A 276,226-nucleotide genomic window follows, 5' to 3' on the forward strand; every position below is an offset into this window, starting at 1 on the left:
GAAGTAGTATGACCAAGGGGTGGTCAATCCGGCAGCAATCGAGGGAATTTCCACGGAAGAGGAAATCATCGCGGTGGACATTCTAGTCACAGTCATTATGCAAGTGAACTTGAGAACATGTTTCTTGCAAGCGAAGAAATGCAAAATACTGATAATTGCAATTCAAAAGAGGATTTCATAGACCAAGATCCTTAGTACATCGACAGCGGTGCATCTTATCATATGACAAAGCATCAAGAATGGGGTTTACAGAGATGAAACCATTAGAAGGTTAGAAGAATGTCATCCACACAATAGATAACACATTGAATCCAGTTCAAGGGAAAGGCATTGTCCCTGTGAACAATTTCACTAGTACGAAAGGATTGGCGAAAGATGTACTCTATTCCAAAACGCAGCAAGAACCTCTTGTCAGTAGGTCAAATGAAAGAGAACACAACTATCGAGTCATCTTCGATGGAAATGAATGCACTATTAAAGACAAATCCAAAGGATATCAGCCAGTAGGAAAAGCAGTCAAGGAAGGACACCTGTTCAGAATGCTAGCTTCAGTACCAGATTTGCATGCCATGTCAGCTCAACTGCAATAGATGCCACTATCCACAAAATGGCACAAGAGATATGGACATGTCAATTTCAAAAGCTTGATAGAGCTCCAAAATCAAAATATGGCAATTGGAATTCCAAAACTTTAGTTTCTTGGAAAAGTTTGCAAAGCATGCTGCTTCGGCAAACAAAAGTGAACCAATTTTGGCAGAAGCACCTCTCGAGTAGGAGGTATTCTTGATTTGATTCATACAGATGTATGGGGTTATGCCCAGACCCACAACATCAATGGTTCACTTTACTACTTAAGTAGACTTTCATCTCGACGACTACAATTGTTGGGTCTACTTTTTGATAAACAAATATGAAGTGTTTTCCAAATTTCAAGAATTCAAAGCCATGGTAGAAAACCAGATAGGAAGAAAGATCAAAGTCATGAGATCAAATAGAGGAGGTGAATACATGTCTTCAGCATTCATGAACTTTTGCAGAAGTCACGGCATTCAAAGAAAATTCACTTGTGCAGATACTCCTCAGCAGAATGCAAGAGCTGAACTGAAGAATGGTACTTTAGCAGACAGTGCTAGAGCAATGCTTAGTGAGAAGCATCTTTTGAATCATTATTGGGAAGAAGTAATAGCCACTACAGACTACTTGCTTAATCAGCTTCCTACTGAACCGATTCAGGGTATGACACCTTATGAAGCACCTAGAAGTTGATACAGCAAAATCGACAAGTATTTTGCTGATCTGGGATACATGAAATCCAATGCAGATCATACTCTCTACTGCAAAGTTCAAGGGGAAGACATTACTATTGCTCTTTTGTACGTACATGATCTAATTGTGAGACCGACGGAAGCAAGGATAGCTTCATCAAGAAATCAAAACAAGACTTATCTGCAGAGTTCAACATGAAAGATCTTGGACTTATGCACTATTGTCTTGGTATTATGTTCTAGAGAGATTCAAACAGCACCTTCATGAGTTAGCTAAAGTATGTTGACAATCTCCTGAAGAAGTTTCATATGGTAGATTGTAAGATTGCAGCCACTCCCATGGAGTAGAGTTTAAAACTTACAAAAGATTCAGAAAAGCCTACAGTCAATGACAAGTATTATAGGCAGCTCATCGGATCTCTTATATATCTGGTTATCACACGGCCAGATATTTGTTATGTAGTAGGTTCACTAGCACAATTTATGGCAAATCCGGTCTCACTAGAATGCAGCCAAAAGAGTCTTGAGATACACCAAAGATACAAGATAGTTTGGAATAGAATGGCCAAGAGAGTAGGCTTCTTGCTGCTCCTTTCTGCCCTGGAACTACTGGCTGCTGATAGCAAATGAGGCCTGAGTCCTCTGCTTTTATAGGGCTCAAGGCCCTTTCAAATGGACCGATGAGCCAACCCCAACTGGGCCGACTGGATAGACCTGGTTGGCTGGCCCAACCAACCTGGTTGGCTCAATCCAACCGACCTGGTTGGCTCAATCCAACCGACCTGGTTGGCTCAGCCCAACTAGCCCTATATAAGTTTCCTAGCGGCCCTTTTGGGATGCTGCTAGGCTCCCCTTTGCTACTGTTGGAAACCTTGCTGTAGGTTGTATACCTGCCCATAGACCCCCACTATTCTCTGTGCTATTTCTTGGCTCCGTGATTTTCCCACACATGTGCGCCTCAGCTCCGTACTGTTTCGTACTATTGCTGACATCATCCGTGAGCTCATGGCCTCTTCTCTTGGGTCCCTACTGCTGTCCTCTGCTTTGCCTTATGCTCCTGCAGATCAGCCAGGTACCCTCCTTCCTTGGGATACCCCACCAACCATGAATGCTCCAAATCTGCCTGTCCCAGATCCACACATCCAGGTATTCTCTCTTTGAGCACATCCTGCCCTAGGTCTCCCTCCCCCATGCTCTCCTCATTTGGGGGTTTATAGATGGGGAGGTGACCTTTCCAACACACTCACTACAGGTGCATGTGAGGCTATGTAGCTCATAAGACTATTGTCAAAAACAGATTAATTTAATGAATCAAAGCCAACAACAATCTACTGTGATAATCAATCGGTTCAAGCATTGGCCAAGAAACTAGTATATCACTCTAGGACCAAGCACATTGATGTTAGAGAGTACTTCATCAGAGAAAGAGTGTTACTTGGTGACATCACACTGCAGCATTGTGATAGCAAAGAGAATGTTGCAGACATCTTTACCAAACCACTCGGTAAAGAGCTTTTTGAGAAGCATCGACAAGCTCTTGGTTTGACGCAGAGGAAGGACATTCCCATTGAAGGGGTGTGATGGAATGTAATGCTTAGTCCTTCTTCAATTCCCCAGTATCATCATCTTGAGGGAAGGCCTACTTCATGATGTTGGTGTTGAGAGATCAACTCAACATCATGTGATTACATGTGCATAGCACTAACACATATAGAGTGTTAAAAAGGGAAGGGTTAGATACCTTAACCCTAACCCTAAATGGGTTTGTATATATTCTACATCTTCAACTAAATCTAGTGTACAGTTAGTCATTTGTGGTGTGCTCTCTAGCTGTGCCCTCTCTCCTCATCTCTACTCTTCTCCTCTCCCCTCTTCATATTTGTCAACAAATCCACCCCCTGCTCAAGGATTGAGGAGGGAACCTATGTCGAAGTCCTCCAGGCAAGCTAAGTGGAAAGGGGTGGAAATGATCCCCTAGGAGTTATGAAGAAGGCCGGAGTCAAGGAATAAGCAATCTACCTTTTGGAACTCATTAATGTGTATGATCAAGTACATTGTTTTTAGTTTGTTCTGATGTCTTTCAACATTGTTTATGAGTTTGATTAATGATAGCATATATTTGGTTAATCTTAAGGGACATAGTGTTTGATTAAACATAGGAAGTACTTAGTAATCTCATCAAGATATTTAGTCATTTCATTAAATGTTGGTTTTGAAGTTTATCTTAGAAAACCACATTAGCACACTATTCATTGTGCTACAGTGTTCATCATAAGCACTTTAGTAATCTCAGCAAGTATTTGACCTTTTCATTTAATTTGGTTTGAAATTTTGCTTAAAAGACCATATTAGCAAAGTATTCATCAATTTTGGACTTGTCTTTAGTCTAGTTCTGAAATTGGACCAAGTCCAAATTTTTTGAATAGTGTGTTTTTGATGGATACAAGGGAATACCAAATAGTTTGGGTCAATTTTAAACATCAACATATCGCAAAAAATGGTAAGGATGTAAAGCATTTTGAGATGGTCAGCTTCATTTTTGGACCACCTTGATTCAACCCTTGGTGGGGCTGCTTGCAAGCTCAATTGACTCCTATGTAAACTTATAAAATCCAAATCATCATAACCATGAAGCATGTCACCATATTTGATAGCAGGAGTGAGAGAGGGAGAGAGAGAGAGAGAGGAGTGCACACAATATAGCTACCTGTACACTAAGTGTAATGAACATGAAGATATACATGTGAACCCCTTAGGGTTAGGGTTAGAGTTAGAGTTTGCCCCTATGCCCTATGTGGATAGTGCAATTTACACTATCTTTAACACCCCCTCTTAAATTGCACTGGGTAGGTAGAGGGTGCATATACAAGAGTTTTGTTTGGTGCGTATGCTAGCAGTTAAAATTGAAAAGAAAACTAAAAAGAAATCAGAGTAGTATATGTGTATGTAAGCACAGTGACTACATAGCAGAAGCATGTACAATGAGTACGACTTACGATCATGTACATAATGTGGATTTCTCCCTTTTAAGTTGTGGTTCATCCTTTGCCTTTGGGAACGAAACCTAGAAAATAGGTCGAAGGGAAGAGGAAGGAAATATGCAGAAAGTCAAGTCCTCCTAGATCAAAGACTGGTCGATCAAAAGATGATTGCATGTATGGCTATGTGCTGAACATGTCAAGGCTGAACATATCATAAGTCACCATGGACTGTGGAGTTGCTCTGAAGAAGAGGCATCCAGATGTAAGGCTAGTCGATGTAGCTATGGCAATGTGATCCGGTAGGTTGTGACATACAAGAGTGTCATCAACCCAATAGAACTGACAACAATGTGCGAGGTATGTAGTAGTAGAGCTATAATCTCTGTCGAATGATGCAAGGTCGAAGAAGACCGCATAGTCGGTGTGGACAGAGTGATCCAAGGGCTAAAAATCTGGGGTGAAGGTGCAGGTATGATACACTGCTCTACTGAAGAAGAGGCCCATAAAACTGACAAGGTGTGGCAAACTGTCAAACCTGTATGCTCAACTATCATGAGCTGAAGGTCGTCGTCTGCTATGTGCATGGCTAAACATCCATTGGCATGGGATGTAGCATCTATCAGAATGAGCTGACAGTATAAAGGCCTAGAAGCTTGAAATACAACTGTGAAAGCATAAGATGTCCATGAGACATATGAGGTGCCGAATGCTGATGTAGGGACTAATCTGTAGTCCTGGATCCACCAACCACTAATCTGCATCATGTAAGGATTGTATACTACAGCCATAAGTGCATGCTGAAACACTAAATCTCCCCAGGTTGCACTATGGCTGAACCTGATGATGTCTGCTGCACTGGGGTAGGACCGCACTGATGCATAGGTATCCTCGTGCTGAGGAATGATCTATTGATCAAAAGAGGTGGTGATAAAAACTGGATCCAAGGATGCAATGTGGCATGAGTGAGCCGATGCTAGAATGTCCTAAAGACTAATGTGCTGATCTATACTGCTGAAGAGAACTGAGCCCAAGGTATGCTCTGTGTCAAAGGTGAAAGCATCAGTGATGGATGCTAGAATGGAATCACCTGAAGAGCTGGATGCACTATGGCATAAATCTCTGCATGCGGTTGGAGATGTGAGTGCCTCGTACTGAGGACTCACCTACTGAATAACAGCATGATCAATGGTGAACTTCTACTAAGTACCAGCATCCGATGTAAATGGAGTCTGATCCATGCATGAGAGAGATGGTTGTGCATCACAAGAATCAGTCTGAGCTGATATCGATGGGACTGCCTCGTACTAAGGACTTACTGTCAAATATGCCTCGTGTTGAGGGCTTATTGCCGAGGAATGTGCATGATCAAAAACTGCGGGCTGATCCATGCTAACATCTAAAGAAGCTGCATCTGATCTATCAAGGCCAATGAGGCTCGAGTCGGCATCATACACTAGTACATACCCTGTGGCAATAAATGGTCGAAGAAGGTTCTCTTTCCACTCACAGATCTCATCCAGAGTCATGACTGGTGTATCATCAACTGTGTGATGTGGATAACTCCTTGATGGAGGCGGTTTGGTGCTCTGTAAAAGAGGCTGACCTGTGTACTGACGAGAGTGTCTACCCATGAGAATACTGTGTGTGAGCTGCCACTGGGGGGCTTATGCTAAACAATCAAAACCAAGTCATGTGAGAACAACTGTGTGCCAAGGATCAAGCCTATAACATAAAAATGACAACCGTGTGTCAGGAGCCCATCGGGAGTAGCCAAGAGGTTGTACAAGGATGATGTATGTGTGCAAAAACCAATGCCAAAAATAGTCAACAAATGTGACTATACATGAGTAGCATGTGTGCAGGCAAAGGTGCAACATTCCTGAATCTGAGAAGGAAGATCACTCTACCAAGTGTCACACTGAGTGATGAAGTGCCAAATGTCAAGGTAGGATAGGTAGAGAAGTACCCCCCATAGGACTCCAAACCCTATAAAAGAACCATTGAAACTCAAAACTTCTCAAAAAATCCATTAGTAGCACAATCTAGGGATGACACGCTGTGTGGACACTAACCCCAATGCACGCTTAATTATATCCCAATGCACGTTGAATTAGTTCACATAGTTGAATTAGCTTTGACCACCTAACACAGCCTGATACTCTAACATCTGACAAGATCTTCTAGTTGGCACATTAAATGCACAAAATCTAATTCAAAATAAGATTCAAGTCTTAATTTAGTGCATGCTGAATAGATAACTTAGAGCGCACACTAAGTTAGCAACAACCAATGCACGTTGAATTAAGGCTAATTCAATGCATGCCGATCAATGCATGCCGAATTCAATACTACAAGGTTTTAATTTTGAATTGAACTTCAACATTTCGATCATTGATTGATCAACCATCCACCACTGAGTATTCACCAACCACCCCATAACTAGAGAACTAAAGATCAATTTATTAATAAAAGGGGTAAATTTTGTAATTGATTGAACCAAGGGGAAAGATTATAAAATTGAGCACCTTTGAAGGTCTTTGAAGATAATCCCCAAATAGGTCACTAGCACTAAAAGTTATCATTTGGATCCTAAATCCGATAAACAAGGACATCACGCTAAATCAAACTTAACCCACCGCACGCTGTGTTGATATCTCAGGCATGCTGCATTATTATCCTAGCACACATTGAGATAGTATCCCCATGAACACTCAGTTGCTATTTTAGCACACACTGAAATAGCAGTTGACTATCAGTTGTGGCACTACTTGAGTTGACTACTAGTGCATGTCCATCTGCACTGATTCACCTACATGCACTTGAGGTCTGGAAGGGTGCTTGCATCTGAGCTTGAACCAGAAGATAGTACTTCTAGCAACATCATGTACACCCAAGTGCCTAACTTAGCATCAATCCAATCCAAAATTCAACACTGAGCTCACACTCCTTATACTAACCATCCTTCCTGACCTCCACATTGTATCCAACTTGGGAAAGTGACTTAGAGAATACCCCCTATCTGGTGGCTGCTCCTAATAGACATGTGCCCAACCTAAGTGTACCTATGTCTAGGCCACCACCAATGTAGCTAGTAAGACTGAGCCTACAATGTATGCCATCTCCAAAATCTAGTGGGTTAGAGACTACCAATCCCACTTTGGTGGATGTACGACCTTCTATAATCCTCCTTTCGGACAAGCCACATATGGGGTCGTCGTTCCTAGCCCACCTATAAATACTCCTACATATGGGGTCGTTCCTAGCCACATATGGGGTCGTTCCTAGCCCACCTATAAATACTCCTACATCACAAATGATGCTTACCAATGAAGTTATGAGGATCCTAGTGCAAGCACTAGGAAGGGGGCCACACCCACCAACCTTCATTGGAAGGGATACTACCTCTTTGAGGAGTAAGCCAATCACAATCTCCAAACTTATCACAAATTTCTCTAGTGAAGGAGACCAGTGTCCCATGTGGAGAGGTTTGAGCAAATTTGCAAAACTTTTGGGGACATTGGAGACCTAGATAAGGTCAATGTTGTTGGGCTAAGCCTAGATGGCAAGGCAGGTCAATGGTATAGGGCTCTAAACCAAAAGAGAAAATGAATTGGGATACACTAGGAAGATCATCCATAGTGGGGTTTTCTCCCAGTAGTCCCAAATGCAGCCCCATTAACCAAAACTATACGAGGTCAAGCTGAAGGAGACTAAGTATCTTCATGATTACATTGCTTGAATCAAACACTTGAACTCATGGTGTGAACCACATGAGAGGATGAGTGATACACAACTCTTGCCACACTTCCTCATAGGGTTGTGGGACTCCAAGCTCCATGTCCAACTCTTTGCAACAATGAATCCCACGTCATTTGAGCTGTGTAGCAAGACTGCTATACACTTAGGTGACAAAATGAGGAGAAATCCCAAGGAGAGAAGTCTCAAGCAGCTTCATCAAATATGTCACAGACAATGCAAACCACCAGTTCATGTAAAGCCAAGGATACAACCCTGCCCACCAAGGGAAGAGTTGTCTACCAACCCGCTCAATCAGGTGAGCCAACAATTAAAGGGAGGAATGGCCAAGGAAGGCCTAGTAATCCTCAGCTATTTCCAAGGCACAATAAACTATGGTGTGGCATCTGCATGGGGAATCATCGCATCGAGTGCCTGATGTAGGGCAAGGCCGACACTCTATTGTGCTCATTGTGCATAATGGAAAAATCATGAGACCTCACAATGTCATTATCCCAACGTCATCCCCCCATTGATGTACCAATAGAGTCTCTACCTCTAGCATTGCCTGCACCACCAAATCTGTCCAACCAAGGAGAATTGGCTATTCAAGGAGCCACTCTTGTCAACCAAGGGAAATATAGGGCTCAAAACCTCCCTTATCTCCACTTATATTGGGTCCTCAACCACTGCCTAGACATATGACTCCTATGAATCAGGTGCTAGTACAGGAACTACCCAGTGATTGGGAAGAACTAGATCACACCCTCTTGGTGGGTGATTACTCTCACTATGAGAGTCCTACAAAACAGTCTGGCAATATAAGTCACTATGTTATGCAAGACAATTAGTACATCCCAGTCTATCAAATAGCTCCTATCTCCCAGAAGGCTAGAGATATGAACACCTTGACCCAAAAACCCCATATCCAATGTTATACATGTCAAGGTCCCCATAGGGCTAGTGAGTCTCCATATAAGCTAACAACCATTCAGCAGGTGTCATGCAAAAATGTGCCAAGGGCCTCACTTCTTAAAGGATTCCCCCTACAAAGATGACCAAACCATGACAGTGGCAACCACCACCCATGTGGCTATTGTGCTCTAGCTACAAAGTGGATCATCTCCGCAAGGACTATCTGATGCAAAGGACCCCCTAGAACTTCCACAGACCCTAAGGCCAGCATTAACTGGCTAAGTGTAGAAAAAGGACAAATATCTTTGGTGTCATTAAATGTGAAAACTAGGCCAAAGCTTGAGCCTTTAGCAAGGATCTCCTCAAGCAAGCCAAAAGAGATAAAGCTAGTACATCCCAGCCTAAAGAGGCAAATGGCAAGGGTGTAGTTATAGTGGTAAAAGGTTATGATAAGGTGATTATTCAAAATGGGTCTGATGAGGACACCTCCACCTTGTCCACCTTATCCTCTTCTAGTCATACTCCCTTGACCGATAACCAATTTAATCATCCTTTAATCATCCACCTTATTGCGGGTATTGATTTATAGGAAGCCTACAACCCCCAAAGGATAGTGATAATACCCAAAGTCTGTCATTGAGAAGCAACACCTGACTGAGGCACAATAGCAGGGGCTAGACACCATCCATCCTGACTACTAGACTTTCAATAGAGCCCCTCAAGCCTCCCTTATACTTGAAAAAGTGGACGAGGAAGGATCACACGATTCATTAGTAGAACGTTCACTCCTAAGAAGGAGGACCTTGCATGGCACCAAGCAAAAGAAGAGGACAATATGTCCTTTAATGGACTTGAAGAGCCATAGTTAGTGGGCCGCAAACTAACCACACAACCTCAAGATGGGGCTAAACTAGCCGCATTCCTATTCACTTAGGTCACAATGGCCATTGTAGCTTTGTTCAAGGTGACCCAACTGTTTGGAGAGATTTCTCCAACTGGATGAACGAGAAAATGGTGACCCAAGAAAATGTGAACCCCAAGGTATTAAAACCCCTATTCAGGAGAAAAACCTCCTCAAGGTACCATTTATCAAGTTGGTCTAGTACTTTGAGAGTGATGACACTAACGTAGTACTTCCCATCTCCTACCAAGATAAGAATGCTATGGTAATCTTGGATGGGGGAGATGGTGTAAGTATAGTCACTAAGGAGTGTTGGACCAAGTAGGGATGACCTAAAATGGAGAGTACAAACCGCATGGTCAAACTAGTGGATGGAGCTACAACTCGAGCTACAGCTCAACTAGTAGGAGTGCTAAGGGATATCAAAGTCAAGACCTTCGGTCTAACCTATCAAGTACGGTTTGTGTTTATGGAAGAACTTTCATACACACTGTAGGATTAGTCCATGACTGGAGCTTGAATAGAATATAATTACATAAGGATGAGCAAGTCATGAGAGTCAACCTTCAAACATGGAAAGCCCATCCTATGTCCCATAACTTATTTTTAGTCGAGTCGCATATCACTCAGTGGACCACTTCAATGAATGTGTTCTAGGCATGCAATGAAAAGGGTGGTAGGGAGGAGTTTTTGTTTGCTCCATTGCCAGAGCTCGAGTTATAAACAAGTGTTTATCACCCACGATCTAAGACCAACATAAAATGGCATTTGCCATAGAATGGGGAATATTCACATTCGGAGTGATGCCTTTTGGACTCTCTAATGCCCTAGCTACATTCCAAAGGCTGATCTGCACAGCCTTTAAAGAATATTTAAGGGATTTTTTAGAAGTGTTCCTGGATGATTTGTGCATTTAACTAAACATGGAATTACCACCTTTGATAATTTAAGGCTAGTCTTTGCAAGGTGTCGATTATACAGGATTTCCCTTAACCCTAAAATGCCAATTTTGGCTCAAACATGGGGTGATAGTTGGACATATTGTGTTCAAGAATGGAATTTCCACGGACTACAACAAGGTCAGCTCATTTTGGAGCTACCACCCACAACAAAATCCAAGGGTGTACTATGCTTTATTGGGTATACGGGCTATTATAGAAGATTCATCTATAGCCATGCATGGATTTCTCGTCCTTTTTATTTATGTGGACTAAGTAATGCCAAGTCTCATTCGAGACTCTTAAACTTACACTGGCTTCACATTGCCAGTTTTAGATTGGGATTTAATATTCCATGTGCATATAGATGCCTCAAAATTTGCAATAAGATGCATGTTGAAACACCGATGCAAGGATAATGTGGATTACCATGAATATTTTGCAAGGCACTAACTTAACGATGCCAAATGAATTACATAACCATAGAGAGGGAAGGCCCTACAATAGTTTATGTTGTGAAGAAGTTTTGCCACTGTTTGTTGGCAAACAAATTTGTGCTCTTTAAGACCATCGGACACGTATTTATTTAGTAAACAAACCATGTATGACTGGATGCATCGCACAATGGATGCTTATATTATTAGAGTTTGATTTCACCGTTGTTGCAGTTTGCAAGGAAAGAACTCATTTTGGTCGACCATATGTATAGGATCCCCAACAGAGAGCTAACAACTGGCATTAATTATCTCCTTGATACCCCACTATTTCTTCTTTATTTAATACCAAAAGGGGCACAAGAGGTTGGCCAATGGGTTTCTTCAAGACAAGGCCCTCAACAAGGATAGGACCCAAAATTTATAGGGATGTAGCTCCATATGAATTGATTGCCAGTCAACTATACCCAATGGGAAAAGATGGCATTATGCACCCATCTGTTCGTGAAGATGAGTTTATTGAGGTGTTGGAAGAATCCCACTTTGGCATAGCAAGAGAACATTTTGTAGAAGAAATTAGTCCACAAAGTATTACAAGTTGGGTTATGATGGCCCACACTTTTTGCGGATGCCACTGAATTTGCTAGATGCTATGACCCTTGCCAAAGAGCATCCAATAATGAAGATTCCAGGATGGAAGTCATCAAATTCAAGCAAAGAAATGGGAGAACATTTATGACTTCAAAATAGAATCAGACTAGAGATAACTATAAACGTAACAAGAAGAGATGGCATTAATTTCTTAGTTGCTAAGGAGCATGCTCGTGCATTTCAATGGCTTGAAAATAGTCCAATCAAGCAAAAACCTACCATGCACTTCTACAAAAAGAAATAGCATGGAAAAGAAGTCCATGAATACACTAAAGCAAAATAAGAAACTTAACTTTGTATTAGAACATAATGACGAATATGAAAGGTCAATGCAACAAGGGTTCTCATTGTAGAAAGAGAGTGTGGGAATTGACAAATGAGAAATGAGCAATGAGGAACAAAAACGTATGATAATGACAACATTGGATGTGAAGGCACACTAAAAAAGGATGGAACCTAGTGCTTAGTGTGTCATCATTGGCATGGACATAATGTAACAATGTAGTTACCTTGCAGCAATTGCAATAAGATAGGCCCTAATGTAAAGAGTTTTCATGTAGAGAGAGCAAAACATTTGATGTTCACCGCATGGGTAAAGGCAAAACAAATAAAAGAGTACGACTGAGAAAAGAAATAAGGTTATTGTAGAGATGACCAAGAATAATGCTCTTATGACTATAGAGACCAAGGCTATGATAGATCATGACGAATCCAATGCTATAATTTGAATTTCCATGCTATTAATGTCTTGTCCAAGGAATGACTAGGAGCATATAGCTAAAATAAACACTGCAAGAAAACATGAACGAGCAAGCACTATTATCAATGGATTCTTTGTTGTAGCAATAACTGGGTGCATAGTTGAAATGAGATATTTTCACAAGCAAGTATGAATGAGGAAGCACTATCATGAATGGGTGATACAGCAAATGAATAGGTACTATTCTTTTTGCTTTTGTTGTAGGCATTTTGGTTTCATCTTAAAAAGGGTTGTAGTTTGCATCAATATGATTGTAGATATATTACCTTCACCTTATATTAACTTAACCCAACCATAGCTTAAGGTATCCATTTTATTTGTCCCTGCCTTTTGCATGCAACTCATGCCCCACTGCCCCTTGTATAGAATCAACAAAGTGAATGATGATCAGGCTATGCAAAGGATAAGATCTCGAGGTAATTGAAGCCAAGAAGCATATGTGATGCATTTGGAAGACTTATTAATGTCTTACAAAAGCAATAACTAGGAGCATAGCTAAAATAAACATATATTTGCAAAAAGCATGAACGAGCAAGCACTATTATCAATGGATTCTTTGTTGTAGCTGCATAGCTGAAATGAGCATATTTTTACAAGCAAGCATGAATGAGCAAGCACTATCATGAATGGATGATACAGCAAATGAATAGGTACTATTCTTTTTGCTTTTATCATAGGGAATTGGGTTTCATCTTAAAAAGGGTTGTAGTTTGCATCAATATGATTGTAGATATATTACCTTTACCTTATATTAACTTAGCCCAACCATAGCTTGAGGTACCCATTTTATTTGTCCCTCCCTTTTGCATGCAACCTCTCCCCCCTCCCCCCTCCCAAAACACACATACACTACCCCCCCCCCCCAAAAAAAAAAACTTTCTCTCTATCCCTCCAATTTGGCTTGGTAGGGGTTACACCTAATCCTTTCCCCCCCCATGCCCTTATTTCTTTTCTCATGCTTCAATTCTACTCAATGCTAATATTCTCTATGCTCTCAATACTGAATCATAGGGAAGGGCCCGTTCCCTTGGATAATAATTCTTTGGTGAAGAAAAAACACCGCCTCCCCACCTACACTATGTGTGGTTCTAACAATTATATTATATCTTATTACATAAATATTTTTATTTACTTTCCCTTGCCCTAGATATACTTGCTTCAATCTAAAATCTTACAACATTGCTCTCTTTTTATGCATGTTCTTGATGCAAGGGAAGATTCAAAATCAACTACAAAATTAGCTAAACTCAAATGCAAGATCGAAGGATGACAATTCATATGATTATAGTCCATGTCACAACCTTATATAGGTTGCAACCAAGAATGAATTATGATCTCTCGTGAGCATAGCCTTACTCATGTATTTGTTGGGCTTTAATTTCCAAAAGGCACAAATATTTGCACATTACAAAGGAACTAATAAAACACCACCCCTGACATTTGCAAGGAAGATCGGGTCCTAATGGACCTTGTGCCATATCTCATGTCCATATTTTTACTTGAATTCTTTTTTTTGTTTTAATTACATGGTAAGATTCAAGTGCAATTTCAAGTCACTAGTTATGTGCTCCATGACAAAAATGGGACTCTAAAGTATAGGAAGTGAGTAATGAATGAATGAATGCTAAGGACTATGAAATATAGGTAGCAATCAATGAATGAATGAATGCCAAGGATGAGCAAGGGATGTGAGGATGAACGAATTTAATTTGTGGCTATCTCTCAATGAATTGTGCTACTCAAAGAGCCAAAATCTCCTTTTTTGGCCTGTGCCCTATGGGTAGGCTCTATGGGTAGGCTATAGTAACATTTTGCTTCCTTTGGGGAAAGGGAAAATTAGGAATTATTTTATTTTCATGTGAATTTTTATGATTGGGCTAAGTTGCACTTGCTGTTTCTATCCCCTTGAAATGCTCCATCTTTTTATTTGAATCCCTCCATCTTTTTCTCCCTCCTTTCTCTCTCTCCCTCTTCTTCTTCTTAAGTCTTCTTCTTCTCGCTCACTCTCATCTTTCAATTGGCCCCCTTTTCAGTTCACCATCTCAGGCACGCCACATGAATAAAATTCATCTTGTTTGTGATACGTTATTGTCCCTTTTTTTCCATGTTTGTGCTTTGTTGAGGGCATAATTAGTCTTTACTCTAGTCTAAAGGTGACCTACCCAACCTAGTTTTATATTATTTTATGAAGAAATAAAGCAAGAAGGACACCCTCTTCTCTCCTGAAGAATTTTCAAATCAGGTTGTCTGTCAAAGAGCTCGACTTGTGTCAATTTTAACCCCCCAACCTTGAAGGTAACATGTAAGCAGTTGCAAAAAAAGTGCTCAGATGGAGCTTCAACTGTTCAGGCACGAACCATTATTCCCTAGTGTTATGCACAATCATCATAAAGTACGTTTGGAGGTGTGTTATCTGAACAAGTACTTATGGGATGGGTGTACCACTTTGTATGCAAGTCAATACGACCTAGGTTGAGGCGTGTACAAAGTTTTGTGCCCATCGGAGAAATGTAGATGCGATAATATTAGAAAATTCTCGGTATGTGTATATGTGTGTGTGTGTGGCAAACAATTTTGATACAACAAAGTAAACACCTAGTGCACAAATTATGCACTTCATACCTTGAGTATTGTGTCAAAATAAAAGCTGAAATAAGCTTGTTGATGAGGATAAATATGCCCTTGAATAAAAGCACAGTTGTTGTATGACCACAATAGGATCACTTTGACACCTGTGATTTTGCCCACATGTAAGTTTGCAAATAGTATAAAAAATCATATAATAATATATTAATAGTTTGCAAATGTGTATAGCAAGTGAGTAATGGGAAGTGGAAGTGGGAGTGAGGAGGGAGGAGTGGAATGGGAGAGGGAAGTAATAGGGGTGTATGATAATAAGTATAAAAAATAGTATAATAATATATTAATAGTTTTCAAATGGCAAGTGAGTAATGGGAAGTGGAAGTGAGAGTGGGGAGGGAAGAATGGAATGGGAGAGGGGGAGGTAATAGGGGAGTAGGATAATAAGGGAGTGAAATGAGCCCATAAAATTTGCAAGTCTTTAGATCAAGCTAGCAATCACAAAAGTGAAATGTTATAATTCTCCCTTGCAAAAAGGCAAATTTGAGCACTTAACCACATTGAAATTTTGCATTTTGTCAACATGAACTTCAAAAGCTTTCATCCAAATTTCCAAATGGTTTAGAAATTTTAGATTTATGATTCTAAAGGTAGTACAGTCTACAGATACTATTACAATCATGGAAATGTGAATACAAAGAACTCAAATTCATATACATTCCAACTTTAGCATGGAATGTGAATGGAGAGAGCTCAAATTCATTTACCTTGCAACTTTAAGAGGACTACAAATGCTAATACATTCATGAATATATAGATGATAGTATATTCATCAAAACATGTGGATATCTCTCTATGATAAAGCATCAAATAGCTTCAATGTCATGATACACTATCATTCCACTTCAGTATATGCATGTCTACAAGGTTTTGCCACATTGCACCATAGTTGTATTGCTAGCATAAAATCAAACTTTGCTAGAGGTGGCCCTTCAATTGAAATCTATTTCTCAACTTGTTCTTAATGATGTTTTGAATGCTAAATCCTTTTTCACAAATAGTTGTGCCACTACATTGCAACATGGCAAATTTTGCAACTCGAAGAAGCATGGGATATTTCTCACGTTGTACTTCATTTCTACCAATAAAGCACCGTGTATCTTTCAGTTCACTTTACCTTTCCAATATAATGTTGCTTGTATCCTGAAAAGATGATACTGCCTCTTCAATGCTCTTCCATTAATTACACATTCTACTCTTATGCCATCCGCTAATGTTGCATCATTTCCAAATTGTTGTACCAAGCCTCCTAGTTCGTTTCATCCATAGCTTTTAAGCTCTTGAGTTGAAGGAAAGGTAGAAGGTGCAAGGAAAGCTCTCCAATACATAATGTTCAAAAAATCTAGATTGTAAGTTTCTTTTCCAAAAGCACTTCGAAAATCAAGGGCCTCCGCAAGATCACTTCCCATAACACATCTATCAATTCTTACCCCATAATACATATCTCCTTTCAAATCCCTACGCATAGTGCATACCCGTCCATCTTGCCCACCAAATCTGGAGAGGAAGATGAGCTAGGGCTACGTCACTCACAGGCGAACACTCGAATTAGAAACAGAGATTAGCCTCTCATTGTAATTTAGAGGAGCAAGTAGGTACTTAGAAGAACGTGGCAAGGGATTATAGGCTACAAAGGAGATGAAGCTATCCTTATCCTCCTCCACAAACCATAATCTACTACTAACTAGCAATCTCTCTCTCTCTCTCTCTCTCTCTCTCTCTCTCTCCATAAAGTGCGCAATTTCAATTTTATAGGTTAAATCCCTACGAAAGCCTTACAAGAACAATTTCCAATTAACTTGCAAATTGGAAAATATTAAGTGAAACTTTAGGTTTTGAAGTTTCATTGTAAGGGTTTGCAGGTTTTTGGTGAACATTGAGCTGAACAAAAAGGATTGGAAAACAAAGTGTCTAAGATCGGCATTCTCCATCCTCACCCTAGGTTTTTGGTGAACATTGAGCTGAACAAAAAGGATTGGAAAACAAACTGTCTAAGATCGGCATTCTCCATCCTCACCCTAGTTTGACTAATCGGGTGACAATGCTCTTCGTTTCGGATACACAAGAGAGTGTGATACGTGGTGTGGGCAACGACCTCACATTCTACTTAGCCAAAGAGTGTCAAGAAGCACTCAAAGACCCTGCATTAAGTAGTAGCTATTGCATGAAGCTAATCCAATAACAGACATCCTAATGCCTGAAGTTTAACCTCCTGTCTCTGTTATCATAGCTATTATCATAGAGACATAGCCTTCATGTTGTGCAGTGTCTGGTCATCAACGGCGATGCATACCATGAGCAGGTTGTTTCGGTTCCCGTCGTAGCCCAGGAGGAGGAGTGTCACCTCGCAAACTGGGAGCTCCGGATTGTGGCGCTCATAAGTCTTCAGCTTGTCTATGTTCTTGGCGGGGATGAGCATACCACCTTGCCAACCCTGGCGTTGACTGGTGGTGTATGTGTGGATGGGCAAGATACCTTCAATGTCTTGGTCGTGGCACAGCTCAATGGGCATACCTCCCACTTGCAGGCGATAAGAGAAATGATCCTCATGGGTTGCTAATATCTTTACTAGCGTGCCCCTCGCAGACTGTGCCTTCATTACTAGGCTCCCATCTTCGTGCACCACGGTCACTGCTGTAGCATAGTCCTTCACGATCACATAGTATCGAAAATATCTCCTGAACTCCGCTCTGCTATCGTCTGGAACTGCCCTCAGATCTGGAGCCCATGATATGCCTACCGCACAAATTGATGAGGAGGTGCATTTTCGCTAATCGCACCAGCTGAATGTCTAGTGTTTGGTTTGATTGAAGGCTGTGCTCACCTTTGAAGCCTATGAGACTAAGTACGCCTAACACCCGATCTTCTTCTATCGAGGCATTCCTTACTCGTACGTGCTTCACCAGAGTCTCCAAGTGAACCTCCGTAGTGCCCTCTGCAAACTCTCCAAATGCCTTATAGAAATCCTCGAGCAATTGGCCAGGTAGATCTCCGAAACTGTAGATGCGAATAGCCAATAGATTTTCCATCATGTCGTAATACGCTTTTGCACCCAAGAAGTACAAGTCACAACTGCTCCTTGCCCTTTGCCGGGAATAATCTCCGCTAACGACGTCGACAGAGGAAAGCTTGCTATCCCAATTGATCCATAGTTTATATTTTGCAGGTAAGGTGGGCTCTGTTTCAATGAAATTGATGATCTTATCCTCAAACCTCTCCACAAGGAATTTGAACTCGTTCAGTAGAATCGAGTCTTGGAGTGTCCACACCCTGGAGAAACATCGAGGAATCTTCTGATTCGAATCAAGGACCTTGAAACCCGACGTTGATCCAATGCCGTGAGTTGCAACATAGCAGGCTGAACTGAGATGGTAATAAGCACCCATTTGGAGCATTTCCTTAGCTTTCTCTTTGTCATCGAGTTGGTTAATGCAAAGAGCATCGAGCTAGACTTTTTTCAGTCCGTCATGTTCTAGTATCGTCAAGTACTCGATTAGACTGTCGTAGTACGCTTTCCCAGCAAATTGCTTTTTTGTGAATGTCTGATTATACTTCAGCCTATCAGGGTCACCGTCTTTAGTCCAACTGGCAACAGTGAGAATTTGTTTGCAATCCGTAGCCAGCGTCGAGATGGCATCAGTCCAAGTGTGTGAGATAACGTTGAAGTCCCAATCAATTGGAACCACAAAATAAAAACTTCCCTCGCTTGCAACAGTGGACTTGACATCAATCTAACGTGCTGGAAACACATTGTCGTTGAAATAGAGTTGTGATTTCTTCACCATCTTGCAAATGCTTGATTGCACTTCACACAGCAAAGCCGGCTCTCAAAACAAAAACACGTCTCTGTGCAAGATGAAGTTATGGGAAGCCGAGCTACAAAGCAAAGAACTATCTTCGTATCAGCATGGTGACCGTCAAGAGATAAACCTCTCTCTCTCTCTCAATCCTATAGAGATACACTGTCACTCACGCGCACACACATAAACAGAATGGCGTGGCGCACTCAGATTTTACATCTACACCACACCATGACAATGACTGCTTCCTACTGATATTAAAACAGCATTCTGAACCAGCACATCAAATTCCACGGAAGGTTACCAAGAGAGTTGAAAAGCAGAAAGAAGCTGCAGTGTTGCTAACAATCAGAGTACCTCAAGGAGGACGACTTGCTTAGACAAGCTGGATGAGGAGGAAGGACTGGACGACTTATAGAGACTTGTATGAGGAGTGGTTTTAGAACTTTGAAGTAGGAACGCAGAATTGGTGACAATTCTCACGCGCCTTTGGACAAACGCCGTCAATGTTTTTTATTCTTTTTAACTCACCCACCCTTTTGGCCCTATGTGGGGCTCTAAAAATGTAAAAACAAGATCACGACACTACCAAAGTTAATTATGCATATAAAAATCCTATGCAGAAAAGCAATTGTATCTAGAACTTTGAAATTAACATTAGTCCATATTAATTGAGCACTTACACATTGGGGGAACATCTATACCTCTAACTTAGTCTAACACTAAACATAACCCTAGTACTAACCCTATCCTAACCCAAGATGCCCGCCATGCCACCATGCCTTTGCTCCTTCCTTCACAGCCATATCCAAGAAGCACGAGCAGCAAGGGAGGCATGGGCGAGCATGGTGAGAGGACGTAGTGGCACCAGTAGAAGTAGCGGCAAGAGAGCGGGAGAAGGAAATGGCGCCAGTAGAGGTAGTGTGATAAAGATGGGGCAAGGCATTCCGATGGCCAGTGAGGGGAGGCACAAGAGGCAGGGCCACCGCAAGGATAGGAGGGGAGGGGAGGCAAGCTCCAAGAGGTGAGAGCACCGACTCCAGCGAGCATAGCAAGAGAAGGAGAGGCCAACAAGGAGCGCAAGTAGTGGAGGGTTGCTACCGGTGACAGGGAGATAAGAGGAGGGAAGAGAGAAAGGGAGGTGAGTGAGGAGTAGAGAGCGAAGGGAGAGGAAGGTAGGGAGGTGATGAGCAAAGGGCAATAAGCGTATAGGGGAGGGAGACTATTATGGCCTTAGGAGAAGCCACCAATAATTCATTCGTAATCATTAGTGTAGGATAAACTTTTAATTCGGGGAGTATGAGAAAATAATGCTAATTAAATTATGAATTTCATGTCGGCATGGAATTCATACTGTGACTATTGACGGCGGAGGGGAGGGAGGGGGAAAGAGAGGGAAAGGAAGGGGGGGGAAGGAAGGGAGAAGGGAAGGGGAAGGGGAGGGGGAGGGAAGGGAAGGGAAGGGGAAGGGAAGGAAGGGGGAGAGGTAGGGGAGGGAAGGGGGAAGGAAAGGGAAGGGAAGAGGAGGGGAGGGGGAGGGGGAGGGGGAAGAGGAAGGGGAGGGGAAGGGGAGGGGAAGGGGAAGGGAAGGGGGAGGGGAAGGGGGACAAAAGGGGAAGGGGAAGGGAAGGGGAAGGGAAGGGAAGGAGAAGGGAGGGGAAGGGGGAGGGGAGGGGGGGAGGGGAAGGGAAAGGGGAGGGGAAGGGGAAGGGGAAGGGGAGGGGAAGGATGGGAGGGGGAGAGGAGAGGGGAGGGGACTGAGAGGGGAAGAGAGAGGGAAGGGGGAGGGGGGGAGAGAGAGGGAAAGGGAAAGAGGGGAGGGGGATGCGGTGCTGGCCACAACCCCCCCTTATTTCCCCTCTCTCCCCCTCCCCTCCCCTCCTCTCCCCTCTCGCACGGCCGTGGTGAGAACAAGGGGGGAGAGAGAGAGAGAGGGTGGGGGGGGAGCACAGTTGTGATCACACAACCTCTCCCCCTTCCTTCCCTTCCTCTCCCTAATACCCATCCCCCTCCGTAATAGCTTCTCGCGTGGCCGTAGCTGTGCATTGTGAGCCACACCAAAAAAAAAATCTAGAGCCACTACCACATGATTATAGTATTTGGAGGGGAAGGGGGAGGGGAAAAAGGAAGGTGAAGGGAAAAAGGAGAGGGAATGGAAAGGGGAGGGAGAAGAGAAAGGAAGAGGGAAGGGAGAAGAGAGAGGGAAAGGGAGAGGATTGATGCACATCCATCATTTGGATGTCCAAACCACCTTCTTACAATGGTGATCTCCAAGAGGAAAGTTATATGCGGCCTTGACTAGCCTTCTCTCATGGCAATGGCAAGGTCTGCAAACTCAAGAAATCCCTCTACAGCTTCAAGCAATCATCCTACTCTTGGTATCTAAAAATTTATTCTTACTTAGTTCACAATGGTTTCCATCGATGTTACACTGATCCAAGTTTGTATATCTACACCTCCACCAAAATTTTCCCCCAGGGGGGTACTAAAAAATATGTAAGATAGCACATGTGACCAACGGAAGGGGTTTAATATTTTTATGGAGTTACAAAAATATATATATACATAAGGGATTTTTTAATTCAAAAAGTGAAAATTTCCATACATAAGGGATACTTTCATCATCTCAAAATTTACAAAAGGGGTGCATATATTTTATAAAAATCCGTAGGTATGGGGTTTTTTAAATACCCCTTGATCGCACATGCTATATGGGGTTTTTACATAATGGCACCCCCCGGATTTTTCCTTATCGTGGCCTTATACCATGAGGATGATGATTGGATACCTTCTTCTTATGAAGACATGCATGATGCTCAAGGGAAGCACCAATGCTAAGCAATAAGGCAAGTTACACACTCGTCTGAATGGAAGAACAATACGGGAGCATTAGTCTAAATTGGTCATACCCCATTTGCTTTTAAGTTTAGCAATAGGAGCAAAAGTCGTCCGAAGGTGAACTGTAGTAAGCAATTGAGAGAAATGGTGACCATCTTGAAAGATTTTACAGCCTTGTCCGTTCATGTACATATGAAAGGTATAAATTCTTAGACAGGCATGTTGAGTGCACCTGTTTGGATGCATATGAAACCATCCTAAGAAGACATAGCTCCATTGGGCCGATAAGTTGAGAAGAGGATTCTTGTCCACACACTTTGTGTTGCCTCAAGCTTGTGTTACCCTAATCTCTACCTGGAACAAATAAATGCTTCTACCTTCACCCAAGGCTCTAGCATCTAGTGCCTCTAGTTTCCTATTGTTTCCTTGAGTGATCCATTTGTTGTGAGGAATTGTGGAATGAAGAGATAGGATCTCAAGTCCGGCTAGTCGAGAGCCAATTTTATCGGTTTTTGACTAGTGATGGTGACCGACATAGATTCTTGATCAATAGCATGAAAATTTAGTGCCACATGGCAAGGTGATATTAGATGGGATGGATGGTAGGTGCGGCAAGTGACATGTGCATTATGCAAGGCATTTTGGTATGGGGCAGGGGCCCATTAGGTAGTGGCTATTTTGATTTGCATCAAATTTTGTCTAGCATTGTGATCGGTATAGCCTTGTGGACCTTGAATTAACCAATTATTGGAGTCAATTGACAGGTCATTATTTTGAAGCCACATTACCCATGATCGAGCTAAACATCCTCACAACTGGCATTGTTGACGGAGTGAGGAAAGGAAGGTGGAATGGGGGAGGAGAGACACCACGGTCGAAGCTAGCAAAAGTGTTGTGGGTGGAACAAAGAAGAAGGGAGAGTAAATTAGAGAGAGAGAGAGAGATTTGAAGGCTGCTGCACGAGGAACAAAAGAAAATACATAGGCCTATGGAGATTGTAAAGAAAGTCCATAGGCCTATGGACTTTCTTTACAAAATCTTGTTTCTTCCTAGTAAAGGTCCTCGATCAAGGAGTATTAATCTTTGCCATCCGATACAGCCATTCCCAACGTATCAATCACAATTAACTTTAACAATACATGCCAACGATCACTAAGAACAAAATCACCTCCCATAATTCAATTTTCTAATCATTTAGCCCCTCCCATTGGCCCTTTATGTGGGGGAATGGTGTCAAACTTTTTGTTTTGAAAAGTGTTTGGAATATGGCTTGTGATCTCCAGCTAGTTGCCAAATTTTGAGCACTTTCCTTTCCAAAAAGTTCTCCCCTGACCCATCCCCCTATACATCCTCAACCCACACCATCACCACATTGGAAATGAACCTCAACACTGCATGCTAACATCTTCGTTCCTTTCCTACCCTCCAATGCTTGCTCTCCAACAAAATTGTAGCCTTTCCTTTAGAGTCTATATGCCCATTGGGAGGCTTCCTAGAATGTTTCGAGTTTCCAAGTCAAACTGACCTACTTGGCTCAACACCTACCACCCAAAGCATTTCATTAACTCCCCCCACTTCTTTAGCTTTTCCATCATTTCTTTTGCCTACAGTGCATCTCCCTTGCAACATAGTTTACCCCCACCCCCCCAATTGTCTTCCTCATCTAGGAAAGCTTGGATTCACGTCCAAAACCTCACTTAGGAAAATATTTAACATGGACTAGGGGCTACTTTTCTTTTTTTTAAGTACATCTACAATAAGGACAAGAGGTCAATAAGAACAAGGGGTCTTTTTTTGAAGAGGAGGGTGCATTTTTATAATAGGACATATTCTACTCTAGGGGATACTTTTCTTTTTCAAAATTTATCTCCAAAAAGAGAAAGAGGTCCCATAAAAACAAGGGGTCTTCTTGTAAAGAGGAGGGTGCATTTTATAATAGGAAATAGGAGACCAAATAGGAGTAAGTTACTCCAAGGGGTGGGATGTTAATAGGGGTTTATTCTTAATTGTGTGAACATATCTGATAAGGGCACTTTTAAGGAGTGGCAAAAAAGGAAAATGGCACATAACAAGCCCTTTCACCCATAGGAATGTCTAATCCTTGACTTCCCTTGATACTAAGCTCTACTAGAGGCCCATGCCAACACCCTATGCACACTAAGGCTTATGAGAACATTTTGATGTGCATTGCCAACCATTGAGGAAACACAATGAGATATAAATCTTGTGTACACAAACTAGCCATTGATACTAAGAACTTTAAGACACTGCTTTTGCTCCTCCTCCAAAATTGAGTTGTAAGTTCTATAGTTGAATATAAATAGATGTAAGCAAGGCAGTTGCAATAATTGTAACTAACTAAAGAAAACTCTAGGTTGTATTGACTCCAGTAATGACCCTTAACCATCTTATGGAGCTGCTACAAAGCATGACAAATTCTACCTTTGTCTTCCAATACTTGTAACTCTCACTTCAATCTCATGTCCATAAGATATAAGGCTTTATAGTTGCACAACAAAGGATGGATCTAACTTACACCCATGTGCAATAAACTAAAACATACTTTCTTGGAGGACCCGCAAGTGAAAGGTACATTAATGGTATCTCACTTCTAGCAATACTGTGGCTTGCTACATTTGTGTAGTGATAAGCAATTTTCAACATGTTAAATCTCTTTGATCTTGAGCTATTTTGGCAAGTGGCTTTATAATGACTACTAGCATAATACCCCAACATCCTCAATTTCTTAAGTATCATAAATTTACTATGGTTTATCTTTCCTAATAATTATAAATGTGTGCACCATGAGATCGCGATCAACTTGTGCCTACAATGCAAGCACACATGGAAGCTCATTGTGTTCACGTAAGGTGGGGAAAGGACTTGTAGGGGGCAATAATGCACTTTGCGTGTTAGTATGGTGTTAAGCAGCTCAACCATGAGCACATTCTTAAACTAGGGGATGTCATGTATATCTGCTTCCAAAGCTTTAAATCAATATTAAAGCCACTTCAAGGTGGATAATCCCATAACAATAGCATTGGGCCAATTTTCAAACCATGGCAAGATACGAAGAGCAAGCTCCCTATCAGCCCATAACAATTTATTAACTATCATTCTCAAGTTTTAACTCATTTTCCTCAAAGTGTAGTAAAATGATCATTCCCTAGTAGTACTAGGAAAACCACACCAATATTCTTAGGGGCCAATATAAGGGATGTAACTTTCCCTTTCAACACATGACCCTCACTTGTGCAAAGTGTTGGTGAGGAGAGTACTAAGTTGTGTGGGTGATTTGATTTAAACAATGACATCCACACTTGAGTTTCAAGTCAAGCTATAGGCCAAATCATACAACAATGTGTTCACAAGCTGTCACATAAAACCCATCCCATAGGACCCTTACTTGTGCAAATGTTGGTGTAGGGCAAGTACAAAGTCATGTGGGTGACTGGATTCAAAAATAGCATCTACACTTAAGTTTCTAGTCTAGCTATAGGCCAAATGGTAAGAAATCAAGCCACTTGGGTGTTGATGAGCCATTAGTTGCCTTGGATGTTGTAACACTAATGTTTGTGAGATTGGGGTTGTGTGAAGATCCTAATAACAACAATAGCATCAATAGCCTCCAACATTGCAAGTCCACATGCTTTCTCTCAAAATTCTTGTTCAACATTCCCCTAGGGTTATGAAAGGAATGTTGTAATTTGTAAGTAAATGGAAGGTGCACGATCAAGCATGTAATACTTGTAGTGCTACGAAAAGATACAACTAAAGGCAAAATATGCAATATTTCATAAAGCAATTTATCAAACAAACCGACGGCTCAATTATGCAATGATGAATATTATGATTGTTGTCACTATTTCTCCCAAGTGAAGGTTCCGGCTTTGTTGGTCACCTACAGTGATGTCATTGCTCATTGTAGCATAGGTGTACACAAGTGTAGCATAAATCCTTGGTCATATTTTGGTGAGAGGTGTAGGCTAATGCATGGAAAGCAGATCTCATGCGTGCGCGGGTGAGAAAACGGGCTTGATCACAATGATGGATGTACTGGGGGGGGGGAGGTTCCATAATGCTCTTTATTTTTACCATGTCAGTTGCAATCCCATGTCGAGAGACTATGTGTCCCAAGACTACTCTATGTGTGACCAAGAATTGGCATTTTAGAGGATTCAAAGAGATTCCATACTCCCTACATTTCTTTAGTACATTTTCAAGGCATTACAAGTGGTCCTTTTTACCTGAGTGTATTCATAAGTCATAGAGGAAGACTTGTAAGAACTGAGAGTGCTCTCAACAGAAGGAAGAACGGAAGAAGGAGAGAGAGAGACAGAGAGCCACACAAGTTTGGTGGGTGCAGAACCACCCTAATCTTCTTTTTCATTCATTTATATATGTGTTTGAGTATTGTACATAACTGGGGTAAAGGCACAGTGACCTTTAACCCCCACAACCTCCCACTTAAAGGACAATGTGCCTTTAAGGGAGAACAACCAGTGAGCATACTATCCAATGCCCATCAATACACGACAATACTCAAACCGCTGACTAGGTAAACTCTTCGTCAGCATATCTGCAGGGTTATCATCTGTATGAACCTTGACAAGCTCTATGCGCTTGTCCTCAAGTACCTCCCTGATGAAATGGTACCTGACCTCAATGTGTTTGGTCTTTGCATGAAAGACTGGATTCCGTGCTAGCTGAATAGCACTCATGGAATCACTATGCAATGTCGGTACACCTGTATGAATCCCCAAATCTCCCACTAGCCGATCAAGCCATATAGCCTCCTTGCAACCCTCTGTGGCTGCAACATACTCAGCCTCTGTGGTAGACAAAGCAACGCACTTCTGTGCGCGAGACATCCACGACACTGCACCACCTGCAAAGGTGAACACATAACCAGAAGTGGTGGATCTCCTACTATCCACATGCCCTGCATAGTCTGAATCTGTGTACCCAAGTACACGCATGTCTCCTTTACCAAAGCAGATGCACATCTCCTTGGTACCCTTCATGTACCTCATGATGCACTTAACTGCCTCCCAATGCCTCTTTCCTGGATTAGCCATATAGCGGCTAACAACTCCCACTGCAAATGCAATGTCTGGTCTAGTAGCTATCATAGCATACATAAGACTCCCAACTGCTGATGCATAAGGAAGCTTGGCCATCATGGCCCTCTCCTCATCTAATTTGGGACTATCTGTATGACTCAGTTTCACATATGGAGGCAATGGAGTACTCACTGCCTTCCCCCCCTCCATATTGAAACGCTGCAATACTTTTGTAACATACTCTTTTTGTGAAAGCCAAAGCAGTTTCCTACTCCGATCACGCGTGATGCGCATACCAAGAATATGACCTGCAAGTCCCAAATCGTTCATATCAAAGGCCTTATGCAACTTGGCCTTTAATGCATCTAGCTCATAAGTGTTCTTGCTAGCCAATAGCATATCATCCACATATAGTGCCAAGATTATCAGGCTATTATCCTTAGCCCTTTTAGTGTAGAGGCAGTGATCAATTTCACTCCTTCTAAAACCCTGGGACCGAATGAAAGCATCAAACTTTTGATACCATTCTCTAGGCGCTTGCTTAAGACCATAGAGTCTCTTCTTCAACTTGCAAACTAAATGCTCTTTGCCCTTTTCTTCAAAGCCTTCTGGCTGCACCATGTAAATTTCCTCATGCAAATCCCCATGCAAGAAAGCTGTCTTGACATCCATCTGCATAAGCTCCATATCCTCTGATGCCACTAGTCCAAGCATGCATCTAAGTGTGGTCATTTTCACAACCGGAGAGAATATCTCATCAAAGTCCACACCCTTCTCTTGCTTGAAACCTTTAGCAACCAAACGGGCCTTGTACCTAGGCACATCATCACCTGTGACCTTCATTTTGTAGACCCATTTACATGGCAATGCTTTCTTTCCATGTGGCAAAGAAACCAAGTCCCAAGTCTTATTCTTCATAAGTGAACTCATCTCTGATTGCATAGCATACTCCCACTTGCGTTTATCCTCACGCATCATAGCCTCTCTGTAGCAAGAAGGCTCCCCGCAATCAGTAAGCATCACATAGTCTACCCCTGGAACAAACCTATTAGGCGGTCTAGACACTCTAGATGATCTTCTCAAGGGCATTTCAGCTTGCTGTCCCACTTGCATATCAGCCACATTTGGCTCATCATTTCCACCAATAGATGATCCATCATCTACCCTTGATTGTATACCTGTAGGAGTACTTGGTGGTACCATTTCTTGCACATTTGGTGCATGGACAGCTTGCTGTCTATCAACATAGGCAGGTGGATTCACATCCTGGAAAGTGATTCTCCTCATTTCCACATCCCTCATGGGTGCCTTATGCATCTTCTTCTCATTGAAGACCACATCATGGATGCGTATGATCTTCTTTGCTTCTGGATCCCAGAGACGATAGCCCATCTCTCCACTTTCACCATAACCCAGAAAGATGCATTTCCTAGACTTAGGATCAAGCTTCTTTCGAAGCTCTTTTGGCACATGTGCATATGGCTCACACCCAAATATACGCAAATGAGAGTAAGAGGGCTTCTTGCCACTCCATGCCTCTTCAGGAATACCACCATCCAAACTTTTACTAGGTGATCTATTGATCACATGCACTGCAGTCTTCATTGCCTCAGCCCAAAAACCACCAGAAAGACTTGCATTGGAAAGCATGCATTGCAACCTTTCTTGAATGGTACGGTTCATCTTTTCTGCAACTGGATTTTGCTCTGGAGTACGAGGGGATGTGAGCTCCCTCTTAATCCCACGTGTATCACAGAAATGCTGAAAGTCATGAGAGAGATACTCTCCACCATTGTCAGTCCGTAGGCATTTAAGCGTTCTACCTGACTGATTCTCAACCAAGGCCAGCCATTTTTGAAATACCTGGAACACATCACTCTTCCGAGCTATAGCATAAGCCCACACTTTCCTACTTGCATCATCAATGAATGTCACATAGTATTCAGCCCCGCCTAATGATCGTGTAGGCATGGGACCACATACATCTGAATGCACCAAATCAAGCATTTCAAACTCTTTCTTTCCCCTTCTTTTATGGGCTGATTTAGTCTGCTTCCCATAGAGACAATGCTCACAAAATTCAAAATCAGAGAAACTCAAATGCGGTACATAACCCAAACGGCATAAGAGTTTCATTCCATTCTGGCTCATGTGCCCCAACCTGCAATGCCACAAAGAAGTGCTTGGCTGCTCGATTATTGCAACAACATGATCAAATACCCCTGATACATGTAAGGGATACAAAGTCCCACACTTGGCACCCCTAGCCAAAAGCATAGAGCCCTTTTGAATTTTCCAACTTTGAAAGCCAAAAGTGGTGTGAAAACCAGCATCATCTAGCTAACCCATTGAAATAAGACTCTTGGTCAACTTAGGCACATGTCTCACATGTTTCAAAACAAATGCAGACCCATTTGCAAAAGAAAACTTTATGTCACCTGCTCCCACTATGTCACATGCATAGTCATTTCCAAGATGCACACAACCTGTCTTTCCACTATCATAAGTGGAGAACCATTCCCTATGGGGAGTAAGGAATGAAGCACCAGAATCCAAAATCCAATCCTGGGAATATGCATCATCTGAAGTGGCAAGCAACTCTGTAGATAAACTAGACATGAAGAGAACGTCATTGTCACTATCGTGTGTGACTGCATTGATCTCCTCGATCTTCACTTTTCCTTTGTCCTCCCTTGGACTCTCTTCCTTTTGATTTGCACCCCAATTTGCATTCTTTTTCTTATCCTTTTGCTCTCTTTTCAGCTTGTAGCAATCCTTTTTCATATGGCCCTTCTTGCCACAATGGTAACACTCAATGTTCCGTGCCCTGGATTTGCTACGAGACTTCCCTCTTTCTTGGGACTTCCCCCTGAACTGTGATCTGCCCCTTTGCACATTTAAGGCTGCATCCTGCTTGTTGCCATCCATAGACTTCCGTCTAATCTCCTCGGCCAACAAGCTACCCACAACATCATCAAATTTCAGTACTCCACCAGGTGCAGAGTTACTGACAGCTGTACGGAAGGTATCCCATGAGGATGGCAATGAACATAAGAGAAATATTGCCTTAGTCTCCGCATCAAAATTCATCTTTTGAGCCTGAAGCTGGCGGAAAATAATATTGAATTCATTCAAGTGAGAAGCAATGGAGACCCCTTCCTTCATCTGCAGCTCAAACAACCTCTTCATGAGGTAAACTTTATTAGAGGCAGTTTCCTTCTCATAAGTGGCACATAGTTTCTTCCGCAAATCTTCCGTAGTCTGCTCATTTACTACTGTGAAATAAACTGACTCTGCAAGATGAAGTCTAATAGTAGACTTTGCTAATGCATCCAACTCATTCCAATCATCCTCAGACATATCCGCAGGCTTAGCTTCAATACCTGCCAAGGGTTTAATCTGCTTCTTTTGAATAAGCACATCCCTTATCTGCTCTTTCCACAAAGAAAAGTTTGTCCCATCAAACTTTTTAATGCTGAAAAACTCCTTTTCAGACGTGGAAGAGGATGCCATGATGCAAATAAAGCAAAATCCCAAAAGCTAGTGCCTGCAAGAGAGAATCACACCAAATACCAGGTGCACCCAAATGTGTATGCCACAATAGAGTGAAATATCGCCAAAACTCAAAGCTCAAAGCATCAAAAGATGCATCTGACTCATGTGCATATACTATGCATCCATATGAGCAAATCTGGCCCAAAAGAAAATGCCAATAAGTGCCAAATGACTCAAGCATAAACACCGTCCACTGGCATATGCATCAATAATATCTCATCCAAGAGAGCATAGCACTATCAGTGCATCACCAAGAATGTGTCAAAGCTGTCCCTCAGCTTAAAATAGCATCCATGTGTAAAGCGTCCATAAAAAATAGCATCCCACAAGGCAATTTGGGCCTATTAGCGCATCCAACAAGGACCGCAATGCATCCAAATGGCCTATAAATCATCCATTGCAACCCAATGCATACCACGAATGAGCGCACACTGCTCAAACTGCAACCAGAGTGATCTGCATAAGGTATGCTCAAGAAATCATAGTCCTACGGTAATGAGCGCTACTGAAAATAGAACCTGAGATGCCTCAAAACATGGGCGCCATTGCATAATCGGACTCAGCAAGAAAATCTGCAGATATCTCTCTTCTGCCAGAACTCCAAAATCCCAACCGATGAGTGAGAAATGGGAGTCAACACTTATCCACTGCCATGTGGCATAAATCTAAGGTTTCAAAACCTTAGAATGAAAAATGCATAACAGAGAGATGAAATCGAATACACAGAGATCTATAACTCTGAAAATCCTCCATCGAATCGCGCAAGAACTGATAGGTAGGGGTTTTTGGGCATCCGGAACGCAATGGGACAGACGGTTTTGGAAACCGTGGTCTCAATCACTGGGTCCAACACACGGACTGAAAAACGTTTTTGGAAACAGAGCTGTTTGTAAGCTCCACCGGAGTGCGAATGATGAGCAACATAGAAGTTTTAGGACCTCCTGAGTCCACCGGAATTGACAGATCTGCAAATGGTTGCTCCAAACTTGAGTTCCAACACCCGGGCAAAAAAACGCAAGAACTGACACAGTGAGTCAGCAATCCACTGAAATGATCCCAGATTCAAGAATGAAGGTGTTTCCAAGCTCCTGAAGTAATGTGGACACCAAAAGCAAGCAATAGTTGCCTCTACAAGTCAGTACGGAGTCTCTGTCATCGAACGGAATAGGGAAAAGCTCAAAAAACGACTTTTTCTTTCAAACCGCTTAACAGGCTCTCAAAACCACTTCGTAAAGCCAAAGTGACTTTTCCAAAGGTTCCTCCAAGGTCTCTGCACACTCGGATGCAAGTAAAGTCACCCACAAAGCTTCCCACAGAGCTTCTCCTTCCTCCCACAGAGCTGCTGAGCTTCCAAGCATTCACGCATGCTCAGCTAGATCACCCGGGCTCTGATACCAGTTGAGAGTGCTCTCAACGGAAGCAAGAACGGAAGAAGGAGAGAGAGAGACAGACAGCCACACAAGTTTGGTGGGTGCAGAACCATCCTAATCTTCTTTTTCATTCATTTATATATGTGTTTGAGTATTGTACATAATTGGGGTAAAGGCACAGTGACCTTTAACCCCCACAAGAACTTGTTGAGAAATTCCTTGAAGGTGGTGTACATGATCCTTTGAAAAGTGGATGGGGCATTGTATAGGCTAAATGGCATGACTTTGTATGCAAAAATGCCCCATTTAGCAGGGGAAATGCTATCTTTTCTTGATCAGCAAAATTAATATGGACTTGGTTGTACCCACTAAACCCAACCAAGAAGCTATACACTTTAGACCTAGCTACCCTTTCTAAAATTGTTTCAATCAATGGGAGGGGGTAGTGATCTCTGATTGTTGTTGTATTTACATTCTTGAGATTCATGCATATTCTAAGCTTTTTGTTTTTCTTAGGAACAATCACAATTGGTGACACCCAATTGGTATGCTCAATCTCATAAGTGAAACCAGCATCCAGTAACTTTTCTAGTTCTTCATAGACATGGGTGCCATATTTGGGATTTGCCCTATAGAGTCCATATACCTTAGGTTTGGATACTTCCCTAATCGGTATGATATGTACTACCTTTCATTTTCTTGTAGGACCAAGCCATGCAATCTCTATATTCCATCAACAATGCTTTTAATTCTTTTTCTTCTTCTAGAGTGAGCTGTTCACCGATGTATACAGGCTTTTCTTCTTCTCCATCCAAAGCAGGATTCAGTTTCCTTGTCTTGCATGGTCCTTCATACACTGGGGTATCGCCAATATTCTCTGGTTCTGTGAGCTTTGATTCCCTGACTAGCTTGGGCATTGCTATTGTTGGCTTCTCCCCTAGTGTAGTTTTTGAAGCAATCAGGAACTTCCCTCAGGCCTTCATGGCACTTTGAGGTGCTTGCTTGACTACTAGCTCAACCAGATGTGGTGGAAGATGTTTGGTCCAATTCAGTTGTGTTCCCTTGCTCTTCTTTTTTGTTAGTATTCACCTTTTCACTCTTCATTCTCACATTGGGTTTGAACTTGCAAGGTTTTTGGCTTTGTGAGAATAGTGTTGGATTTTCAATAGGAGTTTCACTCCCACGGAGCAGTTCTTCGGCCATACATGCACCTTCAAACCCTTTAGGATCCCATTCAAAATTTGGGGACTCAGGTGCTTTTGTGGGTTGTCAAATACAATTCCACCACTCTGGTTTGCATTCTTTCAAATTCATTAAAGTGCTCTATCTTGGCCTTTTGGCATTGCACACCCTCTTTCTTTTTCATTAACCGATTGCTATTGGCTAGTGCTGGAGGGTCTATCTTGGGGTATTCTATGGCCATGAGTGCTTGGAGGATTGCTAAGTCATTGTCAAATACTTAACCTTCCAATGTGGCATTATCGGCTTCTATTTCTAGGTCCCAATCAAAGTCTGCACCGTAACCTTCAATTATGGTGTCTTTAAGATCACTGTCCCACTTGACACTTGCCATGAAGACTAGCACTTCCACCTCTTCTGATTCATCATCCCAGATTGGTGCTTCTAGTTGGATCATTTGGGCATCCACATCTGGCAACATTGGATGTTGTTGTTTCACAGTTATCTATTGTGGCCAATGCCTATATCCAATTATTGATGTCACTTTGCGTATCCCCTTCTATGGGTTTCATTATATTTTCAGGTAAAGGGGATGCATGACTAATAGCTGTAGTGGAAGAAGTGCCTTCAATATTTTTGGGAATAGTGGGTTTGATTTCCCCTATTCCCAAATTGATCTTGATAGTAGTTTCTCTGTTTTGGATTGTGATCCGATTAATGCCCTAATCATGGAGTACTAAAGCTTCATGAAGCCATGGTCTTCCCAACAATATCTGGTATGCGGTGGATCCCTTGGGAAGATCCAAGATAGTAAATTGGAGCATTAACTTGACTCCAACAATTTTTTTTGGCACATTGTCAACGATGCCCAGTGGCTTCATTTTAGTGTGGTCGGCTAGACGGATGTTGAATGTAGCCTTCTACATTGGAGGTATGTCCCATTCTTCATAAATATCTCTTGCTAAATTGTTTACACCAGATCCACCGTCCACTATTGCAGGGTATTGGCCAAAGGCTTTATGCTCCAGCAGGATGGTTATATTTTTTATGTCATCTCTAACACCAAATTTTACTAAAATGACCTTTTCCTCTTCTTTAGGTGGGGGGAAGCATCATGAAGATTCTATCCATCCCTTGAAACTCTCCCATATTGTAGGGCAATTCCTCAATATGGTCCCAATTGGCATCATGAGACGAGGCAGCTTATCAAGCTAGCTAGTGCGGTACCATCCAATTAGGGATGTATTGTCTGTTGCTCGATTACCCTTTGGAAGGTGTTGGGATCAATCACTGTGTCAACATTGGGTGATGAGAGTGCTCTAACCTTTGTTGCTGCTATCTTGTCTGCCTCAAATTTCTCTTGCTCTTGTTGTACCCATTGCTTCAAGGCTTGATAATAACGAGCTTTCTCAAGGTTGGGGTATGCTTCCTTTATTTATTAGGTGGCACTGTCTGTACACTGAGTTGTGGGATAAGCGAGGCTTGTTTTGCTAGAGGGCTCTTTGCTTTTTTAGTGGAAAGGAGTTTTTTCCGTGTTGCTTCTTTCTATTGTGTTGTTATGATCAAGACTACCTGTGTAGCCACACTGTGATTTTCCACATTAATAATCCCTAGGGGTACATCAGGTTTTACTTCCTTGGCTGGTTGAGACTTTATTCTTAGTGGGCAGTCCATGCATGCATGCCCAACTCCACATTCTCTACACACAAGTTGAAATGTATGGGCTTACCCTTGTGTGGGCATTTTGCAATGTGGTGGTTTTCCCAACTGAAACACTTGAGGGGTATTCTATATGTGGTGGGCCTTACTTGATTAGCATACACCAAAATGAGTCCTTTAGCACCATCAATGTAGTACATAGGGTATTCTGTTTCATACTCATAGTGAGGTTCTAGCACTTCATTTGGAGTTGTTGCACTAGAACTATTGGAGCAAGATTGGGAGCTCGAGGATATTGCTGAGGATTGGGATTCCTCAATAGTTGAGGCACTTCTATCCTCACTGAGAGGGGGTTGAGCCGTGGCACATGTGGATTAGGTGCTAGTGTTGGTTGCCTATGTACTGGGATTGGCGCTTGTTTGGTATTGCTGGGGCCGGGGTTGTGCTACCCTCATATTGTAGAAATGAGTATTTACATCATGACCTACAACATTGCAAATGGCACACCATAATCGTGGAGATTGAGTGGGTTGAGTATGTTCCTTAGGATTGGGCACTCATTGGCTGTGTGGTTGGCCATACAATGTGGGCATCAGACATTCTCTCTCCATGGGTATTGTGGTGTGGCTAAGAGACACACAACTTTTGCTCATGGCTTGCATCATTTCATCTTTTACTCTTAGGGCCATGGGTTCCACTCTGTCCTCGGTGGTGCGATCCTTGTTGGAAGTGCTTCTCTTCTTCAAAGATTTCTTGTTGCAATGACTTGATTTATAGTCATCAATACCGCTGTCAAAATCGATCATGTTGTCCTCAATGTCAACTGTAGCTTCATGAGCATCGCTAAAATGCGCATAGCTACAACCTTTTTTCATGTCCTCATGCATGGAATTTTTTCAGTCCAGAGATGAACCATGCTATGAGGTACTTGTCATCCAGACGAGAAACACACTTTGCTAATCTTTTCATTCTTCCTAAATATGTACTGACCTTTTCTTTCTTGCACATTTCTATATTTCCTAGTTGCAATTCCTAGTTGCAATGCGGGGTTATCTTATAGCCTTTCTATTTGGAACCTTCTTCTAAATTGTTTCGGATAGCAGTGCCCATGTGGCTCTTTCTTCTATGAAGGTCGAGGTAGCATGCCAAGGCTTCATCAGTTAGGACCATCAGAAACCAAGCGGCTTTGGTTTCATTTGATTGATCGCCTCCAACACAACATGCTATGTCTAAGAGTTGAAGGAATTTGATGGGATCCCCTCGTCCATGGTACTTTGGCATTTCCAATTTGCCAAAGTGTCTTCTACCATTATTCTTATTGTTGTGGTTATGTCGTTGACCAAAGTAATCTTCGGGATGCAGATCGTTGTTTTCTATTTCTTCTTCAATCCTTAGGTCCTCCATGGTGCTTGTCGATGGTGAGAGGTTGAATTCTTGGAGAGCGTCGAGGGCAAAAGAAAGTTCACGAAAGTATGCAGGTGCTAGTCTTCGTCCAGATCTGAGGTGTATACACAATGCTTAATTGTGTCTTTCATGTGAGTGCATTTGACTTTGAAATCCGCAATTGATTTCGACCTTCGTAGCCTGAAAATGGCAAAAAATATGCAATCCATGGGTCAAAATCAATGCCTATGTAGTGGCAACTCCCGAGACTCAAACAGATGGTAAAAAGCCCTGAAAAACTTCTTTTGATATAGATCTTGCATGCATGAAATTTGGGTTCAAGCTGGATGCGATTTGACCAACAAACGGCCAAGATACGAGCCCTCAAAGAAGGGGCAAAAATGCGCACTTTTAAGATAGAGTCCTTTTTTTTTTCTTTTTGGTAAGAGGGAGGATTGGTTAACCTAACCTAGTCTAATGTCCTTAACTAACTATTAGTTGGTTCTCTCTCCTTTTTTTTGGGAGGGGGGCTAGCTTAACTTAATGTACTACGATTAGTTTATCTAACCTAGGTGTTAGTTAGTCCTACCCTTCTCTCTCTCTCTCTCTCTCTCTCTCTCTCTCTCTCTCTCTCTCTCTCTCTCTCTCCCCCCAACCTATTCTCTCTCCTCTCTATTCTCTCTACTCTCTCTCTCCTCTCTCTATTCTCTATCTGCACGGTGACGGTGGGCGGTTTCGATGGACCAATGCGGTGAAGACAAAGGCAATGCAAACTTCGATGATGGCAGTGGTTTTGACAACGCGATGGCGGTGGTTTACAAAATTGGTGGCACGGAGGACGGAATGGGCACAGGGTACGAGTGGTGACGACCGAGGCCAATGATGCAACTCCCAAAGCTGTGCGACATGCGATGCTTGACGACCAGGCGTTGAAAGGCACATGGTGCTCGAGGCTTGTGCGTAACATTGAAGGATGAGCGACCAATGGTGCACGGTGCCTGAGGCTCGTCGTTCGAAGACTCATGGCTCCCGAGGGTTGGCATGGGCGTGCGAAGCTCAGTTTGTGTGAAGGGTTAGGGGGGATAAAGGGGTAAGGGAGAGGAGGAGGAGGGAAAGAGGGGGTTAAGAGAGGTGGGGTGCAGAGGGAAGAGGGTGGCAAGAGGGGATAGAGGGAAGAGGGTGGAAAGAGGGGTGGAGAGAGGTGGGGGGTGAAGGGAAGAGGGTGGCAAGAGGGGGTGGAGAGAGGTGGGGGGTGGAGAGAGGTGGGGGGTGGAGGGAGGTGGGGAGATGTTGGGGTGGAGGGGAGAAAGGGGATTAGGGGTGGAGTGAGAAATGGGGTGGAGAGAGAGGTAGAGAGATGGTGGGTGGAGGGGGGGAATAGAGAGATGGTGGGGTGGAGGGAGGTGGGGAGGCGATGGGGTCGAGGGGGAAGGGGATATGGAGTGGAGGGAGATGGGGGTTTAGAGAGAGGTAGAGAGATGGTAGAGTGGAGGGTGCTGGGGGTGTAGAGAGGTAGAGAGATGGTGGACAGGAGGGTGATTGGGGGTGGAGGGAGAAAGGATGATTACCTTGAGTGGCAGAGAATAAGAGTTGAGGATGAGGGACGAGGGAAGAGGGAGGAGGGAGAAGGAAGGAGGAGGAGGGAAGAGGAGAAAGGAGGAGGAGGAGGAAGTACAACGGTAAGGGCAGGCTAGAACACGATAGTGTAAGAGAGCATGGATGCAATGGAGATCAATCATATGAACACAATAGTGAGCTTGAACACTGAACCCCAAGGAGTGGGAGCTTCATTCCATTGAGAGACATTTATACGTGTTGGTCTCTACACAATCAGTAGTAGGTACCTCCGTGGTGGGACCTCATTTGTAGGAGACCTTTTGCACAAGAGTCCCTCCACTTTTGGGGGGGACCTTTTGGGTCTTCACACAAAGTGGGGGGACCTTTGTGTCTCTACACAAAGTGGTGGGACCTTTTGGGTCTCTACACAAAGTGGGGGGACCTCAAAAAGTGTAGGCTTTTAGTCTTTCTCTCTAGATTTAGTCTTTTTCTCTCTAGATCTTGACTTTTCAAGGAGGAGGATTGGATCTTTTCTAGAGAGATTTTGGCTATAATCATCCTTTAAGATTCATCAAATCATCTTTATATTACAAGCGGAGCTTTGCCGCTACTCTACACACACAATGATCTCATCGTTGTTGCTCTAGACTTCACTTCTAGCCCTTATTGCCATAGGGTTAAAAATGATTCATCATTATAGTGTCACTGTAAGATCCATTGGGGCCCATCCAAGGTCCTCAATCACTCTCTTGTTATATACTTTGTGGGATCTTAGTTTTCATTGGACAATCCATACAAGCATGGCCAATGCCACAATCTCTATAGAGTGGTTGGAAAATAGCAGGGCTACCATGATGAGGGCATTCTATGACCTAGTGATTCTCTCCATAACAGTAGCACTTGATTGGCACTCGATATGTGTTGGGCTAAACTTGATGTGCATAGATAGGGATTAAACCTTATGCTCCTTCCACATAGTACACTGGGTACTCAGCTTCATAATCGAATTGTGAATCCACTTCCTCAGCCTGAAGTTATTGTATTGGAACTGTCGAAGGAGCTAGATTTGGCCCTCTTGGATATTGTCGTGGATTTGTATTTTTTAGTAATTGTGAGACTTGGGTCCAGATGGGAACAAGGTTCAGCCTTGGAGCTAGTGGTGCTTGTGCAAGTGCTAGTTGCCTGTACCTTGGGATGGGTGCCAGGTTGTATTGTTGAGGTCGGAGTAGGTTGTTGCGCAAGTTAAAGATGCAACTATTTTTGTCATACCCACCGACTGCGCAAATGTGGCACCATAACCTTGGCGGTGGATTGGCTTGTGCATTGATCCTGGCTCTTAGGATGGGGCATTCATTTACTATATGATTGGCCATGCAATGTGGACACCATACATTTTCTCACCTTAGATAAGTCTAAGGTGGTGGTTGAGACATGTGAAGCTTTTGTTCCATGGCGTGCATCATTTCTTCTCTTAGCTTCATGATCATGGCCTCTTGGTGATCTTTATTAGATGTTTCTACATTTGACTTGGCTTTGCGCTTTTTAGAGCACTTGTCTCATGCACATGCTCTTCCACCATCACTGCTGGTGTTAATTACTACCGCATGAGCATCACTGAATGTTTCATAACTGCTAATCTTTTTCATGTCTTTGCGGATCTTCTTCCTTAGGCATGCAATGAACCAGGCTGTTAGGTACTCATCATCAGAGCGTGGGTCACATTTGGAAATTAGGCATTTCATTTGGCCAGGGTACGTGCGTACATCTTCCCTTCGACCTTGTTCGAGCTTGCTCAGTTGGAGAGTGGGATCATCTTGTAGTCTTTTCATTTTGGAACCGCCTCTTTAATTCAGTTAGTAGCAGGTCCCATGTGGCTCGTTCTTCCACTAGGAGGTTGAGGTACCATGTAGAGGCTTCATGAGTTAAGGCCATGGGGAACCATGCAACCTTGGTTTCATTTGATTGATCCCCTTGCCAGATCACCCTGACCATTGTATTTTGAAAGTTCGTGTTTGCCGAGGGCTCTCGCCTGCCTTGATTATTATTGAATCAGCCATAATAGTTGCAAGCATTAAAGAAATTGTCCACATCTGCTTCTAGGTCAATGTCACCATCATCGTGATGGCGGCGACCTGCCATGTTGTGACTTGGAGGAGTCAAATGGATTGGATGAATTTCAAGGGGGGAATTCGGGGTAGAGGGTGGTGGTGGAGGTGGAGGTATAGGTGGGGGGAAATGGAAAACTTGACGGAAATTCAAAGGGTGGAGAAGATGATCACCTACAATGCTCTCCCAATTCTCTCTCAATGTAACGAGATTGTTGAGGGCAAATGGACGGTGGGTGGATGGCTAGGTTATCGCTGCAAGAAGGTCTTAAAGCAACTCGACGATGAGGATGGGAGTAGGGTGGTGGTCGATGGAGAGGGAGGAGGGTTTTGTGTAGGGCTCAGAATGGGGAAGAGGGTGGAGACTAGATGTGGAAGAAGAAGAATGCGGGGGTGGAGTGGGTTTTTATAGGAATGGAGGTGGGGGGTTTAGGATCAGGCTTAAACCCAAAAATCTTCCCGTGTCGTAACTTTTCATGGTTAGCTTGGATCGTTCTTCTATAAAAAGGCGAAATATTCAAACATGCGAGCTCTACACATTGGTGTCCATTAGATAGCTCTTCAAGTGGATTATTTTTTAGAAATTAAAAAAAAAACTTAAGGTATTAACCCAAGGTTGATGCTTGGGATTGATAGTTTAGAAGGGGTTTTAGGGTTAGAAGGAGGATCCAAGGTTCAGAGTAGAGTACATGGTGGAGAACTCGTCTCCCTCATAGATCATGGAGGTCAATGGTTGAGGATCTAATCTAAGGGAGAAGGGTTTAGGGGGAGCATAGGAGTTAGAGAGAAAGAAGTTGTAAGAGCATGGAGGAAGAGGAGGGGGACAAGAAGGGAGTAGAAGGGAGGAGGAGAGGGAGAGGAGGAGTTACAAGGTTGGAGGAGAGGGGAGTAGGAGGCAACATTAGGACATGCTTTTGGAGGAGAGAGGAGTAGGAGGCAAGGTTAGGACATGCTTTTGGACGTGGAGTGCAAGGAAGCATGGACACTTGGAGACAATTACTTAAAATACCAAATTAGAACTCAACACAATGCCCCAAAGAGTGTGGGCTTCATTCCATTATGGGGTATTTATACAAGCTGGAGAGCTTCTCTCTCTGCATGTAGGAATTATAAACCATTCTCTCTCTACATGTAGAACTTGCACCTAGGATGCACATATAGGAGTTGCATGTAGGAACTACATGTAGGACTTGCATGTAGAACATAGGTGTAGGACTAGCATGTAGAAACTGCATGTAGTTTCTATGATAGTCTCGAGGCTCTTACCGGTGTAGATTCTACAGAGTAGGGCTTGGGAGACTTATCTAGCCCTAGACTATAAGAGACCTTGAGGAGGATGGCATTCTAGATACACTCCAGTGTGGCAGAGAGTCTGAGTAGTAGGACTGGGCCATTTACTCAACTCCATTTGTGGCTGGACAAGAGGGCACCATGTGGTGTCTTTGGTTGTGGGAGGGCTGGTCTCTCAAAGAGATTTAGTGGTTCTAGCCAATTTGGGTAGGGTGCTCGAATAGAGTGGAGAAGGTGCCATTTTTATATTACACGGTTTAGATTGGGCATCACATATAGCTCGAGGTGGCAGCCTGGTCCCCCTAAAGAGAGCATCAACGGTTGCAAGAATGGATTCCTTTGGAGTGTGTTGTCCATAATATGCATATCATGCATAACTTCTTACGAAGGAAGCTTGCATTCTCATGATGTAGAGTATATGACTTGATGTGACTTTACGTCTGAAGTGTCATTGGCAAGGACTATATTATCTATGGAATGAGTTATCTGGAAGGTGTTTCTAGCTTTAGGAGCTAACATATGGTCCCTTGATTCATCGATGCAAACAACCTTGTATCCTTTGGCTAGGATATCTTGCATCTCTTTTGCTTTGTATTCTTCGATCTCTTTGAGAGTCATTATTGGGGACATCTTCAAAATGCATTGGCATATCATTTGACCATAGTCCTTGTATCTCAGTGCTCCATGTTGGAGTCTTTGTAGAGGCAATCTTTGTTTGGAGACTTTGCCCACAAGGTCAATGGTTATCAATGGAGGGATTGAATTAAATTGAATTCAAATGTATCTCTCACCCTATTCAATTCCTCATGCCCTTATACATGACATTAAACATTTAAAAAACATTAATAATTTTGTTACTAAGTTGACACTACTTCTATGTTACTATTGCATATGTGGTGTCACATTACACCCAACCTCTTAATGGGAGTTGACACTACTTCTATGTTACTATTACATATGTGGTGTCACATTACGCCCAACCTCTTAATGGGAGTTGAAGCAATTCATTTGGGCTTTTCTTCAATTCTCCACTTACTAACCCACTTGAGAACTTATGTGCTAGTAGGCTTATGTCCTCTCTATTCAAGGACCGCTTCACGATGGAAGGCTTACATGAAACAACCATTTTGTTATGCTTCACTTGAGGAAGTATTATACCATGCTTTATGGCCAAAAAATGAGGACCGGAAAGAGGAGAGGCATTGCATTATGTATTTTATATAGGTGCAGTGCAGATGACTTCGTCCTCACATAAGCGTTGTTTGCTTAGCGAGTGAAATTTTGAACCTGGGAGAACCAATGATCTCGACACGAATTCGGACGAGGAAACCGAGCTATCGGCATCTCCACCATCATCTTGCCAAGCAGTCAGCTGCATCAGTGGGTGGCGGCCGAACCAGAAGAGCTGGCAATGGACACAGGGGCAGGTTGAAGAGTAGGAGAAGGAGCAGAAGCAGGACCTGATTCCGCACCAAGGAGCTGGCGGTGGAAATGGCTACAGCAACTACGAGAAGCTGAGAGGCATTTGCTTCCTGCGTTCGTCGCAGCAGTATAGCGACGGAAGCTTAGTAGCACAGAGGAGAGGTGCGCTGAGGAACGCATTGACGAATGGACTTTGGCACCCCATGGCTTCTTCGCATGTAGCTCCTTTCCTTGCGTGCCTCTGCGCCTTTGCTTCCCCTCATCAATGCCCGCCGCGTCCATCTTGCTCGCATGGCCGCGTCCTGCATTGGATGTCCACGTCTCTCCCAATTATCCGTCGAAAGTGCTTTGAACGTGCTGCAGTTTATAGCCCTTATCAGCCTAGAGCTCGTGTTCGCAGTCACGCATTGGAAGGTATCACATGCGAGCTGGAAAATCGCGCTTCTCCTCAACCTGCAGCTCTATTGGTGGAGCTCGATTGTGGGGAAGCAAAACCAAAATCTCGTAGGAGTGGCAAAAAGTCTACCTCACTTCCAGTAGAGGAGTTGGAAGCCAGCCAATCCACAGACACGGAAACTGCCGCCCCGAAGGCTAGGAAGGGTCGCTCTTCAACAAAACTCGCAAATGGCGCTGATATGGTGCCGAGCCCATTGGCGGTGAATCCTCATGGCACTTCGGATACTGCTACTGAAATCTCTTCGTCAAAGAAAAGGAACTCGAAGAGAGAATTACCTCTAGTCAATGCCGAGGTAAGGAGCGTCGTCAACGCGGAAGATAGCTCCGATAAAGGCTTACATGCAAGCTCGAATCGAAAATTCGATTGTGCGAAGTTGGAAGCAAACTCAAACGCTGAAAAAAGGCAAGAAGGCCTTTCTAAGGGCGATTCCGCTGATGTATCTCAAAGAGTCGGGAAGTCCAAAGATGGAAAAACGAAGTCAGCTAGGAAACCTCGCAAATCTGCATTGAGAGATCCTCTCCAAGCAAGTCATCCAGAAGCAAGTTGTGCCGAATCACATATTAGCATACCCTTGGACTCGAGTTTTAATGGCATTGATATGGTATGCAAAGAAGGCAAGGACACTGTGCCGACAGTATTAGGTTCAGTGTTCGGAGAGTTGCCCAAACCCATGACATTTACAGAGAGTGAACTTCAAACCCAATCGACAAGCTCTCAATTTGTTGCAGAGGAGAAATCCAAAGTTGGCAGCAAAAGACCCAGAAGAAGAAGGGATTTAAATGAGAGGCTTAACCAAAATGGAAGTCAACAGGTCCATCATTTTAACAAATTGAGCGTGAATGATGAAGAAGGTATATCCATGGATTCTTCTGAACAAGAGAATGAGGGAGAAGGCTGTTCCTCAGTAGAAATGCATACCGATACAGAAATTGATGAGCTAGACCATGCTGGCAGTACTCATAGAGCTGTACTTGATATATTGGATACTTGGGAAGGTACAAAAACAGCCCTTGAAGAGGAGATTAGTTTGAGATCAAATGGTGAATCACAATTTGCAACCCTTGAGCATATCAAAGAACGACGAGGAGAAGCGAGCAAAGTGCAGAGGTCTTTACTTAGAAGCACAAGGCAGTCCAAGCTGAACGTTAAAGTGGATGCAGCAGTTAAAAAGAGCAAGGGGCAGAGGAAGCTGAAGGCAGAAGAGGACAAAGGTCAGTCCTATGATGATGAGCCATCTGACGTTTCTGGCATGGGACTTCTGGAAGGGCAGAGGACTCAAATTCCAAGCTTTGATGAACTCATGTCTAGTGATGTGGAGGGAAAGCTCAGGCCAGAAGATGACATTTGTATAGTGAGGTGGTTTGTAGAAGCGCAGTTAAGCTCAAACCAAATTCTTTTTGTTGTTGGAGCAGATTCTCATCTTGGTTCCTGGGACCCTTCCTTGGCCGTAGCTTTCTCAGTGTATGAAGGACAGGGGCAGTCTCAATTGTGGCAAGCACAGAGTCAGGTTCTATTTTAGTTTGCTTTGTCAACTGCCTTGGATCTTGTAATATATTGTTTGACCTCATATTTTTGTACTGATGTTAACTTCTTCAGCTAATTTTTATTATTTATAATAATCTGTACTTCTTGGGTTGATATTGCCTGGAACATGATAAGGTTATGTCTAACCATCGTGACTACCTGCATGAATGTTTGTGCACACAAGTTTACCATGTCGTAGTGTTTTTGTGGTGCCTTTTCGTTTCACTCATCTCTAGAAGGAATCACCAAGTTGAGCGATTTCGATGGTCTGAGCTTTTTCTATTAGGAGACAAGTAGATTGTCAAGGTTTAAGTTGAAGCAAAATGCTTTGCCCGTTTTTGTGTCCATCTCCCTCCAGTAGCTGTATGAACTTGTCAATACTCTGTTAAAAAATATACAAACATGTACTTCAAGCTCAAGTCCTAGCTTCTGGTACAATGTTTGAAATATGCAGTGGAAAATTGAATTGTCCACAAGATCACACCTGAGAACTCTAGATCCTACTTGGGATGTACGCATGTACATAGAAAAATAAAACAAGCTCAGATCTGGAATAGACAGCAAGATATGGCAACAACCAATATCTGAATAGAATGGAAAGGACCCAGAATGTTTACAAAAGGTGCACTCACAAGCCACATCCCCTCAGGCCTGCTCCATTTCTGCCCATAAAGAGGGCCTTCTGCCTCCCTCTGTGCAGGCTTGTTGCAGCCTTACGTGCCCCTCTAAAGGGACCATAAGGCAGGTTCTCCAGGATAGAGGCAGTGACCTGAAGCTGGGAACGCTCCCCAAAGTGGCGATCTCACTGAGAGCTTCAGAGGTGACGCAGGACAATGCTGCTCTGTAGCAGAGGCAGCAGAGGGCGCTGGACGAGAAACACTGCTCTGATACCACAATAGATACGAGCTGTACATCTATTGCAGAAATGAGTGAAGTTGTAAACTGAAAGTACAAGCCACGTAATAGCTAACCCTAGTGTAAAACTAGGGTAGGACAAAAATTCCTAGGAGTCATATGCTGACTAGCTGACTTATATGGAGTGAAAGTTAACTAGAACTAACTGTCCTAGACCTACAAGGTCATACCATGGTCTAGGTCTAACAGATCAAGGGCATGATACTGAACATGTATATCGGTGACTTGATCGAAGATTATGTGTTGGAGATCGAAAAGCCAAAAGAACAGGAGTGAGTACAGGTGACCTTGGTGGACTCGGGATTCAAGCACGAGGGAAGCTTAATGAGAGTTTGGTTTTGGAGGCAGCAACGCAATCGGCGAGGATGTCAGACACCTGGTCGGCCAATACATGGAGGGCTTGTGCCCTATATAATGGCCCCGTTGGAGGGACAAAACGGTTCAGTCAGCTCTCACTCCAGGGCACTCGAGTGTGACATGGTATCAGAGCCAAGGTAGACCTAAGTCAAGGATTGGCTATACGACAACTGAAGGAGGCCTCTGCTCAAGGAAAGGAAGGTGACTGAGACACTCAGTAAGTGTGCCTTTGTCGAGTAGAGCTTACAGTGAGCGTAAAGCTTTTTGGTTGAGGGAATGTACATAAGCAACCATGGCATCTTGCATTCCTATCCCTAGAAATACCTCGGTCCTATTGTAATGATTTATACCTTTATTTTTATTTTTGTTTCTCAATTCGCAAGATTGGATACATTCTAGTCTATTAATGTTATTTTGATTTAGCATCACCCTTTGGATACCCAATTATTCTTCTAGGGTTTACGGTTTAGTTTTTAGGGCTTATAGGTTAGTGTTTAGGTTAACAGTTTAGAGTCTTCTAGGATCTAGGGTCTAGGATATAGGGTTTAGGGTTTAATAAACATTACGCAAAAATGCATTCCAAACTATGCAATTGATATCTGATGGGTATGATACTTTACATAGTTCTTAAACTATGTAAGTGTAAGCCCTGGGCAAAGTATTTTGCCTCAGATCCATCATTTAAGCTACTTTTGCAGTGACTAAGTTGTGTGAAAGAAAAGGTATCTTTCTTCTGTAGTGGTTTCTTTTTCTAATTCTTAGAACTATGCCATTGTGCTTGTCTTGATAATCATCAAAATCCATTGATTTAGTTACTTTTGCAAGGAGTAAGTTGTGTGAAGTAAATGCTTTATTCTTATGTAGTGTTTTCTTTTTGCAACTCTCAGAAGAATGCACATGGATCCCCCCCCTCCCACCTAAAGCCCCACGACCTATATTCCCCTTTCCTTTCTCTTTGGAAATGTTGTGATCTGTAAACTAAAGCTTTTCATTTTGTGGCAGATACCGTTTGGAACACAATCGGAGTATAACTATTTCATACAAATCAGAGACGGAGTAACAGAGTCGCTCGTCTGGAGGCCTGGCCCCAATTTGTTTCTTGCTATCCCTCATGTAAAGGGCACAAATTACAGGCAGGTAATAGTGCAGGACAGTCTGGAATTTAATGTAGAAAATAAACTTCCATCTCTTTTATGGGGAGGCTGGTGGAATCAGATTGGGTTTCCTGATCAGTTGAGCAGTTTCTTGGGGGCTGAATGTGCAGCAGTGAAACCACAAGAGCAAGTTAAGATTTTAAGCATGGATCACAGTCTCTCCATTAAGTCCTTAGATCTACCTAATGTCTCAAAGCAAGAAGACAGGCTACATGCCACTGGGCAAGTGACTACTCAAGCGAATCAACCAGCAAATGAATCTTTGGTAGAGAATCTGGATACTTCTGCTTCAGCTTGGCAGAATGGGGATGATACCCTTTCCAAAAAAGTACACACAGAAGAGATGCTCCTTTCAGGACAGTTTTCTTCGAAGCTCAGAAGACTCATTCGAAGAAGGGTTTTGCCTAGAGAGGAGCCCTGGTTGATGGAATCGATGATTTTATATGAAAGAAGAGAGTCATTAAAACGACCAGCAACACCTTTGGCTGAACCAGATCGGAAGTCTAAAGTCATGCAGGCTGTCCTCGATGAAGTGGCAGATTCTTCCTCGCCAACGCAGAAGAAGGCAGATGTCTCTACAGAAATATTAATCAATTCGTCCAAGTGCACCATGGAGCGGATAGCAATTCTAGAAGAAGGAAAGCTTGTGGAATTGATACTAGAACCTGTGAACTCTGACATAAATGTTGGAAATATTTATCTTGGCGTGGTAAAAAAGCTTCTTCCAGGTATGACTGGTGTATTTGTGGACATTGGTCATCCTCGAACAGCTTTTCTGTCAATAACCAAGAACAGGTATCCATACACTTTTCCTCCAATCTCTGCATCAGGAATTGCATCCAATGGGTCTGTTACTAGCAGCTCACCTGTCAGTTATCTTTTTGAGGCTGATGGGGCAGACAAGCTCGAGGACATATCAAGAGAGGACCTTCAGCCTCTGAAAAGACTAGAACATTTTTTTGAAGATGATCTCCAAGGCGATGAGGAAAATGAGGACGACGATGGTGAGGAGGATGAAGAAGCAGGAGATGAAGAATTGGAAGTTGTAGATGAGATGGAGGATCTTGCTTGCAGTGATAGTAGCATAGATATTTCCTATGGAAAGCAGAAGGCAACCAGGCCAATCACTGTCAATTTTGGGCAGAAATTCACCAAGTGGAGGAAGGTGGAGGAGGGAATGAAAATAATTGTTCAAGTGAGAAAAGAGCCACTGGGAAAAAAGGGGCCTAAAGTGTCTGCCTTTCCTCAGCTGACTAGCAGATTTTGGGTGAGTTGTTTGTTTACCTTCACCCTCACTCCCCACTCAATATTCTTAGAGGTTGTATTTGCACTCATATTTCTTGCATCTATTTGCATTTGTTTTTTTGGAGGTTGTATTTGCACTGATATTCTTGCATCTATTTTTTGAGCTATTTAAATCAGGCGATTTAGTCTGTGGGTGTTTTTTGAATGGGCTATTTCTGATGGTTGCTCCTTGTATGCATTATAAGTGACACAGTTTTCAATGTGTATAAAAAGGTGATGCATCTTTTGATGACAGCAGATCTGAGTGAGATGGAATAAGCTACTTCAGGGCTCAGAACTTTCCTCTCTCCAAAATTACCCAGTATAAATTGTCTCACATGTGCTTGTAGGTCTTAGCTCTGAGGGGGAAATCAAGTGTGGTATCAAAAGAAATTCAAGGTCCAGAACGCAAAAGATTGAAAGATCTGGCTGATTTATTCAGGAAACCAGGATATAATTTGACAGTCAGAACGGAGGCTGCTGGTCAGTCTCAGGAAGACTTGGAGAAAGATTTGATGCGTCTACTAGAGACATGGAAAGATATCATGGAACGTGCAGAAGCTGCATCACTTGCTGTAGAAAATGGGGATGATGATGCAGTGCCTGCCTTGTTACACAGAGCAATGGGTCAAACTCTCTCAATTGTGAGAGACTTTTTTGCAGAAAAAGTAAGTGATAGCTGTTTGCTGGCTGCAGAAACTTTCATTGGTTGATTGGTTGCTTGAACCTGTACATGGAATGTTGTGTCAATTCACCTTATTTACATGGCCTACCACATTCCAGGTCCATAGGATGGTGGTGGACTCTGCTCTGACTTATCAGGAGGTATGTCTGCATCAGCTTCAGAAACACTGCTTTTACAAATGGCAATTCAATAGGATTCTTGCGTAGAGAGAGAGAGAGAGAGAGAGAGAGAGAGAGAGAGAGAGAGATTAACGTCCTGAGAAGACCTCGCGGGTCTATGGGGCAAAATACACAAACCAAAAAACTACAGCATCAGTTAGAGACTGAGAGTCTGTGGGGGAGGACAACAACTCAGCTACAGATTATTATAATAGCATAACATAACTACATTCAGGTATTATGTAAGAGTGATCTGAATAACATCAGTTTAAGACTGAGAGTTTTTGGGTTTAGGTTTGAAATCTCTTATCAGTGCTTGCCCATCTCAGTAGACCACTCACATTTACCTTCCTTCCTTGCTTCTTTCACTTTGATGAGTTCATTTGCCCGTTGATTGAGTTGGGTCATAGTGAGCTCTTCAGATATCCAAATCCTTGTACCTTTTAGCTTGTTGGTTTGTCTAAGGATCTTGACCCTTGAGCTTTTTTCTTTGAAGTAAATCTGTGCCTAGTTACCCTTTCGAGTGATGAAGCTTATGTCATTCTCATCCCAATCGACTTGTGGTACTGCCTTCTTGAGTTGAATGATCTTGCTCTCATCAACGTGTTTTTCTTCCTCTTCCATTCCAAAACAGCTAAGGCAGTTGTCTTGCAATCCTCCAATGCGATAAAATCTTCTTGTTATTTACTATGGTTTGCTGCTCTCTTACCTCAGTATAGAGATCACATTTGTCGATCTTGTTATATATCACTGCTGTAATTTCCTGTCCCATGGATTTGAGCGGAGTGTTGACCATTTCTTGGACCTTGACTACGAGCTGTGATGTCGGAGCCACGGTGTCGCATTGCTGTAGGACTTCTTGTATTACTCTTGTCTGCCTTCACTCTTCATTTCTGAAACTATCTTCTCCAGAGAAGCAATGCGAAGCTTTGCATCTCTGAGTTCTTGCTGTAGGAAGTAAATCCATTCGTGTGGATCAAGCCTTCTTTGAAATCTGTGATAAGTCAGAGCATAGGGGGAAGGCGTTGATGCCATGGTGGCGTAGGATGGTTTCTTGGTTGTTGGAGTCGATGGGAAAAGGTTCGTTTTTGGGAACTCCATATTGAAAATGACCTGCGCAATCAGCGACCCCTTTATTGGAGCTAACACCTCAGACTGAGCCAGGGGCTTAGCTCAGCTTGAGGCTGGGTTAGCTGACGAAACCCCCCCGTACGGCAAGCTATACAGTGTAGGTACGGCAGCTAGCAGGCGGTGGTGGAGGGGCTAGTAGGCGGAGGGGCTAGCGGATGGAGAGAGATGATATGATTGGAGAGAGAGAGAGAGAGATTAAAGTCTGCAGAAGCCCTCATGGGACTATGAGACAAAGTCCCATGAGGAAACACTTACATCCAAGAGGAAACACTTAATCATTGAGAGTCAGAGAGAGTTGAGGAATGCACAAGGCATCTCAGCTCGAATTATTCAGCACATTACTAGAGTCTAATACTATTTTTGTGAAGTGGCCTTCATTACGTCAGTTTTAGGCTGAGAGTCTTTGGGTCTAGGGTTGAAATCTCTGATAAGTGCTACACGATGATACGATCTTGATAAACAACCCATTTTCCTTCCTTTCGAGCTTCTTTTACTTCCTTGCTATTTTGTCATGAAAGATTATTCTTGCCTGTGCACTCTTTTGGTGGGCAAAACTTATATCTTCGGTATCCCATTCAATCTGGGGGATTGTCTTCTTGAGATGTTCAATCTTTGTTGTCATGGTTCCACATTCTAAAGTCCAGTCCTCTGGCAGTCCTCCTATGCGTATAATCTGGCCCTAGTTTCTTGCTCTTTTACCTCATCATAGACATCACACTTATTGATCTTGGAATTCAACGTTGTTGTGAATTCCTGTTTAATAGAATTGAGCTGAGCGGTAACCAATTCCTGTACCTTGGTGACTGGCACAAGCTGTGGTGCAGGTGCTGCTGTGCTGCATTGTTGTAGAACTTCTTGAATTATTCCTTCATTGCCCTTGCTTTTTATTTTCGAAAACTGTCTTCTCCAGGGAAGCAATGCTGAGCTTTGCATCTTTGAGTTCACGCTGTAGGAAGTAAATCTGCTTATGTGGATTGAGTTTACTCTGGAATCTATGGTAGGTCAAGGCATAGGGAGAGGGTGTCAAGGCTATGGAGGCGTAAGAGGGATTTTGGATGATTGGGGTCGTGGCAAAAAGCTTTGTTTTTGGGAACTCCATGTGGTGGCATGAGCTAAGAAACCCTTTACTAGAGCTAAACCCCAAGCTAGGCCAAGGGTTCAGCCCAACTCGAGGTGGGTTAGTTCTTGCTGGTAAATGACTTGAGGCAGAAGCGGTGAAGGTCCCTAGAGGCGGCTAGGGTTCGTACGGCAGTGGTGACCTAGAACCGACAACGGCGGCTAGGGTTTGCCTTGGCCTACTAAACAATAAATTGTTGGAGCCTCCCCTCCTCTCCCCTCCTCCTCCTTGCTGCCCCCTCTATCCTCCTCCTCCTCGCTGCCCCCTCCCTTCCCTCCTCGCTGCCCCCTCCTACCTGCGCTGCCCTCTCCCCTGCGCTGCCCCCTTCCCCCGTGCTGCCCTCTCCCCTGCGCGCTGCCCCTCCCTCCTACCTGCTGCAGCCTCCCCCCCCTGCGCTGCTGCTGCTCCCCCCCCCCGCTGCAGCCTATCCCCTCCTCTCCCCCCCTACTCTTCCTTGCTCCCGCCCCCCCCCCACTCCAGGCCCCCTCTCCTCCCCTCTCCTCTCCTCCTCTCCTCCTTCCCCTCTCCTCTACACCTGACTTAACGGCGTCCTGTTGAAGGGGGTCGAACCACGAGCTCAGCGATGAGGTGCTGACGGGAGTTGAGCGACGAGGTGCTAAACGACGATTTGGGCAGCCGACTGAATGACTGCCTGAGCGACATGCTTACGGAGGGATTGAGCAATGGGCTTACAGGCTGAGCGATGGGCTTATAGGCTGAGAGAGACGTCCTTGGAAGGCCTCGTGGGCCTCTAGGATAAAGTACATCAAGAGAAGAAACTCATACAAGCCTTGGTGGCCTAAAGCAAAGGGTAGGCTAAACTGAACAGTAGAGTTGTACCCAAGGATTCGAACAGTGAAATCCAAAATTGACTGGTAAACCTAGGATCTCTGTCGGATATGATATTCTTGGGCAATCCATGGTGTCGGAAGATATGTTGTATGAAAAGTTTGGCTATGTCCGAAGCCTGGGCACTGCTTTTGCAAGCAACAAAGTGTGCCATTTTGGACAAACGATCAACAATTACCATAATCTGAGTGTTACCTCTGGAGGATAGTGGTAGTGTTGTAATGAAATCCATGGAAATACTTTCCCACCTTTCAGTTGGAACTGGAAGAGGCTGAAGAAGTCCTGTTGGAAGTCGTCGGCTTGCTTTCATTTGTTGACAAGATAAGCAAGATGTAACCATTTTGATGACGTCGCTTTTCATCTAAGGCCAGTAGTATGTTGCACTGAGTAACCGATAAGTCTTATTGATGCCTGGATGGGCAGCATATGGAACTACATGATGCTCTTTTAACAAAAGACGTCGAACATCCTTTTCATGTGGTACACAGACGCGATCTTGATAGTACAGAAGGTCGTCCGTATAAGAATAGGATGAGAAAATCTTCTGTTCGGAAGTCAAAAGTTGATCTTTTGCTAGGGCCCTTGCTGAGTGCTATGCTGAGCTAAAGAGCTCAAGATCTCACACTCAAAACTCAAGCTGAAACTGAAAGCTGAAAAAATGAGACTCAAAATCTGTTCGCGCTGCTGTGGTGGCTCTTTGGTGGGCTGCAAATATGTCTCGGATTTACATTTGTCGGGCTGTCTCTCGTTGTGCTAGAGGACGTGGCCTCCTTGATCTCTGCATCCGATGGCTGAAGAAAGAAAGTCTATTAATGTCCACGGAAGACCAGCAAGCCTATGGGACAGAAAAACCCTCTAGTACATCTGCTTAGGGAGGACACATGGCAGCTCCTGAGAGAGAGAGAGAGAGAGAGAGAGAGAGAGAGAGAGAGAGAGAGAGAGAGATTGATTTACGTCCACGGGAGGCCTTGTGGGCCTATGGGACAAAGTGACACCAAAGGGAAAAACTCATACAAGCCACAAAGGGCTGAGCCAAAGGGTGCGCTAAGGCCCTTGTTGAGTACTGTGCTGAAATAAAGAGAGTTCAATGGCTCACACAAAGTTGAGTACAAAACATATCATATCATATCATGTGCTATCCGCTATTTGGAGCAAGCTGAGAGTTGGAATTGGAAACTTAGAAACCGAAACCCGGCACTGTGGTGGCTCGTCTATGAGTGGTGAGAATGTCTCGAATCTTAGTCTGTCTGGCTGTCTCATGTTGCGTGTCGCAGGGGGGCGTGGTCTCCTTGATGTCTAAACCTGCATAGCTATGTTCAAATTGACCCCTCGTCTAGGGCGGTAAAGGATAGTTGTGATAGGACAGACCTCAATCAAGTGTGCTCTGGTCACTATCCGTTTTCGTGGATGGCCTATGCAATCCTCTCTCGGTAATCCAGACTGCCCGCATAGCAGCCAGCTCCTCCTCCACCCCACTGTGCCCTGGAGTTGACTTAAATGCATAAATATTTGTGATGTGCCGCTGTGTGTGGTCAGCCTCTGTATCCTGTGGTGTGATTGCCTGCTCTCTGATCTGTCGTAGCAGGGTCTCCGTGTGTGGGCGCATCTCAAGCAGATAGAGCCCAATGCATACCTGGTCATTGAAGTGGATCAATCGTGATAGTGGGCTGAAGCCACTCCCCTCTTGATAGAGATAGTGGTATCAGCCCAGATCTCGTAGTAGGCTGGGCTGGCACAGAGAAAGTGTTCCTCTGTCTCAACCACTTCGAGTGTGTATAGTGTGTAGGCCCGCTGCTCTTTGGGTATACGTGTTGCTCTTCCTGTCTCAATCCTGAGCTGATGGGATGAAACATGCATCTGCCCAATGGTGATCCTCAGTGCATGTAAGACTCTTTTGTCCTCGAGATATAGAGGTTTGACGATGAATCCCTCCTTTGAGACCTTTAGGAAATGGTCGCAGTAGAACTGTGTCTTGGTGGGGAGCTCCTGCTCTCCCCCCCAAGCCTAAGACGTGTGGAGCTAGAGAACATCTAATCGTATGATACGGTTAATCTCATCTTGCGAGACTGACTCAGGGGGTGCATCCAAACTATACTGAAGGGGGAGCCTGTCCATCTGAATCCTGTGTCTGGCAAACCATGTGGATATACCTGCATACCATGTGTTTGCCCCACCCTCAGCTAGTCGTATGGTTGACTCTAGAGCTAGCCTTGATAGTCTCCAATGCGGTAAGTCCTAGACTCTATGGATGAAAGTCACTATCTGAAAGATTGCATCAATCTGTATTGGTGTCATGGCGAACTCTGCCTGTACTATGTCATGATGGACTGAGGGCTTGCTCGGAATCATCCTAGATCCCATGGTCACTTGTAGCCGCTCAAATGTCTTCCACATTGCTATCTAGAAAGGTGCTGCATACATGGCAGTTGGTCACACTAGTGTATCGAAAAGCCAGCACTTCGTCGGTGGATCCTGGAAGTGTGCCTGCAAACACTGTCTCTCCAATCGGACCAGAGCACCCCGTCCCTGTGTGAGTTGTGCTTCGGCTGCATGTGTCATTGTGAAAAGGGGTCCTGTGAAGATTGCTCCCAAATATGTATATGACTACACTATCTCCATTCACTCGGTTCGATAAGTGAAACTGAGTGGTCGGATTACTGCATGTGAGGTGTTGAAGACCATAACCTTGGTCTTCCCAAGGTTGACTGTCAGGTCTCTCTCTCTACAGAACACCTCTAGGGCCTCCAAGTGTCTCTGCAGTCCCTCTGCTGAGGATGAGATGAGGATTATTTCATCAGCGTATAGCAATATCTATATCATGAGATTGGCCAGTAGTGATCCTTCACCTCCTAGGCGGTCTATGAAAGAGGTGATCTCATCAATGTACAACCCGAAGAGAGTCGGTGAGAGAGGGCAGCCCTGCTTCACTCCGATCGTACTCTTGACCCAATCTGATAGGCCACTTGGGGCACGAACTCTGCATCTGACTGACACATATAGGCTCATCACCTCCCATATCATTGTCTTTGGAATCTGCAGCTCCTGTAACCTTCTGATCATGCTGGATCGTGGGACATTGTCAAAAGCCTTCCGAAAGTCTACAAAGCATTGTAGACTTTCTGGTGTCTATACCTCGCCTCCTCAATGATAGCCCTCAGAGTGAAGATGTGATCTACGGTAGAGTGTTGTCTTTGGAATCCTGCTTGTCCTAGTGTCCGTTGCCCCGAGCCTCTGTGTGACTGCTGAGTTCCCTCTGTAGAACTGATCCATAAATCTTGGCTAGAGTGTGGCCAATCATAAGGGTATGATAGTTCCCCGTCTCCATAGGGTCCCTGGCGTTGTGTATCGACACAATCGTGGTGGTACTCCAAGGAGGTGGAAAACTGTGACGACACAATCGTGGTGGTACTCCAAGCAAGTTGAACATTTGTGATAGCATCGGAGCTAGGACCTCCTGTCCATGTGCAAAGTGCTTAGTCCGGAGGCTCTCATGGTCTTGTGCTCTCCGATTGTGTAGGCGGCGAAGTGCAGCCTGTACATTTTGTGTGGTGATCAGATGACAAGTGGTGGGCCTAGGCATGGAGGACATATCCAACAGTGTCTGCATCTGGGCATCATAGAGGGAGCATGCATACGTGTGCCACACACTTGGGTCAATGATGGGGATAGGTGGCTTCCCCTCTGATAGAAATCCCCATACGGTGGTCAGGTCTTCTCCTCTTTACGTTGTTGAGGCTGGTTTCAAGGGCCACATTAGTAGATTCCAAGCTACCGATTTTTTCAATCAATGCAAGGCATATCTTTTAGAGGCTAGTGAGGACATTGGATGTAGTGTTTGGAGTGGTCCCTGCTGCTCGTTTCCCCCAAATGTCCTCCACACATGCTCGTGTAGGCATTGTGCAAAGTCAATATTTGCCCCTGTTTGTTTGCTGAACTGTAAAATGCAGAAATAGAGAGAATCCTCACATGTTTTGTACTACCCTCCGCGGTCTTTAAGCAATCTAGTGGTTCTTTCCTGCCCTTCTTTGTTTTCAGTATCCCATTGTGTGGATTTGCTATTGAATTTCTGCTTCTACACTTTTCTCGGCTCAACACTTGACTTTCTTGGTTTTGCAGGTCTCAAGTTGGTTCGAGGTGCAAGGGTTGTACTCAAGGTGCAAAGGGGGGGGGCTGATGGCAGTCACTCCTGGGAAATGAGGCAGCCTGTCCCGTGGGGGCTTGGAGGCCCGTGTGGCCTAGTGCGGGTCCTTTGTGGCCTGTGCAGGGTACTAGTGCAGCAAGGGCCCCTGGTGGCGGGAAGGCCGGACGGCCTGGTGTTAGGAGCAGCAGCCCATATGGGGGCTATGGATGTAATGAAGGGGGGAAATGGGCTAATTTAGAGGCCCTTTAGAGGGAATTTAGGTGGGACATGTGGAGGGACTATATATGCATAAACGCATAGTACCATCCTTTTTCTTTACCAGTAAAACTGGTGCAGACCAAGGTGATCTACTTGGGTGAATTCAGCCCTTCCTAACTCCTCTCTCAAGGGGTAAACCATTAGGCAAATCAGACGGAAAAACATCTTTAAATGCAAACATTAAATTATTGAAAGAAGATTTATACTTTTTAACATTATCAAAAACGATATTACTTCTTTCCGATGCAAAATACATAAAAGCACCAATAAAAGTAAGTTCACAGAGATATACCTCGCATTCTTCTTGGTGTAGTAGTCGTTCCAATTTCATCGAACAAATAAGAGGAGAGTTGGGCACATCATGTTCTCCTTGAATTTGGAAGACTCTACCATCTTTTTCAAACATAATGGAGTTATTAAGATAATTTTGTTGTAAGCTATGTCCAAGACTATACAACCAGCACTACATCTGCTCGATCGAGATGCATGATTTGGAAATCCAAGGCATCCTGATAGCCTTGAATATCCACCTCTACACCATGTATCATGGTGTCCCAAACCTTTTTATCACTGCCCTTTGCCAAAGAGACCACATATTTATGGGCACTTGGACTCTTAGGCAATTTTAATTTCTTTACTAACGAGTAGTTCAATAAATTATGTGTTGCACTATCATCGACTATCACTCTTACCCTTTGTCCCTTTATTTTTCCATGCATCCTCATTAAGTCATGAGGACCAAAGGTGGGCTGCCACATTATTGATGATAGACAACACAATATGAGGAATAATGAACCTTCTTCATTGATAAAGAACTTATCAACATCTTGCTATCCTCATGATAGACCTCCACTTCAGTGTACTTTTCAGTACCATTAAGCGGCAATAGTTGCACCGCATGTACTTGTTTTTGTGGAGGTCTATGTGGGGCTTTAGGTCCCGCTTGTTTATTTTTAGGGCAGTTCCAAGTAGCATGGTCTTTGCCCAAACATTTGAAACAAAGAATTTCCTGTCTGGCCCTTTCATAATCCTCTTTCTTGAAGAGAGGATAATTTTGTGTTTGAGGTTTCTTAGGTGGTGCTTGAGGAGCCTCCTTCTTAAAGTGCCCCTTTCTTTTCAAATTGGAAAATTTGTTGAACTTAGGAGCAAAACCTGTTTGTTCCGAAGTTTCAGCTTTGGATTTCTTCATCGTATCGTCGTATATTTAGGCATACTTAATTGCTTCTTCAAAGGTTTTGGGAGAATTTCTTCTCACGTCAACCGTATAAGTGTTTTTGAGACCTCTCAGGAAACCCCTTTGGAATTCGTTAATTCCTTTCAGCTTAAGGATTGCCTCCCTATAATTCGCTATATACTGGACTAGAGTGTTTTTACCCATACTACAATTGTCCCAAGCCTCCCATACTCTTTCTAATTCATTTTTCAGTAAAAGCTCTTTCAAGAAGGCTTGTTCAAGGAATTCTATCATTTTCGTTGAGGCTCATTCTCCAGTTATAGGCTTTGTTTCCAAGGGAAAGACTTGCTCCTACGACTTGATTTTCAGGAGGGGTTGGAAGTCTTGCCATTTTTGCAAGAACGTATTAATCACATCTTTATTATGCTCGTTTTCTTCGCCATTGAAAATTGGTGGTTTCAAGTTAAGAATGCTAGAGGTTTCTCTAAGTCGAGAGGTGGACCTCTCAACTTGATTAGGAGGAGTCAGTGATTTTTTCCATAGGAGTTATCGATTGAGAATCGGATAATTTGGTTATGGCTTCAGTTAGGGTTTTCAATGTATCACAAATAGTTCCTAACTGTTTTTTGACTCTCCATGTTTTGTGTTTGAGTTTCAAGTTTAATGAATTCTGTATATGGAATTCCATAATCACCGTAATCTATGTCTTTCATTTTCACGTTGTCCTCCTGAGTTTCATTTCGTACTTCCTCATGTATTTCCTCTCCAGTTTTCCTTTTCTAGCCCTTTCCTCACTCTCCCTAATTATTTCGTCTCTTTCTGGAGTTGCCATTTTTAAATGAGAAATTTTCAGATTTTATAAAGCAAAAAGCTTTATCGAGAGAAAAATATGATTGCCACTTCCCTGGGATTTATTCGACAGCCTTGGATTTGTGTCCTCGGTTTCTTGAATTCACGATCTTCACTTTCAATCCCGCTCTTTTTGCTTTCTTCTATCTCAAACTCCTCGCTTTGATCTTCTTCTTTCAATTTGGCGAGGCTAAGGAGTTTTGGAAGTTATGAGTAATGAACTTTGAGAGGGAGAGGGGGTGCAAAGAACCTTAAAGCTTTAAATTTCAGAGAGCGGGAAAAAGGAAATGATGAGGTGCCTGTTCATAAGGTCCAATGACCTTATAATGATGTGGCTCTGTCAAAAGAAAAACATCACTTTCTTCGTTTCTGCGCTCTGTCAGAAGGTTGTGATTCATGTCGGGTTCACCACGCTTCCGTTGCGCCACCCTAATCTCGATATATATATATATATTTATTGAAGTGTTGCAATGTTGGCTGTCTGCTTCGCCACTACGTTCGCTTCAGACTCATATGGTAATCACTACCTCCCCTCTACTCCAAAAGATTGCCTAAACACGAGCCCGCAATTGCAGTTATAATGTTTCTTCTTCAACGCCATGCTCCTTCGTAGCCCACAGCTCGAGCTTTTGGCTCGTAGTCACTCACAACTCCAAGCTCTCCATTGCCAGAGCTTATGATCTCCTGTAGATTGTTGCGTGGTCAATCCAGGCTGTAGATAGTTTGCAGTTTGTATCACCCATTGCCTATAGAATAGTCACGATTCACACCACAAGGTCATTGGGGTCGCAATCTCTAGAAACTCAAGAGTCTGGGGACATAGGAGAGAACAGATCGAAAGGATCTCGACGGACTCAATAGGGTTCTCAATAGTCTCACAAAACGGCTCTGACGCCAACAATCTCACAAAACGGCTCCGACGGACGTAATAGGGTTCTCAACAGTCTCACAAAACTCCAACTTCATAGAGGACTCTACGATATCGTTCGACCTTGCCACGGATCCCATTATCTCATGAACTTGATCTCTGTCAAGTTCCTTCTGGAATCCTCCTTCCTAGCCCAGTGCTTGCCTTGTGGTGTCCTCTTGAGTGCCACGTGTTCATATGGACCTTAGAACCTCTATACCCCTTTAGGCCTTCCCTATGCACTCCATATTGTTGCCTGGGCCTAGGGTAATCCCTAGTCCCCAACCCTCTACACTCCAATTGATGCAAGCACTATCGAGCCCTCTTGGTTTCCTATCTTCTATCGTGACCTTGGTATTACAATTGACGTAACAAGGGTGGTGAGATGCTCAGATGTCATCAAATGTCCCATAACCTACTCGTGAATGGGGTGGGATCTCACCTCTCAACACTCAGCATCAAACCAGGAGTTCTTGGGCATCTTCCTTGCTAGAGGGCATGTTGTAGATTGAGTTGTGCATGGCAATGTTCTGGAGGCGGCATCTTGAACCATTGATACTAAGGTGCTCGAGGCATGGGCAAGATCTACGTCATTTCCAAGGGAGGTCGATAGCTCATGAAACAGGTGTCTTTCATAGACCGCATCAAGGGCATGATCTGTTGGAGATAAGTGCACACTAAGTGTACTATTTCCCTAGTCTACATTTGTCTAGTCTAGTCTAGTCTTTGTGTCTTGAATGTTTGCCATGTGGCACCTCTACAATTATCCCATAAGCACTCTTACTCTATGTCTTGTACTTTGGCCCATATATTCATGGGTCACATAATTGCAATCTATCTAGCTTGTGTCTTGTCTACACTCTTCTCAAGGTACTTCTTTGTCTTTCAATCTTGTTCTTATTTTACTTCTAGTTTTCTAAGTTTCTAGTTCTTCCTTTTATATTCCTACATGGTATCAGAGCCATGTAGATCCCTCTTCTCTCCCCTTAGTTTGCTGTAGCCATAGCCGCCTCTTCTCAGATTTCTGCCCCGCTCAGCTGGTCGCCATCATCTCCGAAACGGGCTGCTTCTCTCTGCCCGGCCATTCTCTGCGCCACGGGCTGCTCCTGTCTGCCCTGCCACTCTTTGCGCCGCCATCTCCATCTTCTGCCCGTCTTCTCCACGTTGCTGCTATTCAGGCCGTCACCTCCAGCTGCTGCCGTTCCTGTTCAGGTTGCCGCTGCAGATCTGCTCGCCTCTTTCTGCCCCGCCATCTCTCTGCCAGATCTGCGCCACCACATCAGGCCGCCATCTCTCTGCCAGATCTGCGCGCCATTGCTGCGCTGCGAGCTGCCGCCCCTGTTCATGCTGAAGAGCCGCTCCATGTTGTTGCCCATGACTTTCTGAAGCTGCTGCGCGTACCTTTTCTGTTCGAAACAAAGGAGGAGCTGAAGCTGTTCTATCTCTGCCCAACCTGCATTCAGTTCTGCCATCACTTCCTCTTGAAGAGTCTACAAGGTACTGTGCATTGTCTCTTTCAGTTTGCTGAGCAGTCTTTTTTTTTATCCTCATATCTGCAAACTGCTTCTTGGAGAGAGAGCCGGCTTCTTGGATCTCCTCTCTCATTTCTGCAATCTTGTAGGGGAATAGACACTGCCCTTGCATCTTAGCAAGAGGTAAGACCTTCCCACATGGCCTCTTCTACTCATTCTCTCATGTCTATTGACAAATTTAATGGGTCCAACTTTCATACTTGGCAAATCAAAATCAAGTGCCATCTTATGAAAGAAGGTCTTGGGGACATTGTTCACCGTGCTGCTCCCGAAGATCCCGACATTGAGCAAGTTGTCACTGCCAAGAACGACAAAGCCTATGTTATCATCTTGCTCGGTCTTGGAGATGATTACATTCATCACATCTCCGACATACAGTCTGCTCCTCAAGCATGGATCACTTTGGATACCCTTTTTGGACCCCGATCTAAAAACTCTAAGATTGCACTTATGATCTCATTCTTTGATCTACATATGCAGGAAGGAGCTACTATAGCCTCTCATGTCAATTATCTTCACAGTCTTATGGTTCAGCTTGCATCAGTAAAGTCTCCCATCTCCGAAGATATTGCTATTGCTGTGCTTCTGAAAAGCTTACCTGACACCTATGCTACTCTTGTCACTACCTTCAAGTATCACAATAATCCTTCTCTTGAAGGTATCATCAATGCTCTCCAAGAGGAAGAAAGAACTCAACAACGAAAGGAACTGACACTGCATTTTTAGCAAAGAAAGGAAGTTCTAAGGTAAGAAAGCCTTGCACCCATTGTGGCAAAACTAATCATATGGAGAAGGACTGTTTCAAGGCTCATCCATGCACCATTTGTGGCCGTGATAATCACCGGGAGAGGGACATGGGTGGACATGGGTGGTGGTAGGGGGATCCAAGCCTCTGTTAGGTGTAATGGCATAGAACACACTAGACTAGAACTCACACTAGAACACACTAGAACACACCAAACTGACTCAACTTGGTTTCATATTCTAACAGAGCATTGATTCTTCAACAACTATTACTAGCATTAACACACAGAAATTGTGGTGGAACCTGGAAGAAAAGGAGAGAACAGTTCATGTGGAAAGCTTAAAGAGAAAAAACACTATTCCGCCAATACTTCCGTCTTCAGTGTATGTAATAAGTTGGACCTGATGTAAATATCCTGAAAAGAACTTGTGGAGTAATGGGATTTTGTAACTCGATCTGAGTGTGTTAATGTAAAATGACATCTTGCGAGACCGACTCAGGGGGTGCATCCAAACTAGACTGAAAGGGGGGGGAGTCTATCCATCTCAATCCCGTGTCTGGCAAACCATGTGGATATACCTGCATACCATGTGTCTGCCCCACCCTCAGCTAGTCGTATGGTTGACTTTAGAGCCAGCCTTGATAGTCTCCAATGTGATAGTTCCTAGACTCTATGGATGAAAGTCACTATCTGAAAGATTGCATCAATCTGTATTGGTGTCATGGCGAACTCTGCCTGTACTATGTCATGATGGGACTGAGGGCTTGCTCGGAATCATCCTAGATCCCATGGTCACCTGTAGCCGCTCAAATGTCTTCCACATTGCTATCGGTAGATTACATCCCCAGAAAGGTGCTGCAGACATGGCAGTTGGTCACACTAGTGTATCGAAAAGCCAGCACTTCGTCGGTGGATCCTGGAAGTGTGCCTGCAAACACTGTCTCTCCAATCGGACCAGAGCACCCCGTCCCTGTGTGAGTCGTGCTTCGGCTGCATGTGTCATTGTGAAAAGGGGTCTTGTGAAGACTGCTCCCAAATATGTGTATGACTACACTATCTCCATTCGCTCAGTTCGATAAGTGAAACTGAGTGGTCGGATTACTGCATGTGAGGTGTTGAAGACCATAACCTTGGTCTTCCCAAGGTTGACTGTCAGGTCTCTTTCTCTACAGAACACCTCTAGGGCCTCCAAGTGTCTCTACAGTCCCTCCGCTGAGGATGAGATGAGGATTATTTCATCAGCGTATAGCAATATCTATATCACGAGATTGGCCAGTAGTGATCCTTCACCTCCTAGGCGGTCTATGAAAGAGGTGATCTCATCAATGTACAACTTGAAGAGAGTCGGTGAGAGAGGGCAGCCCTGCTTCACTCCGATCGTACTCTCGACCCAATCTGATAGGTCACCTGGGGCACGAACTCTGCGTCTGACTGACACATATAGGCTCATCACCTCCCATATCATTGTCTTTGGAATCTGCAGCTCCTGTAACCTTTTGATCATGCTAGATCGTGGGACAATGTCAAAAGCCTTCCGAAAGTCTACAAAGCATTGTAGACTTTCTGGTGTCTATACCTCGCCTCCTCAATGATAGCCCTCAGAGTGAAGATGTGATCTACGGTAGAGTGTTGTCTCTGGAATCCTGCTTGTCCTAGTGCCCGTTGCCTCCAAGCCTCTGTGTGATTGCTGAGTTCCCTCTGTAGAACTGATCCATAAATCTTGGCTAGAGTGTGGCCAATCATAAGGGTATGATAGTTCCCCGTCTCCATAGGGTCCGTGGCTTTGTTTATCGACACAATCGTGGTGGTACTCCAAGCAGGTGGAAAACCGTGACAGCCCGGTTGAACATTTGTGATAGGATCGGGGCCATGGTTGTTAAGACACTCGTGTCTTATGATAAGACACTTAAGACACTTAAGACACGTGTCTTACCTTAAGACACCTTTAGACACTCTTGCGTTTTTCTTTTTTTTGGTGGGTGGGGAGTAACAACACACATTGAGTTTGACTTAGCCATGCTATCATTGATGGTGACTTTGGATCTAGCAATGGCAGTGACCTCATAGATTCAGATTAGGATGAATCTTGAGAGTCGAAAGCTTCCTTTCAATTATATGTATCGAGATGCAGTTTTCATTCATGTCACATGTGACAAGATTCAATTGTCAGTTTAAACCTTTAAGTACTCAAAACTTGTGAGCTCTTCAGTCGTGAGTCTTAACTTTTAACTTTTAAGTCTTGAGTGATGAGTCTTGACTCTTAACTACATTGTACAAGTGCATTGTTTCTTCTTGCATTATTTAAGTGTAGCTTATTGTACTTCTAGAATCTAGCAGCTAGCTATGCTAGCAAGTTGTACATTTGTATACTTATACATATATAAATTAAATATTTATTATTATAACCACAATGGCGTGTCTTACGTGTCTTATCTTTAAGACACTTTAGACACTCGTGTCTGAAGCGTGTCTAACGTGTCGTGTCTTAACGTGTCTTACAACCATGAGATTCGGGGCTAGGACCTCCTGTTCATATGCAGAGTGCTCAGTCCGGAGGCCCTCATGGTCCTACGCTCTCCGATTGTGTAGGCGGCGAAGTGCAGCCCGTACATTTTGTGTGGTAACAGATGACAAGTGGTGGGCCTAGGCATGGAGGACATATCCAGCAGTTTCTGCATGTGGGCATCATAGAGGGAGCATGCATACGTGTGCCACACACTTGGGTCAATGATGGGGATAGGTGGCTTCCCCTCTGATAGAAATCCCCATACGGTGGTCGGGTCTTCTCCTCTTTACGTTGTTGAGGCTGGTTTCAAGGGCCACATTAGTAGATTCCAAGCTATCGATTTTTTCAATCAATGCAAGGCATATCTTTTAGAGGCTAGTGAGCACATTGGATGTAGTGTTTGGAGTGGTCCCTGCTGCTTGTTTCCCCCAAATGTCCTCCACACATGCTCGTGTAGGCATTGTGCAAAGTCAATATCTGCCCCTGTTTGTTTGCTGAACTGTAAAATGCAGAAATAGAGAGAATCCTCACATGTTTTGTACTACCCTCTGCGGTCTTTAAGCAAGCTGGTGGTTCTTTCCTGCCCTTCTTTGTTTTCAGTATCCCATTGTGTGGATTTGCTATTGAATCTCTGCTTCTACACTTTTCTTGGCTCAACACTCGACTTTCTTGGTTTTGCAGGTCTCAAGTTGGTTCGAGGTGCAAGGGTTGTACTCAAGGTGCAAAGGGGGGGGGTTGATGGCAGTCACTCCTGGGAAATGAGGCAGCCTGTCCCGTGGGGGCTTGGAGGCCCGTGTGGCCTAGTGCGGGTCTTTTGTGGCCTGTGCAGGGTACTGGCGCAGCAAGGGCCCCTAGTGGCGCGAAGGCTGGACGGCTTGGTGTTAGGAGCAGCAGCCCATATGGGGGCTATGGATGTAATGAAGGGGGGAAATGGGTTAATTTAGAGGCCCTTTAGAGGGAATGCATAAACGCATAGTACCATCCTTCTTTTTTACCAGTAAAAGTGGTGCCGACCAAGGTGATCTACTTGGGTGAATTTGGCCCTTCCTAACTTCTCTCTCAAGGGGTAAACCATCGGGCAAATCAGACGGAAAAACATCTTTAAATTCAAACATTAAATTGTTGAAAGAAGATTTATACTTTTTAACATCATCAAAAACGATATTGCTTCTTTCCGCTGCAGAATACATAAAATCACCAATAAAAGTAAGTTCACAGAGATATACCTCGCATTCTTCTTGGTGTAGTAGTCGTTCCAATTCCATCGAACAAATAAGAGGAGAGTTGGGCACATCATGTTCTCCTTGAATTTGGAAGACTCTACCATCTTTTTCAAACATAATGGAGTTATTAAGATAACTCCGTTGTAAGCTATGTCCAAGACTATACAACCAGCACTACATGTGCTCGATCGAGATGCATGATTTGGAAATCCAAGGCATCCTGATAGCCTTGAATATCCACCTCTACACCATGTATCATGGTGTCCCAAACCTTTTTATCACTGCCCTTTGCCAAAGAGACCACAAATTTATGGGCACTTGGGTTCTCAGGCAATTTTAATTTCTTCACTAACGAGTAGTTCAAGAAATTATGTGTTGCACTATCATCGACTATCACTCTTACCCTTTGTCCCTTTATTTTGCCATGCATCCTTATTAAGTCATGAGGACCAAAGGTGGGTTGCCACATTGTTGATGATAGACAACAAAATATGAGGAATAATGAACCTTCTTCACTGATAAAGAACTTATCAACATCTTGCTATCCTCATGATAGACCTCTACTTCAGTGTACTTTTCAGTACCATTAAGCGGCAATACCTGCACCGCATGTACTTGTTTTTGTGGAGGTCTATGTGGGGCTTTAGCTCCCGCTTGTTTATTTTTAGAACAGTTCCAAGTAGCATGGTCTTTGCCCAAACATTTGAAACAAAGAATTTCCTGTCTGGCCCTTTCATAATCCTCTTTCTTGAAGAGAGGATAATTTTGTGTTTGAGGTTTCTTAGGTGGTGCTTGAGGAGCCTCCTTCTTAAAGTGCCCCTTTCTTTTCAAATTGGGAAATTTGTTCAACTTAGGAGCAAAACCTGTTTGTTCCGAAGTTTCAGCTTTGGATTTCTTCATCGTATCGTTGTATATTTAGGCATACTTAATTGCTTCTTCAAAGGTTTTGGGAGAATTTCTTCTCACATCAACGGTATAAGTATTTTTGAGACCTCTCACGAAACCCCTTTGGAATTCATTAATTCCTTTCAGCTTAAGGACTACCTCCCTATAATTCGCTATATACTGGACTCGAGTGTTTTTACCCATACTGCAATTGTCCCAAGCCTCCCATACTCTTTCTAATTCATTTTTCGGTAAGAAGGCTTGTTCAAACTCAGCCCAATACCTAGGAATTCTATCATTTTCGTTGAGGCTTATTCACCAGTTATAGGCTTTGTTTCCAAGGAAAAGACTTGCTCCTACGACTTGATTTTCTGGAGGGGTATTCTTGAGTTGATGGAAGTCTTGCCATTTTTGCAAGAACGTATTAATCGCATCTTTATTATGCTCGTTTTCTTCCCCATTGAAAATTGGTGGTTTCAAGTCCTAAGAATGCTAAAGGTTTCTCTAAGTCGAGAGGTGGACCTCTCAACTTGATTAGGAGGAGTCAGTGATTTTTTCCATAGGAGTTATCGATTGAGAATCGGATAATTTGGTTATGGCTTGAGTTAGGGTTTTCAATGTATCACAAATAGTTCCTAACTGTTTTTCGACTCTCCATGTTTTGTGTTTGAGTTTCAAGTTTAATGAATTCCGTATATGGAATTCCATAATCACCGTAATCTATGTCTTTCATTTCCACGTTATCCTCCTTAGTTTCATTTCGTACTTCGTCATGTATTTCCTCTCCAGTTTTCCTTTTCTAGCCCTTTCCTCACTCTCCCTAATTATTTCGTCTCTTTCTGGAGTTGCCATTTTTTCAGATTTTATAAAGCAAAAAGCTTTATCGAGAGAAAAATATGATTGCCACTTCCCTGGGATTTATTCGACAGCCTTGGATTTGTGTCCTCGGTTTCTTGAATTCACGATCTTCATTTTCAATCCCGCTCTTTTTGCTTTCTTCTATCTCAAACTCCTCGCTTTGATCTTCTTCTTTCAATTTGGCGAGGCTAAGGAGTTTTGGAAGTTATGAGTAATGAACTTTGAGAGGGAGAGGGGGTGCAAAGAACCTTAAAGCTTTAAACTTTAGAGAGCGGGAAAAAGGAAATGATGAGGTGTCTGTTCATAAGGTCCAATGACCTTATAATGATGTGGCTCTGTCAAAAGAAAAACGTCACTTTCTTCGTTTCTATGCTCTGTCAGAAGGTTGTGATTCATGTCGGGTTCACCACGCTTCCGTTGCGCCACCCTAATCAGGATATATATATATATATATATATATATATATATATTGAAGTGCTGCAATGTTGGCTGTCTCCTTCGCCACTACGTTCGCTTCAGACTCATATGGTAATCACTACCTCCCCTCTACTCCAAAAGATTGCCTAAACACGAGCCCGCAATTGCAGTTATAATGTTTCTTCTTCAACGCCACGCTCCTTCGTAGCCCACAGCTCGAGCTTTTGGCTCGTAGTCACTCACAGCTCCAAGCTCTCCATTGCCAGAGCTTATGATCTCCTGTAGATTGTTGCGTGGTCGTTCCAGGCTGTAGATAGTTTGCAGTTTGTATCACCCATTGCCTATAGAATAGTCATGATTCACACCACAAGGTCATCGGAGTCACAGTCTCTAGAAACTCAAGAGTCTAGGGACATAGGAGAGAATAGATCGAAAGGATCTCGACGGACTCAATAGGGTTCTCAATAGTCTCACAAAACGGCTCTGACGCCAACAATCTCACAAAACGGCTCCGACGGACCTAACAGGGTTCTCAACAGTCTCACAAAACTCCAACTTCATAGAGGACTCTACGATATCGTTCCACCTTGCCACGGATCCCATTATCTCATGAACTTGATCTCTCTCAAGTTCCTTCTGGAATCCTCCTTCCTAGCCCAGTGCTTGCCACGTGGTGTCCTCTTGAGTGCCACGTGTTCATATGGACCTTAGAACCTCTATACCCCTTTAGGCCTTACCTATGCACTCCATATTGTTGCATGGGCCTAGGGTAATACCTAGTCCCCGACCCTCTACACTCCCATTGATGCAAGCACTGTCGAGCCCTCTTGGTTTCCCATCTTCTATCGTGACCTCAGTATTACAATTGACGTAACAAGGGTGGTGTGAGATCCTCAGATGTCATCAAATGTCCCATAGCCTACTCGTGAATGGGGTGGGATCTCACCTCTCAACACTCAGCGTCAAACCAGGAGTTCTTGGGCATCTTCCTTGCTAGAGGGCATGTTGTAGATTGAGTTGTGCATGGCAATGTTCTGGAGGCGGCATCTTGAACCATTGATACTAAGGTGCTTGAGGCATGGGCAAGATCTACGTCATTTCCAAGGGAGGTCGATAGCTCATGAAACAGGTGTCTCTCATAGACCGCATCAAGGGCATGATCAAATTGCTCTTGGACATGGGTGGTGGTAGGGGGATCCAAGCCTCTGTTAGGTGTAATGGCATAGAACACACTAGACTAGAACTCACACTAGAACACACTAGAACACACCAAACTGACTCAACTTGGCTTTATATTCTAACAGAGCATTGATTCTTCAACAACTTTTACTAGCATTAACACACAAATTGTGGTGGAACCTGGAAGAAAAGGAGAGAACATTTCATGTGGAAAGCTTAAAGAGAGAAAACACTATTCCGCCAATACTTCTGTGCTTCAGTGTATGTAATAAGTTGGAGCTGATGTAAATATCCTGAAAAGAACTTGTGGAGTAATGGGATTTTGTAACTCGATCTTAGTGTATTTATGTAACATGTTCTCTTTGGTGCGGATGATCTGCAATTCGATTTGAGTTGGGAAAGATGTTATTTGAAAAGCAAATTTGATATTTCGTATGATGTATTTTTATATGTTTTGGCAATTGTACCTTGGTCGCGTGGATGGTACCTTTGATTGTTGTTGGTTTTCAGTACATGCTCGTATTGATGCTCAAGGATTGAATATGCAGGTTACTAGTTATTTGCAAGAAGTCGCCCCACATCTCCTGAATAGAGTTGAGCTGTACACTGGAACAATGCCAATTTTTGATGCCTTCAACCTAGAGTCAGAAATCGACAAACTTTTATGTGAACGGTGTGTCTCTTATGCTGTACAAAGTCAGAATTCTTTTTCTGGTTGTTTTTGGTCATAAATATGATTTGATTAGGAAAAGGTTATTTTGAAGACAGAATCTTTGGTTCCACTGATATAAAAGATAGAAGTGCTGGGAAAATTCTGATGTTTATAAGTTGTGAAGCACCAAGTGAGAGATAGATCTTTAAGTAAGTAATACTAATAAAAGAAATAGATTGATTGGAACATGTTCAGTAGGTTGTTGATAGGACTGTTTCTGTTGTTCAGTATTTTAAAAGTTTTGAATGAGAATCTATTCTGATTTGAATGGATATAGTTTCAAAAAGTAGCATATCCAATAGATTCACCATAGCTATGCATTGCATTGCTTCTATTGTCCAGGATTTTAAAAGTTTTGATTCAGAATCAGTTCTGGTTTGCATAAGATAGTAGATCTTATGAAGCATTAGAGAGTGGTCAATATGATGCCTTTGTTTCAATTCGTGCCGATAGTGTTGATTTGTTCCAGGCACTTCTCAGGTATTATATACAGTCTATGTCCAAGTGAGCAGCAAGCGCCCTCCTGAAAATCACCTGCAGTGCTTGCACACTCCCTCTTCGTCAACAGATTTTCTTATGACAAGTTGTGCTTGGGGTTCTACTAGTTGGACAGTTCTTGGCACGCCTATATATTGCTCCTACTACTTGTCCCCGATGTCGACTGTCTACACGCTTGGGATCTCAATTATCCCACTTTCTTGTCATATAATGAGATCTTTCGATGTTGTAGCTGCATGTCCCCTTCGTTGGGGCTGCTTTTTGTAATATAAAAACAACTAGATTACACCAAAAGAAAGTGTGTGTATATGTCTGTGTGTGTGTGTCTGCGTGTGGGTGGTGTGGTACCTTGTAATATAAAGCATTCAAAGTTTTCACCCAACAAAAAAAAGTGCATGGGTGGTGTGCTCTCCTTCTTTGAGACAACTTCTGTTAATATAATTATCTGGATTTCATTTTAAAAAAAGTATGTGGGTGGGGTGTGTGTGTGTGTGTGAAAGAAAGAAAGAAATATTAACGTCCACAGAAGGCCTCGCAGGCCTACGGAGAGAAAGAAAGAAAGAAAGAAATATTAACGTCCACAGAAGGCCCCACGGGCCTATGGGACAAAGTGACACCAAAGAGGAAAACTCATACAAGCCACAAGGGGCTGAGGCAAAGGGTGCGCTAAGACCCTTTGCTGAGTACTGTGCTGAAATAAAGAGAGCTCAATGGCTCAAGCAAAAACAAGTATAAAAAATATCATATCATATCATATCTGCTATCTGGAGAGGCTCGAACTTGAACTGGAAACTCAGAATCTGAAGCCCAGCACAGTGGTGGCTCGTCTATGAGCGGTGAAAATGTCTCGAATCTGAGTCTGTCTGGCTGCAGCCTCTGTAGTCTCCAATGGGGTAACTCTATGGATGAAAGTCACTATCCGAAAGATGGCATCAATCTGTAGTGGTGTCATGGCGAACTCTGCCTGTACTATCTCATGCGGGACTGAGGGCTTGCTCCGAATCATCCTAGATCCCATGGTCACCTATAGCTGCTCGAATGTCTTCCACATTGCTATCGGTAGATCACATCCCTTGAAAGGTGCTGCATAGATGGTGGCAGTCAGTCGCACTAGCGTATCGAAAAGCCAACACTTCGTCGGTGATCGTGGAAGTGTGCTTGGAAACACTGTCTCTCAATCGGGTCAGAGCACCCCGTCCCTGTGTGAGTCGTGCATGGGCTGCATGTGTCATAGTGAAAAGGGGTCCTGTGAAGACTGCTCCCAAATATGTGTATGATTGTACTATCTCCATTGGCTCAGTTTGATAAGTGAAACTGAGTCGTCGGATTACTGCATGTGAGGTGTTGGAGACCATAATCTTGGTCTTTCCAAGGTTAACTGAGAGCGTCATGGATCGGTAGTAGGAGTGTCCACCACGATGTAGCCAGACGAGGGACACACACTCCACGTGCGACACGGAGAGAGCCCAGAGTACGCACGATCAAGGTCCGGTCTATCTCATCCCTTCTCAGAGGCGACCGCCAAAGACGAGGCATCACCCTTGACGTAGCCCATCGGATCCAGAGATCGAGGAGACCACACGAGAGAGAGAGAGAGAGAGAGAGAGAGAGAGAGAGAGAGAGAGAGAGAGACAAGGGGGGGCGACAATGGGGTGTCGGAGGGGATGGAGAGAGAGGCTACAAAGGGTTTTCCAGAGGCTGGCAGAGAGGCTACGTGAGGTTGACGGAGAGGTTACGTGAGGCTGGTAGACAGGTTACGTGAGGGGGGGGGGATGGTGTCAATGCAAAGAGGTTACGTTGGCGTAGCGTAGCAGTAGCAGTTCCCAATGGTTGGGGGGGGGGGGAAGCGTCGATGGCATAGCCACAGGTGACGCAGCAAAAGTAGCCCACGCAGCAGTAGCTCGCAGGTGACGGACGGACCTACGACAAACGGAGAGGGAGATATAAGTGTAGCTACGACGGACCTACAACGAACAGAGAGGGAGATGGATGGCAAACCTACGACAGATGGAGAGGACCTATGACGGACAGAGAGGGAGACTTGAGAGACGGAGAGGACCTATGACGGACAGAGAGGGAGACCTGTGAGAGAGAGAGAGAGAGAGAGAGAGAGAGAGAGAGAGAGAGAGAGACGTCCGCAGGAGGCCTCGTGGGCCTATTGGACAAAGTACATAATCAAGTAACTCATACAGACCATTGTGGGCCAGGGCAAAGGGCTCGCTAAGGCCCTTGCTGAGTACTAAAATGCTATAGTAGTACAAAGTAGAAAAAAAGTAGCAAAATAGCATGAGGGTGGCATGAAAATATCAAGTGCTCAAAAAAGACAGAAAGAAAGATATATTAACGTCCACGGGAGACCTCACGGGCCTATGGGACAAAGTGCACAGAAAAGCGAACTCATACAAGCCGCAGTGGGCTGAAGCAAAGCAAAGGGTACGCTAGGACCCTTGCTGAGTACTAGTCTATGCTAACAGAATCATAATCATAGACAAAAAAAGTCAACTACGGCTACAGAGTGGGCCATATCAATCAATCTATCCAGGCGCTAGGACGAAACCGAAGCCTAGTACAGTGATGGCTCTCTGGTGGGCTGCGAAGACGTCTCGTATGTGCATCTGTTGAGCTGTCTCGCCCTGCGGTGGGGGGCGTGGTCTCCTCGCTCTCTGGACTCTCTGGGCTATGTCTTGAGTGACCCCTCGTCTTTGTCGGTCTCCTTTGAGGAAAGCTGTGATAGGTCGGACCTCAATAGAGTGTACTATGGGGGCTCTCTGTCGCACATGTGGCCTCTGCACCCCTCTCCTGGTGGTACTGTGCTGGCTGCTCATCTAGACTGCTCTCATATCAGCTAGCTCCTCTTCCTCCACTCCATTGTGTCCGGGGGCTAACTCAAATGTATAGAAGTCTGTGACGTGTCACTGTGCCCGGTCACCCTCTATGTCCTATAGTGGTTTGACCATCCCCTGCTGCTCTCTGATCTGTCGTAGAAGCGTCTCCTTGTGTCATTACATCTCCATCAGATAAAGCCCGATACAGACCTGGTCATGGAAATGGATCAATCGTGACAAAGGACCGAAACCACTCCCTTTAGGTAGAGACAGTGGTAGCTTCCCCGAATCTCGTAGTAGGCTGGGCAAACAAAAGAAAATGCTCCTCTGTCTCAACCGCCCCTGGCATACATAGCGTACAGATCCGCTGCTCTCTAGGTATACCCACTGCTCTCCCTGCCTCGATCCTCAACTGATGGGACGAAACCCGCATCTGACCGATGGCAATCCTCAGTGCATGAGAGACTCCTCTTTCCTCGAGATACTGGGGTCTGATAATGAATCCCTCCTCTGATACTCTCAGGAAGTGGTCGCGATAACATTGGATCTTGGTGGGTAGCTTGTGGTCCCCTTCCCAAGTCCGGGATGTGTGAAGCTAGAGGAGGTCTAGCCGTATGATACGGTTGATCTCATCTCGCAGGATCGACTCAGGAGGTGCATCCATGCTATACTGAAAGGGGGGAGCCTGTCCATCTGGATACTGTGCCTGGCAAGCCATGTAGATACGCGTGCATACCATGTGTCTGCCCCGCTCTCTGCGAGTCGTCTGGATGACTTTAGGGCCAACCTTGGAAGTCTCCAATGGGGTAAGTCCCAGACTCTGTGGATGAAGGTCACTGTCTGAAAGATGGCATCAACCTGGAGAGGTGCCATGGCGAACTCTGCCTGTACTATCTCATGTGGAACTGAGGGCTTACATCGGATCATCTTAGATCCCATCATCACTTGTAGCCGCTCAAAGTTCCTCCAATCTGTCCTTGGAAGATCGCATCCCCAGAAAGGTGCTGCATACATGACAGTCAGCCGCACTAGTGTGTCAAAAAGCCAACCCTTCGTCGGTGGATCCTGGAAGTGTGCCTGGAAACACTGCCGCTCTAGTCTAGCCAAAGCACTACACCCTCGTGTGAGCCATGCTTGGGCTGCATGTTTCATCGTGAAGATGGGTCCTGTGAAGGCTGCTCCCAAATATGTGTATGACTGCACTATCTCCACTTGCTCACCAAGATAGGTGAAATCAAGTCGGTGAGTCACTGCTCGTGAGGTGTTGAAGATCATAACCTTAGTTTTCCCAAGGTTGGCCGTCAGATCCCTCTCTTTGCAAAACACCTCTAATGCCTCTAGGTCTCTTTGCAGCCCCTCTGCTGAAGAGGATATAAGGACTATATCATGAGCATATAACAATATCAAGTGCTAGAGTCCCAAGTGCATGAACTAGCTCCACGTATCCAAGCTCCATGGTGGCTCTCTGATGAGATGCAAAGAGTCAGGTATCTGCATCTGTCAGGCTGTCTCCCGTGGTGGTGGAGGGCATGGTCTCCTCAATCTCTGGATCCAATGGGCTATGTCAAGGGTGATGCCTCACCTTGGTCGATCTCCCCTGAGGAGAGCTGAAATAGGTCTAACCTCGATTGTGTGTGCTCTGGTCGCTTGTCGTGTCGTGTACGGTCTCTGTGTCCCTCGTACAGCAGTGCTGTGTGGGCTCTCTCCACTGATCCATACATCTCTCATGTCGTCTAGATGCTCCTCCTCTACCCCAGAGTGCCTTGGAGCTGAGTCAAATGCATAGAAATCCGTGACTTGTCTCTGCGCTCGGTCTACCTTAGTGCCCTGTGGTGCTGTGGTCCCATACTGTTGCTCTCCGATATGTTGTAATAGTCTCTCTGTGTCATCGCATCTCCATCAGGTAGAGCCCAATAAGCCCATCCTCCGATACTCGCAGGAAATGGTCATAGTAGAGTTGGGTCTTGGTGGGGAACTCGTGGTCCCCCCCCAGTGCGAGATATATGGAGTTGAAGGAGATCTAACCGTATGATGCGGTTAATCTCATCCTGTGGGATCAACTCGGACGGTGCATCCATGCTATACTAAAACGAGGGAAGCCAGTCCATCTGAATGCCGCGATTGGAAAACCATGCGGTGATGCATGCATACCATGTTGTACCGACCGCACTCTCTGCTAGTCATATGGAATACTCTAGTGCTAGTCTCGGAAGTCTCTCGCGAGGTAGGTCCCAAACTCTGTGGAGGAATGTCACTGTCTGAAAGATAGCATCAACCTGGAGAGGGGTCATGGAAAACTCTGCCTGTACTATCTGATGGGGGAATGAGGGCTTACTCCGAATCATCCTAGGGTCCATAATCACCTGTAGCCACTCAAATCTCCTCCATTCTGCTGCTGAAAGATTACACCCCCAAAAAGGTGCCGCATACATGGTAGTCGGCCTCACCAGAATGTCGAAAAGCCAACACTTCGTTGTTGGATCCTGGAAGTGCGCCTGGAAGCACTGTCGCTCTAATTGGGCCAAAGCACCATAACCTCGTGTGAGTCGTGCTCTAGTTGCATGGGTCATCGTGAAAACTGGCCTCGTGAAAACTGCACCCAAGTATGTGTAGGATTGCACAATCTTAGCTGGCTAACTCTGGTATGTAAAACTATGTCGGTGAAGCACTGTGTAAGAGGTGTTGAAGATCATGACCTTGGTCTTTCCAAGGCTAACCATCAGGTCTCTCTCTCTCTGTAGAACACCTCTAGGCCATGTCTCTGTAGTTACTCTGCCGAAGCTGACAGGAGGACTATGTCATCCGTGTATAGTAGAATCTGTATCACCAAGAGCTAGTGGTGCTCCCTCGCCTCCTAGGCGGTCTATGAAAGATGTGATCTCATCAATGTAGAGCCTGAAGAGAGTCGGTGAGAGAGGGCATTCTTGCTTTACCCCGATCGTGCTCTCAAGCCAATCTGATATGCCTCCTGGGGCACAAACTCTCCCTCTGACGAACTCGTATAGGCTCACCACTCCCCAGATCAGAACCTGTGGAATCTGCATATCTTGTAGTCTCCTGATCATGCGGGATCGCGGGACAGTGTTGAAGGCCTTCCGAGAGTCTACAAAACAAGCGTAGACTTTCTGGCGTCTCGACCTCGCCTCCTCAATGATAGTCCTCAGGGTGAAGATGTGGTCTAGTGTGGAGTGCTGTCTCTAGAAACCTGCCTGCCCTAGAGCACACTGCCCATGTGCCTCTGTATGGCTGTTGATCGCCCTCTCCAATACCGATCCATGCACTTCGGCCAACGTATGGCCAATCATGAGAGTGCGATAGTTCCCAGTATCCATGGGATCACCTGCCTTGTGTATCGATACAATGGTGGTGGAACATCTGTGCTAGGAACGGAGCCAAAACTTCCTGTCCCATGATCAATTGGTAGCCTCTCATGGTCTTGTGCTCTCTGGCTATGAAGCTGGTTGAGTGCCGCCCGCACATTCTATGCAGTGAACAAGTGGCAAGTGGTGGGTCTGGCCATAGTGGACATATCAGGTGGACACACACACACACATATATATATAGATAGATAGATAGAGAGAGAGAGAGAGAGAGAGAGAGAGAGAGAGAGAGAGAGAGTTTATGAAAGTCTTCAAAAGACCGATGGGTCTATGAGACTGTGAAAACCTGATACAATGAGTTGTGGTAGTGGAGCTACTAAACGAGCATCCACACCAATGCAAAATGCAAAATGGCAGTACTAAGTCCTAAGTACAACATAGTCATGTCGGTAGTTGACTATATATCACTCTCAGCATCATCATCATCATCATCATCAATCACAAGACGTCAGGATGGATGAGGTAGTGGAGGCATGAGGTCGGTAATCGAGTGTTGTCGCCCCCTCAAAAGTGCAGTCTTGGCACGTCTCCTAGTCGTAGCTCTACGTCTAACCAGGGCCATTGTGACCCTCGTCAGTCGGGCTCCAACTCTAAACAAGGAGGAGATATCCCCCAGTGTGATCTGTGTGTCAATCCTCTGTTTGAGCTGTCGGGTCATGTCGAGGCCTCGTCCCGCGGGGGTCTACGTGGTTTGGCAGAAAGAACTCCGTGATAGAGCTTTGAGAGGGATTAGCCAAGGAAGAAGTCTGATCCTGGCTCCGTGCTCGGAGTATCCTCTCGCGGTGTCTAAGTGTCTCATGAATGAAACCTGCCAAACATCGCTGGTCTGGGTAGGAGAGAAAATGGGCCAAAATCCCATAGCTATCTTTGAAGAGCCAGTAGAAACGCCTTCGGATCTCATAGTAAACAGGACACTTGAAGATGAAATGCTTCTCTATCTCAACCTCCTGATGTCACACACTGTGCATATGCGCCTCTCCCTGGGTAGTCGCTCTGCTCTGCTGCTCTCGATACGGAGTCTGTGTGAGGAAAACCTAGAACTGCCCAAGAGAGATCCTCAGCGAGTGGGGTAGGTGAATCTACGTGCATTCTGGTGGGTCAATGAAACCCTCCGCTGTGATATGTAAGAAGTGATCTCTGTAGAAGCCAAGCTTCACTAGAAGATCATTTAGGCCCAACCAGGTCTGGAATGTATAGCTATAGTAGATCCTCACGAATAACCTAGTTGACCTCGTATGATATGAGGGGAGAAAACGGAGCATCCATATTGTATTGGAATGGAGGTAGTCTGTCCATGTGCAGCCCCAACCCCCCAAACCATCTCTCTGTGCGTGCATACTGGCACCTCTGGTCTCCCCCTGCTGCAAGTGCCATAGAAGAGGACAGTGCTAGCCATGGTAGCCTGTTACGCCGAGAGGTGTAACCCCCATACTCCCTGACTCGGTACGAGATACGTGATGACCTAAAATGCAGCATCTAGCTATAATGGGGGTGACCCAAACTCTGCCCGGATGATTTGGTGGGGAACGGATGGCTTACCACGGATCATCCGTGATAACATGAGAACATGAAGCCGCTCCACCCTGGTCCACTCTATATCCGATAAGTCTGGCCCCCAACATGGACTGCCATACATCCTCGCTGGGCGAACCAAGGAGTCAAAAGGCAACCCTTTGGTCTGTGGATCCTGAAAGTGAGAGCGGAAGCACTGCCTCTCTAGTCTAGCCAATGAAGCATATCCTCTGCCCAAGCATGCCTCCATCGCGGGTCTCATAGTGAAGCTGGGTCTGGAAAAAATGACCCCAAGATAAGTGTATGATGCAAGTACCTCAACAGGTGACCCATCAAATGCGAACTGCTCTTGGCACATAACGGCTCGAGATGTATTGAAGATCATAACCTTGGTTTTACCCAGATCTTCAAATCATGAGACTCACAAAAGGATTGTAGTGCGTCAAGGTGTCTCTGGAGTCCCTCTGCCGAGGAAGACAAGAGAGCCACATCATCTGCGTAAAGCAATATCCGGATCAACGTGCCCGCAAGAGAGCAACCTACCCCTCCCTGTGTCTGCATCACTGTCTCAAGCTCGTCAATGTAGAGGCCAAACAAGGTAGGTGATAATGGGCACCCTTGTTTGATCCCGATAGTGCTCAAGATCTCATCAGTTCCACCCAGATCTTGCCCGGACTCTGCTTGAAACTCGCTCATAGAGTACCATGACAGCCCAAATGATTTCCTGGTCGTAACCCAAAACCCAAATCCTGTAGGCAACGTATGAGGCGGGCTCTCGGAATAGTGTCAAATGCCTTGCGAAAATCCACAAAGCAACAATAAACTCTCTGCTTCCGTGCCCTCGCCTCCTCAATGATACATGTGAGCATGAGAATGTGGTCCATGGTCCCATGATCACGTCTGAATCCGGCCTGTCTCGTTGCTCTAAGTCCTCAACACTCCGCAAATCTGCTAACCTCAGAATCAAGCACTGATGCATAAATCTTGGACATGACATGTCCAATCATAATGGTCCTGTAGTTCTCTGGGCTCATGGGATCCGGTGCCTTGTGAATGGGTGAGATAGTGTTGATGGTCTTGGTGCGTGGAAACCCCAAACAAACAGCTTCATTAAATAGCTTTGCTAAGATCGGGACTAGGAGGTTAATCCCATATGCAATGAACTCAGTGCATAGTCCCTCATGATCCTTCGCTCGGCCATTATGAAGTTTCATTACGGCATCCTTTACCCCCTCCCTAGTGAAGAGGGTGCAAGATGTGGGGTGTGGCATATGTGTGAGGTTAGGGACTGGCCGATTTGGGATATCATAGAGTGTTCATGCATAATCAAACCACACTTGAGTGTTAGTGAGTGGTGAGGGGGACCACCCCTCTAGAAATCTCCGCCAAAAGTCCTTAGAGTTGTTACTGAACAGGATGTTCAGTAGCTCCTTCTCATTCGGGCGAATAAAGTCTAGTTTCTTTCTGTGTACCAATCGATGGTACTCGTGTAGCGTCTCTTGTTCGCTCGGAAGACTGTTTTTGGTTTTGAATCTGAGCTGACGGCATAATGCTTTACACTCATCATCGTACTAGCTATTACAGGGTATGGTTCCAGGGGGTGGTGGGCGGGTGGAGCGGGTGGTGTGGGGGGAAGCGTGAAGAGCAGCCTCGTGTAGTAAGCGGGTGGCTAGGGCAGCACGGTCCTCTAAAAGGGGTATAAAGTCAATGTAGGCGAGAAGTATAGATGGTCAGAGTAAGTAGGTGAGTGATCGCAATCAAAGCGTATATCATGGTAGGTGGAGTAAGAGCTAAGCGGGGTGGAGAGTGTTGCATGACGGGGAGTAGAAATGCTAAAGAAAAGATAGGTGTGATCAACCCCTGGAGGGAGAGGTGCTATGGTAAAGTCAATGATGCGAGATGTGAAGGCAGGGGATCCCATGATGTAGTCCACAACATTGGAGCCTCCCCCATGTGGGAAGCACGTGAAACCACCTGATGCGGGCCATCTGTCAAGACCATTATAAATAACGAGATCATGTATCTTGCCGAGGTCTAATAGGGCCTTCCCATAGGATGTGAAAGGTCCTTGTCTGTCAGCCGAAACCCGTAGCATACCTCCCTCCACAAGATCAATCTCTGGCAGTAGAATAGAATCATCCCTGAAGTCGAGGAGTGGTGCTTGACGAGTGCCTGTCCTCGCGTTGAAGTCCCCAACTAGGAGGACTTTTGTGTGGCTAGAGAAGTCAACAATGGACTGATAAAGAGCAGCAAATGGGGATGTCTTATCCTCATCTCGAATATCTCTGGCAAGTGGGAGGTCTCAGGGGGAAAGTAGCAAATGGCAATAAACAGATCCCGGCTGTCCATGTGTGAAATTCGGATCCAGAGGAACCTGGAATGTGTATCTCTCTGCTCTACTGAGATGGCTCGCAATCTATGCCTCCACCATTGGGGTGCTCCCTGGGACTGTGCGTATAGCAATGACCTTCAGTAGGAGCTGTGAGATCTCCTATCTGAGTCCTTGAATAAGATCACCCTTGTCTCGGATAGCTTGAGCCTGCTCCTGTATGAGACGCGCCTGCCCCTGGGTGAAGCGTGTATGCTCCTGTACAAAGCATGACAGCTCCATCTCGTGCTCTCGAATGCTATGTACCTCCATTAGCAAGGTCTCCCAAGCCTCTAAGTCAGCTCGTCCGTGTCCTAGTGGAAACTGAAAGGACTGTGGCATGAAAGTGTGGGGATGAGACTGGAGGTTGGGTGATGATTGGGTGAGATGGGTGCGATATGGAGATGATAGTGGTCTGGAGGAGGCGATCCCAGCAGGGTGAGAGAGAGAGAGAGAGAGAGAGAGTTTATTAAAGTCTTCGGAAGACCGATGGGTGTATGAGATTGTGAAAATTCCTGATACAAGCGAGTTGTGAGGGTGGAGCTACTAAACAAGCATTCACACCAATGCAGAATGGTAGTACTAAGTACTGAGTACAACATAGTCATGTCGGTGGTCGACTACATATCAATCACATCATCATCATCATCAAGACATCAGGGGTGGATGAGGCACTGGAAGCATGAAGTCAGCGATAGAGTGTTGTGGACCACTTGAGGGTGTGTCGAGGTCTCGTCTCGGGGGAGTCCAGGTGATATGGCTAAAAGAACTCTATGATAGAGCTCTAAGAGGGGTCTGTTAAGGAAGAGGTCTACTTCCGTCTCGTGATCGAAGTATCCTCTCGCGGTGCCTAACTACGAAGAGGCAGTAGAAACGCCCTCGGATCTCATAGTAAACGGGACACTTGAAGATGAAGTGCTCCTCCATCTCAACCTCCTGCATGTCACATAATGTGCATAATCGCCTCTCCCTGGGTAGGCGCTCCGCTCTGTCGCTCTTGATACGAAGTCTATGTGAAGAGACCCGGAACTGCCCAATAGAGATCCTCAATGAGTGGGGTAAGTGGATTTGCGTGTATCCTGGTGGGACAATGAAACCCTCCTCTTTGATATGTAAACAATGATCTCTGTAGAAGCTAAGCTTTACTGGGAGTTCGCTCGGTCCTCCTAACTAGGCCCGGAATGTGCGTAGCTGTAAGAGATCCTCATGGATTACCTGGTTGACATCGTGTGACATTAGGGGAGAAAACGGAGTGTCGATACTGGACTGGAAGGGAGGGAGTCTGTCCATGTGGAGCCCCAGTCCCTCAAACCATCTCTGTGTGCGTGCATACCATTATCTCTGGTCACCCCTTGCTGAGAGTGTCATAGAGGAAGACAATGCTAGCCATGGCAGCCTTTTGCATCCGGAAGAGTAATCCCCATACTCTTTGACTCGGTACAGATATGTGATAACCTACAATGCAGCATCTAGCTATAATGGAGATAACCCAAATTCATCCTGAATGATCTAGTGAGGAACGGATGGCTTATTGCGAATCATCCGTGATAGCATGAGAACCTGTAGCCGTTCCACTCGTGCCCACTCTGTATCCGATAAGTTTGGCCCCCAACAAGGGCTGCCATACATTCCCGTTGGGCGGACCAAGGAGTCAAAGAGCAGCCCCTTGGTCCATGGATCCTGAAAGTGCGAGCGAGCGAGGAAAGAAAGATATATTAACATGTGCGAGAGGCCTCGCGGGCCTATGAGACCAAGTGCGAACCCAAGAAGTACCTCATACAAGCCACTGAGGGCTGAAGCAAAGGGTTCACTAAGACCCTTGCTGAGAACTGGAAACTGAAAAACAGAGAGAGAGAGAGAGAGAGAGAGAGAGAGAGAGAGAGAGAGAGAGAAATTTTATTAGAGTCTTCGGAAGACCGTTGGGTCTATGAGACTGAAAGAAAACCTGATACAAAGTGGAGCTACTAAAACGAGCATCATCACCTGTGCTGAATCCTAAGTCTGATCATACATAATCAAATACATCTGAGTATGACTGTGAAAAGAAAAAAGACTGGAGCGGAACGTAATCCTCCGTATGTCATGCCGCCCTGGCTGGTGCATAGCCAGTGATGGGGCGTTGGCGTCCGTCAAGGAGTCCCGTGCGTCTCGGTCTCCTGGAGGAGGCTGGACGCAAGACCAGAGTCACCGTGACTCCCGTGGGACATATCCCGGGTCTAAACAATGACGGGAGGTCCCACAGAGTGATCTGTGTGTCCCCTCGATGTCTCGTGTGTCGTGTTGCGGTTGTTGGGTCGAGGTCTCTGTCACGTCTGCGGCTAGATATTGGACGATCAATGTCACTCGATGGGAAGAACTCTGTGATCCTGCTCTGAGAGGTGTTTGATGGTGTGGCCAAGCCCCGTCGCCTGAGTAAGTACTCTCTGTGTCGGACCATCCGTATCATGTCCATCCATCTTTTGGGGTGCCTCAGGGGGATCATTATGTATAAAATCTCTATATCATGATCTCTGATCTGGGTAGGCAAGGAATCTGGAAAGGAGCCCGGAGCCGTCTCTGAAGAGACAGTGGTAACGGCCTCGGATCTCGTAGTACACTGGGCACCTGAAAATAAAATGCTCCTCTGACTCAACCTCCTGACAGTCGCACAATATGCATATGCGATGTTCCCTAGGGATCCCCTCTGCTGTGCCGCTTTCTATGTGGAGGCGATGTGATGATATCCGAAACTGTCCGATGGAGATCCGTAGTGAGTGAGGCATATGAAGCTCAATGTATCCTGGTGGTGTGATGAATCCGTCCTCCGAAATCCGAAGACAGTGATCTTTGTAGAAACTCAGCTTCACTGGAAGCTCCCTCGACTCCAACCAAGTCCTAAAGGTGTGTAGCTGTAGGAGATCCTCTCGAATGACCTGGTTGGTGTGTGGCCCGATCGGGATGGTGGGTGGGAGTACCAGAGGGGCATGTAAACTGTACTGAAAAGGAGGTATCCTATCGATGTGAAACCCTAGTCTCACAAACCATCTGTGAGTCCGTGCATACCAACATCGCTCGTCTCCCTCTGCTGCCAACCTCATGGAGGAATGGAGAGCTAACCATGGCAACCTCTGTCTCCCTGATGTGCAGTTCCCATATGATCTAACCCGATGTAGATATGTGATGGTCTGAAAGGCTGCATCTAGCTAGAGTGGAGAAGCACCAAACTCGGCGTGAATGATGTGATGTGGTACAGACGGTTTCCCCCGAATCATCCGTGAGAGCACGAGGATTTGCAAGCGCTCCACCCGTGTCCACTCTATCTCTGACATGTCAGGTCCCCAACAAGGGCTGCCATACACACCGGCTGGTCGGACCAAGGAGTCGAAGAGAAGAGCCTTGGTCCGAGGGTCCTGAAAGTGTGAGTGGAAGCACTGTCTCTCTAGCGAGCCAGTGAGGCGTATCCTCTGCTCAGTCTGGCCTGCATCGCTGGTCTCATCGTGAAGATCAGGCCGGAGAAGATGACCCCCAAGTAAGTGTATGAGGATACGATCTCAACTGGTGACCCACTAAAAGTAAACTGCTTCTGTTGCATGATTGCTCTGCATGATTGCTCGAGAGGTGTTAAAGATCATGACCTTGGTCTTGCCAAGGTTGACCTCCAAATCATGGGATAGAAAAAAAGCCTGTAGTGCATCCAGGTGTTGCTGGAGCCCCCTTGGTGTGGACGACAAGCATAAAGAAGAATCCTAATGATGATCCCGGCAAGTGAGCAACCGGTCCCTCCGAACGCCCCCATGAAAGTCTCCAGCTCATCGATGTAGAGGCCAAACAAGATTGGTGATAAGGGACAACCCTGTTTGACCCCTATGGTACTCAAGATCTCATCTGTCCAACTTGCGCCTGTCCGAACTCGGCCTGAGACTCTCTTATAAAGTGCCATGACTGCCCAGATGATCTCCTGATCAAATCCTAGTGTCTGTAGGCGTGTGATGAGACGAGCTCGAGGTACTATGTCAAAGGCTTTGCAAAAATCCAGAAAGCAGCAATATACCCTCTCCTTCCGTGATCTGGCCTCCTCAATGACACTCCTGAGTGTGAGTATGTGATCCATAGTCCCATGGTCTTGCCTGAAACCGGCCTGACCCTCTACTCTGAGCCCTCTCATCTCTGCAAACAAGCTGTCCGACGCATCCAATGCAGCTGCATAGATCTTGGACATCACATGTCCAATCATGATAGTCCTGTACTTACTCGGGTCCATGGCATCCCCTGCCTTGTGGATGGGGGTTGCCTTGTGGATGGGGGTGATGGTGTTGAGTGTCCAAGTGCGGGGGAAGCCAAGGCAAATAGCATCATTGAATAGCTTTGCTAGGATCGGGGCTAAAGTGTCAATCCCATATACGATAAACTTAGTGCATAGCCCCTCGTGATCCTTAGCTCAGCCATTGTGCAGTTTCAATGTTGCGTTCTTGACCCCCCCTTTGGTGAACAATGTGCAAGTGGTGGGGCGAGGTGTATGTATGAGATCTGGAGTGGGTTGGTGTGGGACATCATAAAGATGGTGTGCATACGTGTGCCAGACTCTCGTGTCGGTGAGGGGTGATGGAAACCTACGCTCAAGGAATCTCCGCCAAGAGAGTTGTTGCTGTACAAGATGTTCAGCAACAACTCCTCATTTCGACGAAGAAATGCCTGCTTCTTTCGACGTACGAGATGTCGGTACTTGCGTACCGTGTCTGGTGTGTTCGGGAGGTGACATCTGGTTTCAAGTCGGAGCTGTTGACGATAAGCCTTGCACTCCTCATCGTACCAGTTGTTGCAGGGTAGTGGTAGTCTAGTGGACCGTGTGGTGTGGGGAAAGATTTGGAGGGCAGCCTCGTGGAGTGTGCGAATAATCAGGGCAGCACGGTCCTCTATGAGTGGTATGTGATCGATGTAGGTTAGGAGTTTCTTTAGTTGTCTAGAGTAGGCTGGGGAGAGGCTGTGATCAAAGTGTATGTCGTGGTAGGTGTCGTGCTTCCTATGTGGTGTGTGTGGTGTGGCTAAGCGTGGGGTGGCAATAGTGAAGATGATTGGCTGAATGGAAGTTATTGGCATTACCCGCTACAGGGGTGATCGAGGGCATCTCTGATGGCTGTCCACTAAAAGAAACATGCCTAGGGGTCTTCTTATGCTTCTTATGTTTCTTTTGAGATGACTTTTTGCTTCCAGGGGAAGCAACCATAGGGGGAGGAGCTTGCATAATCTCCGTGATAGCATGTTGCAACTGCAACAGGGCTCCCGCTACACTTTGCATTCGTAGCTGAAAAAGTGCATTGGGATCAAGCTCCTCTGCCTCATCTACCTCATCCTGTGAGTCCTCCGTGGCATGCTCAGGAGAGACTGGATGAGTCCCACTATCCTGCTGGTCATCACCCCCGCTGGTACTGTGCTCCTCTTCAAAGCTCTCTGATGCTTCGTCTTCATCCTGCCCCACCTGCTCTGAAATGGTCTGAGGTCAATGACCTCTCATGGTGTGACATGCTTGCTAAGATTGATGGCTATAGCAACAATTGCATTGAAGGTGTCCTTCACCCAACACTACTAGGGCCCACCTCTGTAGGAAGATGGTGACAATGATCCCAGCAATGGAACCACTGAAACCGGCCTTCGATAAACAAAAGGGCAGTGATCTTCTTCTACTCAGTCATAAACTTCATACATAGCCACAATGCAAACTTTAGTCACTTAAATCACTTAGCACAACTTAGAAACAAGTTTCAACAACAACAAAGGTGAGGCTAGAATGCCCTTGCTCAATGAAAATAGTACTCAGTGCACCCACGGGCCCCAAATGCCTTGGCGCCCCTTACGGTATTTATTTAATGCTTCTGAATGGAAATGCGTTACAACAAGGGTTCAACCTTGCACTGTTCCTCTCTGCAAATCCTCTACTTTTCTTCAAGGCATCTAATCCCAATGCACCACTAGAATTCCCACTGGCAAGGCATACTCAGGCATTCACTTCTGATTTGACACAACTTAGAGGCATTCAGGCATCCAAACCACTGGCAAATTGAGCTCAAGGCAGCCTCAAGGCTATCACATGCATCCACACTGTCCTTAGGCCTTCCACAGGATCACCCTGGCCTTTGGGTGCTTACTAGAACCTATTGGAGTCCTGAAAGGACTGCACACAACACGCATGCACTGCAAAAAGCTGGAAAGCAAGAAAGAACAAGGAAAAACTGAACTTGGAATCAACTCCCGCTGTTTGTGGCAGAGGGGCAAGCTCCTTCCTCGCACCTATCCTCTGTCCAAGCTCCCCGTAGGGTGCAGGTGCCTTCCAGCAATCAGGATAAGAGATAAATGAAGGTAGAGAGCGAAGGGTGAACAAGAAAGAGCTGTAGAGGAAAGATGGTTCACAAATCTGCCCCGAAATGATTGCCTCGGGATCTGTGCCTGAGTCCTCCTAAGAGAAGGTGCCAAAAGCAACAGGGAAAGTTTCTCCTGCAGCCTGCATTGCTCCAGAACAGCTCTAGAAGCCACCATGCAGCCAAAAACATGTGCACAAAAAGAAGCCATGGCTTGGAGATCAAACGTCAAAACAGCAGTTGCTGCCCGCCACTGCCTATCGCCTTCACCCAGCCCCTCTCCCTAGATACCGTGGCCGTGCAGGCCCCCTTGCAGCACCTCGCCACCTCGCTCCTTGGCCGCGCAAGCCCCTTGGCCCTGCGCCCAGCTCACAGGTCCTTGGCTGCGCAAGCCCCTTAGCCCCGCGCTGAGTTCGCTGGTCGCTACGCAGGCCCTTGGCAACGCCCAGCTCACAGGTTGCCGCCCTTGGCCCTGCGATCTGCTGCCTCGGCCGCGCAGGCCTCTTGGCACCCAGGTCGCCTGCAAACCGGTCGCGCAAGCCAGGTCTCTTGGCAATGCCCAGCCCAGGTCGCCTGCCCCCCCCCCCCCCTTCAGGTTGCCCCCCTCCCTTGCTTCAGGTTAGACAGTTTTAGGGCCCTCTCCAGGACGGTTCGCCTCGTGTTCCAGGGAGCTGTTATCCTGAGTTGTTTCCAGGCATTGGCGGAGCTGTCTGCTTTAGCACTGAGCAACCTGTTTGCATCCCACGCAAGCTGAAGATCGGAGCTTTCTTTACACAGTTTTCTTTTTTGGGATTTACTGGTGGTTGGCTGTGAGTTCTTGGTGGGTATTTTCAGCAGAGGTAGCTCCTCCCCTCAGGACAGCGTAAGCTGAGACAATGGAGGACACTAATGCCACTCCCGTCGCCGAACCTGAGGAGATTGAAGTTACAGTTTCTTTTCCTCCTGACATTGTGCAGATGATTGAGGTAGCAGAGGAGGGTTTTCGTTCGACTCTCATCATTGGCTTTCTACCCGGTAGAGGCCAGTAGTTACGTGATTGGGTGTACACCAGCATGGCCTCTTTGGGTGTCTCAGTTACGGTTTTCCGATTGCTTGGCAGAGGGTACTTTTCTTTTGGCCTTCAGTTTGCAGAGCAGGCTCAAAGAGTACTTATGAGCTCACCGATTCAGTTTCAGAGCAGAGTCATCCATTTGTGGCCTTGGCGGAAGCACTTCAGTTCTACTTCCCCTGGACCGCGACAGGTCTCCTTTTGGATCCTTTTCCTTGGACTTCCTGATGAGGTTAGCTCTTGTCGTAGAGCTGTGGAGCATATGGCTAGTGTGGCAGGTACAGTCATCCCTTGAGGTGCTAGACCTTCCTATGCTCAGTCACTTACTGGTACAGGTGTTACGAGGATTAGACTCATTTCAGATTTCCCCCCTCCTCGACCTTTGCCTACTTTGATTTCGTACTCCACTGGAGATGGGATCTAGATGCAGCAGAGGGTTTTGTATGAGGGTCTTCCTAATCAGTGTCTTTTTTGTCGGAAGAGAGATCACTTTATTAGGGATTGCCCCAGTCGTCGGTATCGATCTGAGACTCCAGATACATCTCATCCTCCGAGTGACCCAAAACCTACAGCTCAGCCTCCAGGGGTCTCTGAGCCTGCTTCGACTCATTCAGCAGAGCGAGAGGAGATTCCTTTGGGGGAGCCTCTAGTGAACTCAAAGGACTTGGAGGTGCCTCCAGCGGAACAGATTTCACGGAGAGCTCAGGGAGACAGAGACAGAGACAGAGGGAGAGTCAGCAGTATGAGCAACCCCCAGGGGTCTCTGAGCCTGCTTTGACTCATTCAGCAGAGCGAGAGGAGACTTTTTTGGGGGAGCCTCCAGTGAACTCAGAGGACTTGGAGGTGCCTCCAGCGGAACAGCTTTCACGGAGAGCTCGGAGGAGATGGAGACAGAGGGAGAGTCAGCAGTTCGAGCAGCCCGAGGTACGAGCTTACAGTTGGCAAAGAGTTGAGGCACATGTGTAGGAGACCCCGGATAGGGGAGATACAGAGGACCATCCACAGGCAGGTCTTGACACCGTGCAGGAGATGGTAGCTCAGGGAGTTGAGGCACACATGCAGGAGACCCTGGAAAGGGGAGATGCAGAGGACCATCCGCAGACAGGGCCTCACACTGTGCAAGAGACAGTAACTCAGGATTTGATGACTCTTGACACTTCCACCCCGGAGGTTCATATATTGGTTTCTGAGACAGTTATCCAGCAGGAGACTGCTCAGGCTATGGACACGGTGATGAATGCCTCTTCACAACAGTCCGGTGAGAGAGAGGTATTTCACGACACAGGTCAGACAACTTACCTAGTAAAGCTTTACACTACATGTCACGATCAATGATATTGAGCCTCATTCTAGATAAATGATGCTGCTCCATCTACCTAGCCCTTGTGCCAATTGTGCCATCAGAACCAGGCTAACCAATGCATGAATGAGAGAAGCACAAACGCGATGCAATATACCATGCGGATGCTAGTAAAAACTAGTTCACGACCACGACCATCCCCCCCCCCCCCCTCACCCACCCCCCCCCCAAAAAAAAAGGGGGGGGGGGGCAAACCCACCCACACGGAAAGGAAGAATGTGGAGCAAAGGCAAATACTAGGAAAGAAGAAATATGGATTTCTTTGCTGCAGGGCTATAGGACGGGAGGGAGGCAGGGGGAGAGCAAGGAAGGTGGGGCAAAGAATAGGGGTAGGAAGGGAGACAAGAGGGTGAGTTCATCATAACCTATGCCTTTCTGTTGTGCATAGCTCTTTGCCACGAGACAAACTTTGTACCCGTAAATATCCTAGACAGCACCTTGTCGTGGGGATAAAACCTCCTTCCATGTGACCATATCTTAATATGCCAGCTTTGCCCGATGTATTTTAGCATCTTAACTGACTACTAGTATGTACAGTACCTTCTTTTGTTGCTATGCGGAGCGTCCTCTCAGACACCCCTCCTAGCACAGCCTCGTCCTCGCAGCTTTTCACTCCTGGTTTATCCAGATCTTTTGCGAGTGCGGTCACAGATTTCGCTCAGTACCCAGATAGGCGTGAGGGTTGGGAGATCCTAGCAGATGAGATTGAGCGAGATTTTCAGTCACCCTTGCGTACAAGCACCTCGTCACAGATTCTTCCCCTCCCTCTTACCTATTCCAGGTGTAGAGTTAGGACGGCTCAGCCTCTTTCAACTCTTCTGACTCCTAGACCTGACCCCAAGATGGTTGACAGAGATCTACCCGTTGAGTTTTGGTCCTTTTTGGCTCGAGGGGTTTCCACAGACTCCCTCACTAGATTGGAACTTCTCCCGGTATTTTGTCGACGGTCAGAGGAGGTAGAGGAGTACTTGGGATCTGTTACTCTATCCAGAGAGGGGCACATTCTTCGTTTCTCCGCAAGCAGCTTTCATTCTCGGGGGAGCAAAAGCTGGTCAGCTGAGCTTCTTGACAGCGAGATTGATAGACAGCTTTTGAGCATGACTCAGTTTTCATCAGTTCACCGTATTGTCGGCTCGCAGATTCATTCTTGCCCTATGACTCTTCGACCTGGCTTCGGAGGCAGGGCCTTTCTGTTTCTGTTCTTTGAGGTTCAGGGAGACTTTGATTTGCCCAGGAGTGCTGGTTGGTTTGACTTTCAGCTCCTCAGTTCGCGCCAGAGTATTATTCCCTTGGATGGAGCCATTTTACATGAGTTGGGGCAGATTTGGAGCTTGATCAGAGACTGACTTTGGATTGCGCCGTCAGAGAGAGTCATTTGTGCTGCTGCCACTGGCATCCCCTCACTTCCATCCGATGTCTAGGCTGTCCATCATTTCTTGGAACGTGAGAGGACTGAACGGCCGCAGATTTATTTCAGATGTAGGTGGTCGTAGATCGGGAGTTCCTAGATTGCAGCTGCTTAGGGACTCCCTTCGATTTATTTTCTCAGGGTCCCCTCCAGACATTGTGCTTATCCAGGAGCATAAGCTCTCCCAGGACAGGATTGACAGATGCAGATCCTTACTCAGAGGACAAAGCCGGACATATTGGAGCCCAGCGGATGGTACGAGGGGAGGAGTCTGTATCTCAGTTTCATCTAGGTGGGCCCCAGATATCACCCAAGAGGGTACACTAGTGGAGAGCGGGGCATGCTATGTTATTCTTCAGATTGAGAGCACAACAGTTGGTGTTCTCAATGTGTACGCTCCCACGGATCCAGCCCGCAGACGTGCATTTTGGAGACAGCTCAGAGAGTCCCTTCCTCAGGCAGACACCTGGATTGTTGGAGGAGATTTCAACATGGTTGAATTCTCTGAAGACAAGTCGGGCCAGACAGAGGGTGGACTTTCTGATAGGGAGAGAGTGGAGTGGGATAGTTTTGTTTTGCATGCCGGACTCCATGATGCAGCTCGATTGGATGACTTTCGTCACTTGGCTAATAGTCTTCAGTTCTCTTGGTCCGGGGTTTTCCATGGCTCTCTCTCTTTGGCTAGGCTTGACAGGTTTTATATTGGCCATTGGGGCCAGGCCAGAGGAGGAGAGATTGGGATCCGCCTGGGTTATGTTTTATCTAACCATGCTCCAGTCCTATTACAGATTCTCCCTACCTCTCGATTGGAGAGCACATGCTTTGTGAGAGTTCCGGACTTTGTTTTTCAGGACACAGAGTTCGTGGAACGGTTGAGAGAGGCTTGGTTGACAGAGGACACTCCTGTGGATCAGGGCTGGTTGATGTGGGTAGAGGGGGCTTTGGCTAGAGTCAGCATGGCCTGCCAGTTGAGGGCAAAAGAGGAGAAGGAAAAGCTCAGAATCAGAGATCGGAACGCAAGAGCGGAGGTATCCAGACTTCAGAGATTGATTCAAAGCTTTCCTCATTCTCTTTTCATCAGAGGGCAGCTCTCAGAGGCTCAGGAGAGACTAGAGGAGATTCAGGGAAGGAGGGCCCAGTTCAGGTTTTACTCCCAGCAGACCTTCTGGATCCAGAAGGGGGATAGATGCTTTAGAGAGTTCTTCAGGGCAGTGGGTCAGAGATACTCTTTGGACAGTCTTCGTAGACTTGTGGATGAGGCCGGGTCTCTTTAGATGGATCCTCATCGACTTGTTGAGATCACTTCTAATTTCTATTCCACTCTGTACACCGCTGATCTAGTCACCGAGGAGATGATCAGAGCCAGAGAGGAGATTTGGAGTCATGTCCCCCAGATGGTCTCAGACAGGATGAGTCATGTTTTGGATAGCCCGCTATCACTCCTGGAGATCACAGATGCGTTACATGAGCTGCCCAGAGACAGATGCCCAGGGGAGGACGGTCTGTCGCCCCTCCTTTTTAGAGCTCTCTGGGATACGATTGGGCCTCATCTACTTTCTGCCTTTTCAGAGGCTCTCGATACAGGATCTTTGGGTGAGGCATTATGCACAGGTATGATTTGTCTCATCCCGAAAGGGGGAGACAAGACAGTCCTACGTAATTGGAGACCCATCACACTTTTAGGGACAGCCTACAAGATCCTAGCGAAGACCTTGGCCCTTCGTTTAAAGCCTATGCTGCCAGATATCATCAGAGCTACTCAGACAGGATTTGTCCAAGATAGGAGTATCTTGGATAATATCTTCACTTTTTGGGAGGCCACTCACTAGGTGAAGGAGAGTTAGCAGGAGATTGCAGTTCTCCTTCTCGATTTTGAGAAGGCTTATGACAGGGTGGACTGGGGTTTCTTGGAGGGCACTATGAGGAGGCTAGGCTTCAGTGATAGATGGATTTTTTGGGTCTCCTCACTTTACTCTCACTCTTCTAGCAAGATGGTGGTCTGTGGAGGCAGAGGACCGGCTTTTCAGCTATCCAGATCGGTACGACAGGGATGCGCGCTTGCACCTTACCTTTTCCTTTTTGTAGCGGAGGCTATGGGATACTTTATGTAGGCTACCAGTCATGGCACTTTGGGCCTCCATCTGCCTATCCGGCGGGAGCAGGAGCTTCTGGACACTGAGTTTGCTGATGATACGGCACTGACAGTCAGAGGAGATGCATATAGTCTTGCTACTGCTGCAGATGCAATTGACAAGTTCTGCCTAGCCTCAGGGGGACTTGTCAATTGGAACAAATCAAAAGGCATATGGACTGGAGCTCAGCAGGATACCCCAGCATGGGGAGGAGACAGAGGCTTTGTATACCCAGAGGCACCTCCACGAGATATCTAGGCTTTCAGGTTGGCATTGAGGTGTCCCCGACGCAACAATTTGCCCCAGTTCTTGAGAGTATCCGGAGAAAGTTAGCCTACTGGAGTACGGCTAGACTCTCTTTGGCCGGAAGAGCGCTAGTACTCAACCAGGTTCTACTAGCGACTATGTGGTATGTTGCGTCATGTTGGTGCTTTCATGCTGACTCGATTCGTCAGGTGAGGAGATTGCTTCGGAACTTTCTGTGGAGTGGTGGTGATGGTTCTGAGGACACTAGGGCCAGAGTTTCATGGGATACTATCACTTTACCTTTCTCGCAGGGAGGACTTGGGATTCTTGATCCGGGGATGCAGAGCAGAGCCCTTTTAGTCAAACTTCTTGTTAGAGGCTTGACTCCAAGAGATCAGCCGTGGAAACAGTTCCTGCTGCATGGGATTCACCAGTGCATCCCCAGAGCAGCATGCTGGTCAGTGGGCAGGTAGAGTCAGTTGGATCTTCCTGACGGACCAGCATTCTTAGCCTTCCTCACCACTTGTGAAAAGGCTTGTTCAGATTTGGGATCATTTTCGATAGCACCTCATCAAAGCAGTTCCCTCCTCCAGAGAGGAAATTGCCCGACAGCCACTTTACCATAACCCCCTAGTTCGGTACCAGGGATCTTCCCTTGGTACAGAACTTAGGACTCCCTTGGCGAGATGGCATGCTCAGGGGGTTGTGACAGTTGGAGATTGGTTCAGGGAAGGTGTGGAGATGTCAGAGGAGGTGATCAGAGATAGACATGGGCCACTTGGACAGATTGCTGCCATCAAATTACTGATCATGAGAGCTATTCCTCAAGAGTGGAGGGATGTACTTACAGATCCAGCCTATATTGATCCCATTTCTACTTGGTCAGGTTGTTTTAGTGAGGCTGGGCTATGTATTGGAGTTCACTTAGGACCGGCACAGTTTGTTTATTTTGAGACGGACTCCTCTCACAGATTGTATCCCACTCAGCCCCTGGATCATCAGGAGCTTCGTTAGTAGAAAGAAAGTTTATTAAAGTCTTCGGGAGACTGTGAAGGTCTATGAGACTAAAGATAACTGATACAATGAGCATAACGGTGGCGGTCTCAAAACGGGCCAGCCAACTGTTTCTACTAAAAAAGAGGTTATGAAGGACGGTGTGTCTAGTCCTGATACAAAAAATATGTGTCTACCTCCAGATGATACAAAAAAGAAGGGGGGGCACCAAAAATGGGGCAGAGGGGGGAGATACAGTATATATGTGCAGGTGGTGATCGTGAAAGACCAATCATAGAGGGGCCGTCAAATGGGAGGTCGGAAAAAACCCTGCGATAGATGATTGGCCTCTGACGTCACGCGGCCTAGTCTAGCTCGGTCGTCGGGGGCGGCGGGTGGCCCTGTGGATGAGGGCAACGGTAACCCTGGTGGGGCGGGCAGAGAGCAGAGACGAGATGTCATGGACCCGGATGTGTGAGTTTGTCCGCTCGCGCAGCTGTCGTGGCTCTGGCTCTCGCTCACGTCCGCGTCGTCGGCTAGACTGAGGAGAGGTATCCTGTGACTGGAAGAAATCAGTGATAGGCCGCTGGGTGTCCTCACGCTGTGTGTGCTGCTCGTGTCGCCTTGCTCGGAGAGAGGTATCTCGGTGGCGAGTCATCTCATGTAAGAAAGCGGCTAGGCATCGCTGATCCGGGAACTGCAGCATGTGTGGGAGGGAGCCGAATCCGTCGCGGAAGAGGTAGTGGTACCGGCCTCGAATGGCATAATAGATAGACATCTGAAAGCAAAGTGCTCCTCCGACTCGATCTCCTGCAAGTTGCAAAGTGGGCAAAGGCGGTCCTCTCGTGGGATACCCTCTGCGCGTCCACTCTCGATCCGTAATCGGTGTGACGAGACCCTAAACTGACCGAGGGAGATCCGAAGCGCATGTGGTAGATGAAGTTGTGTGTAACCTGGAGGTGTGATGAAGCCCTCCTGTGAGATCTGGAGGCAGTGTCGGCGGTAGAAGTCGAGCTTCACAGGAAGCTCGGAGTGAAGAAACCATGTCCGCCAGGTGTGGAGCTTGAGCAGATCCGCTCGAATGAGTCGGTTGACCTCCTGGTCAGTGGGGGAGAGGGGAGATGGTGGGGCGCCGAGGCTGTACTGAAAAGGAGGCAACCGGTCTAAGTCGAGGCCCAGTCGGATGAACCAACTGGAAAGACGACTATACCAGCATCGCTGGTCCCCATCAACGGATAAGGCCATAGAGGAGGATAGGGCTAGCCACGGTAGGCGGAGGCGACCGTCGGCGGAAGAGCTGAAATCCCTGACTCTGTGGAGATAGGTGATAGCCTGAAAAGCCGCATCAAGCTGTAGGGGTGAGGCGCTGAACTCTGCTAGAATGATCTGGTGTGGTACCGATGGTTTGCTGCGGATCATCCGAGCAAACATCAGTATCTGTAGACGCGCCCACTCTGTGTCTGAAAGGTCGACTCCCCACCAAGGGCTACCGTACATGCCTGCTGGGCGGACCAAAGAATAAAAAAGGAGAGACTTGGTCCGCGGGTCCTGGAAGTGGGAGTGGTAGCACTGTCGCTCCAGCCTAGCAAGAGCGGCGTATGATCCTGGCTTGCATGGCCGAGCGCATCGTGAAGATCGGGCCTGAGAAGACAACGCCCAAGTATGTGTAAGAGTCAACTATCTCAACAGGGTCGCCGGCGAAGAGGAACTGCTCTCGGTGCATAGCGGGTCTGGAAGTGTTGAAGATCATCACCTTGGTTTTCCCAAGGTTGACCTTCAAGTCATGTGTATCACAGAAGACCTGAAGTCCATCCAGGTGTCGCTGAAGACCAATAGCAGAAGAGGATAGTAGTACTACATCGTCTGCGTATAGGAGAATCTGGATGACAGCCTCCGCAAGAGAGCATCCTGCACCTCCGAGTGTCTTGATGGTGGTCTTGAGCTCGTCGATGTAGAGGCCAAATAGAGTCGGTGACAAGGGACATCCTTGTTTGACTCCGATAGTGCTCGTTATCTTTGGGGTCCAGTTGGTGCTAATCCTGACCTACCCCGTCACCCGCTCATAGAGAGCTACTACTGCCCAGATAATCACCGAGTCGTAGCCTAACTCCTGCAGGCGTCTGATGAGTCGGGCGCGAGGAACGGTGTCGAATGCCTTGCGGAAATCCGCAAAGCAACAATATACTCTCTGTCTCCTGTGTCTAGCCTCCTCAATGATCCCTCTAAGTGTAAAAATGTGATCGTAAGTCGAGTGATCCACCCTGAAGCCAGCCTATCCAGATGCCCAGAGCCCCTGTACCTCTGTGCGAGCATTGACCTCGCCATCTAACACTGATGCATAGATCTTGGACATAACATGTCCAATCATGATGGTCCTGTAATTTCCTGGATCCATGGGATCTCCTGCTTTGTGGATGGGTGTGATAGTGTTCAGGGTCTAGGCTCTGGGGAACCCGTGGCAGACAGCTTCATTGAACAGTGTTGCCAGGATGGGGGCTAGAGTTTTGATGCCATAGGCAACAAACTCTGTGCATAGGCCCTCATGATCCTTAGCTCGGCCGTTGTGAAGCTTATGCACTGCGTGGATGACTCCTTGGGTTGTGAAGAGGAATGGGCCACAGATCCTTCCAGGTTGACCATTGCAGAGGATATTAGATGGAGACTTTGGATTTTCCAGGGTCGACCTCTTGCAGAGCTTGACTGGGACCCAAGTGAGTGGGCATGGCCAGCTCCGGTGGCAAGCATTCGTCCTCTTTCTTTCTTCCAGTACTCGACGAGGGCAGGTTACAGGCTCCAGCAGAGAGACTCTCATCACATTCCATCTACCTCCCAGCATTGGCATGCACAGGGACTTACTGCATAGCTCTTGCTGAGCTACTAGACTCACTTTTGGGGCATCAGTAGAGCCAGGAAAGTCTCCTACTTTCTTTGGCTCACTATACATAGGGGCATACCTGTGGGTACTTGGCTCCAGCAGATGGGTAGACCCTCCTTGTGTAGGCGTTGTCAGCTTGCAGAGGAATCTAGCAAGCATTGTTTATGGAGTTGCACAAGCTCTAGAGTGGTATGGACAGGTATCTTCAGGTTGTTCTCATATGTCACATCTGAGTCCTTTCTGATGACGTGGGGCGCTGCTCTTTGGGGGAGAGGATCTGGAGCCTTTACTCTCTTTAAGTCAAAGCCACGAGACCTCAGTTTCTTCATGCAGCGTCGCCAGAGACGAGGTCCCATGGAGGCCAGCATCATGGAGCCGCAGGATTTACTTTTGGTACCGGTACCAGCACAGGATTCTATGCCTACTTCAGCTGCAAGGTCAGCCTGGGAGGTGATTTCCAGCATTACCCTATGGCGGATATGGTGTTCGCGATGTTCTTTTGTCCTTGGGGACCATTTATGCACGGAGGCTGACACTCGCTTCCATTTGGGCAGAGATTATCTTCACTCTTAGGAGTCAGTGGGAGCGGTGTACAGGCACCTCTTTGGCAGCTCGTGGGAGACTTATATCCTTTACGAGGACATGGGACTGCTCTTTATTTTTTCACTTGACCCCTTTTGGGATGTCGTGGCATTTTAGACCACCTCCATGGCTTTTTTGCCACATTGTTGAGGCTAGGGATAGAGTACTTTCTCTCCCACCTGTTGTATGATTTGTTTTGAATGGAATATATCACTCTTTTATTTAAAACATGTGCACAAAGGTCCAACACAGCAAAAGACAACCCTAAGCACCTGCTGGAGGGCTTTTTTGCCACATTGTTGAGGCTAGGGATAGAGTACTTTCTCTCCCACCTGTTGTATGATTTGTTTTGAATGGAATATATCACTCTTTTATTTAAAACATGTGCACAAAGGTCCAACACAGCAAAAGACAACCCTAAGCACCTGCTGGAGGCAGCTGAACACGTCCGTACGAAAATTTTTCAAAAGTTCAAAAATGAGTCCTGGCACTTCCTAGAAGTGTGTACTAGCCTTGGAACAGTCAAAACAATGTTAAAACGACTGAAAACAGGCTTGAAACAGCTCAAACAGCTCAAAAACTGCACAAGAACAACTGAAAACGTCCTACACCTCTGGGAGAGTGAGGGGAGAGAGATGGAAGGTGGGGGAAGGGCATGCATACAAATGCTTGACAAATGGCACCTCCTCCTTGCCATTTTCCCCTTCATTAAAGTCCTAACCCCCATACCAAGGACAACGTTGGTTGTCCTTGGGCCCAACTTTTAGACCCCTCTTTTAAAGCCTTTGCCTTGCCCCTAGAACCTAGTGGTGCACCTAGACTTTGCCCTTAGGAACTTCTAGGAAGTGTGCACTTCCTCTAGCCAGTCCCTCACGGCCAAACCATTACAACACTTAACCATGGTTAACCTCGGGTTAAGCGTAGGTTGAGTTACAAAGATACTTTACATCACTTTTCACGTCCTCTTTTCACGTCCTCATGACACCTCTATCCTCGAGGTACTAGGGTTTGATGATGAGTCCAACTCGGATGGTCTCAAGAAGTGGTTGTGAGAGAATTGGATCTTGGTGGGGAAATCCTGGTCCCCTCCAAACTTTGAGACATATGGAGCTGGAGGAGATCCAACTATATGATATGGTTAATCTCATCTCGTGGGATCAGCTTGAGCGGTGCATCCATGTTGTACTAGAAGGGGGGGGAGCTGGTCCATCTGATATCGTGATGACTGGCAAACCATTTGGATACACGTTTATACCACGCTGTATTAACCCCGCTCTAATGCTAGCCGTTTGGATGACTCTAGTGCCAATCTCGGTAGTCTCCAATGGGGTAAGGCCCAGACTCGGTGGAGGAATGTCACTGTCTGAAAAATGGCATAAACTAGAAGAGGTGTTATTGCGAACTCAGCTTGTACTATCTGATGAGGGACCGAGGGCTTACACGGCGAATCATCCTAGACGCAATAATCAGGTGTAGCCACTCAAATCTCTTCCACTTTGTAGCTGAAAGATCACTCTCCCAAAAAGGTGCGCTGCATACATGGCAGTAGGCCTCACTAGCGTGTTGAAAAGCTAGCCCTCCGTCGGTGGGTACTGAAAGTGCGCCTAAAGCAATGCCTTTCTATTCGGACTAAAGCTCTTGTCCTCGTGTGAGTCGTGCCCTAGCTGCATGGGTCATCGTGAAAACTGGCCCAGAGAAAGCTGCCCCCAATTTTGTGCAGGACTGCACTATCTCCACTGGATCACCTTGGTAAGTGAAGCTATGACGACGTAGCATTGTGCGTGAAGTGTTGAAGATCATAACCTTGGTCTTCTCAAGGTTGATTGCCATTTGTCTTAACAAACTTCCACCACGTGCATAGACCACTGAGACACCCAAGTACATAAACATGAACGATTTGTTGTTGAAATAAGCGCAAGCTCTGCAAGAATTTGCTCCTCTCCCACGTGTGATGAAATATCTGTTGCCTGCTGCAATTTCAACACTGAATTTCTGCTCACGCTTTACATAAGCAAGAGGTTGGCGAATCGATACTGCGTGCATAGCTTTATCCGATACAAATTTATATGCCACAGCTGCTTGTCCTTTTCCTCAAATGGCATTGATTTGCATGTTGCGTTGCAACAGTAGTAATGCCTCAAGCAAATCCTATTATTGACAAACCATTTGCTGATCAATGCGATAGTCTACTCTTTTTGAAGTAATCCTTTCGATCAAAACCTTTGGCAGGCGCCAAAACTATCAACAGCCCAATCCACATAGCACTTGCTGGTTGACAACATATCCCCGAACCATGAATAGACAACAAATATTGATCTTGACGAACCACAACCCTTATTGAAGTTTTGATACCAAATGAAACTCCTTAGAATCACCATCCAGTTCACTTTTGATTCACACATGGCAGGTGACACTTGACGTGGCAAAATGGTCATATGGCAGTCGGCTGCTGATGTGGCACATCGGCTGCTGGCTGGCCTGATCCTCCTGCTGGTTGGTCTTTGCTCAGTCATCTTCCCTTGTTAGGTGAGCTTGGCCAAGGCCTAAGGGAGAGTTGCACTCTTGTCTACGCAACACATGCCAAGGCCCTCATAGGCAGTAGAATGCAATGAGCAGGTCCTATGCCCATCATTTGCTTCTATTTCAGCCTGATCTTGGAAGCATTGTTACAGATCTACATTGTCTTCATGTTGCTTCCTAGTTTCAGCAGTAACACAATGTGAAAATAATGTATGGCGTGATACTCATGTTTTTTACTGTAGGCACTCTTGACAATGTGGGGCCTGGTATTACAAGCTTAATTGGGGATCATGAAAGTTATACGATAGTATTGAAACCTCTTAATAACAGGATTTCCCCCATGCATGCAAAGACCCAAGAGTCTCACAGCAAGGATAGGTATGGGAGGCCAATCAAAATAGAGGTTGTAACCTCATCTTAAGATATTTTTGTTTTTTATAAATATATGTCTTTCCAAACATGGATATGTGAATATCATATATGTTCTGATGTTTACCGCTTAATGTTTTTTCTGAATGAGTGATGGGCAATGTTTACGCATATAAGAGTACCGTGTTTTGCAGCATCTAGGCAACTTACATGTGTTGCATGTTGCATCAATTTGAAACATAGACCTGCATACTTCCTAGAGATATTGTGAATGGACAATAAGCATTGTCCCGTGAAGATCAAAGCAGCAAGTAACAGTTTCAGAAGTATTATTTGTTTTGAAACTTGACTTGGTTTTGCACAATACAGGGTGCAACTGCCCAATGGAGCTTACTTGGTAATACAGGAGACTGAAGCTTTAGTTTCTATAGATGTCAATGGTGGTGCTGGCATGCTTGGGAGGAATATGAAGTCGAATGTGATTCTTGAAGCAAATCTTGCTGCTGCACGACAGGTAGAGATTTAATAATATTGGCACGAAAGTTTTGGGAAAGTCTAGTCCTGTTGAGCAAATAAGTTGTACCATGAATTTCCTTGTCGGAAAGAGCTCTCATACTCCTAAATTGGCAGATTGCGGTTGAGTTACGATTAAGGGATATTGGCGGCATAATTGTCATAGACTTTATTGATATGGATGAGTCTGGTGAGTTTGCACCATCGTTCTCTCCCCGTCCTATCCCACAATTCAGCATTCTGGAATGCCAAGAACTCACATAGCACACTAAAAGTAATGGCATTTGTGGTACACGTGTTGATCTAATCCAGTTTCTGTTGCACACTAAAAGTAAAGTGTTTCTGGTAAACGTGTTGATCTAATTCAGTTTCTATTGCACTCATCATTAGTGTTAGCATCTTTAAATTCAGTCTTCTAATGTGGAATACTTTTTCATGGTCTTGATGTGGGAATATATTATTGTTGTGGTCTATCCCATGCAATTTGTACCTTGCATTGCGTATTTGCCTTATGCCACAATTGGTGTTTGATATTTTTTCCAGGTTGCATGTCTACCTCTAACCATAAATCATTGGCGATGGACTTTTTAGTTGCTCCTGTGCTAAAGGTAGATCAATAATATGTTGGCAGTCTAGGGGGAAGCTAGGAGAGAAAGAGGAAATACAAGTGAGTTTCTTACAGAGGGTATCCAACTGATGTTTTAGGTTTCTTGGAGGGTGAACAAAAAAGAGAGCAAAGGAGACAAGTTTGTGGGTTAATAAGCTAGAGTAGTCCTTTAGAAAAAGAAACAAAGAAAGTTTATTAAAGTCTTCCAAAGACCAAAGGATCTACCACTCTTCTAGACCCTTTCTCTAATCTACCCCTACCCCCTTTTCTACATTGGTATCAAAGCTCTGACCTTGGCACGTGTGTTTTTCCTTTCCCTTGTTCTAAATCAACTCAAGTCCCTCTTTGCTTGACGATGAAGCTGGTACACCCGATGACCAACGCCAACGCAAGGCCCTTTTGCAACAAACTAGCTGGTAGACGACCAAACCAGCACACATCAGAAATCGTCGTGCAAGAAGACCCCAATGTGACAGACATGCTGCCCCACAAGCGAGTACAAATGCAAGGCAAAGAAAGGAAACTGACTCAAAGAAATGGCAAGAAAAATCTCATTGTGCTCTTACTTTGCCTTCCTTGTGGCCATTCATGAGGAGATGCCATTCCACCATTACAAAGGTCCTGTCATAGTCAATTCGCTCCTACTAAGATATCCTTTTACCACCAATCTTGCCTTATAAATATTTGTGTATACTCCCATTAGATTTTGTGCTTAACCTTGTAGAGCAATGACATTCTTTCCCTTGTATGGTTCTACCAACTCCCAAGCCTCATCTTTCGAAATGCCATTCTATTATGTTTCCATGGCATTCTTCCTCCTCATATGGAGCTTTGACATCTCAAGAGAGTGTGGGTTTAAGAATTATGTACCAAGTGTTGGTACCCATGTCTTCTGGACCCTCTGGTTTGAGCGACTATTGTTCTGTGTGTGTGGTGGGTGGTGTTGTAATGTGCTTTGATGTGGAGGGCTATCATGGATTAGTGGCACTAGCAGATGTGGGGTCATGATTAGGGGCTGTTGAGGTTAGAAGGTGGTGGTAATTAAGGAGCAATGTTAAAGAGAGTCCACACCGTGTTGACATCTACTTTGCACAGGGTCGTTGGGTAAGCTACGTGTGAATCATCAAATTGGCTAACGCTAGTTTGAATCATGTTCTGGATAGCTTCCAAGACTTTGTTGTACAGGACAATAATGCCACTAGGGGGATATCACTTGTCGCTGTTATTAGCAAAAAGGCAATTGAATGCAAAGTCTGCATCCTCGCAGAAATACACTTGCAACCATTGTAGGCTTCTTTCTAATATTTTAGGGTTGCAAGGTAGGTCTTGTAGGTCATTAGGCCTAAGCAATTCGAGCATGGGGATCGCATTGGGAAAAATGGAGGAATCCTAGATGACTCATATCCACACCATGAAATTATATACAATAGAGTGTAAGAGTATCGGCGTCATTTTGGAGGACTCTGTCTTCAAGAAAATATCCCATAGCAATTAGTGGATCAACCTGAATGTTAATTCGGTTGAGAAGTGTTTGTAAGTCGGGGGCGGTGAGTGGGTGCTCAAAATTTATGTCGTCCTGGATGGCAACGGTAGAGATGGTGTGGGGAGAAATAGTTGAAGGTGTCTTTGATTGTGCGGTGAGTGATACATAGTGAGAATGCACGTGTGGAAGCAATTAGCAGCCGCTTGTGGAGGTTGTTAGAGTCTTCTTGAGGTGGGGTAGATGCGTGAGCTGTCTGGAGATCTACTTCGAGGCTGATAATTAGTTTGTTGTCTTTATTAGATGAGTGCGTGGAGCTACTTGATTTGCTGGACCTGCTATGCAACCCTTCCTTCTAAGGCCTGCTTCTCCTCCTATGCCCGTGTGTATTGCTGTTGATCCAGAGTAGCTTGGTGTTGCACATCATAATTTGCCTGGATTCACTCGGGAGTTGCCAAATGAGGAATTATGCAGCGAAAGATGTCAAGGTAAGCTCACTGTGCACAAGGTCAAGGGTGACACACGCAATCCCAATGAGCTAGAAGAATGGCTCAAGAAGCTGGAAGTCTACTTCTGCTTCTATCCCAAACATGACGAGGAACGTATCATATTTGCCGGCATACATTCACAAGATTATGCTCACACTTGGTGGCACTACATAGGGACTCTCCACAAAGGCCAATTGGGCAGAGTTCAGAAAGTTGATGGCCACTACCTTTATATCCCCGCTAATACGAGCAGTACTTGGCCAAATTTACACACTATCTCAGCAAACGAGCACAGCCCATGAGTATTTGCAAAAATTATGGAGACTTTCCCTTTTTCTGCATGAGACTTCCGAGAAGGGAAAGTTGTTACGTCTCATTCATGGTTTGCACCCATCCTTGGCTTGCGATGTGAGGGCCCACGACCCTCAAACCATTGAGCAAGCTGCCAAGCTCGCGGAGGTATTCGAGCCCAAGTATGCCAACATGTACAAAAATGCCACAGACAGCCCACTCCCCATGTTTCATACAATATCAGGCAGCAAAATGCCATACTCAAGGACTTCTAGGCACTCCAATGGGAAACCAGGAGGAAAGCCACATGCTGTAGCAGAAAAATCAGATGTAAAACAGCATACCTGAGCCACTATGGACAGTAGGAAGAGGGCAAATCCATGCTTTAAGTGTGGCAAGAAATGGACCCCTAAGCATAGGGAAGTATGCAAAATGCGGCATCCAACTGAGCATGTTTATTGAGCTCTTCGATGATGAGAAGGAGCTGGTGGATGCTCCTGAGATACCTGATGTGACTGATAAGGAGACATATGGAGTACTCGAGTTAGGACATGCTCTGGATGCTGTAACGATGGCTCTTTCTCACTGCCTTATTTTAAATCATTATTTTTACTTTCTTGAGATCTCATTTTTACTGACCACATGTGTGTCTTCTTCTACGTGAGTTCTTGTGATAGGACTTCACATTCCGTCCGGGTATCTTCCACTACCATGGGCACATCTTCATCGGCAGTTCAGAGTACTCTCTTTTCATGACTGATCACCATGCATTGCTATCGCCAGTATAGCACTTGTCACCTCAGTGTGACCCTTTTCAAACATCAGAGCTTTTATCGCCTTCTGTGCGATCTGTCACCTTTAGCGCATATGATTAGGAAATGTTGGAAAAAGTGGCATCGCTATCTGTACGGGAGCAAAATCAAGGTCAATACTGACCATAGGACAAATAGATTTTCCCTCAGGCAGCCCAGCTTGTTTGCCAAGCAAAAGAGATGGTTGGCTTCATTGCAGTCCTATGATTTTGACATTGAGTACAGATGGGGGAAAGAAAATGTGGTTGCAGGTGCCTTGTCCAAAATGTGGGCTTGCACATTGTCTACTAGTGTTGAGGAAGAGGCATATCTCTCCTTTGCAAGAGACACAAAACATATGGCAGGGTAAGTCAAAGTTTCTTCTGGGAAGGTCTATGGAGAGATATAGTCAAACATGTTAAATGTTTGCCATGCCAACAAAACAAAGTGGACAGCACGTTGCCAGCTGGTTTGTTGCATCCATTACCCAATCCAGAGGGCAAAGGGACACACATCGATGGATCTCACAGCATCTATGTTGTACTGGATAGGCTCACAAAACAAGCCCATGTCATACCCACTAAGATTTATGGGTCATTTTTGGCAGGAATCATTTAAAGCAGCAGGGGGTACCTGACTTCGCTCCTAGCACTACATACCATCCTTAGACTGATGGTCAGTCCAAAAGGGTGAACAAATGGGTAGAGGAATACTTGAGGCATTTCTGTCATTACACCCGGAGGTCGTGAGATAAGTGGTTTGGGCTTGCTGAATTTTGCTACAAAAGCACTAAGTATCTCTCTGTTGGTGTGAGCCCATTTGGGGCAATGTATGGGTACAAAGTGGGAATGCCTTCTTCGATTGTAGGAGGGTTTAGGTCTCCACAAAAATTGTTATGCTTCGTTGAGGGGTAATACCAACACAAAGCTTGCTCATCAGTATTATGGCTCTTACAGGATCATCCACAAGATTGGGGAGGTAGCATATCAATGGAGCTACCCATCACAATGTATTTCACAAGTCTTTGCTGAAACTACATGTAGGCCAGCATGTGCACATACTTCCAGAGCTGCCACTTATGGATGAGGAGGGTCATATCCTTTATGTCCTCAAGGACATTGTTTGATTTAGAGATAGAGGACTCCGTAACAAGGTATATGTTGAGTACCTCATCAGGTGGAAAGATCTTGCAAAGGATGAAGAATCATGGCAGTCATAGAGCATTGTGAAGGGGGAAAAGGAGCTACTTTGGTAGTCCTCTAGCTATAGTTAAGCCCCCATCCATCACTCCTTGTACAACTTTTTTTGTGATATTTGAGTACCAACGCCATTATGGGCATGACTATGGATTATGGAAGAGAGAGAGAGAGAGAGATTATTCCAGTTTTTTGTTAGTAAGCATTGGGTTTGCCCACGAGACTCCGCGGGTCTTTAGAAACCCAGTATAGCTGCTTATGCTTGGGCACTGATGACGACATAAGTGTTGCTTTGCTTGCTATGTATGTCTTCCTTTTGTTTTTCATAAAAGTTTTTGTTTACCTCTTTTTTCTTCTCTTTCATTTTCTCTTTTATTTTTTGTGTAGAATTTTTTGTCTTTATAACAACAAAAAATCTAAATTTGTATGTTTGGACTTATTCTAGTCTTACAAAGGTATATTTGTATTTGTCCTTGGTGTGTAGTGGCTCCACCCATGAGTTCATTGTATCTGTTTCTTTCTTTCTTTCTTTCCTTATTTCTTTCTTTTAGTTTCGTAGATCCTTTTTGGTCTTCCAAAGACTTTTAATAGATTTTCTTTCTTTCCTCCTACTGGCTGACTTCCATGCTTTTGAGTCCGGCTCCAGGACACAATGAGGTGAAGGAGTTAGTTGACATACGAGCTCTATGGATCAGTGGAGAGAGACGACATGATACTGTCGGGTGGGGGACACAGAGTCCGCACACGACACGGAGAGTGACCATGGCACGGTCCAACCTAATCTCTGCCCTCCTCAGAGAGGATCACCCGAGATGAGGAGTCACTCTTGACATCGCCCATCAGATATAGAGGTTGAGGAGACCACGTCCTCTGCCACAGCACAAGACAGCTCGACAGTTGCAAGATCCGAGAGATCTTCGTAGCCCAATGGAGAGATACTATGGTGCCGGGTTTCGGTTTCTAATTTAGCTCCGGACTCTTTGTTCTTGTTTTGTTTGTTTGAGCTTTTGGGGCTTGAGATCTATAGCTATAGCTTAGTTTAGCATAGCAGTCAACAAGGGCCCTAACGCACCCCTTACTTCAGCCCTTTGAGGCTTGTATGAGTTTCTAGTCTATTTTGGTGTACTTTGTTCCCTAGACCCACGAGGCCTTCCATAGACGTTATACTTAGGACTTAGTAGTGCCATTCTGCATTTTTGCATTTTTTGCATTTTGCATTTTGCATTGGTATGGACGCTCGTTTAGTAGCTCGACTACCACAGCTCGTTGTATCAGGATTTCACAGTCTCATAGACCCATGGTCTTCCGAAGACTTTAATAAACTTTCTTTCTTTCTTTCTCTCTCTCTAAGGACTTGGTTGGCACTGAGTGAGCTCCTAGTGAGGCTCAGCTTCTACAAGGATCATTGCTTGTGCATCTCTGAGGAGGACTTCATTGATCCACCATGAGAGATGGAGAGGGAGATAGAGTCGGGAGTGAGGAGACTCACTGCACACACACACTAGTGGGGATAATCACAATGAGTGAGTGGTACCTCCCCAAGCACACACTTTTTATATTATGGTAGTAACCCTTAAGTACAGCTAAGTACAAATGTGTACTTAGCGTACTTAAGTGTCCTACACTAAAGTACAACATAAAGTACTATTTACATAGGGTGGCCAGTGCCTTTACCCCAACAACCTCCCACTTAAAGGCAGTGTGCCCTCAAGGAGAGAAAGAATATTGGCCTCAACCAATACCCATAAGAGATCTGCAGTGTGCAAACCTCTCTGCAGCTAACCCTTTGGTTAACAGATCTGCCGGATTGTCATCTGTATGCACCTTAACAAGCTGAATTTGCTTGTTCTCAAGCACCTCCCTGATGAAGTGATATTTCACATCTATGTGCTTCGTCTTTGCATGAAAGACAGGATTAGGTGCCAACTGTATGGCACTCTGACTGTCACAATGCAACAATGGAATCTCCAATGGATAACCCAAATCTGCCACTAACCGAGATAGCCATATAGCCTCCTTGCATGCCTCAGTGGCTGCAATATATTCAGCTTCTGTGGTAGACAAAGCAATGCATTGCTGCATTCTAGATACCCACGACACTGCACCTCCAGTGAAAGTGAAAACATATCCGGTAGTAGACTTTCGGGTATCAGGGTGACCGGCATAATCAGAGTCTGTATAACCTTGCACTTTTGCATCTTGACTGCCGAAACATATACACAAATCTTGTGTACCCTTCAGTTATCTCATGACACCTTTCACTGCATTCCAATGCTTCTTGCCGGGGTTTGCCATGTATCTACTAACCACTCCCACTGCAAACGCAATATCGGGCCTGGTTGCAACCATAGCATACATGAGACTGCCACACGCTGATGCATACGGGATCTTTGATATCTGAGCTCTCTCAGCATCTGTCTGAGGGCTGTCCAAAGCATTGATTTTCACATAAGGAGGCAATGGAGTACCAATACTCTTCCCCCCTTCCATGTGAAATCTCTGCAAGACCTTGCCAATGTATTCCTTCTGAGACAAGTATAGCAACCGCTTTTCCCTATCCCGAAGTATCCGCATGCCCAGTATATGGTTGGCATCACCAAGATCCTTCATATCAAAGGTTTGGTGCAATCTTTTCTTCAAGGCATTGATCTCCTTATGAGATTTTCCAGCAATCAACATATCATCCACATACAAAATGAGGATCAGTAAACTGCCATCTGAAGCTTTCTTGGTATACAAGCAGTGATCAATGTCACTTCTCCTATAACCTTGGATTCGCATGAATGTATCAAACTTATGATACCATTCTCTGGGTGCCTGCTTAAGACCATAAAGACTTTTCTTCAGTCTGCACACAAGCTTCTCCTTTCCCTTCACTGTAAAACCTTCTGGCTGCTGCATAAAAATCTCTTCATGTAAATCACCATGAAGAAATGCCGTCTTGACATCCATTTGGACCAAGTCCATATCTGCATGTGCAACCAATGCTAATACAGTTCTGAGTGTTGTCATCTTAACGACACGAGAGAATATCTCATCAAAGTCAACACCATATTCCTGCTTGAACCCCTTGGCAACCAGTCTGGCTTTATGCCTTGGCTTTTCACCAGGTGTGACCTTAAGTCGATTAACCCATTTGCATGGCAGTACCTTCTTACCAGTAGGCAAGGATACCAATTCCCAAGTGCCATTCTTGTGAAGGCTGTCCATTTCAGCCTTCATAGCAAGATCCCATTGAACCTTGTCTGCCCTCTGCCTAGCCTCTCTGTAGCATGAAGGCTCTCCACAATCAGTGAGCATCAAATAATCAATGCCTGGAACAAATCTTTCTGGCTGCCGCGTCGGTCTGGTTGACCTTCTAACCCAATGACCATCGTCTTGAGCTGGCTGTCCAGCCTGTTCATCACCCAGATAAGGTGGCTGTCCCATGTCTCCTGGCTGCATTTGCATGTCAGGAAGATCACCTAACTGTGCCTCATCCATTGGGATGTCTTCTGCCATACCTGGCTGTCCATTAGGACCTGCTGCAGCATCATTTAATGGCTGGTTATGCTGCTGTTGTGGCTGATTTACAGCCTGTCTGTGTTGCCCATGATGCCTGTCATCATCAATAGTTACTTTTAAAGGTCCCTGCTGTACAACAGGTTCCTTGAACATGATGGTTTCATCAAACACGACATCATTGCTGCGTATAAGCTTTCTGTTCTTGGGATCCCAAATCCTGTAGCCCATCTCACCTTTGTCACCGTAACCTAGGAATATGCATTTAAGAGACTTTGGATCCAGTTTAGTTCTGTCCTCCCTGCGTACATGCACATACGCAACACAACCAAAGACCCGTAGGTGTTTGTAAGACGGAGGCTTACCCATCCATGCCTGTTCAGGCACACCGCCACATAGTCTCTTGTTTGGTGACCTATTAATAAGGTGCACAGCTGTCTTTACAGCTTCAGCCCAAAATGTGTGGGGCAGTGCAGCATGTGACAACATGGATCTGACTTTCTCTTGAATGGTCCTGAACATTTTTTCAGCAGTACCATTCTGTGGAGGATCATATGGTGCAGACAACACCCTTTGAATACCCTTTGCCTCACAGAATTCTTGAAACTCTTTGGACAAATACTCTCCACCATTGTCAGATCGTAAAGCTTTCAGTTTATTGCCTGTCTCATTTTCGACCATTGCAACAAACTTAGTGAAAGCCTTGAACGTATCACTCTTCTTTTTGAGAGTGTAAACCCACACTTTGCGGGTGGCGTCATCTATGAATGACAGTATGTACTTAGAACCTCCTAAAGAGAGTGTAGGCATCTCACACACATCTGTATGTACAAGCTCCAAGAGCTGTAATTTCTGATCTGACCTTCTCTTATGAGGTATTTGTACTTGACGACCGTAGAGACAAAATTCACATTTCTTTAAATCTGAAAATTTTAGACTCGGCAAGTAACCAAAATGAGCCAATTGCTCCATTCCCTTAATACTCATATGGCCAAGCCGGCTATGCCACAATGAAATCTTTGGCAGCTCGGCGGCATTTACATCGGAATGCGGACAATGTCCAGCATGAAGTGAATACAAAGTATCAACCTTAGGACCCCTGGCAATAGCCATTGCCCCTTTGCTGATTTTCCATTTCTGACTGCCAAAGGTGGTCTGATAACCATCGTCATCCAATAAACCTGTGGAAATCAAGTTCTTCTTCACTTCAGGGACATGCCTGACTCCTTTGAGCATTAACTGTTGACCATTTTCAAGAACAAGCCTGACATCACCTATGCCAATGATTGAACATGCATGGTTATCACCAAGAAAGACAACTCCCTTCTGCCCTCCTGCATATCTGACAAACAGATCTCTGTAGGGTGTAACATGAAAGGAAGCACCTGAATCTATAATCCAGGAAAGCATATCTGATCCATCACCAGCATGAAGTGTATGAGCCTCCAGTGAAGAGGTGAAACATATCTCACGTCCACTGTCACTGTCACTAACATAAGTAACATGCAGCTCCTCTTTTTCCTTGCCCTTAGACTTGCCTTGAGTCTTGCCTTCTTTGGCTCTCAGGTCGTTCTTCTTTTGAAAACACTTTTTCTCAATATGTCCCTTTTTGCCGCAATAGTTGCATACAAGATCACTTTTAGAGCGGGACTTGCTCCTCTCTCTTTCTTTGTAGTTTCCACGTGTCTTGGACCTGCTGCGTGCACAAAGCATTCGACTCCCCAACAACATTGTTCTTTCTATTCATCTCTTCCTGTAGAAGAGCACTCTCCACATCTGCAAATAACAGAATGGCATTTGAGTTGCTGGTAGAAGTCCTGAATGTGTCCCATGACTCAGGTAGAGAACATAGGATGAGTGTAGCTTTCAGCTCATCATCAAGCTTCAACCCCTGGTTGATCACCTGGCTGAATATGCTGTTAAACTCAATAATATGAGTGGACATAGGTGTCCCCTCCTTCATTTGAAGACCAACAAGCTTTTTCAGCCAGTAAGCTTTTCCCGTGGCACTTTTCTTGGCATAAGTATCCTCAAGACGTTTCCACATCCTCCACGCAGTAGGTTCATCCCTGATGCCTACAACCAGTGAATCAACAACTGTAAGCATAATGGTCGACATGGCCAAGTTGTCCATCTTCTCCCACTGCTCATCAGTAACGTTGGAGGGCTTAACACCCTTCTCCTTTATAGGCTTGTACTGGTCCTTCTGCATCAACACATTGTAGCATTGTGTCCTCCATATGTCGTAGTTTTTAGCTCCTTCGAGCTTCTTTATCTGGAACAAGGACGACACGTCGCTGCCGGAACTCATGGTAAAGAAAGTAGAGTTTGTTCCTCAATGGAACCGCCTGACTCCCTGTAGTCGTGCACTTAAGCACTAGTCACTCCAAGAAAATTCCCCCGCAGCGGAAGTACGATCAAAAGTGAATTTGGTACTGTTTCAGTGGCACAAAACCAACTGAATATTTTTTTTCCCACTTGCTGCAGAAACAGTACATCAAACTGTTCCTGTCTTTTTCGCTGGCGAAAGTGCGGTACGGCTGTGTCAAATCGCTCCAGAAAAATCCCAGAACTGATATAATTAAAAAAAAAAGCAGTACTTTTTGACTTTTTTGATAGTCAAATATGGTCAAACCTGATGTTTGACAGTCCCGGACTGTCAAAAAAACTGTAGATCTCTGATTTTTTGATGAAAATCCCTGATTTTAGACCTCCATATGCTTCAGAAACCCCCCCCCCAACTGAATTTACAGTTTGGAAGTGAGGTGGCTCAAAAGCTCTTTGAATGCATGAAGAAAATCAGAGATTTGACATCCAATCTGGAAAAGATTGACCTTTGACCAAACACTGTAAGTCAAATTTGCACTTTCAAAGCATAGTAGTGCTCCACGAGATAGTCTGATGCATGTAGAGTGCTCCCACTTGACAGATTGCCGGTCAGGCAACAAAAGCCCCAAATTTGACGAAAGTCAAAATTGGTCAAAATCGACCAAATCTGTACCAAATGTGGTTGTACTTTCAGCAACAAGTTAAAGCATATGTCCCACGCACAATAGCATCAAAAGCCCCTTGAATTTACGGCACATTCCGTGCATTAACACAGTAAGTGGCATCAACTGCTACTGCTCACAAGGCATGTGACTGCATGTCGTTTGACCTGCATCCAAGAGCATACACTGCATGTGTCTAAACAGATCTGACCAATGCATATACCCAGTGCCAACACTGTGTACAATCACTGGCCAAGTGATAAGACCTGTCTCGACACTGTTTGCGGCATAAGTTAAGCCTCAGTGCGAGTGTAAGCCCTGCCCCAAGTAGAACACCTGGCTCATATGCCAATGGCGAAATACAGTGCTGTTCCGTGGACAACGAATAAACAGTAAAGAATTTCTCCTCAATGTTTGAGCCCAATGAGACTCAAAGATCCTCCTCAATGTGCGGGAAAGCACAAAAATTAAAAAATGTGCTGTCGAAGTGCAAGAAAATACAGCAATGTGTGCCCTTGCACAGGATGCACTCTTACCCTACGTACCTTTGCACGGTACCCTGCCTATTGGCTGTACTTGTACGGAGATGAGTGCAGCCGTTGCTGCTGTTCGTTTGTCACGAAAAAGAGGCTGAAGAGAAGGGGGAAGGGCTGGTACGGCGATGTGCCTTCTCGATTTACGTGCACGCTGCTCGGAGAGTTCGTAGAACCACATGTATGTGGAGCTTTCTTTATCAGAGAGCAGCCACGGGGAGACACGCGCTGAATGCAGCCTATGCTGCTATTTCTGTCGAAGAGCAGCGTAGAAGAGGTCGAGGGGCACGCGGGGCGGAGAAGGAGGAGGGCCTGTGTCGGCCGACCTGCTGGTCGTCGCGCGCTGCGTCGGCCCTGTCGGCCGACTTGCTTGTCGTCGTGCGTCTGCGCGCGCCTCGCTTGCAGCCACTCCCGCTTTGCTTGCAGCCGCTCCCGCTTGCTTGCAGCCGCTCCCACTTTGCTTGCAGCCGCTTCCGCTTGCTTGCAGCCACTCAATGCTCGCTCACAGCTCACGTGCCTTTGCCATCGCGATGAGAGAGAGTGAGCTCCCTGTTCCAGCCCGTTGGCTGAGAGAGAGAGAACCCGCAATGCCCGTGAGGATGAGAGGAGGGGAGAGAGCCCGTTGGCTCTGATACCAGTTGAGAGATGGAGAGGGAGATAGAGTCGGGAGTGAGGAGACTCACTGCACACACACACTAGTGGGGATAATCACAATGAGTGAGTGGTACCTCCCCAAGCACACACTTTTTATATTATGGTAGTAACCCTTAAGTACAGCTAAGTACAAATGTGTACTTAGCGTACTTAAGTGTCCTACACTAAAGTACAACATCAAGTACTATTTACATAGGGTGGCCAGTGCCTTTACCCCAACACACCAGGGTATACCAAGATCCACCTCCCACATCCATTGAGGATCTCTATCGGACAGCCTTGTGTTTCATCACATTTACTCTAAATTGAGAGTGGATGAGCTAAGGGAGTACCTAGAGAGAGCCGCATCTGCACCTTGTGTGATCGATAGGAGATCGAGTCAAAGGAGAACCTCCCCTTCAAGTCCCCTGTATACTATGAGATTTGAGGCCGCTATCACCGTCTCTTTAGGGATGGTTTCGGATCCCTTTCGAAATTCCTCTCCTACCGAGATCAGGGATGCCTCGCCGCCTTCATCCATGAGGCAGTTAGGCACAGAGAGCGTCTACTCAAATTGCAAAGATAAGGGCATGGCACATAGTTCTTCTAGATAGATCACACAGACCATCAGATTACGGGTGGTCAACGAGCTATAGATCCAAAGCCAACGACACGACAAATGCGACAGAGAACGGACTTATAGATCATGCTTGGTGATTATCGGGGCTTGACCGACAAGGGTTACCGTGGCCCTTGTCAGATGCAAAGCCATGGCCAGGAGGCCACGATGGACCACATCCACAGATAGCCACTAGCACTCTATCACGGGCTTCATGCCAATACAACCCTACCCAGCACCAGGTCCACCTGGTACTCCACACCTTTTGGGGATCCCCACTCACATATATGATGTATTTGACCAAACTCGATATGATGATGATTATGATTATGATGCTTATTTAGGAGCTCCGCCCTTTCAGCTTATCGTATTAGGTTTCTCTTTATTGCCGATTTCATGCCTCCATTGCCCCCACCCCACCATGATGTCCTGATGTTGGTGATGATGATGATGAGGAGGAGAAGATTGACATGTAGCTCACCACTGACATGAATATGTTGTACTTAGTACTATCATTTTGCATTTTTGGCACTTTGCATTGGTGTGGATGCTCGTTTAGTAGCTCCACCTCATAGCTCGTTTGTACCAAGATTTTCACAGTGTCATAGACCCATCAGTCTTTCAAAGACTTTAATATTACTTTCTTTCTTTCTTTCTTTCTCAGTCTCACAGGCCCGTCGATTTTTCAAAGACTTTAATACTCTCTCTCTCTCTCTCCCTCTCTCTCTCTCTCCCCCCCCCCCCCCTCGCTAGCCTCTCCGCTCACCTACGTTGCCTCTCTCTTTGCCTCACCCACTCTCTCTCTCTGATATCACTGACTATGTCTACATAGTTTTCTAGCTTGGGTTAGGATGCTTGCTTAGTAGCTCCACGCTTTTGCTCATTGTATCAGGTTTTTCTTCAATCTCATAGGCCCATTAGTCTTTAGCAGACTTTGATAAACTTTCTCTCTCTCTCTCTCTCTCTCTCTCTCTCTCTCTCTCTCTCTCTCTCTAATACATAGTGCTTCACCGCCATAGCTTTACATACCAGAGTCAGCCAATGGAGATTGTGCAATCCTACACATACTTGGGTGCAGTTTTCACAGGGCCAGTTTTCACGATGACCCACACAGCCAGAGCACGACTCACACGAGAGCATGGTGCCTTGGCCCGACTAGAGCGACAGTGCTTCCAGGCACACTTCTAGGATCCACCGACGAAGTGTTGGCTTTTCGACACTCTAGTGAGGCCGACCGCCATGTATGCAGCACCTTTTTGGGGGTGTGATATTTCAGCAGTAGAATGGAAGAGATTCGAGCGACTACAAGTGATTATGGGCTCCAGGATGATTCGGAGTAAGCCCTCGGTCCCCCATCAGATAGTATAGGCAGAGTTTGCCATGACCCCTCTCTAGGTTGATGCCATCTTTCAGAGAGTGACTTTCCTCCATAGAGTATGGGACCTACCTCGTGAGAGACTTCCGAGACTGGCACTAGAGTCCTCCATATGACTATCTGAGAGTGGGGCAGGTACAGCATGGTTTGCATGCATCACCGCATGGTTTGTAGGTCACGGCATTCAAATGGATCGGCTTCCCCCGTTTCAGTATAGCATGGATGCACCGCCTGAGGTGATCTCGCGAGATGAGATTAACCACATCATACGGTTAGATCTCCTTCAGCTCCACACGTCTCACACTTGGGGGGAGGACCAGGAGTTCCCCACCAAGACCCAACTCTACTATGACCACTTTCTAAGAGTATGGGAAGACGGGCTCATCATCAGACCTCAGTATCTCGAGGACAGAGGAGTCTCACACGCATTGAGGATTGCCATCGGACAAATGCAGGTCTTGTCCCATCAGTTGAGGATTGAGACAGGGAGAGCTGCATGCATACCGAGAGAGCAGTGGACTCACAGGTTGTGCACGATGGGGGTGGTCGAGACAGAGGAGCACTTTTTGTGTGTCTGTCCAGCCTACTTATAGATCCGAGGGCACTACCACTGCCTTTTTTAGTAGGGATACGGCTTTGTCCCACTCTGACGACTAATCCACTTCCAGGATTAGGTCTGCATTGGGCTCTACCTGATGGAGATGCGACGACACAGGGAGATACTACTACGACATATTAGAGAGCAGGAGGATGGGACCACCGCACCACATGGTACGGAGCTTAGACCGAGCGCAAAGACAGGTCACGGATTTCTATGCATTTGACTCGTCTCGAGGGCACTCTGGGATAGAGGAGGAGGAGCTAGCCGACATGAGAGATATATGGGTCTGTGGAGGGAGCCGACACAGCACTGCCAGACGAGGGGCACAGAGACCATACACCGCGCGACAGGCGACCAGAGCACACACAATCGAGGTTCGACCTATTTCAGCTCTCCTTAGGGGAGATCGATCGAGGCGAGGCATCACCCTTGACATAGCCCATCGGATCCAGAGATCGAGGAGACCACGTCCTCCACCACCACGGGAGACATCTTGACAGATGCAGATACGTGAGCTCTTTGCATCTCATCAGAGAGCCATCATGGCGCCTGAATACGTAGAGCCGGTCCATGCACTTGGGACTCTAGCTGTGAGCACTTGATATCTTCATGCCACTCTCATTTTGCTACTTTGCTATTTTGTACTAGTATAGCATTTGAGTACTCAGCAAGGGCCTTAGTGAGCCCTTTGCCCCGGCCCACAGTGGTCTGTATGAGTTACTTTGTCCCATAGGCCGGCGAGGCCTCCCGTGGACGTTAATCTCTCTCTCTCTCTCTCTCTCTCTCTCCTAACCCGTCCCCCCTCACCCGTCCCCCCTGCTCACCCGTTGTTTCTCACTCGCCCCTCCTCACGCGTTGCTCCTAGCCCTCCGCCTAACCTGTTTGGCTCCCCACCTTAACAGTCTGGCCACCCGGTCTCATTTGGCCCCTCTCCCGCTCCGCTTGGCCACCCCGCCTTATCCACTCCACCTGCAGCCCCTCTATCACCAGCAGCCTCTCCACCTCCTCCACCATTGGCAACCTTTCCACCGCACAATGGGAGGGCCTCGCGCTATGGCCCGGCCCACCTATGGGCCCCTTTCTTTCACGTGCAAAAAACAAAGATCAAGAGTTATAGTTGCAATGGGGAAAGGCAAAAGGGAGAAGGATATTGACAAAGACAAGCCTAAGAAGGAAGACAAACCTCAACAGGTGCAGCTTAAACTCGAAGATGTCGACAAGCACTTTAATCGGAGTGGGCTCAGAGTGGATAGCAAGGCAGTCCACAAGACATCCGCTTCGACATCCGCATCGACGGGGGCTATTATTAGCCTCAGTTATAGCTGCAATCACATCTACGTCTTCACTGATGGGATCTCAGTTACAGCTACAATCACATCTTCGTCTTCACTGATGGGATCCATTTCAGCCCCAGCTATAGCCACATTGACAGGTTCTACTTCAGCCACTGCCACATCTGCAGTTATCCTACATCCATGACGGGGGGTCTGTCTTCGACCTCTTTAGCCGACTCATCACTCAAGTCACCTTCACTAGAGGCAATACACACAGGCCCGCATTACTCGACCTTTCTTTCAACACTTCCTCTTAGTCAGCCATCTCTCCCACATCCCATTGGGATTACATCATCCATGCCTCACTCAGCTCTCTCATATCCCACTGGGCTCTTCTCATCCATATCTCAGCCATTTGCCTTTCTTACTTAGCTCGCTCGGTCACCATCCACCATCTTGCCCCACCCTCCTACCTTTGTACCTCAACTCTTTTAAGTTTCAGTTAGGACAGGGACTAGTTGACCCACCGGACATATGGGAGGCCTTATTCACAGAGGTACACAGTTTGCGAGCACATGAGACGGAGCTAACTCGCTATGCGCAGGAGCAAGCCCGATACACTCAGGACCTGGTTCGTGTTATACAGGAGCAGGCCTGCTATATTCAAGAGCAGGCTGGTCTTATCCAGGGACTCGGACATGATACTTCGCATCTCAGAGAGGAGTTTACCTCTATCCGTATAGTCCCAAAGAGTATGCTAGTTGTTGAGACACAGATTGCGAATATGCAATCTGTCATTGAGGAGACATCGAGATGGGAAGATGTGGCCAAACAAGCAAAGGCAACTGTCTTGGCCATTCTTTTGGAGCAGCAGCAGAGAGCCAGTAAGGCTCTCAACATCAGGGTTCGTGGGATCCCGCGCACTAAGAGCACACCAATGAGTGATGCGGCTAAGTTTGTGGCCACCACTCTTGAGGTAGATGAGCATAGGATCGAGAGGGCATGGCGGGTGGGGAGGGACCCCAATCAAGAGCAGCCCCTCATTATACGCTTTCATGATGCACAAGCGCGACTAGCGGCTTTACGACGTAGATATGTTCTTCGAGACCACCCATCGATCTCCATGGATGAGGATCTTACCCCCTACAGGTAGAAGAGAGGCGCATTCTAATACAGCCGCGAGATCAAGCCCAGAAGGACAGGATGTGGGCAGTCATACGAGATGGGTGACTCTTTACAAGGCCCCTCTCCCACATAGGGGGACGACGTCTATGAGACTCAAATATTCGAGACCTTATCCTGCACTGTTTGGAACTGTAATGGTACCTTATGGTCAGAACCATGGAATTTCTCAGAATCCTATACAGGTCGTGACATAGTCTTCTATACAACAGGGATGTACGACAACCCTTGTTGGGGGCCAGACCTGTCAGTTACGGAATGGGCTCATGTAGAGCGGCTACAGGTGTTTATTCTATGACGGATGATTTGGAGTAAGCTGTCAGTCCCTCACCAGATCTTTCGGGCTGAGTTTGGATCTTCACCATTGCAACTTGATGCAGCTTTCCAAGTCATTACCTACTTATATCGAGTCAGGGCATACGGAGATCATACGCAGACTACCGTGGTTAGCATTATCCTCCTCCATGGCGTTATCAGTGGCGGCAACTGACAAGAGATGCTGGTATGCGCACATAGTGAGATGGTTTGAGCGACTAGGGTTATATATGGATAGTCTTCTTCCTTTCTAGTATAGCATGGATGCGTCATTCTCCCCACTGCAGTATCATGAGGTCAACCAAGTCATACGTGAGGATCTTCTACAATTACACACATTTTGGACCTGGTTGGAACCGGCTGAGCTCCCTGTGAAGCTTAGCTTCTACAAAGATCATTGCCTACATATCTCGGATGAGGGGTTTATTGACCCACCAGGGTATACGCGGGTTCACTTATCCCATTCATTGAGGATCTATTAGGCAACTTCGGGTCTCTTCGCATAGGGTCACGACCACACCCATCCCCTCCCTTACCCCTGGCCGAGCAGAGGGTCTACCTAGGGAGGGGCGCATTTGTACTCTATGTAGCCTCAAGGATGTTGAGTCGGGGGGACATTGCATCTTCAGATGCCTTGTTTACTATGAGATCAAGGGGCATTCTATTGCCTATTTAGAGATAGTTCCAGGATGTTATCCCAATTTCTCTCTTATCTAGATCAGAGATGCTTGGCCACATTCATTCATGAGGTAGTTTGGCATTGTGAGCACCTACTCCGATCTCAGAGACATGAGGAGCAGACCCAGTTGGACTCATCTGAGAGCATGATCACTGAGTTCTTTCAGCCGGATCACACGGATGCACGCTCTATAGGTCTCGGACATGATCGTGACCCAGAGCCAGTGAGACGACAACTCAGATAGAGGGTTGATGCACAGATTACACTTGGGGGCATTCCCTCCATGTTCAGAGTGGAAGCCAGACCGACAGGTGTGACAGTCGCCCTCGTTAGACGTAGAGTTAAGACCAAGAGATAGCGTGGGACTACACCCACTGGGGGCAGCCAACACTCCATATCTGATTTCATGCTATCACTCTCACTCTTGTCTGGGAGCACACTTCATTCTATCTTATGACGGTAGTGGAGGAGGATGATTACTAGTATTGTTTGATATGACTATGTATGATACAATTTTCTATTTTCTGTATGGGTGTGGATGCTCGGTTAGTAGGTCCACCCCTCTAGGTGGATTTGTATCAAGTTTTTTCCCAATCTCAGAGACCCATTGGTCTTCCGAAGACTTTAATAAACTTTCTTTCTTTCTTTCATCTCTCTCTCTCTCTCTCTCTCTCTACAGCCTCACACATCAGCAACTCCCTCTTAGGCTCAACTTCTGTATCAGCTCTCCTAGAGGGTCATCACAATGCCACCAACCCTCGCCCTCTCCATGGGTTCAGAGAGTTGTCTCTCTTTATGTATCAGTATCGTTATGATCATGGTGTTTCTCTTGTGTTCATCATGGGTGTTGATGCCTCTCCACCCCTCAACTCATTGTATCAAGTCTTTTTCAGTCTCATAGACCCTTTGGTCTTCTAAGACTTTTAATAAAATTTCTTTCTTTCTTTCTTTCTCTTCCCACCTCTTCCTCTCTCTCAGGATCCTCGGACCAAGTGTCTACTCTTCGACTCTTTGGTTCAACCAGCAGGATGTATGGCAGCCCTTGTTGGGGGCCAGACTTGTCTTATAATGAGTGGGCTCATGTGGAGCGACTACAGGTTCTTACGCTATCACGGATGATTCGTAGTATGCCATCAGTTCCTCACGAGATCATCCAAGCTCAGTTTGGATCTTCACCACTGCAGCTTGATGCAGCGCTTCAGGTTATTACCTACTTATATCAAGTCAGAGCATATGGAGATCAAACCTTTGGGCACAGTAGATTACCGTGGTTGGCATTGTCCTCCTCCATGGCGTTATCAGAGGCAGGGGATCATAGATGCTAGTTTGTGCATACAATGAGATGGTTTGAGCGATTGGTGTTACATATGGATAGACTTCTTCCCTTCCAGTACAGCATTGATGCGTTGTTCTCCCCACTCCGGTATCATGAGGTCAACCAGGTCATACAGGAGGATCTTCTACAACTACACACATTCCGGACCTGGTTGGAGCCAATCGAGCTCCCAGTGAAGCTCAGCTTCTACAAAGAGCATTGCCTACATATCTCAGATGAGGGGTTTATTGACCCACCAGGGTATACACGGGTTCACTTGCCCCATTCATTGAGGATCTCCATTGGGCAGTTTTGGGTCTCTTCACATAGACTCCGCATTGAAAGTGGTCGGGCAGAGGGTATACGATGCACGTTGTGCAACCTATAGGAGGTTGAGTTGGAGGAACATTTCATCTTCAGGTGCCTGTTCACTATGAGATTAGATGATGTTTTTATTGCCTGTTCAGAGAGAGCTTTGAGCTATTGTCCTGATTTCTCTCTTTTCCGGGTCAAAGGTGCGTGGTTGCGTTCATCCATGAGGCCATTAGGCATCATGAGTGCTTACTCCGATCTCAGAGCATGAGGAGCATACCCTAGTGGACTCTTCTCAAAGCATGATCACAGATTTCTTTCAGCCAGACCATATAGACCCCCCCTCTATAGGTTATAGCCATCATCGAGGCCTAGAGTCAGTGACACGGCAGCTTAGACAGAGGGCTGATGCGCATATTACACTTGGGGACATTCCCTCGATGTTCAAAGTGGGGGTGAGACCGGCAGGGGTGACTGTCACCCTTGTTAGGCGTAGAGTTGTGACCGAGAGACAGCACATGATTGCATCCATAGGGAGTCGGCAGCATTCTATATCTGATTTCATGCTATCATTCCCTCGACCTTGACGAGGGAAAGGACCATGCTGACTTGGAGCCTATTTCACTTTATATTATGTATTATGTATTATGATGACAGCTGCTCTGATGCTGATGATGATAATAATGAGGATGATGATACAGATGACTACTTTCCCTGGATATGACTATGTAGGATACTGTTTTTTGGCTTTTGTATGGGTGTGGATGCTCGCTTAGTAGCTCCACCCCTCCAGCTAGTTTGTATCAGGTTTCTCACAGACTCATAGACCCATCGGTCTTCCGAAGACTTTAATAAACTTTCTTTCTTTCTCCTTCCCCATCTCCCTCCTTCTCTCCCTTCCTCTCTCTCCCTTCTGCTCTTTGAGCCCCTTTCTCTAATCTGCCCCTACCCCCTTTTCGACAAAAAGGAACAAACCTAGTTCCTTTTGCAATGACTCTAGAGACTTTGGATTGTGAATGACCCATCTTCAGCCAATGTCCAAGATGCTGGATAGTGTGAATCTTTCGATGTAAGCCATCTTCTTTGGTTGATATCAATGATTGCTTGCGACCCTCTTGGTGGAAAATAAATTTGGATTTGGACAAGATGTTTGTCTTGGGCAATGACAGAATCCATGTTGTATGCAAATGAGACTGGATTAGAATCATCAGAATTGGTCCTGAGTTTTATCGATGTATGACAAAAATTTACCAAGTCTGTCAAGCTAAGTCTAAGTCTTTGCTATGGCATTGTAGAGAAAAGTCCTTTGTGCTAGTAATACCGTGTCTCAGATTATTGAAAAATATTATTTAACTAATCAGTAATTTGAGCTCCAAGTAATAGGTTGTGCATATTTTCAGTTCATAAGGACTGCCAGCAGTTTCAAAGACATCTAGTGCTGCATGAGAACTACGGAACTTGAATTGTTGGTGCCACATGGATGATGGCAATCGGAGTTTGCACCAGGTGCATGGTGTCCCCAGACCCACACCCACACCCACATAGCCATACATGGCTCCTCCACAGCCCCAAAGAGCCAGCAGGGCTATAGAGGAGGGTCTCAAGTCTATCATTATATTCAAGGACCCACTAATGCTCATATCGCCTATAGGAGAAATTGTAAGACCTATCTGTCACATCTCAGCAGCATGCTCCCATGCCTATTACCAACATTAGGCCACATATGAGGGGTTGAGGCTGCCACCTCCTCCAACACCTCCCCCTTTGATGATACCTAAGGTCAAGCTCCCTCAAAGGCCTCTCTTCCTACAGTGATAGTTACAGCTGTCAGTTTGCAAACACAAAGCGTTGGTTCTGATACATGTTGGCATCTCATGACACTTTAAGGTTGCACTGGGTGCATGGGGTCTCGACTCTGACATGGCCATGCATGGCTCGTCCATGCAAGTTTACCCCATTGATGGGAAGGGTGATCTCACCATATAGGATAGACAGGCTGCCTTTCCAAATCATTGTGGTCGTCTAATATGAAGATTTTACTATCATGTTTCCACATATGTGCTGTATAACAAAAGGACTAATGGTTTCCACATATATGAGGCTGTCTTCCTGATGTCTCAGAATACTTGTGATTAAGAGAAAGCAACGTTTCTTCAGTTTTATGGGCTTCTTCTTTACTTGAACTCTATATCAGACTGAAAAGCAACCAAAGCTGAGAATTTGTTGCTCAGATTAATGTAGTTATGATTGAATTATTAGTCAGGAAGAGTGAAAGAAGTAATAGCACAACTCAGTTCCAAAAATGAAAGAGTGCACTTGGGCAAGTGATAATCACCATGATATGGAAGTGAATGTGACATATAACTAAAATTCCATGTGGGGTAATGCTAAGGTTATGATATCAACAAAAGGAAAAAAATTCACCAGTCATTGAAAGGGTTCCTGTTTCTGAGACCCTTTGAAGCATGGTCTAATATAAAGTTGGTCTCAATATTGCATTAATACCTTGACAATAGATTTGTTCTTAAGCCTGCAACACTTTAGGAGAAGATATAATTGATCAACATAAATATTTATTTTTATGGTCTGTCATAGCAGGTATGTCCAGCTTTGTAGTTTCTGAAGCTTTTCAGGAAGTTCCAGCACTGTTAAGAAATTCTTCTTGGAGAATCTCGAAATAGCAAGGGTAGCTTTTTACATTTTAGATAGGCTGGCATTCTTTTAGGATTGTTTTAGAATTCTATATATGACTGATATGACAAACTACGTTTCAAAAAAGTATGTGGTGTTATGTGTGTAAACTTCATGACTCAAAATTTTCCACAGAGATGTTTAGCTATGACCTGAATGCATTTTAATTATCATCTTGAAAATAAGAGACTGACAAATACTTGTTCTATTTAGCAGAGCATGAAAACCTGGTGTATGAAGAGATGCGCAAAGCAATTCAGCTGGACCGTTCTGTGGTTCACATTTCAGAGATTTCTGAGCTTGGTCTAATGGAAGTGACAAGGAGAAGGGTAAGTAATAGTTCACTTTTTTCTCCTTTAAAAGTTTTTCAGTCTCAAAGTGTCCAAAATTCGTAAGTCGGCAGGACAAAGGTGCCTTGTCAGAACTTTTTCATATGACAAATCGTCACCATATTAGCAGAAGGTTTGATTTGAGCTGCAAATGTAAAGCAGATCGATTGTGAAGTGCATAGTTTGCTTGATAAGTGTGCCCTTTTACTTTTAAATTTCATTACCTGACTTATCTTTAAGGCTTGCCCACAAGGTGGTAAGTATTTTAAGGGTGCATTTCTTTGAAACCTTCCTTTTTCAACTTTTAAAACTGCTCTTGACCAAGAGACAGATTATGCTCTTTACAAGCAGTGGTAGTCTCCCTTCAATTTTGGTAGCAGTGGAGTCCTGGCATCAGTTAAGTACATGGTTTTTTTTAAATGGATGCTAATGTGTGGGTGTATGAGTGTGTCGATACATATGCATGGGGACGTCACAGCTCTCACTCTTGGCAACATTCCCCCATGTCCCATTACTCGTAGAATTGTTCTCCAATGGCATTTGATTGTGGATGCAACCTACGTGAGATGCTACATAGCCAATTTTTGCAACTTGTCCCTCCTAGCTACCTTCCTGTCTCTGTCACAGTTCTGTGCCACCTGTCCTTGTTCGTGCAACAAAGCCACTTTTTCTTTCCCCTTCTATCCCATGTTTCTGCCTTCCATTTTTCAGTGGTGTAGCTGTTGTGTAGCTATGGCCAATAGTAGTAGTGGAAATGTTAATCATGATATCAGAGTTGTAAATCAGTTCTTACAGCTAATGAGTGTCTTAGGGCATAGAGTAAACAATTCCCTTGTCCTTCTATATGGATGATCATCAGTGTAAGTCGGCAAGTTGTGTGGGCTTCTGTTACAAACTGAATGTTACAATGAATGCTCGTGTGTGCGATGATGCATAAAATGACATAGTAGTGGCGCTCTAAATGGGGGAAGAGCACCCTGGTGGGGTTGAATCGATCCTTTTTCCAATAGTAATCTGACGCTCCACTTCCTCCAATTCTATACGTTTCATTCGGTAAGGAGCTCTACATGGAGGTATGGATCCCGATTCTAGTTCAATAGAATGATCCTTTGGTTGACTAATAGGCATGACAAGACATAGTAGGCACAATTCATATTTAGGAACTCCTAGACCTTAGGCCTTTAGACCCACCTAGTCATGCAAGTTGCCCTCACCGATGACCTTGACACTAAATCCCTTTGACCATATATATAAAGCACAATGTAGATTATTTACAATCGTCGGTCCTCTAAGGGGAAAATGCCGAGTGACCCTTCCAAGAGCATGTTACCTCAGCTTGAGCATAAGATTCGCTCCCTCTTCAGGCATCAACGTCCTTGATGAAATTTGAAAATGCTCTTTGTATCTGGTACACAGATTCCCAGGTCGCCTCAGATAGAGGTAAACCATGCCATGCAACCAACATTGTGGGTATCTTCCGACTACGTACTTACATTGATCCTCGGTCCAGGATTCTTGTTGGTTTGCACCTTTCATTATCATCTATCTACTGAAACACAACAACACCCTTGATTAGTGAGTTACCTGGTGGCAAAAACCGTTTTAAATGAGAAACGTGAAACACTGGTTGCACCTTACAACCCTATGGTAATTCCAATCTATAGGCCACCTTGCCTATTTTGTTAAGAATTAACCACGGCCCACAATTCTGGGATGATAACTTAGCACAATCTCCTATAGTCAAAGACGTGGAATTCTGAGGAAAAACGTTTTCTCCTTCCTTAAATTCTCTGAAAGATCTATTTTCATTTGCATACATCTTAGCTCCATAGCTTGGCAGATGTTAGCTCTCGCAAGCACAAGCATCTCTCGCATTTGAACATGTAGTTTGCGGCACTAGGCAATTTTTGGGGTATTTCACCTTTGTTGGATTTGTGGGTCTATAACCATAGTTTAACTTGAACAGACTCATTCCTGTAGAGGAATGTTTATATCATCGAACTAACTCATTCCTATAGAGGAATGTTTTCTATCATCGTAGGCAACCTCTAATAATGGTAACCACTTGTCCCATGTATGTTACCTCAATAATAACATATGCTCTAAGCATATCCTCTAAAGTTGGGTTAACTATCTTTGTTTGACCATCCATTTCAGAATGATCCCTACTGCTCATTTCTAACTCAGTTCGTAGTGCCTCGAACATTGTAGTCCAAAAATGGTTGGTAACATCCCTGTCTGAGACTATGGATCTAGGTATTCTATGCAGACAAAATATATGATTAATAAACAAATCCGCAACTTGCGGGGCACTAATAGACTCCCTAGTCGGAATCAAGTGAACCATCTTGGTAAGATGGTCAACCACCACAAGGATAGAATTAAATCCACCTTGTGTCGTAGGCAGGCCAATTATAAAGTCCATCAAAATGCTCTCCCATATACCTGGTGGTATCTCCAAGGGCTGTGAAAGGCCAAGTCGTTTCACCTGCTCTGCCTGACTCACTTGACACGAGAAACATCGTGTCACATATTCATGAATTTGCTCTTTAATCTTTGGTCAAAAGAAATCTCGCTTCACAAGATCATATGTCTTCTCACACCTGTAGGTCACGCAATGGGCCATCATGGCACTGTTGAATAACTCTTTGCCTAAGATTATTCTAATTAGGTACAACTATCTTGCCATTACATATTAGCATACCATCCGCGCTGATTTATCTTGCATAATTTTAGCCTTTCCTAGATGCCACATCATCTATTCCCCCGTGTTTAATCACATGATCCTTAGGCCAAAGGCTCTAGACAAACTCATCCACTTTCTAAGTTTTTCTAATCTCGGTCATGAGATTACTCTTTAATAGCATTATAAAACACTCATAATGTCCAAACCCGTTTCTGAAAGCGATCTTATGCACATCCTCGACTCTAATCCAAATTTGATGGTAACCACTCTTAAGATCTCTATTGCTGAAAACTATGGCATTCATGTAATGCATCCAGTAAATCATCAATCTGAGCTATCGCATCTGTGTGCTTCGTAGTGATATTATTTAGTCCTCTGTACTCTATACAGAGATGAAAGGTATCAGCTTTCTTCTTCTTCAATATCATTCACCTGAGGACTTTTGGATGCTTCATGTGCCTTCTCAGACACGCACCAAGTTGGATGATAAAGCTGTCAAATGCATTTTTATTGGGTTTAGCTCAGAGAGCAAGGGCTATAAGCTCTAACAGCCCCGCACGGGCAAGTGTTTTGTCAGTAGGGATGTTGTATTTGATGAATCCTCCACTGTGCCTTTGCTGGACTGTCAAAAACAGCCGGTTGTTGATGCCCCCAGATCTCTTTGACAGCTTGATGCCTTTGTTTCCGTCAGATGCTCATGATGATGTCACATCTGAGGTTGCTCCTCCTCCATCTATTCGTCATTTGCAGCCACATGTGCAGCATGATATTCAGCCTCATTTACAGCCTGATATGCCTTAGCTTGATCAGGACATTGTGCACAAGGCCCTTGACCAAGAGGGAGCTGAAATACAAGAGCCCAAAAAGGTTCCCTGTTGGCTCCTTGACACCTTAAAAGACAGCAAACAGGATACTTCTCTGCCAGCCTGTATTAGAGCAATTGTCCGGAAAGAGCATGCTAATTTGGTTGCTTGTGCATGGGTTGCTACAGCATGCAATAAAGAGCCATTATGCCACGAGGATGCCTTTCAAAGTGATTGTTGGTTGTTGGTTGAAGGCTATGCCACAAGGATGCCTTTCAAAGTGATTGTTGGTTGAAGGCTATGCAAGCTGAATTGGCTTCTATCTATCAGAATAACACTTGGGAGTTCTGCCTCCAAGCAAGAATCCCATTGGAACTAAGTGGCTTCGTAAAATTAAGCGGAAAGCTGACGGTTTAGTGGACCATTACAAAGCCTGTCTTGTTGCTAAGGGCTATGCTCAGTAGCAAGGCATTGACTTTGAGGAGACTTTTGCCCCCACAAACAAGATCACTACTATTTGCATTGTTATTGCCTTTGCTGCCTGCTTTCATTGGGAGGTACATCAGCTTGATATTAAGACAACTTTTCTTCATTGGCAGTTGCAGGAAGAGGTCTATGTTTCCCAACCTCTTGGCTTTGAGATTGAAGGTTCTGAAAGCAAGGTATGCCACTTAAAGAAACCCTCTATGGAGTGAAGCAGGCACCCCAGGATACATGCTCATTTGCTTACACTTGGCTTTCAAAACAGCCCTACTGAGGCTACCCTTTACATCCGCAAGAGTGGGACAGATTTGCTGAATTTAGTGCTCTATGTGGATGACATGCTTGTGACTGGGAGACATGCTGAGCAATCTGCAGCTTTTAAGCTTGACTCGCAGAAGAAATTTGTTATGTCTAATCTTGTTCTTTTGCATTACTATCTGGCATTCAATTTGCTAGCAGTGGGAAAGACATTTTGATGTCACAATCCAAGTATATTGGACAGCTTTGCAGGGTTTTCAATGTTTGGCATATTCACGCACAAGATCCACAATATCATCAACCTCAACCATGATCCCAACAGCAGGAACAGAGTCTTTCCAATCCTTGCGAGTGTCTTCAAATCCCTTGTGCATCACATCATGAACTAATTGGGCCTCCAGAGAGACTTGCTCAAGGTCATCCTGACGCAAATCCTGCTTATGTTTCTTATGTGAGTAAATCTTTGTGGTAGCCATGATCTCCTGTATAAGTCAAATAGACAAAGAAAAGCCCACAAGAAGTCGCAAAACAGATGTAAAAAGGTAGGCCAGAAAGTAGAGATATAGGACTGAAAGGTGAAGGGATAGAATGATATAGACAGAGACTAGCAAAGAACCCAAGCCAGTATGCACACCATTAGAGCCTGGTCTTCGCTTCTCTTCTGAGGATGACAACAGTGCATGTGATGTCACTCTCTATCAGCAGGCAGATGGTTGTTTGATTTATTTATGCCATAGTAGACCCGATCTTCAGTATGTTGTCTCACATTTGAGCAGATATATGCACAGTCCCTCTACACACCATTGGCAGGCCGTAAAGCGTGTCTTGAGGTATCTCAAAGGCACTTAGCATGTAGGCCTCCTTATGAGGCTAATTCTTCACTTGTTATGCATGGATTCGCTGATTGTGATTGGGCTGGCTGTTTGGACACCGGTGTGTCACATAGTGGCAACTGTTTCATGCTTGGTACTTCATTTATCTCTTGGTTCAGCAAGAAGCAGACTGTAGCTGCTACATCTAGCCGTGAGGCTGAGTAGAGAGCAGCGTTTACAGCTACAGTGGAGAGTGTTTGGCTCCGGAAGTTACTTGCAGATCTTTATGCATGTCCAGACTGCTCCTACCGTCATCTTCACTGGTAGTTAGAGTGCTTTGGCTGTTGTACGGAATCCCATTTTCCATGCTCACACAAAGCATATTGAGGTTCACTATCACTATGTCAGAGGGAGATTATCAGCAGGTGATTTTCAGTTGTCTTATGTTCCCACTGAAGACAACTTGGAAGATCTTTTTACGAAGGCTCTACGTCGACCTAAGTTTGAAGCTTTTCGGCAAGCTTTAAACTTAGTACCTTTTGACTTGATCTGTTGTACTCTGTACCGTCATAGCTTGCTATATCCCTACATAATAAACATGTGCAACCATGACATTAGATATTCATGTATCCTGAGCCATGTCCATGAACTTTAGCCCATACCATGGAGAGGGGTTTGTTGGCCATTCTATGGGCTATCCATAGGTGCCACTCATTCCTTGGTATGTGCCTTGTAGGCCTAGTTAGGTACAGTTAAGTTAGGACACTTAGTCCAATTAGGCCTTTTAGCCCTAGGGTTTTGTTATGTTGGCTCTCTCTTGGGCCTCCATTCATTGTGTAGAATTTTCATTACAGCAAGTACTCTTTGAGCTTGAGCTTCCATCTTCTTGCTTTCTGTATGCACTTCTTCCTACAAGAGTTCCCCACCAAGATCTAGTTCTATCACGATCTCTTTTTGAGAGTATCAAAGGATGGAGTTATTATCAGACCCCAGTACTTGGAGTGATAGACGAGTCTGACATGCATTGAGGATTGCCATTGGGCAGTTGCAATTCTCACCCCACTAACTAGGATCAAGACAGGGAGAGCCATAGGCACACCAGGAGTGGATCTGCAAGCTATGCACACTGGAGGAGGTGGAGACAGAGAAGCACTTCTTATATACATGCCCAGCCTACTATAAGATTCAAAGACAATACCACTGCCTTTTTCAGGAGGGGCACATGTTTGGGCCACTTTTGCAGCTGATGCATTGGTCTTTACATTATTCAAATGTGGCAACACGAAGAGACCTCTTGAGACAGGTCAGACAATAGGAGGTGACGGTGACATAGGAGGCAGAGCTAGACCGGGCACAATGGCATGTCACTGACTTCTATATGTTCAAGTCAGCCCTAGGACATAGTCGAGTGGAGGAGGAAGAGCTAGACGATATGAGGGCAGAGTGGAGTAATGGGAGGAGACGACATCGAGTTGTGGTGCCAAAGACATAGAGACCACGCATAGGGCAGAGGTTGACTAGAGCACGCATGGTGGAGGCCCAACCTATCATGGCTCTACTTAAAGGGTTGCATCAGAGCCGAGGCGTTACTCTTGATATGGCCCACCAAATACAGAGCTCGTGGAGGCCATACTCCCCCACTGCCAGCAAGAGACGACCCAATAGAGGTAGATAAGAGATATCTTCATATCCCACCATAGGGCTGCCAGGGGCTGAGATCATAGTGTCTTGCTTTCTCAGTCCTGGTTCTTGGGGTCTTTAGTATATCACTCAGCAAGGGCCCTAGCGGATCGTACCTTGTCTCATAGGCCCATGAAACTTCTCTTTGACCACATTATGTAGTCCCTGTAGTTGTTATGAAACTCTATCTTCCTTTCTTCTCTTTGTGAGAGGTGATGCTAATGCCATTGAATCTTTCATGTATTAGAAGAACTAGACATCTTGCTAAGGGGAAGCAGTTTCTCAAAGTCATCTTTACTGCGTCAGATCCCTTGTGAGCTAGGAAAGTGGACCATCTTGGAATTCGGATTTGGTCCACGCTATCACAAAGAATGAGCAAACCCGTAGTTACTAAGATAGCATATGGCCCTGATCCTCTTCCGGTGAAGGAGTCCATATTCATTAACTCAGAAATATGTTATCGTCTGCAGTAATGAGTTATCATCTGCAAAATGGATACAAGTGAACTACGAAAACTTACATGTAAATGGTGTCTGATCAAATTGGCTACTAAAGTGGCTGCTCTAAAGTGTAAAATCTACAAGCCAAGTGAAAGAATAATTCGAAAAGGGAGGCTTTCGAACAATTTCTCTTGAAACCTGGGTATCTATCTGGGTAAGCAATCTAAGAGCATAATCCTAAGGGACTAGAGTATTGTATCCAAGTTTCCCGTAGATGATCTGCTTTTCAATGCCATTCTTAAATAAAACCAGTTCAAACTGCTTGTGGCCAGGATAATCTTACAGAACAAATCGGGCTCTCAAAGTGTCCAATCAATTGCCAATTATCAGTATGTGAGCTTCAAAATAAGGGCTGCTGTCTTATCTCATGTCCACCTCTGGTAGTGAATAAATTAAAGCAGTTTTCATCTTTTTCTAAATAACTATGACAGTTCTAATAAAGGGAGACTGAGGGAGTGTCCTTTGAAGCAAGTTATACAGATGCAAGCTTAATATTGTTGCTATCAGAAATTGGGTTGATGCGGTTTCTTCTTAACCCTGATAGTGATTCTATTGATTTTCATCCAAATAAACTAATTGCAGGTCCGTCCAAGTGTAACATTCATGATAAGTGATCCTTGTTCGTGTTGCCATGGTACTGGTCGGGTTGAATCGCTTGAAACAACACTCTCAAAGATTGAGCGTGTGATTCTTCGTCTCATGGTAAGTATATTTGAGAACGGCTGCTTGTCTTGCGTTTACCTGCTGTGTATATTCTGATGTTGTTGCTTGTAAATCATGTGCACAAGCTCTCTGATAGCTGATGTCATACTTCATTAGGTTGCATTTAATTGAATATAGTGAAACTCGTTGACTGATACTTGGTTCACGTAGAAGTGGTAGATACATATAGTGTTGGGGTAAAGGCACATTGCCAACCCTTCTTTAAAAGATAGGACACCTATGACTGTCCTAAGACAGTCATAGGGTAAACCTAATCCTAATAAAACATAAGTGAGTTTGTGGTGTGGCTCACTCTCACTTCACACCCGCACTAGAGTGTCACTCTCTCTCACTCTCACTCTCTTGCTCCCTTCCACTTCTCTTCCCCTCTCAACTGGTATCAGAGCCTCCTCTCCCAAGCCTCCTCTTCCTTGCCTACCCCTTTCTGTACGGATGTACGGCCAGATCCGTACGGCCGTACGTCGTCCGTACAACTGTACGGACGGACTGCGACGAACAGTGCGCAGGCGGCGGCGAACAGGGCGACAGCGCGGGCGCGGGTCAGATCGAGGTCACGGGCGTGGTCACGGTAGTGGTCGCTGGTCGCGGGTCTCCTTGCACAGGAGCTGCTAGCTGCAGCTCGAGGCGCCGCATCCAGCTAGCAGCCAGCAGCTGCTACTAGCTGCTAAGCCTCTCGAGGCATTGTGAGGGCGCAGGGCAGCAGATCAGGGCGTCGTCGGGTTGCGATACTGCATCAGGCAGCTCCATAGCTGCGTCGCGCAGCTATTCCACGGCAGCCGTACGGACTGTCCGTACAGTCGTACGGACTGCCGTACAACTGTACGGACGACAGTCCTTCATCCACCTGCAGGTACAGTAAGGCTGGCGTCGACAGCAGGGTACAGAAGTACAGCAGGACTTGTTTGTTTTGCTGCAAAGACTCAACTCGATTTTTTTTGGGGGGAAGCGTGCTGCTCCGAGGACAGAAGTACAGCAGGTACTCTGTACTCTGCAGGGACAGAAGTACAGCAGTACATGAAGCATTTCTGATACATTCTTGGAGCATTCTAGCAGTATACTGTGCATTTGTTGAGGTACATCAGGTACTCTCGTGTCACTCACGCTTGAGGTGACTTGTGCCACAGTGGTGGTGTTTGTGCAGTTACTTGTCATTCAGGAAGGTCAGATGCTTGTTTTGCAGAAGCTTCTATGCATTTACTGAGTGCAATTCTCAGTTTTGGGTGACCATTTCAAAGGGCTTTTGCCTGGATGTGTTTGCAGTATATGCCTTGAGGTAGTGTGTAGCCAGGGAGCACACATTTGCTTTGTTTCCGCAGTGCATTTGGTGACATTTGTTGCAGGTCACATTCTTTGTACGCACTTTGAAAATCTCAGTTGAGCCACGCTTGGTCAGGGCGCATCGAGTTTACTCGGTCCCTAACTGCCCATCGTTGACAGTGCTCAAAAGGTTTTCTTCTTGGTGTTTGTATTTTGTGATTTGTATTGTTACCGAGTACACAGGGGCAGTCTATGCATTGCACATTGTCAGGTACAAGTGTCAGAGAGATTTCATATTGCATGCTACCTCAGTGTTGAGGTGTTCTCCACTTGATTCAGGTGTCAGATCAAGGGGCTTTTGCCCAGACTTTGTTTGATAGCACTTCGGTTACCGACAGAGATCTTCAGATGCATTTTCTTCCCTTGGTATAAGGGTGATTGCTTGGGATTTATCCCATTTACTGTTGCAGGCTTTGTGATAGGCTGAAGGATCATTTACTGTTTTTTTTTTGGGTGTTAGTCAAGTGGTTTCTGCAATTTAACTCAGTGCGTGCAATACCTCATCTGAGGTGGGAGAAGTGATCAGTACAGTCAGTACAGCAGTGTTTACAGCAGTGTTGGTGGTTTTGTCAGATGATTGTGCACTGTTAAGCACTTGTTGAGCAGCAGCAGCAGTCTGAAATTACTGTTTTTTATGCCTCTCTGAGCTCAAAACAGTTTGTCAGAAGGTACAGTAGTTGCAGGGACATTTACTGTTTTGCTGCAGATTTTACTGACAGTAAAAAACAGCACCATTGAGAGTGCTTCTGGCTCTAGAATAGAGCAGGCCTTTTCTGAGAAATCAGAACCTTTATTCAGCCTTTTTTACTTCCAAGGAGTCAGGTACTTTCCTCATCTGATATGGCATCAGGAGGAGGTGATTCTTCAATTCTGAACATAAAGAAACTGGAAGGAGCACATAACTATGCATTATGGGCAGAACAGTGCTTGAATGTACTTCTGTTAAAGAAGATTGCTAAGCCCATAAGGGTGAAGGGTGTCAAGCCATCTGATATGGCAGCTGATGACTGGGAAGAGCTTGATTTGTCCGCGAGGGCAGCTATCATGCTCACTATTTCAGACACTCTTGTGTTCAATGTACAGGCTGAAAAGACCTCTTATGGTCTATGGCAAAGACTAGAAGAATTATATGCCCAAAAGAGCTCAGCCAGTAAGGTTTATTGGCTGAAGAAGCTGGTTGATCTTCGCATGAAGGAAGGTACAGCTATGACCTCACACTTGAGTGAGTTCAATGCTATCTTTACACAGCTGATTGCACAGGGGTTGAACCTTGATGAGGAGTTCAAGGCTACTTTCTTGCTGTGTACCCTCCCTAAGAGTTGGGACACTTTCAAGACCACCCTGTCAAACTCGACGAATGCCACTCTTATTTATGCTGATGTAGAGAGCTCTCTCCTTATGGAGGAGATGAGCAGGAAGAATAATGCGGGCAGCAAGTCTTCAAATGCTTTGCAGGTACAGGACAGAGGCAGGACTCAGCAGAAGGGGAGATCTGCTAGTAAGTCCAAACCCCGCAGTCAGTCCCGTGGCAAAAAGGACATTGAATGCTTTTATTGTGGCAAGAAGGGACATGTGAAGTCGAAGTGCTTCAAGTTCATACGGGATCAGAAAGCCAAGAAGGCTGAAACAAAGGATGCAGGAAATGCAAGCAAAGGCAAAGTCAAGGCCAAGGCAGATGACTTGGATGCAGTGAATGTTGCAGCAGAGGACAGTGACAGTGACATACATGATGTTTTATGCTCTTCTGCTGTAATAGCACATGCTTTGGTTATTGATGGCCATGACATGCACACCTGGCTCTTGGATTCAGGTGCCTCTTTTCATGTTACTCCTCATAGGGAGTGGTTTACTTCCTACACAGGTACTCATGGAGTTGTTCATCTTGGGAACAACTATGCATGTCAGATTGCAGGGATTGGCAGTATACAGATAGTATTTCCTGATGGACAGTCATTTATGCTTGATGGTGTTCGCCATGTGCCGCAAATCAAGAAAAATCTGATTAGCACTGGCTTATTAGATGACAGTGGTTACCACACCACATTTGGGGATTCCAAATGGGTGATTACTGATGGCCAGACTGTAGTGGCTGAGGGTTTTAAGAGTGATACCTTGTATCCTCTTTATGTTTCTAGTGTGGGTAATCATGTTGTTGCCATAACCGAGCTGCCAAAGGTTTCATTGTGGCATAGCCGGTTGGGACACATGTCTGTTAAAGGAATGCAAGAACTGTCACGTTTGGGTTATCTGCCGCCTCTCTCTTTTTCAGATTTGCCTACTTGTGATCATTGTATTTTTGGCAAGCATTCTGTGACTTCTCATAAGAGGAGATCTCCCCAGAATAGAGCACCACTTGATCTAGTGCACACTGATTTGTGTGAGATGCCACAGTTATCACTAGGGGGTGCAAAATATTTTATCTTACAATCCTCGAACTGAAAACGATCAAGGAGCTGTCCAATATACTTGGACTGTAACATCATGATACCCCCTCAACATGAGCAAATTGAATACCCAAATAATAGTGGAGCTGTCCCATGTCTGACATTTCAAAAACCTACTGCAAATCAACCTTGAAAGCTGCAATATGCTGAGTATCTGGGCCCGTGATGAGCATATCATCCACATATAAAATCAGCACTAAAAAATCAGATCCACTCCCACAGACATAAAGAGTGGGTTCTGTGGGGCTATTCTGAAAACCAAGGGATAGTAAGTGTGCATGAATTTTGGCATACCATGCCCTGGGTGCCTGCTTCAAACCATAAAGGGCTTTTCTAAGCCTGCATACCTTGTTTTCAGAATTAACAATCTCAAAGCTAGGAGGTTGTGTCACATAAACTTCTTCCTGCAGATCCCCATGAAGAAAAGCAGTTTTAATGTCAAGCTGGTGCACTTGCCAATGATGATGGGCTACAATGGCAATGACACATCTAATGGTAGTAATCCTAGATGTGGGAGCAAATGTCTCTTCAAAGTCAGTGCCTTGTTGTTGGGCATACCCTTTTGCAACGAGACGGGCTTTGTGTCGATCTATACTGCCATCAAATTTCCTTTTTAATTTGTAGACCCACCGGGTACGAATGGCATGCTTGCCGGGAGGGAGATCTACTAATTCCCATGTGTCATTTTTGGCAATGGATTGTAACTCAGCTTTCATTGCATCCATCCACTCTTTGCTGTCAAAAGCATCTTTATGACACAAAGGCTCTTCATTGCAAGCTGTAGCAAGGCGTGCAAACTCAAGAAAGTGACTATGCATCTGTCTATTGTCCGGGCAGCAAAAGGTTGATCTTGTTTGCTGTCCCTTAATGTATCAAGAAGCCATCTGGGAACTTGCCTTTGCTGTCTATTGACAGCTCTTTCGTCAATCACTGCTGGAAGAGAAACCTTCAAATCAGCATGGGGTACTAGCTGATCATTGCTTGTTGGAGGGCCTACAGGAGGCTCATGTTGCTGGTCAAAGTCCCCTTCTGAGGAAGGCAGAGGTAACCAAGAGTCAAAGGCATCAAACATGTCAACTTCTGGCTTAGCTTTGCAGTCCACAAGAGGAGAAGCCGAATGTTCAGCAAAGATTACATCTCTACTGACAATAATCTTCCCAGTATTTGGTTGGTATAACCTATACCCTCTGCTCTCCTGACTGTAACCAATAAATATGCATTTGATTGCCTTGTCATCAAGCTTATGTCTCAGCTGAGATGGTACATGAACATATGCAAGAGACCCAAAAACTCTCATGTATGAAAGTGAAGGCTTCTTGCCTTTCCATGCTTCATAAGGTGTAACAGTCTTCAATGCCCTTGTAGGTGATCTGTTCAGCACATAGTTGGCAAACATTACTGCATCAAGCCAAAATTTATTGGGCAAGGACTTAGCCTTAAGCATGCATCTGGCCATCTCCATTGTGGACCTGTTCTTCCTTTCAGGAACAGGATTATGCTGAGGAGTGTAAGGAGTAGTGCATGAGTGAACAATGCCCCGTGAAGACAAATGCATCAAACTCCTTTGACATATACTCTCCCCCCCTATCTGTGTTGAGGGTGACAAGCTTGCATCTTGATTCATTCTCAACCATATTCAGCCAACTCTGAAAGCATGAGAACACTTTAGATTTGGCTTTTAAAGCATATACCCAGCAATATCTTGTGAAGTCATCAATGAGAGTCATGAAATATTTGTACCCCCAATGGCATTTGTCCTCATTGGGCCACAGACATCACTGTGCACTAGCTGCAATTTCCTTTGTGAGAGTTTTGGACAATTCTTTTGAAAAGGAAACTGATGCATCTTACCCAAAAGACAATCCTCACACACATGTTTGGAAACTATGTGAGTAAGTTTGAGGTACATCATTTGCCATGTCCTGTGAATGTAACTTGGCAAGAGCTCTATAATTGAGATGACCCATTCTCTCATGCCAAAGATGAGTTTCAGCAAGCTGTGAATCTGAAATAACAAATGCTTCAATAGGGAGTGCAGCTGAGTGATCGTCAAGGTGATAAAGGCCCTTTTTCAAAGTGCCAGTGAGAACTATGGCATTGTCATCACGAAGATCATATACTAGGCATCTGTTTCCATCAAAAATTACTATGAAACCTGAAGTGGCAATTGCTGAAATTGAAATCAAGTTGACTTCAATTCCAGGCACAAAAAGAACATTTGTCAAAGTGACAGGATGGCTTGAAATGGATGTGAGCTGCACATCTTGAATTCCTTTTACAGCATAGGAATCATTATTAGCACATGTGACAGTCCCTCCTCGAGGCGCATTAGCTAAGGAATGAAACAACTGTTTGCAAGAGGTGACGTGCTTGGAAGCACCACTATCAAAATACCAAGACTGAGCATCATTAGCAGTAAAAAGTGCATCAACTTGAGAGGAATCAAATGAACAATGGACAGCCCATGCCCAATCATCCTGGAGAGCATGTGCATGTGAAGCATCTGCTGGCTCGTGGGATTCAATTGCATGTGAGGCATTAACTGCCAATCCTACTTTCTTTTTCTCCGAAGCAATGCGCTTTCTACATTTTGAAATGTCATGTCCAGGCTTGCGACAATAGTTGCATCTTTTCTTCTTTGACTTATCTGCTGTATTTTTAGATGCATTGGAGGAATTGCCACTGCTATGCGCAGTTTTAGGCTTGCCCATAGGCTTGGAAGCCTTGCCTCTTCCTGTCTGCTGTGAAGCAAATGCATGATCAAGAATAATAGCTTGTCTATTAGCTCGACTTTGCTCTTCCTGCAAAAGCAAAGTGACTAGCTGATCAAAAGAGCAGTGGTCTGGATTACCCATGGCCACTAATCGAAGGGTTGTAGCAAACCCTTGATATGTATCTGGCAGTCCATTCAATGTGGTACTGACAAGCTGAGAATTTGGCACCACCTCATCAATATTGGCAAGTTGTTCCATGAGGTCCTTGACCTTTGTCAGGTATGCATCCATAGAGTCACCTTCATTCATACTGACTCCCTGCAATTGCCTTCTTAAATATGCAATACGTGCCTCATTGCGAATCTGATAAAGAGAAGCCAATTTGTCCCAAGCATCCTTTGCTGTCCTGCAAGATCGGATGTGTGGAATAATGATTCTCTTGCATGATAAAGCAATACAGGAATGTGCATTTGCATCTCTGGCATCCCATCTTGATTGTTCCTGAGTTGGGGGAGCAATAGCAGGGGTGCTGGAAGATAAGGCATCAGGAGTAGTACCCTCTGTAGAGGGACCAGCAGTAGAGGCAACCACTGTAGCATTGGCTGGCCTTAGATCAACCCCAGAAACAATATTCCAAAAGTGCCTTGCAACAAGAATATGTTTCATTAGATAGGACCACATCGGATAGTTGGTCCCATCCAACTTATCATCTTCACGAAGAATGCCAAATAAGTCGTGATTGTTCCCAACCATTGTAAATAGTACTGATAGAAATGCACTGACAAAGTGACCAAAGTATAGCCTCAAGGCTTTAAACTGCAAAAATATGATTTACTGTCCCAAACACCTGTGAGCTAACAACAGATATTTCCAGGAGACTGAAATGGGCCTAAAGGCAATAGGGTCCCTTTTCTTGCTCAGATGATGAAATAGAGAGAGCAAATTGACTGAAAATATGTGCAGCAAGGTATAGAAACAGGGTTACCAGATGAAATTGAGCTCCCAACACAAAAGCCCCAAATTTTGTTGACCTGAGTGATGACGTGGCACAATGTGACAGTCCTGAACCTGAAATTGACTGAAAACTTCAATTTTGGAATGATTTCAGTTGTCAACCTTGTCCAAGGTGTTGTATTGACAGGTTGAAGGTCCATATGTCAAAAATTTTTATGTTGGAAATTAGGGTTTGACAGTGAAAACTGTCAAAAACAGTAAAAGACTGCAAATGTTGCCTGTGAATCAGCTTCTGGTCCTCTGAGCTTAGGTCAGAGACTTAAAAGACCTCTGTAGGTAGAGTATAACAGACCACGGAGCTGCTGCAGCAGGTTGAAGTGCAAAAGGCGGCTGGAGCATAGCTGGAACAGCCCTCAGACACCTCGAACTGAGTGCGTGGCTGCTAGTGTCTCCTTTGGAGGGCTCTGAACAGGTCGCGATAGCAGGACATCTCCTGCAGATGACTCTAGAGAGGTCACGGGAGCTGGGCGCCTGGACCTGCAGTACAAAAGTGGTGACAGATGGCCATGGGTACTGTAGAAGACCTCGAAAATGCTGCAGCTGGGGCCTAGAAGCAGTCGCCTCAGCCTGGAAACAGCAATGAGGAACTTTGTGGCAACGAAAAGACTCTGGAACCCTTGGACAGAAGCTGGAGAGCCTCAAACAGGCTGGAGCAGTGACGACCAGCAGAGGAGCAGACTTCCAATGAGCAATGGAGGGCTCAAGGGGCTGAGGAGGGCTGGAAGACAAGTGTAAACCTTGGCTCTGATACCACTGTAGGATCGATAAACGAAAGTAGAGCAAGCACAAGATTCAAGAGCGATGGATATCAGCCGTCACATCAACTAGACTGAAATGAAATGAAAAGTACATAGTACTTGTAGGTAGACCCTAGGACTAAGTGTCCTAGGTGTCACATAGGACTAAGTGTCCTATGTGGCATAAAAGGCACAAAATACACTAAGTGCCTATAACTATGCCTACAAGGCACATACCAGGGCCCATAGGGCATCACTAGAAAAGAGAGAAGATGGCCTACAGAAAAGGCATCCGAAAGGGGGAGGGGGATGAGGGAGCATTTATAATATTAGTATAACAAAAGGGGCTTATACCATTACTCTATATCTTAGTGGTAGAGCTCACTTGTGAGACAAACAATGTTTTGGGTTGGAATCCTTCTCGAATGTTTGGGGAAGCCCCTCTTAGACATAGATTAACCTAAAGATTAGCCTATGCATAAAATAAATTAACCATGGAAAAACATAGGTTAATTAGCCTTCATGCACCAAAAACAAACTAATTAATTGAATTGATTTGATTTAAGAAGAGCCATTTTGTCCCCATGCTGTAAAATCCAAATGCTCAAAACTTTAACCTATACAACTGTAAAATCCAAACGTTCAAAACTGTAACTCCAGACGGAAATATTGTTTCACTTGTGCCGTGCTATACAGGCCTAACCCCCACAAACCGCAATCTGCCTAAATCTTTGAACTTGAGACTGAGAAACAAAACAGATGCTCCTTGTCCTGTCAACTTCGCTTGATGATTCCAATGACTGTTGCATTTACCTAAAACCAGTTGTAAATGATCTCTAGGAAATCTCTTCGACAATTGAAACTTCTCCACAGACCTGAGCCCACGAGATCCCACGAGAACGTCTCGAGCACGGAGTAACTGAAGAGCAGTGATTACCTGACAACATTCAAACAAAGATGCTGCATAATGTGTGCCAGTAACTTGTGCTGACCTAGATGATTCCACATGCCACATGCACAATTCTAGGGCGTTAGTTAAATACACCATTTACTCCTCTTGGAGTACGTTCATAATTCGATTTGCCCATGGAAATTACACCTTTTGGTGCACTTAGGCCCCTGACCGACTTTTGTAATTATATTTTATTGTCCTTCATGTAAACGGTTAAAGGAATTAATGTCAAGGTCCTTGGTGAGGGCGAAATGGCGCAGACTAGATGGTTCTCCAAAAAGCAAAATGCCCACTACCCCTTCTGAGGTCATGTTGTCTCAACTAGAGCATAACACATTCTCTATGTGGATAATCTTCTCATTACAGGCAATGATCAGGCACTCAAAGAGCACCTCAAAACAGCGCTATGCAAAGAGGTTGAAATGATAGATTTAGGGCCTGGGCAGTCGACTCATTTCTTGGGCATAGAAGTATGGCAGTTCACATATGGATTTTTCGTAAGTGAAACAAAGCGTGAATAATGCTTGTTGGAAAATTTCACGTGCATGAGAACAAATTATTTTCCACTCCCATGGAAACAGGATTGAAATTGGACACTGATGTGGATGAGCCAAATGTGGATGCCACATTGTACAGGCAGTGAGTGGGCAGCTTAATTATCTCATGACCACTAGGCCTGACATCTCTTATGCCATTAGCTGTGTCAGTCAATATATGGCACATCTGAAAGCCAACCATTGTACATGCCTCATTTACTTGGTAGATAGCACGTGCTGCTAGAGTGTCTATGATATTCTAAGAGCAGGGATTCATAGGAGTTTGGATTTTGAGATTATTTTAAATTCATCTTATAAAGCATCAAGAATTCAACAAAAATTGTCAAAGCAAGATACACGCCTTTAATGCATTTTCTTTTTTTCTTTACATCATGCTTTGCTATGGCATTGGTGATTGTTCTTGTTTAACTTTGATTGTGCGATTAATAGGATAATAATTCTGAGAGCACTCATTTTGGCGGTAAAACGTGGCCAAAGGTATTACTCCGAGTTGATCCAGTCATGTTCGAATTTTTGACAAAAAAGCAACGTGCAACACAACTCAGCAGCTCTCTCAAGGTTTACATTATCCTGAAGGTAAATGTTATTCATATCTTGCAAGTGGGCTTTGATCAAGATTGATGTATAGTTGGCTTTTTGTCCATTGCAACAGAAGCATTCATGCATAGTATAGTTTACACAAGTGGATGATTTTCCTTTCTAGGTCGGAAGGGAGATGACAAAAGGTTCGTTTGAAGTGACTGAGTTACATCTCGGAAATGACGGTCGGTATCTCACAGAAGAGCACCAACAATCTTCTGCACGTAAGAATCCACATTCTAGTCCTTTGGCTAAGAAGGCCTTAGCTATGAGGATATAATCATTTTTGGCTCTGTAGCCTCCCTTCTTTTGAGGGTTTTCTCATCGCCTACAAATCAAGTGTATGCTTTCTTTCAAGAAGCATTCCAAGTGATTCATTGAAATGGGATTTCTGACCCATTGTAGCTTGCTCACGAGCTAATGGAAGTTGTTGAGATCTGATGTCTCGTTAAATTTCAAAAGAAAGTTGGGTCAAGGCTTAATAATGTACAACCTTTAAGGTGAAAATCCTGCTTGAGGTTGCTTGTACATTGTACAGGTTTTTATGATTCTTTACATTCTTTTAAACAATCTGAAAATTCTTTTCAAGGATCTAGAAGTCATCGAAGACACAGGGGGGCAAAAGGGGTGTATCTTATCAAGGTGCTGGCTGCTCAATTCTAAATTGCTGCTCAATAACCCAGTATAAAATTGGTGGTTTACTGTCTCGGAGACTACATCATGTTTCATCAAATGCTGGATATGAAGATATCTTTAGAAAGGAAGAAATATTGCTTATTTGGAGCACAACAGCACTGGATTTAATATGCTTATTGCATGATTGATTGCTGTGGTGCATGGACATTGAAAAGGATGAATGCAGTTCATGACTAAGTGTTAAACTGTATGTAAAGCAGCTCAAGGCTTAGTGGATTTAACTTTTCAAGTAAGGCATGGTATCCCTCAAAGAATGGTACTTAACAGTATCCCTATGTATGAAGGATGCCACAAAATTAAGAATTAAATGTGTAATCTTCTTGAGCCTTTTTGGGAACTCCTTAATGTTTCTGTATCAATTACTATTATCCTTGGTGCCAGAATTTCCTAAAGAGCTACCTTCATGAAGTATTTTTCTTGACTTCGTGATTGATATTATCTCTTTGCATTATTTTTTCTGTCAAACTAGACTATGATTGTGGTTAAATGAAACCACAAGGATTATTTCATATCAGCAGTACTTGCTAGTTCTAGCATTTGTGATGGTACCAATGCCTTATTCATCCCTAGAGGCTCTCTTGAGGCTGAACAATCATCACCTTGTTTCTAGCAACAACCATGAGAAAGATCTGGCCGTCCATGTATATTCAACCAATTAAGTATGACTATTTTTTTGTTGGAGGTGAAAGACTATTTTTTTTTGTCTGTTCAGGAAAATCAGACTAGGCAATTAAGTCACACTTTATGTAATTTGTTACAGCACATTTGCTTCCATCTTTTGATGTGATTCCTAGCACATTTGGAGGCACATAGGTTGCACTTCATGATTTGGACGTGGGTGTCTTTCATTTTTTCTCTAAGATGATGAGAAGTGAGCTGCTTGCTTTATGGAGCTTTCAAAGAGAAATGGAGATTAGTAAAGAAAAAACAAAGACAATATAGCAACTTGAACAGAGATTCAACTTACAGCTTGTGTGAAGCAGCTCCTTTGAATCAAGTTTCCAAGCAACCTAATTCTAGTAGAAGCAAAAGAGTGTGTGGAAATGTTAAGAAGCTCCTCATTCCAAGATTCCTAATTCTAGCAGAAGCAAAAGAGAGCAACTTTATTCTTGAATTTGAGCTTGTGATCATCTATTACACTTACGGTCCTCTTCTCAATTCTTTGTAATTCTTTGGTGGCATAGGATTTAACATTGGCTTTGTTATTGATATATTGAAGTCATTGAAAGTGAGCTTGTAGGGTCCTAGTGTCCTAACCTGATCGCCAAGTGGGGGGGGGGTGAGAGTGCTCTCAACGGAAGCAAGAACGGAAGAGGGAGAGAGAGAAACAGAGAGCCACACAAGTTTTGGTGGGTGTAAGATACCCTAATCTTCTTTTTCATTCATTTATATATGTGTTTAAGTATTGTACATAACCGGGGTAAAGGCACAGTGACCTTTAATCCCCACAACCTCCCACTTAAAGGACAATGTGTCTTTAAGGGAGAACAATCAGTGAGCATACTATCCAATGCTCATCTATACACGACAATACTTAAACCGCTAACTAGGTAGACTCTTCGTCAACATATCTACAGGGTTATCATCTGTATGAACCTTGACAAGCTCTATGCGCTTGTCCTCAAGTACCTTCGTGATGAAATGGTACCTGAACTTAATGTGTTTGGTCTTTGCATGAAAGACCGGATTCTGTGCTAGCTGAATAGCACTCATGGAATCACTATGTAATGTCTATACACTTGTATGAATCCCCAAATCTCTCACTATCCGATTAAGCCATATAGCCTCCTTGTAACCCTCTGTGGTTGCTACTTAGTCTCTGTGGTAGACAAAGCAATGCACTTTTGTGCGCGAGACATCCACAACACCGCACCACCTGCAAAGGTGAACACATAACAGATGCACATCTCCTTGGTACCCTTCATGTACCTCATGATGCACTTAACTACCTCCCAATGCCTCTTTTCTGGATAAGTCATATACCGGCTAACAACTCCCACTGCAAATGCAATGTCTGGTCTAGTAGCTATCATAGCATACATAAGACTTCCAACTGCTGATGCATAAGAAACCTTGGCCACCATGGCTCTTACCTCATCTGATTTGGGACTATCTGTATGACTCAGTTTCACATATGGAGGCAATGGAGTACTCACTTCCTTTCCCCCCTCCATATTGAAACGCTGCAATACTTTTGTAACATACTCTTTTTGTGAAAGCCAAAGGAGTTTCTTACTCTGATCACGCGTGATGCGCATATCAAGAATATGACCTGCAAGTCTCAAATCCTTTATATCAAAGGTCTCATACAACTTGGCCTTTTATGCATCTAGCTCATAAGTATTCTTGCTAGCCAATAGCATATCATCCACATATAGTGTCAAGATTATCAGGCTATTATCCTTGGCCCTTTTAGTGTAGAGGCAGTAATCAATTTCACTTCTTCTAAAACCCTGGGATCGAATGAAAGCATCAAACTTCTGATACCATTCTCTAGGTGCTTGCTTAAGACCATAGAGACTTTTCTTCAACTTGCAAACTAAATGTTCTTTGTCCTTTTCTTCAAAGCCTTTTGGTTGCACCATGTAAATTTCCTTATGCAAATCCCCATGCGAGAAAGCTGTCTTGACATCCATCTACATAAGCTCCATATCCTCTGATGTCACTAGTCCAAGCATACATCTAAGTGTGGTCATCTTCACAACCGGAGAGAATATCTCATCAAAGTCCACACCCTTCTCTTGCTTGAACCCTTTAGCGACCAAACGGGCCTTGTACCTAGGCACATCATCACCTGTGACCATTTTGTAGACCCATTTATATGGCAATGCTTTCTTTCCATGTGGCAAAGAAACCAAGTCCCAAGTCTTATTCTTCATAAGTGAACTCATCTCTGATTGCATAGCATACTCCCACTTGCGTTGATCCTCGCGCATCATAGCCTCTCTGTAGCAAGAAGGCTCCCCGCAATCAGTAAGCATCACATAGTCTACCTCTGGAACAAACTTATCAGGCAGTCTAGACACTCTAGATGATCTTCTCAAGGGCATTTCAGCTTGCTTTCCCACCTGCATATCAGTCATATTTGGCTCATTATTTTCACCAATAGATGATCCATCATCTACCCTTGATTGTATACCTGTGGAAGTACTTAGTGGTACCATTTCTTGTACATTTGGTGCATGGACAACTTGCTGTTTATCAACATATGCAGGTGGATTTACGTCCTAGAAAGTGATTCTCCTCATTTCCACATCCCTTATGGGTGCCTTATGCATCTTCTTCTCATTGAAGACTACATCATGGCTGCGTATGATCTTCTTTGCTTCTGGATCCCAGAGACGATAGCCCATCTCTCCACTTTCACCATAACCCAGAAAGATGTATTTCCTAGACTTAGGATCTAGCTTCTTTCGAAGCTCTTTTGGCACATGTGCATATGCCTCACACCTAAATATACGCAAATAAGAGTAAGAGGGCTTCTTGCCACTCCATGCCTCTTTAGGAATACCACCATCCAAACTCTTACTAGGTGATCTATTGATCACATGCACTGCAATCTTCATTGCCTCAGCCAAAAAACCACCAGAAAGACTTGCATTGGAAAGCATGCATTACAACCTTTCTTGAATGGTACAGTTCATCTTTTCTACAACTGGATTTTGCTCTGGAGTACGAGGGGATGTGAGCTCGCTCTTAATCCCACGTGTATCATAGAAATGCTGAAAGTCATGAGAGATACTCTCCACCATTGTCAGTCCGTAGGCATTTAAGCGTTCTACCTGACTGATTCTCAACCAAGGCCAGCCATTTCTAACCACACTTGGGACTCAGCAAGAAATCGGACTTTCCTAGTTGCATCATCAATGAATGTCACATAGTATTCAGCCCCGCCTAATGACCGTGTAGGCATGGGACCATATACAAAATCCGAACCGATAAGTGAGAAATGGGAGTCAACACTTATCCACTGCCATGTGGCATAAATCTAAGGTTTCAAAACCTTAAAATGAAAAATGCATAACAGAGAAACGAAATTGAATATACAGAGATCTATAACTCTGAAAATACTCCACCAAATCATGCAAGAATTGATAGGTAGGGGTTTTTGGGCATCCGGAACGCAATGGGATAAACAGTTTTGGAAACTGTGGTCTCAATCACTGGCTCCAACACATGGACTGAAAAACGTTTTTGGAAACAGAACTGTTTGTAAACTTCACCGGAGTGCGAATGATGAGCAACGTAGAAGTTTTAGGACCTCTTGAGTCCACCGGAATTGACAGATCTGCAAATGGTTGCTCCAAACTTGAGTTCCAACACCCGGGCAGAAAAATACAGAAACTGACACAGTGAGTCAGAAATCCAATGAAATGACCCCAGATTCAAGAATGAAGGTGTTTTCAAGCTCCTGAAGTGAAGTGGACACCAAAAGCAAGCAATAGTTGCCTCTACAAGTCAATACAGAGTCTGTCATCGAATGGAACGGGGAAAAGCTCAAAAAATGACTTTTTCTTTGAAAACACTTAACAGGCTCTCAAAACCACTTCGCAAAACCAAAGTGACTTTTCAAAAGGTTCCTCCAAGGTCTCTACACACTCGGATGCAAGTAAAGTCACCCACAAAGCTTCCCACAGAGCTTCTCCTTCCTCCCACACAGCTGCTGAGCTTCAAGCATTCACGCACGCTCAGCTAGATCACTCGGGCTCTAATACCAGTTGAGAGTGCTCTCAACGGAAGCGAGAACGGAAGAGGGAGAGAGAGAAACAGAGAGCCACACAAGTTTTGGTGGGTGCAGGACACCATAATCTTCTTTTTCATTCATTTATATATGTGTTTGAGTATTGTACATAATCGGGGTAAAGGCACAGTGATCTTTAACCCCCACAGGGGGGGGTGTGCATGAGCTTGATCCTTATGGGCATGCTTTCTTAGAGATACATGTTCTTGATGGTCTATATTAGTAGCCCTCCTCGAGTGGATCCACTTGTTTTTCACATGGGGGACTTGAGTGTAGTTGATTGCCTCATCAAATCCCTTGCCTTCACCTCACATATCATTGACTGCTCTATCTCGCCACAACCTCCGAGAGCATATCACACACCTCTCTGTTTAATATATCTCTCTCCTTACAATGCACACGACACCACCCATGCACTCTGTGTATCACGATATATGCTTTGATCATAACCTTTCACCTCATTACTCTACACGCCTTTCCAACCTACTCGCATATAATGATAACATATTGCTCCTAAAGGGTTGAGTTGCCTTGAATATCCACTCTCTTCATGAGGTCATCCTACACTCTCACACCACACTCGGTCCACTCACCCATAGCCTCTTGTCTTAGAGCCCTACAATGGTTGGTACAATGATGAGTGTAAGACTCTGTGTCGGCAACTTAGATTTGAGACTAATAAGCATCACCTTTTGAGTGAGGCAAAGACAATATGTAATTACGGTCAACTAGTCCATCGAAAGAAGCAAACCTTCATTTGCCATAACACGTGAATAAACATTCTATGTAATAACACCTCTAAGGCCTTTTGGAAAAAGTTTCATCTCTTATGGACACCACACTATGGCACTCTTACATAATCATGTTGTATATGACATTCCTCATGTACCGTCACTTGACCTCTCACACTTACCCATTCCTACTTGCACACTTTTCACAACCATTGGTGTCAAACATCCATCTTTGAAGCTTCATAATGGTGAACAAAAGATCATGAGGGACTAGGTAATAAATACTATGGCCTTGATCTAAGCAAAGCTTTTTAATGAGGTGGTTTGCATCAATTTCCCCCACACCTAGACCCTTAAAACACCCTCACTCCTGATCTCACGAGCCTAGAAACTACAGAACCATTATGATTGGGCATGTCATGTACAAAATCTATGCATCAGTGCTCAACGGTTAGCCGGTTTATAAAGCTCCATGGACTTAAGTCAAGGGACAGGTAGGCTTTCGAGCCAATCACGTGACTCTAGATCATATACTTACACTCAAAGGTGTCATCGAGGAGGCTAGACAAAGGGTTTATTACTACTCTGTGGATTTCAAAAAAGCTTTTGACACAATGTCGAGGGCTTGCCTCATCAAATGATTGTAGGAGCTAGGGTATGGTTAGGAGATCATTTGGGTAGTCATGGCACTCTATGAGAAGGTGTCAGGCAAGGTTAGGATGGGTGCAAGATGGATAGGGGAGACCATGAGCACTATTGGGGTCAAATAAGGTTGTCCATTATCACCAACCTTGTTCGGCCTCCACATAAACGAGCTTGTGACTTTCATTGGGACACTAGAGGAGGCAAGTTGCTTTCTTTTCGACTCCTTGATTCAAATCCTACTATATGTAGGCGATGTGGTTTTACTCTCATCCTTAGCAAAGGGCCTCCAGTGACACTTGGATGCACTTCATACCTACTTCGAGACACATGACTTGAAAGTCAAACTTGGGGAAACCAAGGTCATGACCTTCAAAATCTCCTGAGCAACCATGCACAAAGAGTAATTCACGCCGCCTTCTTGTCCAACTAATCCTTTATCTAGTCTTTAGGCTAGTCTAGCTTATGGCACTCTTTATGCTATTTCAATTTCCATGTTAGCCATTGTACAAGTTTTCGAAGGAGCACCGTTACGTTTAAGTGTTTAATAAACCATATCTTATCAAAATCAAAAATAGAAAAAGCTTTTTGCTTTTGACTTTCTACAAGAGGTTGTCAACTAATCTTAATGTGATGAATAGTTATATTTAAAAAAAGCCGGTGCACTTGTTTGGATAAATATCTCCATTATACCAAATAGTCTTGATGTTATGAGGAGTTATATTTAAACAAGTTGGTGCACTCATTTGGTAATTTCTCCATTTTACCGAAATATCCAAGCTTTTTTATGGTCATTTCTTTAAGCCTATAATTCTTTGTTGGTTGCAAACAATTCTCCCCTACTAAAGGCAAAAGGGATGCATTCTCATATGGAAGCTCAATGTGCAACACATGCTTGATTTTCTCTTAGTTGCCTTTATGAAGAGAAATGAAATATACTTGAGGTGAGATTTTGTTCAAAAGGTCGTTGCTTGGTTGTGCTTGAAAAATGGTCAAAAAACTTGCTTTCACAAAATGCCCTGAAAATATTGAAATGTACCACAAAAGGTAAAATATTGTATATAAGGGATAGAACTGTCTTGTAGATTTTGAAATACAATATAAGATTTATGTGGGACCAATCTTACCTCCCACTTTTAAATAGGTGGAATTTTAAATCTCATTGTGCAATTAACATTTAAGTTCATGTTGCAATGTGGTCAAGAGCTAAGAACAAGAAGTCTCCTTGAGTATATAAGATTTTTCGCTTGCCCCTCGAGGGGAAGGGCTTAGTAACTATTCACCTTTTTCAAAAGAGAAAAAATAGGAGTTTTTTATTTAACTTAATTCCTAATTTTAACTTCTACGAATTCGCACACATGTTGTGCAGCATTATTCGTTCTTCCAAGTTTGGCATGGCAGGTTTGGTTTTCTTGTTTTTCGATTGCAAAGAGAATTCCGTCGCGCACCCTTGATGCAGTGAAAAGCAAGTGCCGAAACTCATGGATCAATGCTAGTTGTTCTCTTTTTCTACATCGTCAAAGGTTAGGGTCGCTCGTAAGACGATCTCAATCGTTCAATCAAATTTTTTTGGAGGATCGTAATCTTGAACATGCCCACCTTCAAAATATTACAAGTGGCACATTAAGGGAGGGTCCGCCTTTTCCCCTAAATAAAATGACCTCCTCGCCATTTAATGAGGGGGAAAGGAGTCCCCCCTCCCTGTCCCTAATCCATATATTCATGCAGGGTTAAGAAACTTGATCGTCGTGGCTTCGTACTTTCTTGGTCGCGAGAGAGTACGACCGTGTTTATCCTGATTACAAAGAGATTCCTCTGCTTGTAGATTTAACTTAAGCTTAATGCGGGAGATAACATTGAGATTCCTACATTTGCAGATATCACTGAAGGTTAATGCGGGACGTAACGTATCAATTCACTAGATGAACAATGCTTCTTACGAGATCCTCGTCGATTTGCTTTTCCCTTTTAAGTTTTAAGGTTCGTGTACGACTGTACATAACATTTGCGGCTCTGCTTCGGCTCGAGCATCATCATGGGAGGAGAATTTAGAGTCCTGCACCTTGTCCGTCCCTCTCTTTCTGTGCTCCCCCAGGTGCAAACCACTGAGCAAAAGGTGCCATTTTGCAAGAAAGTCCTCTACAACATCGCGAGAAAGTCCTCTACACCGTGGATTCGGTTTTCATCTTTCTTGTTACTTGAATTTTTGGAAGCTGTCGTTCCATTTTCTAACCGCTCTGGTCGACGTCTGTTTTTAACTTAGGTTTGTTGTAGGCTTGTGAGACTTTGAAGCGTGTGCTGCAAAGCTGCTTAAACCTTTTGAACAGCATATGAGTTGATGACACCTAGCTCTACCGAGTAATACTTGGTCCCAACTAAGTGACCTCGATGCAAACCTTGGGAAACTATTCTCTCCTAAAATCATTTTAAAACCAATCCTTTTTTGCCTGCCCTCTGGGGTAGCCTTAGCAACGGTTCCAGTTTTGCAAAGCTAAAAATCTTTTTTTTTTTTTAATTTGTTGGGGTGAGAATTTCCTATTGGTTGCTAGCAACTTTGGCACGTTGGTATTTATGACTTTGGTACAAAGGTGATTGGTCCAAGTATGCTCCTTGTAAGAGGCTTTAATGCATGCATTTAGTGACTTCCTCCTCTCTCTCTCTCTCTCTCTCTCTCTCTCTCTCTCTCTCTCTCGGCAAGTCCCCCCTCCCCTCCTCTCTCTCTCTCTCTTTTCTTCTTCTTCTTCTTCTTCTCTCTAGGCAAGCCTCCCCCCCCCTCCCTCCCTCTCTCTCTCTCTCTCTCTCTCTCTCTCTCTCTCTCTCTCTCAAATTTATCTTGTTGACTTTTGGACCATTTGCATTTACTACTCTTTGTACACTCTTTCCTTTTCATGCCTCTAATTTTATGCTCTCTCTTAAGCATTTCACTCACCCAAAGGTAGGCCTAATGAATGATAGATACATATCATTCACCTTGTTTGGTCTACGACCTATCGTTCTAGTATATTTATTCAGCACACTAAGGAAATTCTTTCTTTTGTTTGTAGGAGAAGAGATTTGTCATTGACATTAGGGGTTATTCTAAAGATTTCTAGTCATAAGAGAGCAGTAGCTCTTGAGGAGGCCTATTTTGAAGACAGGTGGTGAGAGACTAGCTTTTAGGGAGGCTCAATTGGGATATATCAGCCGAAAGGTGAATTCAAACCTTTGGTGCGACATTGTTTTGCACAATTTCCAGCTTTGTCCCGTACTTGGCATGGATACAATAGCAATGGATCGATCTAAAAAGCATTTTGGTTTCACAGGCCATGAGTTTCAAGGCAAAATCATCAATGCAACTCACAATACTTCCTTCTTTTGCCATAGGCATTTCCTTTGAGCAAGGCCTTTTGAATAGTATCCACCTTGTTGCAAAAGTGTCAAGATAGATAGTATTTGAAGTGCACTAACATTTAAGTACATTATGGGAAATGGTAAATTTCTGGATTTCCAAATGTCATAAAGGTTGATGATGCCAATCTAACATAAATAGCTCAAAGGACACCCAAATAGATTTGGCTACAACTACAGTTTCACATCAATGCACTTCAAAGCAAGCGTTAAGTCGAAGAATAATCATATATAGCTATAAGCATCTGAAGCAGATATGACAACTCCATCTTGAGCAACTTCACACTCGATAATTATCAACATGATGAGATAGGATCCACACGTGACACGTAAACATGACCACAAGTGACAAGTAAACATGACGAGGGATGATCCACAAGAGTAACCTAGATGCTACTCTTGCAATAGGTGACCCAAATCTTGAGACCATGATTTAAGCAAGTTTGCTATCATTTATCATAGCTTCACACTATTTTCAAACAGTAATGATAGTTTTGCCATATGCAATTGCATACTCAATCCATTATCTTATTGCATCGACTTTTGACAAATATAAATGAGACAAGCTAAATTTAGTGAATGACGTGTCCTACTTTACAAATGGATATATCAAATGTTTTTATTACTGAAATGTCTGTTTCATAAAAATTTCTCGATTATTAAAATTTGAAGGTTGTCAATATCTAACAATGGGATGTGCAAAAGAGGATGGCCTAATTTGGTATCACAAGGTGCTACGTTGCCCTGCCAATGCTAATGAGCTCCATACGAAAGTGGCAGCCTTTGCACTCATTGCTTGCCTCTTTATTAAGGTTGTGCACCATTGGAACTAAGATTCCTTAGGTTGAATTCCCCACAAAAGGCTATATCTGTCATTCTGAAATAAATTAATTTTCAACATCATGCCACAAATGATCGAAAGCCAAGGCACTGTGAAACATAAAGCAAGCCTTCCATAATGGATTGTCCTATTAGAGGACATTTACATGAGATTTGCAACATTTTTTAAACACCTAGAAAGAACATCATGGTGTCTTGTACTACAAACTAATGTTAAGCTTGTCCATGATATTCAGCAATTTCCACCTGCCTATCGTTCAGTTCAGCACCTTCGTACATTGAAATGTGGCTCTCCTTGATAATGAAAGTAAGTTTAAAATGGATTTTCCTTTATATGAAAATTTGCATCGACAATAATTTCGTAAAGCTCAGGTGGTATAATCAAGCACCTAGATAACGTATTAAAACAATGGACTTCTTGCATAAGACCCAACCAAACAAGCTGTCACTCCAATCTCAAATCACACCTCTACTCACCCTGCAGCACATCTATTTACAGTCGTAGTTTACTACATTATAAATTATTCCATTTAAAAAAGTATTCGTACATAAGACAAATATATTGCCAAGCCCTCGCCAGCCAATTTCTAAAATTATTTCCTGTTATGAAGGCGCGTTCCCAGTAAACTTCCAAATATGCCCATGCCCATCCACCTGCCAAATCCTTGCACATTGTATGTTCACAAATCAAGTAGAAAGTTGAATATTTTGAAATGATTACGAGACGAAATTTATATGCTCAAAACGTGCTTCAAAATTGTAGGGATACACCTAATAACTTTCATATTGCACCTTTAACAGCACTCCCTGGAACTTGCAAGAAAAGGTAATGTACAAGCAATACTCTTCAGAACACGTGCAAATCCGTGTCTTCAAAGTAGCCTGAAGCTGGAGTAAAATACAAACTCAATGAATGATTTGGCTCATTGGAGCTTATATCACTCGCTGAAATTACTGTTCTCAAGTAAAGTACACCGAAGCAGAGGACAACCCCGCAATCCTTCACAGATCAAAATATGGATCCAGTTCCCACAGAAGAATATCTGTAAGTTGAACCTCCCAAGTCTGTTACAAATGAATTGTGAATCATTTGAGGGTCACGCAAAAGGTAAAACCCAATCGTAGCAGGAACAATCTAATGCACACATTTTGGCAAAGATTGAGATCTCCAAGGTACAATGCTGATCAAGACCCATTTAACACAATATCAGTCAAAGTAGGACTTCCAAATTTAGGGCTTCCATCATCAATGATCTTGCCATTAGGCATTCGCTGTCTCTGGACCAACATCAATTTGAGAGTACTTTAGTGCTTAGTCACAGCTAAGTTTAATATAAAACATGAAGCACATAACTAGGAGCATATACCTAGATGAATCCAGGAACATTCCCAAACTCATCCTCTAAAAACACAACATAGTGCAGTTTCAATCTCATGATAGTCACTCACAAGGTTGAAAACCATAAACTCCAACACATAGCAGGGACTAGCTAGTATAACATCCCCACTAACATCATCAGCGCCCAACAGTGGGGGTAGACCATAGATAAAAATATGCTCTCACACATACAAATCCACACACCTAGGAGCATATGCATACCCAATCAGATGGAACATCTCCCATGCCAGCACCATTGCCATTTAGCAACTTATGATGTTCTTCTTTGCCTTGGCCATCTTTATCCCTCATATTTGTGGGCAGCAATGGTGATCCACTGCCGGATGTGCGCTCCATAACTTCTGCAACAAATGTAATCAATAAGTAAAGCAAGTTCTTTGCGCTACCCCAAATCCATAAAAAAGCCAAGAAGAAAATAAGCAAACCAAGGACAACCATTCAAATACATTGTTAGCTTCATATTGTCCCAAGCATTTTAAAAACTATCACAGCTTGCACTGTGCAAAGCATGTTTCCTGAGTGCTTATACAATATATAAAAACCAGATTAATACTCAGGAGGCTTGTTGACAGCATCAAAAACTGATACTGCAAGTATAACATGTATGTACAGCAGCAGCAAATAAGCTTCTTGAACAGCAGCAGCCGCGCTAATGCCAAATATACAAATAGAAGAATACTAAAGAAGAATCCTAATGTCACAGATTTTCAGGAAATAAATGCTTTCGTGGGACCACATTCCAAACCTCCTACATAAAAATGTAACCTCATTAAGAAGATTAGCAAGTTGGTATTGTTCTCATCATAGGTACATTACACATTAGAAACCATTGATCAAAAGAAATATAACCTTAACTCCCAGCTGGTTTCCACACAGATGGGAGAGAACAACACGTCGTCACAGGGTTACTGGACAACAATCGTTCAATAAATGGGCATGTGGGCATAATCTTAGACCTATGCAGAATGACAACATCATAGGAGATGAAATTTATTGTAAATTCATTAAACAAAGGAAGATGAAGAATCACATTGGCACACTTGCATCTCTAATTTGGACCTAAATCCCTCCTAGATTCCAAGTTATTCTCCTAAGTCATCAAAAGTTTTAAAAAAATCTCATACCACACCAGAGTTTATACACATTTATCCAAGAAAGACAGTAATGTTAATCACAAAGTTGCAGGAATTTCCCACAAAGCTACACAATAAGGCCAATAAGTGATAAGATACTAGGGCCTAATGCCTGCTTAGGTGCATTTGCCTGGTTAGCTGCACTTTGTTCAATCAGAAGCCTGGTTAAGGTGAGACTAGACTGGTCCCTCAAATTTTACCCCAAGCAAGTCACTTGCACCACAAAACGACAAGCTTTCATCAGGAAATCTAGATTCTTCACATCACATTCCTAGCTTAAAGTCAGCCATCAGATTGCAGAATCTTGGATAAGGACTTCAAACAGGTTTAAGCATTAAGAGGTCATTCCTCATTGTTGCGAGGGCTTTGCAAGGGCTTATTAACTGTACAGGACAGTATTTGGAATTTCGTATCACAAATTGACAATGTTTACAGACATGCATATAGAGCATCCATATTTCCAAAGCTTACCAATGTCAAAAAGTTGTCTATCCACATAGAAAACAACCAGATTCACCGTATACCTGTATAAAATACAAGGCACATGAGACAAACTGTGTAAAATAATACAGACTTGAATCAAACTAAAAATAGCAAGATTAAGGATTATAATATCAAGAAAAGGGGTTGACCGATTTAATGTTAAAGAGGGTCGTACCAAGCTACAACAACATCCACAGTGTAATGCTTTCTTGAGGCTACAATAAGTAGACTTAACACTACTGCTACAACCCAAGCTAGCTGCTTTATCCATCTGCACGAGAGAGAATCATCCTCTGTCAACTCTCCACACATGAAAAAAATAAAGCTTCCAAACACGCACAAAGCCTCTAATTTCATCAATTCTCAATAAGTAAGAAGACATGAGGCCAGAATCCTTTCAATTACCTTTTGCTTCCATATTTCTGATACATCCGCACAAAGACAAGGGTAAATATCATATGTGATGAGAATATCAAGTCCCCACATCCATATATTATTCCATGTGGAACTGCACCACAAACACAGTTTATTCAGTGAAGTATCCACCATGAATCAGGACACAACCTTTAAAGAGAGAAAGAGTCTAAGTTTGACACTATCAACATTATATTCTTTGGAAGCCTTTTGAGTGGGCAACGGATGATGCTACATACAGTTTATCAAAACCACTTCAGAAACGGTTTTGGGAGTGGGAAGAGATGCCATTTTGGATCCCTGCCATATTGACAGTTAAAAACCATAAGTTAACCTCAGAATTCCTGACAACAATCCTGTAGAGGAAAAAGGTTTCTAATGTTGGAAAACGATATGACTGCTCAAAAATGTGTATGATGAGCTAAAAATATGTTCACACCTCCAAAAGAAAAGAAACACACAACCCTACAGTACTTGTGTGAAAATCATCACAAATTGTCTCAAATCTTCAAAATGCACGTTATAATACAGTCTCTGAGACACCACAATCTTTAGAACAGACTGAGCTTACAAACACAGATACACTTAAAACCCCAGGAAACAAATTAAACCTTAAAAAATGCAACAAAACTCAAGCTTGTGTACAGACAAAATAAGACAAGCATCACCCTGAACCATCTTCACTAGCCACAAGACAACTAAGACTCAACTTGGTAAGAATTATAACAATTACTAGCCCAAGAGCTCATCTGGGTCTAGTAAGAGTGAAAGAACCTCTTCATATCTGCATGTGAGTGTGTGTGTGTGTGTGTGTGTGTGTGTGTGTGTGTATGTGTGTGTGCATGTCTGCATGCATGCAGGGAAGTGTGTGGGGGATGAATAATGAGTCTGTATATATGTAATGGATAATGTGTGTGTGTGTGTGTGTGTGTGTGAGCTGCAATGGAGAGCTCTGCTACTACTCCCTCGTCCGTACCCTTGTCGACCTCCGTACCCTGCCCATGCATGCCTATACGGCCCTCATCCCCTTCCGTACCCTCCTTCTCAGCCTCTATGTCCGTACAGATCTTGCAGGCTTCGGTCTCTTCCCCGTGCGCCTCCGTACAGCTCCCGTACAATTCCATACAGAAACCATACCCTGCTGTCCAGCCCACGGTCCTTTCCGTACAGCCTCTGTGTGCTTCTATACAGCTGCCTTTCCCTGTCTCAGCCTCTACCGTACGTCTGTCTGTACCCTTGCCCTCTCCGTCCGTACATTCTTCCCTGCCTATCCCTTCTCTCCAGCAACCGACTGCTCCTGCTCTGCAGCATTATGTACAGCCTCGGTCTTCTACTTCAAATCTGCAGCAGCCTGTATCTGATTTGCAATAGCAGCCTCCTACTGCTTCGTCTGATGGTTCCTTTGTCTTCAAAGTTTCAGCCCATCCTTCTGCCCTATCCTCTCCTGCGCGTGTCTTCACTCGGCGGAAGCATGGTGGTTTGGCTTCTTCGCACTCGCTCAAGTCAGCGAAACTGGATATAGCAGATGGTCCCTCTTATCCCTTTCAATTGGAACTTCTTCGTCAGTGCTATGTGTTGCTTCTGTTGCAGAAGTTCCCTCCTCAGGTTCACCTCTTGTTCGGTCTTTGGATTCTACCCTTTTGGTCTCCGGTTTTCGACAGGCTCAACAGTTTGGGGTTTGTCTCTTTTTTCTGGGTAGGATTCTTTCTACAGCACAACTCTGTCGATGGGCTGAAGCTGCAATGGGCCCAAATATTATTTCTTCCTCTGTCTTTATGGGCAAAGGGTTTTATTACACCCAATGTCCGACGACTCAAGTGGTGGAGAGTCTTGTTAGCCGTGCTGGGGTTCCTGGAGCAGGTTTCTTTGCCTATGTGATGCCCTGGGATCCACTTTTTGATCCGGCTGCTTCCCTTTTGACGTATTGTCCGGTTTGGATTACCCTCAAAGCTTTGCCTGTGCCTCTTCTTCAGCATCTTCCTACCCTTGTAGCTTTTTTGGGGAGGCCTCTGCATGAGTTCTTGCAAGCTACTCGGGATGTTCGACTTTGTGTTCTGCGGGATATGATGCAGCCCGTGCCTTCTACTCTGAATCTTGATTTGGGATTTGCTCATCCGATGCGAACCAGGCTGCATTTCGCCTCTTTCCTACAGCATGTAATCGGTGCCGCCAGGTTGGTTACTTTGCACGTGATTGCTCTTCTGCTTCCAAGACCACTCCTCCTGCTCCTTCCTCAACTGTCAAGATTACTCTCCCTTCTCCTCCAATTTTTGCTATGGCTTCACTGGAGAAGCCTTCTCTTACTGTTCTGAAGCACTATTGGAGAAAGGTAGATAAGTCACAGGCCAATCTTTTTGCTGCTACGAAAGTTCAAGATCGGACTCGTATTGATCATCATCAACCTCCTTCTCCTCAAGATATGGATGTGCCCCTTGATGAGGGCATTATACAAGATGATGTGCTTGCTATTTCTCCGGTTGATACTCAAAGTGAATGCAACTCCTTCGTCAGAGAGTGCAAACATTACTCCAGTTCCTTTGCCTATGATGACTATGCCAGAGTCTCTTTCTCAGGATGCAGATGTCTCTTTTTCTCTGGAGTCTTTTCATCCTATGTTGCAACAGGTTTTTGACCTTGTGATTCAAAAATTCAAGCTCCCAGCTTATATAAAGAAGAATCACAAGGGCAAAAAACAAGTGGTTTTTATTAATGGTGCAGTTTCTTCATTGCATCAATTTTTAGAAAGCAACAATTTGAAACTAGAGGATGTTGTCTTTGATCCTCCTCCAGTTTGAATCTTGTAACTTTTTACTAGGCTGCCTCTTGACTTTTGCTCTGAGGCTTTACTTGTAAATTTTTACTTACTTATTGGTGGGTTTTTACCCCTTTTTGGGATTTCCCACACAGAAATATAAGATTTCACAAAAAAAGTGTGCGTGTGCGTGTGCGCGCACGCGCCTTACCTTAAATGTTCAGGGAATGTGCAACATTAGGAAATGGAAATCTATGTGGCCGTATATCAATCGATTTCAGCCTGATATAGTGGCTATAGTGGCATTACAAGAACACAATCAGCATGTCTATGCAGGAAAGACAGGTCATTACTGCGGATATGATATCTTTTATGCTAGGGAGCACTCTTTCTCATGTGTAGTCATTTTGATTAAGCATGAGCTTCAACCAGTTATTGCTTTAAATGATAATCAAGGCAAATGGATTATTCTTCAATGCATCATTCAAGGCGAGGTGTTTGAATTTGCTTCTGTATATGCACCTCAATCTTCTCGGGATAGAAGTGCAATTTGGGATGCCATGCACCGATATCCATGGAGATATCATGCCTTTATACGTGGGGACTTCAATAATGCTCTGCAACAGGGTGACAATACATCAAGAAATACTCATATGTTAACCTCTAAAAGGCATGAATGGTCTCAATTACTGATTTATCTTGATTTAGTTGACCTTTGGAAGGAATTGCAGCTTTTGTTACCTGGATACACTTTTCAACATAATGCCCTTTCTTCTTACCAGACACATCTGGATCGCTGGTATAGCGTAGCCCCACAACAAAATGATGTTTTCACATGCAAAATGTGGATTGACTATGCCTTTGTGCATTCAGATCATGCACCGTTTGTTGAGATATCGAGCTCCACCCGCGATATGCCAAGGTAACCGTTGTGCATTTATGTCACCGACTTGTTAGCTACAGATGCGGTTGGTACACCGCCCACGAATAATAGATGGAGGACAACTATCCTTATCTACTCTAGTTCGTGGCTCAGTTAGTATGCCACCTTAGTTAGTTGAGTTTCGTTTGAGACCCACATATAGGGTTCTTTTATTTCTTTGTACTTGAGTTCCTTTGGCTTTCACAACTAAGAAGAGGAAAACTGTTTTCAGCCTTCACCCTTCTGTGTATTCCCCCTTGTGTATGTGAGAAAGCCGCAAGTGAGACTCCTTCCCTCTCTCCCACTATCTTCACATGGTATCAGAGCCTTGTTCGTGGTAAGGAGCTCAAGAAAGCAAACCAAGTTCGCGGTGTCCTGATAAGAGGACCAGTGTTGCTTTCCTTTTCGAGTTTGGGAGCAAATCTCTGCAGGTAGCACAGCCGGAAGTGCAAGAGTGCACTATCTCAGATTGAGATGCCCTTCGTGGTGTGGCGAGAGAGCAGTATATGCTGCGGGAAAGGGGAAAGCCCTTGTGACTTTATTTTTCTAATTCGAGGCCATTTCGAGACCCGTTTTGAAGGCGAAAGTTCTTCGCAGGCACTCAGAAAAAGACCCTGTTTTTACTGTGTGACCACTGCTCTGCTGGTCGGTAAAAAGTTGCCGCAAAAATTGTATCGTATGCCTGTGTGCAGAGATATTGGGAGTTGCAAAATCATGCTTGTTGCCTGTTGATGCAAAATCTTCACTAGGAAGTGACTGTGTGGTCAAATACCACTTTCGTCAATTTTACAGATCTGCCCGTATGAGGCAAAAGCTATGTTTTTTGTAGTGACAGAATATTTGCTTTATCTTAGAGTGATATACTGAATTCTTAGCCAATGCTTGAGCCGACTGATTATCACAGTAAATTGTTGTTGGCTTTGACTCATCAAAGTAATCTGTTTTTGACAATAGTCTTCTGAGCCATATAGCCTCACATGCACCTGTAGTGAGTGCTCTATATTCTGCTTCAGTCGAAGACAAAGAAATAGTTGGCTGTTTGTTTGACAACCATGATATAGCACCTTGACCAAGGAAAAATGCATATCCTTGTGTCGATCTCCTGGTCTCCTGGTCTCCGGCATAGTCACTGTCACAGTATCCATGCAACCATGGATGACTTCCTCTGTATTCTATCCCAAACTGTCTTGTACCTCTGATGTATCTCAAGACTCTTTTGGCTGCATTCCAGTGAGACTGTTTTGGATTTGCCATAAACTGTGCTAGTGAGCTTACTACATAACAAATATCTGGCCCAAGCATGGAAGTTTCGAATGACGAATTTCCTTATGGGAAAAGGCTATTAGGAGTTCATTACAGGAAATGAAGAAGAACCAGTTCTTCCTAATACTCCTAATCAACAGAAAATGCAGACATTTAAAGAATGGCATGAGAGAGCCAGAAAAGTTATGTACTGGCTGTCTATCAGTATTTCGGATTCTATAATTGTGCATATTCAGGATGCAAGTACGCCAAAGGAGACATGGGATACTTTGGCAAAAATGTACAGCACAAATACGCAAGCCAGGAAAATGCAGCTCAAGCAGGAGTTGCACAATGTGCAGAGAAAATATGAGCATCAATGACTACCACATGAAGGTAAAGAAAATTGCAGATGCACTTGCTTCCATTGAGTCGCCAGTGGAAGATGATGATCTAGTTTCTGTGACCTTGAATGATCTAGGAAAGGATTATGCACAGTTCCGGACATCCATTGCCATCCGTGAAAAATTTTTTAATTTTGAAGAGTTGTTTGATCTTCTAATTTCTGAAGAGCAGAGAAATGGGGTGCATCTTCTTCAGGAAGAACTTCAAAAGAAACTGTCTTCTACTCAAATGCTGGAAGAGGTAGAGGCAGAGGCAGAGGCAGAGGCAGAGGTAGAGGTAGAGGAGGTAGATCTGCAGGCCGTGGTAGAAATCAGAATATGCAGCAAACTCAAGAAAACCAGTCCTATGGAGGAGGACGTGGTAACTCTAGAGGCAGGGGAAGCCAAAGAGGCCGTGGTGGATGGCAAAGAGACTAAAATGCAAACAACAATGTTGAATGCTACTACTGTGGTAAAATGGGTCATATGGCTAAGGACTGCTACAAAAAGCAGAATGACATTATGAATGAAAAATTGCAACAAGACAACTATGCATCTTCTAGTAGACAGGGTAATGACAGAAATGAGCATCTGTTTATGGTGCAGCACATGACTAATTCTGTGACAAGTGCAGATGAAAGAAATGATGTGTGGTATGTTGACTCAGGTGCGTCAAACCACATGACAAGTCATGCAGAATGGATACAAGATGCAAGAAAAATGAAAAGACCAAGATTTGTGAAGACTGGTGATGATACTGCACATCCTATTGTACAGATTAGTAAAATTCCTTTGTCTATGCAGGATGGGAAAAAGAAATACCTGTCTGATGTATTTCATGTCCCGAATATCACCAAGAACCTGATTTCTGTTGGTCAAATGGTTGAGCAGGGATTGCAGGTCATATTTAATCCTCATGGATGCTTTGTTGAGGATATGAAAAATAACGGTCGCTTGATAGCAAAAGGAAAGAAGGACAGGATGTTTACATTGGATGCAGAGATGCCTGAATTGAGTGCAGCAATGTTTGCACATGGGACTAGTGTTGTTGCAGATATTGATATCTGGCATAAACGCATTGGTCATGTTAATGTACAGCGACTTAAATCAATGCAGACCCAAAATATTGTTGCAGGATTGCCTAAATTCAAGGTTGCAGAAATACATAAGGTATGTGAAGCCTATCAATTTGAAGAACAGGCAAGGAAACCATTTCCTAGGCATGTTCAAGAGAGTAAAAAGCCATTGGAATTAATCCACTCTGATGTGTGGACTACTAAAGCTGCATCTATTGGAGGCTGTCACTATTTTGTCACTTTTATTGATGACTTCAGCAGAAAAGTTTGGGTGTATTTTATAAAAAAGAAAAGTGAAGTGTTTGGGCACTTCAAAGCTTTTAAAGCTACGGTTGAAAAAGAAACAGGCCTGCAAATAAAATGCCTAAGGTCAGATGGAGGGGAAGAATACCTCTCAAATGAGTTTGCAAGGTTCCTACAGGAGCATGACATAAAGCAGCAATATTCATGCAGTCATACCCCACAGCAAAATGGACTTGCACAAAGAAAAAACAGGCATATTAGAGAGGTATCTCGGGCCATGCTAAATGAAAAAGATCTATCAGATTATTATTGGACTGAAGCAGTTGCTACAGTGGTTTACATAATGAACAGGACTCCCACTGCAGCAATACATGACATGAAGCCAGAGGAGATGTATACTCGTAGAAAATCAAACATTCCTCATTTGAAAATTTTTTGTTGCATTGCCTATGTTCATGTGCCAGATGAGTTGAGGTCCAAGGTGAATCCAAAAGCTGAGAAGTGCGTCTTTATTGGTTATTCTCTGTAGCAGAAAGGGTATAGATGCTATAACCCTTCTACTCGTAAGTTCACAGTGAGCAGAGATGTTTTTGATGAGATGAGCAGCTGATATAAACCAGTAAATGTGATAATTGATATAGATGCACAAAATAGTAATGCTGCACAAAATTCACAGCAGCAATCACAAAACATCAGTGGACCTGCAGTGTCCTCTAGCAGTGATTCACATACTTCGCCATGGACAGGCAGATTGAGATCAGAAGAATCTACTCAAAGCAATGCAGATAGTGGTACGCAGGTATCACGAAAAGGAAAAGAGAAGGTAGATCAGCCCATGTTTGATGTGAATTCAAGTCACTCTTATGTGGATGGTGAATCCAGTGGCTCAGAACAGAGCATTAATGTTGAGTTGGGTATTCCTTCTATTGTCACACATAGAGTAAGGAAGACCAAGGATGTTTTTAAAGCACCTGGAAGTGAGCCTATTTTGCGCAGATCTACCAGAGCTAGGTATCCTGTGGATAGACTGAAATATGACGGATTTACAGCCATTCACTATGCCTATATGGTCAAAGTGATACAGGAACCAGAACCCACTTCTTTTGAGCAAGCCATGAAAAATGAAAAACGGGAGAAAGCCATGGATGAAGAAATGGATGCCTTGGAAGAAAATGCTACATGAGAATTAGTGCCTTTGCCTAAAGACAAGAATGCAATTAGGTGTAAGTGGATTTATAAGATCAAGCACAATGCAGATGGTTCTGTGAACAGATACAAGGCAAGATTAGTTGTCAAGGAGTATGCACAGACATATGAAAAAACATTCAGTCCGGTTGCAAGGATAGCAACTGTGAGAGTAGTCATTGCTATGGCTGCATCAAAGGGATGGTCTTTACATCAAATGGATGTAAAGAATGCCTTCTTGCATGGTGATTTGCAAGAAGAGGTCTTTATGGAGCAGCCACCAGATTATGTTCATGCTCTTCATCCTGAGTTTGTTTGCAGGTTGAAGAAAGCCTTGTATGGCTTGAAGCAAGCACCTAGAGCATGGCCTGACAAGATAGGACAATATCTTGTCACTATTGGCTTTCAGATTTCCAAGGCAGATTTCTCACTCTATGTGAGAAAAACAGAGAAAGGTATTATGCTGCTTGTCATTTATGTTGATGATTTGATCATCACAGGTGATAGTGATGAAGATATCCTTCATGTGAAAATGCTATTGAGGCAGAAGTTTGAGATGAAGGATTTAGGAGAGCTACGTTATTTCTTGGGCATTGAGGTGATTAGATCACAAGTGGGATACAGCTCTTGCAGAGGCAGTATGGATTGGACATGTTGTCCAAATATGGGATGACAGGCTGTAAGCCTATTTCAGTTCCTTTGGAGCAGAATATGAAGCTAAGCACAGATGCAGGTGAGCTTTTGGAAGACCCTACTATGTACAAATGCATAGTAGGAAGTTTGATTTATATGACTATTACCAGGCCAGATCTAAGCTATGCTGTTGGATTGATAAGTCAGTTTATGAAGGCTCTAAGGAAATCGCATTTGGATGCAGCTAGACGCATACTCAGGTATGTGAAGTCCACATTGCAGTATGGACTACTTTATGAGACTGGGGTTCAGATACAGTTGCATGGATACACTGATGCTGATTAGGCTGGTAGTATTTTTGATAGACGATCTACCAATGGATATGTGTTTTCTTTTGAGAGTGCTGCAGTCACCTGGAGCAACAAGAAACAGCCTACAATTGCCTTGTCGAGCACAGAGGCTGAGTACAAGGGTGCAACAATGGCTGCATGTGAGGTAGCTTGATTACATAAGCTACTTTATGATATGCATCAGTCTACAGATGGACCAGTTGTCATTTATTGTGACAACATCAGCAGTATACACTTGACAAATAACCCAGTCTATCATGCTAGAACAAAGCACATTGAGGTGCATTATCACTATGTGCGGGAGAAGGTTTTACTAGGTCTTATTGATCTAGTTTATGTCAGCACAGAGAATCAGGTAGCTGACATATTCACGAAGGCATTGGGCGCAGAGAAGCTGCGCAAATTCAGAGACCTGCTTGGTGTGCAGGAATTGGGATTGAGCTTGAGGGAGAGTGTTGAGATATCGAGCTCCACTCGCGATATGCCAGGATGACCGTTGTGCATTTATGTCACCAACTTGTTAGCTACAGATGCGGTTGGTACACCACCCACGAATAATAGCTGGATGACAACTATCCTTATCTACTCTAGTTCATGGCTCAGTTAGTATGCCACCTTAGTTAGTTGAGTTTGGTTTGAGACCCACATATAGGGTTCTTCTATTTCTTTGTACTCGAGTTCTTTTGGCTTTCACAACTAAGAAGAGGAAAACTGTTTTCATTCTTCACCCTTGTATGTATTCCCCCATTGTGTATGTGAGAAAGCCGCAAGTGAGACTCCTTCCCTCTCTCCCACTATCTTCACACCGTTATAGTTGAGGCTATCCTTATGCCAGATGATAGACTGCCTCAAGGGCGACATCTGATTGTAAACAATAGCTATTTGCAGCATGTTACTTTCAAGGCAATGGTTACTGATGCCTATCAATCTCTATCTTCTCAGAGCCACTTTGATACTGATAATGCATGGGATTCTTTTGTTTCCAAAATGCAAGTTGTAATTAGAGGTTATGGCAAGTCTTACATGAAGACTATAAGGGAAACTGTTGCTCACGCTAAATTGACTTGCCAAGACCTCACTGAACTCGGTCAATTTCATCCTTTGTTCTTGCATGAGCAAACAACACTATGCCAAGCTAAACATTGTCTCCGAATCAATGATCACAAGAAACTTGCCAAATGGGAGACCAGAGCAAGACAAAGAGCTTAATAGATAAAGGCTGTTCTTCCAAACAATTTTTTAGAAGCTTGCATCAGAAGAGATTAAACACAAACATTTGTAGGGTGCTTATGCCTGATGGATCATGGACTACATCCATGGTCACAGCTTGCTTCTGTTTGTGTACATCATTTCTCTCAACAGTTTGGTTATGCAGATCCTCCTTCGCAACAGGTTTTATCTGCAAGAAATGTGCTTTTACAGTATGTTTCTCCTATTATCTCCGCTACTCAGGCTTTGGAATTGGAGGAACCTTTTACTGAAAGAAAATTGTCAGATGCAATTAAATCCTGAAGTAGATGGAAATCTCTAGGATGGGATGGTCTTACAGTTGAGTTTTTTTTTTATGTTGGCCTCTTTTCAAGCATACTTTGCTGCATATGGTGAATTCTGCTTGGCAAAATCAAAAAATGCCAGACACATGAAAGAGAGGTCTTGTTAAACTCCTTCCAAAAAAGCAAATCTGTGAATCTTTGGCTGATTGGAGACCTATCACGCTCATGCCAATTATTTACAAATTTACCAAAATGATTGTTGATCGAATAAAAGGCTCCCAAAAAAAAAATGTGTGTGTGTGTGTGTGTGTGTGTGTGTGTGTGTGTGTGTGTAATGGATAATGGATAATGTGCTTAAGTAATTTTAATTGCCACTACATCAAACCATTCAAATGTGAATGCATGCAGGAAAGTGTGTGGGGATGGATAATGTGAATGTAATGGATAATGGATATGTAGTTGAAACTTCTAATTGGCACTACATCAGACCATTCAAATGTGAGTTACCTCTCTCATTCTCTTGCCTCAACCCCATTGAGCAGAAATCTCCAATTCTACAATTGTTATTCACATCCCCACCCCATACAAGAAGACGTATCAGAGGCAAAACCGACCCATTACCGTACCCTAGGAACGGATTCTTCAGTTACAGTAAAAGATTTGAGAGCTTAAGTTACGTTTGGTAGCTATGGAATCACGATAGATCTGGAAGGGCCCGGGAAGCAAGGAGTGATAGATGAGGTGATACAAACATGTAAGACATGTCCTTCTTTCCCTCTGTTTGTTTCTACAGTCAAGGATATGTTTAATCCAGAAGTGCAATGCATAAAGACAGAGGTTACAGGAGAGGTGGATATGAAGGTCAACACAGAGATTAAGGAACATGAGGTCAGGCATGACGATGCACTTAAAATCAGGATCGTGGGGCTAGATAATGGCTGGTACAAGGAGAAAGACTCGTTTTCTGAGACCTTTGCACAGATTTAAGGCAGCAGCCCCAAGTGTTAAATGGCCAGAAGATGACAAAGATGAAGCAGATAATGTAAGGCGCACCCGTCAAGCTGGGACCCACGCTGTACTTACTCTTAGCACATGGGCTGCAAGACTTAACATTCTTCGCTAGTCAAATAACCGAAAAGGACAAAAGGATGGATAGCCCAGGAGCTCACTCAAGCACAACTGAGTCAAAAGGCAAGTGAGTTGGCCAAGGTCCGAGCAGCCAGGCAGGCCAGCAAATGGACAGTAGGAGGACATGGCTCTCATCAAGCAGTTTAAATCAAAACCAAAAGACCTCAGGCTTAATCTGATGTATGGACATTTATTGTCTCACTTTCAGACTACAATGAAGGTACCTTATAATAACTCAGGGTCACTTTATGCACTCCTTGGGAGCTGCTCTTGAATGGATGTATTACCTGGTTTTTTGCTCTCCCATAGACCTGTTGGTCCCCCATGGACATTAATAGACTTTCAATCTTTCGATTTATTTTAGCTAGAAAACCATTGCTTATTGGTTGTCGCATGGCCTGTGTATCACATGTTCTTGGATTTATCGGTCCTTAGGTATGGGTAGTGTGGATAATGACGAGATCAAATACAAGCAATGTTTGATAATAAAAGAGCAACATCATGTGGATAATGACGAGATCAAATACAAGCAATGTTTGATAATAAAAGAGCAACATCAAGCTATTGTTTCACATTAGGCAAAAAATTTGTTGCGTGGTGCAATAAGAAGCAACCAACATATACTTCATCTTCCATGGAGTCTGAATACATGGCATTTTGTACTACATGTCAATAATACCTAGTTATTACATTTGTTCGATATATACCATGAGACGATCCCAAAATCATTTCATGTTCAATCAAAATACACTAACGTTATTTGGAAACAAAACCCCAACCAAAAAATTTGGCACATACATACAAGTAATAAGAATCAAGAACGATCAAATAGATTTTTAAAATGGAGCCATCTATCAACTTATGCAGTATAGTATATATATGCATGAAGATTATTATTCAAGGCTTTGCCATGTGATCAATAGATAAGATGCAAACAATTGCATGCAACGTATGGCATTAATGACCCCAAAAAATGGAAGACAAACGTGTACCTCTCGGCAATGGTAATTTGGACCTGGTAATTGAGTCACCATAAACGATGCAATTCTTAGACATTGTGAAACCTAACACCCCACAAACAAGAAAATAGTTATATGAGTTGTATGAGAATAAATAAGCTACACCACTATTGAAGAGTAAAGTCAGCAGGAACTCACCACCAAAAATGCCAAACATCTATGCCACAACAATACAGTGTAAACTCGTTTTACATGGAATAGAAAAGGATGAAATGTCCACTGTCATGACACAATCAAACATCAGTTGATACAAACTAAACCCGATGACTATCATGGCACAAACCACTTAATAAAGTATTGACCTTCATTGATTGATGCCGAAGCATGGCTTACAAAGGAAGCAGCCACCTTATGTGTACCTAATACTATCTTGCATGCTTTTACACACAACCGTTGAGCAAGAGAAACGTGGGGCTAGAGTTTAGAGAGATTTATAAAGGCAAGCAAAATAATTTCACTCCTCAAACGACAAGTATACCACTCACTTTCTAACTCAAATACTTTGTGCACACAAATTAACAAAGTACTCGCTTCTAACTCCACTCTTAAACAATAATTTTGTATTGATATTGACAAATTACAAGTATGTAGCAAATTGCAATTACAAGAATGGGCCTAGCAAGAACTTACCAAGACAAATGAACAAAACACAAACGTGAAGAGCATTTCACTAATGTAGGCTTTCTTTGGTCCGAGCTCCTGGAACAATTTGATAAAAAACTCATCACATTAAATGGTTTAGTCTAGAACCTATGATGTTAACAAAAACTTTCACTCTAGCCATTGCCATGAAAAGAGTGTAAACACCAAATAGCATTGAATTTAAAGAATAACATGACTTTCAAAAGGTACGACTTTCCAACTATGTATTTTGCCCAAACATAACAAAACACAACTTTCCATTCAAATATTTTGCATGTTACCTATAACCTAGTGAAATATATTGTATCATTTCATGCAAAGGAAAGCATTGGGTCAAGACTTAAGATGAAATGTATGAGCTTGAGCATACCAAGGGAGAGGAGAACATGTCGGGATTTAGCAATCACGTCCCCACCTGTGAAGCCCCAAATGAGGACATGGGGACGATAACGTGTAAGCAAGAAAGGGCATCAGAGAGAATCTACCCATGCTAGACCGAGAGAGAAATTCAGTCAGCAAAGGGCTGCCACATGGGCATCAAGTGGAGGTAGCCATTCTGCCCCACCTCTTGGGCTATTTCCCAGCCCTAATCCTAGGGCCTATCATAGCCTCACATGCTAACCATAGTCCTAGCCATACACTTAGTAGAATCTGTTCATCATGAGGTTGCAAGATAATGATGTTGTGCATGAAGGTGGACCTGTCCAGTTGCCAGTGCTTGTGTTGAATACATTGCCAAAGAGCTTTAGATCGTTTGTGACCAGCATTACCACTTCGGAGAGATCAAGACCCGTTCACTTTTGAGGAGTTGAGGGCCATGTTAGTGCAAGAGGAGGCCAAGGCAAAGATTTGCAATGGAGAAATCAGCAAGGACAAAGCATTTATTGCATAGAGCAACAATCAGGCTCTAGTGAAGGCAAGACAAACAAAAAGATGGAGGAGTCCAAGCATGAGTCAAAGTCAAACTCGTCAACAGTCAAAAGCATCAACGAACATGAAAATAGATGTTAGAAAAAACAAAGCTTTTCTTGGTGAAACTCCGAGCGTTGTCAAGATCAGGTATGCACATCTGCATGAAACTGTCTTAGTTTCTGACATTGAAGATGGTCCAATGAGCTAGAGATACCAAGAACCTTTGTGAGGTGGAGGACAGCATCGGTTGTTCAGACTGTTGTGTTGAGAGCAAGGCACTAAGGCAAACAAGCGGATAACTGGATCCAATGGTATGTATATTGTCCGTGCATTCACTCGAACTCCCGTAGCTTGTTTTGGGCATAACGTTTGCCTTGTTTTTCTTAGTAGTGAGGATATGGAGGGTGAAAGCCTTGTTGGAAAGGTCACTTCCCCATCTGTAAGCCCCATATGAGAGCATTTGGGGGGGGGGGGAACCTAAGGGGGGGGGGGGGGGGGAACCTAAGTCTTGAGAGACTGACACATGGACAAGGTAATGTCTGCCATGTGGGTAGGAATCGAAGAATGAAGAAAAGAGAGGTACCTGGAGGAGCCATGGGAGGGCTGCAACAAATGGAGCTCATGGACGGAAAGTCGGCTATGGCTGCTCAGCTTGGATCAGGCCTGGCAGATACATATTTGGAACAGCACCAGATGGCAGGGTATTCCCAAGAGATAGGCACCTGTGTGGCAAGCCAGGTGGCGCAGTTCGTGGGCAGGAAAGCGACCCGCAGCAGGCCCTGGATATGGCGCAGCATGGCAGGTCAGAGAGAGCCTGCAGAGGGCTGCAAAAGGCAGGGGCAGTAGGCAGGCAAAAAGGCCTGCAAGAGGCTCCTACAATGGCAGAAGCAACAGACCAAAAAGGGCTTGGCAAAAGCCCTTTTATAGGGCTGGTTGGACCAGCCAACCTAGTCGGCTTTTACAAACGGTCGGTTCTAGTCAGCAGCCCTTGGGGGCTATGAAAGGAGAGGCCCCATGCCTCATTTCATCATCCAGCAGCCAGCACACTTGGGAGCAGCATGTCACATGCACCCCTGCACTCGAGTGCAAAGTGACACACTGGCTACATCAACAAGTGCGTAATAGTTCCCTAATAGGAAATTTTGTCGTATGATGTGAGCCCTTGTCCAGGGACAGTCAGGCACAAGCTACGTAAGTCAGTCTCTCAGCCTTAGGTCAAGTCGGAAGATCAGTCCTTGTTCACTAGTACCCACTGGAGAACCACAGGGTAGTGTTTCCGTCTTAGGTTTACGGATAGGTTTAGGTCCAGCTTAGGATAGGAGCCCTTCTGGGCCCCCTCAGGGCTGGAACAAGTGAAGAGAATGGCAGGGGAAGGGCTGCTTTTATAGGCTACCCTGCACCCCTCCCTAGGCTGTCATTTATGGGGCCTAGGGCTGCCATAAATGACAGCCTAGGGTAGTGTTTCCGTCTTAGGTTTACGGATAGGTTTAGGTCCAGCTTAGAATAGGAGCCCTTCTGGGCCCCCTCAGGGCTGGAACAAGTGAAGAGAATGGCAGGGGAAGGGCTGCTTTTATAGGCTTCCCTGCACCCCTCCCTAGGCTGTCATTTATGGGGCCTAGGGCTGCCATTTATGGGGGCTAGAGCTGCCATTTATGGGGCCTAGGGACCAGCCAACCAGCCCCAAAATCCCTATAAATAGGGGGCCTCCAGGCCCTGTTTCCTCATTCAGTTCTCCCAGCATTTCAGCCTCCTACAGCTCCTCCTCAGCCCCCTCTGAACGACACTCACCCCCGGTGGCCCTGTGACCAGCCTCAGCCTTTGGCATCAGTTCAGCCCTCTCGGAAGGTGTTCACGCAGCACATCAAATGGGGAGTCGGGACAGCAAACGGAGTAAGGTTTGGGGTTTGTTTCAGCAGCTCTTTTCAGTTCTCTCTTACAGTTTTACACAGCTCATTCTCAGCTCTTTCTTTCAGTCATCTCTCAGCTCTCTTATAGGATCTATCACTCCTGGCTTTCACTCTCTCACACACGCAATAACCCTGCATTCCAGTGGACAGCACAAGCCTCTCCCTTGCCTTGTAGAAGCGTCCTACATCGTCAGTGTGGACAGCATCAAGGTCTCAGTATTGGTCGGTGTTGCCTCTCAGGTCTTTGGGTTTGCTCTACGTGTGCACGGTGAGCTCTTCAGAAGCGTTTTTCGTACTCTCTCGAAGAGTGTTCTTTGTATTTCTCAATTCTCCAAGTATAAAGCAAAATCTCCCCTGATCGGGGGGGTGGGGGGTTCCCTCAATGGGTACAAGGACCCAATCAGTTGTCGACTCTACTCTCTCTATCTACCCTCATCTCCTTCTCTCTCTATGGTGTACAAAGCTAATTCCTCGCTAAAGGTTTAAAGAAGGTCTTGCTGTCAATTACACGATCAAATTACCGTTGCATGTTGCACAGCAGCAGCAGCAGCAGACACTCCCTCAAGCCTACATTCAGGAGGTAGAGGAGAACAAGAAGAGCTGCAAACTGAGCTCACAGAGGGCTGGGATTTTTTGGCTTTCTTCCAGGGCAGCAAGAAGCTGAGATCTAGACAGAATGTCTACGTACGCTCGAGGTGGAGCACACAGGTTCGAGTCTAGAGATAACCAGCAGATAGGAGAAGGACCTTGTGGTAAGATCAGAGGACCACACCATTGGTGGAACTCTAGATCTCTCTCTTTTGTATTGTGTCCATAGCTTTGGACGAAAATATATTATTTTGGTGGTTTCTCTATCTGGCTGGTTCATTGTCTATTGATGAGTCTACACACCTATGCTATTGAGAAGAATCCACACTTTTCGAAAATGCAAATGTATGCAATGCATGCAGAATTTGAATGCCGATTGGCCCTCCAATGGGGAAGAGCGCCCTCGTGAGAGTACTTGTTTCTATTTCGACCTACATGCAAGGTGGGAGAGAGATGATGGATGGATGCAATGTGGTAGAGAGAAAGCTACGTGAGATTCCCAATGAAAGGGTGATACCCTTTCATTAATGTCCCTTGAGATCACTCAAGTTCCATCTTCCCATTTACACCTACCCTTATCCTATGACCCATGTATCTACCATTCAATGCACCTTAATGCACCCTTCCCTTCCTATTGCCCCTAGGACCTAGACACGTGTGTGCACATTTTTATTAATAGAATAAGTATCACATGTCGAAATTCGATGCCGTCTGAAGCAGTGGCTCCAGCTCGACTAGTCCTATCTACTTAGATGATCCACCACCATAACAAATCGGTCAGTGTCCATCATAAATACAAATACATGTTACACCATTGGCGTATAACATAATAATAATGTTTTAATGTCTACTAATCACATATTAGTGATTTCTCTTGTCATGACACTCCCTCTTGCTTGAATGGGCAGAAGTCCTCTTCTGGATCCTCTCTTGTCTCTTTCTCTTGCGTACGCTGCTCTTTTACTTCTGCATTTGCATCTCCTCTTCATAATCTGCAAATAATCTTCTCTTGGTAGTACACGATCTCTTCTGAATCCGAACTTAAATCTCATCTTCAAGTTCTAGTTCCTCTTGATGCTGAATATTCAAAATGCAGAAGTACCACTGCAGTGCCTCTTTAGTATCTCTTCATGCTCAGAATCCTCTTATGAATACTTAGCTGCTGAAATCTCTTTACAATAACCTGCTCAATAAGATTAAACACATTCTCAACAAATTGGTCAGTATTAAAACGATTCTCTCACCCAAATGTTTTCATTGAACTAGGTAGACCTTGGCTATGGATGATTTTGCGATGAAGAGCTACTTAGTCTATAGAAACTATAGACCTTCAATCTCTTTTACCAACTCTTCTATTTCAGCCCTATTTATCTTATCAGACGCTCTACACGGAGGAGAAAAAATATTTATTCTCTGTCCATACTCTACAATGAATATGCCTACTCTCTATTCAGTTCACACATCCATACATGAGTGTTGACTGAATGGATAGCATTTACTCTTGGTTCTATGTTCATCGTAGAGACTTGGGATGAGGAGGTAGAAGCCTCACCCTCCTACTTGGATGATTTGCCTTTCCCTTTTACAGAATTGGTTTTGACAATTTTGGCTAATAGAGTAGGACATTTATGCCATGGATGCCCTGGCTTATGTTTCTTACATCCGAAACATTTTTCCTCCTTAATTAGCTTTTTCTTCTCATCGTCAGTCATGGAAGGAAATAGTATCCATCCAGGACGTGATTGGCTGTTAACATTTTGTACAATAGCTTTCTCATTTCCTTTGTTGAAGGGTTTACGCGGATTCAATTTCCTCTCGGCTATTTCAGCCAGCTTAGTGAGGTCCTTAAGCGTGGTCGGGTTAAACATTTCAACCTCGTACCTTACTTTTGGGCTTAAGGCTGCTAAATACTTCTTTCTCCTATCTTCCTCACTCTTTTCGAGTAACTCTGGAGAGAGTTTCCAAAATGTGGATGTAAAATCTGCTTTACTCTCATTATCGAACTGCCTAAACCTCTCCCAACGAGAGGTTAGGTTCTCTTCATGCCTCAGTGGCATGAAAGTGGCTTTCAGTTGCTCCACTAACTTAGCGCATTCATGAATAGGCTCTTTTCTTGTTTGTGACAAGGACCACCACATTAGAGCATCCTTCTACAGATGCAATGTGGCAAGAGCAAGCTTCTCTTGCTCAGTCTTGTCTTAATGGGCAAAGTATAGCTCAAAATGACGAATCCAATTGAGGATTTTGTCAGCCTCCCTTGCCCCATCATATTTTGGGAACTCAATTCTCTCTCGCGGTTGGAACTTGGACCTCTTAGAAGGGGTACTCAACTCTTCATCCCCGAAGTTTAAAGTCCTCTTAGTCCCTAATCTTGTCATAATGGACTGCTCAATCATATTGCTAAGCTGGAAAATCAGCTTATCAACAGGAGTCTCCTCTCTTCCTCTTGCACTTGGATTATAATCCATGTGTACTGGGCTTTGAGTTGAAGGCGTGAGCTCATCACCTTGTTCTTGGCTGGTCTCATTTCTTCTTTCATTACGAAAGGAGAACTCCCTATCAAGAGGTTCTTGAAGGAGAGACTCTTGTAAATCTATTGGTGGGTTATCATGCTCAAGATGTGTATAACTCTCACCTAATCCATCCTCTTCAAGAGGGGGTGAAGGTGTTCTTTCTCTCTCTCCTTGGGGTAATGGAGGAAAAGGAATAAGTTCATTGTTATATGTCCCTTCCCTTTCCATTCTTTCCTATTTCTGCTGTAAACTGGTACGCTCCGTTTGGGCTACTTGTTTTGAATGGATTGGAGCTCTAGATACCGTTATAGGGGCTACTTGATGGGTGGATCACCCCCTTAAAATCTTATTCCAATCCGACTTTCCGTTGGGAAGAACGGGGGATCCCTTTTTCTCACGGTTTAAGGCTTTTAAGGGCACATTCACATTTGGGGGGGGGGGGGGCAATTCACCTCGTGAGGACACCCCGTTCACCGTTCAAGTCCAAAAATTTCCAAAAAAAATCCCTTGTCTCAGAACCTCGGAGATCGGTCGGTCGTGATCCTCTTCCGCAACTTCTCTTGCGACTTCCGTCGTCCGCAACTGTCGCCCTCTTTTCGTCCCACTCGTGGATCGTCACCGCTCTAATACCAAATGAGAAGAATCCACACTTTTCGAAAATGCAAATGTGTACAATGCATGCAGAATTTGAATGCCGATTGGCCCTCCAATGGGGAAGAGCGCCCTCGTGAGAGTACTTGTTTCTATTTCGACCTACATGCAAGGTGGAAGAGAGATGACAGATGAATGCAATGTGGTAGAGAGAATGCTACGTGAGATTCCCAATGAAAGGGTGATACCCTTTCATTAATGTCCCTTGAGATCACTCAAGTTCCATCTTCCCATTTACACCTACCCTTATCCTATGACCCATGCATCTACCATTCAATGCACCTTAATGCACCCTTCCCTTCCTATTGCCCCTAGGACCTAGACACGTGTGTGCACATTTTTATTAATAGAATAAGTATCACATGTCCAAATTTGATGCCATCTGAAGCAGTGGCTCCAGCTCGACTAGTCCTATCTACTCAGATGATCCACCGCCATGACAAATCGGTCGGTGTCCATCATAAATACAAATACATGTTACACCATTGGCGTATAACATAATAATAATGTTTTAATGTCTACTAATCACAGATTAGTGATTTCTCTTGTCATGACAGCTATGCACATAAGTTTAAGAAGTTTATGATTCCACACCCCACACCACACTGTGTGAGCTCCTGGGCAATTCTATCAGTCTTCTGATGTGCGTACCCTCTGTTGGGTCTTCCTAGCAAACAAAGAGGAAAGTCTTATTGTAGAGGCTATTAGTGCCTGCTACATAAAATATATCAATGGCTTCAAGGAGTGTGAGTGCTAACATGGAGAGTTGTCTCAAAGGCTTCTTCAAAGCTCAATTGCACGATGATGGAAGCAAAAACAAGTGAACCTATTGAAGTCTTTAGACGGGAACATCATCGGATGAAGAGGCTCTACCGTTATTAGAGGATTACACATGTGCGAGCTTACTTGGAGCTTAGAGGGTGATCCAAGATTTCTAAGAGTGCACTTCCTGATGGGGATCTATGTGGAGCAGCTACAGGAATCCCTTTTCTCAAATGTGTTTCTTGATTGTAGATGGTGTCAGAATGACGACAAGTTGAAAGACCTCGCCGCATCGGGGGCACGGTGCTTGGATGGAACCGCGTTGTCACTGGCTTATGACGGGGACAGCTGGATTATCATACCTGAAGGAGGTACCTGTAGTGCTCAAGGTTGTTGGCATGTTGGTGATCAAGGAGAGGGGTGCCATGGATGGTTGGTACCACTCAAAAGGTACCTAGCTTCCAAGATGGCTTACCTGAGCAAAGAGGAAAAGGAGTTGCAAGCTGAAGACTGAAGATCAAGGATGCATTGGACTAATTCCTAAGAGTATCTCCATGGAAGCTGATGGAGAATCTACATCGACGAGTGAATATAGGCCCCCCGTCACCTCCCCACCTGTGATCCCCACGTGAGAAGGACATGGGGGAGGATGACCTATAGCAGAAGGAAGATGAAAGAGGAGCCATGGGGGCTGGGCTGAGAGAGGAATGCAGTAAGCAGAGGGCCACCGCATATGTCGGCAACCACATGGGCAGCAAGTAATGACTATGGCTGCTAGTATGGCCAACATATAAGGCTGCAACAGCCCTCAATTAGGACTGGGAAATAGCCCAGGATATGGGGCAGATTGGCTGGGATATAGCCCAGTAATAGGTACCTATGAAGGGCCAGATATAGGCTGGAATGGGCCAGTTAGGCCCTGCAGGTGGTTGGCAGAATGAACTGCCTGTCGGCAGTCTGCAGCAGATGTACAGGTTAGCAGTACAGTCAGGCTTGGCCTGGTCAGGACAGCAAGTACACAGACTATGTCTGCCAGATCTGTGGGTCCGGTCAGCCAGAACGGAGGAACATTTGACCTATATAAACGTCCCCATGGTGAGGTCTCGGAGATCCTTTAGGAGGACACTGAAGGTCAATGTTGGGCCACACATCTGAAGGAAGGTGAACAGCAGGACACATGTGAACCCTCTGTGTGGCGCAAGGTGGAGCAGCACCAAGCTATCCATGTGGTACACTAATATTCATCTAGATGTATGTGTCTACTTCAGTAACATGTGTGCACAAGATACAAAGAGACTCTGCGGCCACACTGCAATCATCTTGGAATCATCGATGCCTCAAAGTGTTGGAAGCATGGACCATCCCAAAAGATTTGTATGAGAGACAAATAATTTGGCAAGGGTCCTCATGCTCTTAACAATAAGGATCAAGGAAGGAGATTCCGTGCATGATTTAATTCATGAAATGAAGGTGGTCAAGGTTCAGCTGGGCGACATCTAGTCAAAAGGTGGACATGAACCATTTAAATTGGCCATAAATGCTTCCTAGAAGCTTCAGAGAGAAGATTAGTGGTATCACAATCACAGAGCAAACCAAGTCGTTCAAGTTCAAGCACTTGGGACTATTGCAATCCCAAGCTGGAAGACCAAGAGAAGATCTATAAAGGAGCTGGAGACGAGAAAGTCTTTTTGCTTTGGACAAGGGCAACACCAATAATAAAGGTGAGCCCCCGGCAAGGACCAGCCCAAGAAAAAGAATGATGGTGAAGATTCTTGAGGTTGACGACTCCTCTGGAAGGTGGGAGCAAAAGAAGAAATCCTCCTCGTGTATGATAATTGGAGAGGCTTTCCAAAGGTTGCACACTGGACCACCGAGGTTAGATAAGCATGCAGAGCAGCAACCATGTTTATGTTGGATATCGAGAGATGATCCCTGGAACCTACAGACTCAAATCTTTAGAGTCGAGGAATTGCTCAGTCGTAAAAGCAGAGAACATAGCAGTCATCACCAAAATAGATGAGGATGACGCTCGATATGCAGAAGGGAGGCATCAAGAGCAAGGAGATAGAGACTGCGGCAGCAGTTTTAAGTACACAGGGGCGATGCTACAGATGTAGTCACGGTCTGACTTGATATCATGGAGAGCAATTTCAAAATTCAGTGCCACATCATCAGAGAGTAAAACCAAGAGATGCAGGAGGTGCAGGTCTATCAACCCCACCTTTGACTTGTCTTGAGAGCTCTCAGCGGAAGCTGATGAAGCATCTCCTATCATTTTTGTGATCGATTCTACTTACCTTGCATAGCAACCATCCATTCTTCTTTTTCTAAAACCGCTTTGAAATTTGCAAGTTCTTGCAAATTTGAAACTTTTGCAATCAGTGCAAATTTTCTTCCAATCTTTCAGGCATTTTTTGTTTATCTTGCAGACCTGAAGGTAAATCACCTACTATGTTAGCTATCTTTCCAATCCTCAAAGTGCAAGGTTGTGCCTGAAATTTACCGACATACAATTCGCTGCATGCTTTGAATCTCTCCTCACAATCAGACTATTTCTTCACACAGATTTACAAGCAAGCTTACAAAGCATGAAAAACATAAATGAAAGCATAACTCACAGGAAGGAGCATAAAACCAATGTCTTGTAGCACCGGCCCTGGCCTATGTAAATAGTGAACTGCTCTGGCTGCCAAACCATGCAAATACTGCAACAGAAAACCAGGCGGTTCAGTCATAAGAACTGCATTGCTCCAAAACAGAGCTCAACATGCAAGATAATGCATAAACAAAACAGTTAGCTTTGAACGCATCTGAAGCTATATATTAAAATTGCCGACGTACTTTTCCAAGCTTGACAAAAACTAGAGAACCCACACGACCAACCTGGAAAACAATGCTAAACAATATAAATTTCCATCTTTCCTTGAGGAGGGGCCACTCCACAGAGTATTCCATGGTTATCTTCCTCCATAACTGCATTAGCAAGAGAAAAATCAAACTTTACGAATCCAAAATTATACTTTGTCCTGCCAAACAAACATCCAAACACCAAATAAGCACGATGAAAACCATATTTCCATGCAACACAGTATCTTTGTACATCTTTCCTTTAAGGGGTATCAAGCTGTATTCACAGGTGACGACGTGGTTTGCTACCTTGGCCTTCCCAGTCGACCAGATGCCCACGTTTCAACAAGCTTAGACAAACTTGGTTGCATGAGGCTATACACGTGATGACATGGCTCAATGCCTTGGATTTGACAAACTCAGTTGCATGAGGGTATCTAAGCATGAGATTGTGCAATGATTAAACAGGATATTCTACAACGGAGAACTTCTGAGGTTGATCATGGTCCTTGGCTCACTGATTATATTGTGGAAACCTGCTATATCAGTTTACGAAAGTGTCTTCCAAGTCATAGAGTGCCCATGCTGTCCTGTCGTCAAATAATCTGCCTTGATGATGCAGTCTCGTCACATTCTTAAAATAATATTGCCTCCATTGACATCATTAGCTCCATGATGGTTTGGGAAAGAGAAAGGTCAGCCTATTTGTAGGTCAATGGCTTCCATTTACCTACAAACAGCCTTCCCTTGTCACTTTCCCCACTCCAGCTTTCCAAGCAGTACTTCTACGTCTCGCTATTGAGGCCACGGTATCTGAACATCCATCCCTCTCATGCCTCATGCATGCTTTAGGGCAGTTCCAGGTTCCCTCCCAATGGCTCGATGGGCCCACAACAAGACCTACAATTCCTAGGAAACATGAATTTGCAAACATTCCAACCTTGGGAGATGAAGTCAGAGGAGCACTTCATTTTCAGACGCACAGCATATTATGAGCATCAACGATCTTTTGAAATTTCAAAACGACAATGATCTAGTATGTACCCATGGGTATGAAGTCAACCTCTCATGCCAAACACTCCACGAATCACACCTTTTTTATATTTGAGGTCTCCCATGACGAGCATGTTCTCTCTCTCTCTCTCTCTCTCTCTCTCTCTCTCTCTCTCTCGTATTCATCTTGGGTGTGGATGCCCACTTCCAGGCTCCACCCATCCAGCTCATTGTATCAGATTCTTTCAGTCTCATAGACCCTTCGTCTTTTGAAGACTTTTAATAAACTTTATTTCTTTCTCTCTGTCTCAAGAATTGGCTTGTGAGGGGATATAAGTTGTTCATATTTGCAACTGATGACATGGATTGCTGACCCTAGACTTCAGTTAGCCGGAAGCCCCCAACACTTCAATTAGCTTAAACACCCTAGAAGCCAGAGATTCAGCAGTTGATCTAACGCCCAAGGTATCAAGCAACGATATCCTTCATGCCTCACGAGTTCCAGGTTTTCTCCCAGGGGATCGATATTGAGATGGGCCTGCAGCAGATTTCTAGGAAGCATGGATTTGCAAACATTGCCAACTTCGGAGCTCAAGTCGGAGGATCACTTCATTTCAGACGTACGGCATACTCTGAGATAAATGGTCTAAGAGGCACGTTCTGAGAAGCGTCAAACATTTTTCAAATTTCCAAAACAAAGTAGTACTCGTGAGGGTGACGTTGGCCGCTCTTGCCAACATTTCACAGCTCTTTTTATATTTGAGGTTTCCTATGGTACTCTATCTATCTATCTATCTATCTATCTATAGATAGATAGATAGATAGATAGACAGACAGATAGATAGATAGATAGATAGATAGATAGAGAGAGAGAGAGGAGATCTCCCGTCAAAATAACTCAAGCACGCGGCATCGTTTTAACAGTACCTTCAACGTTCCCTATTTCAAGCGGCAAATCGAAGTACACAAAACCACAGACAACTGGGAGTAAGGCAGGCCCCGCCGAAAAGTCGGATTTTCCCATGCACGAATTTTATTATCAGTAAGCATTGACGAGTGCTGTTGCTCAATCAAGACGACATCAAAATGCTATAATGATAAGAGACCAAGATGCACCAAGCACATCACGTTTCATCCGTGTGGGAGCCGATCCTACAGTAACATTGAAATCCGCAAAAAGTTTGGGAACCAGAGAAAAGCGGCAAGGAGGGTCGTATGCGAGGAGGCACGTCGAGCTCTAATCAAATACAAAGCTATAGAACGGCAGAGGAAGCCCGACCCCCTTTTCAGCTATGATACAAGCATTCTAGCAGAGAAATTCATAGGCAGAGTAAGGCGGAGGCAATCGAATTCAAAGGCATAGTGTCTGTCCCTCTGGATGTCTCACCTTGGATGATTCGCGGGCGACGTACATTTCTAGCGGGGGAGAGAAGTGGGGATGGCAGGGGTGATCGATCAGGCCATGAAATGCGTTGACACAAGGGGAAGAGGAGGCGAGGGGGGACGGGGGATGGAGGGGCAAAGCTTGTAGGATGCAAAAGGGGGAGGCACCGGCCGTGGAAATGAAAAATGGAAGAAAATCTGTGTGAGAGAGAGAGAGAGAGAGAGAGAGACGAAGCCCTCCCGAGCTCCTTCTTCTTCTTCTTCTTCCTTTTCTTTTCGAAAGCCGCGTGGGGAAAAGCGCCCCTTTCCCCCTCTCCAGTCCCTTCACACCTTGCCCCACCCTCGGAATGACCCTCCCCCCAACCTTTCTCCTTCATAACGGCCGGCCCTCCGGCCTTTCCATTCCCGTCCACGTGTCCCCCCCCCTTTTCAAACCCCTCCACCCATTCAAAGTCCAAGTCTACTTTTCCCCCTTGATACGTTCTCCTTCATCCCACATGTCACTCACCCACACATGAGCACATGCACCTTTGACCACTCTTCCCCCTTTCCAACTCCATGATCCCAGCCATGCTCCAATTCCTAGTTGCCTCCACCATCAATACCTACTCTACTAGTTTGCAACCATCACCTGTATCTCTTATATGAAGAATGCGCCTTCCATCCACTCTTCCCACTTGAGCAACCACTATCAAGTACCTCATTTCAACACGATGCCATATGGGACACACATGTTGCACACTGCCGATACTTCTCCATGATACCTCCTCTTACTAGTTTGCAACTATCATCTTACCTCCTATGAGAACAGGGCCCTCCATTAACACAAATATACATGGCAACAAAAGCCATCATAAGAAGCTTCTACACCACCTAGAAACCCAGTCACCTACTTTTACCAACCTATCGTAATTGCTAACACAAACCCTATCATCACAACAAAGCAATTGAACACCCACCAAGAGCAACTACTTCCCCATACTCACACATTATTGTAGAATTTACATCTTCCGTTCCTCGCTCAATATAGTCTGGTGGGCTTGTCAAAACCTGGGCTCATTTTAGATTTGACTATGGAAAGCAATGGCTCCCAATTTGTGGGCCCTTTCACGATTTCTATACATGTGTTTCTATGCAATAAGAGAGGAAAATGAATAGGCGTATTCCATTATGTCTTTGAAATATATCTCTCAATAAGATCACTATTGTTTTGCACATGAGGGCACCTTGTGGTGCTTCCATTTGTTACCTATTTCACCCTCTTATATCTCTACTCTCAAGGCTTTAGCACCCCCCTTAACTTTGGAATGTGCATCATATACCCGACGTTCAAAGAGTCCAATGATATCCATGTCTGCTCCCAATACACAAACAAAAGGACCCTCATCCCACTACTACATTCCACACGCTCATAGAGAATGGGGCCCAACCAAAAAGCATGCACTACATCGAGGTCATAGATATTGTAAACCCCCCTTTAACCCTCTCTATCCTACACATTTTGTCACGGACATCGAGGGAAATATAGCGAATGATGATTCATCCCATTTTGTCTATTCTCTTGATCGCCTATAAAGTCTGCCGATCGAAGGACTTCCCAACATGCTAGCATGTTACTATGCACTCACAAGGTAATGGCCTCACCTAGACAGAATTTATTTAAGCCATACTCTTTTAAAAAGTGTGCTTTCCCATGTGGCTAGAACTATCTAGGTCCCTCCGGCTACCCATTGTCAACTAAGATACCAAAGAAATAAAATATTCCACGTGTGGCAATCTTTTTTCTTTTCAGAAAAAATGTGTCAACCCTTTTTTTTAAGCTATAAATAATTGTTTAATCATCCAACTTAGTTGCACTTCAGTTCTCAACCTCCAAAGTGACAATTCATGCATTTGCTTATTGATATATCAACCCATTATTTCTTTAGTTGTCTACCAAATAATGCCCATGGCAATTAAAGACATATGAATTTGCTCCATCTTGAGTTTCATTGAAGAACAATAAACACTCTTAATGCAACATTCATTTCATTCTAGGAACTATGCACATTTTGATTCAAAGGTATCGACTCCTCACCCTCGTATGACGATAATGTTAAATTAGGAAGCCAAATATGATTATGAATAGAAACATGATGCACCTATTCCCTTAACGTCAACATCACAAAGTTTCCCTTCCTTCAAGGTAATGACTTTGATGCTCCATTTCTCTTCCTTATTGGAACATCCTTCCTCTACATCAAGCCTAAAGCATGTGGTTTGCTACCAATATAGGGCCTTGGTATGGGTTTATTCAAGCCCAAATTAAACAAGGAGGGAAGCTAGGGTGAATTTTAGCCTAATTTCTCCAAATAAGAATTACGTGTTAAAAAAAGGGGGAGGACGAATTGCACAAGGGGAAGGGGGTGTATTAGGGGAAACCGTAAAAAGGGTATTTGGGCTAAGTTACCTTTGTTGATGCTTGTTATGGATGTTGGAGCTTTTTGGTACAAAAAAACATCTAAGAGAGGCCACAATTATGTTTTGTTATATAAAGAGTTCTCAAATGTTTGTGCACTCTCATCTAGTAAGAGCTATTAAGTTCCATATGCATCGTGTGCCACAATGAAAGAAGGGCAAGAGTGTCTTTAAATTGGACTTAGTCAAACATGAGCACATCATGGGGTGTCTTGGAGTAGTGGACGAGGACGACTATGTACTAAGAAAAAGTAGTCTCATTGCAAGGAAACAGTATCCCAAACATCCACTGCACTTGTTTTAGTAAATCCCATAACGAATCCACAAATCTTAAACGAATGAATTGTATGTCATTCATCTTGTAATAATAGAAGCAAACCACTGCACTGGTGGCAGTTAATATCCTACTGTGCAACCAACCACCATGCTGGCGACCACTCATCCTGCACTACCACCATGCTATCCTAAAATGGATCGTATTGTTGCTAAGTGCTATACTAAAACAGTCCCTTTTAGGCTGGTTCTCTTTATCTATTGTCAGATTTCAGCCATTGGAGTGGTGACCAGAAATCCTAAATGAATGAATTGTATGCCATTCATCTTGTAATCCTGGTGTGTAACCAACCTCTAAGCTACAACTAACCAGTGCTATACTAAAACGAATCGCATTGCTCCAAAGTGTTCTTCTAAAATAGATACATTGCCCAAGTAAACTTTGGAGAACATTAATAGATTACATACAAATTATTAATAATTCAATAGATTACATACAAATTATTAGTCCAAGCCAACCTGGTTTAGAAATGAAACAAGTAAACTATCCCAACACTCAATCACAAACAACCACAGGGCTGGTTTAGGTAACCACTGACCTGCGTAGTATATCAAGCATGTGTATGGTGTGCTCGTCAAACACCTTGTGTCATGTTCACTTTTTACATATGTCCTTTCTATTTGGAGAAACTCTCATATGTTCATGCCAAAATGTTATCACCCTAGCAATGACTTATGCAGTTGGAGTGTCTCTCCTTTTCTTGCATTATGTTAAAGCCCACAAACTTCTCAGATCGGAATGATCATGCATTGCTTCCACTCTGTGTTCGTTGGAGCCACGTTGGTCCTTCTGATTGACAACATCTTCGACATTGTGCGCCCAATTTGTTTCTCATTTATTTCAGGGGACACCAACATAGCTAATGTCGCCCTCTTTGCAGCTAATTGATCTAAGCTGTACACCCTTTTCACTTTCTGTAGGCCATTTCTCAGGTTAAAGAGCATCCCCTCTTAGGCATGCATCTCCCGAGGTGTTGGTAGGGTTGTCACTCTATGAACTTTCGGGTGCAGACTAAAGCTTATGAAGACTCAAGACTAGTATTCACCTAATGGTTTGATGTTGTTGCCTCGAATGCTCCCACCAATCGTGACACCACAGCTCGTGTTCTTCGCTTCAATGGCAATGATCGAATGTGTGCATCTGCAACTGCTTCCTACCACTGCTCTATAAGGAGTCTCATTTCTTCTCATTGTTTCTCCCTTTGCAAACGTTGCTAAGTATCTTTTGTTGCCATTTTGATACCGTGCCATTGCTTTCCTCGACTTGCAATATCTGTTCCTTGTGCCTTGACTAAGCTTTTCAACTTTCCTGTCTCGTAGCCTCTGTCTGATTCTCTTGCAAGCCATGGCAAGCTGCATGTTGCCACACTAATGCCATGGCAACGATTAGTGAACTGCCAGAATAGACCCTTCAAAATAGATATAAGCTAGCTTGTGAGATGAGCAAAGAGTAGAAGACAACTTACACGAAAGATGACAAGTCAAACCAAAGACTGCACAAGGTCACGTTGAAGTACGTGCGGGGGTAGATTATGGGTACTTAATATTCCAAGATTCGATGGGCGGGAGGTGTGAAAATTCAAAATTTGCAGGAGTAGGAAAATTTTTAGCCATCGGGTTTCTCCCCTTCAGCAATAGATGTCAGCATAATTGGATATTCCAAACAAGTGCAATGTGGCTTGAAATGCTTCAAAACACAAATAGGCCAAAGGGTACACTATCGGGTTTGATGCTGTGTATTATGAAATGCAATGACCTTTGGAATGCTTATGAGCCATATAGCAAGCAAGTGCATGGAAAAAGAAACAATTCAAAATTGTAAATAGTGTTGGATCTATTAAAAGGTATTTGCACATGTACAAATTGCACATTTTCAACTTCTTCCATTCCAAGGTGAATCTAGATACCAATATCAACACCTATCAATGTTTTAAGACCAACATGTAGTAGCCCCACTAGTTTGGATTTCAAATTATCAATATGTTTTTGTTTTCAACAAATCAAAAAAAAGTTATGGAGCGTGCCCTCAAATAGGTATGCATAACTTTAGCAAACATTGGAGGCCAGTTAACCCTCTCATTTAGGTGTGTCCTTGGGTTGAGGAGAAGATCATGTAGTTTAATTTTGAATGATTACTTTGTTGCATGTATGTACATAACAAAATTTTGATGTTTTTGAATAAATTACTATATCCTATAGTCTTCAGGATGCATGCTTCACATGTAATATAGCACTTGTAATGCTTTAACATTCTCATTCCAAATCATTATATTCAATAATTTTTTGGTCTCATGTTAAAGTTTGGAATGTGTACTACAAATTGAAGACAAAGTTTGTTGAATTCCATTGAGCAATGCATAAGTTATGGGTCATGCAAGATACCTATATATAGAAAATTCCTTGAATCTCAACAAAAATGGCTACATCCAAGCAAACAATGACCTTGTAAAGGTGAGAAGCCCTAGGATGATTTAGTATCCTCTCTCTCTCTCTCTCTCTCTCTATATATATATATATATATATAAAAGGGGTCCCTTTGACCTTGTTGTGACTTTAGGAGGTACCTCAAAGGATCTCTATTGAGCAAGGTAGAAATACATATATTCATAGATATGTATTCACGGATATGTATAAGCTTCCCTGCTAGACACACACACACACACACACACACACACACACACACATATATATGTTCCTTTCAAAAGAACTTTATTGCACAAAGCAAGTTTACTTATATTCTTATAGATTGTAGAGTATCTAATGAAGGAATGGAAATAGATTGGATGGTTGGACAATACATTGTAGCCTTGGTATATAACAATATATGATAGAGAATTTGATGTTGGGTTGGAAGCATTATATGGCTTGACAACACTTTGAAACCTTGGAAAATAACAAGGTGAATATGATGCTCTTGAGCTCTACTATGACCTTAAGAAAACCAGAGGGAAACAATAAATATGTATACGTGCTCCCTGATTAGACATATGTATAGATTTTTGCCCCTTTTGGAAATAACCTATTACACAAGACACGTATACATGCATACATATCGTGCCCATTATCTGGATTACCTAGACTATGGCATGACATTGCATAAAAGGAACTATAACCATGGTAACAATGAGGATATGATGCGCTTCAGCCTTATCTTGACACTACGAAGTACATCAAAGGGACACTATTGGACAAGGAACAGATAAATATATGTATATGCATATAGACTCCCTGGTCGGAGACACGTGTATACAACCCTTTTTGGGGGGGGGGACCCTACTGCACAAGGGCAGGGGAAAAGCAAGCATATTGTGCCCAATACGAGGATTCCCTTGCAATTTGGCATGAGATTGTAGAGGGAGAGGTACCACCACATGGAGATAATGGATATGACACATGGTGCATGAGCTTGGAGAGGTACCACCACATGGATATGACACATGATGCATGAGCTTGGACATTAAAGTATACGTGAAGGATTATATGAATAATGGTGAATGGCTAAAGAGTTTGGAAAAAATGGGCACCCCGAAGAAAAGGGGTAATCTTAGACTATGCTAAAACTTTGTCCCAACCCTAGGGAACGGGTGGCAAGTTGGGATTTCTAATGTACCCCAAAGATAAGCATTTGGCCGCTTGTAATTTTAGGTGGAGGGGACCCTGAATGATGGCTATATGATATGCCAATATTTACCATGTATTGGACTTTGGAAACTAGCCAAGAGGACCTTGTAGAAATGGGACTAGAAGCCCACATGTGGAATACATGGGGAAAGATATTAATGGTACTAAGATATATACATGGATATGGACCTAAGATATATATAAGGGATTAGATGGATAGCGATGAGTGGCTAAGGGAAGAGAAACTACAAATGAAAACGTGGATAGCAGGAATTAATGGTGGAGGACTAACATCCATTGCCTCGATCCATCCACCAATGCATGCATGAAGTACATGGGGTCCCCAATGGAATGGCATGGTAGATGAGATTTTAGGGGGACTAGTGGAGGAACAGACACATATTGACAGGTGTTGTATTAATTACTACCCTTTTTGTCCTTGGAAATGATGAGCAAACAGCCCTTAGGCATAATCAAAATGTGGATTAGAAGCCTCACAGCCTTGCAATCTCGCCAAGCCTCATTGTTGGAGCCAGTTGAGTCAAAACAGCCTTGGCTTTCTTCAAGTGTACTAATGCCAATTCATAAAAGACAAAATCCATATACAAACATGATATCATAAATATACAAAGAGGAGATATAATATTAATTGAGAAATTTGGAGGGATAGGGTCTTGCATTTTCAACATTGGATCTCCTTCATTCATGCATTACATTACACATAGATTAAAAAATAATAAGCAAGGAAAGTATATTTTTTTCAAGTAGAATACAACAAAATGAGGCTAAGCTTGACATCCCAATTGGCATTATTGTGATGGACCATCAAAGTCTAGGGCCCGCAAGCATATTATCACAACTTGTGCATGTAATTACACTCCAACAAAAAGAGGCAACCAAGGGGCTTACTATTCCAATTCAATCAAGAGAACCTCTCCAAAAGAAAGCACAAGTGCCTACACCTCCGCCAAGCAATGAGCAGCCAAGCACATCAACATTAGCTCTAGATTCTAAAATAAAAGAAGTTTCATACCTTAATGCAGAAGTGGAGAAGGCTCCATTTCAAGCAATTCAACAATGGGTGGAAAAAGAACAAGCTCAATTCGAGGTTGAGAAACAAGTACAAGATCCAATCCTTGACTTGGCCCCACCAAGTATTGACACTGTAGTTGAGCCTCTACTCCACCAACAACATCCACAACATAATGTTCTCCCATGCCAATTTGAGGGTGCCACACTCTCTAGCATTATAAGTTATCCTATGTCCATTCTCGTTGGAATCCTCTTAAAGAAATGTCCCAATCTTTGGGAGAGTTTCAAAGGATGGATTGAATTAGCAAATCCCCCTCCACCTATGGAAGACATAGAAGATATCCTTATGCGGATGGGTGAAAGAGATGCCATACACAACATCACTGTGCCTTTGATTCATCTCTGATTCATAAAGCATATGATGAGATCCAAGCCCTTGTGGATGGTAAAGCAGGTGTGAATGTCCTATCCAAGGATCTCTATGAGATGAATGGGATCTCCAACTAGTGCAAAAGGCTCATTTCAACATATGCCTTGCAAATGATTCACATGCAAAGCCCTTGGGTATAGTAAATGGATTATCCCCACAATAGTAGCAGGAGTCTGCTTTACTCTTCAGTTCACAATCTTGGATCTCCCCAAGAAATCTTATCAAATCTTACTTGGACATCCTTGGTAGCATGAAGCATCATTCTCCATGATTGGGGAGTTGATAGATTTACAATACAAAATTGTGACTGCAGTAGGAGTTAATGTGGGGACAGGAGCAATAAAACCTATTGTGCCTAGAGCATTAGATGTAACCTCTTCAATGATGATCTCAAGCAAATCAGCCCTCCTGCAACAACATGCCTTAGCAAAAGATACACAAAAAAATGTCAACAATTGGATGTAAGCATTGGCGACCATTAACAACTGCCATACACTAAATCCAATCTTCTCACAAATTGTTGATACTAAGGTCATGCAGGTAAAATCTCCAATCGCACATGAAGAACCAATAGGTCTAGAAGTGCCATTCTTTATGGTTGACCTTGAATGGAATAGTGATCCTGAAGAAGCTATCAATTAAAATAAGGACTCCGATTTTCCTTGGGACCTTGAAATAGAGTCTGAAAATGCTTAGTTAGAGGACCATGTCTTTAACAATGATTTAGCCATTCTGCATGTTCTAATGGCTATCGAACTTCCCAAAGTAAAAAATTCATAGCTATATTAGTAGAAGCTCCCTCGTAAGAAAACCAAAGGAGGACATTGCCTCAAAGCCAAGGCCGACCACTTTAATGAGTTCAAACGAGTCCAAACTAGGATCATAGAGTTGTATCTTACCAAGCCAGCTCTCCCAAAATCTGAGCCACCTCCTCTTGAATGGTCCCGTGATGGGCTTAAAGGGTATGCACAATAGATGAGCCATTACTTGGGAATACTTAAAAGTTACCCCATAGTTCCCAAGGTAAAAAGCTTCAGAATTGTAAGCCACATGTGTGGATGAAGCTTGATAATGAGACTCCAAAAAAACAAAGTCCACAAGATTCTCAAAAATGGATTAATGCTACTATGCCACTTAGCAACCATAGCCCATGTACAGCTAGTTCAACACCATCAGAGGTTGATCTTTGTGAAGTACAAGAGTACGTCAAGAACTACACCAGTGGTAGTGTCCCCGTAGCAATGCCAAGACCAGCATGCAAATCTAAAGTGCAATAAATTGAAAACATTGGAGAGACTCTAATCTATGAGGGATCGACCAATACAAGAACAATAAACCTCACCCTTGAAGGGGAGGAAGAGAAATTGATATTCATTGGGAAACAGCTTACACAAGAAGATCAAACAAAGCTCAAAGCACTCTTGATGGAATACTAAGACTACTTCATGGTCATACAAGGAATTTAAGGGAATTTCACTAGAAGTAGCAGTACACACGATACCTATTAGGGCAGGTTCCCACCCTAAGGTGTGTGGACCATATAGAACAAATCCAAAATATGGCAAATGGTCTATGACAAGTTGGAAAAACTGTTATATCCAAGATTCATCTATGAGATAGAGCACATTGATTGGGTTTCATCCATCCTCATCATGCCTAAATGCAACAAGAAGCTAAGGACATTTTTCAACTTTAAGAAAGTAAATGCTGCCACAATCAGGGATCACTATCCCCTACCTTTAATAGAAACAGTTTTGGAAAAGGTGGGTGGATCAAAGATATACAGCTTCTTGGATGGATTTAGTAGCTATAACCAAGTGCAAATTGCTATTGTCAACCAATCAAAAATAGTGGTATGCCATGATAGCAGACCACTTTATAAATTGTTGGTGGAATTCTTATGGACTAAAGGGTGGGACCAAGCCTTTAAGCTTTTAAAATGGCACCTAATCATGGCACCCATCCTTATATCTCCAAATCGGGATATTGATTTTCATGTTCATACTAATGGCTCCAAGTATGCAATTGCAAGTGTACTTTGCCAACCTAGTGAACATAAGAAAGACTACCCATTCTACTTTGCCAGTTGATAACTCAATGATGATGTAGAGATCAACTATACCACCATAGAAAGAGAAGCATTGGCAATGGTGTATAGTGTTAATAAATTTTGACACTATTTATTGGTAAATGATTTTGTCTTTTACACCAACCATCAAGCATTGCTTTATATTGTGAACCGTTTGTGTACAACAAGAAGAATAACCAAATGGCTCCTCTTGCTTTAAGAATTCAATTTTAAAATAGTGGTTCACAAAGGTACGTCTCTCACTAGAATATGACCCGAGGTCCTAAGCTACATGTATAATACAAAAGATGACACCAATATATCTGTAGGTGATAAAAAAGCCTCAAAACTGTGCATACCTACAACACCTTGCTCTTCCTACGAAAGTCATGGGAAAGAGCCACCAAAATGGATGCAGGTTCAGAAACAATGCCCCCACTAAAGAGGATTCAAAGAAAGAGCCCACTGCCATAACCATGAGACCCCTTTTGAGTTTGCGGCCATCTACCTTCTCTCACCCAAGGTGACCACATGCATTTGTGGTTCAGAGTGATATCTCCGATGAGGATTTTGTGTGTAGGACATGGAGACAGAAGAGGTAAAAATGCATATGAAGGGATCCATCTTTTTGTCAACATAGGATCAACTTTAAGAAGGATGTTGTCCCAGTGATCCAGCAAAGATACAGAATGAATCCAAATTATGCTTAGAAGGTGAAGGAGGAGTTGCTCAAGGTGGGGTTTATTTACCCAGTGGATAAGGTAACGCGGCTTTCACCTATAGTCATAGTATCCAAGAAGAATGGTAAGCTCAGAAGATATGTTGATTATAGAAAACTAAATGCAACAACAATAGAAGATCCTTTTCGAGACAAAATTGCTTTCATCACAGAGTGGGGAGCTTTTGCTAGCAATGTTATGACTTTTGGTCTAAAGATTGCGCCTCCCACATTTTAGAGGTGGATTCAATAAGTATTTGCTCCGTACTTGACTATTTTTATCAGGGTTTTTCTTGATGATTTCTCTATGTTTAGGAAGAAGGAGGAGCATTTACAACATCTTAGATTGTGCCTTGAGAGATGCAAAATTGCACGAGTTAGTATTAATCCAGAGAAGTGTTCTTTTGCAGAAGGGTGTGCTGCTAGGCCATATAATTTATGAAGAAGGCATGGCCATAGATCCATAGAAGGTGGAATTTATTTAGAATGCTCCTATGTGGGGGTTAAAGGTCACTGTGCCTTTACCCCGGTTATGTACAATACTCAAACACATATATAAATGAATGAAAAAGAAGATTAGGGTGGTTCTGCACCCACCAAAACTTGTGTGGCTCGGGTGTGGCTCTCTGTCTCTCTCTCTCCTTCTTCCGTTCTTGCTTCCGTTGAGAGCACTCTCAACTGGTATCAGAGCCCGAGTGATCTAGTTGAGCGTGCGTGAATGCTTGGAAGCTCAGTAGCTCTGTGGGAGGAAGGAGAAGCTTTATAGGAAGCTTTGTGGGTGACTTTACTTGCATCCGAGTGTGCAGAGACCTTGGAGGAACCTTTGGAAAAGTCACTTTGGCTTTGTGAAGTGGTTTTGAGAGCCTGTTAAGTGGTTTCAAAGAAAAAGTCGTTTTTTGAGCTTTTCCCTGTTCCGTTTGATGACAGAGACTCCATATTGACTTGTAGAGGCAACTATTGCTTGCTTTTGGTGTCCACTTCACTTCAGGAGCTTGGAAACACCTTCATTCTTGAATCTGGGATCATTTCATTGGATTTCTGACTCACTGTGTCAGTTCCTGCGTTTTTTGCCCGGGTCTTGGAACTCAAGTTTGGAGCAACCATTTGCAGATCTGTCAGTTCTAGTGGACTCAGGAGGTCCTAAAACTTCTATGTTGCTCATCATTCACACTCTGGTGGAGTTTACAAATAGCTCTGTTTCCAAAAACGTTTTTCAGTCCGTGTGTTGGACCCAGTGATTGAGACCACGGTTTCCAAAACCGTTTGTTCCATTGCGTTCCGGACGCCCCAAAACCCCTACCTGTCAGTTCTTGCGCAATTCGGTGGAGGATTTTCAGAGTTATATATCTCTGTGTATTCGATTTCGTTTCTCTGTTATGCATTTTTCATTCTAAGGTTTTGAAACCTTAGATTTATGCCACATGGCAGTGGATAAGTGTTGACTCCCATTTCTCACTCATCGGTTGGGATTTTGGAGTTCTGGCAGAAGAGAGATATTTGCAGATTTTCTTGCTGAGTCCGATTATGCAATGGCGCCCATGTTTTGAGGCATCTCAGGTTCTATTTACAGTAGCGGTCATTACCGTGGGACTATGATTTCTTGAGCATACCTTATGCAGATCACTCTGGTTGCAGTTTGAGCAGTGTGCGCTCATTCGTGGTATGCATTGGGTTGCAGTGGATGATTTATAGGCCATTTGGATGCATTACGGTCCTTATTGGATGCACTGATAGGCCCAAATTGCCTTGTGGGATGCTATTTTTTATGGCCGCTTTGCACATGGATGCTATTTTATGCTGAGGGATAGCTTTGACACATTGTAGGTGATGCACTGATAGTGCTATGCTCTCTTGGATGAGATATTATTGATGTATATGCGAGTGGACAGTGTTTATGCTTGAATCATTTGGCACTTATTGGCATTTTCTTTTGGGCCAGATTTGCTCATATGGATGCATAGTATATGCACATGAGTCGGATGCATCTTTTGATGCTTTGAGCTTTGAATTTTGGTGATATTTCACTCTATTGTGGCATACACATTTGGGTGTACTTGGTATTTGGTGTGATTCTCTCTTGAGGCACTAGCATTTGGGATTTTCCTTTATTTGTATCATGGCATCCTCTTCCATATCTGAAAAGGAGTTTTTCAACATTAAAAAGTTTGATGGGACAAACTTTTCTTTGTGGAAAGAACAAATAAGGGATGTGCTTATTCAAAAGAAGCAGATTAAACCCTTGGCAGGGATTGAAGCTAAGCCTGCAAATATGTCTGAGGATGATTGGAATGAGTTGGATGCATTAGCAAAGTCTACTATTAGCCTTCATCTTGCAGAGTCAGTTTATTTCACAGTAGTAAATGAGCAGACTACGGAAGATTTGTGGAAGAAACTGTGTGCCACTTATGAGAAGGAAACTGCCTCTAATAAAGTTTACCTCATGAAGAGGTTATTTGAGCTGCAGATGAAGGAAGGGGTCTCCATTGCTTCTCACTTGAATGAATTCAATATTATTTTCAGCCAGCTTCAGGCTCAGAAGATGAATTTTGATGTGGAGACTAAGGCAATATTTCTCTTATGTTCGTTGCCATCCTCATGGGATACCTTCCACACAACTGTCAGTAACTCTGCGCCTGGTGGAGTACTGAAATTTGATGATGTTGTGGGTAGCTTGTTGGCCGAGGAGATTAGACGGAAGTCTATGGATGGCAACAAGCAGGATGCAGCCTTAAATGTGCAAAGGGGCAGATCACAATTCAGGGGGAAGTCCCAAGAAAGAGGGAAGTCTCGTAGCAAATCCAGGGCACGGAACATTGAGTGTTACCACTGTGGCAAGAAGGGCCATATGGAAAAGGATTGCTACAAGCTGAAAAGAGAGCAAAAGGATAAGAAAAAGAATGCACATTGGGGTGCAAATCAAAAGGAAGAGAGTCCAAGGGAGGACAAAGGAAAAGTGAAGATCGAGGAGATCAATGCAGTCACACATGATAGTGACAATGACGTTCTCTTCATGTCTAGTTTATCTGCAGAGTTGCTTACCACTTCAAATGATGCATATTCCCAGGATTGGATTTTGGATTCTGGTGCTTCATTCCATGTTACTCCCCATAGGGAATGGTTCTCCACTTATGACAGTGGAAAGACAGGTTGTGTGCATCTTGGAAATGACTATGCATGTGACATAGTGGGAGCAGGTGACATAAAGTTTTCTTTTGCAAATGGGCCTGCATTTGTTTTGAAACATGTGAGACATGTGCCTAAGCTGACCAAGAGTCTTATTTCAGTGGGTCAGCTAGATGATGCTGGTTTTCACACCACTTTTGGCTTTCAAAGTTAGAAAATTCAAAAGGGCTCTATGCTTTTGGCCAGGGGTGCCAAGTGTGGGACTTTGTATCCCTTACATGTATCAGGGGTATTTGATCATGTTGTTGCAATAACCGAGCAGCCAAGCACTTCTTTGTGGCATTGCAGGTTGGGGCACATGAGCCAGAATGGAATGAAACTCTTATGTCGTTTGGGTTATGTACCGCATTTGAGTTTCTCTGATTTTGAATTTTGTGAGCACTGCCTCTATGGGAAGCAGACTAAATCAGCCCATAAAAGAAGGGGAAAGATAGAGTTTGAAATGCTTGATTTGGTGCATTCAGACGTATGTGGTGCCATGCCTACACGATCATTAGGCGGGGCTGAATACTATGTGACATTCATTGATGATGCAACTAGGAAAGTGTGGGCTTATGCTATAGCTCGGAAGAGTGATGTGTTCCAGGTATTTCAGAAATGGCTGGCCTTGGTTGAGAATCAGTCAGGTAGAACGCTTAAATGCCTACGGACTGACAATAGTGGAGAGTATCTCTCTCATGACTTTCAGCATTTCTATGATACACGTGGGATTAAGAGGGAGCTCACATCCCCTCATACTCCAGAGCAAAATCCGGTTGCAGAAAAGATGAATCGTACCATTCAAGAAAGGTTGCAATGCATGCTTTCCAATGCAAGTCTTTCTGGTGGTTTTTGGGCTGAGGCAATGAAAACTGCAGTGCATGTGATCAATAGATCACCTAGTAAGAGTTTGGATGGTGGTATTCCTAAAGAGGCATGGAGTGGCAAGAAGCCCTCTTACTCTCATTTGCGTATATTTGGGTGTGAGGCATATGCACATGTGCCAAAAGAGCTTCGAAAGAAGCTAGATCCTAAGTCTAGGAAATGCATCTTTCTGGGTTATGGTGAAAGTGGAGAGATGGGCTATCGTCTCTGGGATCCAGAAGCAAAGAAGATCATACACAGCCATGATGTGGTCTTCAATGAGAAGAAGATGCATAAGGCACCCATGAGAGATGTGGAAATGAGTAGAATCACTTTCTAGGATGTGAATCCACCTGCATATGTTGATAGACAACAAGCTGTCCATGCACCAAATGTATAAGAAATGGTACCACCAAGTACTCCCACAGGTATACAATCAAAGGGTAGATGATGGATCATCTATTGGTGGAAATGATGAGCCAAATGTGGCTAATATGCAGGTGGGACAGCAAGCTGAAATGCCATTGAGAAGATCATCTAGAGTGTCTAGACCGCCTGATAGGTTTGTTCCAGGGGTAGACTATGTGATGCTTACTGATTGCGGGGAGCCTTCTTGCTACAGAGAGGCTATGATGCGTGAGGATCAATGCAAGTGGGAGTATGCTATGCAATCAAAGATGAGTTCACTTATGAAGAATAAGACTTGGGACTTGGTTTCTTTGCCACATGGAAAGAAAGCATTGCCATGTAAATGGGTCTACAAAATGAAGGTCACAGGTGATGATGTGCCTAGGTATAAGGCCCGTTTGGTTGCTAAAGGTTTCAAGCAAGAGAAGGGTGTGGACTTTGATGAGATATTCTCTCCGGTTGTGAAGATGACCACACTTAGATGCATGCTTGGACTAGTGGCAGTAGAGGAGCTTATGCAAATGGATGTCAAGACAGCTTTCTTGCATGGGGATTTGCATGAGGAAATTTACATGGTGGAACCGGAAGGCTTTGAAGAAAAGGGCAAAGAGCATTTAGTTTGCAAGCTAAAGAAGAGTCTCTATGGTCTTAAGCAAGCGCCTAGAGAATGGTATCAGAAGTTTGATGCTTTCATTCGGTCCCAAGATTTTAGGAGGAGTGAAATTGATCACTGCCTCTACACTAAAAGGGCTAAGGATAATAGATAATCTTGGCACTATATGTGGATGATTTGCTATTGGCTAGCAAGAATACTTATGAGCTAGATGCATTAAAGGCCAAGTTGCATGAGGCCTTTGATATGAAGGATTTGGGACTTGCAGGTCATATTCTTGGTATGCGCATCATGCGTGATCGGAGTAGGAAACTTCTTTGGCTTTCACAAAAAGAGTATGTTACAAAAGTATTGCAGCGTTTCAATATGGAGGGGGGGAAGGCAGTGAGTACTCCATTGCCTCCATATGTGAAACTGAGTCATACAGATAGTCCCAAATTAGATGAGGAGAGGGCCATGATGGCCAAGGTTCCTTATGCATCAGCAGTTGGGAGTCTTATGTATGCTATGATAGCTACTAGACCAGACATTGCATTTGTAGTGGGAGTTGTTACCCGGTATATGGCTAATCCAAGAAAGAGGCATTGGGAGGCAGTTAAGTGCATCATGAGGTACATGAAGGGTACCAAGGAGATGTGCATTTGCTTTGGTAAAGGAGACATGCGTGTACTTGGGTACACAGATTCAGACTATGCAGGGCATGTGGATAGTAGGAGATCCACTTCTGGTTATGTGTTCACCTTTGCAGGTGGTGCAGTGTCATGGATGTCTCGCGCACAGAAGTGCATTGCTTTGTCTAGCACAGAGGCTGAGTATGTTGCAGCCACAGAGGGTTGCAAGGAGGCTATATGGCTTGATCGGCTAGTGGGAGATTTGAGGATTCATACAGGTGTACCGACATTGCATACTGATTCCATGAGTGCTATTCATCTAGCACGGAATCTGGTCTTTCATGCAAAGACCAAACACATTGAGGTCAGGTACCATTTCATCAGTGAGGACAAGCGCATAGAGCTTGTCAAGGTTCATACAGATGATAACCCTGCAGATATGCTGACGAAGAGTCTACCTAGTCAGTGGTTTGAGTATTGTCGTGTATTGATGGGCATTGGATAGTATGCTCACTGGTTGTTCTCCCTTAAAGGCACATTGTCCTTTAAGTGGGAGGTTGTGGGGGTTAAAGGTCACTATGCCTTTACCCCGGTTATGTACAATACTCAAACACATATATAAATGAATGAAAAAGAAGATTAAGGTGGTTCTGCACCCACCAAAACTTGTGTGGCTCTTTGTCTCTCTCTCTCCTTCTTCCGTTCTTGCTTTCGTTGAGAGCACTCTCATCCTACACTAAGAACTCTTAAGTAGATCTTTGTTGGGCAAATTAAATGGCATAGAAGATTTTTGTGCTATCTTTCCCATGTTTTTGCACCATTGACAAAGCTTACCAGGAAGGGAGAAGTTTATAAATGGGAAGAACCGCAGCAAAAGGCTTTTGTTTTTTTGAAGAAAATGTTGGTTATGGCACCAATTCTTAAACCACCTAACTGGAAGTTACCATTCCATATTTTTGTGGATGCTTCGGATATGGCCATTGGTGTAGTGTTAATGCAAAAATTTGTTTAAGGGTGGTTTCAACCTAGATATTATGCCAGTAGAAGATTGGCAAGAGCATAGCATAATTATAGTGTTACTCAGAGAGAGGCGTTGGGAATGGTATATACTCTCCAAAAATTCAAACTTTATCTATTGGGAAGTAATATTACATGTAGATTATTAAGCCCCCATTCATTTGGTAAAAAAACTGCAGTTGTCTAGAAGGCTGGCTAGATGCACATTACTCCTCCAAGAATATGACTATGACATTGTTCATACACCCAGTAAGCAGCATGTTGTTGCAAATTATTTAAGTCGATTAATGAATGGTGAATCACCTTTGGGAATTCACGATGATTTACCAGATGCACATTTATTTTCTGGATTATCCAAAGATGTGTTCAAGATTATGAGAGGAAAGCAGTGTTGATGGAAGCACATGCTGGAAATTTAGCAGGTCACTTTTCTTGTGATATTGCTAGAAAGAAGATACATCAGGTAGGTTTGCGATGGTCTATAGTATTGAAAGATGCTCATGAATTGGCTAAAACATTTTTACCATGTCAAAGAGATGGCAAGCCAACGAATGCAAATCGAATGCCACATTAATTTTTGCATAGTTGGAAGGTTTTTTTTTCCGTCGCTCGAATGCTTGAAAGATTTCGCTCGAAAAATGCTCGTTCCCTTACAATTGCAGATCAGGTTTCAAAGCTATAGGGAACAGAAGGAGGATGCTAAGAAAAATTAATAAACCAGATAGACGGACAACAGTCATGTTTGCCTACTGTAAGTGGCTAATGGAGATGCAAGATTAATTTTTTAATACTTTAGAAGTAGTATCCAAATGCAATACAGAGTTGCAAACACAATCTATTGGTGCAAGCAAGAATGGAATCATTGAAGCATTTGGAGCTGGAGCTAAAAGAAATTTTAGAAGACGCTTTCGTGTACTGCACACAAAGCATATCTGCATTGCAAGTAACCTTCAAAATGAAAGATTTTGGGCTTGCCACCAAGTTATTTTTGGGTATACATCTGCATGATCTAATGATAAAAAAGAAGTATAACCTTGACAACCAACTATTTGGAATCCCTAATGAGCTAGTGGGGAATGCTGGAATGCAACCCTACACCTCCATGGAGGTTGGTTTCTCTAAGCATGAAGTCATCAATGCAAAACACGATTGCTCTCATCACCCTTCGTATTGCACTCTTCTCAACTCTCTAATATATGACATGCTTTAAAAACCTTGCATTTGTAATAGGCTACTTAGGTAGATATGATATTTTCACCTTGCCTTCTCACTATGCTGTTTTAAAATGCACCTGTTGCTATTGTTATGGTCCTGGGATCACAACATATCGTGGATGCTTACACAACTTACCTGGGCAAGTGACAAGAGGAGAGTGTCACCTGACCAATAAGTCCACTTTGGGTTGTCTCTTTGATATCGCAGGAGGCCCAGCTAGCTTATCTAGTCAAAGGCAAGATTTTGTAGTATTGTCGACTACTAAAGCAGTGTACATTGCACCCAGTTTTATTGCTCAAGAAGCCATTTTGTTGCGCAATCAAGGTGCAATATGCTTGTTTTTCCTTAGTACCTTCTATAAGCAAACCAAGCACATCTAAGTTCCCTTTTATTCGTGAATCCAATGTTGTTGGGCATCTTCAGATTCAATATTGTTTTACTAATGACATATTGGGTGGCATTCTTACTGAGACTAGGAGGCGATCCGCACTTTGGGGATTGCATGACAGCTTAAGCCTAGTGGGAATGTTGTAATGGAAAATGTACAAGTCTCCATACATGGCTTCACTTGGCACGTATGTGAGTTGGAATAATGGAGATGATTTCACTACAAAATGATTCCTAATTTCCTACCTCCATAATAGGCATTTCTTCCAAGGTATCCACATTTGCCAATGTGATAGTAGGGGATATCCAGATCCTCAATAGGTATTGGTGATTGGGGCAGGGTCATTTCTTTTTCTTGTATCTCCTTACTGATGATTATGGCCAATAAGTGAGGAATCTTGCATTTTTGGCCAAATGAACCATCGATTTTCTTTGTGAATAATATGACAAAATGTTGGATCCAATCTTGCTTTAGCTATCTACTGAGCAAAACAAATGCGTGGAGTGGGAGGGATCAATTCTTGCCACATTTGACCCCCAGGATTGTTCATAGGAATGTTGCTACTTCCTTGAGTCGGGGGTTGATGATTGTATGAAGTAATATCCCATCCCTATGGAACTTGGTGCCCTTGGCGAGGAGAGGTTGTATTTCAAGAAATCTGGCATCAGCAGTCTTGTGGGGTATTTTGCACCTTGAGTTGGGAAGTCAAAAAGCCCTTTGAATCACTATAGTTTCGAGTATGATCATTGATATTTAGTTGACTCTGATTTATAGTGATGGAGCCGATGGAGAAATTCGCTGATGTATGTGGTCATTGTAGGCTGTCCTCCAAGGACTTTAGATGCTCAAATAGACTACCAAGGCCCCTTTGCTCTAAGAAAGCTTTTGCTTTATTGGAAAGTGCATAAGTCGATGGAGGTGTGCCCACACAATCTCAAAGGACTGGGCCTTGTCAATGGTCGTGTAGGTTGGTGGTCACTGGGGTCAATTGTTTCCAAGCTTCATGACAAGTTCCATCCCACAAATCACTAACATGCACCATCTTTGGATCTTGTTTTGTCCCAAGATTCATCTCTCTGAGGGCATCCTCCTGAACTCTTGCACACTTTCTTAAGTGGTCTTCAAATGTTGTTTCTACTTCAATGATTGCTTGAATATATGTTTTGATGTAAAATTCTTTTTCTTCATCATCATCCCGCTCTTCTGAAGTTACTTCATTTGACTTCTGTTCTTTGTGTTTCTTCTTTTTCTCTTTTGGATTGTCACCTTCTAAATTCAGAATTGCAATAAACTTCATTGATGAAGAACTGCTCACTTCATTTTCCTTATATGATCCAGTATGCCCTGCACATCCACTTCAAAAATTGGAACCAAGGATGGATTTCTTTTGAGAAAACACTCTTCCTCATCATCTTCAACTTCGGCCAACATGTTAATTCCTTTCGCTACCAATGGGTGAACAGTTTTTGGAACACTTCTTGTTGGAACCATGGCCATTTTAAATTTCTTGTTTCCCTTTCAAATAGTTACCCTATCAACCCCCCAATCTTGCTTAATCTTAGCTACGCAAAACCACGACCTACCAAAGTAGCATGGAATAAGATTTATCATCTCCCTCCATTCAAAGGACAACAAAGCTTACCATAAAAGTTAGACCACAAACTCCAAGATTCTATGGGTTTCTCAATATCCCAAGAGGTTGGACTCTCCTTTGATTTGCCATTTTGACATGAAAAGGGGCTGGTTCTAACTCATCGAGACAAATTTTTTGATCTTTTGATAGGATGTTCACACCAGATCTACCATCCAAAAGGACTTGCAATATGATCTCTGATTTATATTCCACCTGAATTAGTGGGATAGCATAATCCACATCTTCAATTTGCATTTAGGCTCAACTTCTCGAGCCTCCACATCATCCCCTTTTGCTTTATCCATTAGGCTCACACCACTGCCTAACAGATTAGTGAGCAATTGTGTTTTGTATTTTGGTACCAGATTAACAAGCTAGTCCAATGCAATATTTATCCGAGCTGTGAAACAGTTCCTCACGGTCCACTACATCCCCAACTTTGGGATTTTTGAGTATTTCACCAACCGAATGACACTCTTTGGAAGGAGTCTTCTCTTTTGAGACATCGATCTTCTTGTTTTCAGGTTGCTCTTTGGGCATGACAACATCCCTTGTACTCCCTTCACTCTTATCACCTTTCTTTTTTGGTTCCTCATAGCTTAGCACATTGAGGCTGGATCTTTTTCTCAGCCATCTGTAATTTTGCATGAATCTTCATTTCTACATGCTTGGATTGTGAGGTATCTTTCACTCCCCGTTTAGATTCCTTTCCTGCATTCACCTTATCAAGAGCTTTAAGAACATCTTGTTGAACTTTATTTTGCTCATTCCAATCAATTGGATGCTTACCTTTCTTTGCCACAGGCAATTTCTTTTCAACCGAGGACTGGACCCTTAGATCTTGTGATGGCAAGTGTTTCAGGATAACTTTGTTTCTCTAGCATCTCCCCTTCCTGCTTGCAACTCATACAATCATAGGACACCACCAATATAGACTCCAAATCTTTCTTTCCATACCCAACCATCTGCTTCACTTCCAAGGGCGTGTCCTTTGAATAGCTCTGTTCCAATCAAACGAGCACAACATTGGCTTGGGCTGGTAGTTGACGAGGTTGATTTTGTGTTTATGATCGAGTTTGGTACTACACAATAGGAATACCCCTCTCATTGCAGTGTTTGCACCATAATTCACAACCTCGGCCTTTTCGATGTCTAGCTTGAACAAAATACGTGCAATTCTAAGCATTATTGTTTTAATTCAGTTGCTGAGGCTGATTTCCCCAATTCTGATATGGTTGTCTTCTTCCTTGGTTAGTAGGATCATTCACCCCTACTTGTGCTTGACTACAGATGGTTGTGTCACCACTCCAGTATTTTGCATATGAGGAGGCAATCTCCCCCTATAATTGGGATTATACCAACAATTGACACTCTCATGATTTCTTTTAGAACAGAACTCACATTTAGGCTTCTCAAATGAGATAGATTTTGACTGCCCCATGCTTTTGAAATGATGTTTGATCTTCTTCTCTAACTTCACATCTCTTGAGGAAGATTTCACCTTTTTCTTTGACTTAAGACTCTCCTTGGATTTCCCTTTCTTTGGTTGCTTCTTTCCTTTTCATTTTGTCTTCTTGTCTTCATCATCAAAAACATTCGAATCATCATTATCAGACTCAAAATCTATATCTTCATCTTCACTGTTTGTGTCAGAGTCCTCATCCAAATCTGTGTCAGAATTAGAATCCTTTACATACTTCTTTGTATTCCTCTTGGATTTTCTTTTGGTTATGCAAATCTTTGTTTAGCATGTTGTGTAGTTGCTACCATTATGTCAAAGTCATTAGCTCCTGCCAAGGTGTCCCTCCTAGCAACAACACTTCTCAATTCCTTATTCAGTCCCTTGCAAAAGTAGTCTCCCAATTGCCCTTGAGTTGGGGTCTCTAAGCAGGGGCTAGCCTTTGGTTCAAATTATGGAATTTTTGGGTGTAGTCTTCTACTAACAGATCCTTCGGTTTCACTTATCAAAGCTTTTTGAGAATTGCTTCTAGTGTTTTCTCTTGCCGAAACCTTGCAAGAAAAGCTTGATTTAAAGCATCATAATCTACAAAGTGATTCATGCCATATTGAATGAACCAACTCATCGCCTTGCCCACCAAAGTGGCTGCCAACCATTCCTTCTTTATTGCATCATGAAGCTGTCCTTTGAAAACACTTGCTACCCAACGGGTCTCAAATTGCCCAATGTGGCTATCACGGTCTTGTTTTGTTTTGCCACTGAATTTAGTAGAGTGGAATATGGGGTTCTGCATGTTGACTACTGAAGGGATGATTGGAACAACCAATCATACTCTCCTTGGACAAGGTTGGGGTGGAAGTGGGTCATACAACTGCCTTCGGGCTCCTACATACAGTCGAAATGCTGCATGATAACCATAAGTTGCATGAATGAAAGCTTCTATGGAGACCATGGATTAGGAAGGCCTCTTGGATTCTCTACATTGTGGTATTCGAATCTGCCACTTGAACTGGTGGTGGAAGGCTCTTCCCCTGATGTTGTGTTTCCAAGAACCCAATCTTCACCCTCTAAACTTCAAGTGGTTTTATTCACAATTTGTTGGAATTCGAATGCTTTTCCTACCTCTTCATGACCTTGTGCCCACCAAGAATCTCTTCAAAGGCACTTGTTCATCCTCTAACTCGAGCCCTAGTGAAGTGTGGATGGCCAATATGATGAGGAGATGACTCAAGTTCCTCTATGTCTGACATTTGCTATTGATGCCTCCATGAACATTCTATGAGAATTCATTGCTCTTGAAACTTGCAATTTTTAGCAATGGATTGAATTCATTATATTGGCCTCAATACTCCACATCAAATTAATCCACAATTTGGCCCTCAACAATTTCATGTATCCTCTGCTGCAAGTTACAAATCAACTCTTGAAAATGCACAATGGTTTGACGGAATTCTCCCGCGTGCATCCTTGACAACAAACCTTTACTGGACTGACTTCAACACTTGCACATCACCTTGCAAGATTTGAATTTGTCTCTGTAGATGTTGAACACTCTCCTTCTTCAATATTTGTGGTGCCTCCATACAATTCATAGCATGCACATTGTTTCTGCAATGCTTGCAGAGAGAAGCCATGTGTACTCTTCACGCATCTCCAAGTGCCCAATTTGTTTGTAGGATCGCCAATTTCTAGGTAGAGATTTATTTTGAAATCTACCTACTGAAATAAACAGTATCATTGAGAAACACAGTGAGAACTTCCGAAAGACAACATTCCATTTCCAAATTCATTGCAAATAGAGATCATAGTGAATAAAACTGTTGTATATTCATTCTATTACTGCTTAGAATCTAGTACAACATACAGTAAGTATAGGCAAAACTAGACAAAGCATAGTCTTGCATGTAGAAACACTTCTGCATTCAAAACTTCTAAACAATGTAAAATAGAGAATGCCCTGAGATCTGTTAATACATACTATCCTGGTAATATTTTATACAAACAAGAATTGTAAGATGTGCTCACCAAAATGTCACATATGAAATGTTCAATCAACATTGTAACCAATCTTCAGAATGACATGTTATTGTTTATCCATTGTCAAATACCTCAGACAGCTAGTTCAATTCTAAGCTCTTGCAAGTTTAGTAATCTTTTTTTTCCTTAGTTGCCTACAAATTGCAAAGAAATCAACAAAGCATGGAAATGGAAGAAACTAGCACAACCTAGCATTTCTTCCACTAGTAGTTGGATTCATAGCATTTCTCACATAATTAAGCATTCTATTTCTTTATGATTCACTTATCTCCATCTTGGAAGTAGCCATTCTAGACTGTCAAAAGAAGGCAAGGGAAGAGATTCTAATCTACCCTACTGGCCTTCTTCATCTGGCACAATGAACATTGAGTCATAGAAGAAGATCCCGTCCTTTTTAAATCTGATGGTGTTTAACCTTCATATTGAAGACTCCTGATCTTAGCATGGAGGACATGCAACACCCCAGTTACGCATGTTGTAGGATCCCACTCTTTGTAAGTGGATGGATAAAAATATGTAAAACAAATACAAGGCATAAGAGAGTTGTGTCCCCAAATAAATGCAATTAATATAAAATGCAAATGAAGTACTAGTACACTTTGAAAAACTTACAATTGGGCCTACAATATGGAAGGCTTGCATTTGGATGCATGTATATGTCTGCATGGGTATGCCTTAATGAAGGATAGTGTCACCAAAACTCAAGGCTCAAAGCATCAAAATTCATTTGACTCATGTGCATATACTATGCATCCATATGAGCAAATCTGGCCTAAAAGAAAATGTCAACCCACAATGACAAAACAATGGCAAACCCAATGCCAATAAGAGCCAAATGCCTTAAGCATAAACACCATCCATGGGCATAAGCATCAATAATGTCTCATCCAAGAGAGCATAGCAGTATGAGTGCATCAATTGCAATATGTTGAAGCTTTCCCTCAGTATAAAATAGCATCTATGTGCTAAATGCCCATCAATAAAGCATCCCACAAGGCAATTTGGGCCTATTAGCGCATCCAACAAGGATTGCAATGCATCTAAATGGTCTGTAAAGCATTGACTACAACCCAATGCAAACCACAAATGAGCGCACATGGCTCAGATTGCAACCAAAGTGATTTGCATGAGATATATCTAAGAAATCATGGCCCTACGGCAATGACTACTATTGATTCTGCTACAACTCCAAAATCTCATCCAAGGATGGAGTTAGAGCCAGTCAACCCTTGCATTTACTTACAAAAATGAAACTTAGGAAACTTAACCTTAGCCAAAATGCCGCATGGCAATCAATGAGAAGGTCTTGGGAACTTTGAGAAATTTCCTTCAAAGAGACGATGTAAAAACACAGAGAAGCACAACTCCCTTGATTCTTCACAAAATGGCAAGCAACTTTGTAGACAGATGTTTAAGGTAGTCTCAAATCCAACGGGACAAACAACTTTGCAAATGGAGGCTCGGATGTTGAGATCCCACTCACACAGGAAATGACAAAATGAATATGTTGGAGTAGACAGAGCTTCACCACCACAGCTTTATAACTTCACGGAATCGAAAGCAGCTTCATAGGTGAAAGTTTAAGACCACTTTGAATCCACTGGGAGTGTTTGAACTACAAATGGTGGCTTGGATATGGAGATCGAACACACGAAATCCGCACAAGAAATTGAATTTCGTCACTTTTTGCAAGAGCTATAACTTTTCATTGAAAAACTCGGATAATAGAGATGTAAAAATGAAAAATGAAGTACTCAAAGTCTTCTACAACTTTTCTTTTGATCTCAGGGTGAGATTCAGTATCTAGAGAAATACATCTTCATCACAAGACTCTCAGGTCTAAAATAGACTGTCTTTTGCCTCCAAAACCATCTGTTGGCTTGCAAAAAAACACTCAAAGAACTTTCCAAAGGTTTCTACAAGGTCTCTACACATTAGGATGCAGGTAAAGTCAACCAATGGAGCTTCTCCTTCCTCTCACATAGTTGTATCAGTAGAGTTCGGGCTCTAGGCTCACACTCGGGCTAAGCTAGAACACCCGCGCTCTGATACCAGTTGAGAGATCTCAACAATGGAAGCAGAATAGAAGAAGGTGAGAGAGAGGGAGAGCCAGAAGAGAGAGTCATACAAGTTTTTGGTGGGTGTAGAACACCATAATCTTCTATGTCATCCATATATATATGTGTTTGAGTATTGTACATAACTGGGGTTAAGGTACAATGGCCTTTTACCCCCACAAATTGCAAGGAGGAGAACTTGTCACCTATGATCACTCCCTAGGGTAGAATTGTCGCTCATGCCTTTCCTAGATTCCTGCTTCATTTGTAAATAGAGACTGATTATTTTGCAAGGGAGTGCCCTAAGAGATTAGCAAATGCTGCTCTGCCCTTGGAGGGGAAGGTTTTGGTATCAAAGGTGGCCCCAAAGGATGACTCAACAGCTCCATCGAGTGACATGCAGACTGTCCCAATAGTGTAAATCACCATGGGGGAAGCAAATCATGGCCCTTCAAAGGAACCCCTCCAGCATGTAGAGCCATGGATGGTGATGGGTAGAAAAGGTAAGTCCAAGGTGGTGGAGCCTAAGAAGGCGACTAGTTTCAGAACAAGTTTGGTGCATGAGGCATCTCTAAGCTTCTCTTCACAATGGTGAAGTGCAGATAGATGAAGAGATATCGGAGGCAAACCACAAGAAAAGACTCCTAGAAAATAAGAACTAGGAGGACAAGGCGAAAGTCAACAAGAGTGTGTTGCATAGCAACAGGTCTTTGGCTTATACAAGAGAATTAAGGAAGCGGCCCAAAATGTTGGATTAGGGAATGATAAGAGGTTTAAAATTTTCAAGGATGCTTACAAAGTGCTTGCCTAGTAACCATAGTAGCGGGGGGATGTAGGAGTGTGACCCTTATGTCGTGGAACACTAGAGGGTGGTACAATAAGAACAAGCAGATTGGATGTTTGTGTGTCTTCAAAACGTGGTGCCCATACATATTCTATTGCAAGAACTTTAATGCAGCCCCAATGATAGTCTTTGGTTTGTATACCGAAAAATGGGCTTTGAGGTCTTTGCACATTGCCACCAGTGTGGTAGAGGTGGAGTAGTGGTGTTAGTACTTGGGGATTTGAAGGGGAAGGAGATTGCCTGGGATATTAGTGCTTAGGGATCTGAAGGCAAAGGAGATTTCCCGAGATGAAGAAGGGTATCTGCTAGCAGTGTTGATGCTCAAAGATGGATTTAAGATTCAAGTAGCTAGTGTCTATGCACCTCATATCACCCAAGATAGGTGCATCTATTGGAATCAACTAGTCTTGTCATTGGATGGAGATCCTTGGGTAGTGGGGGGTGACTAGAATTTCATCAAAGGAGAGAATGATAGATCTCACTGCTATTCAGAGAGTACACATAGAGCTAGAGACTTTGACCGTCAATGTAAATTTGACAAAAAAAATTAAGAGAAGGCCCTAGTATGGAGCCAGCAAATCCACTAGGGTGGCTCTATTGCAGACCTTGGCTGACTCTTTCCTGTCTACCTTAATGGTTAAATGGAGGCTAACTTGTAGGAGAAAGATTTGGAAGAGGTGGAGTGGGCACGAGTAACATGCAAGCAGCTCTGGATTTTGTGGGAGACTACCCGTCAAAGTACTTCTTTCAAGTGGTAAGATAAAAAAAGGAGAATGATTTAATCGACATAGTCTCACTAACCATGAAGGTAACATGATCTGTGACTTTTGGCATGTAGCTGATGTCTCCAAGTCAAAACTTGACTAGTGGATCTCGATGCTTGTCAGACCTTTCTCCACCAAATAACTAAGGGAGGCACTATTTTCAATGGAAAATGATAGGGCCCTTGGCCAAGATGGACTTCTAAATGAATTGTTTCAAGAGTTTTGGGATTGCATGGATCAAGACCTCACACCCATGATGGGGCTAATGTAGTAGTAGACAAGAGGCTCCTCATGGCTAATGTAGACTCTGGGCTAGTTAAGCTTTTCCCAAGGAGATAGTCGCGGATCAAGGTCGAGGATTAGCAACAACTGATCACAAAGCTGAATACGTCCTATAACGCCATCGCCAAGGCACTCGCTCTGAGAATCATGGAAGTATGCATGGAGGTAGTGGACCAAGAATATAGATTTAAGAAAGGTATCTTTGAAAATATTTTGAATGTTTCACTAGCCCTAGATCATGCTTGCAACACAGGTCAGAGAGTGATCTTCTTTGAAGATTGATCTCGATAAGGCTTATGACTGAGTGAGATCGGATTACATCGTGAGGGTCCTTGAGAATCTTGGCTTTGTCCAAAGGTTCATCCGCATGGTCACCACCCTGTTTGGTAATGCTTTAGCCACCTTGTGTCTCGATGGAGGAGTGGTGGGTACCTACAATTTGAAGAGATCCATTTAGCAGGGATACCCCCTAGTCCCTCTCCTCTTCACAATATGCATGATGTAGACTCTAGGTTGGTTGATCTTTTCCCAAGGAGACAGTTGTCACGGATCAAGGTAGAGGATTAGCAACAACTGATCACAAAGTTGAATATGTCCCATAATGCCATCGCCAAGGCACTCGCTCTGAGAATCATGGAAGTATGCATGGAGGTAGTGGACCAAGAGCAATGTAGATTCGTGAAAGGCTCGGACATCTTCGAAAATATTTTGAATGTTTCACTGGCCCTAAATCATGCTTGCAACACAGGTCAGAGAGTGATCTTCTTTGAAGATTTATCTTGATAAGGCTTACGATCGAGTGAGATGGGATTACATCTTGAGGGTCCTTGAGAATCTTGGCTTTGTCCAGAGGTTCATCTCCATGGTCACCACCTTGTTTGGTAAGGCTTTAGCCATCTTGTGTCTCAATGGGGGAGTGGTGGGTACTTACAATTTGAAGAGATCCATTTAGCAGGAATGCCCCTAGTCCCTCTCCTCTTCACAATATGCATGATCTCACTCCTCCATTGCACCAAGTTGCCATCGTGGTCGGCCTCATCAAAGGGGTCTTCGTTCCCTTAGGAGCCTAGCTTATTACTCATCTCTTCATTGATAATATGGCATCATTTTTTGTGGAAGATAAAGATAGTGTAGGCAACCTCATGTTTATTGTGTTGAAGTTTTTATCGGCTTTAGGATCTCTATGCAACAGCAACAACTGGGCAAAGACCATCATCCTTAGGACTGTGCATGATCCCCCCCCAAGATTGGTTGATGAATCTCTAAGTGCAATTGTTGGGTAGGTGTTACGTCAACCATAATCACGGAAGAATCATGACATGGTTATGGTGAGGTGGGGAATCAAAGGGCTTAACAACACTTGCTTTTTGGTGTGGCTCTAAGGTTCCTAGTGGGACACGTGGCAGTGTTGGGTTCAAGGTAGATTTCTAGAGAGAGGCTCCAAAAACAAGGATTGAAGAAAGGGAACAAGGAGGGTTCACGTACGTGCCATGAGAGGGGAGCACTCTTGGGAATCGTGGCTGGGTGGTCAATTAAAGAAAAGCCCTCCATGTTGTTGTCATTTAACTAGTATCAAAGCTAGATGAGATCTTGAGGAGCTGGAATTGTAATGATGGGTGAGACGCGATTAGCCTTGTGAGTGCGACTATTGAGACGTGATCTTCATAAAGGAGAGCATGTAACAACTTTGCCATCATAAGAGGTTGCCTCCATTTTGTCAAAACGATCGGCTATTTAGGCGACTCTTTGTCACATAAGCAAGCGACGATGTAAGACAAATCTACTCTTTGGCACAATTCCTTTGTGAACAACAACATAAGAAACGGGTTGATGAACAATAGTTGGGGTAGGATGAGCTCTTATGGCAATTCCAATTTGTGATAACAACGGAGTACTAGGAAGTCTCTAAGGGGTACTAAAAGTTAAAGCCGCGGCTCTTTTTGTGACTCAACCTGCAAGAACAGACTATGAATGATGGATTTGTTAACCTGTTCACATTATACAAGAGACCCTGCAACCATGCTCACAACATACATCAGATAGGGTTTATGAGCTATTGTAAGCTCTAAAAAATAGGGAGATTGGCCATTTTGACAACCTATATGAGAGCTTTAAACCTCGACTCCCACAACTCAAGCTCCTCGACCTGCGTAAAAGCAGCAGCATGGACGTTTTGGGATTGTGATGGAAGAGTGCGACAGAGAGCTTCGTCAACCGCAAGTTCATAGGAAAGACAAAGAATAAGGCCACATCATAAAAGGTCCATAGACCTTTAGAAAAACGCCACCTCAACTCTTCTTCTCTACCCCTCTCTTCCCAGGGTTCGGTCCCAAGGCATCTCTAAAGCCTCTCTTCCCAGGGTTGGGTCCCAAGGCTTCTCTAAAGGCTCTTTTCTTTTAAAAGATTCTCATTCTCCAAGACCACTTCTTTCCAAGTTAAAGCCTCACCATCATAAAAAGAAAGAGGATGGAGTTCGAGATTGAGGGAAGCACAAGAGCAAGATCCAAAGAAAGTGAGATAATTTTAAAGACATATCCAAAGCCTCGAACATATTCCAGGGAAGTGGCCATCATATTTTTCTCTTTGATATAAAGCTTTTTGCTTTATAATTTTTGGAAAATATGCATTTTAAAAATGACAACTCCAAAAAGAGATGAAATGATTAGAGAGAGCAAGGAAAGGGCTAGAAAAGGAAAAGCTATAGTTGAAGAGGAACTGCATAACGAAACTCAAGAGGATAACATGGAAATGGAGGACATAGACTATGGTGAATTTGGAATTCCATATTCAGAATTCATTAAACTTGAAACTCGAATGCAAAACATAGAAACACAGTTAGGAATTATTAATGATACAGTGAAATCCCTAATTGAAGCCATAACCAAACTATCCCATTCTCAATTGGTAACTCCTATGGCATAATCACCGACTCCTCCTAGTCAGGTTGAGAAGTCTATCTATCAACTTAAAGAAACCTCAAATATACTTAAGGACTTGAAACCACCAATTTTCAATGAGGAAGAAAAAGAGTGCAACAAGGATGCAATTAATATGTTCTTGCAAAAATGGCAAGACTTCCATCGACTCAGGAATACCCCTCGTGAAAATCAAGTCATGGAAGCAAGCCTTTCCCTTGGAAACAAGGCCTATAAATGGTGGATGAGAGCCTTAGAGAAAATGATAGATTCCTAGATATTGGAATGAATTTGAACAAGCATTCTTAGAAGAGTTTTTATTGAAAAATGAACTAGAAAGAGCGTGGGAGGCTTGGGACAATTATACTATGGGTAAAAACACTCTAGTCCAATACATAAAGAACTATAGGGAGGTAGTCCTTAAGCTGAAAGGAATTGATGAATTCTAGAAGATATGGGGTTTTGTGAGAGGCTTGAAAGACACATATAAGGTCGAGGTGAGAAGAAATTCTCCCAAGACCTTTGAAGAAATAATTAAGTATGCCCAAATATACGAAGACACAATGAGGAAATCCAAATCTGGAACTTTAGAACAAATAGGTTTTGTTCCTAAGTTCAACAAATTTCCCAATTTGAAAAGGAAAGGGCACTTTAAAAAGAAGGCTTCTCAGGCACCACCTAAGAAACCTCAAACACAAAAATATCCTCTCTTGAAGAAAGAGGATTATGAAAGGGCCAAGCAGGAAAATCTTTGCTTCAAATGTTTGGGTAAAGACCATACTTCTTGGAACTGCCCTAAAAACAAATAGGCGGGAGCTGAAGCCCCAAATAGACCTCCACAAAAACAAGTACATGTGGTGCAGGTGTTGCTGCTTAATGGTACTAAAAAGTACGCTGAGGTAGAAGTTTATCATGAGGATAGCACCCACATGTGTTGTCTATCATTGGAAATGTGGCATCCCACCTTTGGTCCTCATGAGTTAATGAGGATGCATGGAAAAATAAAGGGGAAGAGGGTAAGAATTATGGTCGATGATGGCGCAACACATAGTTTCTTAAACTACTCACTCGTTAAGAAATGAAAGTTTCCAGAGAGTCCAAGTGCCCATAAATATGTGGTCTCTTGGTATGTGCATCACGCGTGACCGAAGTAGGAAACTCCTTTGGCTTTCACAAAAGGAGTATGTTACAAAAGTGTTGCAATGTTTCAATATGGAGGGGGGGAAGGCAGTAAGTACTCCATTGCCTCCAACTGAGCCAGGCAGATAGTCCCAAATTAGATGAATTTCATGTGAATTTTTCTTGGGAATTTTATCACTCTATTGTAAACATGCTCAATTCTAATCTATACATGTGAATATATGATTTTTGGAAGCTCTGGAATGATAGACTCACTCTTTATCTTTTAAATTACATTTGAAATCTTGGTCATATTTTATTTAAGAGACCATCCCTTGAGTAATTGTGTGACAATGTGATGACTCATTCTAATAGAATGCCTATGCATGTGTATCATTGTACCTTTTTAAAATACATCTACTCACAAGGATCCATCTTTAAAGAAATAAAGTGATTTTATTCCTTTCTTGATTGGACATGACATTGCAAACATACAAGTGGCTCTAGTGGTGTTTCCTTGGCTATTGAATTTAAAAATATTTTACATGTCCAATGGCATGCAGAAGTTGAAACATCTTCTCCATGTCAAATCAAATAAAAATGTAACCTTCTTTAAAATTTATAATCACAATATTAATAAATTCAAACTTAGGGACATGAAGAATTGTGGGCTCCTTGTACATTATTTTTTTGCCCCTTTCTTTCCTCCCTTGTTCATTTTGTTTCTAATTTTCTTTACATGCTCCCTTGATTTTTGCATTCTCCACTTTTACTTTCCTCTTTCCTTTCTCTTTTTGGGATGGTACACTAATATGGCTATGGCAAGGCAATTGTGACACTTCCTTTATTTGAAAGTCACCCACTCTCTTATTGGCCTTCCCACTACACCACATGCATATGCTACTAATGATTTGAAGACCAAACCTACCACACATTTCATTGTATTAAGACTAAAAGTTTCTTATGGTACTTTGTCAATTTAGTTTTTGTAGCTTCAAATGGTCAAATTTAGATCTTGTATCAAGCTTGCTTTTAACAATAAAATAAGTTTTCGAATCAAAATAAAGAAGTAAAGTTTTTGAAATCTATAATAAGAGAGTAGATGCTTTTAAAGTAGAAGTCAAGCATATGTTATAACTTTGGTAACTTTGCATGTCATTGGATACCACCATGTTGGCCCTCCCTTTATAAGATTGCCCTTAATAATGGGCTATAATATTGGATGTAAGGATGTGTATTTGACCAACTGATTATATTACCATACTGAATAAACATTGTATTTGCCTCATACGCTTACATAGCTGTTATCATTCCGATGTCATATTTTCTCTTATTTATATGGAAGATAATTGTGAGGTGAATAATGTAGCGACTGTCAAGTTTCTCATTCTGGAGTTTTCTTCAATAATTGAAGTTGCTCATTGTTACACACACACACTCTCTCTCTCTCGGCAATGTCTTCCTGCACCAGACGCCTGCTGCCTCACCTCCTCTTGGGACGGCCCCCGTCCCAGTTAGCACTCGCCCATCTCTCCAGACTTCCGCCTTTACCATGCCCTGGAACACCACTCCATTACCCTGGCTTGCCCAAGTTCTTCTTGAGGCTTTTTAGCAGCACCGCTCGTTTTAACACCGTGGTGGAGAAGCCCAATGTAGAGCGCACATCGCAGGACGTTTCTCAATACTGGGGTATCTTACCTAAAGAGCTGCACAGGGGAGACGGTTCCTCATGGCCGTGGCACTGTTTCAGGGTACAGACACCTTCCTTTCGGCTTGTGCTGCTGTTAGCCTGTCCTGCAATCTTTTTTATTGGTTCGGTCCAACACGATTCTTCCTTTTGTGGCTTGCAGCCTAGGAGTACGTACTCCTTAAATCTGAATGTTGATGTTAAAAAGCATTATAGAGCTGAGAAACTGGTCGACAAACTGGCCTACTGGACGGTCAAAGGCTTACGCGTGCCTGTTGACATGTTTTTCAAGGTGAGGCTTGCAGCAATTTCACAAATTTCCCTTTCTTACTCACTGTTTGCAATCCCCCATCACCCCAAGCTCTCAATATACTTGCTCCCACACACCCCCGGATCTTGACAGTCTGTCATTAGAAGGAATTGTCTTCAACGGATCTTCCTCAGCTTCACGGTTTTGCACATTGTGCAGAACCGGCACGTGAGTCATGCACTATTGTTGGAAACGGTTGCCGCAGTTCCTGGGATGGTGGGAGGGATGCTGTTGCATTTCAAATCCTTGCGAAAATTTGAGCACAGTGGAGGGTGGATCAAGGCACTACTAGATGAAGCTGAGAACGAAAGAATGCATCTCATGACATGGATAGAGGTGCTAAGGCCTAGATGGCATGAGAGGGCACTCGTACTTTTAGTGCAAGGTGTATTCTTCAATGCCTACTTCTTACTCTATATCATATCTCCACGTCTCTCACATAGGTTTGTGGGTTACTTGGAAGAGGAGGCTGTCCAATCCTACACCGACTTCCTGGAAGCTCTCGACAAGCATGAAATGCCCAATGGGCCGGCCCCTCTCATTGCCATTGATTACTGGAGGTTGCCCCAAGATTCCACTATTAGAGATGTGGTGATGGCAGTGCGTGCCGATGAAACCCATCATCGCGACGTCAACCATTTTGCAGCAGTAAGTCAATCTCTTTTTTTTTTGGGTTTCTTGTAGCATTTAATTTAGGTATCATACTTTTGTTTGGCTTCTCTCACAAAGTGCTTGACTTTTTGTCTTTATCTTAGTAAGCTATTGTGATTAATTTACTTTGATAGTCAAAGCTTTTTCCTTCTTCAACTTTAAATTTAAATGACTAAGAGTCAAACCAAGAGTCAACAATCCATTTACCTCTTAATATCTTCTCCCTACCCCTAATACGACTTAGCATCTATTTTTACTTTATGTTCCCTTCCTATGTTCCACTTTTATTCTTCATAGCTTCATTGCATTGAACTTGCTCCTCCATTTGTTTTCTTACCCGAAACACCCATCACATGTAAAGCAGGACAATTGTGGAACCTCACAGTCTCTGTTGTCATGCAAGTTGTGAAGGTGTTTCACTAGTTTCTACATTAGATATGGGAATATCTTGCTTGTTATCAATTTCAAGGCTATGCTTTAAGGCATTAGCATCTCCTTTACCTTAGAGATAAACACATGTAAGACCATGGGCACCTTGCCAATGGATAGATAAACACTTAAAGCATACATGTAAGACCATGAGCACCTTGCCATATGCATGGTCAATTGTGAATGATCTATGATCTGATATCACATGATAGATTTTTTAGGTTCAAGTGGAAAAACTCCTTATTCAACCTCATACACATGAATTACTTCTTACTTTCACACGACTTTCTATATATCAATTATCCTCACTTCACTCTTTACAAGACAAATAATTGTGAAGTCACAAGACCACTTGACTTTTCACAAAACAAATAAGTGTGAAGTCACACCCACTTAACCTCTCCTCCCATTGTGTTTGTGGATGAGTTTTTCAGTCCCACTATCCAAGAGTGGTTCCAGCTGAGGGGTTTGTACTTACTCATGTATTTTTCCTCCAGGGAGACTCTTATGCACCTGAGGGTGAGCATGAACATGAACGAGGTTGTGGAGGTGAACATGAATAGAGCAATTAGAGTGACAAGTGTAAGGCAAAATTTGTGAGTGGTGCAAGCAAGTGGAATGTAGGGGTGGTGGACATGATAAAGGAAACTGTGGAGAAAAGATGCAAAATTGGTGGTATGACAGTGGGAGTAGAGAGAGAGAACCTAAGTGGGAGAGTAGTGTGAAGCTTGTAAAGACAACCTACACAAGCTCACCAAGAGGAGCGGGGTGCAAAAAATTAGACAAAATTTACCAAGATCAAATGCAATGCATCGTACAAGGACAATCTATATAAAAATAAGAGACCCAAGGAGGTGCCAAATGTGTTGAGTTCATGTATTAAGGTAGGATTTGCACAACTGGGACCACTGACCTTGCCAATTCCATTCACATAGTCCAAACCCATACCTTTAGAGTCACATAGGGTGTTACCAATGAACAAGATCCAAGATAGTCTAACCAATAGACTCTCTCACAATAGGATCCTAGATACAACCATGCTAGCCAAGCTAATCGAAGTCAAGACATCGAGTGTGCCATGACTGCACCAAAGGGGAGGAGACATTATGAGAGGGGAAGTGCTCGAGGGGAGAGGAGATTGTGGTCTATAGAGAACAAAAACTATGCCAACAAAGTGTCCCAACTGCATGGGCAGTAACAACAAGTGTAATAGACATGGTGGCGGTAGTGATTGAGCTCAATAGTGCTAGCCAAGAGGGATCCAATGATCAAAGTTGTGGGTACCATGATTGTGGTGACTAGGAACATCGAACTGGGTCCACCTTATTCCATATGAAGCATGAACTTGCATTAAAAACTTGTCGTCTTCGTCGTTGACTTCCACCAACATGGACTACTTCCACAATTTCAAAGCTTATGAATACACCTCCTCCTCCCATCTTCACAATCCTTAAGCTCACATCGACCTCTTACACTTCTCCCCCTCTCCATTGATTTTTACAAATCAGTTATGTCCACCGTCGTTGCCAATCGGTTGTCTAAATTCTAGAATTGCACTAATGTACTCCCTTAATAGCTCCTAAATGGCTCTCTTAGATTCAAAAATTCACAATTTCTTAACGAAACCAAAATTTGAACCAAAACCAATTGGGAAGACTTTATAATTTTTAGTGCAAAATTCCTATGTATTTGTATTCTGATTACAAAGAACTTCCATTACATCATATGGGGGCATGCATCTCCCGCTACAAGAGCATATGTTTTTTTCACATTACAAAAGTCTCTCTCCTCAAAGATACAAAATTCCTTCAGTCAATGTGTATTCCGACGTGACCATGTGATATCAGACGGATAAAGTCGGGAAAATGAGGGGCGAGAGGCAGAACTGTTGTGCTACTAGAATCTATTAGGGTGGGGTTGATCACAGGCTCCTTGCTAGGCCTGCACTTCCATGTTTCCTTGTCGGTGCTATCACATTCGTATGGCACATCCACCAGTACTCTTGTGCTGATGCTGAGAGGAGAGTGTGACGGAAGCTCAAAAAACCTTGGGACAACTTTCAGGGAGCCCTTTATATGCTGATCAAATTGGGGCTTCGACAGTCGAGAGAGAAAAAAATGCCGCTTGCATCATTTACAGTAACAGAGAACGGTGCAACCATTGACTTCCACAAAGATTGTACGCATAGTGCGTCCACTCCACTCCCCTAAAACAAGATGACCCAAGAAGCAGACCGGGCAGGGAGGGAAGAGAGGAGGTGGGTGAAAGAGTGCGTCCACTCCATGTGTGAACAACACGCCTGAGCAATCGTTTGCATGTAAAAATGAAAAACACGCATGCGAATAGGTAGATTTAATAAGTCATTCTGTGTCGGCTTCCAAAAACCGATGATCGACAACCATCGTGCATGAACGGACATTACGGGCAACATTTGGCTAATAACATTGTAAAATTGGGAACCAAGTGGAAACTTAAGCTGAGGGGCATGATTTATGCTTATCTTTCTCTAATGATAATCATGCCATGTAGTTATTAGCATTGCAGTTCTTGGGAGTATTGCTCCTACATTGTCTTGTACACACATGTTGGCATTGTTAGGCAAATGGCCATAAATGAAAAGGGCATAAAAGCATTTTTATGTAGCCTTGCGCGATCACTTGTCGAGTGGTGAAGCTGTTATTATTAAAAAGGAGGTGCGTAAGGCTACCAAGTGCTTGTCAAAGTATCGAGATGAGGTTGAGGTAGCCAACTAGGTGCTTGTCAAAGTATCGAGATGAGGTTGAGGTAGCCAACTAGTTGGCTTCGTTTGAAGAATCATCACTAACTTGTCACACAAGTCGATATCAATCTAGTGATGAAAATGAGGATGAGAGTAGTCTATTGCGCGAGTTATGAGGACATAGAGATCTCTACAATCTCCCAAAATGTCCCAAGAGGGGATAAATGTGGAGGGGTGAAGAATTGGTTTGTATATTCAAGGAACGACATATGGAATCCAACTCCCCTCTTGTACACCTGTCAACATCACATCCATCATCCATTATTTTACCTTTGTATTTTCCATATACCACTATGCATACACGAGGGTGAAGGCCACCTGAATCAAAGGCTAGCACAATAGCCAAGGAAACATGGACAAACTGCACGAGGGTTAGCAAAAGAAAGCTTCCTGCCTACCACAAATATCTAACTACAGGTGTATGCAGCCGCCACCTTAGAAAGTTGCACTTGAAAATCGTGCCACATGCCATGACCAATCCACGGCAAAGTCGCACTTAATGCCCACTGCATAGATCGTGACATCTAGGCATAGCACACAAGTCCTAGGGTCTAAACATGGTGCAACCACCACATGTCAACATTCGCTATAATAACTATGTGGCCTCATTTATATAGCCTAAGTGAAGCCTCCCCCTCATATCCCTCCTAGGAGTTTTTGGGGAGAGAAGAAGACGTGCATGGCTAGGGGTGAGAGCTGGACCCCACACCTGATGCACCTCCGTGAAGACACGTGGTAGAACCTGCCACCCCCCAATAGTTGTAGCTTGTGATCTTCCTACGGAAGCTTCCTTTTGTATCCATGTCTTTGATACGATTATACTACTCAGTGTTATCTTATTTATCTTGCATCTATGGGCATCTCCTTTCGCATTCTTGTTATGATGTGAGCACCCTCATGTATGTTTCTCATGTGGCTAGCGATTTCCCCAACTCTAGTAGGTTTGGATTGCTTCATTCTAGTCCAATAACACCAAAGGGTCTTGTATAGTCACCATGGAGTGTGCCTCAAACTACGCTTAATACAAATAAGCTTTGTGAGCATATTGAAGACTATCGTATCACTACAAATACCATTATATAAAGGCTACCAATCTATGAAGTATTGAAAACTATTGTATCACTCTACAAATACCATTATACAAAGGCTAGCAATATGTGAAGTATATGATCATAGTCTTAGTATCTTGTTAATAAAGAGCACATGTCCCCTAGAGGAGAGTCTAGCTTTTCTTAAGACTCAACGTCGTAAATGTGATCCGAAGGTCTTCTCAACTCTTGCTACCTCCTTCTTCTCTACTAGATGAGATATGAGGATATTTTCCTCTACTGTCTTCACAAATATTGCTTAAGTTGGCGTGGTTGGGCTTGGCTAGGTTGGATTGGATTGGCTTGGCAAAGTTAGATCAGAGTCTGCATGACTTGGGCCGGTTGGTTGGCCAAGTTGGATTGGATTGGATTGGCTTGGCCAAGTTGGATTATATTTGAATTAACATGGCCAAGTCGCATTGGATTCTTCACAAGCAATGCTTAAGCTGGCTTGGTTGGACTGGATTGGATTAGCTCGGGCATGTTCTATTGGATTTGGCTTAACTTGCTCAGTTTGGATTGGATTGGCTTGGCCAAGTCAAACAGATTCGACTTAACTTGGCTTGGGTTCAATTTAACTTGGCCAAGTCAAATTGGGTTCACCTTAACTCAGCCAGGTTGTATTGGAGTCTCTTGGCTCTGGTTGGGTTGGCTTGGTGTGACCCATCTTGGTATAATATGGATTGACTTGACTCAGTCGTCATAAGCCCAAATTGACTTACCTTATCTAGGTTGGACTTAAGTTGGTCTGACATGGCTTGGATTGACATGGCCAAATTGGATTGGACTTGGCTCAACATGGGTTGGCTTGGATTAAATGAGTTGGCCAAGTCATGATCATGATCTTGGCCAACTTGGCCTCGGTGTGGCTTGGCTTTTGATTCGAGCCTCATTTAGTTGAGTTGGTCAAGGTTGATTGGAATATCTAAAGCAAAATCTTGGGCAAGATTAGATTGTCTATCAAGACATAGGAAGACCACCCACCTCGACAAATAAGGCTCCTCTTGAACCATGGCCCATCCCAATCATGGAACTCCTCTGCATGAGAGATGTGTAGTCAACCTAAGCACCTGCAACATGGATTGACTCCAAATTCGATAGCAAGGACTACATGTTGGAGTGTAAAAACATAGAAAATTGGAGACCTCAATTCAAACACCCCAAAGCAAATTTGAGAGGGAATTTGAAGTGAAGCTTGTATACCAGCCCAGGGCCACCAGCAAGGACAGGCGTAAAATGGTGTAATGTCACCTAGGAGAGCTTAAGGAAGGCCGACTGGTTTTTTGTTGATTTCTCCTCATCCATTGGAGCATTGGTGCTAAAAATTCGTTAGCATCTTCCTCAAAGGGTTGCCAGCTATAGGAGGGCTAGGCGAAATTTATCTTAATAGGGAGACGTGAGGTCACTGGGCAGAGTAAGTGTCGGCACCATCTACAAAGATAACAAATAAAGATGCTCGGTATGTGCTTGGTGTCTTGTGCCAAAAACACTCGTGCTGGGCCATCTTAGCATTCTCCTCACATTACAACCTCCTCTTCCCTTGAACACCTACCCCTCTCCCACCTCATCTCCTCTTCTATTATGTCATCACACACTTTGTGCCTTGACTTAGATTAGCTTGGCTATGAGGATGTTTTATCTCTAGGAAATTATTGTGTAAAATTTGATTTTTTGGACTATCTCAAATCTTATTTTATAAATGTTAATTGGATCTTTGTGGTATAATCATTGATTGGCATGGAGCATGATGTGTGGCTTAGAAGGTGTTGGTTTGGACTATGTGAGTGGATCGGCAAGGCTAATGGAGTTGGTGGTCCCACTTCAGCAACCCACCATCATGTACTTTCAATACATCAACTTGGCACATTGGGATCCTACTTGAGTCTTTTGTTCTTATCTATGTTGTCCCTTGTCTTACTCATACATGCTCATGTTAGGTCTCGATCTTGGTACAAGTTGAATGAGTTGTTGGAACCCCTAAAGTTGTCTTGCATGCTTTGCACCACACCCACTCTACTCACTCCCCATTAGCATCAACACCCACTTAGGTCCTCTCCCCATTCCCACTTGTATAGAATTGATTTTTCCACTCCATTCATCTCGTCCACCACCCTTGCACTTCACTTGCTTGCACCAGTCACTCTAGCTTGCATATTTTTTGCATTGCACCACTCACTCTAGTTGCTCCATTCATGTTCACCTGCCCACCCTCCATCATGTTCATGCTGAATTTCACTTACACAAGAGTCTGCCTCAAGGCAAAATACCTAAGCAAGCATGAACCCCTCCCACTTACTAGTTGATGAAACCACTCCTACATAGTGGGATTGATGGATAGTGGGATTGATGAAACCACTCCTAAATAGTGGGATTGATGAAACCACTCCTAGATAATTGGATTGATGGATCCATTATGGAGGGTATGGTGATGTCCATTAGATTGGCTTGGCCAAGTCAAGTTCAGTTCAATTCTATTACCCTGACCAAGTTGGACTAACTTACGAGCTTGCATGACCCTCCTTTGGTGGGTCTTTGCAAATTCGTACCAAAACCACTATGGGCATGTATGTGTTTTTGTGTGCATGTGTGTATGTATGTTGCATACACGTATGCATATGTGTATGTGTGTGGTAGTCCTCGAGTTTGTGTAGTTCACGAGTCCATAAAAGTCCAAGAGTCCAAGGTGGTAATCCAAGAGGTATTGATAGTCCAAGAGACTAAGGGTGGCATGTGGCATAATCCCCGAGCCCATGGTAGTCTAAGAGTCCAAGGGTGGTAGTCCAAGAGCTTGTGCTAGTTCAGGGTTAGTCATTCAAGGGTGGAAGTGGTAGTTCAAGAACTCGTGGTAGTCTAAGAGTCCATGTGTGGTAATCCAAGAGTTTTTGGTAGTTCATGAGTCCGTAAAGGTCCTAGAGTCCAAAGGTGGTGGCAAGGGTGGCACGTGGTAGCATATCCTAAGTTGTTCTCCTCCAAGTTCTCACGTGTTAAAATCCTATAATTTTTTGTTCCGTATGTGGGTCATAGGTATAATAGATAGTAGTGTAGGCATGACCTCAATAGCCATGCCATTGACCGTGAACAATTTTGGCAAGAGTAGAATAGAGTAGAATCATGATGCTCAAAAGGTATTTGTAGGAGTTCCTAAATCCCATCTCTAAAATGTGTATGGAATCTAAAAAAGGAGTACTCAAGATTTCGACTAAGGGTGTTTACATACTTCACCCACCCATGTGTGCCCATGGTGCATTGCATGCATCTATACCATGGGCTAGACTATACCCACCCATGCTTGTCCATGGTGCATTTAATGCATCTTGGGCTATGGGATGGCCGTGGGCGGGCAATCTCGCCTATCCATGATGTGTGGGAATGCCCATAGTGGGGTAAGTATATAAACACCCTAAGGCCATCTGAAAATGGTCAAAGACCTATGGAGAATAGAGTGGGCGACTCTACTTGCACAAAGGAGACAACCATAGATAAAGGATAAACACAAGGACATTGATTAGTACAATCATCTCAAAAGCATGGATATAAAAGAAATCTTGTGTAGGAGGATCAGGAGTTGCAACATCCCCTTTGTGGTCATACAACTGGGGCTAGCCCACTTTGCCCACTATCATGGGCCCACCAACTATCCTAAGTGCATGGCTACATGCCTATCTATAACTATCGTAAAACATGCATCATATGCCCTAATGTCGACTTATTATCAAATATTCTTAGAATCATATATGCATGCTCTCTCTCTCTCTCTCTCTCTCTCTTTTGCATGGTCCTATATGTGGGTGAATATTTCTCTTTTTTTTTGGCCCTGCTAAGGGACTATGAAGAGATGGTTGGTTTTTTGGACCAAAGGGACTTCCATGTTTTCCATTTGTACATGGTTAAGTTGACTTTGTTAAGGAGGTCATTAGTGTTTAAAGAACTTTAAAATGTAAAGTTAGCTTAGGTATCCACCCACGATGGAATAAGCCTCTGACTCTCCAACCTTGTTACGCTGAAACTTCCCATAATTTTCAGCGAAGTTCTCATATGAAGGATAAGCTTCAACCATTGCTCCTAGTGATTTCTCCTTAATCACAGAAATGTGATTAACTTGGGGCCGTCTACTCAAAGCATCAACTACTAAATTCTCCTTTCCTGGTTGATATTCAATATTTGGTTGCCCCAAGGATTGAATATATTCAGCCCATTTGATTTGTCTTGATCTAGCTACCCATTACACTCTTCCTTTAATAAAAAGTAGGGCCATAGTGGTTTTGCAACCTTGTTCCTCCATAGATGAGCCTTATCTCTTCTTTGCCCTGAAGTGGAAAGGCACCATTAGTACTAATTGGGTATTTATGTAAAGTGCCTAAAGTATCATTTCATATATTGACATTCTTTCACATGGGGTTTATATGCAATCTATTAAATCTTGTAAGGCTTTGAAAGCCGTATTGGTATAAATTTTGTAAACATGTCTAGGTTAAAAGGTGAAATATCATAACCTTGGCTCTTTCATATTTTTTGGGGTGCTTTTTCATGTGCAAGACGACAAGTCAATAACCTTAATAATTCATGTTTGTTGATTGAAGGGTGACATAAAATGATTCTATGTTCTATTTTCATTTATGCTTCCATTTTAAGTAATCATTGTTGAGGTATTCTTACACTTGTACATTCTTTAACAGGATGTCTATTCTAAAAACAAGGAGCTAAAGGAAGCACCTGCACCCATTTAGATGCTTACTTAGTAACACTTGAATAAAATTTAATGTATTTAATCGATCCGCTTATAATTATTTCATAAGAAATTGGTGTGATGTATGTTGATTGAAGGGTGACATAAAATGATTCTATGTTCTATTTTCATTTATGCTTCCATTTTAAGTAATCATTGTTGAGGTATTCTTACACTTGTACATTCTTTAACAGGATGTCTATTCTAAAAACAAGGAGCTAAAGTTTAGATGCTTACTTAGTAACACTTGAATAAAATTTAATGTATTTAATCGATCCGCTTATAATTATTTCATAAGAAATTGGTGTGATGTATGGACTTAACTTGACGTTCAACAACATCTATTGTGTGTATATACATGGACCATGTGATTATATGTCCTACCAATTTGAGCGATCTCTCACTTTGGTGTATACTTGCACTTCCTTACTAGAGAACATAACGATTGATGTTGCATGTGTCAATTAGCTTCTTCTTAATTAAATCAAGATTTTTATGAAGGTAGTAAAAAGAAAATTGAGAGAATAATAACAATTATCACTTCCATTAACATTTGCACCTTGAATCAACATAGGATCTCAATCTCTATTGCTAGTTCCATCATAATTCTCATCATCATAATCATAGAGTTCGCAATAGACTTAAATGCAAAGAAAGTTTTTGAGGAAATAATCATTTGTAACTTTCAAATAGGAATCATGGCACTTGTATTGTGGAAGGATGTCATTGGATTGAGGGGGCCTTTTAAAACAAAGGATAATCTAGCTTAGAGTTTCAAAATTTGAAAGAAACAATTAATTTCATACCATAATGGACTATTTTACCATCGAGTGCACTTGTATTGTGGAAGGATGTCATTGGATTGAGAGGGCCTTTTAAAACAAAGGATAATCTAGCTTAGAGTTTCAAAATTTGAAAGAAACAATTAATTTCATACCATAATGGACTATTTTACCATCGAGTTTTAAAAAATTCCTTGTCACTTTTGAATTTAATATAGTCTTTACATATACTTTTGGATTGGATGATCAATTTGAAGGAATGTGTTGCATGATAGAAAGTCACATGTGACTTTGATCTTTCATTGGAAAAATTCCAAGCTTGTTTAATGAAGGAGTTAAGCCTCTTTATCTAGCCTTAAAATAACATTCCAAAATAAAATACCATCTTTTGAAAGAAAAGGCCACCATAAAAGTGACTTAAGTAACAATGAAGCATTATTAGGCACATGTTCTTTGTCATGAAATGGACCCAATATTTTTAGAACCCTTAGATCCATATTTTCTTTTTTTCCTCATAAAATGTTGTCATGATGTGTTGTTGCCATACTTTGGGTTTTATGTTCGTAGTTTTTTATGCACTCATCAACCTTTGTCTCTAACTATGTATATGCATCTCTTTCTTCTTCCATGGGGTGTACATGATTGTCATTATTAATAATTTAGAAAGTAAAATTTATGCCATGTATCTCACAATGCAAGCATAGATACGTTTTGTAGGGATCATAGTAAATTGGAGCATGCTAATAATAGAGAGGTTGCAAGATGGTTGTCTCCCTATGCATCACAATTATGTCACTAATTCTAACTAATAGGATCACGCTATATTCTTGGGAGGTTCATGATAAAAAAGCACTAGGTACGATACGAGTGTGTTTGACAATATCAATGGCTTTTAACATCCTTGATCAAAAGATAACAAAGAGCTTGATGAGCATGTTGGATACATTGTGTGAAGAACCATCAGCTTCTAACAAGATACTTCTTATGATGTATCATCTCTTGGTGGTTCTCACAGTTATGTTACTTTTATTGATGATGCAACTAGAAAAACTTGGGTTTATTGTATTCAAAGAAAATCTAATGTCTTTGGAACTTTTAAGAAATGGACAGCTTTAGCTAAGAATGATACAAGAAAGAAGTTAAAGGCTCTCATATCAGATAATGGAGGTGAAAACTGTAGCAAAGAATTTGATGGTTACTATTCATACAATGGAATTCATAGAGAGAAGACAAATCCAAGAACACCATAAGAAAATCTTGTGTCGAAGAGGATGAATAACACAATCATGAAGTGTGCAAGGAGCATGAGAATACATGTAGGGTTGCACTTACAGCTTTGGGCTAAAGCACTGAATACAATTATTTACTCGATGAATAGATTGCCTTCAAGTTCCTTGGATGGTGGCATTCTAGAAGAGGCATGAACATGCAAAAAGGTTAACTATTCTTTTTTGAAGGTTTTTGGTTGTGAAGCATTTGTCTATTTTACAAGAAATTGAGAGCAAAGCTTGAGGTAAAGTCTAAGAAGTGCATCTTTATTAGATATGGCGGTAATGAGTTTGGTTCATCTATGGGACTATGAAAGTAACAAATAGAGACGTTGGATTCAATGAGTCTTTTATGTATAAAGAGCACTTATGGAAAAGGAAAAAAGAAAATGCAGACACAGAATACAAAAATCTTGTTGAAATCTTAAGAAATGAAATTCTATAGGTTGCAAAAAATGAGAATGTACACCATCACAACGTGGCTAGCTACTACTACGTGCTCCAAGATCCAAAAGTGACCCCACTCATTTAGGCCATCGGCCTTCAATCTGTAGCAAACCAATTTTCCTACCATCCCAACCTCTGATGGGTTGCAGACTTTGTGGAAAAATTCAATGATGCCACCAAGATGATAGGTTGGCTGCATGGAGATGGAAGCATAAAGTACTGTCATTGCACATCGTACGAAGGCCTTTTAGACTTTTCATCATGTTCAAACAATAAGAGACACGACACAAGATCCATTATGAGAGGGGATAGAAGTTGCATGAAGGGTGCAAGGGAGAAAGAAACGGTCGACAGGAATAGAAGAAGAAAGAGTGAAGGAAATGGAATAGTGGAGGCTTAAGTTTGCAATGCGAGTGCAAGGGAGAAAGAAACAACCAAGAGGGATAGAAGACAAAACAATGAAGGGAATGGAATAGCAGAGGCTTACGTTATAGCTCGACTATAAGGAATTGTCAAGGTGAGAGCCACTGCGGTGGTTGGCCCCAATTTTGATTATTTCATGGCAACAGTACTACCTTGCATGGTAATGAGTGATTAGAGGTGATTAGGCTTCATGATTTACATCTGTGGTAATTACCGCCATCTTCCACTGTTGCCAATGGTGGCATCTGAGATTACCAGCTACATCTATGGTGGTGGCTAAGATTCTATTGGGCTGGTAGTTAATTACCAGCCACAGTAGTGGTCTGCAATTACTCACATGCAAGTTACCACCATTGGGCCAGTTACCACCACCGGGCTTGCATGCATGATCAGTAGAGTGTAGTTAATTATTACCAGTCACACCGAGATTGCATGCTTAGTAGAGTGCATGGTAATGAGTGATTAGAGGTTATTAGGTTTCATGATTTACTTTTGTGGTAATTACTGCCCAGTGGTGGCGGCTCTCATCAACCACTTTTGTGGTGGCTAAAATTCCATCGGGTTGGCAATTAATTACCAGCCACCACTATAGTGGCCCATATTTACTCACCTACTAGCTACCACCACCAAGCTTGCATGATCAGTAGCGTGCAATTAATTATCAATCACTGGGCTTGCATGCTCAGTAGAGTGCATGGTAATGAGTGATTAGAGGTGATTAGGGTTCATGATTTACGTTTGTGGTAATTACTACCCGGTGGTGGTGGCTCTTATCAACCACATCTATGGTGGCTAAGATTCCACCCCTGGCAGTTAATGACCAGCCACCACACTGGCCTGCAATTACTCACCTTCCAGTTACCACAATTGAGCTTGCATGATCAGTAGAGTGCAATTAATTACCAGTCATCGGGCTTGCATACTCAATAGAGTGCAGTTAATTACCGCAATTAATTACCAGTTAATTACCAAGATGGTGGCATCTGCTTCATGATTACTAGCCACATCATAATCAATTGCCACTGCTGTCGGTGGCGAGGTGGCATCTAGGGTGGCGCCCTGCTAGCAATTAATTACCAACCACTGCGGTGGCCTGCAAATTAATATGGCTCATGATTAAATTTGGATCGCACCCTCCTTAGATTTGATTAATTAAGGCGGTGGTTTAAAATGGTTCATGATTATTTGGATGGTATATCGGGCCTCCAAGTAAAAAGGGAGAAGAAGAAGATGATCCCCGGTGGCTTGAACTTTGATTAATATAAGGTCCATGGCATTTGACATTTGGCTACTTCGCTTAAAAATGGCTCATGATCATTTGGACAGCACCCTCCTCAGATTTTAATTAATTAAGTTGGTAGTCATGATTATTTCAATGGAACATCGGGCCTTCAGTCACCATGGTGGCTTGAACTTTGTAATATATAAGGTAAGTGGCTTTTGGCATTTGGCATTTTGCTACGTTGCCCTCATTTGCCCTTGCTCTGCTACTTTTCTCCACACACCCTCCTCTAGCTCTCTTCCGCCCCTGCCCTACTTTGCTTCAAGCTCTCTCCTCCAACTCTCATCACTCATCTGCTCATTCGCTCCACTACTCACCCACTCATTTTCACCATGTCTATTACTACTATCGCCCCTCGATGCAACGTGATCCAAATCTTGTCTACCTTCTTGTATAAGGTGATTGTGTTTCACTATTTAGGAGTGGAAATGCTAGCTCTTGTGGAATCTATTCATTCCCTTGGTCTATTCCCCCCACATCTACATGTTACCAGCTTGGATGGCATGCACACCTCTGGCCTCTATATGGTTGTGCTTTATGGATTCCCCCTAGACGTTGATGAAGGGCTCACGACTTTCACAACAAAGTACTCTCGTCTTGTTGGGGGGGCCATAATCTGAGTCATGGCAATGTGCACGGTCTTCGGCCTCTCCATCGTCTCCTCCATCGGCTCCCCAAAAAATTCGAATGTAGCAAGCTGGGCTGGTGGAAATATTGAGTTGTACAAATATCCTCTTGCTATCAGCAATTGGCAATACTGAGTTGTACAAATATCCTCTTTCTCAACGAGGCTCATAGCCACTAAGCAATGGCTGGGTGTAATCTTTTGGCCTCTAAGTCTCTTAGCGATCTTTTGGCTCACTGGACGTAATCTTTTGGTCTCTAAGGCTCTCAACAATTGTTAAGTTTTTACAAATGTAATATCTTTTATTCAATTTGAGGCTCTCATAAATTAATGTTAATTTTTATATAAAGCACTCAACAAATGGCTGAGTGGTTATGGTCGCTATAGGTAATCTTTTGGGCTCTAAGGCTCTTAACCATTGCTGAGTTTTTATAAATGTAAGAACTTTTGTTCAATTTTTGCTCTCAGTATAAATTGTTATGAATTTTTATATAACCTGTTATTGGATGTAGATGTAATTTCTTTTTCTCAAATTTTACTCGATGATTGTAGTTGATTATCTTGTGCCTCCAGTCACCCTGGTGGCTTGGAATACTTTTGCTCTCATTTAATATTTATTGCAAAAAGGACTAAAATACGAGTAAAGTAGGACTACATTTTCCTTGGTTTAGGACCAAAATGGCACTAAAATAGCTCCAACAACCCACCGTGGTGGTTGCATTGAGATAAATCTAGAAAAAAGCAATTAAACTTTTAGAAAATGCAATTGATGATATGGACCTTGAGGGGTCCCCTCTAGGGGCAAGGGCCATATTGACATGCATTATACAATATCCAGGATGCCACGAGACAGATATGGCATATTGATATGCCCTTGCTCCTAAAGGTAACCCCTCAAGGGCCATATGGTCAATTGCATTTTCCTTGGTTACAAAAGGAAATACAATTGCCTTGGCTGCACAAGGAAATACATTTTCATTGGTTGCATAAGGAAATACATTTTCCTTGGTGCACTAATATATAATTCCAAGAACTAGCACAATGGTTGTCACAGATTTCCCTTTATTTGCCAATGCAATGGTTGCCATATATCTCCTTTTGTAATAAGTTAAAATAGGTAACTCCATAACTCCAAGAACCAACGCGATGGTCACTCCAAGCCAACCTTGAATTTTCCTGATCTACATGGGTGCGCTGCTCGGTGAGAAGTGGTAAAGCTGCTACAAAAGGTTGGGCAATAATAGGTGGTCAGGCCAGAGACTGCGCTACCACCGGTAGTGTTTAGAATGATAGATAATGACTCATTATTATGCCAAGAACTAGTGTGGTGGTCTCTCCAAGCCAACCTTGAATTTTCATGATCTGCATGGGCATGCTGCCCAGTGATAGGTGGCAAACCTATGGCAAAAGGTTGTGCGATTGACCGGTGGTCAAGCCAGAGACTGCACTATGCAAAGTAGTGAAGAGGCCAATGACTGTGCTATGCGAATCAAGGTAGTGTTCATGTGTTGAGCTTTGCGGTGTTCAAAATATATAGATTGTGTCTCATTATTACACCAGTGCAGCATCATGACGTCGGGAAAATTTCCAGCGGGAGTGCGAGCCCATCCCAAATTTAAAATCTTACCCAAGAGGTGTTGACCCTTCAAGACAAATGGGATTATGTCAATGGGTCTACACCTAGACCATCTGAGGTTTCAATAGTAGCTCCCACCATTACTGCAGCACAAATAGAGGGATATACACTTGCATTAATAGTGTCTACACCTGCAGTAGATCCTGTCGAGCAAAGGCAGAATGGGATAAGGAAGACAAATATGCATATCATCTGACCAAGCAGAATGTGCAAGATGTGATGCTAAGACAATTCAATGCAATCAAGACATCCAAAGAAGCATGGGATGTGTTCGCCTCTCTTTATGAGTCTAAGAACACATCCAGAATTCTCACAGTGAGAAACCAGATCAACCAGAGTTTCTGCAATAACAATGAAACTAGCCATGCTTACGTACTCAAAATCAAATATCTCCCCATTCTCTCTATCTTTCTTCTTCTTATACATGTATATGTATGTATATGTATGTATGTATGTATACATATAATATGTGTGTGTGTGTGTGTGTGTGTGTGTGTATATATATATAAAATAATATATAATGCATTCTCTCTCTATCTCTCTCTCTCTCCCTCTCTTTTATATATGTAAATATAAATAAAATAAAATATATTATAGTATAGTATATATATTATATAGTATATAATCCCCTCTCCTCCCCCCCCCCCCCCTCTCTCTCTCTCTCTCTCTCTCATGTGTGAGATGGTGGGTCTTAATGCGTTAGTAGAGTGTCGGACTGCGTTTGACTACTTGTCCAATGCGTGTGTCGGAGCACATGTTAGACTGCTATAATAAATATACTTTGATTTGAAATGGATGTCTTAAATCATAATATATTATAAATCTTAATTTAAAATTTCTATGTACATATATATGTATTTTAAATTTAAAATATATTATGATACATCTTTTATATATACATATAATTAAAATATATTTGATTTCAAATGGATGTTTTAGATCTTAATATATGCTAATATATTGAAATTATCCTAATTTGATACTAAATAAATATCTTAATTTATATGAAAGTTTTAAAAAAACTATAACATATATTAAAGATCTTTATATATTAAAATATTAATATATTTTAATTAAATATAATAAATATTATTTTTCAATCCTAATTTAAAAACCTTTAAAAAATATATATTTTAACTAAATATATTGTTCTAGTCTTTAGAGTTTAGGGTTAGGGTTTAGATCTTAACCACTTTACTTATTTTTGAAGAAATTAAATTATGTTTTTCATTTTCATTATTGAATTAAATGATCTTTGTTTCCAATGCACGATTTCACTCTTGAAGAGGGTTTAGATGTGGTATTGCATAGGAAAAATGAAGTGGTTGCCTTTGGGCAAATACTCAGTCTTGATCCTATGAGCCTGTGTCACTTTCAACATTGTGGTGAGAGGAGGTGCATAATAATAATCACGAGGGTGATTCACCCTTAAGTAGATTTAAAGTATCACAAGGAGACTTTGAAACACTCTGTGATTTATTAGAATGTCAAATTATAGACATACAAGCACAACGAATGCTTTGGGATCAGGATGAGATCATCCCAAAGTCTCTTCTTCATAATCATATCACAATTCAAACCTTTCTTGAGGGAGAAAAGATTGATATTTTGTCTTGGTCAGGAGAAGTACTAGCAGCTGGCACCTTTATGGGCTATACTCACAATATACTTTGCATGATCAAGATTATTAAGTTGACAAGTGAAGGAATTATTCAAAGTGCAATGGATTATGATGAATCACAATTACAGGTGTAGAATACTATCACTTGGGAGGTAGCATTTGTGAAATCCCATGGACTTAAAAATGTATCTTTCAATGTGATGGACGCCACAAGTCTAATGTACTACCAAAATAATAGAAGATGGCTTTTAAAGGGCACCCAATTTGAAAGTAATGCGCTAACAAAGAGCAATGATGCTGGTCATGAAGTGCTATACTGGAATAGAGGATATTAATGATGCTTATGGGACAAGCAATGCAATAATAGGGGTCAATGATAAATTTAGTGATACTGATCATGAAGTGCTTACTGGAATAGAGGATATTGATGCTGTTTGTGGGACAATGGATGCAATAACAAGAGTTACTGATAAATTTAATAATACTGGTCATGAAGCACTTACAGGAATAGAGGATATCGATGCCATTTGTGGGATAAGCAATGCAATAACGGGGATTGAGGATAATAATGACATTGGCCATGAAGTTCTTATAGGGGTGGAAGATATAGATGCAGTTTATGGGACTCAGATTGATTTAGACATTGGTCATGATGTTTGCACAAAAAAGGAGCCGATTCAACGACATACTTTTGGATCCAAACTATTGGTGGTGATGAGCTCAATGCCTAAAAGATTTCCATTTCCAAGGTATTACAATCATCAAATAGCTCTCAAGGCCATTCAAGATTTGACTTTACAAAAAAAGATGCACTGTGACTTTACAAAAAAAGATGCACTGAGAAATGCAATCTAAAATGGACAAAGATGTCATGTCCAATAGAAAAAGAAAGCTACTAGGCTAAAAGAGAAAGTATATAAGTGTTAAGAGGCGACAAATCATGGAACCAATTCCAGAATCGAAGAGGTATGTAATGCTATCCGAACAAAATATACAAGAGACTATAATGAAAGTTTGCTGTAAGAAACTATGCCTTAGAAGAGTTACAAAAGAATATTGTGAGGCTATACGTGCGGGTATTGGAGGCAAGAAAGGGCCAAATAGACATAATCATCTTCTTTAGGAGTTTTCTTGCTTCCTTCGACAACCTGAAGGCAGCTTAAAGATAATGCTATACAAACCTCGATTGATGCTGATGGTTAATGGACTAGTCATTTGTAACCGATAATACTAGTTGTTAAGAGGATTATCACATGGTACGTACTTGGGCATATGGGCAGAGTTCAAAGATAAGGTGATTCATAGAGTTCATGGAAATGTATGCAAGCTAAAAGGACAAAGAAGCACCTTGAATGCAGCTGCAACTTTAAAGCGAATCTTTGAAGACAATGCATTGCCACAACCTCATCTTCCACAAATAATGCTAGATGGAAGTATCATGTGCCAACATCATCTTCCTCTAGGAATGACAAAGAAGGTTGTGCCAGATTCCATTCACAAAAGATTACAAGAAAGAGACGAGAGAAATTTTATAGAGCTACTTTTTACAAAGTTTGGTGTGGGCAATTTTGCAATGTGAAGATGCCATCAAAGCAAAGAATGTCAAAATGCAAGACATGTGATGAATTGAAAAATGCCATTATGCATTGTACATGTGAGAATTGTCAAGGAAAATATATAACATGGAGAGAAATCCATTTACGTCATGTGCAAGATGCTAGAATAGTGTATGCTATTTCAGATATCAAGAAGGAAGGAAGCTATTTCAGATACCAAGAAGTCTATGTACGTCACCAATGATGGCATGGATCAAAATAAAACAACTTTTCCTACATTCAGATGCACCCCACCTCCATTGGAGGGTAAACATGGACTAAAAACACACTTGTGTGGAGTATTTGTACATGGATTCCAACTATTTTGTGATCTATGGATTGATAGCTTGCATAAACATGATAGTAACCAAGTGGCAACATCCATCATGAAAGCAATATGAAAGGTCAAGGATGCATGTGGATGTTTATACCTCGCATCTTGTGTATACCAGCTCATAATTGATAGAGAGAAAATAAGAATAGATACATTTTTTCTTTGTGCTCTATGCTAGTTGGTTTGAAAATATTTGAACAAGTGGAAGGTGGTTTTCTTGTTGTCGACCATACACATGAAGACATAGATCAAATATTTAGTGTCATATCTGGAGAATTCAAGTCAAGGGATGTTTTGACAATGGACGACATGAAACGACAATGGACGACATGAAACGTCAATTGGAAAAAAATTGGAGGCTCTTGAAATGAAGAGTTAGAAGTGGCTATCCTTAAGAGGATGGTAGATTGAGAGCATTTATAGAGCCACATTTGAAACGAGGAGATGATGCACTATGTGGCCACACAAATCCACACTACTTTCAGTTTAGCATGCATGACAACACTCCAGTGATACAAGTGAAGTATTACTTAGTGGACACAAATAATTTATGGAGTGCATCATACACTTTACTAGAACAAATAATCCCCATGGAGGAGACTAAATTAGTTCTCACACAAAACAAAGCACTTGACGTGGATGAAATGAAAGGCTTGCAAGCACTCATTTCTCATGTTAGGAGGAGTATGATGCAAAAATACCTAGAGCAATCTGAGAAAAATATGGAGATAATCACGGCAAATGAATCTCTTATTGAATATCTAAAAAAGCAAGAACATTTACCAACCATAGGATAATCAGACCTATTTTGGCCACAACAAATTCAGTCAAGAGAAGATTCTGTATTTGCTAGAGACTCCACTATAGTTGAAGATATGGAAGAAGTTGAGCAATGCCTTTTGCCTCATAAATTTTGTGGTAGGAAGAGTGATAAGCCATTGTTAGAGTTTGTACCATCCAATGAAATCCAAGAGGGTCCTTTTTTGCCATTTGTACAGTAGATCCAGAATCAGAGTTAAATGACCAAGGGGGACCCATTTGGATCACAAAGGTTTCCCAGATTAAAAAGAAGCAATGTGGAAAAAAGTATCACGATCCCTCACAGTAGCCTCGCACATATCAAATATTGTTTGGGTAGAATTGATTCAACTGAAGATGCAGTAATAGAGTCTAATGACTTAGAAAGAGATTCTGAGGCATAAGAGTAGATATATCCCGATGTGGTGGTCCCCTCTCAGTGATATTATACATCATTTTCCAAAATGGTGTATCTTTACATCACCTCTATGTTGATATCAACAACTCTTGAATTCGATCTATTAATAATTAAGCTTAAATTAATAAAACCATTATTAATTAATTAAAAAACTAGTTAGTAATAAAAGTGATTAATAATTAAAGAATTAACAAAAAGTAATAAAAAATAAAAAATTAATAAAAACATCATTTAGTAATAGAAAAGGAGCAGTAATAAAAATTAATTGATGATTGAGAAATTAATAAAAATGAATAGAAATTAATAATGAAAGAATTAATTATAAATTTAAAATTAATTAAAAATTAGCTAGTAATAGAAGGCTCAAGCCTTAGGTGGGTAATTAAGAATCAAGTCCTATGTGGCCACATATTAAGGGGTGTGTTGCATGTAGCCCCTCACATTCTCTTTCTCGCTCACTATACTTGCACCTTTGCTTCTATAAATCATAATTTGTGGAGATAGATATATATAGTGTTGCAAAAACACCCTTTTTTGAGTCTACTAGGTCAATATCAAGAGGAGGTGATTGGTTTGGAAGAAAGTCCAAAACAAGAGAAAAATTCCAAAATTTTTGAATACAATGTTTCTAGAACTTATCAAGCCATCAGCCTTAGAAGACCAGCCTTGCAATCCCGATATCCTCCATAGAAGTCTAGAATGGATGCAAGGGTATGGTAGGAATGATGCTGAATACATATTCCATAGCCTGTTCAAGGCTAATAGTGAAAGATATCCCCCTAGTGGCATTATTGTGCTGTACAATAATATCTTCCACACCCTTCAAAATATGATTCAAACTGGCATAAGTCAGTTTGATGCTTCACATTTGGCATACCCAATCGATGTGTAGCCTAATGATATGGACGCAGCTTGGAATATTTTTAATTCTACCCTACAACCACGACCATCATCATAGCCTAACACAGCTCTTGGAACATGCCCTAGCTCAACTATCACCGGCACACATACAAGTACAAGCTCCACCACATAGCCCTCCACATCACATCATGGCACAATGGACACACAACAACAATAGCCTCTCAAAAAGGAGGCATGAGAAGACATGGGTACCACTCATTGGTACAAAATCCTCAAACCCATGCTCTTCTTAAATGTTGAGGGGCCATATGAAGAAGAAGGTCAAGAGGAGGTTGACCAGCACCCTCATGACCAACACCCTCACGAAGAAGAAGACCAACAACCGCATGACACCACTCCCGACCACAACACATGGTATAATAATATCCTTCATTTTGCAAGGTCGAGGATGTGGTGGATGTCAACTAATGGAAAGGCAGCTTGGAAAGCTTCCACCTCACATGCAAAGATATTATGGAGGTGTGAGCTCTCACCGAACTCATCCAACGTAGCTTCTGAAAGTGGCGATGCAAGCCTATTAAGGGAGAAATGGGATCTCAAAAGGGATTCCAATTAGCGTTTCCTAATTTCAAAGGATTAGAGAGGGATTTGAGTACCAATGAGAGTGCTCCTTTATGTGGGACAATGGTATGTTGTGTTGTATAAAAGGATATGTTGAGCATTTATGGTTGGGGAGGCCTCTCACTAATGGTTTAGACCCATGGTCCTCACTCCTAGCCATTGATCTGATCTCCAATCTAAGTGAATTCAAATTTATGGTAGAGCACTCTTAGCCATTAGATGAATGGGTAGATCCAAGAGAGGGGATGAGGTAAAAAAGTGCTTCAATCTGGGCCACAGATCAAGTGGCAGATCCAAGGGAGGGGATGAGAGAAAAATATGCTTCAATCAGGGCCATAGATTAAGGGGTGGATCCAAGGGAGGGAATGAGTGCAAAAGGCACTTCAATATAGACCGTAGATCAAGTCTATATCCAAGGGAGGAGGTGAGAGCATATGGCACTTTAATCTGGGCCATCCAAACAGGCACTTCAATCCAGGACCTTGATCTTGGATCTAGATCTCCACCATCCAAAATGTGAAGTCATCCTATTTCTCCAAACAGGGACCTCCATCTTGGCCAGATCTTGGATCTAGATCAAGGGTGCACATTAAAAGGCACTTTTTCCCTCTTAATGAGGCCTCCATGAAGTCCCTTGCCCTCCCCTTGTGAGATCTTTCCACTTGGAGCTTCCAAGGCATTCTAGGCCTTTGATCCATCCACCATCCCATCTCCATCCAAAGGCCAAGGTTGATCGATTTCAAACTATGTCAGTTGAGTAAATGCTAAGGAGCCCTTAGCCCATGGGTTACCATAGTCGTTCACTTGTAATTAACTTAATCCATTCCTTATGAGGCCCTTTTGAGACCCCAATTCTCCCCTAATTGAATGATTGTCCACATACATGGGGTAGATATAGTAGACTAGACTACAATTAAGTCCCATGAACTAACGCCAATGTCGGCCTACAACCACAATGCCAGAGTCCATTTTTGAAGCATGCAACATTTTGGTGAACATACTACTGTGCATGATTAGAATAGAGGATCAACCCCACTTATATGCCACTACACCGCCAATGGAGTTGGCCAAATTTTAAATCGATGTGGGCAGCAGATCCCAATATAGCCTACAAGTTCCCCAAGTTTGACTTTTTGAAAGTTCTCTTCCTTAGCTCTGGCATCTCAGATGGAGGAGTTTAATAGTACCTTCGCCTCAATCCCTGATCCTGTAGCTATAATGCATTTTGTTAGACTGCTATTCCTTCTGCTATAGGACCTACCAGCACTTGCCCTGCAGGCCATAGAGCATCACCAATGGCCCTGTGTAGAAATAGTTGTCGATTTGAATGAGGGTCCCTTATTCCCTCAAGTAATGTGCCGCTATGTATGTGTCTGCAATCTCACCGGATTCAGGCCCTCAAAGATATGTTTGAGGCACACTTTTGGAATCCACCCCATCCATTTTGCGGCATCCCCCATAGAGCCTTTGATCTGTACTACATCATGAAAAATGTCCTCAAGAACAACATCATGCACAAGACACAAACAATCCTGGGATGGATTTTGAACAGGAAGGGGGGCATGTTGACCACTGCCACTGTTAACAGTTCATGTACAATGTAAAATAAGCAGAGATGTAGGAGAGAGTGTGAGGATTAGCATATGATATTTGCCTTCGAGGTGAATGGACCCAAGCGGTTGTAAAATATGAATGAGAGATGTACATGAGAGTACAAGGGTTAGCCCTCCCTTCAAAAGATGGAATGTGTATAAGGCCAATAGTTTGACTTTGTTCTTCATTGTGTACTTGCAAGTTTTGGAATAGAAGCTCTCTCTTTCCTTTCATTCTCTTGCATTGAGTCTTCTTGCTTCCTCTTGCTAAGTTGTCTTGTGATCACCACTCCCCCATGACCCCATTCTTCCTGCCCCCTTACTCTCCTCCCTTTCTCACTTTCCCTCTCCCCCTCCTCCTCTCTCTTTTCCCCTCATGGAATCACTCGCACACAATTTAGTAGACACTTGGGTGACACAAGTGTGAGGCTTGCACATACGAAGCTCCCACAAGTAGTTGTTCGGGAGTAAAGGCTTTCACAGTATTCTTCTAAGATACGTGAGTCATCGATCGGACTACACACATTTCCTCGATAGACTTTTGTCATTGTTAGGTAGTTTTGAGATAGTAACTTCGTTTTCTTTTGGCATTAGGTTGACTAACGCATCTCTATATTCTTGTTACATGAGTCATATATACATTTTTACTTTAGCAGCTGTCATCTATAGTATGTTGGTACTTTTAAGCCATGCTTGGAATGTCTCTACAAATGGTTATATTGATCTAAAAATTGTATTTGAATTCCTTGAGAGCTTCATATGTTGGAATTAATGAATGCATGCTTTATCTTCCATCATCTTCTTTTTAGGAATCTCTTAGATTTTTGGATTAATGTGGGTTTTTTACTCTCATGCATATACTAGGATGCCATTTCTTTATCTTTTCTAAACTCAATCATTCTAGTTTGTAAATTTAGAGTGAATGTATACTATTACCTATCAAAAATTGATGGATCGAACACCATAAGCATCATCTTTTCTTACCCTTTGATTTTGTGCTAGTATATCTTATGCAAAACTTATCTAATCATCAGTATAAGTCTTTTAAGTGTTCTACTACTCATGTAACTTGTTACCTGATCTACTACGGAAGCTTTATGGAAAAAGCTATGTGCTACATATGAGAAAGAGACTACCTCAAACAAAGTCTATCTCATGAAGAGATTGTTTGAGCTATACATGAAGGAGGGAGTATCCATAGCTTTGCACTTGAATGAATTTAATTTCATTTTCAGTGAGCTTCAAGCTCAAAAGCTGAATTTCGATGCAAAAATAAGGGTAATATTTCTCTTATGCTCATTACCATCCTCATGGGATACTTTTCATACTGCTATCAGTAACTCTACACCTGGTGGAGTATTGAACTTTGATGATGTGGTTGGTAGCTTGTTGGCTGAGGAGATTAGACGAAAGTCAATGGAAGGCAACAAGCAGGATGCAGCCTTAAATGTACAAAGGGGCAGATCACAGTCTAGGGGAAAGTTTCAAGAAAGAGGGAAGTCCCGTAGCAAGTCCAGGGCACGGAACATTGAGTATCACTTTTGTGGCAAGAAGGGCCACATGAAAAAGGATTGCTACAAGCTTAAAAGAGAGAAAAAGGATAAGAAAAATAATCAAAATTGGGGTGCAAATCAGAAGGAAGAGAGTCCAAGGGAGGACAAAGGAAAAGCGAAGATCGAGGAGATCAGTGTAGTCACACATGATAGTGACAATGACATTCTCTTCATGTCTAATTTATCTATAGAGTTGCTTACCACTTCAAATGATGCATATTCCCAGGATTGGATTTTGGATTTTGGTGCTTCATTCCATGTTACTCCCCATAGGGAATGGTTTTCCACTTATGATAGTGGAAAGACAGGTTGTGTGCATCTTGGAAATGACTATACATGTGACATAGTGGGAGTAGGTGACAAAGTCTTCTTTTGCAAATGGGTCTGCATTTATTTTGAAAAATGTGAGACATGTGCCTAAGTTGACTAAGAGTCTCATTTCAACAGGTCAGCTAGATGATGCTGGTTTTTGGATCATCTTTGGTTCTGGGAGTTGGAAAATTCAAAAGGGCTCTATGCTTTTGGCCAGGGGTACCAAGTGTGGGACTTTGTATCCCTTGCATGTATCAGGGGTGTTTGATCATGTTGTTGCAGTAATCGAGCAGCCAAGCACTTCTTTATGGCATTGCTGGTTGGGCCATATGAGCCAAAATGGGATGAAACTCTTATGCCATTTGGGTTATGTATCGCATTTGAGTTTCTCTGATTTTGAATTTTGTGAGCACTATCTCTATGGGAAGCAGACTAAATCAGCCCATAAAAGAAGGGGAAAGAAAGAGTTTAAAAAGCTTGAATTGGTGCATTCAAATGTATGTGGTCCCATGCCTACACGGTCATTAGGCAGGGCTGAATACTATGTGGCATTCATTGATGATGCAACTAGGAAAGTGTGGGCTTATGCTGTAACTTGGAAGAGTGATGTGTTGCAGGTATTTCAGAAATGGCTGACCTTGGTTGAGAATCAATCAGGTAGAACGCTTAAATGCCTACGGACTGACAATGGTGGAGAGTATCTCTCTCATGACTTTCAGCATTTCTATGATACACGTGGGATTAAGAGGGAGCTCACATCCCCTTGTACTCCAGAGCAAAATCCAATTGCAGAAAAGATGAACCGTACTATTCAAGAAATGTTGCAATGCATGCTTTCCAATGCAAGTCTTTCTGGTGGTTTTTGGGTTGAGGCAATGAAGACTGCAGTGCACGTGATCAATAGATCACCTAGTAAGAGTTTGGATGGTGGTATTCCTGAAGAGGCATGGAGTGGCAAGAAGCCCTCTTACTTTCATTTGCGTATATTTGGGTGTGAGGCATATGCACATGTGCCAAAAGAGCTTCGAAAGAAGCTAGATCCAAAGTCTAGGAAATGTATCTTTCTGGGTTATGGTGAAAGTGGAGAGATGGGCTATCATCTCTAGGATCCAGCAGCAAAGAAGATCATACATAGCCATGATGTAGCCTTCAATGAGAAGAAGATGCATAAGGCACCCATGAGGGATATGGAAATGAGGAGAATCACTTTCCAGGACGTGAATCCACCTACATATGTTGATAGACAGCAAGCTGCCCATGCACCAAATGTGCAAGAAATGGTACCACCAAGTACTCCCACAGGTATACAATCAAGGGTAGATGATGGATCATCTATTAGTGGAAATGATGAGCCAAATGTGGCTGATATGTAGGTGGGACAACAAGTTGAAATGACCTTGAGAAGATCATCTAGAGTGTCTAGACCACCTGATAGGTTTATTACAGGGGTAGACTATATGATGCTTACTGATTGCGGGGAGCCTTCTTGCTACAGAGAGGCTACGATGCACGAGGATCAATGCAAGTGGGAGTATGCTATGTAATCAGAGATGAGTTCACTTATGAAGAATAAGACTTGGGACTTGGTTTCTTTGCCACATGGAAAGAAAGCATTGCCATGTAAATGGGTCTACAAGATGAAGGTCACAGGTGATGATGTGCCTAGGTACAAGGCCAGTTTGGTCGCCAAAGGGTTCAAGTAAGAGAAGGGTGTGGACTTTGATGAGATATTCTCTCTGGTTGTGAAGATGACCACACTTAGATGCATGCTTGGACTAGTGGCATCAGAGGATATGGAGTTTATGCAGATGGATGTCAAGACAGCTTTCTTGCATGGGGATCTGCATGAGGAAATTTACATGGTGCAGCCAGAAGGCTTTGAAGAAAAGGGCAAAGAGCATTTATTTTGCAAGCTGAAGAAGAGTCTCTATGGTCTTAAGTAAGCGCCTAGAGAATGGTATCAGAAGTTTGATGCTTTTATTCGGTCCCAGGGTTTTAGAAGGAGTGAAATTGATCACTGCCTCTACACTAAAAGGGCTAAGGATAATAGACTGATACTCTTGGCACTATATGTGGATGATATGCTATTGGCTAGCAAGAATACTTATGAGCTAGATGCATCAAAGGCCAAGTTACATGAGGCCTTTCATATGAAGGATTTGGGACTTGTAGGTCATATTCTTGGTATGTGCATCATGCATGATCGGAGTAGGAAACTCCTTTGGCTTTCACAGAAGGAGTATGTTACAAAAGTATTATAGTGTTTCAATATGGAGGGGGGGAAGGTAGTGAGTACTCCATTGCGTCCATATGTGAAAGTGAGTCATACAAATAGTCCCAAATCAAATGAGGAGATGGCCATGATGGCCAAGATTCCTAATGCATCAGCGGTTGGGAGTCTTATGTATGCTATGATAGCTACTAGACTAGACATTGCATTTGCAGTGGGAGTTGTTAGCCAGTATATGGCTAATCCAGAAAAGAGGCATTGGGAGGCAGTTAAGTGCATCATGAGGTACATGAAGGGTACCAAGGAGATGTGCATCTGCTTTGGTAGAGGAGACATGCATGTACTTTGGTACACAGATTCAGACTATGCAGGGCTTGTGGATAGTAGGAGATCCACTTCTGGTTATGTGTTCACCTTTGTAGGTGGTGCAATATCGTGGATGTCTCATGCACAGAAGTGCATTGCTTTGTCTACCACAGAGGCTGAGTATGTTGCAGCCACAGAGGGTTGCAAGGAGGCTATATGGCTTGATCGGCTAGCGGGAGATTTGGGGATTCATACTGGTGTACCGACATTGCATAGTGATTCCATGAGTGCCATTCAACTAGCATGGAATCTGGTCCTTCATGCAAAGACCAAACACATTGAGGTCAGGTACCATTTCCTTACGAAAGTACTTGAGGACAAGTGCATAGAGCTTGTCAAGGTTCATCAGATGATAACCCTCTAGATATGCTGATGAAGAGTCTACCTAGTCAGCGGTTTGAGTATTGTCATGTATTGATAAGCATTGGATAGTATGCTCACTGGTTTTTCTCCCTTGAAGGCACATTTTCCTTTAAGTGGGAGGTTGTGGGGGTTAAAGGTCAATGTGTCTTTACCCTGGTCATGCACAATACTCAAACACATATATAAATGAATGAAAAAGAAGATTAGGGTGTTTTGCACCCACCAAAAACTTGTGTGGCTCTCTGTTTCTCTCTCTCTCTCTCTCTCTTCCGTTCTGCTTCCATTGAGAGCACTCTCAAGTATTATTCTTGTATAAAGCTTCCATTTCTTCATTGATAGTAGTTTGCCATTCTGGCTTGTCTATTGCATCTTCAAAGTACACTAGCTCTTCTGTAGCCACGATGGTAGTTATAGGAGCATAGTTGGTGGTTTCAAATTGAATTGCTTTGCTTTTCTAAGCATATGTCAATTTGGCTAGAGGTCTACTTTCCCTAGTAGACTGTCTGAGCTGCTGTGGCTCTGCTTGGGGTGTTTCTGGCTTTGCTCATCTCCATCAAGCATTTCTATAGATGATTAAGTAGTTGGTGAGTCTATCTCTTGTGTATTTGAGGTTTTCCATTCTGATTCCTTATCAAAGATTACATATTTGGAGATAATGACCTTGTGGTTGATCGGACCATACAACCTGTATGCTTTTCTTTCTTCACTATATCCAACCATGATGCATTTGCATGACTTCACATCCAATTTCCTGCAATGATCATGATGTATGTGGGCATATGCTATGCAACCAAATATGCAGAGATGCCCAATGTGTGGCTTATGTCTAGTAAATGCTTCATAAGTTGTCATATCCTGTATCAGTTCGGTACGAAGCTGCTTAAGCAAATAGTTTGTAGTGGTTATTGGTTCTTCCCAATACTGATTTGGAAGATGCTTCTCACTAAGCATTGCTCTAGCACTGTCTGCTAAAGTACCATTCTTCCTTTCAGCTCTTGCATTCTGCTGAGGAGTATCTGCACATGTGATTTGTCTTCAAATGCTGTGACTTCTGCAAAAGTTCATGAATGCTAAAGATGTATTCACCTCCTCTATCTGATCTCATGACTTTGATCTTTCTGCCTGTCTGGTTTTCTACCATGGCTTTGAATTCCTGAAATCTAGAAAAAACTTTAGATTTCTCTTTCAAAAAGAAGACCCAACAATATCTGTTGTAGTCATCGATGAAAGTTTAGTAAAGTGAACCATTGATGCTGTGGGCTTGGGCAAAACCCATACATCTGTATATATCAAATCAAGAATACCTCGTGCTCGAGAGGTGCTTCTGCCAAAGTTGGTTCACTTTTGTTTACCGATGCAGCATGCTTCGCAATCTTTTCCAAGAAATTGTAGCTTAGGAATCTTGATTTCCATATTCTGATTCTTGAGATCTAGCAAGCTCTTGAAATTGACAGTGTTGGAGAAACTGAAAGGAAAGCAAAGAATGGACACAAACTCAGAATACTTGCATTACTTGGTTGTAGAATGAAGAAGAGTGAGGTCCTTAAGTAGGCACTCAGTAGGCATCTCATACATGCTCACTGACATCACTCATGACCTCAGAGCTCCACAATCATCTCCTCAATCTGCTCCTAGATTCTCTCAATCATCCTATGTGGCTCTCCAACACCTAACTGTGCTTGTGGGCACCTAACTGTGCCTCTAGCACTCACACATAGAAACCAAGGTGTGCCTGAGGCATACACCTTGAGATATCCCAACAAACCCCCCCTCAAGGGAATACCTCAGGCTACGTCAAGGATACATCTAGTCTCATAGTTTCTCATGCCATCTCATGGTGGTCAAGGATTAATCTATGGCTAGGTTCTCATGCTAGCAAGGGTTCCCTTGGGTGTAAGGTAAACAAAAAAGGGATACAAAAAGACCTTCCAATGGTTATCTCCCTTGCATGTCTGCAGGAGGTACCATGGAGCAAAACATACACATGGCCTACATCATAAGGTGACCAGAGGTGTTTACAAAACACACAAAAACACAATAGTTTATTTCATTCATTTTGGAGGACTATCCAGGCTGAGTACCTTGACATAAAAAGAGAGATCTGGAGCATACATAGAGATGATTTAAAATGCATAATCTCAAAGGATGCCTCATCTTGTGGAGGCTCATTAACTGTAAGTGCATTTTCTGTCTTTTTTTGGCTCTGCAAAACTTCTCATTATGGTTGTTCTTGCCACAGTGCTTGCATGGATTAATTTTGAAGCAGTCCTTTGAAAGGTGATTTGTCTTTCCACAATGATTGCAAGGGGTATACTTGCTCTTCTGGAATTTTGCAGCATAAGCAGTGTCATTGCCTTTCTTGAGCTCCATATGCCTTTCTTCTTCTTGGAGGGCAGAGATAATACCTTCAAGATTAGGATTAGGAAGATTTTTCAGAGTGCTCACTATGTGATCATAATCTTCAGGCATACTCTTAAGTAACACTGCCATAGCATCATCTGGAGTAATAGGAGAGTTGATAGAAGCTAATTGAGTCATAAGACTCTGCATATAGTTGACATGAGCTGCTAAAGTAGTACCACTTGCCATCTTCAATTCAAAGAAAGAGATTTTAAGTGATAGTTTAGAGATGTGAGAGCTAGCACCAAAAATCATGTCAAGCTTCTGCGAAGCTTCCGAAGGAGACTCCAAGTCAGAGATATGGTGAATATAATCATCTCCTAAAGCAAGAACAATGATACCGTATGCTTTTTCTTCTCTAGCTGGATCCCTTGTCGGTCATGTCGGAGTTGAGGTTTCTCCAGCATTGGAGGCCGTAGAAGTAGCGGTAGGAGTACGTTTGACAAGTCCCCATAAGTTCTCCCTCATCAATGCAAATTTCACCTTCATCTCCCATGTGTGGAAGCCCTTTCCATTGAACTTCTCGAGATTAAATAGGGTAGCCATGAGAGGGTCTAACCTAGATATTGGGCAGTGTCTATCTCTCTTACAAGGCAAAAATAACTGAAAGACTTCCAAAATATGAGCAAAGACTAGTGACCAATATTCAATCAATGATGCTTCTTCTTACATGCTTCATAGAAGTGGGTGAAACAAATACTTTCCAATCAAAACCAGGTCTAGTAATTCAAAACAAAACTGAAGCCACACTTGTACTGAAGTTATTGAAAGCTTCAAAAAAACCAGAAATGCTAGAGTAGCATTTTATGTAGCATCATCTTCAAAAACTTGTCCAAAACTGTCAAAATAGAAAAGCTGAACTTGGAGGGCTTGTAGCTCACTCTTCAAAGCAAAGGAAAAGGGGGTTTCTGAGGCAAAAGAGAGCTGGTATACCACAGAAGGTCCTCTGGGAAGAAGAGGCACAAAAACGCGTCAGGTCGCCCTATCTTGCCTCTTCAAAGTCGACTGGTTTTTCTCTGATTTCTCCTTGAATATGCAGCCATTGCTGCTCACATTTCAGCACAGGATAGCTCTAGGTATGGACTAACTCCCCTTGAAAGGAATTAGAGAAAGATGAGGTGTACTGGGAGAAAACGTAGATGGAACAGTCGACGATTTTCATGCAATGGTGACGAAACGAGCGCACCTTTCTTCAATTCCTCTCAGCCTGAAGTTTGCCCTTTTGAGATAGATCTCCAACAGGAAGGACGTGGGAAATGGCTAAGAACCGGAGGAGAACAAGCTTAAGCAAGTTTGGGAAGAAGAGGGAGAGATGGTGAAGAAGAAGATGAAGAAGAAGATGATGATGTGGCAGAAATGGGATCAAGGAGGATCAAATGGCTCTGATACCATGTTGGAGAAACTGAAAGGAAAGCAAAGAATGGACACAAACTCAGAATACTTGCATTACTTGGTTGTAGAATGAAGAAGAGTGAGGTCCTTAAGTAGGCACCTCATACATGCTCACTGACATCACTGATGACCTCAGAGCTCCACAATCATCTCCTCAATCTGCTCCTAGATTCTCTCAATCATCCTATGTGGCTCTCCACCACCTAACTGTGCTTGTGGGCACCTAACTGTGCCTCTAGCACTCACACATAGAAACCAAGGTGTGCCTGAGGCATACACCTTGAGATATCCCAACAGACAGGACCATATCTCTTGTGCCATTTTGCAAATAGTGGCATCTGTTGTGATTGAGATGACATGGCATGCAAATTTGGTATTGTAGCTAGCATTCTGTACAAGCGTCCTTCCTTGAGACCTTTTCCTACTAGATGAAATCTTTTGGATTTGTCTCTAATAGTGCATTCATCTCCGTCAAAGATGATTTGATAGTTGTGTTCCATCATTTGACCTACTGACAAGAGGTTCTTGTTGAGCATCAGAACATAGAGGACATCTTTCACCAATCCTTTTGTACCAATGAAATTGTTCATAGGGATAATGCCTATCCCTTGTATTGGATTCGGTGTATTATCTTTGCTGTGTGTAGATGACATTCTTTTGACCTTCTAATGGTTTCAACTCTGTGAATCAATCCTGATGATTTGTCATGTGAGATGATGCACCACTATGGATGTACCAAGGATCTTGATTTGCTTGGTCAACTTGATAGATGAAATCCTCTTTTGCAGTGTTAAGGTACATTGTATCAATGTTCTGTATTTCCTCTTTTGCAAGAAACATATTCCCATGTTCATTTACAAAATGACTGTGACTAGAATGTCCACCACAATAATTTTCCTCTACCATGGAAATTCCCTCGATTGCTATTGGATTGACTACCTTAGTTGTACTACTTCTTGTTGCGGCAATCTCTTTCATAGTGTCCAAACTTATGACAGTAGTTGCATTGGATGTTTGACACGTTGGTGGATGCATTCCCTCATCCTTGTAATCTTCCTCGATTGGAATGATTTCCTCTTTGCTAATTCTGATGCTGATGCTGACTTTGCTAATGACTTTGTTGCTGATGATGACGACCACTTCTCTAGAATCTAAGTCTGCCTCTTCCTCTGCCTCTGCTTCTTTATGAAGCTGTGAATGCCTGATCATTAAAATGACCTTTGCGTGCATGAATGGCTTGCGTCTTGAGTTCTGCACCAAGTAACACTGACTGAAGTTCTTCCAGTGTTGGAATTTGCCATTGAATGGCAATACTATGGACTAGATTCTCATATCCCTCTCCTAGTCCATTCAGGATGACTTGAACCATTTCTGTGGGGTTTATAGTCTCTCATGATGCTGTGAGTTGATTGTTGTAGTCTTTGATTCTGAGTACGTAAGCATGACTAGTTTTCCTGCTGTTGTGGAAACTCTGGTTGATTTGATTTCTCAGTGTGAGAATCTTCAAAGTGTTCTTGGACTCGTAGAGAGCTACGAACATATCCCATGCTTCTTTTGATGTCTTGACGGTGTTGAGCTGTCCTAGCATGACATCTTGCACATTCTACTTGATCAGATGATATGTGTACTTATCTTTCTTATTCCATTCTGCCTATGCTCGGGCAATGGTAGGATCTGCTACAGGTGCAAAAACTGTTAGTGTAGCTAGAGATCCTGCTGTTGGTGTTGTGACAACAAGTGGAGTAGAGATACTACTGGCTGGATCATCCAATGGTCTAGGTGTAGAACTATCGACATATTCCTAGTTGTCTTGAAGTATAAGAATGGCCTCCATTCGGCATTTCCATGTGCCATAATTAGAGTTGTCTAGCTTAGCAGATGCCTCCAAATTGAGGTTGTTAGTCGTAGACATGGTGCAAGAAATGTACTCAAAGTGTCGTGAAAATCAATGTCTGAATCAACTGCAAAACACTGACTGTGGCAAGTGAAATTTGAATTGTCAGTGGAGGTAGAATTGCAATATATATCATCCGGTGTGAATTACAAGGCTTGTGACAAATGATGCTGGGAATAGCCAAGAGGCTTTACAAGGTTGAAATAAAGTGTGCCGTGAAATATCGAGTACACTGTAGAATGATGGCATGTGTGTGTGAAATCAAATCATGTGCTATCTGCCCACCATTGATCAATCGACAATGCCTCTCAGTACTCTGAAGTTTGCTCATTGAACTGATGAATGTCAAGTTTTAGGTAATGTGATGATGTGAAACCATATGTGAGCATAGGGACTGACTTTGAGTAGCTGACTTCGAGTAGGAAGTAGTCAAGAATTTTGAGCATGGCTTAGATTGGCAACTTGGAGAAATTCAAAGCATCTCCTCTATGGTGTTCTAGTATCTCTGATCTAGATCTATACCAACCATCGATTGATGAAAGAACAACAAATAATTTCTTTTCTTTGGTTCTTTTTATGTGCTAGGTCAGATGCATCGATGTAGAGGCTGATGTGCGTGTAGGAAGTGGATTTGTTGGTGAGGCTCAAAATTGAGTGACACTTATGCCAAAATGTGTTTGTGATGTGACGACTGCGTAGAGCACAAAAAATTGATTGTTCCACCTTTTTGTAGCACCCTCAAATTCCTCCTGGATTAAGAGATACGGCTTGATGTAGGTGGAGGGGCATAAAAGGAGTGAAATGTGTAGTGATGATGTGGCACTATGAGTTACATGCAATAATGATGTGGCACTGTGCTTAGCAAGAGGTGTGCCAGTGGAGCACTAAGGTGATGTGGCAGTAGGTAGGTGCACATGCAGTGTGTGCACAGTGTGCCTGTGAGGGGGTGACTGTGCCTGGTAGTGGGTCAGTGCCACTTGGCAGATGATGTGGCAATGCTAATGTGGCAAGTGAGGATAAGGGTGCCACATGTCATAATTTTGACCAAACTACTCTGTGGGGACCCAACCAAGGTTAGCCTATGCCTCGAGGTCAAAGTGACCAACCCTAGCCACTATAAGCCATACCCGGGTTAACTTGACCAAAAAATTGGGTGTGGTTTATGGAGTGCCACATGTCAAATGCTTTACCACACCTATGTGTGGTTAGATTATGGATAAGATGAGATGGAATCTACGAAGATTTTGTCTAGAATCATTCAGATTCTATCATGTAGCCTTGGAGACGAGTCGCTATTTACTGCATGTAGGAGGTGTTGGTTGGAGATGGGCCTTGGAGCTCCTTTCATTGCCTATGGAGGCACAGCTATGAGTAAGTTTGTGTTGCATGCAGCCAACTTGAGAGGTCATTGGAGCCATTGTAGGAGGCGACTGCTAGTAGTTGGAGGTTGTAGGTATCCTGATAGCCAACCCTTGTATTGATGGAGAAGCTAGTCGTTAGAGGTAGGTCGATGGAGAGTCGTTTAGCAAATGCATACCTCCCAGATGGGCTTCATGATGGAGGTCTTGTAGGTGTGTTCATCGGCTGGAGTGCTACTATTGGAGCTATTATGAGCGTTGGAGCAAGGAGGAGCCAGACGTTTGGAGAAGGCAGAATGATAGTAGCGTGTGATGTGTGCAAGGTGGGCTACGGGTTGAAGGTCATTGGCCTCTAAGAAGGTGGCACTGGAGGTGACGTTGAGGCTATGCTGTAGCCTTTGAAGCTAGAGTTGGATGTGCTGAAGATGGAGAAGGAGCCGTGAAGCGAGCAGTCATGGTACCTTCATTGTTGGTGGTTGCTAAGAAGCAATTCATTGTTGTAGCATTTCTGTTGATTATGCTGGGCAGCTATAGTGCCTACTCATAGAAGCTCGTTGCTGGCGATGGAGATGCTTGACCGGCCTGAGTGTGAAGCTATGGCAGACTGTAGATGGTACTCATAGGTTTCGTGGTTGCTAGAGTTGATGATGAGAGCGGCTTGGAGAGGCTAGCTCAGGTCTTTTAGCTGTAGGCATGGAGGAGCCAAGGTTGTAGCTTGCTAGTCCTTGCTGGGCTACCGAACATAATAGATTTTCTCCCTCTCAAACAATGGAGATCATCATAAAGAATCTTGCTATGTCTCAATCAAAAAAGAGATGAAACCTCTCAACAAAACACCTCTCTCTCACAGAGAATCTCTATGGATGGAAATATCTCAAAGTTCTCTCTCTCGAAGAATGAATACTCAATGAACAAAAATGAAAGACGAAAACTTCTCTCAAATGAATGGAATTCACTCTCGCAAGGATAGAATCTCTCTCATCAAAGCGGAAGTTCTCTCAATGGAAGAGAACACTCAATCTGTTGATCTCTATCTCTCTCAAGGGGCGCAATGCCTTAGCGAAAGGCAAGGGAGCTCTGATACCATGACAAAATATGAAGAGGGGAGAGGAGAAGAGTGGAGATGAGGAGTTTTGCTTGGTAATGTTGACAAGGAGCTCGGGAGGAAGATGGGGAAATGAGATGTGGTGGGGAGAGATTAGAGGTGCATGTGATAGGTTGTGCAGAGGGGTGGCATCTTTGTGGAGGGGGAGGACTGCACAAGAGCAGGAGGTGTGGAAAAAGTAGATAATAGAGGGGTGGATGTGGGAGAAGTAGAAAGAAATGGGAGTGTGGTTGAGCGAGGGCACTTTCTAGGCGAGCGAGGGGGAAGGGGAGGCCGTTTAGAGAGAGCATTGGAAAGAGATGGTGGTTGGGATGGTGTGTGGATGGAGTTGTTGTGGTTGAAGTGAGAGATGGTGGTGCTAGTAAGAGAGTCATAGGAATGGGTGTAATAGGTGGTGTTGGGCATTGAGAGGTAACGGTTGGTGCACTCTATTCACATATGATCACATGATGTTGAGCGTGATCTCTCAACAATATTTTGGATGAGGTGGGTAGTCTTATCTATCAGCGTGTTGGAACTCTAGAAAAGATATGCAAAGATAATGTGCGAGCAAGGAAGTCCATACATGGAAGTTACATAAAGAATCACAAATACATGGGGTGATGTCATAAGCATCTACGTGAAACAAAATAATACTCCTCACATCAAGGATGTTTATCAAAGTTATACTTATATATTAAGGTAAAATCCTAGCAAATTTTATTGAGCTTATTATTTTAGATTCATGATTTTGATAAAACATATCACAATTTTATTAAAAAATGCAACACAAAAGCCAATATGGATTTTTAACACCAATAAAAAAGCCATTCGTCACATACATAGCATTGGTCTTTTTGAAGAAGGCTCTATAGCTTCTAAAGGCTCTCCAACATCCTTCAAATTTAGTGTTGGAGAAGCTATCAGATATTTGAATGTCAAAAGCTCCCTTTTGCCATAATCACTTAGCATTTTGGGATCCTTGATCCCAAAAGCCAATACGGATTTTTGACACCAATACAAAAGCCACACAACACATACATAGCCTTGGTTTTTTTGAAGAAGGCTCTCCAACATCCTTCAAATTTGGTGTTGGAGAAGCTGTCAGCTATTTGAATGTCAAAAGCTCCCTTTTTCCATAATCACTTAGCATTTTGGGATCCTTGATCCTACACATCAAGCCATACATATTGTATGCTAAGTAATATTTTCTTCTAAAATCATATAGGCCAGGACCTTGGCCAAAATTTCTAACAACAAGCTGCTTCTCTAAAAGAATTATCTTATTTGCATTCCACTGTATGGGATACCCCCCAAGATACCCAGATAGTGTTTTTATTACGAACAAGGGGAATTCTGCATTGCCCTTTGAGTACTTCCTGTGAAATAATACAACCTGTGGAAATTTAAATTATTTAATGTACACTTCTAAGGATGCATCTTTCTCCAGCGCCCCTTGGCATTTTCTTGAAGCACGCCCTAAAAAGTCATCCTCATACAGGTTGAGTTGCAAGACAACCTTATCCATTAGAAACATGACAAGATACAAGACAACCTTAAGAAAATACATAATGCTAAATATACATCATTATGAACAAACAAACTTTCTGATTCTCATCATCAACAAGTAAATCATCCATCCATAAGTTGATTGATGTGTTGCTCTCTTGCATATTGCTTGGTTGGATGGTAGGGGTAACCGGTTCCTTTCCCATGCGTGTTATGTTTAATCTCTCCTAAATTTCTTGGAATTCACTTTCACTAGGAATGGTCCCTTCATAACAAGATGCACCTCTGTGCATCAAGGGTGATGTGTTTGTAGCAGAGAGGAACTCAAAATCCTTCATGTTTGAGTCCAATAGTAAATATTTATCTATATCTGGCTCCACAAACTCTTCATCTTCCTTGAGATTTTGTGCTATGATTGTGAGGCAACAATCCTCCCTTATTTGAAACACCATTTAAATATCTATAATCAAAACATATTCATTGTCACCAACTTGATATGTGGGGAGATTGGAGTAGGAATGAAGTCAGGATTCTCCTCTAAATTAGATAACTATTGGAGACCTACAACCACTTCAGAGTTTTCTCTCCTGACTACTTCAGTATCAAGCCTATCACTTTAGTCCCTCTTTGCCTCTAAATTGATCTACTCAATAATCTCATGGGCTTCGTCATCCACTTCCCTAGTAGTATCAAGTCTGTCCTCCTTTCTTGGTTCTTGCTCATCCTCTACCATTGCTGTAGCATCCTGTCTACTTTCCTCTCTTGCTTTCCTCTCCTGCTTTCCTCTCTTGCTTCCTGAGTGTCCTCCTGGACTCCATCTTCTTCTAGCACCATATATAGATAGCAAACTAATCCATACACATATTCAACCAGACGACATATTTAATTATGAATGGGGCCTGCCATGCCCATTCTCTTTTTATTCAGTGGCACCCTACTTACTGAGGGGGAAGAGGGAGCACTCAAAAAGGGATAAGAGACACCGTATATGGTGGAGCAAAAGCTACTCCAGCTTATTCCTCTATCATATATATATGAGTATACATGGGCACTATACAGTGGGTGGGCACACTGCCCTTTACCCCAACAACCTCCCACTTAAAGGCAGTGTGCCTTTAAGGGAGTATAGTATACATATAATACAATCAGCCATAGGCTGAAAAAACAAGATGACCAGATCGTCATCCTATGCCCATCAGCACTTTACAATGTGCAAAGTGCATAGAGGATAAGCTCCTAGCAGAATCAGGTTTGTAGGATAGAAAATGACAAGCTGTAGATGCCTGTCAACCAAGATCTCATGCCAGATCTCACTGGGAGAGTGAACTCTCACCACCACGTGCTCCTATGCTAAGTCCATAGCACCCGAACAGTCATTGTACAAAGAAAATATCTCTGTACCACCTGTGACCATAAGCACATGACCTACAATAGACCTCTGCTGGTCTACCCAACCTGCATCACCTGCATGCTGCTCTTGGAAGCATAAGGACTTGATGTCCACAACCGCTTCCCTACTGCCAAAATTTGCCATAATCATGCTACCAACTCCCACTGCAACAGAAGCAAGAATCGGAAGCGTAGCCCCAATGGCAAACATGTGAGAACCAAGTCTCAACACAGTCATGGATGCATGAAGTACTATGGCTGCCATATCAACCATAACTTGCTGCTCAACTGATCTATGATCGCCAAACCCGCTATGTTTCAAGTATAAAGCCAATACAGGCAATGGAGTACTCAGTAACTTCTGCCTCTCCATACTAAAACAACCAAGTATCTGATAAACATCATCAAGACCATGCAGCTCCCACTGCAAAGCATCCCTGTCCATAAGGAACCATATGGCAAGTAACCTCAAAAGGATAACAACCTCCTGAATACTGAGACCATAACCTATCTCACTGCGCATCACATCCTGAGCTCTCATAACAGTATCAAACCTATGAAGCCAAGCTCGAGGGGATTGCTTCTGGCCATGGAGGCACTTATGAAGCAAACATATCAATGATTCCTGCCCATGTGCAATATGACCCGAGTCAATAACTACAGAAACCACATCTGTCTTGGCATAACCAGCCAATGGATCATACCAGGCATCATTAGCCAAGGTATCCTCCTCACCATGCGTAGCCTCATCCTCATATGCAAGAGGCACTCTGCATCCTGGGAGTAAACTGTAACTGTCCATAGAAGATGCATCAACAATCTCCATAGGAGTATAAACCTATGGAATACTCGAGACATCTGACCGTCTTTGACCAAAATCAGGAAGTAACCATGGCTGTCCCAACTTTATAACCTGCTCACTGTGGGAAAGACCTCCCACTCCAAGGGATATGGGCTGCCCCTGTAAAGAATTCGATGGTATCAATGCACTTACACCCTCCTGGAACACCACTCTCCTGCTATCCACAGTCCTGGGCTGTCTAAACATAGCATCCTCTCTGAAATAGACATTATGGCTGCGTATCAACTCTCTAGTTGAAGAATCCCATAACCTGTAGTCCCTACTGGACTCACTGTATCCAAGAAAGATACACCTCCTCGATTGGAAACCATGAGCATAAGCCTCGCAGCCAAACACACGTAAATGCTCATAACATGGTGCCCTACCTGTCAAGAAGTCAAATGGCACTCTACCATTCAGAGATCTCCTGGGTGACCTGTTAAGCAAGTATGCAACTGTCTTACATGTCTCAGCCCAATAGCATTGGTAAGACCTGCATATCGTAGCATGCTCTCAGCATGCTACCAATCCTATCTAATAGAATCCGATTTATGCCTTCTGCCAAGGCATCATGAGTAGAAAAATAAGGAGTGGTCAACACCCTCCTGATACCAAGTGTATCACGTAGATACTGAAATCTAAGAGAGGTAAACTCTGCATCACCATCAATCATCAAGCTCAATATCTTCTTTCCTGACTAATTTTTTCAACCCAAGAAGTGCTAAAATGTATCATATACATCATGCTTTTGACGAATCGGATATACCCATATGTACTTTGTAGCAGCATCAATAAATGTCACAAAGTAAGAGGCGCCACCCAGTGAAACGATAGGCATAGGCCCACAAACTGCACTATGAACCAACTGCAATGGCTCAACATACCTCTCACTAACTGTCTTCCTTACAAAAGAGGATCCTGCTGACTCCTGACCATCATCACAATCATGAGATAAAATTTGAGAGACATCCATAACAGGAATGTATCTCAATGTTGTAAGGGCTTCCATACCTACAGTAGACATATGTCCAAGTCTGGCATACCATAGACTAACTGATGGCTGCTTACTAATCATAAGCATCTTATCTTGGACACCTGATACATGCAATGCATAAGAGAATCCAACCTGTGATCCCCTAGCCATAACCAGATTGCCTCTAGCAATCTTCCATGCATGATCACCCAAAGAGACATGATAACCTGCCTCAACCAATTGTCCAGTACTGATCTTGCTCGTAGCAAGTCGTGGTATATGTCTAACCCTCTGTAGAACAAGAATAGAGCCACTAGGCATAACAAGGTGGATATCCCCATAACCATAGACATCCATAGAATGATCAATGCCCATCAAACTCACTCTCCACAATACATTCTTGATATGCACTGAACCATGACCTATGAGGGGTCATATGACATGAGGCACATGGATCTAACATCCAATCACTGAGAATGGTTACATCAGTGGCCAAGAAGGAGGTGTCAGACATAGACAAAAGAATGCCTTCATCACTGCTACTGTCAGTGGAAACCCTGGCATCCATGCCTTGAAGCTCAACATGCTTCTTCTCCTTCTTCCTGTCATTCTTAACCTTGCTCTTCTTCTTGTATTTTCTCAGCCATTTCCAGCAATACTTTTTCATGTGGCCATACTTTCCACAATAGAAACATCTAACACAAGTTGGAGAGCTAGACTTGCTCTTGGAATTCCCCCTTGAACATGACCTGTTTCTACCAATTGATCTACCTCTGGAGTGCATATCAAGGCTGTATTTCAGCACATCAGGGCATTTCAACCCATCATGATGTAACATAACACTATCATGGTCATACATCCAGCATATATGAGTATAGAACTCATATGCATGGCAGTCTACACCCTGTACACCATCCTGTACCTGCAAGTAGACTGACTTCGAGAGTGATGACTGAATGATAGAGCATGCTTGCTCATCCATGTCATCCCAATCACTCTGTTTAATGCTATTAGGGTTGAAACCTTTGCATTGAATGGGCTTATGTTGCCTCTTCTGCACTAACACATCATAAATCTGCTCTTTCCAATACTGAAAGTTTGATCCATCCAACCTCTCAATATCAAAGAGGGCACTACCAGCTGTAAATGCCATATCTGTGGCACAATAGCTCACAACCAAAGAGCAGTATAGTGCAATAGGCAACCCCAATGACCAAAAAATATAGTGTTGTCCAGACCAATCAGGTCTCCAAATAACTGGCTGATCCAATGCTCAAAAGCACTCAGCCATAAAGAGGCATAAACAAGAATATATCCAGCCGAGTAACCTGCCAATGCCTGGCAATCCAAGTAAAAAATGCACTAAACCAAATGAGCAATGCCTGCTCAACCAATGGCAATAGGAGCCCAGCTCAACTATCCATAAACATCAGTGCGGCATCCACCAATGCAAATCCATAATGCATCGAAATGGCATTTACTGCATCACCAATGCATCACCTCAAGTGTGCAATCCTTTGGCAACAAAATCAAGCATTCACCACTTTCTAAATGTGCCAAAGTGACTTGCCAAAATGCCAATAATGCCCTTGGAATGAAGTGAGATCCCAATCACTTTTTGTAATTTACTGTTGTGCAAGAGAAATCACATCCACTTTAGGCAAGATAACACATTGTCCTTGTCTTTGAATAGTGATATCTTTTCACCGAAAGACCGGATGCCAAAGCTGTAAACAGAAAAGTTGTAGCTTGTAGAAAGATCTACAACTTGTTAGTTGACCTCAAGAGACAAATCCTTGTGGATTCTCAGATATTTTCACCTGAAAAATAGCTTCCTGCATATTGGTCACAAATAAACAGTAGACTGCAACTTTTTGTGGTTTTGCAGAGGCTGTAACTCCTACAGCTTATACCGGATCAACTTGCTTCCAAAAGCAAAGTTGTAGTATGTTCTGTGAACTACAACTTTCCAGCTCAACACAAAGTGCAATTCCGCACCAGGAAAGAGATATTCAGTCCTGAAAATGACTGTTTTGTCATAAAAACAGCAAGATCAGCAATTGTAATGTCCTGACCAATGGCAAACACAATGCCATAAAATCAGCCCCGAATACGGTAACAAATCAGCCCCAAAATGCTGACAAGCCAGCCCTGAAATAGCTCCAAACAATGCTAATCTGACAGGATCTCAATACATCACTGTACCACCGTATGTATCCAACATAAGCAAATAACCATGCATCCAACGAACTGTCAATGCATCTCAACCAGGCATGTACCACTATCAAAGCATGTGTCACTGCCACTGCCAAAGTGATATACCTGCAAGAAAGATATGCAACCCACTGACTAGAAAGAGAGAGTCGAGCTCTATGACGAGGGAGTGAGAGGCCTGGGAGATGATTGTATGGTATGAATGCAGGGTGCTCAAAAAGAAGAGTGTCGATGAAGACCACTTGCTAGCCAAAACCACTCAATTCCATAGTATGACCAGTGCCAAAAGCATCTGAAAACAAATGCATTAGCCTTGCAATCCACTACACTGCATGATCAATGCATACAGCATCCAAACCGGCCCAAAACGACATCAAATTGCATCCAAAAAATGCATCAAACGGGGGCTCGAAATGCAACACTTTTGTACTCCAAAAATCAGCAAAAAATTGCTCAAAACAATGCCCAAGATGCCCTTCCTCTTCGCCGAACATAACAAGTACAACAACCCCAATGATTACTATAAATTCAACAGCCAAATCTTCACCACTTTCACTTCTTCATTCGGGCATTGGCCAATTCACACAAAATTCCCATTGACTATGTTCAATTTGTAGCAGAGCAGTTAGTAGTTGCAGAGGACGACGATTACAAATACAGAGATGTGATGTCTGCTCAGCTCCATGCTGCCATTATTGCCAAGGAAGCTCTGGGATATTGACCTCATCTTGGGAAAGCCATCAGTTCAACGGACTGGCCTTCCAACGGCAATCTCGATCAGCAAACCGACAGTTTGCCAAATGCAGCTGCTTACAAGCGAAGCTTGCAGCTTGCTCTCTTAAATACGAGCTCGATACTGGAAGCAAAATGGCCAATGAAAAGACATTCTCAGAGGTCGGTCAGCTTCCTATTCTACCACAACTCCAGGCCCAAACAATCCAAATTCAGTATCACCAATGCCTTCTCCATCTGTTCCGCAATATACAAGAAAGAGTTATGCGCCTCATTCGCCCCCCTCGGTTTCCCATTCTATTCCTTTCTACTCTTCTTACGTTGTCCCTTCTTTTTATGAGCTACCAAGCCCAAGCTTGCTTCAGCTTCTTGCAAGAGCTCTCTTTCAGATCGTCCGCTTCTTTGCCTTCACTGCAGTTCCAATTCGATTGATGAAGCTCCCACCGGGCTGCTCCTCTCTAACCTTGCTGGCCACACTCACCAAGCTCTCCTTGGCTCTAATACCAGTTGAGGGGGAAGAGGGAGCACTCAGGAAGGGATAAGAGACACCGTATATGGTGGAGCAAAAGCTACTCCAGCATGGGCACTATATAGTGGGTGGGCACACTGCCCTTTACCCCAACACTTACATCTCTGTTTAACTTCTGTGCTTGGTCTGTTGCAACCTGGATATCACTAAGGTGCACATATCGAGCACCGTCAATCATCACTACATCCCTTGAAGTGTACTCTTTGAATTGCACCTCTATCTCTTCAGCATACAGTCGTGAAGACACTAGCATATCCCTGGTGGAGAGATCGCAGTCAAACATATGAGAAATTGCTAGATGGCGATGATGCTGGCAAACCTTGTACAAAAAATCATACAAAGTTTTTCCCTCGATTTTCTTCCATGTTTGCATCTTCATAGACCTCTATATCGAGATTAAAATGATCCATTTGCAAGATGTTAACAAGAGCATTGTTGGCGATGATAAGAATTTATTGAAGTTGTTAATGGAAATGAGAGAGGGAGAGAGAGGAGTGCACACAAGATACTATCTGTACACTAAGTGTATTGAACATGAACATGAAGATATACATGTGAGCCCCTTAGGGTTAGGGTTAGGGTTTGCCCCTATGCCCTATGTAGATGGTGCAATTTACACCATCCTCAACACCCTATGGGGGTTAAAGGTCACTGTGCCTTTACCCCGGTTATGTACAATACTCAAACACATATATAAATGAATGAAAAAGAAGATTAGGGTGGTTCTGCACCCACCAAAACTTATGTGGCTCTCTCTCTCTCTCTCTCTCTCTCTCGCTCTCTCTCCTTCTTTCGTTCTTGCTACAGAGAGGCTATGATGCGTGAGGATCAATGCAAGTGGGAGTATGCTATGCAATCAGAGATGAGTTCACTTATGAAGAATAAGACTTGGGACTTGGTTTCTTTGCCACATGGAAAGAAAGCATTGCCATGTAAATGGGTCTACAAAATGAAGGTCATAGGTGATAATATGCCTAGGTACAAGGCCCGTTTGGTCGCAAAAGGGTTCAAGCAAGAGAAGGGTGTGGACTTTGATGAGATATTCTCTCCGGTTGTGAAGATGACCACACTTAGATGCATGCTTGGACTAGTGGCATCTAAGGATATGGAGCTTATGCAGATGGATGTCAAGACAGCTTTCTTGCATGGGGATTTGCATGAGGAAATTTACATGGTGCAGTCGGAAGGCTTTGAAGAAAAGGGCAAAGAGCATTTAGTTTGCAAGCGGAAGAAGAGTCTCTATGGTCTTAAGCAAGCGCCTAGAGAATAGTATCAAAAGTTTGATGCTTTCATTCGGTCCCAGGGTTTTAGAAGGAGTGAAATTGATCACTGCCTCTACACCAAAAGGGCTAAGGATAATAGCCTGATAATCTTGGCACTATATGTGGATGATATGCTATTGGCTAGCAAGAATACTTATGAGCTAGATGCATTAAAGGCCAAGTTGCATGAGGCCTTTGATATGAAGGATTTGGGATTTGCAGGTCATATTCTTGGTATGCGCATCACACGTGATCGGAGTAGGAAACTCCTTTGGCTTTCACAAAAAGAGTATGTTACAAAAGTATTGCAGCATTTCAATATGGGGGGGGGAAGGCAGTGAGTACTCCATTGCCTCCATATGTGAAACTGAGTCATATAGATAGTCCCAAATCAGATGAGAAAAGGGCCATGATGGCCAAGGTTCCTTATGCATCAGCAGTTGGGACTCTTATGTATGCTATGATAGCTACTAGACCATACATTGCATTTGCAGTGGGAGTTGTTAGCCGGTATATGGCTAATCCAAGAAAGAGGCATTGGGAGGCAATTAAGTGCACCGTGAGGTACATGAAGGGTACCAAGGAGATGTGCATCTACTTTGGTAAAGGAGACATGCGTGTACTTGGGTACACAGATTCAGACTATGCAGGGCATGTGGATAGTAGGAGATCCACTTCTGGTTATGTGTTCACCTTTGCAGGTGGTGCAGTGTCGTGGATGTCTCGCGCACAGAAGTGCGTTGCTTTGTCTACCACAGAGGCTGAGTATGTTGCAGCCACAGAGGGTTGCAAGGAGGCTATATGGCTTGATCAGCTAGTGGGAGATTTGGGGATTCATACAGGTGTACAGACATTGCATAGTGATTCCATGAGTGCTATTCAGCTAGCACGGAATCCGGTCTTTCATGCAAAGACCAAACACATTGAGGTCAGGTACCATTTCATCAGGGAGGTACTTGAGGACAAGCGCATAGAGCTTGTCAAGGTTCATACAGATGATAACCCTGCAGATATGCTGACGAAGAGTCTTTCTAGTCAGCGGTTTGAGTATTGTCGTGTATTGATGGGCATTGGATAGTATGCTCACTGGTTGTTCTCCCTTAAAGGCACATTGTCCTTTAAGTGGGAGGTTGTGGGGGTTAAAGGTCACTGTGCCTTTACCCCGGTTATGTACAATACTCAAACACATATATAAATGAATGAAAAAGAAGATTAGGGTGGTTCTGCACCCACCAAGACTTGTGTGGCTCTCTCTCTCTCTCTCTCTCTCCTTCTTCCGTTGTTGCTTCCGTTGAGAGCACTCTCACACCCCCTCTTAAATTGCACTGGGTAGTAGAGGGTAGATGTACAAGACCTTTTTGTGTTTTGTTTGGTGCATATGATAGCATCCAAAACTGAAAGAAAACAGATTTTTATGTGCATATGTGACCACAGTGATTACGTAGTGGAAGCATGTACAATGAGTACAACTTACAATCTTGTACATAATGTGGATTTCCCCCTCTTAAGTTGTGGGTCATCCTTCGCCTTCGGGAACGAAACCCAGAAAATAGGCCGAAGGGAAGAGGAAGGTTGATTGAATGATGACTGCGTGAATGACAGTGTGTATGTCTATGTGCTGAACATGTCAAAGCTAAACATGGCATAAGTTTCCATGGACTGTGCAGCTGCTTTGTAGAAGAGGCATGCGGATATGAGGCTAGTTGTTGTAGTGATGGAGAAAGAATCCGATAGGTTGTGACAAACAAGAGTGTCACCAACCCAAAAGAACTGACGACAATGTGGAATGTATGGCTGTACATCACTAGAATCAGTGATGTAGATGGTACTGCCTTGTACAGAGGACTTACCGTCAAATTTGCTTGTACTGAGGGCTTACTGCTAAATGTGTCTCGTGCCTCAGGCTTACAGAGAATTTTGCATGATAAAAAACTGCGGGCTGATCCATGCTAACTTGTGAGGCATCTGTGTCTGATCGCTCAAGACCAGCAAGGCTCGAGTCTGCATCGTACACTAGTACATATCTTGTGGCAATAAATGGTGAAAGTAGGTTCTCTTTCCACTCACAAATCTCGTCTGGAGTCATGACTGGTGTATCATCAATTGTGTGACATGGATAGCTCCATGTTGGAGGCAGTTTGGTGCTCTGATCAAGAGGCTTACCCGTGTATCGGCAAGAGTGTCTACCTATGAGAACAGTGTGTGAAAGCTGTCACTGTGGGGCTTCGCTAAATCTGTCAAAACCAAGTCATGTGATGGAAGAACTACGTGTGTGCCAAGGATCAAACCTGTGGTAACATGATCACAATTGCATGTTGGGTGTAGCCAAGAGGTTGTACAAGGCTGATGTATGTATGTACGTGAACCAATGCCAAAAATAGTTAACAAATGTGATTGTACATGGGTGGCATAGGTGCGTGCAAGATGTCCAACAATCCTGACTCCGAGAGGAAGATGACTCTGCCAAGTGTCACACTGAGTGATGAACTGCTGAATGCCATGTGTACTGAACTGGTGTCAGATGTGTGAATGTGTACATCGATGATAGAACTGATGGGATTGACACTGGTGGGAAGTAATTGGATAATGTGGCAATTGCTGACTTGGATTGGTGGAGTTGGATCTCCTCTATGGCGGTGCTAGTCTAGAGCTAGACTACACGTCGAAGCATCAAATGCAGCAAATGAATTTATCTTGATTCACTTTTAGTGCTGGGTGCACTTTAGTGGATCAGGAGGTGGTTCCGATGATGAGGATGCAATGATGCTGACCTATGGAAATATCAAATGTGAAATTTGCTATGAGAAGTGCGAGTTGGCAAGTGCTGAAGTAGCAATGATGATGGGCACTGTCTACTGATGTGGCAGAGAAGGTGGATGCCACATGGTAGATGATGTGGCAAGGAAGAAGATCTGCTAACGTGGCAATTTGCTACTGATGTGGCAGCTGCTACTGCTGTCACAGCAATGGTGATGTGGCTACGACAGCTGAGCTAGCACACTGACACGTGGACTGCTTGCATGGTAGACTCTACACGTGACATTTAGGATAATGAACCAAGCCACAAGGATAGGACAAAATCTTTGCAGATTCTGACTGTCAAAGCGAGAAAATTCGGTTAACCTGTCTTCCCTTCAAAATTGTGACTGCAGGAGGGCCCGCTTCTGAATGGATCTTATTAGGACATTGCAGCAATGGCAAAATCAGGCAATTAGAAGCTCCCAACAGAAGCAGAAATAAATTTTGATGATGTTGTTGGAGTAGCCTAGGAGCTGCTCGATCTGGGATGCTATGGCGCTGGAGTAGCCTAGGAGCTGCTCGATCTGGGATGCTATGGCGCTGACTCCTGAGACTTCATTTAGAGTGTGATTCTCTGGTGTCCGGCTGTTGGAGCGGTGGTCGTCAAGGCACTCGTTGAAGCTTTGGAGGCGTGAAGCCGGGAGCGTCGATGTGGGAGCTCGAGGCGTAGCAGTCGCGTGAAGAGCATTGAGAGTAGAGCCGCGAAGCACATGAGCATTGCAGGTTGTAGGAGCACATGAGTATTGCAGATCGCGTTTGTACCTGCTGCAAGGTGTTGGAGTGCGATGGAGATGGCGTATGAGTTGTTCTTCTCCCATAGGTCCTTGCTGAGCATCGATGCCAGCGCAGCTGTAGAGGCTGACCAAAAGCTGGTCTCAGAGTCGTGTTGGAGATGAAGAGCTGGCGCAGAGAAGAGTCACCCGTGAGCTTGCTGTCGCTTTGCGCGACCCCAGCTGCGTTGCTTAAGGCATGGAGGAGTTGGGAGCCATTGATTCTAGAGGAAATGGAGGTCGTCTTGCTTTGCTACTAGTGGCCATCGCTACTGTAGAGCGCACTGATTGAGCAGCAGGAGGAGGGTCGTAAGCTGTGTGACATAGTAGGACTTAAAGGCATGGCAGACGTGGTCTGTTGTAGTCAGTCGGTGATGGCGCATTGCTGGAAGTAGTTGCAAGGGCCGAGCTCGTTTAGAGATGCCAAGGTAGAGGTTGAGGCCGTTTGTCGAAGTAGTCGTTGGAGGAGACATCCTTTCGAGCTTGCTGTCATATGCAGATGAAGCTGTTGATGAAGGCTATGTAGAGGAGTCTGTTATGGCCGCACTGTGAGTTGATGGCTGAGCCGATGGGTAGCCATGGAGGTTTGGCTCGTTGAGGGATCCCCTCATGCGAGGCTGGTTGTAGTCCCGCGAGCTTTGGAGCTCTGCTAGGCACCTTTGAGTTTGGAGCTCATTGAAACTGCTGGAGTCTTCTTAGGAGTCTGTCGTGTGGACTACATGGCCGTCCGAGTTGATGAAGCTAGAGAGGTCAAGGCTACTGGAGCGCTGTCACTCAGAGATGGTTGTTGGCTGTTGGCATCCCATGCGTGTGTGCTGTAGCAGAGGCTTCACGTTTGGTGATGCAGAGCATGGCGTGGAGGCGGGTATTGCTTGCTAGATCCTGTCGTTGCATGTAGATGTAGGAGCAGTGCAGCTCATCAGTTGCAAAATGCGCTAGGAGCTGAAACAATTCACAACATAAACCAGAATACGAAAGATAGAGTTCAGAGTTCTTTTCGTAAAAATTACGTAGAATGTATACATGCTCTTATAGAGCTTGATCTCTCAATCATCGCCTATGATTTAGGCAGCAGGCTTGTGCAATCTTTGAATGCTCAACCTCCCTCCATGTGATACAGGGTGGTGCTTGCAATAAATACGTGCACGATGTCATCACGTGAAGTTCTATCATCCCCCCCTCAAGCACCACCATCTTATATGTGATTCGTTTATGTGATGCCTTCAGAAGAGGATGGATGCAATCCAAGAAGAGATCTCAACATCTGAAATCGTGGACGAGGGAGTGGTTTGGTTAATACATCTGCTGGCATATCAGCTGTGGGAAGATGTTGAACTTGAAGAAGATTGTCCTTCACAAGATCCCTAATATAATGAAAATAGAGAGCAAAATGCTTGGTTCTTGAATGAAGAATTGGATTCTTGGTAAGGGCAATAGTGCTCTGATTATCACACCACAAAATTGTGGGAGTAGATAGAGAGCCAAGGATGTCTTCCAGCAGTCGTCTAATCCACACGATCTCACGAGAAGCAGTAGAAGCTGAAATATACTCAGCTTCAGTAGAGGAGAGTGCCACAACCTTCTGAGCTTTGCTGATCCAGCTGACAGCAGTACCATTAATCAGAAAACAACATCCTGTAATGGATCTACCTGTGCTCTTATCAGTTCCCCAATTAGCATCGGAATAGGCAGCAAAATCAAATGAACTCTGACGTTGAAACAGAAGCCCAAAACTGCGTGTGCCATGAAGATATCTGATGATACGTTTAAGGAGTTGCCAGTGAATAGTGGTAGGAGATGAATTGAATTGAGAGAGAGTGATGACAGCAAAGGCAATATCTGGCCTACAGCACACCATAGTATAAAGAAGACTACCGACCAAACTTCGATAAGGAAATGGTACTGAAGGACTCAATGTAGGTGAAGATGAGTGCAAATGCGAAAGAGCACTAGGATCCATGGGAATAACAGCTGGATTGCAATCAAGCATTCGGTACTTAGATAATAGATCTTGAATGTATTTACCTTGAGACAAGTGAATGCGACCATTAGAACGATCTCGACTTATCTGCATTCCTAGGCAATATCCTAGTTCTCCTAGGTCAACCATATCAAAGTGAGAATGAAGCTGCTGCTTAACTCGTGACATGGTAAAGGTATGATTGCTAAACAAGATGATATCATCAACATATAAAGCTAGGAAGAGCATGTGTGATGACTGTCTGAATAGGTAGAGGTTGGAATCTGCAGATGAAGACACAAAACCTAGACCATGCAAGAAAGAATCAATCTTTTCAAACCAAGACCGGGATGCTTGTTTGAGTCCATAAATGGATTTCTGAAGTCGACAGACTTGATGTGGGGATGTAGAACTTTCATATGCTGGAGGTTGGAGCATATACACTTCTTCACGTAGCTCTCCATGGAGGAATGCAGTCTTCACATCCATTTGATGGATGTCGAGATTTGTCTGAGCAGCATATGCAAGCAGAATCCGTATAGTTGTAAGCTTCACTACAGGGGAGAATGTCTCAAAGTAATCAAGACCAGCCACTTGTGAATATCCCTTTGCAACCAACCGAGCTTTGTACTTGGACAAAGATCCATCTGCATGAAACTTTTTCTTGAATATCCATTTGCATGGAATGGCATTCCGATCATGAGGTAATTCAGTCAAGACCCATGTGGAATTTCGAATGAGAGATGCATACTCCTCGTCCATAGCTTGCTTCCAGCAATGAGATTCTGGTCCATTAAGAGCTTCCTGATGATTGACAGGATCGGGTGCATTGTCAATGTTATCAATGCTGTAATGTACTTGAGCTTGAAACCAAGGACATTCAGCTGCATAGTAATTGCTTGCATTGTCAATGATCTTTGCAGAGGGCCTTCGAGATCGAGGTGGCAGAGTTCGTCGGTCAGATTCTGATGCTGACTCTTCCAGCTCACGATAAACATCATTAAATTCTGCATTCGCATCATCATTTGAGGAATCCGAGAGAGGAAGCGATGAAGAAGCTGATGGCAATGAGTTTTCGGATGACTGAGTAGAAGATGACAATTGAGAAGATGACGAAGTGCTCATATCTCCCATTGTAGCGGAGTCCTCAGAATTCATTACAGCATGTATATCAACAAGATCTTCTGATGAAGGAAGAAGTCGATCTGTTGTATCATCCAAAAAATCATAACTGGAAGTCGAATGAGGATCATTAAGTGTGCCAGGAAAAATTTCTTCTGAAAAAATCACATCAGTGCTGAGAATCATGCATGATTGTATTGGATCCCATAGCTTGTACCCACATCTATCAACAAGATATCCAACAAAAATACACCTTCGACTTCGTGGATCAAACTTGGACACTTGTGGAGATATTACCTTAGCAAAGGCCTGACATCCAAACACTTTAAGAGATGATACATTTGGTCGATGTCCCATCCATAACTCATATGGAGTAGAGTGAGGCATAGATGTTGAAGGAAGACGATTTTGTATGTAAACTGCAGTATGGACAGCTTCTGCCCAGAAGCTTGCATCAAGACTACTCTCAGTAAGCATTGTTCGTGCTGAATTATTTGTGGTTTGATTCTTTCTCTCTGCCAGTCCATTGAGTTGTGGCGTATAAGGTATCGTCAACTCACGTTTGATTCCAGATTGCTTGCAAAAACTTTGAAATTCAGAGCTCAAATATTCTCCACCATTATCAGAGCGAAAAACTTTCATTTTGTTTCCAGTATGTAATTCTGCCATGCTCTTGTATTGAAGAAAACATTGGAATGCTTCAGACTTTTTCTTGAGGAAGTATATCTCTGTCCATCTACTGGCATCATCAATGAAAGTCATATAATAGTGGCTTCCTCCCTTGGACATTACTGGTATCGGCCCACAGAGATCTGAGTGTACTAATGCCAATAATTCCTTAGATCGAGGTACACTGCGGTGAAAAGAACGTCTCTGATGCTTGCCAAAGATGCAAGCTTCACAAGTGCTCATGGTGGGACTGTTATCCAAGCTGAGACCATCAACTAACCCTTCAGAATGGACTTGCTTGATTAGTCTGAAATTGGCATGCCCAAGGCGTTTATGCCAGAGATCCGCATTGCTGTTGCTAGTGGCAATAAGAACTACATGCTTGATTTCAATTGCTTCTGTAAGATAATAGAGTGATTGTCTTCTCATACCTTTGGCAATGATGCTGCCAGTTTCTTCTTGGCGAATGAGGCAAGAATTTGCAGTAAACTCCACTGTCATGCCCATATCTGTCAACCGTGCTATTGAGATCAGATCTCGCTTGAGGTTGGGAACGTATAATACTCCTGATAGTCGAAATGTATCACCAGTAGAAAGTCGGAACTGTATATCACCTACTCCAGCGATCACATGTTCAGAGTCATCTCCCATTTGTACTGTGCGTTGAAACATGCATGGTTTATAGGAAACAAACCAATCATAATGGAAAGTCATATGTTGATTAGCACCGGAGTCAAGAATGAGATTGTCGACAAGATGAATATCACAATGATGATCTTCCTTTGTATGTACATTGTGCATACGTGCCTTTTCATGAGATTGACTGAAACCTCCAGATTTGAGTTCTTTAACCTCCTTCTCTAGATCTGCCAGTTTCTTTCTGCATTCAAATTCAAAATGGCCATCTATGTTGCAATAATGACACTTACCCTTGCGTCTCATGGGCCTGGGATTCATAGATGTTCTCGGTGCTGTATGGGAGATCATTGCATGATCGTTGCTTCTCGGTACTGTGTTAGAGATCAATGCATGATCGTTGCTTGAATTGGCTGTCTTTATAATACCCAAATCGATCCTCATAGTCTCTTCCTCATAGAGAGCATCTGCCGTTTGCTCCCAGCTGAGATTCTTGTTAGTCATCAAGGAACTTCTGAAATTATGCCACGAACTAGGAAGCGACTGATACAACTTGAGCTTCTGTTGCTCAAGGGGTACTTTGTAATCATCTCCTGAACAAGCTAGCTGATTAAAGAGTTCTTTCATCATGCGTATGTGGGTACGCAAATCCTTGCCATCTTCATAATGCAGATTATCAAGCTTATGAAATATATGCAATATTTCAACCTCAGAGTGTTTCTCATACCTCTGAATGAGCCAATCCCAGAGGATCTTGCTTGTGTCGCATGAAGCCTCCAGAATGATCTCCTTTTTCAAGCTTAGCCCAATTGCAGCTAAAGCTTTATCTTCTCTGGCCTGCCACAACTTGGCTTCTCCGTCAGCGTTAGGCTTCAACTCAGTTCCACTCACAATGGCGAAGTATCCTTCACCCTTGAGGTATAACATCATCATGCGTTTCCAAGCATGAAAGCTTGTTCCATCGAAGATAGGAACTAGGCGATGGAGGGAGCTGGACGTAGAGGACGACATGGCTCTGATACCAATGAAACAATTCACAACATAAACCAGAATACGAAAGATAGAGTTCAGAGTTCTTTTCGTAAAAATTACGTAGAATGTATACATGCTCTTATAGAGCTTGATCTCTCAATCATCGCCTATGATTTAGGCAGCAGGCTTGTGCAATCTTTGAATGCTCAACCTCCCTCCATGTGATACAGGGTGGTGCTTGCAATAAATACGTGCACGATGTCATCACGTGAAGTTCTATCAGGAGCTTGGTCATCCGGTTTGTGGAGCCCGCGGGGGTGTTGCTAGTTTGCTAGTGGAAGCCCCTTGGGAGTTGCCTGGTCTTTCATGAGCCGGAAGCCTTAGGCGTTGGGCTGTTCGAAATGCTTAGAGAGCATTCTCACCTCCCGCCAGTCCAGCGGAAATGCTGGACCCAGTCTCTCTGGTGGACAGACGTGGGAACGAACTCAAAGTCCAGCTGAAGGCTCACACAGCTGAATTCTGACAGCAGAACAGTAGATAGTGTACTACTTTTCGTGTTGTAAACCCGTCGGGCACGTTGTTCCTCATCCCAGCACCGTAATGCCCGGCTGGAGAGCGTGAAATCCCGTCTCTAGCGGGGCGTTGGGATGCTGGGTTTGAGCATGGCGGCTACCATGTTTTTGCGTGGGAACGAGGGTGGCGGGTGGCATTCCAAGGTTTTTATGGCATTCCCGCTGTCGCGGGAACTTGCTCTTAGTGGCTTGCAAGCTATGGGTGTTGTAGGCGCTTCATCACTTTTGAAGGAGGTGTGAGGGAGGCCGTTGAGGCAGCTCTGAGCATTGATCTTGTTGGCCGATGATAACTGGAGTTATGGCTGGAGGCCCAGAGCCTTGTATTGTGCTTCTACCAGTTGTAGAGGTTGTTGGAGCTCTGTAGAGAGTCGTTGAAGGAGCGTTGGAGATGGTAGCTCGGTCGATGTTGGAGACAAAGTACTCGTTGGAGATCCATTGCTGCAAAGTAGAGACTAAGCTGGACTGAGCCTTTGAAGGGCCATTTCATTTTGTTGAAATCATCAGCTTATTGAGATGTGACAAAGTTGGGCAGAGAAGTCGCCTAGAAGCTTTGCTTGCTTTGGAGGTCCCGTTGCTCTGAGAGGAACTGCTTGTGCTTACAAATCCCACTATTTCTCTCCTACCTATTACATAGACCTTATAGGACTATGAAAATTTCTCACCTTCAAAGAACATTATCTCAAGAAATCCTCATAAGTTTAGAAGAGCATAACTTGAGCTCCCAGATGTGATTGGAAGATTTTAAAAGCAAAATGGAGAGAAGGAGCTCTACACGAAGAGCTTGATGAGAGATGAAGATTCTTGAGGAGGGGGGCTTACGCCTTGACGGAACAAGGGCTTACGCCTTGATGAAGCAAGTGCTTTTACTCTCTTTGACAGAAATCTCTCTCAGTGGAAGATGCCTCATGGAAAGAGGGCTTGACACTCACGAAGGGAGTGGGAGCACATGGTGCTCTGATACCATGTTAACAGAAATGAGAGAGGGAGAGAGAGGAGTGCACACACAATACTAATTGTACACTAAGTCTATTGAACATGAACATGAAGATATACATGAACCCCTTAGGGTTTGCCCCTATGCCCTATGTAGATGGTGCAATTTACACCATCCTCAACAGAAGTCACTACAACGTAATATGGGGGCTCCTCATGGATAGAAGAGGCCTTATCGCACTGTGGTGACTTCAAAAAACGGGACATTCTCAAAAGAGATATTACGTTGTTGTGATTTTGAAGGTCATACACAAGCAATCATATTCATGCAGCAGCACGCTTCATCACATTTGGAAAAAAAATTCATCTAAATAAGCCACAAAATGGTGACTCACCAGGGGACTGAGGAGAGAAATGTGGTAGTAGTGCCTTGTAGGTGTCGATGGATCAGTTGGGAAAGACAGTTTACTTATATAACCCCAACGAAACACTTCTAGAAGGCAACAGAAAGAAGTTGCTAGGGAAGACGCTTTAACTAACAGAGAATGGCTTTGTGATGGGAAGACACTTGAATTGAGAGAGAATGACTCGCTTCAGGGAAGACACTTGAATTGAACGTTTTTGGAAGGCAAAAGAAACACAAAGAATGACTTCTAAAATTACACTTTAGGTTGATGATATGGTGGGAAATTGGGAACATGGGAAACTGCTTCTAGACTTCCCTATGATGTGGACATCTTTTCATGTCATAAGGTGCTAGCGGGACCTCACTTTTTTCCCACAAATTTACACCAAGATCTTTACACAGGGGAAGAGAGTGGAAACCTTCTTGCCACACACGTGTCATGCATGGATTCACTATTTCATCTCAGTTGGATATCACTACTACACGCCAACTTAACTGCAACATTTGTTCTTGTACTATTCACCTAAATCTACTCGCCTCTAACAAGAGATCACCACACGTCAACTTACATGCAACGACCTTTTCTCACCACCAATTTATGGGGCATTTAACAACTACTAAGCTTTCTCGACTATTTTCACTGGATCACCTGTGCATTTGCTTCCTCGGGTCCTACCTCCCACCTTCCGTTATCTCTGGCTTCCTCGCTTCCGAGTCATCTCCCACTCGACCAAGTTTGGATCCTCCTTCAGGTAGATGGTCATTGTAGCACCCATGTTTGGGAGATGCAGTCATGCATTTGAAGTTGGCTACTACAAAGATCGTCCTTCTGGAAGAGGATTCAAACTAGTTCACTCTCTTTCCAAAGCTATGTGACATAAGTTGAAATGAATTGCTTAAGATGGACTAATTGCATTGCCAAAGCTGAGCTCTCATACGTGCAATATCAATTCTTGTGCATGTAACATCAGTTCTCATACATGCAACTTTAGTTCTCGTACATGTGCTTTCATTTGTGGAGGAATGTTTGCAAGGCTAACATTTGTTCTGGCCGCCGGTTTATGGGGGATTTAAGCCTCTTCCCTCTCTCTTCTAAAGCACATTTACAAGAACATCACTACAACATATGCTACACTTTTTCAACAATTTTCCTTGCACCTCTATCTCGCTTACTTGGCTGTAGCCTCCCACTTCCTCGCTTTTGAGTCGTCTCCCACTATCTCGCTTCCTAACTTCCAAGTTGTCTTCCTCTTCCTCCTGTGGGGTCTTGCTTCCTCACTTCCAAGTCATCTCCCGCTTTCTCCTGGGCTCTCACTTTCTTGCTTTTTGGGATCCGGGGGTCGAGCATGCGTAGCTATGGTAAGATTTATCCCGTTAATTTTGGCTTGTTGTATCAATCATTCTTTCTAATTCATTCACAGTATCTTCTAGCTGATCCATGCAATCTCCTTCATTCATTCTATCATCTTGGTCTCTTAGTAAATTGTGCAATCTTGCCTGCCCTTTGCTTCATAGCACTTTCAAGTGGCTATCCACACTGTGTTGTGATGATTTGATTTAAGAACTTGTATTTATTTCTTTAAAGTTGTTCTATTTGTCATTTGTAAATCTTAAATGGACATCTCCAGCACTCTTTCTTTGTAGTAAATCTTCAATGGACATCTCCAACATTTGCAATCTTCTCGAAGAGGCTATCCACATTGATGATTTGCTCTACAGCAGTACAGTTACTATTATTGTATCTACTTCATTCATTGGTGTCCGCTTGGTTTCTCATCAAAGTCTCATCAAATCGTAGCTTACAAGTGCAAATCACTACAATGCGATATGGCACTTGTGACCTCACGTGGCCACCCTCATCGCGTTGTGATGATTGCTCTTCAGAAGTCCAATTTCTGTCATTGTATCTATTTCAATTGCTATGTCATTTTGGTTTCTCATCAAACTATAGCTTATGCGTGCAATTTGCTTCATCGCATTTTCAAATCACTACAACACAATATGGCACTTGTGACCTCACGTGGCCACCCACATCGTGTTATGATGATTTGCTCTCCAAAAGTCCAATTTCTGTGGTTGCATCTATTTTTTTCACTGTATCCTCTTGGTTTCTCATAAAATTTTAGCTTATGCGTGCCATCTGCTTCATAGGATTTTTAGATCACTACAACCCGGTATACCACTTGTGACCTCACGTGGCCACCCACATTTCGTTGTAATGATTTCTAATGATTTGTTGTTGAGAAGTCCAAATTATTTCATTGTATCTATCTCATTCAATGTATCCTCTTGGTTTCTCATCAAATTTTTAATTAGATGGCACGTACCTGAAAGACTGCCCCAACAAAGGGTGATCCAAAAGTAGTTTCCAAGGCATCCTCTCGAAAGAGGGAAAAATCCCCCCAAAGAGCAAGTGAAAAGTTCCCTACAGAGTAGGTACTCTTGACATGCATCTGTTCTCCAAGAACTTAGGAAAGTTGAGAAGCACATGCAAATGGCTATTCCATATCTCTCGTTACAAAGGCTCGTGAGATCAGTTTGCAAGAGATACCAACTCAGGTATAGATGGCAGGCATCGGCCCTTGGTGCTTTGCACCAAAGCGCAGAAGACTACATGATTTATTTCTTCTCTGATAGCTTCATCCTTGCAGCAAATGCACACAGAGTCACAATCATGGATAGAGACATGCACTCGCTCTGAGTACTTAGATATAGATTGTCAAAACTTATGACCTTGTGGCTTTACTAGATCCGAAGGTGAAAGGTATACTCGCGCTACGTCCTTTGAGATGTAGCCAAGTTACAATCATTGAACTGCCTCTAGACGTAGTGCATTCTTATGAAACATGGTTTAAGGCACCAAGGATGGTATTTTAGGAGTTAGCCACAATGGCTAAAAGGTCATCTAGGGAAGCTGTATCAACAAAGATGGAAGTTGCAGTAGAGATAGAAGCTGTGGTTGAGTGCGCCGTAGCTGAGTAAGCCGTAGTTGAAC

The 276,226-nt window shown here is 43.4% G+C and overlaps 3 protein-coding genes and 1 pseudogene across 5 annotated transcripts; 2 read left to right on the forward strand and 2 right to left on the reverse strand.

The window, feature by feature from the left end:
• Positions 1-17,456: 17,456 nt before the first annotated feature.
• On the reverse strand, positions 17,457-19,005 carry LOC147891519 (uncharacterized; annotated as a pseudogene).
• Positions 19,006-42,303: 23,298 nt separating this feature from the next.
• Positions 42,304-142,662, forward strand: LOC147891520 (ribonuclease E/G-like protein, chloroplastic). The gene is made up of 11 exons (XM_087388379.1): positions 42,304-44,405; positions 46,697-48,115; positions 48,483-48,800; positions 48,916-48,957; positions 69,296-69,420; positions 100,277-100,421; positions 100,538-100,610; positions 123,510-123,622; positions 131,427-131,546; positions 141,732-141,878; positions 142,006-142,662. The coding sequence occupies exons 1-11, from the start codon at positions 42,645-42,647 to the stop codon at positions 142,159-142,161; spliced, it is 4,419 nt and encodes a 1,472-aa protein (XP_087244505.1). The 5' UTR covers positions 42,304-42,644; the 3' UTR covers positions 142,162-142,662.
• A 10,960-nt stretch (positions 142,663-153,622) lies between these two features.
• Positions 153,623-182,210, reverse strand: ATIPCS3 (Inositol phosphorylceramide synthase 3). Of its 3 annotated transcripts, none has more exons than XM_087388071.1 (12): positions 181,976-182,210; positions 179,632-179,721; positions 179,367-179,453; positions 169,404-169,472; positions 168,912-168,992; positions 168,747-168,818; positions 156,587-156,647; positions 156,339-156,441; positions 156,109-156,204; positions 155,922-155,974; positions 154,519-154,658; positions 153,623-154,196 (listed from the first exon to the last, which is right to left on the reverse strand). In XM_087388071.1, the coding sequence occupies exons 1-12, from the start codon at positions 182,000-182,002 to the stop codon at positions 154,104-154,106; spliced, it is 972 nt and encodes a 323-aa protein (XP_087244197.1). In that variant the 5' UTR covers positions 182,003-182,210; the 3' UTR covers positions 153,623-154,103. The 3 variants fall into 3 exon arrangements, with proteins under 3 accessions (XP_087244197.1, XP_087244195.1, XP_087244196.1); XM_087388069.1 differs by having other exon boundaries at positions 154,519-154,655; positions 181,976-182,094; XM_087388070.1 differs by having other exon boundaries at positions 154,501-154,658; positions 181,976-182,094.
• A 33,204-nt stretch (positions 182,211-215,414) lies between these two features.
• LOC147891522 (ubiquinol oxidase 2, mitochondrial-like) lies at positions 215,415-225,776 on the forward strand. The gene is made up of 4 exons (XM_087387973.1): positions 215,415-215,769; positions 215,869-215,997; positions 216,175-216,663; positions 225,639-225,776. The coding sequence occupies exons 1-4, from the start codon at positions 215,473-215,475 to the stop codon at positions 225,687-225,689; spliced, it is 966 nt and encodes a 321-aa protein (XP_087244099.1). The 5' UTR covers positions 215,415-215,472; the 3' UTR covers positions 225,690-225,776.
• Positions 225,777-276,226: the final 50,450 nt, after the last annotated feature.

This window comes from Dipteris shenzhenensis, chromosome 17 (genome assembly GCF_047967505.1).
Source record: "Dipteris shenzhenensis isolate YYH24624 ecotype China chromosome 17, Dip_SZ_1.0, whole genome shotgun sequence".
Taxonomy (NCBI): Eukaryota; Viridiplantae; Streptophyta; class Polypodiopsida; order Gleicheniales; family Dipteridaceae; genus Dipteris; species Dipteris shenzhenensis.

What these genes read in the sequence shown, in the direction of transcription:
- LOC147891520 (XM_087388379.1), top strand. Translation starts at nt 42,645, where the DNA reads ATGGCTTCTTCGCATGTAGCTCCTTTCCTTGCGTGCCTCTGCGCCTTT. An exon ending in TGTGGCAAGCACAGAGTCAG is followed by an intron (nt 44,406 to 46,696) that starts GTTCTATTTTAG and finishes ATTTTGTGGCAG; the next exon opens with ATACCGTTTGGAACACAATC. An exon ending in ATCTTGCTGCTGCACGACAG is followed by an intron (nt 100,422 to 100,537) that starts GTAGAGATTTAA and finishes CTAAATTGGCAG; the next exon opens with ATTGCGGTTGAGTTACGATT.
- ATIPCS3 (XM_087388071.1), bottom strand. Translation starts at nt 182,002, where the DNA reads ATGTACGTCGCCCGCGAATCATCCAAG. An exon ending in TTGGTTTTATGCTCCTTCCT is followed by an intron (nt 169,473 to 179,366) that starts GTGAGTTATGCT and finishes AAATTGTTCCAG; the next exon opens with GAGCTCGGACCAAAGAAAGC. An exon ending in GATGTTTGGCATTTTTGGTG is followed by an intron (nt 168,819 to 168,911) that starts GTGAGTTCCTGC and finishes GTGGGGTGTTAG; the next exon opens with GTTTCACAATGTCTAAGAAT.
- LOC147891522 (XM_087387973.1), top strand. Translation starts at nt 215,473, where the DNA reads ATGTCTTCCTGCACCAGACGCCTGCTGCCTCACCTCCTCTTGGGACGG. An exon ending in CTGTTGACATGTTTTTCAAG is followed by an intron (nt 215,998 to 216,174) that starts GTGAGGCTTGCA and finishes CACATTGTGCAG; the next exon opens with AACCGGCACGTGAGTCATGC. An exon ending in ACGTCAACCATTTTGCAGCA is followed by an intron (nt 216,664 to 225,638) that starts GTAAGTCAATCT and finishes ATTCTTTAACAG; the next exon opens with GATGTCTATTCTAAAAACAA.